This window comes from Hippoglossus hippoglossus, chromosome 24 (genome assembly GCF_009819705.1).
Source record: "Hippoglossus hippoglossus isolate fHipHip1 chromosome 24, fHipHip1.pri, whole genome shotgun sequence".
NCBI lineage: Eukaryota > Metazoa > Chordata > Actinopteri > Pleuronectiformes > Pleuronectidae > Hippoglossus > Hippoglossus hippoglossus.
Genome location: NC_047174.1, coordinates 7217154 through 7503472, shown reverse-complemented (window position 1 = coordinate 7503472; position 286319 = coordinate 7217154). Strand labels below are relative to the sequence as shown.

The window sequence follows — 286319 nt, the reverse complement described above, 5'->3', positions numbered from 1 at the left end:
CAATATGATATCTCACCACTAGATGTCATTACATTTTCCACACTGAACCTTTGAGATACTTGGGTGCATCTTGATGTTTGTGCAAACCTGAAAATTAGCATCCTGCTCTATCTTGATGATGCTCTCCTTGTCCATATTCTCCAACATCAGACGGTGAATTTTGGCTTCATACTCCACCACTTTCTCCTTCCTCTGCTCCAACCTCTCAAGCTGAAACAGATTAGTTTCCATTAGCTACAAAATTGAGATATGTAAGATATAATATATGGTGTGTGTGTGTGTGTGTGTGTGTGTGTGTGTGTGTGTGTGTGTGTGTGTGTGTGTGTGTGTGTGTGTGTGTGTGTGTGTGTGTGTGTGTGTGTGTGTGTGTGTGTGTGTGTGTGTGTGTGTGTGTGTTATCCTGACCTCTTGGTCCCAGAGTTCCTGCATGTGTTCTTCCCACTCAGTCTTGTCTTTTGTGACTAAAACTTCAATTTCCTGCAGACAAAATCTCTGCCGACAACAACAACAAAAAAAACAGTTAGAAAATCTAGGTACATTTGCATGTTAGCTCTAAACACAAAGTAGAGCTAAAGCTGATGGGAATGATATTAGTTTTGCAGGTATTCGATCATGAAGGATAATTAAATATCTGTACTGATGATGGTGAGTTAAGGGATCCGAAAAGGGATAGCGATTCATCCTGAGGGGAACATGAGAGCCTGACAGATTTCATGACAATGCAGTCAATATCGCTGAGACATTTTTTACTCAAGACCACAGATGTCAGCGTTAGGGTGGTGCTAGAGGAGAATTTGATGGATCACTAGAGCCAGATCTGCTCCTGTACCTCAACCCCGGACATCTCCTCCCTGTATGCTCCGGTCAGGGTTTTGATCTGGTCCTCCATCCTCTCCTTCATCAGGTCCAGCTCCTCTGCCATTCTCCTCAAGTCCTTCACAAAGCGATCGTCTGAAACCTTAAGCTCCTGTTCAGGTGACATATGGAAAGTCATCAAGTTCAAAGAGGGCAAACCACACCAGAACTTATGACTCCTTCATATTTTTATGGACAGACAGACAGAGTTACCTTTTGCAGGTCATTTATGAGTTTATTCTTGTCTTCTAATACAAGAGTGCATATATTCTGCTGGCTGTTCAGAGCTTCCTGCAGCTCCTGTGGGATCACCTTCTCCTTCGTTGACGACAACTCTGCAAAAATCTCCTCAGCTTTATTCTGACTGGACCTCACATTATTTTCCAGCAACTCCAGCCTGAGCCAGGAAGAAAAAACACAGTGGCAAACAGGATGGGGGGGGGTTTAAACATCGTTGAGATATTGATTTAAAGGGGCAGTGTGTAGACTTTAGGGTGACCTCACCGTTCCCTTCAAAACATGAGAGAGAACCTGTGGTAGCCTTCAGTTATCATAAAAACTCAAAAGTTGTTTAGTTTGTCCAGTCTGGGCTACTGTAAACAAACATGGCAGCCTCCATAGAGAGGACCCACTCCAGATGTAAATATAAAGTATTTGAATATAAAGGGCCCATTCTAGGTTCAACTTCTGCCAATAGATCCCTTTCACCTGAATCTTACACACTGGACCTTTTAAGACATTCAACGTAAAATCTTCAGGAGAAATTACCTCATTTTGCGAGCTTCTTGCAGCTCCTTCCTTCGCTTTGACTCTCTGGCATCAGCAGCAGTTTGGATGTTGGTCACTGCTGCTGTTAAATCTCTCTGCATGCTGATCATCCTCTGAGTGCTCATCTACCAAACATAGAAGAGGACCGTTTCTATTTGAGCTTTGGCAAAGCTGATTTCATCTAAATGTGAGTGCAAGTCAGTAAAAAACTGTAGGTGCCTTTGTTGCTTTGTTAGAGGCAGCCTGTGCCTTTGATGCCACACTGTTTATAGGCAGCTGCCTTTGATGAAATCAGCCATATAAACAAGCATGTTTCACAATAAAAGTGGAGAAATACAGATCAATTATTCTTGTTGCACAGAACAGTAACACGCTGATAAACATTCATAAACTACGTATAAGTCTCAGGGAATAAGTCACAAACAGCGGTAGTTGCCCCCTAACAGCAGTGGCAACCGACAGCTGCCTCAAATCGCGGCAGCTGCCTTTACAAATCAGTGGCAGTTTCTGTTGTCACCCGAAGTGCCTCTACGAGCTGCCGCTGCCACGATTTGAGCTTGGGTCTTCATCAGCCTCAAGTGTGGAGGCCCTGAAGGTTCAAAATGTTTACTGGCTGTTTTTAAACATAGATAAAACTGAGCATGATGAAAAATAAATAGACAAAAACCGCAAGGGAATTCATTTGTATTCATTAATTCAACTGTTAAGTGCTCCTTTAAGTATTCTGTATCCAATATTTAGCTCTACTGACAAAAAAAAATCGCAGCTGCAACATGCACAGTATTGTAATCATACAAGATCACTCAGAAACATCAACTCCAAAAATCATGCAAAGGTTGAAAAACACATTATCTCCAACCAACCAACAAACGAAAAAGGAACAGGGGTGAAAACATAAGCTCCTTGGTGGAGGTAATGACGTGTAAGCAACAGCTCGTACACTGTTGAGTAGTTTTAATCAATACAATCTCAATTGATTTCATCATGGTCACACAGTAGAAGGTGCAATGTTAATAATACTTGCCTCTGAAATTGAGGAATTAATTGTTTTGGAGCTGGAAGCTACGTCCATCTTTTTTATACGGCCTCTGCACTGAACGCAGCAGTTTGTTTGTTTACGTGTTGCTATGGCTACACATGTAACTGAGTGACGAGTGCTGCCTTCAAATGCAGCTCGGAAATTCCACAGTCATTGCATTAAAAACTACTTGTCATGAGCAAAGACTTTAAAACTACGAAATATGTACTTTACAACAGCAGCTATCGTTTGGATGTTATGTTCTAAATCTCCGAATTCCATCTATTTATTTACTTTACTATGATAAAAACAAAGATAGTGAATGAGACACAGGGGAAAAAGATCTTAAAACTATATATTTAAACTATATGTCATTGTGATCAGTTTTAACACAATTTGAGTCATGCAAGCATGCAAAGTATACACTATAAAATACTATAATAATAATAATAATAATAATAATAATAATAATAATAATAATAATAATAATAATAATTGGTTGTGTTGTAGTGATTACTATATACATGGGCCATCATGAAAAAAAACAATATTCTAAAATGATGTAGCTGCAGGAAGCACATGAGAGTTTACTTTCCTTTTCCTTATATTTCAGCAATACTCCACCTGAGAGGAATTATTTATTTGCTTTACCTAGACACAGACTAAATTTTGTATGTGGAGTTTTTAGGAGAGCTCTGGTTTTTATTTATGGTTTTTATACAACATAAAAATAGATGAGAAGAAATACTGAGGCAGGGCAGAGGGGCTGATATCACAGTGTTTTATCATAACCTGGTGCTGACATCTAGTGGCAACTATGAATGTCTTGAACCCTCTGGGTAACTCTGAAAGGGTTTCAAGTTACAAGTTTTGCAAATAAAATCCATTATTCACATAAGATGATAAAAAAAGGCAAAAATATACAAACACCTGATTACCACTACCATTACCATTACCTTTACTGCTGCTACTTCTCACTACTACTATGACTACGACTACTAAAAAATTATAATAACATCTCTTATTATAATGGTTAAATATTCATTGTTATATGTCCGTGAAGATTCTCAGTCAGGTAATGTTACCGAAAATAATAACAATAATAATGATATTACTTGTAATAATAATAAATTGATTATAATCATTATTATTACTAAATGTTACATTTTACATATTATTATTTGAATATATCATTATGACTTAAGTCAAATGTGTGAACAAACAGAGACGTGATGGTTGTTCAGTAGAAGTGGTTGATAAATAAAACTGGCGTGTCAGTGATGTAACACGTCATCGTGGTGTTGGTTTGAAGTCTGGTGGGATACTTTCCTTTTTTATAATATATTTTTTTATTTGGAAATGAAGCAGTTGCCATGACAACATGTAGGGACTTTAATGTTCACTTGAAACAATCACTTTTACTTTAGAGCCAAAAGATGGTGACATGTTTCTGAACTGTCTTTAATGTCATTTTCAGACTCTGACTTTAGGTGGCACTACTGCCTCGTTATCAAAACACTGCCCTGGTTCCACCGACTTAACGTCAGTGAAATGTAGCATTTCAGAGCCGTTTTAAACACGTGCAGATTTAATTGCTGATCAAAAGCAGAAATCTAATGACCCACGTGCACAGAATCTGGACTTTGTCATTCAAGCACGCTCTTCAAAACAAATGATAAATGTCTTCTCAAGCTGATGGCAAGACAGGCACACAAACAAACCCACACATGGGTCAGATGTTTCTGCCCTGAAGAGTGCCCCCCCACACACACACACACCTTTCCGGCCTGTTGGCAGCCTCAATCCCGGCCTCATCCCCCCAGGGGGGGGGGCCCGCGCCGCTCTTTTGGCCTCAAGTGGCCTCTGGATGTAAGTCAGGCAGCGAAGGTTTCTGACATATGATCCAGCATCTGTGATGTCACCAACAGCTGACTTGTCATAAGACCTTTGTGAGAGGGGGGGAAGTGAGGGATGAATGAGGAGAGGGCCTTATTTGCTACAGAGCCATAGCTGGAACGCTGAGTGCTTCTGCATCGAGCTGCCGAGATTACAAACTGAATGACTGCCATTAGAGAGTGATTCTATAATCTATCATAATACCATAAGCCAGGGATTGACAGACTTTGACCCCACTCACAGGTGTATAATAAGCCCCATTCACTCTGCATATGCTCTGTGCAAGAGGGTGCATGCGTGTGTGTGTGTGTGTGTGTGTGTGTGTGTGTGTGTGTGTGTGTGTGTGTGTGTGTGTGTGTGTGTGTGTGTGTGTGTGTGTGTGTGTGCTAATTCCCAGGGGCATATGTTTACTCCTCGTTCAACAAAGCATCACATTCATTGCTCCGGGGTTGAGAGGTGCAAAATCTAAGCCTGACCTTCAGCCAGTTAACTAACTGACAGCTTAGAGTGTTGCTGGTGTTGCTTGTGGGGGGGGGGGGGGGGTTGCGTAACAACTTTAAGTCCTAACTAACAGTTTCTTAATATTGCCACAGCCAAAGAGATATTAGCCGCTTGGTATCTGGGGGGATGCACTGCGAGGGGAATACAGAGGAGCGGAGGAGGAGCGCAGAGGGCAGCAGGAAAATTCAAAGGCATTCAGGCGGCAGGAAGGCCGTGACCTTGTCAAAGAACAGCAAAACAGTCATTTAACAAGAATGAGTTTTCACTAAATGAAAAACGGAAGGCCAGATTCAGAAACAACATGAAGAGCATCCCCCCTACTCCTCCATCAAATATGAAATGTACCGAACTCAAGGTAACAATCGCAGAGATAAGTGTGTTTTGCCGTCTGCTGGAGCATTTATTGCCAACAGGCCTTTTTTTCTTTTTTTGTTCCAACATATCCCTGTTACCTCTAACTCCTCTGCTGCACGATTATTTGCCAAACACAGATGCAGATATGCAGAGAGACAAAGACTACTGCAGGGCGGGTGGGGTAAAAAAAACTCTTAAACGCGGTAGTACATCAAATGATCTGAAGGCCACTTATCGGCTTACAATCCTCATTTCTTCATCACAGAAGGTCAGAGGAGAAGGTTTGTGTCATGATTTTAACCCCTCGAACATCAACAAGCCTCGGTTCAGCCTCATGCTGCAACATTCCTGCCTTATTCCCTCCTGAGCTCTAAAGAAGTCAACCAACAAGTTCACACATTATAACGACCAAGAGCTCAGGGGAAAAAAGAATGAAGGATTTGAGTCATGTTGAGGTCTGGATTTTGAGTGTGTGTTCAGTTTTTGGATGAATGATGATATGGTAGCACACAGTGAGTTTATCAAACAGCTGGTTTATAGGCGATGACTAATTTGTTGATCACTCTTCTTTCTTTCTCGGAATTAATGAATATGAAGTCGTAGTTTTCTGGCATGGCCCCCTGCAGAAGCCACAAAAATGTGTCAATCCCCAGTTCTGTATTAAAACCTTCATGGCACATGTCAATTAGATAGAATTCAGATGTGTATTTTATAAAAAATGACTAATGTTGAAAATGGGTTATTACCTGAGCATTTCTGATTCAAGATTCAAAAGTCTGTATTGTCATATGTATAGTGGTGGAGGAAGTACTCAAACATTTTACTCCAGTAAATGTAAATGAACACAGACATTTGCTGATATATGTTGTGGATTAAATGTGAAAGTGCCCGGAAGTAAATCTACTTAAAGTAAAGTACAGATTGTTGAGAAATGTACTCAAGTAGAGTAATGAAGTCAATGTACTTTGTTACATCCCACAACTGTATATGTTCGGTGCACTACACCATGAAACCCTTTCTTTGTTAGTCAATGTCAACAATTATGGAAAAACTTGATTTCACTTGTATTATGGAGTCACAGTCTGTAATCATGTGTATAAACTGTCCGTGCTTATGGTCATCATGACTCCATCATTGTTTTCAAACAAAAACTTAAACAGTCTTTAACACTTCAATGGGCGAGCAGCCGAGATCAGGTTATGAGTCAGTTTAAAAATCTTATTAAATTCTTCCACATAAACTGTCACAGAATTACTCTCACAGTGGTTTTCATCAAAGCTCTTTGTGAATGGATTAGGTGCACAATCATTTTGCATGGCATTGGGCCACGATTAGTGGTGGATTGTATTTCTTTTTTTCCAGTGAGAAGGTAAATCAGCCTCCATTAATGCAGTTTATCATAAACTGATGTGACAAAACACACACTGACTGTAATGTAGCCTGTATACGATTACCGTTAGCTCTGTGGCTCAAGTGTTGCACACTCAACACCTTATTTAAGCAAACAAAGCGCGTCTCATCCTCCGTCTCTCTTTTCCACACGGAGGATAAAGACACCAAAACATTCTGATAACCACCTCTGTCTCCCAAGGTGAAGTATGAGGGAGCAAAGATTTGTAAATTCAGCCTGTGAACACTCGAACATCACAAAAATACTTTTTTCCAGCTATGGGTCAACAACTTCGGGTCAAAGACAAAAATCCCTGGTGGGCTTCCTTCAGCACGCCACAGAGACTGTGCACAAGGTTCTATCAGGCTCCAAGAATATTTATCCAAAGATGTGAATGTGTCCAGCAATTTATGAGCCATGTGCCAAAGGGTTACAACATAAGGGTTAGGTAGGTGGGTAGGTAGGTGGTTAGGAAGGAAGGTAGGTAGGTAGGTAGGTAGGTAGGTAGGGAGGTAGGTAGGTTGTTAGGAAGGTAGGTAGGTAGGTAGGGAGGTAGGAAGGTAGGTACGTGGTTCGGAAGGTAGGTAGGTAGGTAGGTAAGTAGGAAGGTAGGTAGGTGGTTAGGAAGGTAGGTAGGAAGGTAGGTAAGTAGGTAGGTAGGAAGGTAGGTAGGTAGGTAAGTAGGTAGGTAAGTAGGAAGATAGGTAGGTAGTTAGGAAGGTAGGAAGGTATGTAGGTAGGTAGGAAGGTAGTTAGTTAGTTAGGAAGGTAGGTAAGTAAGTAGGAAGATAGGTAGGTATGTAGGTAGGAAGGAAGGTAGGTAGGTAGGTAGGTAGGTAGGTAGGTAGGTAGGTAGGTAGGTAGGTAGGAAGAAGGTATGTAGGTAGGTAGGTAGGTAGGTAGGTAGGTAGGAAGAAGGTAGGTAGGTAGAAATTTGAATTCATATTCCATTATTAACTACATCCACTGATTCTAGTACAAGTAGCTACAGCTCTTTTACACCAGCCATCTCCGTCACGTGGCGGCCTTCAGTTCATTTTCGCCAGGACTTTTCCTTTCTTTCTTGACTTTCAGCCCCGCTTAAGGACCCGGTGTGCCTCAGAAAAGCAACGAGGCTTATCGGGAATCAGAGCCATCATTCCTGAGCTCCGGGCCGGGCCTCGCCGCACACGAGAGCCGCCCAACACACTTCCACTGTGCCGGAGCGCAAACGACGAAAAGCCTGTGTCTTTAGCCACTCCGCTGGCCGCAACCGGATCATATGACACGGCAGATCCGTAAATGCTCTTAGACCTGCTGATGGCTGCGCTCCATAAGACCAAAAAGCCAAAGGAGTTTAACGGATGTGTTGCTGCGATTATTCGGCCAAGTATCTTTATCCCACATTTAGATTAGCTCCTAATGACGGAGGAAAAGCCTTGGTTGCAAGAAACACAAGGCCACGTAACCTGAGAACAAGGGCCAGGCCTGTGTGAGGAAACAGCTTTCAGCAGCTCGCACACTGCAGCGTGGACTCATTAGTCATCATGTACCTGCAGCCACACTTACACTGCTGCTTGCTGGGTCCTGATGGACAACAGTTGTGGTTCCTTTAAGTATCCTAAAGCTACAACAATAGGGTATGAAACACATTCATAAAAGAGAGGTATCTGTTATCAGCAGAATGAACCTAAAAGATCAAAAGTATCATCATTTTATGGTGTGTGAATATACACTCTAATAATCCCACATTATTGTTCCAGACGCAACTAGAAGGGTATTCAGTGGAGTGCATATCTGCCCAGGCCCAACTGTCCCCTTCTGAAACCACATTTGAAATCACACACACTCGTAAATATCAAAATATAAATATCAAGAAAATCCAGTTTTCCTAACCCATACCACATCCTTCCATCAAATTTTGTGGTAATGCGTACAGTGGTTTTTGTGCAAACAAACAAACGAACATGAAATCATAAACTCTTTGGTGTAGATAAGAAGAGTGGCACTAAAGAGCACTTAGCTCCATCGAGGCCCAACAGTCGAATTCAATCAAGCCGCACTAAACTGCACAAACTCATATATCAGCCCCCTAAATATGCCCGATATACTTTATTCCCGGGTAAAACACCCTATATCGCAATGTTTAAAATGCGGTTAACAAACAAACAAGCCAACCAACAAAACAAAAAGGAACAGGGGTGGAAACATAAGCTCCTTGGTGGAGGTAATAACATGTAAGCAGCATCTTAAAGTGGAAGCTTGACATAGACTTCATACACTATTCAGTTGTGTTAGTCAATAAAATCTCTAGCGATTATTATCAAATGTGTTTGGAGGAACGTATTTCTCTGAAAAGCCGAGAGTACCTCTATCATTAATGTCATGAAGTAAAAAGTGCAATATTACAAATACTTGCCAGATAAGTAAATAAAAATGATGTACTTGAGTAAATATATTTAATTACTTTCCATGATTTATAATCAGCACCACACGGGTTGTGGTTAAATCACATCACATGCAACTGTTAATGCTTATGACATAAAAATATTTATTTGGGCAAATGCATTTAAAATAAGGGTTTGTTCACAGCAAATGCATTTTTTTATTAATAGGCACACTCATCAACTCAACACTCGTATCTCAACATATCTCATAGCAGAGACTCTGCCGCCATGTGCAGTCACAAACCCTTAACAAATTAAGTTAAACATCAGTGGGAAATGACAACAAAGCACATTAAAAGCTTTATGAAACCACAAAAAAAACACACACACACTGCCTGGAAAACAGGTAACATCCCAGTCAGAGTGCTCTTACATTATGTGTGTTACGTCTTTATTTACCCCCCCGACCCTCCCGGCTCATGTGCCCCCCTCTTCTTACAGCAGATACATGTCACCGCTAATGGACATCAAGTGCATCCTTTTCGCCGCTCTCTTCTGGACATATATTAGAGAGAGAAAAACCCATTTCTCAACCAAACCCATAAATAGAGCACGTGCACACATTAGCTCAATCGCACGGACACACACAGGCACACAGCATTCAGGCCGCTCACTTTCTCACGACACCTGTCTCACAGCACATTCTGCTCATAGAAATCCAAAATACAAGTTTAAACATGACAAACTTCACAAAACAAAGCTGATTATTAATTCTGGCATTAAGAGGCCGACTCAAACACAGTGCGTGGACGGTTTCTAAATTTCTTCATCTTATTTTTATATATTTTTATCTGGGCAAATCTATTTCCTGCTTTCCAACATAATCGCTTACATCTTTAAGAAAAAGGTTGTACGGCTATGAAATCAATAGTTTAATGTGCAATAAAATAAATCCAGTGCATTTCACTTTTAAGTTTCAATGATTTAGATCCTAGAGGTCTGTTGAATACGGATTGGTATCACAGCCCGGCCCCCCCCCCTGAAGACAACAGGAAAGCTGCAGTCGAGGGCTCTGTGTTCATTGGAGGTCCGTCGAGCCTCAAGCACGAGACAGGGAGAAGTCAAATCTACTCCTGGGAGTGTAGCTCTTGATAAAGGAATGCTGTCAATCATTTCAGTGCATCTCTCCTGCTCAGCTGCTCAGCTCCGTTTGTCCTGAATGTTCATCAAGCTGGTGTACGACTTCGCTCGCTTGGCTGTAAAGAGAGAATTTACATTAGTATACACGTCTTTGGCAGAAATGACCACACGTGCCATTTGTGGAGTTTTTATTTATTTTGAGATATTGCAGTTAATAGTGTTTAAATTTAAGCCTAATTGATTTGGAATTTTTGGGTCTGATGCCAATACTGATATTCGTGAGGAAAAAACTTCTGATACCGATATATAGGTTGATATATTTATCTATTGTTATTTAACCCTTACGATAAAGGAATGAAAATGAGGCTATAAACAACTATAAATAAAAAGAAAATACAATCCCATATATAAAGTGTATTTATGTAAAATAAAAGTTTTCATAAAAAGGTGCATATCGGCAAACATATACGCCGATACTGAAATGCCTGTTAAAGATAAATTTGATAAACAAAGATAACTGTGTCAGGCTCTAAAACCAAATAAGTGTTCGATAAAATAAGCAATTGGGGTCTTTCACTGTTTGAGTGTAAATCTGTTTGTACGAGTGGGTTCTTGCATGAGGCTCAGTGTGTACTTGACCATCACGAGCCGTTTTGTTGTGCACTCAGCAGTAACCCTCTCCACCCGCGGCATAAAAAAAGATCTCTGATCCTTCAAGGCAGCAACCATCCACCAACAGAGAAAATAATACTGCAGCCTAGTCTGTGGTCCAGAGGTCTGCAGGGACTTTTCTTTAGAGGCACCTCACACAACCCCACCTCCTTCCTCCTCCTCCTCCATCGCGGCCGAACTCCAGTATCGCAGTCAGTCAACCTCCCCCCCACCCCCACCCCTCCGAAAGACCTCGAACTCTTGAAAACCCCGTCAAAAAATCTCTCTGCGTGTGACAATGGGCGAATTAAGCTGGTTACTCACGGTGTATGAGCTTGCGTTTCTTTTGTTCGGAGTGAAGGAAGCTGCTCAAGTAGAAGATGATGGGCAGAAAGAGCATGAAGCAGGACACAGCGATGACAGGCACCGTCTCCTCGCGGGGCAAGGAACAATTGAAATTCTTACTCCACAGTTTGCGTGTCCCATTCATCTGAAAAGAGGCAGAGTGCCAAACGCAACATAAACTTCATTTCTGGTGACTGCAATTACACGACTGTGTTACTATTAATTCTACACTCTGGGGTCTCTGTTCCGAAATGTTTACTGGATCCAGGGGCATTTGGTTTGGGGGGTTTACAGCTGGAAGCTCTTATTGACAAGTTTTCTTTACTTCTTTCATGATTCTTGTGTTAATGGTCAAATTTCTCGATAAATAAAGATCTTCCACCTTCTTCATGCATCAGTAAAATAAAACCTATTAAGACATTGTAAAAGCAAACTAAAGCAAGAGAAACTACATCTTATAGTTTGGTAAAAACAATCTTGTCAGCAACTTAAAGTAGATAACGATTCCTCTATGGAGAGAAAACTACACGAAAAGTGAAAAAACAAGATTACAAATGCGTACAATGATTTGTGAGAATTTGGATTCTAATGTTTAAATCCACACACAGATACCAGGCAATTTGTGCACTTGTGAAACAGTTTTAAAATGCACACAGCACACAAACTTAATAGATATTGATGTTTTACGCACAGATTTTTAACTTGAACCTTACAGATGTTATAATGTTCACTTTCGCTTCCTGTGTATTTGTGACATTGTTTGTGTTTATTTACAGGTTGTTAAATGCGTGTGCAAGGATCGCCTGGTACGCACGGATCAGCTTAGACGTGCGTGTGGACTTTTGAAACTCTGCATGCTATGTTTTTGTGGGGAAATTGGGACATCTGGGCTTTAGTTGAATTGTACACATTTGTAAATCTTATTTCCCATTTTCTCTCCAGTCTCCTTCCGTGTTTAAAGATTCCTCTAGGGGGTGCAGCTTCCTCTCTTCCCATCTCAAGGAGTAAAATCTCTGCAACATACCGCATCTTCTATGTCAATACACAGAGTCAGATTCTTCTCCATTCCGCTGTAGAGCTCGTTCAGGTCCGCGTATGTGCTCTTACAGTTTGCGCACAGCTCTGTGTGATTCCCCTGTGAAGATACATTGAGAAAAGGTCCTTGTGGTTAACTCCTGTACATGAGCTCACAACAGACAGGCTGATCTTATGCACCTAATGTGGGACGTACCTGTTGATACTTCTCAAAACAGGTGATAGTCTGGTTGAGGGTTGCCATGAAGTACAGCGTGTCATTCGTCAGGCTCTGAAATCCTGCAGTGATACATTCTGCACAACAGGAAATACACACCATCAGCAGTTTGGTCTATTTATTCAAAGCATGTGTGGAAATGAAATCAGATGCATGACTGCGGCATCGGAAGCTTCTATATTCTGCAAAATGTCAGAGAAAAGAGGACAAAGATACAAACTAGAGCTAAAACAATCAGAAGATAAATCTATTAGTCCTTTTTTATGGAATTTTTAAATGTTCGTGTTTCTCAATTTGGAGGATCCACTGATTTTCTTGGTCTTACGTCATAGTAATCAGAATATTATGGGGTGTGGAAGTATTGGCAAGAGAAAATTAGCTACTCAATGGTATCACCTTGCACTAAAATAAGATTTCATGGGCATTTTTCCTTATTTTGTGGATTTTTTTGACATAGCAAATAAATGATTAATAAAGAAAACAATCACAAGGTTAATCATTAATAAGAAATGATTACTTGTAGCCAGAAGACAAACCAAATACACTTAGTAACACGTGTTATCTCTGCAACATTCAGCAGTGTGTCCACGCTCACTCTGATTAAACCCTCACTGAATGCTGCCTCTACTTAACCCTGCACTCTGACCTCTGTGGTCAAATGCATACCTAATGTGTGTGTGAGGCAGGGGTTCAAACAGAGGGACAAATCCCTCATGACACACATTAAGTACAAAAACTGACATAAAAAGATAAAAACATGCACAAAAAAAGAGCATAAACTTACTTTCGCAGCTTGATTGACCCCACAGGTTCTTCAGGTTGCTGTAGAGCCGATAAACCAGCATCAGTCGGTCACTGCGCAGAAGACTGTCGCCGCAGCTCACGTTCCCAGGACCCATCTGAGGCCGGGACACACAACCACAACTCAATCACCTTCATCTATCGTACGCAGAGGTTTGGTAATAAATGTGATATTATAACCTACATTTATGTATTTCATCAAGAACACAATTATAAATTAGCTTGCAGCTCAAAAACACCTTGACGTTGGTTGCCACCCGCCAACAAACCAAACAAAGAAGAAGAAAGGTTCAGCGCGTACGATTTAGGTGAAAGGGATCTATTGAATATAAAATGATCCTGGTGATGTTTTCTCTAGTGTGTTTCATCTAAATTGTACAAATTGTTGTTTTCTTTACCCTAGAATGGGCCCTTTATATTTACATCGGGAGCGGGGCCTCTATATGGAGGCAGCCATGTTTTTACAGTAGCCCAGACTGGACAAACAAAACTACTTTTGAGTTTTTACGACAACTCAAAGCTGCCACAGGCTCTCTGTCTTGTTTGGAAGGGGAGGGGGAGGTGAGGGGTGTTCAGCTGCAAGATGCAATTTAAGAGAAGATAAGATAAGATAAGATAATCCTTTCTAAGTCCCACAATGGGGATTTGCTACAGCAGAGTATTGATATCCTCGCGGACATTTAGGCTAAAAACCAAGGTTTGAATTACACCGTTTCTAGTCGAATTTGAGTGTCTGGGATTACGGACACTAGGACGACACCACAGGGGCAGTTTGGAGGCATTTTATGTTTTTTATGTTTGTAGAATCGGTCGCCATTTAGTTGAATTGTATTGGATTTGGCTGCAACGCTGTTTACCCCTGAACTCCAGAAGTGTTTTGTGGACTCTCGACCCCCCCCCCCCCCCCCCCCATCGCCATAGTGGTGAGTAGTAGTGAGTGATTTATCATATTTGGGTCAACTACCCCTTTAAGTGTAAGGAATATAGAAAATATAGACAAATATGAATGGAATAAAAACCAATATATAAAGTGTAAAAACTAGAAAAAAAGAAGTAATAACCTCACCGCTGGATGTCGCTAAATTCTACACACTGAACCTTTAATGGAAAACACCGTTTACAGGAAGTCACAGGGAAAGTCACGTTTCCTCAAATGTCCCCATCATCAGTCAGAACTCGTGACTGGTGAGACATCAGCGAGGCCTGGTGTAAAGCGCGCGCGCACGCACACACACACGAACACACGAACCTGGTCCGAGGAGATGTTGTTGTAGATCTCCATCAGGCTGCCATAGCTGGAGAAACATTTCTGACACACTCGGACGGGTCGAGCCGCCGGAACCAGGCAGTTCACGTAGGTGTCGTAGCGCTGCCCGAAGATGAGCAGCAGGTCGCGGCAGTAGAAGCTGATCTCCAGGTCCTCCGGGAACGACGCGAGCAGACCGAGGGAGTCCGGCGCAGCGGGCTTGAACACGGGGGAGCTGTGGAGGGCGGGCCGGTCCGCTGGTTCCGCGGCGGTGAGGTTCAATGTGTCACCGAACACGAGGGAGTGGACGTGTATCAGCAGCAGAACACAGAACGAGCAGCTTCTGTAAAGAGACATGTCTGAAAACACATCTGATCCTCTTCCCTAAACAAGCCGCCACTTCCTGGTTCGGTCCCAGCGGGATCATGTGACCGCGCGGAGTCTCGCGAGATCTCAATACGGGAATCAGAGCCATGGAAGCCATGGAAGTCAGAGTACATCTATAACATCTATACTATACTATACTATACTATATACTATAGTTTATATACACTTGCTTTACTCTTATTTTAGAAGCCTGTTTTAACAGACTACATTTGTACTATCTCTCTTAATGTATTGGTTTACATTCATTTGGCTTCTGCTTTGACTTTTGCCTCTTTTACTTGGAAAAATACATCATCCTCATCATCTTCATCATCATCATCATGTTGCCTGAACGTAAATAAACCTCATGACATCAGAGTTTGAGTGGCTGAGTTATCTCAACTTTCAGCAAAAAAATCAAATCACTCATTTTAACACATTTAAGGAAAATAATTTTTTACCCTCACTCACTGCACAAATTCACAGAAATCAGTCACTAATCTTTCACTCTAGGACTATAATCATAAATTTAGTAACGCTGAGGTAATAATCATATAATATTCATTTATATTGAATATATTCAACTCATTACTTTGATTATAACATGCTGTTTTAAATCCCTCTCCAAGGAAATAGTGAATTCTTTATATAAGATAAAAATACAATAAGATAATACCTATTCATCTATCTATCTATCTATACAATAATAATGATAATAACGTGTATATCTGCTTTTTGCCTTTATATTCTGTAAACCAGGTGGACATACAGAGGCACAGAGGGTTTAGGTTGTAATCATTTCTTCTTTCTGGGAGCCACATTTGAAGAATAATAAAGGAATGGGGGGGAACATCTGAACAATTAGGTGAACTTTGGTCAGACGAAGAAGAGTTAATGAGCTGCTGCTGGTGCCATGTGCACTGAGAGCAGCATTAACGGCCACAATCCATATTTAGCCCGGCGCTCGGGCTGCGTGCACGGATCAGAATAGGCCTCTAATGCCGTGCACATTCTCCCCCGCTCATTTTCATTAAGCCCTGATGACTGCGTAATTGATGCGGCCTGCGAGTTATCAAGAGCCACTAATTTCACATTAACGACCATTGACTGCGGCCGCTTGATTCGAGGGGGTTTCTGACAATATTCACAATCAGGACCGGAGCCCAGATCATTTACCTTGACTCTGTGATTATTTCCCTGCATGTGAGCAGAGAGCCCACAGTGCAAAACTGTCTGATGTCAAAATCCCTGTAAATAATGAGGAGACCAGGAGGAGCCCACACACACACACACTGAGCAGTGACTTATACTGCAACGTAAATAGTATCAACTCATTCTTGTCTTTTGAAATATTCTTGTAATAATAAACTATTGATAGATAGATAGATAGATAGATAGATAGATAGATAGATAGATAGATAGATAGATAGATAGATGGATAGATAGATAGATAACACAAACTATTTCTTGTCGTTTGTAATAAACTTGTAAATAAATATGATGTATAAATATGTAATTATTATTGTGTGTGTATGCGTCAATAAAACATATAGACCCGTAGGTGAGTCTCAGTCTGCACTGATCACATTATTCATAGAGCTTCAGATGTCTTTTCCTCTGCCGGGCTAATCAGCATCAGAGCAGCACTGGGCTCAGTGAAATCGGCATATCATTACCAGCCTGTTTGAGATGACCGTTATTGTCAGATGGCAGAAAAATGCCTTCATTAGCATGTGATGGATGGAGAAAACCAAGAGGACAAAAAAAATCACTAATTAGGCCCATAAATTAAACGATGGTGGAGATGAGAGCTCTTCAGGAGTGATGATGGCAAGACTCAGTCCGAGGATCCACTCTAGATTTGGAGCACGATATGTATGAAGAAGACGGGGAGCATTAGCTTTTACATCTGATGATCTGGGATTAAGAAGACCAAAGATTAAAAGGGCCTACTTTGGTAAAAAATACATAAGAGATACTTCCCCCAGACCCAACAACCCCCTTATGAAACCACATTTAATTGACTTAAACCAGATTAATATCAGTCGGCTAGATCCATGAATTGAATGTCTAAAATCACCCTATTTCTTAATGTTAAAGAAAGTGAAAAAGAAATCCTGGATCCGCACCAGCATTTTGTGGTCATGCTCCACCCCCTCCACAAAATTTAATGGAAATCTGTGAAGTACGTTTTGTGTAATCCTGCCGATAAAAAAAACATATGCAGACAAAGACAAATTCTCCTTTCCAGAGATAATTTGCAACAAAATGCATGTCTGTCAATCTCAAGATGTATGCAATACACAGACGTGGCCTATTTCCAACTATTTTCGTATTAGATTGTTAATGTAATGTATGATGCGTCTTTGTGTGAGCACAGTGTCAAAATCCAGTTGTAGCATATTGAGGTGAAACTAGTTCAAACTACTTGTTTAAACTACTGCAATTACATTAAAAACAATTTAAAGAAAACCATCTGGATCATTAGGAGCTGGAACTTCTAGTAAGTCACAGATTTGTTAAACATAACAAGGGTTTCAGTTCATCTTGTAGGTGTTTCATGTAAAATCTTAATTTAAAAAAGTAACTGGTGATTAGAGAAGTAGCTGTGCAATGGAAGCTAGGCTATAGTATTTCTCTCTTGGTTCAGAGGCCGGAACATTGAAGCACGAGGACCTAAAAAAATGTATTTAGGTGCACAACCTCATTGTCTGATGTTTCAGCTCCGCACATGTGAGCTGTGCTATCTTAAGATCTGGCATCTGAGATGTTGAGGTGTGATCGGCCCATGTGTCCTCTCCTTGTGAGTGTCTCAGACGAGAAAAATCACAAAGGGGTTAACTCAAACCAGTTCAGCCTTAAACTTGGCTCTTGGCGTGGGGAGAGAAAATAGCTGTAAAGTTATGCAGAAGTTATTCTTCATCCTTCGGGCCGTCCCTAATCCACCAAAAACCTCATTCTTTCATCGGAGAACTGTGCCTCCTTTCTTGTTCCCCCCTCTCTATACAACATAAAGTCAGACTGCATTTAATGGTTATGTCGGGATGGGAGAGGGGCTTTCTTCTTCCCCCTTTCTCCAGAATATTGCCCTTTTCGTCGTGTGAGTCTCTCAACCCGCGGGGACCCCCATATTCTTCCCTCCAGCGTCTGACTCGAATCACAAACTAACCCCGATTTTCACAACTTCGCTGGGAATTGCGGGGAGTGATAATAGAGATTTCGCTTTCATTTTATACGCTTGACTTGGTTATTGTTGCTTTTCTCCTCTCCCGTGATTCTCCCCTTTTCCAGGGATTAGCCCTGACTTCGCCCGCTATACTGGCCACCGAAGTGCCCCTGAGCCCCGGAATGACAATTGACGCAGATCAAGGCAAGCCTATTCTGCGCCTTTTGAAAGAAAGGGACTGAACTGAGCCGGGTTTAAATGGAGGACTTTTAATGGGAGAATCGGATGGTCCCCAGTGATTAGTCGCCAACATTTTAGATTTCAGGTTGCAGGTTTGTTTGTTAGATACAAAGATGTCATATATTTTTTAAATAAGACAAGATGGTGAATATCCCTTTTACGTTTAAAGGTAATCCAAACTAGATTAATGACAAATTGCGAACCAGCAGCAGATGTTAGTGACCCCCTGTGGAATTTAGGGACACATCATCAGTTGTGAACCCGTCAGAGTTAGCTATGTATTCGGTTTTAACACTGGCTTTGTACATTTCTATCTTTGGAATGAACTCTGAGTAAAGCGTTGGCCTTCCCGGCATTTTAAATGATGCAAATGTACAAACTGATGTTTAAGTCGGAATTTGCAAATTTAACTTTTTACATTTTTTGCTTTACATGATGTACGAAATTTAGTTTGAATATTGTGGTTTCCAATCAGACACAAGTAGTTTCCTCAAGACACAAAATCATATCGCTGCTTGACCAGTTTACAGGAAACTCTTTGTGCTTTGATCTGCTTGTTTGACGGCGTCTACAATTTGGAGTCAATGCCTGGTTCAATCGATCAATCATAATATTATAGGTTCTCCTGTAAACGATTTAAATTAATGACCTTCCACTTGATCAGCGCACACTTAGCACCCAAGGCAGCCCTAGTCTGGCCAATCAGGAGTCCTGGCCTCTCTTGGTATCCTACAGCTGCAGCCTCCATCTTGAAGGGATGGTTTCCCGAAGGTGAAACCAATGAAGATAAATGAATATGTAGATCACTGCAGACCTAAGTCTGCATGAGGAAGATGGTGGTTAGAGTAGAGCTGGAGAAGATGGTGAAGCTGCTGATCATGTCAAGAGTGACAAGTGGACAGTGATGGTAAGTATGATACGTGTGAAAATGTGAGTGACGACGATGATGATGAAGATGAAGAAGAAAATGATGACAATGATTATCAGGATATTATGTTGAGAATCACAGTGATGGTGGTTAGAGCAGAGATGCAGAGATGATGAAGACATTGATACTGTGATGGCAGTGTTGATGCTGATGATGAGGAAGATCAGGAAAATACAGTCGAGCAATCAGGGCACAGCAGATCTGACCATAAGGCTGCAGATGAAAGTGACCGAGTAGAAACAGTATATTTGAAATATGGACGTAGATTAACAGGTATGCTCGACAAATAGTTATTTGAAGATTTCCATTTCTAAATATTCTACTTTTTACGCTGCATCTGGACGGATGGATCTACTTTTCAGGTTTAGATATACAAAGTTTCCTAAAGGTGAACTCAGTGGTTTCCAACTATTTTGGAGAAGGCACCCGAACAAAACTCTGTCATCTTTCATATGTTGAGTTGGTAGCGTTTCACCAAAGAGACTTTTCCCCTTTGAACGTCCCTGTTGGTTTTACTGCCTCCACCAGCAGGTTGTGTTTTTCTGTCCATTTGTCGTTTTGTTTGTTTGTTTGTGAGCAAGATAACACAAAAACAACAGAACAGATTTCCACAAAACTTGGCGGTAGGATGCAGTATGTGTCAGGGAAGAAGTCATTCAAAGTTGGTGCAGATCCAGGACATTTTTTTAACTCTCTTTAACATGTAGGGTCTTTTAGAACATTTTCAGTTTTCTCAGAGAATAATTAATGGATTTTGATAAAAGAAATCTGATTTCTATGAGTGTGTGAGATTTGGATTTAAGGTGACTGCTATGATATGTTAACAAGTAATTATATATGATATTTTTCAGGTTTGGAAACCTTTTAATTGTAAATGCTGCTCACACATTGATGCATTAAAACTAACAGTCACAAAATGTCATATGTATTAATATGTCAGTCACAGGAGAAGGTTTTCTGCAAACGTAGCATTTTTAGTTTTGATACTCAAAGTATATTTACCTCCATTGCTACTATATGTTAACCTAAGTGGGATCTTGAAAGTTTTCTACATGAATTAAGTTGCATTAAGTTGCATGATATTCTGAGTTAGAATAATGTCAGCAAGGAACAGCATGGATGTGGTGACTGTGAGTCTATCAGCTCTACAGGTGTCACTGTCTCAGCGCTGCAACAGTTTGACACAGTCTGACCGTCCAGATCTGCTCATCATTGGCACGTCACACAAGAGAGAGTTTCATGTATTTGCCACGTCTCCCTCAATCAGGCATCTCCGCAGCACTGTGAGAAGTTAATCTGTGTTGATGGTGTGTTGTGCACTCTTCCGTGGGCCGGTTAGGCTGGGATCTCTCCTGGAAAGACTGGTCTGTGCTCATATAGAGGGGGGATAATTACCAAACACGCAGCCGACAGCAGCGACACAAAAGCCGCTTTGACTTCCTCACTGCTGGTCGCCTCCAGGGGATGGTCCTGCTCCCTGATCACCCTGCTCACCCAGACTCACTTCTCATCACTCCTGAGAGGCAGAGACGTCTTGTTCCATAACAAGACACGAAACTGACTTCTTTCAGCTCCAGTGAACTGGACATAAACCCAGTCTGACAACCTCCAGTGCCCAAACAGAACAGAGAGGGGACGGGTGGGCTGGTGCAGAGGACAGGAGAGGGGTGGGGGCAGCACTCTCTAAATAAAGTTGTTATTCACTTGAATCTTGCATCTTGGAGAAGAAACTCCAGCAGAAGTTTACTTGCATAGTTCCCCAAAAATAAACCGTGGCGTCCAACATGTGCATCTGTCTGTTTTAAACCACTTTCATCAACCTTTTATCTTTTCAAATTAGTAAAATTGATGATTCCTGTGCATGGTCCCCCCCCCCCCTCTCAGCACCCAGTGTGTTACAGCAATGAAAGCACGATGTGCTGTAATGTAATGGGCCGGGAGTGATTGTTTCTGACAAGCAACAAAACACGTCGTCCCTCCCCTCAAATTAGTCCCCCACCGAGGGGGGATGAGGGGGTTCATGCCCCAGTAGATGCATGGACAGAGCAGCGTGACAGCACAGAGCATGAACATGCATGTGATTCTCAGCATCTGGACGTATAGGTGTGTGTTTTCTTTGCTGCTTCCAGTGGTTTTAGTGGGTTTTTCTGACTTTGTGATTAAAGCAAATAAACCACAAGCACTGAAATCAAAGTCCAGTTAATTTATGCGTTCCACTTCCGAGGACTTGTGTGATGTTATGTTGGCCTCTGACATGAATGATAGACATAAAGAGTTTTTTTTTTTTAAAGAACTTCTTTACTAAGAAACATTATTATTCACCCAATATAATATGATGCAACCCACTGAATTAAAGTCTTACTGAGTCACTGAAGGTAAAGGTTTGCTGGTCTTGCACATTTTCTTCTTTGAAAAGGATCATCTTATTATTTCCAGGATGTCAGAGTGGAGTTGACGAGATAGACTCACTTTTTAAATGTTCACTCAAATTTTAAACTGTACAGATCTGTAGTTGTGATAGTTGTGTACTAGTTTAGTAATTCTATTAAAAAAGAAAGTTGTAGAAAAACCTAAAAAATTTAAAAATATACTCTGGAATTTGGGAATTTTTCCCCCCTACAAAGTTAAGTGTTTTGTATTATTATACATATTTAATTTAAATTTGTTTAAAACGTTATTATAAAAGTTAATCTAACATGCATTTTTGCTACATTAAATAATATTTCACAAACAGGATTATTTATTTCAGAATATAATGTTCAACGGTTTTCTTCTTCTTCTCTCTAATTTATTGTTGCTTCACTGCCTTTTGTGGCCTGTTACCTCCACAAACTGTTGAAATCCTTTACTGCCTCAGCAGCCACGAGAAATGTGTGCACGACGTCACTCGAGTGCTCTCAGAGTGCACGTGCTCGCTCGTGCACAGTCGGGAGATACAGCGTAAAATATGCAACAAAACTCTGGTCTGCGGCACCGCTGGTGGACACAGGTCTCCTCCACCCGGTACCTTTGACATGTGTAAACAGAAATGCATGTGGAAAAGCATACAACCATTTTTGTATGTTGTTACAGAGAGTTAAGTAGATTCATTAAAAGTTAAGTGTCATTAAAATGAAATTCGTAAAGAAATGAATTTGATTTTTAGGATTAGCTGTTGGATTTACAATGCACTTTGATAACTAGAAAATCCTCAGGTGAAATTTATCTTTTGATTTTGTTCTTAAATAAGCAAATACAACATATCTTTTTTATTTAATTTGAAATATATCCTAATTGCTTTAAAAGTCAATTGTGGTTAAGGATAGAGACGATTTGGGGGTAAAAAGTAACAGCAAATGATACATAAAAGTTTGTAAAAGCAACATTTTCTGCTCCTTGTGATCCAGCGATAGTTATTCATAGTGGGCTTTAGAATTAATGGGCGGTTAGACCGGGAAGAAAAAGACAGTTAGCTGGTCAGTTAGCGAGGGGTTAGCCTTAAAAGCGAGCCGTGATTTGTGAACGAGCGAGTAGGAGGAGTCGTGGAGGTCTTGGCGTTCAGGAAAGCCTCTCCTGGGCCGAGAAGAAAAGGATTTGGCCCGGTTGCAGGCAGCGATGTTAACTTTGAGTGGCCCCTGTGGCTCAAGCTCAGCACCCCCCCCTCTCCTCCTCCTCCCTCCCTCTTACTTCCCAAGCCCCCAGGTTGCCTTTGCATGACATCATCTCCAAACTATGCCCCCCATACCCATGTGAATCTGAGCTGTCACAATCGGCAGCCACCCCCCCACCATTAAACTGTACCGCGCCGCAAACCCATACGTTTCTTTTCTCCCCCCCCTGCTTCTCCTCACTCCCTCTCTTCTTCTACCACCAATCTCCTCCCTTCTTCTTCTTTTTTAACCCCCAGAAAGCCATTGTTTGAGTCAGGGCTTGATCAAAAAACTGTTGCCCGCCAACCACAGGGCTTTCTGTAAATTCAATAAGGCCACCTTAAAGATTTTCCTAATTAATGGATGACATCTTTGGCTGGAGGAGAGGCGAGGCATTCTGCTCCAGCTCGCTCTTTGTTCGCCTCCTAATTAACTTTCCTAGGTCACTCAGGTCCCCGCAACCTGAGAGTGAAGAGCCCCCATTGAGGAGGGAGTTGTAAACTTACTTTTTTTGCCTCGGCACTTAAAAGGGGAAAGCAACTATAGGGAACAGAAAATATCCTATTTAAGTCCTTTGTGAGTGAACTGCTTGCACATGTTCCAATAAAGGAAGTCTTCTAAATAAGCTGCCATGTTGCTCTCCGCTCCCCCCTTTTCTCCCTTATCCCACCTCTTTCACTCCCAGCTCCACAGAAAAGGTTATGAATGATAGCTCTGGGTTGAGGGGGGGGTGGAGGGGCTAAAGGACAGCATCTGGGCATTGTGGAGTCGTGGAGCATCTGAAACTTTGAGGGAATTTGAGGATGGGAAAGCGCTGAGCTGCTGGGTGGTGGGGTGGACGATTGAGAAAAATGTGGTGAATATGAGGAAAAAGAAAATAATAAGTGCCTCCTTGCCCTCGTCATTGTTTGGGTGTTTCTAAAAGACCCCATGTCTCCCAGCTGCTTTCATCACTCCTCATCTTCATCTTTCAAAGGCAAAAAAACAAGTCCCATAGAAACACAACTACGTATGAAAGGCCCTCACACAACAACTTCACACAATCTGCCGTGTGCCTTTGTTTAATCACAACTGGACAGATAGAGTCATTTATTTCATTATGAACAAGTGAAGACTCAATTAAATTGTTTTATTGTAACTGTTTATAAATGCAGTCATAAGAACAGTGTTGATATTCATAATAATAATTAATCATTTGTATTGTGCAGTAGCATAATCGGAGCAACAAATCTTTCAATCACTTTAATTTGTTGTGTCACGATTGAGTAAAAACATATTTTAATGCATTTTAGTGCAAAACAAGCAAATTATGTGAGTGAATGTTCGCTTCGAAATAAACCAATGATACCCAGCACACACTCTGAGTTGCCTCTGTGCATGAAATATATAAAATTTGTTTAATAAATAAGTTAGATTAAGATAAAATGAGATACCCTTCGATGGGATATGATACGATACGATAGACTAAGACGAGATACGTGAAGATGCGATGGAATGCGATTCATTCTTTTAAAGATCCCACATTGGAAGCATTTGCCAGTAAAAAGAAATAGAAAAGTTGAAAAAAAAAAAGACAACAGGCTGCCTCTAGTGAGACGCCATCTTGTAAAAACAAATCAGTTCATGTTGCGAATCGTCCTTGAATCATGAATCTAAACGCGTCTCATTTCAACATCCAAGTATTTCCACAGCGTTTCTATCCCATGCACGGTGCTACATCGGGAAGCTAGATCAATAAATCAGCCAGGCCAATATACTTCAGGGAATTTCCAGGCTTTACTATATATACAAAGAACTGACAACAACACACTCACAACACAAATGACACATTCTCATCAATATTCCCATCATGTCACCTGACACACACTTATACACTGACCTAGATCTCCTCTCCAAAGAGCCTCATCCTGCACATTATAGCCCAGCCTGAATACAGACGAGGTCACATGCCCTGATTCTATCAATGAATCAACAGTCCCCCGTGTGTGTGTGTGTGTGTGTGTGTGTGTGTGTGTGTGGGTGTGTATTAAGAGCTGTGAGGTGAGTGTGAGGGTCTTGATGACAGCTCCTGTGCACCAGGGTCCCCGTGGGTTAATGACGAGTGGAGACGGTGACCCCCAGACCGTGACCGTTGAACCTGACCTGCGGAGCCGGCGGGACGGGATCAGGAGAAACGGGGCGGAAGCGAGACTGACTGCTGAACAGAGCTAGATAAACAGCAGAATGACTGTCAGAGTGACTCCAGGTGAACTGGGGCTGTGAAAGGAGCTGATGACAGCCATTCTGTGCTTAATCTGTCTGACGACCGCAACCATGCTCACACTGCTGCTGCTGCTGCTGCTTTTTAAACACACTCATTTAGACACTGTGTGTGTGTGAGAGAATGCCACATAGCCCATACAGTACGTGGAAGTTTGGCTTTGTTGTGCCACTACTGGGCAGCAGAAAGTCCCTACACTTTGCGAGTTTGACGCTCAGAGGCTGTTTTCACGTTTCTCATCTGTTGCTGATCTGAATGGATTGTTGTTGATGATCATACATTTAAACCATAGTTTTTTAAGCCGGACACGGTTCAGGATGCAACTTATAAGAGTGGAAACAAGACGTGGAAACTGAAAACCTTTGATTACAGTTATATTTTGCATTTGGACAGACTCCGGATTTTTCTGTGAGGGAAAAAGAAGAGGTGATTATATATATTCTGGCACAAAATATTATTTAAATCATTAAAAGGATTTTGTATGCCTTGTCTGGAGATCTTCAAAGTTTGTCTTGTGAACGTCTACTTTTATAATAATAGGCTGCCAGTAATATTCAGTCTTCAGCTGAGGGATCACAGTGGTGGTGTTGACTGCAATACACCACAATGTAAATGGGAAGGACATAGACAATCAGGAGCAACTCTCAATATAATGTAGTCCAAAGTTAGCATACATATCCATAACTAATGAAATGTTAAATCACCAGACACCAGTTTAGTGAAAACAAGCACAAATTGAACTTCTCATCACGATGACGATGCCTCAGAGCAGAGAGCAGTTAACTACAAACATCTGCCTTCTAAACAATAGATGAAGTTGAAAACAACATAATGCAATGTTAAGTTATTATACAGGTTCTCAAAAGCAACAACAGGAGACCACATTAGTGGCTTCACAAACAGATTTGTTTTTCATATTTTAATTTATTTTAAATTGAAATGCCTGAGAGTCGCAGTTTTGAAATGAGATTCATACTAACATTAATATTTAAGGTGAGTGAGAGTCTGTCTTCTAATTTCTAACAGTTCTAATTGAACATTTAACATGTATCATGTATTATAATATGTCTGCTGATAAAGAAAAGTATTAAAAGGTTTGAATAAAGTAACACAAGAGCTTTAAAATGTAATTAGCGCTGTTAAATTCAGAGTGAATGACTAACTTCTACAACCTATCCTCTGGTTATTTAGGTTGTGATCATTAATGTTGTCATATAATATTATAATGACTGACTATGAGGAGTGAAAGGCTGTTATTGGCCTATTTGTCCCTTTGATTTGATTTTAATTATCGTGTGAATCTATAAAAAACGAACTAAAAGTTCAACCCAAACTCCTGAAGGGAAATCCAGTGTTTGTCAGCGTCATATTTAATATGTTACAGAGCATCTGACTTCATTACATATATTTACATGTGTTTGATCACAGTCACCTCTGCGTGACTTAAACCTGTTTTTTCAACTCTGTTGCAAATCCTGGCACTTTCACACACCACAGGCCGAATATAAAACAAACTGTAGATACATTGATCACATGGCGGCCTCCTTGGCTCTCACATGTTTGTCTTTGCAGTGTGAACAGACTAAGCCCCTCTACTCAGCTGTCATAATTTGTTAACGAGTCTTTTCAGGGAGGGGGAAAAAGAAAAAGAGAAGACAGGGGGAGAAAAAATAAAAAGAAGGCTCTTCACGAGTGACTGAAAGCAGAGATCCATCCAGAGAGGGAACCCAGGGGCGACATCAGACCGATTTCAGACCAGCCCGTGATGGCATCTCTGTATATTTTAATATTAATGACCCCGGCCGCAAAGCCGCCTTTAAGCCTCCAACAGGTGCCCCTGCCCCACTCGAGTCTGAAAACCCGGGATCATTCAACATCCCACTATCCACCACAACCAGCGGGCAATAAAGACTGCAAATGAAGAGGATGAAGGCAGAGAGGAGGGGAAAAAAGACATAAAGAGGAGAAGGGGAGTTAGAGAGTCAGCCATCTCTTGCAAATAAGTTTTTGAGTCACTTTCCCCAGCTGAAACACGGGTCGATATTCCCCCCCTCCCTTGAGAAAGAGATTGACTTTTGTTTGGAGTTTGTGAGAAGTGGGAATCAGAAGCGGGACAATGGGACTCCCCACGGTGAGAGGCTGAGAGGAGCCATCTCAAATCAGTCAGCCAGGGGACTGACTAATCCGTCCATTGTCCCTCCCCAGCCACCGGCCGCACATCAACACATTCGCCCCCCATTGTCCCCCACCCTCATGCAGCGGGATTTGCTCTCCCCAACAGCCAGTTTTGTCCACGGCAGTTCGAGCGGAAGTTTCTCACTGACAATTTGCCCCAAATAGATTTGTCAGAGCGTCCAACTGCACCGCACCGACTTGTGGGTTTCTGGGTTTGGGTCTGGGTCTCTGTCTTCCTTTTTGCTGTGCATGTGGAGGTGTGCACGCAGGGGTGTGTAGATCTAGATTACACACCAGTGGAGGACCATCGGGAGTTACAGTCATTTGAGTGGAGGTCCTGAGGGAATTGGACTTTAGGAAATCAAGCCAGAGAGCATGGATTTACTGTAACTGACATAATGACTGTGTTTCTCGATAAATGAAGTTCTGCTCCAACACATCCAGGGGGAAGCTGACAGGGACCAATAAAGCTGCCAGTGTGAAAAACAATAACCCCCACCTGTTGACTGACGTTGTCTTATGACACGACAGATACAGTCTTTATACTTGAGTAGAATTATGTCACAACAATGTACATTGATTGGGTCGGTTTTAAGTGGATTTGTCATATTTGGTGAAACTAAAATAGATTTTCTTCACTAAAACTACGGTGTTGTGAGAAAAACAGGGACATCATCCTAATGTGCACTTGGCCTTAATAGAATAAGTTTACACAAAGCAATCAATAGCAAGTAAATAAATGAGAAAATTATTATAACTTTTATTTTACTGCAGTAGCTGAAGTGTCCCCATATATTTTAAAATACAGGCTGTAATTGTAGAGCATAACAAATTAATTCATCTTAATTCTGCATATTTGATATTTCTTTACAGGTAAGTATTAGATCAGTTATAGGTCTATGAGGAGGACAGCATTCGGGTTGCCAGCTTCAACACTTTTTCGTCTGAGATATGCAGCAGTTAGAATAATAATTATGTGGGTTCTACACTTTATAATAAGCTCTTAAGACTGAAGTTATTCGTGGTTATAACTTCTTCCGATTTTCTTCAGGTTTTGCTGAAGGTAAAGTGTCAAGGATCCTGCTGGAGGATAAACACCCACTGGGGGATTTCTTTGAACAACCTGGCAACCCAGTCAATGAGGCATTATTGAGCTGATTACCCATTAATGCAGCCGTTGAAAACCATTATAAAGAATGATATATTGGAAAGTGGTGTCAATATTTCAGTTTATAAAGTTAAAGAACAAACACAATGCTGCATCCTGATTGGCTTAATTCCCGTGTCTGTGTGATTGTCGGGATCAGAGCAATTAGTGGATTAGAATCAGTCACAGTTTGAAATGCTGGGATTAGATTGTAAAATAAAGATGAAAAGCTTAAACGCAATCACGAGATCCCTGTCAGATTTATACTTCCCATTGATTTCTTAAACAAATCAAGACTTTAGACCCTTTAAAATCCAAACGAACACGTAGACAGGTGACCTCCATATGTTTACTGACTTCTGTTCCAGAACTGTCCTTGGTGCTGAAACCAGGCTCCATATTTTACGCTTATTTTAAAAAGTGTAATCACATTTAACACTGTTGAGTATTAATATTATCGCAGACAGGCCTGTTGACATGTTGAAGAAGTTGCCTGTGTCACCTGGAATCCCAGCACTCATCACACTGTAGTGACTGTATCTCTCACCATGGCTTTACAGTGGAGGCGATCATCTGCTGATAAACACCAGCAGTGGGGCTGTAAGATGACTAACAATGATCTCCCTGGTCATTTTAAAGAGTGTGGGCCTTTAGTCTCCTTCATTATTTGCTCCCCATTATTTGCTCTCTGGAGCTTAGTGACTTCTCCCGAAAGCCAATTGCTTTACGCTTGGTTGGATATAGAGGTCTGCACAACAAGTGATAGCAGTGCGTAAAAAGATGGTTTAACTATGGCGCACGGGCAGGCGATGATCACCCACCGCAGCAACAATCTGAAATCCACTGTAAATCAAAAAGGGTGATTTTAAATATTTTAAATTGATGCATTAAACGAGTAGAACTCAGATTTAGTCATTTCCACATGAGCTGAGGGGGAAAAAACTGAAATCAAGCCGTGCGTAAACGTGCGTAAAACATGACAACATCCCATTTACACCTGGTTTAATTGATTTTTTATAGCTTTTTTCTCAAATGATCTTTCTGTATTACTTTGCAATGACTTCTGTTGGACACTCACTTGTTCCTAGTTGTTAAAGTCGATCCTCTAATGCGTCAAGTATCCGCATACTGATGCAGAGCCCCCCACCCATAAAATAAAACAGATACACAATCCACTGCCCCCTTTGTTAGCGTCATTTCATTGACTGCTAGAGGAGAACAGAGTCACTAATACAAAAAAAGTGAAAGAGGCAACCCCGGCAACCATGATGTTGGTTATATTTGTGTAAAGGCTATCAGTGAATGACGAGGATTAGGACGAGTTAAGGAGATTATGTCACACATTCACCATTCGCCCACACCGGCAGCCACCCACACACATGCGCGCACACGCACACACACACCACACACACTTCAGAAATTACTGCAAAAAGTGTTATTGATCGGTGAGAATGGAAACGTGATTTCTAGTGATTTTAATTCAGTCAAGTCGAGTCTGGTGTTTGGGGCGTTGACTGTGTCATATTCGGCTAATTAATGAAAAAAAGGCGCGGTGGTTACCTACAAAGAGCTAATCCTTCAAAAAATAGGAGAAGTCGGTGAAATAGTCTTAATGATAAAGGTGCATTGAAGCCTTTATTGTGCGGACTATTTATAGAAGATAACAAAAACCGGGAGCAAAGGCTTTCTGTGGCTCTGCAGGAAAAATCAAAAGGAATATCATAGTGATTTCTCTTCAGGCTTGTTAGTCTCCAGCCGGAGCTGCTCAGCTAAAGGGCAGGTTGAAAGACACAACAATGGCTAATTGCAATTAACTACGCCTCTCCGCCTCGCCCCTGTCCGCTTAAATCGACACTTTGTGCGTCCATATGGCCTTCAGTGTACCGTGGGAATGAACACAATTAAAAACAGAATATGGATTTCTGGAGTTACCCGGTGAAAGCGCAGCAAGCTGTCAAGGTCAGAGTGTCAGTGCGCGCGGCCTACGGCCTCCGGACAGCCGAGCACGGTGTGCACCCACCCCGGTGTCCAGCAGCCAGTCACCGGCTACAGGCAGGGGGTGCTGGGAGGTGTGCAACACGAGGGTGGAGGGAAAACCAGAACCTGTAGACGCACGAGTTTGAGAAAATTCGAATGAATAACGATGATGATAATAATGATTGGTTTAGATATTTTTGTTTGATTTGGATTCAAATTGTAAAAATAAATTGTGTTGACAGTAAAATGCATCAAAGAAGTGTAAAAAGTAGTTGAGGGGAAAGTGGAGTTTAATATAGAGGCGAAAACATGTTAAAAACGTATAAAAAGTATATAATCATATTATTAAATGAGAGTGCTCAGTGCAATGTGGAGTTATGTGTGAAACTGTTAAAAAATAAAATAACAATAACAAGAAAATTCCATTATAATAAGTTAAATGTTGTGATTATTATCGTTATCTCTTATTTAAACTCTTATTCGGATTGGATTTTTGGATTGGATGTTTATTTATTGGTTTGTTTTAATTTATTAATAATTTATGTATTTAATGTGGCTCATTATAAGCTATAATGTTGAAAATAGGAGAAAGTCGTGTAATGACAGTAATGGTGGAAAGTCACATTTTGCTACATTATACTTTTTAAATAGTTTGTTACTTCGACACTTAAAACACCAGATTAAAAACGGATTAAAAAACGAATTGATCAGGCTTTCAAAGAAATAACAATTCTACCAAATTAATGTTAATCGTTTGGTGGAATCCGTTCTTTAGAATGTATTGTGATAATGTGACACAGATCCAGTCTTCAATGTGACATCTTCTGTATTCTTCTACCTGTTGACAGTTCTGAATGATCAGTGTCTATATTCAGCACTTCACTCCCTGATGTTAACACATGGAACCAGACGTGATTGTTTCTGAGCTTCCGTAGAAAACACAGCGCGTAACACAGACAAACGTCCAAACCCCTTCGTGAGATATTCACATAAATAAATATGGAGTAAACGCAAATTCAAAATGCTGCAGAAAATATGTGCAACGAGCAACACGTGTTTTTTCTCTCTCCTCTGGATCAATGAGCAAGGCACTTCACATCTCCTGCACACGCATTCACACCACCAGTCACACACGCGCACACGCCAGTGACGTCAGGCTGGAGTTTGGAGTAGAAAGCCAAGTGGATGAAGGAAGTGGAGATCTCCACCCTCCAGCCTTCCCCTGACACTTCTCACAGATATTACCGAGGCTTATTTGGGGGACTCGCACCACAAAGTCACATCGTGTCTTGGTTTCTAAAAAGTTGCCATCCGCCACGATATCAGAAATCAGTTTTTTCTTTCTCTCTTGCTCTGTTCTTCCCTGCTGCGGGTTGGTCGGACGCGCTCCAGGCACAGTCTCTCCATCTCCTAACTTTTGTGCACCGGCTGTTGCGCACCGAGCTGGAGCTCTGCGGTCGCCGTTGGTCCTCCTCTGTCCCTCGGGGCTGCACTCCGCCTCTCCTCCCGTCAGAAGTCCCTGCACCTCGGAGGCGAAGACTGCCTGATACCATGCACCCCCGAGTATCTTCTACCGGGCTCGTCGATCGGAAATAAACTCTTGTCGAGTTGAGCAACTTGCGGGACTTGGACGCGCAGATCTCGTCGCTGCTGGTGAAGAGCTGAAAGAACAAGTGATTTGAAGAGAGAAAGAGGACTTTTCTTTTTTCACCCCGAGCTGTTTTTGTTTTTTAATAACGTCGAGTATCCATGATGAGCAAACCCGCCGGCTCAACAAGTGGCTGTTTGGATATTCTGAACGTCAAATCAAGTAAGTGTCGCCTCTGTGTTCCCTGACGCTGCTGGAGAATACTGAGCAGCAGTTTGTAAAAAGGCCTTTCTCTACTTAAAGTCAACATAAAGCTGCTGCACATGGATCCAACTCTCACTCTCGTGTCACCACTGCTTTAACACACTAATTCAAATAGTTTCATTCCTCGTGTTCGTTCAAAAACTGAGGAGGGATCCGTGTGAGGAATATCTGTTTCTTTCCCCCGAGTGCGCACACACTCATTTACACACACACACACACTCACATAAACTCGAGCCAAAAGCGGATTCAGGCTGATTGGAAATTAAATCAACATATTTCTCAAGCTTTTTTTTGTTTTGTAGAAGAAATATAATAAAGTGCGTCCATGCTCTGAATTCTCCTTTTCATTCTCTCCATTTTCTTGATGACACTTGTTGCCTGTAATTTCATTTTCCGTAAAGACTAATTATAACGGTGATCTGGAGGATATTTTACTCTTAATTTGATTTCGAGATATCTACAGGAGATTCTTCTCTTGTGTTGCCATTCAACCCACTTAAAGAAAAATATTAAAACAGTATACGTGTCTGTAAATGCTGTGCCCACACACACAGGCGTCTCTGCACTCAAACCCACCAGTGCTATTCAGTGTTTTTAAATTCAACCTTTTAAGATTTCCTCGTGATATTGAAGGATGTCTAGGGGTTTATGTGCTGGGTTAAATTACACTGGGTGTCTTTTTTTTCGTAGTATTTGCAATTATCCCTGTGCAAGGCCTCATAATTAATTCAAATGGAATCTCTCATCATGTAAGGCCCTAAAGTTGCCTATTGTTTTTGTTTTAAAAGAAATTACATTTTCTTTTCCATTCACGCGTGTGTTTCTTTCTGCATCTTTTACCAAATCCAAAAAACGTGTTATTCAAGCATAAAAAAGTTATATTTCTGCTGTGTTCTAACCATTAAATTAGATTCGAATACAACAACTGGCCCCACAGCATTGCAGCTCCATGTCATTATGGGTGGTCAGTGTGAGGAACATTTCCTTCTCTCAGTATAAAACTTAATTTCCAGTTCTTTCAGCAGGTTCTCGCCTTGATGGTGATTACGTTAATGGAATATGCCATATATCTTCAAGCAATTACTGCACACAATGGGGACGAATTGGACCCCCACAGCGGGAAGTTAAATACATTTCCCCCCTTACACAACATAACCGGGCGTCATTTTTTATCTAACCGACTCTGCACCAAACACGGTTTTACATTTTGTTTGCACTTTGTTTTTCGCGACGAGCTTCTGCGCCATTTTGTTCGTTTTTCATTTAAATTACGCACGGAGGTTTTATTCTGGGGATTGAAATGAAACTAGTCAACAAGTGACTCTAATCAGTACAGTAATTATTTTTTTTACAAGACATTTCTAGCTGGTTATGTACCTGAGCTACAGACTAGAAATGAGGACGTCCCTCTTTTGCTATTTTTAATTCTTGTGACTGACTCTCAACAGGCAATTCTCGCTCATATTAACCCCAAAAAGACATAAATACAACACATAAAGTTGTCTCCCTCCATCTTATAGCAGTGGCACGGCTGTGGCCCGCACATGAAAGCCTATGCATGGCCTTCTGATTCTTAATAATCTGCCAATTCAAGCCCTATAACTCTCCCCTGGAGTCATTGTTTCTTGCTGCTGGGGAGTTATTCCCATGCCACCCTTTTTGACGGGTCACTGGTGAATCAATGAGCAGGTGGCAAAACGTCAGTGTAATTACATAGACGGCGTTTCCCTCCAGAATAAAACACCCTCCCTCATATGCATACTTCTTTTTTTAATAGATTTGAATACAAATGTTCCCCCCCCCAAAAAAAAAAAAATAATCACATTTTTTTCATCTACACCGGGGTCGATTTACATACACTTCATTTGAGTTGGTGAAACGAGTTGGTGCGCATTATTCTCATGGTGCAGTGTCACTCCCTAATCCTGGGGCCTATAGACCTGCGGGATAAAGCAGCTGTCGAGTCCCATTATGAAGGGGAGTTGGCAGCTTGTCGAGATCCAGGCAGTCAGACGAGGTTCAATGGGGGAAAATCATTAAGTTAACACTTTCCCCTAATGTCTCCATTGTGCGCCCTCGGGCTATTGTCTTAGAGAGCTCAGATATGACGCTTCCCACCGGACTTTATTCTTGAAATGTACGCAGTGAATTCCCATGGTCGAGCGGGGCGCGGGGCGAAGTCCAGTGTGTGTGTGTGTGTGTGTGTGTGTGTGTGTGTGTGTGTGTGTGTGTGTGTGTGTGTGTGTGTGTGTGTGTTGTGGGGTTGTCCGACAAAAACAAGTCATTTGCAGGACGATGGGTCCTCATCTCCACAACATAAGGTCATTTTGGGGGGGGTTTACTGTACATCAACGAATGGCTAAACAACTGCAAAACTAACTTCAAATTATTTGCAGGGGTGAATTGCAAAAGCAAGCAGGAGTTTCAGTCTTTGCAATGTTTCCACGTTTTTTTTGTATCTATAAAGAAGCAAGTTGCCATTGAATTGTATTCGTTTGAAATTGAGCTGAGTGTAGCCGCAGTGCTTGATAATTCATTTAACTGAAATACGGGCCGTCCCCAGGTCGGATTCTGGACATCCCATGCAAAGTGTGCGGCGACCGCAGCTCAGGGAAACACTACGGTGTTTACGCCTGTGACGGCTGCTCGGGATTCTTCAAGAGGAGCATCCGCAGAAACAGGACTTACGTGTGTAAATCTGGCTCCCAGGTGAGGCCTCCGCACAATCTATTCAAGTCATATATCCTCATGTTCTATTTATTTTGAAGTTGGCCCAAACTGGTTGTATATGTGGGTGTGTGTTTGATTATTTCATTATATTGTTATTCTTATGAAGCACGATGGAGGTACAGGCGAACACAGGGAATAAAAAAAAAAAAGAGCCACATTAAAAATGAAACCAAGAGAGCATCCAGTGCCTCTAGTTGATCTTACATTTACCAAATGATACCCGAGCAACAAGCACTGCATTAATCTCCAGGGAGATACGAGTGCTCTGTTCTCCAAGTCTCATCCAAAAACACAGAACTGACGCTTTACGCACGAGAGGTTAAATATTTACGCACAGATGTTTTCTGTTTGCTTTACTCTCGTGGCGCATGTGTGAAGTCTCTCTTGATGAGACTAATTGTGTCACGCCTGGGGCCATTAAGCGTCGGGGCTAAACACCTCGCTGCTGTAACATATCAGGTGTAATCCAATCTAATGTGATGACTCGAAGGCGAGGATTTAGGCAGCAGAGGGCGGGATGGAGTACTTATCCCGCGGGATCAGGCCGCAGTGGAGCCGCAGGGGTGTAGTCGATAACTACACGATAATAGCACGATCTTTCACCTGCAGATTGGCCTCCCAGGCAGATAATAGCACGACGCTTGGAAGCTATAAACCCCCTTTCTTTTCTCTCCCCCTCTCCCTCTCTCTCTCTCTCTCTCTCTCTCCCTTTCTCTGCACAGGGAGGTTGTCCCGTAGACAAAACTCACAGAAACCAGTGCAGAGCGTGCCGCTTGAAGAAGTGTCTGGAAGTGAACATGAATAAAGACGGTAAATGGGCATAATTGAATTATCACGTTGGCCATACACACGCCATGCAACGGTGTTTGGACTGGAGGTGGGAAAAGTGCATTAAGGCTAATGATCCAGGCGCAAAAGTGATAATTACAAAGTATTTACTTGTTGAGGGATATTCATACTGATTATAGAGAATTGTTTTTTTTACAATCACAAACATTTGCACTTTGAGGTTGAATTATTGAAGGGAATAGTTTGGAAATAAATGCAATAATTATAAAACATAGAAAAGTAGATAAACAAGTGATTACTCCTGCAGGGACCTCTCCTCCGCTCATGTGCTGCACGTTTGTGTCCCGTTTCACAGCCGTCCAGCACGAGAGGGGCCCCCGGACGTCCACCATCCGCAAACAGGTCGCCCTATATTTCCGGGGCCACAAAGAGGTGAACGGATCGTCGACCCATTTCTCGGGCTCCTCCATGCCCGGCCCTCCCTTCTTCACCACGGTCACGCAACTGGAGCCTCACAACCTGGAGATGAGCAACGTGGCCACCACGCCGGAGAGACAGGCCATCGTTGGTCTGGCACAGCCCACCCCGAAGGTAGGCGACATTTTGAGATGGCTTAACAGTTATTTAATTTTAATTTTTTCCCCCTATTTTTAATCTCCTTGGATTTGTATATTCTACTTTACTTTCAAGAGTTAGTTTGTTGTGAATCTCTAATAAATAGAAATCAACAATCAATCTGTTTTCTTCGGGTTTTTCTGGTCAATTATAGTCATTTTTAAAACCTAGAATTATCAGAATATAACCCTAACCCTAACCCTAACCCAAGTCCTTAATAGTTTATGATATCCCATTGATATTTGTATTATTCCCAAATGTTATTATAAGATTACAGTTTTTTTTAGGATAAGGGTGAGAAGTTGAAATTCTTGTTCCGATTTAGCAGCCTGCTAAGAGCCACAAATCCGCCAATTAGGCTAGATTTCTCCCTGTAAATCCTCCACAGGCAACACTAATAATTACAAAAACCTGCTGCTGGGGCTTGGAGTTTGATCATCGTCAAATATGCAGCAATTCTCTGAACTGCAGTTTCATTATAACCACAAGCTGTTGCTGATACTAATGAAAATGATGATATTCCCATTCCTCCAGTATCCCCACGAAGTCAACGGGACCCCCATGTATCTGTACGAGGTGGCGACGGAGTCCGTGTGCGAGTCGGCGGCGCGCCTCCTCTTCATGAGCATCAAGTGGGCGAAAAGTGTCCCCGCATTCTCCACGCTGCCTTTATCTGACCAGGTACACTGTGGGCTGAAGGGCTGAACGAGATGTTTAAGAGTTTAGACGTCTCCTGTCAAGCTTTCGATTTGGTTTTCATATTATGGGTCTATAGGAAAGTAACTATATAGTTATAGTCGATATGATGTAAGATGATGGAAGCCAGGGGCCTTTCACAGGCCTAACCAAGAGAACAGCACTGTGCGTAATATGGAATCCAACAGGTTTTACGCACAGGTTACTGTGATACTGTACGATCAAATGGGCTTAAACTATTCCAAACCAATGCTTGATTCTGCTCTTCAATGTAGTTTTTAACCCTGAAATTCTTCTTCTTCGCAGCTGATTCTGCTGGAGGACGCATGGAGGGAACTATTTGTTCTTGGCATCGCGCAGTGGGCCATTCCTGTGGACTCCACAACTCTTCTCGCTGTTTCTGGTGCGTATACGAGACTCTTATCTGGTTACAGGCAACGACCAGCCTCATGAATGTAGAACAGTCAGTGACTGCACATTTATCCTGCGTAATGACACGTTTCTATTTGTATTAATAGGAATGAACACTGAAAACACAGAGTCCCAGCGGATGAATAAAATCATGTCTGAGATTCAAGCACTTCAAGAGGTGGTCACCCGGTTCAGACAGATGCGTCTGGATGCAACGGAGTTCGCCTGTTTAAAATGTATCGTGACATTCAAAGCTGGTGAGTGCCATCATCTCCCAGGTTGTAGTTCAGCATTGTCATTTAACTTAAAGGCTCATAATGGAAACCATCATTATTTCTTTTGGAGTGCCCACCTTTCCTCTCTGTCTAAACCTAAATCTGCAGAGGGAATCGAATGACAGCAGAAGTTCGAGTGGCTAATTGAACCTCGTGGCTTTATTTATGCAACACACCAGCCACCTTTTTAAATCAGTGCCTCTTGTCTTTCAGTTCCCACGCACGGCAGCACCGAGTTAAGAAGTTTCCGTAACGCCAGCGCCATCGCTGCGCTACAGGACGAGGCGCAGCTCACTCTCAACAGCTACATTCACACCAGGTGAGACACAGGAGACGTTATGAACCTGTGAGGATTGACTCACACGAGGCACCTTCCCCCTGCAGCCTATATACGTTCATTATAAAGTTACTGAGGCAATAAGGCGCTGTGGTTTCCTGTAATCTTGCACATGCAGGTGCAGCATTTTATTCAATTGGCAGCATATTGGCCCAGATGTGTGTTAATTGGAGACGCTGCTAGTGAACACACAGAGGCCCAGAGACAGGGCGTGTTTCCTTTCTTTCTCTTACCCCCGGTGATGTGTTGCAGGTACCCGACTCAGCCCTGTCGCTTCGGTAAGCTGCTCCTGCTCCTGCCCGCGCTGCGCTCCGTCAACCCCACCACCATAGAGGAGGTGTTCTTCAAGAAGACCATCGGGAACGTCCCCATCACCAGGCTCCTCTCCGACATGTACAAGTCCAGCGATATATGAATTTCTCGCCATCTGTCCAGTGCGCATGGAAAAGAGCTGAGCCGAAGGCCCATGCAGAGACTCACCCAGCAGTCGACAGAATGACAAATCCTAGCAGATGTAACCATGGGTTGATTTTTTTTTTTTTTTTTCGCTAAGCACAAAATCTCTTTGGCTATATTTAAAAAATAGGCTCCATTGAAACAAAGACTGCAACACAAGCTGGAATTCACCAAGTAGCCAGTTAAAAGTCTAGTTAAGGATTAGCCTGTAATGTTCATGATAGAAGTGACTTTATGAAACTGAAAGCTACAGTTTAAATACGGCCTGAAGACTCTGGAGAGCACCTGTCTGACAAAGAATTGTTATATATAACGAAGTTTTTCGAGTGTCTGTGAGACCAATGAGCTTGATGACCAATTACATCTTTTATTGCTGTGTTCAGTCCCACTGGAGGAAACCAAAAAAAAAAAAAAGATGGCGCATGCGTAATGTGGGGGGGATGCGAGTCGCTGTCCCTCGATCCGGTGCTGAAACCAAACGCACGGGGGCATCGATGAGGAGGTGGCAACTCAAATTATAAAGGAGGCACAGAGGGCAAAGACTTTTAAAAGGATCCGCCTGCATTGCCCCCCCTCCAGCCCCACCCCTGAGTGTAAAAGTACATTAATCTGAAGATGTTTGTATTTAAGTGGTAACTGTCCATGTTTGTGTTGGTGTGTCCTGTTTGAGGCGCAACATTAAACTGCTTAGGTCGACTTTGTGAAGTTAGACACTAACACTGGATGAAAAAAAATTCAGCACTTGGGGATATTTTTGTGACCTGTGATGTTTTTATTCTGCTGTAAATACTTAAGAGTTATAACTGTTTAGAGTTGTAACCAAGAGAATAAAATACACTGAATTAAACTGTTTTCATATCATCGAGATGTATGAACGATCAGCTGCAGTTAAAAAGCAGGTTTGCACTTCACGTCATTGTGAGTAGTAGTGTTGCTCATCCAAGATTGAATTTTGTGGACATTGTTTCATACAATTTCAGTATATTTCAATTTCAATACAATTGCTTTAGTAACGAGTTAGTGTATTGTTACATGAGGAGTAATCAAGTCACTATGAGTTTATGTGATCAGTTAAATCAGAAATTAATCTATATCCCATCAATTTATCCATTAAACATTAAACATTATCATTCATATGTTTGATCCGGCTGTAGAAGCAGAACATCACCTCTTCTCATAGAAAGCATGAAGCAGTTTGCCTCCAACTGGAAGTCAGATGCGAGCATGTAGATGTCACTGCAAGAACCAACAGTCCTCATTTTTATCACATTTAAAAAAAACTACAAGGTGGAAAATGTATTTAAAAATATATATTACAATGGGCCCGACATGTTTAAGCAAACAGAAGCACCAAAGACATGCAAAATAAAGAGGATTTCATAGGTGTTCATCATACATCAAACATGAGTTAACTTGATTATAAGTGTTCCCTTTACAAGTACTTCAACCTCTTTGTAAAGGAAAGAGTAGATGATGTGTTTATTGAAAAATAGATGTAAAAGCAAAAGGTTAAAATATTGGTTATAATGGCTGCAACAACTTGACAATCCAATGTGGCGCGGGAGATGGGTCAACCGTCCGAATCAACAAATGTACTTTCTGCGTGGAGATATTTCACCTATTTTATTGGAAAATCTTCAAAATAAAGAAAAATGGCACAGCAGTATACAAATCTCAAAATGCATATAGCCCGTAGAAATACTGCAGTTCCCTCTGTGTAAATTAAATTTTTCCTGCTAGAAAATCATCGTGATAACTGGGCAGGTGCTGGTTGATACACACACACACACAGGTGCTTCCTTTTGAAGGGTGGATCAAGTGTCAAGGCCCATCACATATATGTGTGTGTTTAGTTGCTAGTTACGGTGTATCGGATATATAAGATGGGAAATGTGGGTCTTTACAGGAGCATTGCATACATAGAAGTCTTATTCAAATGTTACTATATAAATGAATATATTCAAGACATAGCTAAATGATAAATACATAATATATCCATGTTAGTGGCATTTCCAGACATATAGAGAAATTACTATAAATTACTTTGAACCACAGTAATTGTGTAGAACATTCTTTACTCCAATTAGAAAGTGAAAACAAACACCGATCAGGGTCACTAATTTAACTAAAAGAGGCAGTGAACGATATTATTTTGGGGGACGCGAGGAGGGGAAGTTGTCTTTGAAATGTTTATTGTCTGAGAGAAACCTGGAGCAGTGAAGAGAGCTTTGGGTTGTCGGGCCAGGCGGAGCCGAGCGGGGTCGAGCCAGACCAGGCCAAGCAGGGCCATCTTTTTTTTTTTTTTTTTTTTTTCTTTTCAGGCTTGTCTGATTTTGGATGGGGTGTAGGTCTTGTCCAAAGACTCGTCCTGTAGAAACATGTGCAGGCATCGTTCGTTCTGGGCTAAAGGGTGACCGGCCACTCTGAAACACACACAGGAGCAAAGGGCAGGTTTGAAGCAGGAGGATTCAGGAGTCCTTTGTAATGTGAAGGATATGAAGGGAATATTTCAAGTGATAAGTGTATGAACATGCGAGTAGATCTGCATGTGTATAACGGAGTTATGGAGCACAGTGAACACAAGTTACATTTTCTAGGTTAAAGGTAAGATTTTAAAATTGTCCTTTAAAATTCATTTCAAAGATATGCTGAAAAGTAAACAACCATTTCACTCATATTCTTATGGCTAAATCCGAAAAACTTCCTGCGCAATGAAACTTTTCTCTTTTATTCTTCGTCTTCTTGTAAAAACAGAACATTATAATTTTGTGGGCTTTATTGACATTTCAGTTGTTGAGTTATTGACATGCATACTATATGTATGTAATATAAACTAATGTTCATAGTACACGGTTGTTACAGATAAACAAGAAATCGAAATACTTGCCAACAGGAAACAATACAGGATTTGGATCAAAAAGATACTTAAACTGCAAATCAGTCTTTTACCCAAGATTCAGTAATTTAAATAAAGTTTTCCTGGAGCTGTTTCACTAACATGCATGTATATATGTTTTTTATTAACGAGAGTAAACTACAGTTAGTAACTTTTACAATGTTAACCCAGTACACACAACACCAATGTAGGAATAGTGTGAGTAGTTTGTGCCACAGCTTTAGAATGGAAACGTGGTGTGTGTGTGTGTGTGAGAGAGAGCTAGAGCTAGAGCTAGAGAGAGAGAGAGAGAGAGAGAGAGAGAGAGACAAGAGGATGACGTGTAAAAGGGTCTTTATCTTGAGAAGTGCTTGGTTTTCATGTTAAACACATGGCTACCAAGACGCTCCGAAAGCATGTGACAATCTGTGAAATAATCACAAAAATCGATATAAATCTTGTCAACGGTAACGTGAACACAAACAGCACAAGTCATCATATCACAACTGAAGAGGCCTACTGTAATTTTGATGACTGACTATACATTATATACTGATCTGTAGTACTTAACGGTATCTATAACAGATATTGGTTTGTGGGTATGAATGTGTGGTTGTGGTCACAAGCTTTTCTACTTTACTATAATATAAGTAATGAGTTTTTCTTCTCTGTCACCTTCAATAAACAAGAGAGAGAGAAGTGTCAATTTCAGTCAAAATTAACTCATCAACTCTGACATGGGAAATCACAGTTTTGAGGAATACAGTTGAAAAGTATTTGTGTCCCCCCACATCGAATTTTTGATCCAAGTACGATTTATTGAGATTAATCTGTTTATTACAGCTGTATATTATCACTACACTTCGAGAATACAGCATGTCTCAGACTTTTTCCTCCGTTAAAGCCAAGATGACATGAGGCTTCCCTTGAAGTCCCTTCAGATGACGCACAGCAGCTTGATGTGCATGAGCCTGAGCACCTGAGAGCCTCGAACATCTCATTTTATCCAGAACAGATCAACAGGATGACATAGCACGTATGCATGTATGACCTCTAAATCGAAATATTTCAGTGAAATTAAGCTGCTCAGGCAGGAACCGACGGGTCAGATACCAGTGCAATCATCAGAAACCAGCTCTATTTAATAGGTTTTGGAAATTTGCAGTTGACATTGAGGACAAGGTGCAGCAGAAGAATGCTTGCTTTTGGAAGCGGGGAGGGGTAAGCCCTCCTTTTTTCTATCTGAAGCATGAATTACTCTACATTTGAGGCTAGTTTTTTTCTTCTCCTCCTCACTTGTTTCACAGCAACAATCGTGTTTACCGTTCCTGGAAGATTTCTTCTCCACAATGGTCTCAATCACACATTAAAACAATGCTGCCAGCCATGTCGGCCAGTATTACGTCTGAACAATGATATGATCAACAGCAGTTATTCATTCATCGGAGGAAAGTGTGGGGTGGGGGGGGGGGGTCTTAATTGCCAGCACTTTCTCATCTCCTTGAGAAAAAAAAACATATTTATGGATTTTAATTTTCTCAACTGTCTTTGCACACTTAATATTCCAACAGGAAACATTGATGCATTTGCACATGAAACAAAGATAATGGCCAAGTCTGCAATCAAAGCAAATAATTACAGTCACACTGTAACTTTTATTGTTACGCAGCTGAAAACGAGGACATGCTGGATCAAAAATAAGCAGAGGTGCACACACCATCCCATGGAACCAGGCGCTGTAATTTGAGCTGCAATTATCATAAATTACACATCAACAATAAAACAAATGTGGGAAAAATTATGTTCTGGGGTGCGCGCTTGAGTCCTCTTTGGTTATTCTTATCTTTTTCCGACGTAATTAAAAAAGAGAATTAAGGAGGATAGTGAGGGAAAAAGACCTGCCCGTCTCAGCGGGTTCAGTTTGTTAACAATATGAGGAGAAGTGGAAAAGTTGAATCTACTTATTGCAAAGTGTTTCATTGTTGTTGAGAGTTAAAAAAAAGACATTGCTAAGGAACGAGCAGTAAACGACTGCTAGTACAAAGGGACAAGAATTGTAAGGAGAAAATTGTTCTGACCTTGTGGCAAAGTAGTGGAAGTTGGGAGAGAGAGAGAGAGAGAGACAGAAGATGTGGACGGCTTACTTGTTGAGAAACTGCTCCAAACCCTGTCTTCGCTCCTCAATGAAGAGGTCATCAAATATCCCATTATCCCCTCGAAACGGAAACTGCCGGAAAAGAGCTTTTCCTGGGAGAGGAGGGACGACCACCTACGATAAAAGAGCAACCACGGGAAATCGCAGAGTAGCAGTTAAACAAGCAATTTATTAAACAGTAAAACAGTCTTAAAGTGAGTCTGTAACATGTGGTCAAAGCTAAAACCTTCCTTGAAAAACATATATGGTCCAGCAGATCTTTCAACAGCTCTCTCCCTGATCAAGTGCGGTGCAGAAACGGTCAATGCTATATAATGATTTGATAAACCAAGTACTCGAGAGGCTTTGTGTCAAGTTACCCTCCAAGTCTCACCTTGCTCTCCCTCTCCAGCTCCGCTCTGAGCCACTCAAAGTCACTGTATCGCCTCCGAACAAGAGACTCCTTCAGCTTAAAGATGGGTAGGTTGGTCTGCGAACACAAACACACACACCCACACACACACACAAAGTGGCAAACCGTTAACAAATGTCACCTTTTGGAGCTGCCTTCATTTACTGAGGAATTCTTTTTAAACGGTTGTTAGCTGTTACAGGAATTGAAGAAATGACTGAGATTTTCTTTAAGGCACAAAGTAAAGCTCAGAAAGTTGAATTAAATAAACATTACAATGAATCCAAGTTCAGCCAGTACAGATTTCTACATGCACTGTATGGTATTGTGCTTATTATTGATTAATATGGCTTCTATTTTTCTTCATTAGATCGTTTTATTGTGAAACTAGCGAAAGCTCAAAATGCTTGTCACGATTTCCCGAGGGCGGAGGTTACGTTCTTATTGTTTGTTTTGTCTGACCTTCAGAATAAAACACAAACGAATAATAACAGAGACAAAAGAGCAAATACTTAGCTTTAATTGTTGCTATTTTGCTTGCTAAATGAAAACCTAATCAAATTTGTTACAGATAATTTTCTGGCTCAATGAGAAATGGATTAATCCACTAACTAGCTCAACTCTATATTTCTTTCTTTCTTGCAACATGTTTTTCTCGATGCACGACGGACATTTTGTCAGAGTAATAAGTGTTCGAGGTGAAACAACCTATCAATCCATCGATCAACAGAAAATGATTCAGAAACCATTTTGATGATCAGTTTGTCGTTTGTTTCCGGCAAAAATGCCAAAAACACATTATGTCCAACTTTTGAAACATATTTGGGTTTTGGACTGTTGGATGGATCAGCAAGGATTTTAGGAAACTGCGATGAGTATTTTCTGACATTTTATATTACAAACTATTTATTGATAAAATAATTGACAGATTAATCAACAATATCTTTTAGGTGAATCTGTACTACCCTTTACATAATCAAACGGAAAACATGACTTCAGGTACACAGGAACACATCGACATACATCTTGAGTTTAATGTCATTAGTAAAACAAACTAGGTTATTAGGTTCAGTTTCACCCAGGAACTAACTAACTTAGTATTGGTCTCATTGCTTTAGTCACCTGTGGGTTTGGACACCTTGTGACGCAACTGTTGACCATAAACTCATTTAAAGGTGTTCCCTAGTATGATTTTAACACCAACAAACCAACTCCGAGGTTGTTTTCTGTTTGCCAACAGTAAAAAGAGCATAATGATCACTACCATGAGGAGAGATTGTGCCAACATGAAGAGAAAGTTAATTCCTTACTGCATTGGTTTCAGGTATAACCTTGTGTTATCTACTCTGACTTTATAAAAATGAAGAGAGGAAATGAAACAAAGACTCCTTCAAATTGAGGTACACTGAAAATAAAAATTTAAACTGTCCTCCAGGCAAAGTTCACTTATGTTTTGCTCACCAAGGTCTATTGCACTGAGAAGGTTTTTGCCATTTTTTTCCCTTCCTCTGAGCGTTCGTGTATACCAGTGCACAGATGTGTGCATAATTCTAAGTTGCTGTTGACAAGCACTCGAGAGCGAATTTCATATTAAAAAGAGGAGATGTTTCGACATTGACAGAGAATACTGAAGCAAACAGCACATTACAGCACAATGCCAAACCTCTTCACTAGTCCTGGCAGCACATGGCCATCCCATGACAATGTACAAACAAGGAGAGAGTGAATGAGCATTTCATTGGCGGGCCACATTCGGAGAAGGTCAGAATTCACGGAAGGAGGAGGAATCACAAGAGCAAGGCAACCGAGCAAGTAGGTGCAGCATGAATGCAGTTTGAACAGCAGACTGATCGATGAGCAGATGACCGTGTGCAATAAAGGGGATGGAGAGTTAACTAGAAGGCTGAGTAAATGGATAAGCAAAAAAAAAAAAAGGTGGGGGTGGGGTAGGCTTAAAGGAAGAAAAGAAAAAGTGGAGAGGTTGGGAGCTTCATCTGGTCTGTGCAGGACTAATTGAGGAGGGAGGAGAGCAGGAGTGGTCTTTTCGCTCTCATGGCCTCTCCCTTTCAGTTTTTTCCCTCTTTATTTCCCCTGCTCTGTGATAATAAGTCAGATTTTCTGCCCTTGAGTCTCCTCTCGTCGTGTTTCAATGGGGAAAACACAGGCATTTTTTTTATTTTCTTCCCTCTCTGCTCCTGTCCTCCCCTCCGTCTTCAGAAAATGTGAATCCCATCAAGCTTTGGTGGGAAAGAGGAAAAACTTAAAATGAAAAAAAATAAAAAAATCTCATGATGATGAGGATTGTGATATCTGTAAAACAAATGTCAGAAATGGGAATAATTCAAATACAAAGTCAATGGTCATAAATTCTACCTTTAAAACATAATAGTGTTCCATTGCATTTCTACTGAAGTTGCAATTCAATATAATGCCGCCCCGTACAACACCAACACTAAGACCTCAGTCTTAAACATACAATCTGTGATATCACTACAAAAACTGGCGAAAATAGTCTTCATAAAAGGTGGAAATATGTGGAGCAGCTGATGTACTGGATTGAATTACACTGTATAGATGCTTTAAATGGTCCCAAATCTCATGTTCTTATGGGTGTTACTCAGAGAAAACCATGGGGGAAAACTTTTTTATGGAATTGCAAGTGTGCTGGGCAGAAAGGTGAAGTGAGTACAGAGGAGCTTAAGGAGGGTTTTGTTACGACAGGAGTCTTGGTGCATACAGTGAGTGTGCAGCAAAGATAAATATGTTCAATTCCTGCTTGTGTGTGACACCAACTGATTTTAAAGTATGTCAGGGTTTTCAATCTTTCAGTGTTAACTGTAACATGAGAGTTGTTTCATTCTCACCCCATGACATGATTGCAGTTTTCCCCACCACCACATTAGCCTTGAAGCTCCTTTTTAAACAAACAAACCATTTTGTAACCAGTTCTTTCTGTGACCTTTGTAGTGCCTGCATGAAATCAAAGCACAGACAGAAGCCGGACTTTACTGCATTCAAGACATTAATTTGAATATTGTGGACTAACATAGCTCTTTTTATATGTGCTTTGATGAAGTCCTTAACGCAGGTGATATAGCTGGGTTTAGATGACAGTTATGATAATAGGAGATACAATAGGTGCCTGTAAACTCACTTAAATTGTCTCTGCCACTCCCTCTTTCCCACCAAGTTTTTCTGTATCACCCCAGCACGAAAACCCAACTCACACACCCCACTAATTTCAAGTTCTCTCCAGGTGAAGTTGTCAATGAGCCCCTCACTCCTCCTCTTTCTCAGGTCACAGAAGAAGTGGATTATCTTAGCTTTATCGCCCCACTGCTCTAGAATTAACTTCACTCTCCTCTCACCGCGCTCTGTCCCTGCTGCGTCATGTTACCTCACAGCATGGAGCGCCACAAAGTTAATCCCCACCACAACAGATCACAGTTACAGGTAATCTGCCACCGCCGTGACTCTAATCCCATCATGCGCGCACAGAAAACACTTAACTGTGCACAAGCACACACTGACGTACAGGCGGTAGACGTGAACAGGTGTTAAGTCATACAGTTAGCAACGTAAATATAATAGCCCAAAGCATTCAGAGCTTGTACACACCGTGGAGCCATCTCCAGACAATGAGGTTATTAGGGCGGGTGTAAGGGAAGAAAGTCACCTGGCCTTTCAATCCTCTCACCTTCTCAAACCCTGTGATTAAGAGATTGGCCTTGCAGGACAAGGGGAGGAACGAAAACGACAGAACTGAAAAATGAGAGGTCTCACTCTCCCTCTCTAACTCTCTCTAACTCTCTCACACACACACACACACACACACACACACACACACACACACACACACACACACACACACACACACACACACACACACACACACACACACACACACACACACACACACACACACACACACACACACACACACACACACACACACACACACACACACAAAAAGCAGTGCGTGAGAGCTCTACGAGTCAAAGATCAGGTTTCCCCTGGCCTCTGTTCTCTTCATGGCTGGTTGGAGGTGAGGGCCCGGGTGTCTCAACTTACTGGCCCCTGCAGTGATTGGGACATGGGACCAGCCCAGACCCAGCCTTGTCTTAGCATTTCATTAATTGTCTAAAAAGGCACACTTTGCCTCTCACACTTTCTGAGAGACAGAGTAAAAAGAGGGTGTATGGAAGTAAAGTTAGCGGAAGGACAAAAATGAAAAGCTTAATAAACACATCAAGGGAAATATTTAAAAGCAGGCTTGGAAAAAAAAATAAAAAATCCTGTATCCAAAAAAAGAGCATAAAGCTAGATGTTGATCTTTCAAAGTACACCTCCTACCTTTACTTTCCCTTTTGCGTGTACACGGTGCAATCTACGCTTCATGGGAAGAGCATGTGATGCATAATGTGAGGGACACAATACCTTAGGCTTATTGAAAATGGTTTTGAAAAGAGGCAGAACCCTTAAAAACAGCGAGACAGAAAGACGGAGAGAGGGGACAAAGATCACTCATCTCCTGAGAGAATAGTTCAAGGCCACCATGCATTAGCTTTTAGCAGGATGGATTAAGTCAAGTTTGAGAGTGCGCATCCTAAACCTCCCCCATGCCCCCTTCTTACCCCTCCCATATACTCCCCTTTCAGAATAACAGCATTAAAAATGGCAACATAATACCATCTCATTGCATCATATTCCAAAATGGGGAAGACAAAAAAAGACAGGGAACAAAAGCGTTAAGGCTATGCTTCTTTTGCTCTCGCCTCTCCATGTACTCTCTCACTCGTTCCCTTTGCTTGCCGGCCCCTGTGGCCTGACAGCCTAGACTCGCCGAGCTGGCAAAAAGCTGCTTTGTTGCCATAGTATCAACTCCCACTTTTGATACTGTCATTTCAAGTAGGATATGGTAGCCTTGATACAATATGTTCCCCATTTCCATTAAAATAGTTGTCGAAGAGGATGCTGTAGACTTTGGATTACACTTGACTGTGCCTGACAAGCGCCCCCCCCCCCTCCGCCCAAACACATACACCCACTCCCCATCTCTCTCTCTCCATTTTATTAATGACCAAAGCCCCCCACCCCAATGCCCAAATTGAAAAAAGAAAGAAAGAGAGAGGGAGAAGCTATGGGAGTAGAGAAGAGGAGGGGTAGAAGACTGAGTGAGAGTGAGAGTGAGAGACAGAGCTATAAGAGGCCTTTTATGTACTCCTATCCATAAACAAAGTGAGATCCCAAAGTTCACTCCCCTGAATGTGCTCTCTGGATGAGATGGGAACCAGCTAAGGACAAGAAATTTTTATAATACCCTGCACCCCCTTCCTCACCCACTCTCGGTCTCACTCAGACACTAACTCCAACCCCCTGTTTACTGAGGGTCCAAACGCACTACGCTGCTTGAGGGGTTCCTCTCAAACCAGTAACCACCACAAAAAACCATTAAGGTGATATGATAGGACTCTGCTGAATAACTTTAGGAACCATTAGGAACATGTGCAAACCACCTCTACCGTTTTAGAAGCTGCACTTAAAATGAAGGGATTTCGATGAGAACAAAAAAACATTGTTTCAACACGACCCTGGACATTACAAGTCCGCTCAGGCAAAATGAGATATCCGCCTCCTTTCACTATGAACTTAGCTTCCACCTCTTTCGGGGGGAAAAACCTGACTGAAAGAAGTAGATTGATCCCATTGATTTAAAATGCCGGGTGCAGGACTGGCTGTCAACAAGTGACTGTGTAACCTGCCACACAGCAAACAGTTGGCTTCTCACATGATAATCCAGTCCTTTTACAATTAGTTTCCACACAAACTTGATGAACATTAAAAAAAACGACCAATGAGTCACAAGCCATTGCCAAATGCATAAACTTACTCATTTAAAACAGAGTCGAGGGAAATATTACAATATCATTGAAAGAATGAGGCCGTGCTGCACAGTTTCGCACATTCAGTTATAGAAATTCTGGTAACCACACTATGAACCTGACAACTGACTGCACACAGCTGGGAGTGAAATGGGATAAGTGGGCGATGGGATGAAGACTGGTGAGGGGGTGGCTTTCTGCCCTCCCATGGGTGGGGGGTGTGGAGTAAGGAAGGGGAATAAACACTCCAGCTCCCCCACACCCTGGCCTGTTTTATTCTTCTCGTCTATCAATGAGGGGATTAGAGAGACGGTCTCAGTGCGGCCACAAGGGCTCTCTCAATTTCGGACGGATAGCGGAACATCAGTGAGAACAGGGGACAAGGGAAAAAGTCATAAACAGAAACTGTAAAGCAAAATTAGATAAGAAATTAAAGTAGGCCTGAATATCTAAAGCACAATGGAAACCAAAAGACAAAGAATAACGAAGACGCGGTGCATTCCCGTTCCGGGAATCGCGGCTGACGCTATTAAAATGCTGGCGATGGAGTAAAACGCTTCTAAAGAAACCTGAAGAAAGGAGCAAGAGAGAAGCAAAGCAAAGTTGACACCACGTTTGTTGGGAAGTGAGGGATGCGCCGCTTCTTCTGTGGTCTTATGCAAAGCAGGGTCACACAGGGCTATGAGGTGCACAATAATGCTGATTACACGCATATGCTAATTATTACACGCTAATCAAGTACAGTAGCCTTATATTCAATGCTAACGCCTGGAGACTGCTTCGCTTCCCGCAGCCCATTTCTTTAAGGTAAAGGGAAACTAATAATACTCGAGGGCTGCTATAACCAATCTAAATACACCAGGCCACTAACTACAGGGGTGTCAGTCAACTGAAATGATAAGAGATTAGAGATAAGAGATGAGGCAATCAGATGAGCTGAGTGACTGCCTGACAGTTCCAGACTCGCACATTAAAAATGCATAATACAGAGTCCTGGAATGGCTGAAGTAATGCAAAATAGTATGTGGTGACAGACAAGTTGAAAAATATATGTGAACGAAGAAATTACTGTCATATTCTGAAAACAATGCTGATTTAAATAGAACACATTCTACCTGTGTAGGCTGATGGTTTTCTTCAGTGTATAATGAACCAACTGTCTTGTGGTTATGTATAAAGTTGGAAGGCCGATCATATACTGTTATTTTAACAATGCCAAATGTTGTTTTAACTCTGCATTCTTGACATTAGAAACAGAAGTAAAAAAAACACTCTCAAAGATTCATTCCACTGGAGCTTTCAAACTTTATCCACAACCTTTATCAGCAACATTGACCTAGCTATATCTCCATTGAACTGTAGATCTTCAAATATTGCATCGCTTTGAGCTCCTCTAGGACTTCCTGTCCATATTGTCTGCATGGAGGAGTTTGACATTGAGGGTCTGACCATTTACAGGTCGATGAAAACTGAGCTAACTCACACTCTGATGAAGACCATGTGATGTGGTCGCAAGCTCAAAGACAAGTGGCTATGTGGACCTTGAGAAGATTTTGCCTATTTTGCATAATCATATTCTATGTGTTAAATCACTGAAACTCAGTGGCTGTGCTTGTTAAAAGTGGTCCAACATGATTTTTAAGATGATTTAGCCTTCACATTAAACCCATATGATACAGGAGGTGTCTTTTGCAATAACTAGGACTGTTTAACTCTCCTCGCTGATTGCTCAATAGAGCCATTTTTATGGACAGCGCAGGACAATGACCTAACATTTCCACAAGCATTTACGCAACAACCTTTCGTCGATTCTTCTCACAAGCATTTTGACCAACTACCAAGTGTTTTACCAATGAATGGCAGAAACCTCCATGAGGAGAAAAGCATTTGTGCAACTCTGCATGTTCTCCCGGGCCAGTGTAGGAGGAAGGAAATGTGTTATGTGAAGGTGGGGGGGGTGGGGGGGGGGGGGGCAGGCATGTGGAGAGGACCGGGGAGCATCCTGCATCCTGTCTACACGCACAGAAAAGCTGACTTGCTGACTTGTGTTCCCCTTTATGTGACTTTCGATGAGTGATCAGTGACACCAGGAAAGATGAAGCATCCTTAGATCGACCTCGCACAAGTGTAGTATTAGTGCGACGCGTGTATGAAAGAAGGAGCAGCGACACACAGCCCTACTTTCGTGTAAAGTTTATCATATAGCGTGAACAAGCTCTTATCTATTCTTTGCAGTCAGGGGATGGGGTGTGGCCTGAGGAGAACTCTGAGCTGACCAGGAAGACTTTACACTTTTATTTAATAACTTTGTATCCATCTTACCACCGAGGTTATTTAAGTCCAGCTCACTTGTAGCCATGTCTCTTATGTGAAGCGATAACACAGCTGCACTGCCCAGGACACAGAGGGAAAACACTAATGTAAACAAACTCCCTCCTAAAGCAGGGCGATAGGACACAGCCTGTTAGCATCATAGCTCGTACTTGTAACTGATCTGCAGTTGTTAGCATTATCCCCCTGATGTTATTTGACCTATAAGCTAACATCTGGACTCATAACTTCGTCTCCCCTGACGTCAACTCGATGTCAGGTAGCTGAGCACTGTTAGTTCTGACGAGGGTCACTAGCCTGCTAGCTAGCCAATGCTAACTTGCGTCACATTTGACCCTCGCTCTTCTTAAGTACGCGTTCACACATTCTAACGTGGACACTGTTCAAATATCCGCGTCTTCGTGACTGGGACAAAATCGGTGTCAGGAAGCCGTCACTTGTTTTGGACGCTGAAAAACGGCGGCTAGCTCAGGTAGCTAGCTCGCAAGCTAACGTCATTAGCAACTAGCTCACCTTCAGTTTCACTTCATACGTGGTGTGTTTGCCCCTGCCCACCCCGATGGTCTCGGGCTTGATCACGTCGATCTCTAGGAAGTTACTCGGGGGTCCATACGCGTCATTTAGGTTCTGAGGCTTGGAGAAGAGCCTTCTTGTGTCAGCTATGGTATCAGCCATTTCTCCCCTGTCCTTCCAGCAGCTCGAGATAGCGTGAAGCTAGACAGAGTACACATATGTACATTCCGCTGGTGGCCTTCAGAGTAAAGCATTTGGCGGATATTGTCTCCACGAAAATGGCAATTATAGCAGAAACATGCATTGTTTTATTGGACAGGACATATTTAGTGAGAGTTTACATCCACGTGAATATGTTTTTGTGTCATTTTGATCTTTTACAAGGCTGTAAAGCGTAACCGCTCGTTTTATTTTGAAGGCAAATCCAGCAAGTTCCGGCATCGCTCCGTCTGTCACCATGACTTCCGATCAGCTGAGACTCACCTGACGCTGTCCGGACCCCTGCTGCTCGGTTTGTTTACAACTCGCCAGCGGGCACATTACTTTATTTACCAATATAAACATGTTTATATTATATATATATGTATGTGTACACTCTAAAACTGTTATGGTTCATAATATATGAAAAATACAAGCGATTAACAGGCTGGAACTTATTATAATGCAGATAATTTAATTGTAAAAGATATTTTGAAATAAGAAAAGAGCTCCACTTAGAAAGCAACCAGCATAATACTCAGAATTCTAATAATAATGATAATAATAATAATAAACAAATATATAATGAAGTTATAAAAGCAGTGTTCTGAATGCACATACATGTGTTTTTGTTATTCCACCGCCATCATTTTTAATGCAAAGAAATGATTTCTGATTCAGGATGTGCTGCATTTAAATTCCCCTGCATCCCTTGTCCTGTCTTGTATGTGTCAGGGAATGTCAATAAAGCTTCAGCGTTTCAAAACATCATGGCGGCCTCCACGGTGCCTGCAGCGCTCAGATGCTTCATGAAATGTTTCCTCAAAGACTCGGCTCTTGGCTCCAGGAGGATTTGCAGCCCGTCAGTGAGTCGCACGGGGAAAGGTGCGTGTCTCTGCCGCATGTTGTGGTGAACGATAATGTCTCTGTTTGAGATTTAAGATGTTAAAGCGTCTCCTATGTAGTGCAGGTGGCTGTGCTGCCACCATCACAAATACCCTCTGGGTTATTATCTTGACCTTAGCGCACTCTCTGTCCACTCTGATTCATTGACTTTACTGGAATCAGGGTATTTTTTAAAAGCAAGTTAACACGTGTCTTTTGTTGAAATGCTTCAAGGTCGCATCAGTCAGAGGACATGCACTTCATCCTCCTCCTCCTCCTCTTCATCATCTGCTGACAGTGTTGCACACTATGATCACCTCACTCAGTGTGGATCCCTGAGGGAAGATGCTCAGCAGAGACTTGTCCTGCAGCGGCTGCAACAGCTGCAACACGACCTGAAGAAGTACAGCAACAGTAATGGATTCATGGAGGTCTGTGCCTATACTGACTCACTTGATAAATCTGATGCTAATATATTGGCGATATACATATTCAAACATTTGGCCAGGATTTATGATGTGATTCTTATGAAACATGTGCACACACACACTCATTTTGAAGACCCTCTCCTCAGCTCTCCCAGAGCAACAAGCACTACCTGTCTCACTGTCAGTTTGACATGTGGAGTCGACCTATCGTGTGTTAACCCCCCCTTACTGTTTACTACTGCTTCACATTGGAGAGAGAGCGAAGGAGGGCGGCCCAGCTGCCAGTCTATGAGTGGAGAGGGAGAGATCACAGTATATGGATGGCAATACGATTTAATCAATACGTAAGAACTTATCGGCTGAAACAGAATATGCAACTGGGAAAACAAAATGAGTCCATATTCAAAATAAAGGGAATTTCTCAGTCAATATGTTGAGTAGTTAATGAACTGAAACACAACTACCACTCTCAATCCAACCTCAAGGTCCACTTACTAGCTTCCTCCAGAGCTTTCATTTAATGACACAGAGCGTTCATCGTTACATGGACTTTGCTTCATTATCCTGAACGTGTCGGCTTGATATCAGATAATAAGATAACAGCAAAACTAATGCGGATGATATTATCGCAGCTGCTGAACCTGTATATCAAAGTTCAAGTTCAAAGTGTTTTATTTGTCGTATACAGTCCTGTACGGGAAAATTCTTACTTTGCCTTCCGCTACAAGTACATCAACAGATCCATGTGACGGACGACTGAGCAAACTCCATTCATGAATGAAGACCATGTGATTCTGTTGAAAGCTTATGGAACAGCTCTTAAGTTGACATTTTGGGTCAGTGAATAGTTTTTTAAGGGACGGTCACTTTTTTTCCCGCTGTGGGAATTTATGAGGGCTCTATATAATGAACTTAGAAGTGCCTACATAAAAAGACCCCAAAAATATTCTGGTGCTCAAATAAAACTAGTGGAAATAAAAAATAGTGCACATGCTAGAAAACAAAGTGATTTTTGACACAGATTAGGATTTACATGACATCATGGCTTTTATTTAAAGGCTTTAAACAGTGTAGCATCTGGACTCCGGCTCTGTTATAAAGCCCCATTGACGTCTAACATATGGAGGGACTTCCCAGAGGCCACGGCACTGTACTTGAGTTGTATCGCTGATGGTGGCCATGGGGCTCAGGTCAAAGGGAGGGTAGGGGTCTGGGAAGTGTATTGTGCATGTGAGTTTTGGAACGGCGTAATGTAGGGGGCTGTTGTTGTTTTTAGGTCAGGGGAGCTGACTGTCTAGTATTTGGTGGTGGGAGTGTTTTTTTTTGTTGGTGAGCTGGCACAAACACACAGGGTTAGGCAGAGATTTTGGAAGGCAGCAGGGCAGACCTCCCGCTGGGTCCATCCCGGCACCCCTCTCACTCTCTCACCATCCCCATGCAGTAATGAGGGGATCCCCATTGTCTGGGCCATTCTTGTCCTTTTTGCTTTTGATTCGGGACTCTGACAAATACTTTGGTGTGAGGCTATCAACACCCCCCCTCTCTCCTTTTGCACCTTATTTCTTGCGCCGGCTCGCTCACACACACACACACACTGACTGCAGTACTTATGCAATTATTCTGGCTTGAATCAGGTCATACCACTGTCCTTTCGGTGTCTGTTCTCTCTGTGAAAGTGCCGCCATTGTCCTCACTAACTGACCAAGTCTGTGAGGAGAGTACACTTGACTTAATATTGACCCAATGTGGCGTGGTTTTGCGGATGGTCGGCTAACAATGGGCCATTGTTTGGTGGGAGCCGCACTCTCCAAGTCAGACCTGCATCATGGAGTCGTCCTGTACACGGTCGGCCTCCAGCAGGACGGTACAGTTATATCAGTTAAACCTCGACTCGTTAAACCGCTCTATTAACCTTCCTATTGAGAGACACGGAGTCTCTGGCTGTTGATAAACATGTTCAAACGCAGGTTTCCCTGAAGTAATTTCAAAGCCAAAGTGGTCATGTCCTGCATGTGAACTTTCCACTCATGTGCCAGGCTATATCCTCCACCAGGAGGTGAGACAAGGCCACAGAGCTCAGCTAGACAGAGTGGCTGAGGGGCAGCCTTGTCCTTCTCCACTCTGCCGAAGCAGAATGGCTTCCAGCCATTACTGACAATTACCCCACCATGCCAGAGGGCAGCTTGGGAAGTCAGGGAGAAGTCACACACTGTTATGCCAGAGCAGACAGGAAAGGCTTGTTGCTTTTCCAATATTTCACTCCGGCACAGGACAGGCGGTGGATGGAGAGACGGATGGATGGAGGGGGGTGGATGGGGGAGAGATGAAGGGGAGGAGCGGGGAGAGGGCAAAGGGAGAGGATGGGTAACAAGTTTGTTTTTTCATTTAGTTTTCATCCGCCATTGTCTGCGTTTACCAGAGTCAAGTGCTCCTTGTGCGGTGGACACCGAGTCCCGTCCCCATGGAATACTTACTAAATTAAATTTTAAGAGGACAATCCTTTCATTTAGTGCTGAGTTAATTCCAAAGCTATTTGGCGTTGCCCAGTTACAGAGAGGGAGAATCATCAACCGCACTCTATAAATCCTGTGTAATAAATCTGTCGTTTGTCCTCCTGAATATATAAATACGCCACAAGTTATCATTACATGTCATATTCCAGCTGATGCATGTGTTTACGTGGCTCTGGAACTCTTTAGAGTTATTTGGCTTTACTCGATATTCTCAGCTCGGTCACACAGAAGACTTTTTTTTTTTTTTTTTTTGAAGCAAGGATCTTTTGATGATAGGAGGCAGGCAGCACAATGACTTCCAGCAGCACCTCAATGCAACAGTACCGTATCACAATTAGCAGCGCTAAACAGACTGCACAGACAAGTCCACTCCATCTTGTATGGAGCCTCATCCAGTCCTCTCCGTTTTGTCTGACAAATCCCCCCATTGTTCCTCTGATGATGCTTTTCTTTCGTGGGAACCCTGGCTTGTCTTGTTGATTAGATCCCCTTTGTCTTCCTCCCCTGCAGTGGGCGAGTCTGGAGAATGTGAAACCTCACACTGTAGTGGTGGCTTAATGCCTCAGCATACTTTGTTTATTAAACGATGATTCAGTTGTGTATGGTAATGAATATAACGCAGTTTATTTAGGTCACCCGTTATATTGTCTTGTGCTTTTAAGAGGGAATTAATCTATGCATGAATTTTTGGATGACCCCGGTGATTTGGGGTTAACTGTTATTATGCATTGTTGTTTTTTTAATGACGAGCAATTGTTAAAAGTTCTGATATAACACAAGCTCACTGTAGTTATTACCTTATTTTTCCTTTTGTTATCTCCAGAAGGAAGAGCCCAATCCACGACCACCCAAAGGTTTCTATATATATGGAGATGTTGGTAAGATCACATTTAGAACATTGATTTTTATCACACAAATACATATTAATAAGGAATTTTATATGCTGCTGAACCTCTTAAAAGATTTATGAGATGAGGATATAAGTGAGGAAATGACTTTGTCCTTATTGTCACTCCCTTTCAGGCACAGGGAAGACCATGCTCATGGATCTGTTTTACTCCCACGTGGAAAACAACAGTAAAAAGAGAGTCCACTTCAATGGCTTCATGCTAGACATCCACAAAAGTTAGTATTCTCCTCCCACTCCACTGTGCTAACTACTGAAGGTTGGCTTTCGTGACTTCACGCAAGTTTTCTGACTCTCCGCTCGCTCCAGATCCTATATTTATCTCGGTGTTTGTCCTGAAGCCCCGCTGCTAATTGTCTACCATTATGCATACAGGTGAAATTATTGCTTTATTCAGTGTTGTCAGCGGGTTTGGGCTGCCGATGCAGGTGTGCTTTAAGACGTGCCTGACGTTTGTGTACTGCTTAAAGGGATCCATCGGAGGAGACAAAGCCTGCCAAAACGAACGCTGGGGAATATGTTCACCTATGACCCCATATCGCCGGTTGCCATGGAGATCAGCAACGAAACCTGCCTCTTGTGTTTTGACGAGTTTCAGGTGAGCGAGTGTGTTGCATGCACTGTTTGTGTCTTTGTGTGTGTGCGCACATGCCAGTTGTTAAAATCTTCTTGAACGTTAGCTCCAAGCAAACAGACGATATGAATTCGGAGTGTTTGATTCAAATTTGATCACCTTAGGGCTGTGCAATAAAACAATATCAATAATTATCACAATATAATTATCATCAATAGCAATATAATATACGTTGAATATATATTGATATACCACAACCTTCACTCAGGAGCCAAAAACTGTCTTTAAACTAAAATAATAATAATGTGACTTTTTTCATGATAATTATTGATATCAACTGATATTCTTTTTTTAAATATTAATATGATTTTTGGCCATATCACCCAGCCCTATATCAACTGCACACAACAGTAGCATAAAACTAGTGCAAATTATTAATTGATGCTGATAAATAAACTAGTAGCTAATAAAAGACTAGATAACAAGAATTTAAAAAGATAATCAAGTTTGCATACACAAACAGGAAAGACCATTCTTAAGGATTTTTCTTTCTTCCATGTGGGAAACGACTGTTAAAAAGCGATTCTATTTAAAAGTCTTCATGTTGGACATCCACAAAAAGTTAGTATTTCCCCTCCTACTCCCCTGAACTACTGAGGGTTTATTGAAGTTGTAAATAGAAAAAAATGTCAGGATGTTAATGCTTATGTTGAAAATTCTTCTGTTTGATCGTGCTGCTCCAGGTAAAACAAAGTTAATTCACACCGACAGCAGGAATGGGATGAGATGTTTATCTTTCAGCATGTGCTGGCTTAATTATTTGGACACATTCAAAATACATTTATATGAATATGCTGGTGCAACAGCAAGCCAAGAGCAGATATTGTTCATGTTATTAAAATGAATGTGTGGATTCCATTCAAATGAAAGCTCCTGGACAACAGACTTTGGCAAAAACTCACACAAGAATTTTGAGGAAATGGTTATTTGACAGTTAAAAAAACAAAACATTATTTTTGATTCTTCTTTGTTGATAAGCCGTTTATCTGCGTTTATACTAGATTTTCTGATCATTGTCCCAGCTGGTGTCTTTCCTGTCTGGACAACTGTGGGTTTCTGGTCATCATGTCCCCACAAAAACAGGACTGGGGACATCTAGTGGGCTTTTTGAATATAGTTTAATTGCACAATGACTTCCAGCAGCAGCACAACATTCTCTCTGTAGTAGCATATAGTAAAGAGATAATTTAATACAGAGGATTAATATGTGGCAGACTGTCAGCAGAGTCAATGATCTCCGGTTGCTTGTCTACACACTCACATTTTCTCCCAAACCTTCACAACCAAGTCATCTGTAGTTTTTGTACAGTAAATACACACAACTAAAAGGCACCTTCAGCCATTAGTGCTGCAGATTTCTCTTTATTTTACCGGCTTCGTGTCAGAGAGAGAATCACGACTGAAGCTCTCTCCATTCTCTGCCGCGTAACCACTCATTCACCGCTGCAGAGAAAGACGTGCGCCTCTGTCTTTGTCATCAGCAGCCAAACACATCTGTCTGCAGCACATCGCTCCTCTCGCTGATATCATTACAGTTAATGCGGGGGGGGGTCAGAGGTCACGGAAGGTGCGCTTTCTGTCTCTAATCACTCTCTGTACATCTGCGAGGATCAAGAGCAGCTCCTTTTCATCCACCCGTCTTTCACATTTTAAACCTGCGCCGCTTGTTTGTGCGTTCTCATTGATTTGTTTTGTTTGCCGTCGCCTGCCTCGCTGTTCTCGCTCGTCGACTGTTGCTACCGGTGAATGGAGGGGGAAACAAGAAGACATGTGCACGTTGTTTGTGATGCATAAACAAGAGGTTGCGAGAGTTGGGGGGGGGGGGTCGATGGGGTGCGGCGGGGGGTGGCGAGGGTCTATACCAATCAGCATCCTCCTCCACTCAGCCATGCAAATGAGGCTCTGGGTATCAGTCGCTCTTCTGCTTCCTTAAGTGAGTGGAGCTAGAAAGCGACTGGCGGCGGCGGGTCAGATGGATCTTATCCTCTTAAATGCTAATGACATTTCTCCATTCTCTTCATTAGCGCCGTGCCATTATCAGTAATTTGTAGCCCCCCTCCCTCCTTTTACGGCCCCCCCGCCCGGCTCCCCTAATGAATACTCGCCATTGAGAGGTCGGAGATGGAAAGATGGGGAAGAGAGCGAGGAGGGACGAAGAAGAGTGAGAAGAAAGCGCTTGAACGTCATTGTCTCAGGGCCTCAGTCACTGTGCAGCCTCTGTGAAATTGCTCATAGGTTGTGTACATAAAGAGGTGTAACATCAAAAGAGGTTTAATTTGGCACCCGTGTGCCTCGCCGCAAACTGACAGCCGCTTGAGTAATTGGATGCTCATTTAAATATCAGCATTGGCGGACGGAGATTGCACCATTATTTTTTTGTGCTCCACAAGTGCAACATCAGGCCCCTCCACCTTTCTCATTCTGTGGGTACCCATTCTCTTTCCCTCTCCCCTTACCCATTCAGCAATCAATATTGCCCCTCACACTATGCCCATGTTGAGGGCACATGAATAAACAAATCCAGGTTGTATAAAAGGTCATTTTTAAATGAGTCTTTTGAAATGAAAATAAAATCCTGCGGTCGGAGGAAATGGGGGCCCCTTCAGAGAGAGACACAGCCTTGGCTTTCTGTTGCTTCTCATTACACACACACACACACACGTACGCGCACACCCACTAATTTGATGTCCCTAGCCACCTCTCCTTAGTGAAATCAAGGCTTTAACACAAATGTTAATCAAGTATTGGCAAGGGCAGTGAGGCTAATAAGCAAAAGCAGAAGACTCTCCAGGGTATGAAAGGAGGCATATGCTGTGGGTATGGCCATCAGAAGTGCCTGTTATGTACAGAAAAATAGGTAAGAGGGAGTAAGAGGAGAGGGCGGGACGCATGCATCACTGGGAAGTCCTTTCCTTTTTATCCGACACATCCTAAACCTCAAAAGGTTTCATTCAATAATGTGACATGTTAACTGTAACTTCAGCGTCAATTCAAATGTCAATAGTTTAATTTTCATCAATGTTACCGGGTCGTCATTTTTCACCACCATGTTAGATATTACCATGCAGCAATAAGTCTGTAACAGAAGATCCTTTTTATAGTTGAATCATATTAGAGGAAATCTTTGGAACCTCCGCCAAAGAAGGTTATGTTTCCATCAGCGTTTGTTTTAATTGCACAGATATACTTGACAGGTTACCACAAAACTCAGTGGAAGGATGTGGTCTGGGTCAGAGAAGAACCTCGAGGGCGTTTTTAGACATTTTCATTGATGTTTCAGAGAATAATGTGAGGATGTTGATGGAAAAAAATGAGGCCAATTTAGTGCAGATCTAAATATAAATCCAGATCTAGTGAATTTATATATAGTTTCATCAAGGAGCTTTCAGGCCTTGGCAGAGATATGTGCTCTACTGAGTGTCCTTTTAGTTTGTTACTTAGCAGCTTTAAATATAAACTACAGGACAGATTACCAAGGAGGGATGCATTATGGTTCAGGGAAGAAGCCATAACATTTTGATATTTTCATAAATCCTGAGGGAACGATTCAAGGATTTAGATAAAAAAATCTGGCATATTTTGGGGACTGATATCTATGAGTGGGTGAAATTAGCAATTTGATTTGAATTGAATGGGACTAGTGTTGGGCCTTGGTGGAGGTACTTGCTCTACGGAATGCTATTGTAGTTTATTATTGTATTCAATATATAAGAATTTGCATGAAACCTGAATCTCCTGTTAAAGGAGGTTTAGGATTTTCTCTTTTTCAAACATTTTGTGATGGTTTGTTGATCTAGCCCCCTTTGGATGTGCGGCTCGTTCCCATTTTTATGACGTTAAATTTCAATGAAAGCGACAATAAAAGCTTAAAATAATGAATTTCTTCTCGTGCCAGTCTGTCATCATGTGTAATCACGCGTGTTATATATACTGTACGTGCTGCTTTTGATGAGTGCGCGTCACATGGTAACATGATTTCTCCCTTCATGGATGTTCAAAAGAACAACAGAGGTGAAAGGGGGCGAGATGAGAGACGAAGAACAAAATGAGAGCACTGGATCATGAATAGAAAGGTCAGAGCTCTTTATTTAACAGCCAGCGACTCGTAAATGTCCTTGCTGCGGTGCTGTCATTGATCGCTGTTTATTGTGGACTCATGGAAATAATGTCGATGAAAAAGGCAAAGGACGGTTGAATTTAGTTTAGTATAACCTGGTAAAGCCTTGTCTACTGTGCACACACACACCGTTTTTTTTATCTGCCTGTATATGCTCATCTTGGATGGAAGCTTTGTTTGCCGTCGTGACCCCAGTCTGGACTTGCATTGCTCCGTTTTTCATTATTCTTGTTTTTCTCCCTCTTGTTTTCTCGCTTGCGTTCAGTCAGTCTCGCGTCTGCTCAGCTGATTAGCCTCAGGTCCGCCACTCTGCCTCGGCTACTTGTCCTCAGCAGAAAGCCGCTTTGTGACCATTTACAGTCAGTTCAAGTGCTTTAGGTGTGCACGGATGTGTGCACGTGTGAATGGCCATGACCAGACACAAAGGATTGAATGAGCACACCTGAATGACACTAATCAACATGAAGTGTTAATAGCATGGTTTGACCTCACACACACTCACACACACATGTGCAGTGTGGCAAGAAAAAGGTAAATTATACACTACATGAATGTGCTTCTTCTTCTCTGGTTCTCTTCAGGTGACTGACATCGCTGATGCCATGATCCTGAAGCAGCTGTTTGAGACGCTGTTCAAGACCGGAGTGGTGGTGGTGGCCACTTCCAACAGACCCCCCGACGGTACGAGGACAGCCAGGGTCTGAGGACATATGTGTTGTACTTTTCATTTGCTTTCAACCATCAGTTATACTGCAATAGCATTAATCTTCTTAATTTGCCTCTAAGTCGATTCAAAGCTGAGTCTAATGTGAAAATAATATTCCAGAACTACTAAAAACAACTTTAAAAGGTTTACAATTAAAAGTAAAGGGAAAGTTTTAATGTATAGTCTCTAGTTAATCTATGCTGATGGTGAATCCATTCATTTACTTCCACCTGAATATTTTTGCCAGGCCAAAAGATTGAACCAACACCAGCAAGTTCTTCCAAATGCGGCACTGACATAGAAATATATAAACATATCGAAAGAAATATAGAAAGATGGACATTGAAAGTAGCAAATACTACTTCCTCCATCAAAATGTAACACTTTGCTTATCCCTTCTCCAACATACTGTGTATGTATGTGGCCATTTTACTTTCAGCCTGAAGTTGTTTCTAGTTTCCTGTTTTACAGTCTGTCAGTTAATCATTCAAATTATAAATCCAAGTAGTTTTGGAGATGTTAGGAAAATAAATCGTGGTATGAGAAGTTCACATAAGTCAGGGTTGACTGCTACCAGGCATCTTTTGTGTTTTATGGCACAGATGCAAGCATGCTAGGAATTCTAGGTTTTATAGAAAGCTCAGTTCAGGATTGAGAGAGCAAAGACAAACAGTAAAATATTCCCTAAAGGTCCACTTAACGATTCAGTAAACAGTAAAGATATTCTCCCTACAGCTACAGGATATACATAATATTCCCGGATCCTCAGTCACTGCTCCTGCTCCTCCTGTGACAAACTAACATCAACACATTCGAAGGCTGTTTTAACATCCACCCGCATCATTAACCTAATAGATTTATCCAAAAGTGCTGAACTCCAAGCAAGAATCAATTGAGCTTTAACAGGACCGCACCAACTGCTTCCTATTAACGACGATTAACCAGAGGAAAAAAGAGCGAGAGGAACTTTTGATGCAGCTCTCACCTGCAGAGACACATGACGCAACCTTCACTTTGATGTTGCATTTAGCGCCCAGCGGAGTGAGGCTGCAGGAAGACGCTGATCAAGGTGGAGATAAATGCATGATGTGCTATCTGACGTCTTCCTTTCTCCAGGAAGATGTCGCACATCCGTAAGTGGGCACGGAGCAAGATGGCTCTCGTAGACAAAAACGCACGCCTCTGATATTTACTAGCTATTAAGAACAAAGCGCCAAACCATGAAAACTTAATAGAGAGCCTACTTGGTATTAATTACATGGTTAATGGAAACGCTGAAAGCCAAAAGAGACAACCAGACATGAAAGGCATACATTTCCCACCTTTATTGATGTGGAGATGGTGGTAGCAAAAAGCTCTGGATGTGTTTAGAGGCGGAATTTAGAGATGGGATTCTGCTAGAATGTCTAAAGCAGTGTTTTGTTGTTTTTATGCACTAATAGAGTTTAATGAGATGAGGAGTGGGAGGGAAGATGGCGTCTTTAAGGAGAGGAACACTTTCACAGGACTTCACATCCACTTTATGTTAATGGACTGAGCTCTGAATACATAATTTAATTGACAGTGTCCTGCACGCATCACTTTATAATACTAAATGCAGCCTCGTGGTAAATATTCATATGAAATAACTTGTAATGTGAGCGAATAGTAGGACATTTTGGTGAATTAGCTCATTTGCTTTTATGCTGAGAGATCAATGAGAAGATCGAGACCACTGTCATGTCTGTGTTGTAAATATGAAGCTGTCGTTAACTTAGCATAGCATAAAGATGACTAACCTGGCTCTGCACAAACTCAAAGAATAGACTGTACAAAGGAAAGTGCCTGAAATCTATATTCTCTACTTGTTGCAAAAAGAAGTCTATGAGATAATGAGTCTACTACTCACTTGATCTCGTAAGGTCAGTTTACATTTTCACAGGAGTTTTGTGTTCTCTATCTCTAGTTTCAAGTCTCTCGGCCATAGGGAGCAGAGTCTGAATCCAGGTTTTATTTTTAGTCCCTGTCCGTGGGGCAGTACAGGAACCTTGGGGATGGGTTTTGTAGCAGTGATGCCTGATCGGTCAAGTTCCCTCAACGTTTTCTTTCAGCCTGTCGGTCGCTGCAATAGCTTGTAAAATCTGTCTCGTTACTTAAAGTCTGGTATTTTGGGTGTTGATCGATTATATAGCTGCAGCATTTCCCATATTTTACCCCCAGCGTGGTAAATGGCATCACGTAATTTATATATTTAGCCACAAATATATTATATGATTGAACTTAATGCATTAAAACACATTTGACCACAATAAACTAGAAAAGAATGAGAAATGAATGAGCTTCGGAGGTGCTGGTAGGCAGATCTAGTTTATTTTCAGTCTCGAGTGAGTGAGGATAACGAGCTGCAAGTTGTAGCTTCGTATTTACCGTGCAGACGTGAGTCCAATTGATCTTCTCATGTAAATTCACGTCTCCCACGCAGCACAGTCCATCACAGTGTCGGAGTGTTGTTTGTGTGTCAGGTCCTACTGTAGTAAGCTGGAGCCCAAACATCAACAACAACCACCGACCACTTGTTTGCATTCGCAGCTGGAGTGAGCTTAAACATCAGTGTGTGTTTGTGTGTGTGTCTTTGTGTTTGTGTGTGAATCCCTATCTGTTTTATCTGTCTATCAGGGATGCTACTTCAGATGTAATTTGTTCCAGCCAAGCTAATTGAAACCTCCATTCAGCGAGCTGCTGTGGACATTGTCCCCGCTGAAAAGGCGACAGTCCTTTCTCTCGCCACCATTGTTTGGGAATGTAATGAATTTTATGTTGCTGCCGCTGCCGGTAGAGAAATCCATTTTTCTCCCCCTGTTCCCAGTGCTTTTGTCGGGCCTCCCCCACCCATCCTTCAGTTCATCAATAGACACTTTATTTGCCAATCTGTGGCGGGAGAATGACATTATTAGGAGGCTAAACAGCAGCTCTAACACAGGCCCTCCCCTCCTCTTTCAGATCTGTACAAAAACGGACTTCAGAGGGACACCTTCCTACCTTTCATCGACGTGCTGAAGGTAGAGACAAAGTCATCCCTCTCCCTGTCTCTCTCGTCTGGTTAATTTATTCACTTGTTTATCACACACACGTACACACGCTCGCATGTGTCCCTGTATGGCTTCTTTTTTTTCTTTTTTTGCGAGTTGCTCCTCGGTGGTTTGATGTTTTCTGCTTCCTGGATGCCTCGCACATGTGTCACAAAGCTGTCTTTGATCACTGAGAGACTCGCACACGCAGGGAAAGAAAGAGAAAGGTAGGGAGAGATGGAAAGAGCCCGAGCGAGTGAGCACAGGTAATGTGAATGGGACGTGGGCGGACGGGCAGAGTGACTGACCCAGACTGCTTGCATTTCAAAAGTAAAGGGGTGGTGGGGGGGAGTCGGAGGAGAGGAGAGGAAAGAGGAGCGATACAGCAGTTAGCATTTCTAGCGGGAAAAAAATCTACTTTGCAATTTAAGCAGGTGGCGCCATTATCTCGCCTGCATCTCAGATGATCATTGATGTGCTTGGAGTGATCGTGATCATAAATAGTGGCATAATAATTTGTTGTCATGCATTTTGCAACAGAGGAGGGAAGCATTCTTGCACCTTTTGTTGGTATTCAATCGAAATAGGTGAGCAGTATCCCACGGCAGCAGATTATGACATAAATGCAAAACATTTTTTAAGGGGGTAGGAGGAAACAATTAGTCATAGGTCCCTCACCATGCCCACTCCTCAAAAGTTAAACACTTATACATTGAAAAGGTGAGGTACAGTAAGCAAAGGGCTCAATTCTACACTTACTTTTGCATATATCATTATTTTATGCAACTGCAATAATGTGCACATGAATGTCTTTAAGGTGTAGCATCTGAGCAAATTAGGTACATAGGTTAAGATTAATACTTTTTCTGCTATTAAAAACTCAGTTGCTACATACACTTTGCAAAACCTTTCACAAACATGATTGAAGGATATTAAATTCGACTTTATTGACGAGCCTTATTGGCCTAAAATCCCCACTACTAGTCTATTCCTGACAGTTTCAACACCAGTATGATCCCATGACGTGAACCTGTTACCTGTCACGTCACATACTCAGGGTTATTCTTCTGCAGCATCCTGGCCACAGGCGGTCTCAGGGCCACCTGAGCTTCAAACACGCAAACGTGAATGTGCCACAACCGGGGAGGCCTCGGAGTCACCCTGCTCCCGACCCACTCACCCAGCAGCACCCTTGCCCTCTCTAATCCACCCTCATCAAGGTCCTGAATGCCTGTTGTCCCTCTCTGCCCCGCACTACCTCCTCTCTTTCAGGGTCCCATGTTCCCCTTTGTGAGGCCATCTGGTTTTCGGGGTGTTTTTTTTGGTGGGGGGTGGGGGGTGCGATGGCTTCTCTATGGCGACCTGTTCTGTAAAGTTGGAGCGTGTTTTAGCGGGGTCACGCTGCTAACTAGCTGACCCTTAATAGATTGAATTAATACTCGCAGGCACTGACGGTGTGGCTCCTGACGCAGCTCGCTCCTCTGTGTGCAGGCCCCAGCCTCTTTCAATGGGGCTGTTGAAAAGTAAAGAAAATAGCCTCTGACCTCTCCTCCCTGTCACCTGAGCCGGAGCGGTAGAGGTTAATCCTCCGTCTCTGGACGCCTCGGCTGAGGTCTTTATTTAACCGTTGACTTCTGATTAGTTGGGACCCCTTTTATTCCGCCAGCGCCCCATCCTCCTCCTGAAAATAATCCAACTTCCTAATCTTAAAGATAAGAAGTCAGATCAGGCAGCATTTTTTTTAAGTAGATCCACTTGCCAGGCATGGACATCACACAACTTCTCCTCCTCCTCAAAAGCTTTTAGTATGTTTACTAGTTTCTCCATTCACGCGGCCATTTGTAATTTCTCGTCCTTTTTAGCATCACTCCAGACTCCATCAGGGAATCTATTCACTTGTTTCGCCTTCTTTTTCTCTGTATGGCAAAGCTCAGCGTTCGGTAAAATACAGGGTTTAAGGGCTTTTTTTTTTTTTTTTTTCCTTTAATGGACACTGCCAGTATTGTAACTAAGACACTCTTTCTCTCTCAGAGACCGTCCTCTCTCTCCACTTCACTTTTCATCAGCCGTCCTCTCTCTACCCCTCTGTTCCCGCTCTTTATTCCATCACTACCCTACTCCGCTCGCTGGCTTTACTCACCCAAGGTCAGGTCTCTGTATTTCTGTGGCAGAATAGTGACTTTATTTCCCCCCCCCTCGGCATGTTCGGTTGCAGTTTGACGCGGTGCTGCAGGAGGGTCCCGGGGGTTTCGATGTTGTGGGTGTTTGTAGGGGGGGGGGGCAACATGACAACAACCCTGAGTATCTCTGGGCTTCCTGCTGTTTTAAACTCTTCTTTTAATCCGCTCTCCTTCTCCTGTTGTTGTGTCTCTGTACATGCTGTAATTGCTGTGTGGCGATAAAAGAAATGAAAACAGGATGATGGTGAAGGAGAAACTGAGAAACGAGAGGGATGCGGTGCTCCGGTGAAGACCTTGGTTTAAAAAGAAAAAAAAAAAGAGAGAAGCGCTTGCTACCAGTTCAAGTCCAGGTCAAATCAAAATGGATGTTGATATTTGATGACTGTCATTGTCTTCCCGAGCATTTAATGGCAGGGCAGTGCCACTCGGTGTGCGTCTCGAGGGCACAGCGCACTTCTTTCACATTCGTCGTCTCTTGCCTCTGAAAAACGAAACGATTTAAAAACATGACAAATCAATTTTTCTCCCTTTCAACACGAGGAGCTCATTCTGGCTCTGTGTTCATTGTCTGCATTGGGATTGATTCAGTTACCTTGGCTTATTTCCTGCTGCCAAACTGATTTTTATTTCTCCCTGTTTTTTGCACAAAGTCTGTGCACATGTCAGATGAGGGTAATCATGCGCACACACGCTCTGGTTCTTTTAGATTTGATGTTGATCTTCTGCCCTTTTTTCACTTTTGTAACACCATGAAGCTGAAGAAGCTGAAGTTTTAACAGATTATCTGTCCTTAAACCAAAAAAGGTCAAATTTTGGTGCGAATACAGATGTTCTTTCTCACTTTCTCTAGCATTGTGAGCGTTTTTCAACATTTTAATAATTAATCGATCTTGATGGGGGGGGAAGAGATGTTTAGTGGACTGATATTTATGAGTCTGTGCAATTTGGTGCAGATCCAAATAAAAATCTGTATCTAGTGAAATTTATGAAGAAATGGAGGTGGGTAGCTGACAAACTGTGTTTTTATACCTATTGTTGATGCTGTTGGTGAAGTTGATGCAAATTTTATTCTGGGAAATTCTACATTTTACTAGAATATCATAATTATGAAGTCAACGCTGCTGCAGATACCTTTTTATTGTATAAAAACCTGTTAATGTACTTTCAAGTTTTTCTGAAGTCAAATTTTAGGAATTTCTCAGTTAATTAATCGTATACATGTTAAAGCAAAATTACAGTTATGATAACTAAACAAAATCATTGTTATGTTAAATTACCTGTAGTGGGACTAATAAATATTTATCTCATCTTATTCTTTGAAATAAAAAAAAAGTGAGCGCTGCACATGTTTAGACAGCAGCAGCAACACAGGAGCTAAAGATGCAGCTTTAGTTTCACATGATGCAATGCAAAACTTTATTTTGATGAGGTTGATACCCATACTCAAAACCAGGTTTAAAATATGTGCAGTTGTCCCAGCGCTTCCTTGTCCCACATCTAAAATATATCTCTACCAGTGTTCCCAGCATAGTCTGTACACAGGTATTGAAATGTACTTCTGCATATAGGTTTTTGTGGCTCCAGAGGGATAGATACGAAATCTCGTGAATTTGAGGACTGCAATGCTATCTACCTGTTGGCCAGGTACAGGAAGCACAGCCTCTGCCTGAGTTTCGGACCGAGTTCGGGTTTTTTGTGGGGGCCTCCACAGAGCTCGAGGTGGGGGGGGTTGAGGGTGGGGGGTCCAGTGGGGGTCCTGGATCACGAAAGGTGGGGCCTCCAGCTCAAAAGATGTTTCCCCAAGAGGAGCAGCCGAGGCAGGGGGAGGTTGTGAGAACGACCCCGCAGAACAAACCGTGGCTGGCCCAAGGCGGTCACACTTTAAGGGAATAGATCATTAGGTGTAATTAGGGTGTTCACATTGTCACGTAAACCCCCGACTGCACAAGAATGAATAAAATCACCAGAGTGCACCCCCCCCCCACACTCTCTCTCTCTCTCTCTCTCTCTCACTCACACACACACACACACACACACACACACACACACACACACACACACACACACACACACACACACACACACACGGCAGCTCCCCAGTTAGTGAAAACACTTTGATGTCAGAAGAGTCGTCCAGAACTTGCCAGCATAAAGGCAGTGTGTTTTAAGCTTTCTCTCTTTTCTCCCCCATCTCTCTCTCTCTCTCTCGACCCCTCTATCCCTCCCTCCCTCTTTTCTTCGGTCCCTCCACACAAGGCTGTAAGACACACACGGTTGAATGAACGACAACCTCTCCCCTCCTCCCCTCTCTCTCTCTCACTCTCTCTCTCACTCTCACTCTCTTCCCCCCTTCGTCTCTTTTTCAGCCTTCCCACCCTGCATTTCTTTGAGGCCTGGTCAATTCTCCGGGCCAAACAAAAAAAAAAAGCATCAAATGTTTTCTGCTGCCGGGTAATGAGGGAGTGGACCTCATCAGGGCCCAATAGTCAGCTATCCTTGGCTTTTGTTGCAGCTCAATGGCACCGCGCTCTTTGAAAAAACTCAAAAGCAACTTTTTGAGGAGCAAAGGATGGAGAGAGATATGTCGTCGAGGGAGTGGGCACAGAGGGGCGTAAAAAAAAGAAAGAAAAAGCCACTCTGTTTTCATGCTAAACGGCTGTCCTGAGGGAGCAGTGGACAGCCCGGACAATGGCACGATTGGAGCTACATGTGTTCGGATGACTTTATTCTAAAGAGCCTCTGATTCTCATGTCTGTCATCTCACTCTCAAGAGACTCAGCTCCACCTATTGGACTAGTTTTCACACCAACAGCACAAATAACTCATGTTAATTAACGGGGTGAGTTTACAGCTACGCAAATATTTTATTATCAATTGAATCAGTTTTTTAAAATAATATTGAATATATGAAAAATGGTGAAAATCTGTAATCACAACCTCGTGGAGTTTGAGGAAATCTCTTGAAATTGATTTGATTTGAATATGTCTGAACAACAGAGCAAAACCCAATCTGCTAGTTTAATGTCGATTGACTCCCGGCCTGTTCTTTATCAATCCTCCTTAAATTAATGTTTAACACTTAATACGTCTTTGCAACAGTATAGCCTCAGTTTCACAATCAGTTAGAAAGTCAAATTGATACTCAGACTGATACTCCCTTTTACAATTTCTCCCTAGTGATTAAAGTTAGAAAACTTCTTCTGAGAGCTAAAAAACTTTTAACACTGAGCTAAACACATGATGAATGAACAGAGAGGCTGCCACAAACAGAAGAAACCAAAATGAGGTGTTTGAGTATTGACATATTAAAATAAAAACATAAAGCAGTGATTGTTACTTCAGTAAATTCACAGTATTTTAGTATTAATACTGCAAAGTTTACATCTCTTATTGATCAGTGAACTACAACTTAAAAATAGTTAAAGAGTGAGACTAAGAGCCGATTCTCCATAAAACTTTCTGTACATAAACAGGTGTGTTTTGCGCAAATGCTTTACAAAATTCACAAAATAACACTGAGAAGTAAGATCAAATCTCAAAGAACTTATAGATATAAAGCAATTCATTGAATCAAAAGATGTATTCTTTAATCAGTCAACCAATTAATTGACTGATCGTTTCAGCACAAAGAACCAGACAGAACAGTGCAGGCATTTTACACTTTGCTATAATGTGTTGGTCTTTTGTACAGAATAAGCTAAAGGGACAGTGACAGGGAGATCAGGCGAAGATGCAAAGTATACTGTCTAGATCTGTGTGAGGAGGGGGTGGGTGTGTGGGGGGGGGTGGGTGGACCACAATGTGTGGGCGGATGAAATCTTGGAGGAGTGAGAACTTGACAATCCCCTCAAGATGGATAATCAAGTAATGACCCGCGGGGCCTCAGCCTCATCTGATTATAAATAACCAATGGAATCATCATCACTGATTGTGTTTCTCCTTCTGTCCCCTCGCTTATTTGCACCTCGCGCCTCCGTCAAGAAACGCATCAGCAGTCTCTGCCTCCGTAGGTAGAGGCGCTGCACAAAGGGAGGGCGCAGGAGATGGCAGGAGAAAAGACAAACTGAGACTCTAATGATGTGGCGGCGATAGTGACAAGTTTTTTTTTTTCTTCCCCTTCTCTTTTCTTCTCTTTTTCTTTTTGGAGGGACTATTTACCCGTTGGTGGGGTCACAGTAGGTTGATGAAATGACACCTCCCTTTTGTGCGTGGGGGAGGGCGAGTTTGTCAGGTTGTTATTAAGCCTGATTCAGCCAATTGGCTCAGAGTGGGAACCCCGTTTGTGTGAGCGGACACGGAGATAAAAAGTTGACAGCGGAGAAGAATAGAGTATTTCCGTCCCCTTGCTTTGTGATGATTACTAATTATCCTGCAGCTTAAGAGGGCCAGTGGCAGAAATTCACTGATTTCATAATTTGCCGGAGCTGTCGCAGGAATACTCAGTCAGCTAGGTGATGGCTCGGAAGGGGATGATACGCAATTCCTTTCTTATCTCTGATGGAGCGGCAGAGATGATTATAGTTTGTGCTGCACCCGCTGACATGAATCCTGTTGACGTTTTACACCATCTGGAAAAAGTCTGATTTTTGAACAGCGACAGGAACAATAGATCATCTCAATAAACCGGGGAGAAGTGACACATGATCTCAGAGGTGTCAGGGGAGAGCGAGACGGCGACTGGCCTCTCTGCCCTCTGCGGTTGCTCTTTGCACATTTTATTATTTATGACCAAACGAAGCAGCGACACAAAGTTCTCATCTGAGAACAGCAAAGCAAAAAGAAACAATTAAAAGTGTTGGTATGTCCAATGGGATTATAAAGTGAAAATCTGATATATTAGAAATTCACTGTTAAAAAAGCACTGATTCAGATATGAAGGGACAACAATCAAAACACGATGGCTGATAACCTGATATCATCTTCTGCACATCTCCACTTTTCCTGTTTCAAATACTCACTTTACATATTTCACTTCTGCCCATTTCTTGCCCAGATTCGGCCAAATGAAAATAAACTCCCTTTTTATTCTCCAAAGCTCAAGGTGAAATTCAAAACGTGACCCTTGTTCAACTGTTCGAAACCCAAAGTTGCCGTCACGTTAGAAGGGCAGCAAATTCTCACAGCTGATGTTTTTTAATTTTGGTTGAAGAACTATATTAGATGACTATGTCAGATTTAGATTGACCCATATTATTATTGAAGTGTTAAATGTATTATACATATAATGAATGAATGAGAAATGGAATAAAACGCTGGATTATACTAAGAATACATCTCTTCTTAGTATAATCCAGTGTTTTAATAATTACCTTTGAAGGATGAATGGATGGATGTACTTTATTGATCCCAAAGTGGGAGATTCCTGTGTCACAGCAGCAATGCATCAGACACATAAAACGCTATACAAAATATACGCATATATTCAACTTAAACTCTATAAAATATAAGGAATAAAAAGTATAATAATGTACATAATATAATCCAATCACAATATATGGAATATTTGCCCTTTTGACAGATTTTACAGACTGTGTTTTTGTGTATTTGTGTTTTTGTGTGTGTGTGTGTGTGTGTGTCTGTGTACAGGAGCACTGCCACACCATCTGCCTGAACAGTGGGATTGACTACAGGAGGGAGGACAAGACTGTGTCGGGGAAACTGTACTACCTGTAAGACACACACACACACACACACCATGGGGTCTACTGATCCTGACAAGGTCACAGTTTATGGTGGAAAAAGTGAGTAAATGCACACGTGTGCACTTATATCTCCTCCATTTGCACCTCTGTTTGCAGTCCAGCTCAGAGGTGCATCTGGTAAAGAGTCGACTTTAACCTGTATCCTCAACACACACACACACACACACACACACACACACACACAGAGGAAATGTTTGCATGTCATCGAGTTAGATATTTTAAAGGACAGACAGAGAAGTGCAGAGAGATGGATAAATGGGGAGACGCAGACTGGGAGATTTATAAAGACCCACATTATCCTGAGAGACCCATGAAAAGAACGAAAGAGGAATCAATAGGATGTGAGAAAAATGGTGGAGCTTAAAAAGCTAGTTTTCTATTTCCCCAATTCATATACGCTGTTAGGAAAACACACACACACACACGCAGGCAGGCAGAAGCAGCATGAATGACACTGCTGCCGCTCATCGGCGCACTGCAGCTCTCAAGTGCGTTCGTCTTTTCACTGTATGTAAATAGAGCGCATCACACCCTTTTACCTGGAGTTAAAACACAAGCACACATACAGACACAAACACACACTTTAAAATCTCATTTAGCCGAGCGTTCACTGCCTAATGCTCGTGTTTAGAGCCTAACATTCTGGAGTGAAAAGCTAAGTGTACCCCCCCCCCCCGCTCTCCCTGTGCTCTTCTCGATGTCAACGTTTGATGTGAACACTTCAGCGTTATTAATTTCATATCCTATTATTTCTCCTCTGTTTTGTTGCGTGCGTGCGTTTGCGCGTGTGTGTGCGCGTGTGTGTGTGTGTGTGGTGCAGCACAGAGGAGCCTGGTGCCGAAGCCTTCTTGGATGCACTGTTTCAGGATCTGGCTTCAACACAAGAGAGCTGTAAGGAAGTTAAAGGAAAAGTAAAAGGTGTCAATTTATGACGTCATATCAATAGCAACAGATAACCTTCCTGGCGGAGGTAGTGAGGAACCACTTGTTGATATCGTTGGATTTATTTTTGCAATAATATATGAATCTACTTGTTTTTGTTCCACATCAAACATCCTTTTTCATTTTTGTTGAATAAGAAAGACGATAAAAATCGTAATTTATACGTTATCTGAGATGAACTTTTATTCTTCCATCCTTCATAGATTTATTTTTAACGTAGTGACTCATCTGTACATGTGATATGACTGGAGGGTCACCACTACCGTCGGGTGTATGTGTTTCCATAGTAACAGGTCCTCGGGTGCTCACGGTGCTGGGCAGGGATGTGACTCTGGACAGGACCTGCGGCTCCATCGCCGACTGTACTTTTGATGAGCTGTGTGGCAGAGTAAGTGTTTTTATCCAAATTAGATTCATTGAAACGCACAAAACTCAACATAACACCATCTTTAACTATAATCACTTCTCTTAAAGTATTTACAAAGAATTATAGAAGCACAAGAATCTATCACAGACTCTTAGTCCAACAGTTTCTTTTTGAGAGACACAAAACACGAGCAACGACCTCTGACTGAATTCAAACCAGATATTCCAGTTAGACAGAATGAATTTTGGACCACCTGAGAACCCCAGGACGCCCTCGTTCTTTTTTGACTCGCAACCGCACACACTCCCGCACGCACACTCACAAAATCCACTCATCACTAATCAAAAACTGCGCAGATTCAAAGCACTTCTCCTGCCTCTTTATTGCCTCTGTGTTCTGTCTCTTCCCTCCTCTGCCTACTCATTGTCCAAGCCTCTGCTCTCGAACTGAATCACCTTCCCTCCATCTCAGTCCCATTTTCTGCTCAATGTCAAAAAGCAAGTCTATTGACAATTTTGTGAATAGTTGAGCCCATTGTGCCTCAAATAAAGCGGCGGGGTACAGTAATCTACAGTGTGTGTGTGTGTGTGTAAAGTCTCAAGTTTGATGAGCAGCCGTGGGCTTTTGCAGGCATCCCAGCCTCAAGGCTTCTCTCGACATGTGTTGGCACATCCACATCACTTTTGAGAGCAATCATCCTGAATGGCAAAGAACCAAGGACAGGGACTAAAATGACATCAGCCTGAATCTTTTGCACAAGTTGCCGTCATTGCACAGTCGGCACTCAGGCCAAGTGTAGAGGCTGCAAAAATCCTTAGTGTCTGCGTGTTATATATATATATATATATATATATATATATATATATATATATATATATATATATATATATATATATATATATATATATATATATATATATATATATATATATATATATATATATATATATTGTGACGTGCTGCTGTAAATTAGAAGCTTTACTCTGGTGTGTAACCTGCACTGTTGTTGTCGTCGTTTTCCAGCCTCTCGGTGCCAGTGACTACCTGGAGATGGCGCGGCTCTTTGACACCGTGTTCATCCGCCACGTTCCAGTGCTGTCGCTGAAGCTGAAGGACCAGGCCAGACGTTTCACCATCCTCGTGGACAACTTCTACGACAACAAGGTATTCATGGGCTTGTTACTCGGCGGACGTTCACGTGGTGTCAGGGGAAAAATGGGAAAAATGTATTCCTGAACGCCACCTCAAGTCTGAACAACTCATAAAAACGACAGAAATGTTGGTGTTGCTGACGTCAGCCCCTGTAAAGCAATGAACATAATTTTACCATCACCTTTTAATGTCAGCTTGTTAAATGTTGCACTTTTGTGCCTAACACTATACTTTTTATCCAATGTAGACCTTTTTATGATTAATGTGCGAATACATTTTTTATCATTTATGACTTTCGATGGTATGTGCTGTCAATGTGCTTAAACACATAAATACAACACACGTTCTTTACAGCCTCCGTGTTTTTTTCCAAATCTCGATTTCTATTTAACCTGTGAGGGCACTAATCTACCGCTACATCAGCCTCCACTCTATCTGAAGTCTTTTTTATATACTAAAACGTTTATATATTTTATATTACACATACTAATAAAAGGTTTGTGGCTGAAACTGACATAGATATTGATCAAATGTTCATTCAGCACAGCAACACATCATATTTACCTCTCGTTACCATGTTAGCCTCACGTTAGCTGACTTTCTATACACTGTAAATTTATCAATCAGTTCCATATTGAGTCAAAGAAAGAAATTTGATTCTGTAAAAAAGTAAATATTCACTTAAATCATCTCAGGACTGTAATAAAAAACCTCAAATGAGCCTGTAATATAAGTACTGTCGCCGAGCCAATGAATGAACGGCTTACTGCTTTCATTTAATATTGATCACAGGAAGCAGATCTCCTCATTAATAATATAGAGAGTTACATCCATATACAAACTGTGTCTGTCTGATGTGTCCCAGGTGAGAGTGGTGCTGCTGGGGGCCGCTCCTTTAGACCGACTGTTTGTCCACACGGGGGGGGACGACGAGAAGGACCGACAGCTGCTGGACGACCTGGGGCTCAGCGGGGTGAGATGACGTCTGCTGCAACAGACGTTAGAACGACAGGAAAAGCATCGTCCTCAGTCAAAATCAACACAAACCTGAGTTTTCCCAAAAATCACATCACTGAATCGTCTTAGACAGTTCACATGAGTTCGTAGCCCCTCAGTAAGGATGCACACAGTACATAAGGGTACAGGATGTGTGTTTTTTAACTTGTTGTATTTGTCGCTTTGGAATTAGAGCGCGGCTCAGGCCCCAATTTCCTATCCAAACTAGTCTGCGTCCAAGAGAAAAGTAACCGAGCCCGACCCAAAACTGACAAGCTTTCTGGTTTTTGTGTCCGAACCTGACCTGAGCCTAATAGACAGATGTGACTCTTTCAACTTGCTCAGTTTGAGGTTTTATTTAAATCTGTCATATATATTCATATTTTATCATTTGAGGAAACTTTCGCTGAGAATAAGTCCCTCAGTTTAAGTCTTTTCTCTAATACAATCTTCACTCTCACATACCTGCCTGTCTGGTCTTTTGATCACAGGCCTGCGGCTCTAAACCTTCCTTCTTTATTCACTATCCTCAGTTTGGATTGGATTCGAGTGCATTCGCTGCTAACCCCCTGTGTCGGCTCCTTTTCTTCAGGATGCAGCGGAGCGTCTGACTCTGTTCACGGCCGAGGAGGAGATCTTTGCCTTCCGGAGGACCGTGTCCAGACTGACGGAGATGCAAACAGAGTCATACTGGATTAAGGGAGACCGCTGTCACAGCACAAAGCAGAGGAACACCTAACATCCACTTCTGACTGCCACCATAATTATATACCTCCAGACAACACAGTACCTCAATAACCACTGACGCTGTGTAAGCAAAAGCTTCACAAACAGAAGAGATCAAGTCTATTTTGGGCGAGCGAAGCTAAATGTTTTTAGGGAATAAGCAGTAATTTACTCCAGTGCATCCAGGAAAGGCCTGAAATCCACTGAAAACATATAACTATGTAAAACTGGATGTTTTCCTTTGGTTCTGACTGTCTTTGTTATATCTCTTTACTCTCTAGGTGGTTTTCTCTGTTCTGCTCTCAAGAACTTATTTATTCGAAATAACATAGAAACCTCTCCAGCTGGTGTGAAAGCAAAACGGCAGAGAAAAGCAGCTTGGAAGTGTCCTTGACAGCAGTGGGCTACCGCCCTCTGGTGGTGAATGTGAAAAGGGTTAAATGTTCCCAAGCTTTTTTTGTTTCTGCAGCTCAACTGTATGATGCCTGATATAAATATTTATAACATGCTTCATGAATGTATTCAGCCGCCTTTATGTTAAGACCAGTAGCAGTCAGACTGTGTTTATGTATTAAAAGTCTGAACTCTAAAGAAACTAGAACTGATCTTAATTCAGGTTCTATTTTGAGCACTGTACTTTGTTCTCTATTGAAGATGGAATAAGTCTTACATTGGTTCAATTGCAATTTTATTAATGAGAGAATGTATAATTAAATAACATGGATAAATGTAACAAAAGAAAATAAAATCCTGCTTATTGTACTGATGGTGATGCTGCAACAGAAAAAAAAACCTTTTATCACATTATATCAGATTTTGCACATGACGATTTTACTTCACGTAATCCTTACCAAAACATTTGATATTGCACAATTAGCAAATGTATGTAGTTTTTAATTTAGTGCATTTTGCAGATAATTAGATATACACTATCTAGCAGTATTTTATTCTATAGTGGGTTTTTATGTTCCTCAATAGTTGATATGAAAACTAAAATGTCTTCCAAACGTACCACAACATCACAGTAATATAAATGTAATTTAAATAAATATACTATATATATTTAAATGCAAATCATAACATTATTTTTGTTAGATATAGAAATATAATATAAAGACCTCTCCGGTTTTTCATCTTTAGGGCCCGAGCACCGAACAGTGGGAGGCCCTATTGAAATTGTAAGGATTATTATTATTATTATTATATGGATAGATATGCTAGACAAAACAGGAAGCCCGCCATTTTTGCTTTAGTGGCCATTTTGACCATTTTAGACATTTTTACTTTGACATACTCCTTTTAGGGCTTTCATCAGATCAACTTCAAATTCGATTAGTGTCATCTCAACAAGATGGAGATATAAACTTACAATAATCACATTCATTTCGTATGATTTTTTTTCTACGATACCTGAAATAATGGCTCGACAACTTCACACATTAGTATTAAAAAGACAGCATCACTCATCAAGTCAATCAATCAAAGTTTATTTGCATTGCTCAAATTCACAAATGGGATTTCTCTCTGTGGGGTTTACAAATCTTTCTTAAAGGACAAAAATATTCACATAATACACCACTCACAACACAAATTTGGCTGTAAAACTTGCTGATTTTGACACTACTACAAAATCAGACATAGTGATAGTGATGTGTAGGTTGAAACTCTCTCCATCTCAGCATCCGCACCAGATGAATCCTTCACTGTCCCCAGCTCCACCACTTGTCAATTCCCAGGCCACTCCCTTGCCCAATGTCCAATTTTGCCACATTTGTAACAGGCGTCAGTTCTTCCCCGTCCCCTTCCTCTCCATCCGTGACCATTCCCTTGCCCGCGGACTTGGTTTTGATGCGCCGCCAGCTGTGCCATTTGCAGTTCCTCTGTCAACTGCGCACTCCTTCTCTTTTTCTTGTTGTTCAAGAGTTTTTCAGCACGGATAGCATGTAATTCAACTGTCCCAAGATTTGCAGACTCCCAAGCAATGCAGCTTGCTTGCACCATCTCACTGATCTCCATCTTCATCAGCAGTCTCTGCAGTTCAGTGCTGGTAGGTTCAAACTGCTGGGAAAAAAAGCTTCAAGTTGCCCTGTTTTCTGCACTCCCCCACTCAACACTTGTGTGTGAAATGAAGTGGTCGATTTTTCCTTATCAGTTAATGTCAATGGTCTGCAAATCTGCTGAGTTGTTTCATCTTCTGCAGCCACTTCCACCCTCGGTGCTTGTTATTACTTATATTTGTGTATTTAACAGTGAGAAAACAATTAACAAGACTTTGTTTCTGCAGAAGTAGTTATAGGCCTATTTGTGTCTGACTTTACGAACCTCAACTTAACCACTTGTCAATGTAAACATCACTGAACCACAATTAGTATCTTAAACAATATCTCTCGTACAGTTAAGTCAACATAAAAAAAACTTGAATCTGCCAATATCAACATTGAAGGTCCCCGTTCCGAAACTACTCCCCCACCAAAATGAACTTGTGTTGAGTTGTATGGATGGCAGAGTGTTGCATGTGCTTATAAGCTCATAAATGAAGCCGTAACACTTAATGACAACAATTTGAATGCTGATGCAGGTGATTCTCACATGAGCAAACACTGCTGCAGAAGAACACAGCAGAATTTCAGTCCAAGTTGAATTATTTATTTTGTTTACTTACATTTACAACCAGATCACACAAAGAAAACCCACATCAATAGACAACAGTCACACTTATGAAGGCTCGGAACTTGAAATCAAAACTTCAGAAGCTTGCGGATTCTGGAGAAGAATCTGTTGGGATTCTGTCCTTTCAGGTGCTTCATGAGTGAGGAGACAAACAATTGCTCGAACTTTGTATCCCTCACAATCATGCCGAACAGAACATGGTCTGCAGAGCCCATTTTCTGACACAGTTGCTTGTACAGTGCCTTAAAGACCCTTTTACCTTTTTTGCGGGGGGTGTCTATGTGTCTGAGTTCAGCCCATGTCATTTCAAACAAATGCTGAATGATGGACACTGAGAGCACATGCGGCACAATGGATGCATTTCTCATAAGCTTAAAGACGAGATCCATCACGTCTGACCGGACAGAAGATTTTTTCTTTTCCTCTGCCTGCTGTGCTCCACCATCTTCATTTAACTCCCTGTAGTATTTGTCCACATCTTCCTCCACCTTGAGAGTATGGATTTTAGACTGTGTCTTCACCCAGCATCCCATCAGTGCCTGGAAAGTAGTCACTCTGCTCCATGTGTCAAAACTTGACTGACACGTTGTCAACTCTCTGATTAGTTCTTGACGACCACTCTCTTTCTTAAGAGGAGCCTCCTTTTGCAGCAGGTTGTACTCAAACTCTGGCACATTGTCCAAAAGGGGCTTTGTGGGTTGACTCCACGCCTGTCCAGTTAATCTCTGGACACTAGTGACACTTGGGTTGTCTTCTACTGTAGTCTGGCTTCTCTTCTGCTGAGGTTTGCAAAAAATTGTCCTCTCAGGCGCGAAAGATGTCAACATTTCACAGACGAGGGTAACCATCTTGTTGAGTTCAGCCGGGGGAGTGACGTAATGCAGTAAGGGATTCGGAAGCCACGTTCCAATGTTGGGGATAGAGTTGAAACTGTTTGCAATCTCTTTCCCAATCATATCTTTGAGTTTTTTGGAGTTGGCACACCTCACTTGGTTCTTAACGGCCAGAACCTGCCCAAAGCTCTGTGTGAGTAGGTCGCCCAAAGTGTGCTGAACAACCCTCTCAGACAGGAAAGCACATTGGTCCAGAGACTTTGAGAAGACTTTTGTGATGGCTGTTGTTAAATCTAAAACCAGCACCGCAGACAGCACTTTAGTGCCATAATCAGGTGCACTTGTTTTTAACAGCTCCCACTGTTGTTCCGTCAATCTTACTAAGATGGGTTCAATCACGGGTCGAATAGTTTCCAAGTTGATCACTGGAATCTGAGAATCCATAGTCTTTGGCTTGGTTTTGTTTTTATCCATGGCAAACTCTTCCTCTTCTCCTTGTTTGTCTGGTTTACTGGTGGGTGGCATCTTAGATCACTGGGCACTGGGCAGGGTGACCTTTGAAATTGAGTCCATTGATATTGAGTCCTTTGATATTGGCACTTAATATACATGCATAATGTATATTATTATTATAACTATATGTAATAGTATGTAAATATGAGGTTTTCACATTCATGTAGCATTGACAGCACGTTTCTGCCTGGCTTCCATTTTCTCTACTGATGTTCCATTGTTTTACTCTCATTCTTTGTTCATTGAACAGTGACACTGTTCACAAAACATTGCTCCATATGTGCTGGATCTATTTATAATTCTCAGTTATAATTAAAGGGCAGATCTTTTTCCTCTGTGCTGTAACTACATTATTTGCCTGTAGGTGGCGGCAGAGGGCAGCCATTAGTTGTAAACCTTGTTATTGCAGTCCATGTAAGGATGAGGTCATCCTAGTGCAGCACTCCAGCCTGGACCAGCCCAGCCTGACAGTCAGCAGCACCCACATTGTCTCAGCCCAGACCGTTACATGACACTGTGTGTGTAGTGTGTCCAAGCAGCCGGCGTCACGGAGCAACTTCAACATCCCCAGAACAAATCCATAATGTCGTTCCACTCCCGGGACAGTAACTGGCTCCATGTCCAGCCTCATACATGCACCTGATGTGTGCTGCTGCTGGCGTGGCCCCAAGTCTATCCAACCATAACTCTTAATTAAAGAAGAATCAATCGGGGCCTGTGCCGAGGTCCCTAATCCAATCAGAGCATTACGCTGTTTGGGTGGTGGGGGGGAGATCAGATGCACACACACTTACACAGATGGCTGCCACACTTTGTGATGTTCTTAACTGGATGAATATTGCTGGTTTAGAGGAGCGGTCACGGTCTCCATCCTTTCTGGACCACAGAAGAGAGATTACAAACCCTTTGTCTCTTTCTCGTCTCATAAGCTGAATCGGTGTCTTGACACTTTGATGCTTTCACGTGACATTTAGGTGACTTTGGATCAAACGTAAAACGCTCTAAAATACCTGGAGTGTGCATTAAATGTCATGTTTTTCTCTGTAAACATAAGCATGAATAGAATTGAGTTATACAGCCGCCAATACCAGTATGTTGGATACTTGAGCGGATTCCAGACATTGTGCTAATACAGTTTTTAAGTCACTGGATTGTGCTGCACCAACCTTATGTTACATGGCTCCAACCTGGAGGAGGTTGCATGTGTGTGAGTGTGTGTGTCTGTGTGTGTGTGTGTGTGTGTGTGTTTTGCTTGCTTGTGCACTCCTGTGCCCTTGTGCAGCACTATCAGGGCCTTCACGCGGGGCATGTCAGGTGAAGCTGGCTCATTTTAGCTTCATGTTGAATTGGCCCAATGCCAGAGATACAGTGCCCTCGTATTTGAAGTTCATGTGTGACACACTCACTCAACAGTTTGTGTTAGTTTGAGAAACTTAATGGTGTTTAATGGATAATTCTGCTGATGCACTCAATAAACAAAAATAGATGAAGTATTGAAAAGACAAAAGGCAAATATCATGTACTCACTATTGGAGCAGAATCACAAAGGAATATATTCTAATATTATTTGCATAGCTACACGGCTTTGACTTGAGAAGATTTTTTAGAGGCTGTTTCTCTGCACACACACACACACACACATGCATACACGTGCACACACTCTCTCTCCCTGCACATCCAGCGGACAGACAACTCTGTAGTTCTCTGCAGGAGCCAAACTGCTGCATCAGGTATTCTCTTTGATGTGAAGGAAACAAAACAATCGCACAATGTGAGTGTGTCTAGACTGACTGTATCTACTGTAATCCTGTGCAGTGCAGCCTGCACACTGATGCTGCAAGTGTGTGTGTGTGTGTGTGTTATGTTTTTAGAAATGAACAAACTGCAGTTGAAGCGATGCACTCACCTTCATATACTGTAACAGTGACATATGGTGATTTGTCAAAACACATGAAAAAACATATTGCACTGACACATAACAAATCCACGCAGCAATATTAAAGATATATCTTTGTTATGGTCAGCTGTGAACGCGCATTCCTGCACAGAACCGACGAGCACGCGCACCTTGCACTGCACACGGTCCTGTGAGACAAAGAAGACGTGGACGAGGCTGTTTTGATCCAGCGGAGGTGGAGGATGAAGAGGAGGATGAGGAGGGTGATGAGGAGGAGGAGGTGCATCACTCACAGGATGAAGAACCATACAGGATCCTTTTCTCTGGCCAATAAACGGGATGACGTCAGCCTCAACTCCGATAAAGGGGGCGTGGTCTAGGCGGCATGACACGCGTGATTGACAGCCTGATTAAAGGGACAATCAACCTTCACACAGGAAGCAACAAGAGGATCATGGGAATATTAGTGAAACCTGAAATCACCGTGAAGGCTATGTGTGGTGTTATGTTTCACGTGCTTTTATTGTGAAAAACCACGCACATCAGTCACATGTGTAGCCTGTCAAAATAAATGACATCCAGTATAAATTGAATACAAATGGAACTGAATCACTTATAAATACTGGAGATCATATGAATACTGGTCAGGATGTTTCATAATGTTGAATAAAAGGTATAAAAATTACTGTAAAAAAAATAGTAAATGTCAGTACAAGACTGAAAAGAACTAATATATTTTGTAAGTGTTCAAATTTGCTGATCCCTGTTTCTCACATGTGAGTATTTACCAGTCCTTTATGGTATTTGATTAAATATTTTTGAATTGCATAATGCCTGGTTAAAAGATAATACTTTTTGAATATGTCAGCTTTGAAACCAACATTGAAAACCACAGAGGTTGAGCCAAAGTGCTTTACAATCATGGCAAAGAACAGTAACGATAAAGATAAGATTAAGAAATAAAACAAATAAGAAAATAAAATTTGCAGTAGAGGAAAACACAGAAAAAGGCTTAAAGGATAACAAATTGAGATATACAGTAAAATACAGAAGATAAGTTTAAAAGAATAGAAGACAGAAAATAAAAGAGAAACAGTAAATGACACAGAAGACAAGTCAGAAAAATAGACAAATGCAGTAAAAAGCCATGGGAGATGAGTTAAAAAGATAAAGTTATAAGTGTAATATATAATTATGATGAATAATGACATAAACTGAATTATAAAACAGTCCGATCTGATTTATTTGAGTCGCAGTCCTAAACTGCCTTTTTAAACTTGTAGCACACCTGTGGACCCAAGTGTTATTGTACTGACCCCAAAGCACATCCTTTAAAATACAGACTGTGCCTGTGAACACTTCATTTACCACATATTTAAATGATATTAAACACCAATGAGGGACACCACATTATAAAGCTTCTCTTCTGGTGTCCATCAGCAACATGTCAGGACGTGTCCCTGCAGCCGAGCTGACTTTGCAGTGTCTCTTTAAAAGGCGAAACCATGCACAGGATCCAGGGGGCCGGGCCTTGGTGGTGGACGTGCGTGCATGTGTGTGTGTGCACGTGTGAATGTGCCTGCATGCGCGCGCGTGTGTGTGTGTGTGTCCGTGTGCGTGCAGAGCAAATGGAGATACAGTAGTAACCCAGAGTGAGGTGGCAATCCTCCTCCACACTGACTTGTCTGTGCGTCGCTGCACTTGAGGAGTGAGAAGAAGAGGAGAGTGAAGATGGCATCGCGAAGTGACTGTGGACAAACCGGGATCTAGTTTCTTTCTCTGGCGTGTTTTTATTTTTAATTTTTTTTCTGGGATATTTCACGTGGATCCGCGGAGCGAGTGATCGTGCAAGGTATTGCATTTAAAGAGTTCAGATGGGATGTGTGTGATGAGGCTGGAGCACTTTCTCCTCCGCTGATCTGCAGCAGGAGGATTCAGATCCACGATCCGAGCACCGAGGGCTGGATTTCATAGATTTGTTTTATTATAAGAGACATTTCTATTTATTCCGAGGGGGGTTTTATTGCAGCTTTGAACGTGTCAGTCATCCGCTGTGGTTTATTATATGTGATTAGGTTTTGTTTGAACTAGGCTCTGTCTTGGTTGTATTTATATTCTCTTCGTGTTTTCCACAGAAAATAACAAAGTTGCGCTCGGCCCTGTTCGGGACTTCGCTCGTGTGGAATAGCAACAAAGGACGGGAGCGCGCATTCATGGGACGCGACTTTGACAGCTCCTGGTTTCTTCACTTGTAACTTGGAAGGACAAAAAAAGCGGGGCCACGATTGAGACTTGATCTGGAGAACATGGCCGAGGCGCAGCTAGCCGAGCCAGTGCCGGACCTGGACGTGGCCATCGACCCGGACTTCGAGCCCCAGAAGCGCCCCCGATCCTGCACCTGGCCGCTGCCGCGACCGGACTCGAGTGCGGAGAAGCCGGAGAGCATCGAGGCGGACATCATCCCCGAGGAGGAGGACGATGAGGAGGACGGTGGCACCCCGACGCGCTCCGGAGGCGCGGCGGAGGACCAGAGCAGCAACAGCCCCGTGGCCGCCGACGGATCGCTCTCCTCCCCCGGCCAGGAGAGCGGAGGCTCCCCGCTCTCCACGCACTCCCCGTCGGCCACGCTGACTCCCAACAGCCTCGGCGGGCTGCAGACCCCGAGGAAGGCTTCGTCCCGCCGCAACGCCTGGGGCAACCTGTCGTACGCAGACCTGATAACCAAAGCCATCGAGAGCGCGCCGGACAAAAGACTGACACTGTCCCAAATCTACGACTGGATGGTGAGATCCATCCCTTACTTCAAGGACAAAGGCGACAGCAACAGCTCTGCAGGATGGAAGGTAAGAGTCCCTCACTCCATCCCACCCAGCCAGTCCCCCTCCCTCCTCCATCAAAACAAAAACAAAAAGCATGTGGCTTGTGTACCCACTGACGCACGCACCCAAGCAGTCCTATTATTATGGGCCATTATTTGGGTGTCATCTGCGAGTCGTCAGTGCTTTTCATTATCATTCTAATGCAAATTACAGGTCAGGTGGAGAAAACGAGACTAAAATCACATCAGAGGATATTTAAGCTCGATAGATGCATGAGGTTTGGTGACACGTGATAAATAGACCTGCAGAGGTTTAATAGTAATTAGTCTGGTTTCATTTGCATCAGATTAATGTATTTTATCTTGGTTATTTTCCTGAGGAGTAATGTGTGCATGTTATTCCTCTGAGGCCTCGGTCACATGTTTGGAATTAGAGCAAACAGAAACGTTGCAACCGGTTTGTCTGGAAACACACTGGCCCATTTTGAGTGACGCAACCCCTCTGTTTAAGACGCTCAGAGAGAATGAGACAATTACATAAGTCAGTTTACTGAAGAGCAGCAAATCCTCTAATGGGACAAGGAGCTGAATGTAAACAACACAATTGGACCCATACTGCCACGAGGAAAATGTGAATCCTGAGAAGACCTCTCCTGCACGTGTAACCTCCATGTGATCTGGTCTTTGTTGGTGTGAATATCTGCTTTTATATACAGAAGCTGGATTTCCGCCAGGCTACTGTAGTCACAGAGGTATTGCCCTGTTTGCCATTTGTTATGTAAACCTTGGCAGGGACGTGTCCGTCTCTTGGGTCAGGTAGGCAACTGCCAAGGTTGCTGATCCTGCCTCAGGGGGGGAATTACATAACCACCGTGTTGCTGCTGCTGAGTTTGGTTGAGCCGTTGAGGGAAAAGCTTCTTGTAAAAGCTGCGATCTGGTCGTCCCAAAAAGCCATATGGAGCCCGCGAAAAGAGAGAGTGAGGGGAGGCAGGGGGAGACGCAGCAGAAGGTCAGAGAGCAGAGATTAACACCCAGGACCGGCCCCATGGGGTGTGGAGCATATAGGCCATATTTTGTCGGGGCGTCTCAGGTTTGGCTACGTGATATGGTCCAGTGGAGAGCAAAGATGGGGGGGGGAGTTGTATGTGTAGCCCCCACCAAGTCAAGGCCAAGTTCAACGTTACCATGCAGGGCTGTTAGTCCTGGAATTTCAGGCATGAGGGCCAGGCTGCTGGTGGTTTAGTGTTACGCACGCTCTGTCAATAAATGTCGGCTGCAGCTCACAGCCTATGCCCTTTCTTATCTGTTTCTTATGAGGGACTCTTTTCATCACAGACTCAAGTTGTGTCTCGACAACACAAAGTTTAGATACGCTCCTCTTTCGGATGATCCATCTCCACGGCACCAGACTGACGAACAGGTTCCTTCGTTTTTTAAGGCCTGAACATGTCACAGGCTGCACCTTTTAGTAAAAAAAAAAGCCCATGGAACCAAAGACGGCCATGCAGAGCCAGGTGTTCAGACGACTACCTCCATACGGGGAGGTTGTCAGGGTCCCTCTGCTCTCCATTTCACTCTCAGAGACTCTTGGGTTTCACCTCCACACAGTGCCGGGTTTGAACACCTACAGTTTCATGCAGCCATGCAGGGCACCTTTGTTGAGGAGATTTGCTGAACAAATCCTAGTAATCCCACTGGGTTTCTCTCCCAGGTTCCCACTTACGTCACTCTGCTTCATATCTCTGTCAGTTAACCATTAGCCCCAGTAAAAGTAGGTTGGAGACAGCCAAGCACAACACCAGGACATCTTTTAACACCTCAGATTGTCTTTAAGTAAGAGGAGACACTGAATATGCTTTGAATAGAAACATGCTGTTCAGTCATTTACTTGTTCTTACACAACAAAGACCTCAGTGTCATCTCTGATCCAAACCTGATTGTGATGAGGAACCTCACCTTTTTTTAAATTAATGAAATATACCTGTAAAACCAAGTGTCAGGTATCTAAGATTAATAATCTATATTTGGATCCTAATAGAAATATAAAAAAATTGCCAATTTAAGACTTATAATGAAGAAAAGTTCATGTGCAGCCATGTTTATTACACATTTAACTTTTGGGATGTTGGGTTGTTAAATGAGAAAAAGGGGGAAAAGCTTTTATATCTGTACTGAAACTCAGATGATGTGTAAGTTTCAGGGTCTTACACACTGGGGACTATGTCACCTGAAAACAAAAGAATACACTGCACAATTAAAATCATACAAATTATTATTTCTGCTAATAAAAACTTGGCCTAAAAAGAGCAGAGGTATTTCACAAATCAAATGAAATCTGAAAGTGATTATTGTTTAATCAGTCACCTGAAATGAACTGAGTCAGGATATGGAACCGCTTATGACCTCAGCTGAACACTCTCATAGAAATAGCCTGATTGCATAAGGCTGCATTTGAAACCGTGGTCTTTTATAGAGCTGATACATTTTGAAATGAGTCAGAATCCCTCTTGGTTTGTGTGCGTGTGAGTTTGACGGACCGTGTGTTAGACCAGTTCACCTTTTTTATGGCAGATCATACAAGCACGTGTGAAGAGTTTTCCAGCACAAGTTCTGGCTTGAAAGTTTGGAGTTGCTGAAATGTGTGCTAAGAGAAGCTTTGGTATGGCGGGGGGGGGAGTGATGGTCTGCATCTTAAAATAGCCCCCCTGTAAACATGCCTGTAACTCTCAGCGTGTAACTCTCTTTTCATCTGTGTGTGTCTTTGCATAATGAAGAGATTAGGTGCACTTGTGAGTGTGAGTGTGAGTGTGTGTGTGTCTGTGTGTGTGTGCGCAAGTATTCCTAGCTGCACTGAACTTTGTGCTCTAGTGTTACTTAACCCTGGTGTAACAGGCTCCCTGTTCCCAGCAGCTGTCCATCATGGGCCAAGACCTAGTTATGTCTCGGTGACACACACACGCACACGCACGGTACATACAGTTCCCTCCAGCTCAGATAAACTTGGCCATGTTTGTTTTTAAACCTGCCATACATTCCCACACTGACAGACATGTACAGACACATACGGTGCTTTTGCCCGATCATGTTCAGGCTTATCACCGGGTGTCTGCTGCAGGTAATAATCATACATGGGGCTAAAATTAGACTTATATCACTAGATTACATTATCTCAAAGAACCCGGCAGTGTTTATTGTCAACTTGAGATTATTGCTTAACACTTACATCAGTCTTAATGTCTTCTGATAATTGATGGGTAGTTCCAGGTATCCAATGTTCCACCAAAACCACAAATCACTGAGTCACGATCCCAAGACTGAAACACACCTTTTTCTCAACATAGGCCAAAACAAACAAAGGTTCATGACACACACACACACACACACACACACACACACACACACACACACACACACACACACACACACACCACCCTACAGTCCACTTATTCCCCTATCTGACTTTGAGAAGAACAGTCCCCCCCATAAGCCCACCAGCCATGTTGATTACCATTTTAATGGCCTCAGAAGCTGAAAGTGTCAATTCTGCTGGACTGTAATTATTTATTATTCCTATCAGAGCGGGACGTGGTGGACAAAAGAGAGATGGTCGACAAAAGACCCTCACAACATTAGTCTTTTCATCGGCTGTCCATCACTGCAGAGTGAAATGAGCTTCATGTGGGCGATAAGATCTCAGCTTCAGCCATGAATATTATTACAGGACTAGAGGCTAGCGGCTGGAATTTAAACTTGTAAGCACCATCGGAGCCTCAAAAGATGACTGGCTAGTAAAGAAATTCTTATAATGCGGCAGAAAATACTGAAAAAGATTAGCGTGTGTGTGTGTGTGTGTGTGTGTGTGTGTGTGTGTGTGTGTGTGTGTGTGTGTGTGTGTGTGTGTGTGTGTGTGTGTGTGTGTGTGTGTGTGTGTGTGCGCGCGCTCAGGTACTCAATCAGGAGGCCTCTCAGATGGAGCTGGCAGCGTGCCAAGGAGCTGAAGCAAAAAAGGCAATAAAAAGGGGAGTGGAAGGGTTCGGAGGGGGTCGGAGGGGGGGCGTTAAGACAGTAGGAGGAGAGGGGGGGGTTGAGGGAGTAAATTAACAGGCTTTGCTCTAAATTGGTGTATTACAACTGCCCTCTGGCTGTGATTCCCAGTGGAGGGGTTCGAGGGGTGTGCGAGGGTAAAGGGGCGACGGGTTATGGGAACACACCAGCTCCGGGCACCCCTCCAAGAGCGGAGCGCTCGACCTCAACGTGGAGGAAAACCCCCTGGCTCTGTTCTAGTTCCATTTCCAATCAATGGACATGTTTTTTTTTCTTTAAATGCCTTTAGGAGCTGAGATTTTACATATGAAAATTAGCCTACATTGCCAAAAATATACGGTTATGGTAATATTGCACCCATATGTGCATTTTAAGTATCTTATTCCCAAACCTCGTGCTTTAATGTACTGCTTGCAGCCTTCACTCTTCCTGGAAGACCTTTTTCAAGCTTTTGGAACCTAACCCCTAACCCTGATGGGGTGTGATAACATCTGGCTCATGGTCAGCATCCCACTTCATCCCATAGGTGTCGGAGGAGGTTCTGTACGACCCAGTCAAGTTCTGTGCACATTGGTACGGTCAAGTAGAAATGGGAGAGGCCTTTGTCCAAATTGTTTCGGAAACCTGCTATTATCTAAAATAGCATTGTGTGCTTTAGCTGTAGCAAAAATTATTTACTTAAAGAAATAGTTCCAGTGGTTACCCTTGCGGACACTTTCGTCATGAGGACCATAGCGCGAGGTCCCTAGCAGACTGTCGGATACAGAAACTTTGAATTCAACTTTATTAACATCCCATTTCGCATTTGTTTTTTCTGTGTAAAATCAACACAGTGGAGTTTAAGTTGGTTTTGTGGGAAGATTTCGTTAGTTTGGGACTTTTTGGACCTTTTCATCCAACACTAACGCCTCTAAGAAAGCAAATAGACACATTAGCATAAGACCAACTCTTCATAGAAGTGAAGTGAAGTGAACAGGTGTGATCACATACTCACCACGTGTAGTGAATTCAACAGGTAGCGTCCTCTCACAGTGTCCATCTGTCTGTGAAAGTGGACACATCATTCATCACATTTCCTGTCAAAGTTAGTCCAGTAACACACAAAAATACATCCTGTGCGTATTCGTGTGTAGAATGTGTGCAGTCAGAAAGTAAAGAAAAGCAGATTGTTGTTGGTCTCTGGTTTTCCCGTCATTTCCTACATCCCCACCAACCCCTCCGTGTCATACTCCGCATGATCTGTTCTCCTCACAGACTCCTCTCAATTATTCAATGCGCTCGCGATGAATTCAGATCACTGTATTAATTTTTAAGAGCCTGTTCTCGGCTAAAGGCTAACCCTCTTTCACAGTTTCTTTCTCTCTTTCATCACTCCCAACTCTTTTCACTCCACTCTCTTCTCTTTTTTCTCCCTCTCATGCCATCCCTCATTATTCTCCAGCCCGCACCCTCATTTGTCTCGATGTAAAACACAAGCAAAAAAAACAAGCGTCTCCCTGTTGCTCGCTGCTGCTCCTTTTTGAAGCACGACTCTTGAAATCTGTTGTCGGCTCTAATGAATGGAGGTGAATCTTGAGCCTGTGCTCTCGTTACACTCCATACGCCTTTGACTCCTTCTGGTCTTTTTTGCTAATCAATGAAACACTGCAGCGGTTTTTTTGGAGACACTAGAGTTTACCTCAACAAAATATTCTAGAAAATACAATATTCCTGCTATTTACATCTGTAATAAAAATGAATTTTCGACTAATATTCCACTTTACATGCAGCCATGTATACTCTGATTAACATAATCAGTCCCTATGACGCACGAATAAAGGCAACTCCCTTTCTGACTATATTATATTAATATATTTATCATCACCGGTGGCGAACGTAGACTCACTGCTTCATTTCTTAAAATGTAGATGTAATAGTTGTGCAAATTCCAACAACCTGTTGATATCCAAGACTTTCATAATATCTTTAAAATGGTGTGTTTCTTTTTCCACTCAGATGGAAAATGCACAAAATGCTAAATTCGTAATAAGGCCAAAGTCGAAATATCCAAATGTTACATGACCCGTATCAATTTATTAATATTATCTAATTTGGAATAATAGTGGAATATTTGTATGAATGTAAACATTATGAGTTTTATTGTTGCTGTGAAAATGCAGATTGTAAATCAAATATTTTAAAAACCTTTTTAAAAACCTTGGTGCGACCCAGCTGCACTGAGTGCAAATCGCTGTTCTCTACATGATGATGAAAGCTGGAGGTGACCAGGTCACATGGATTGATGTGGGTTTTTTTAATGTCTGCTTTTCTGTGTTAAACAGACACAGGCACACAGAGAAACAGAAAACAGATGCCTGTACATGCCCAGTCCTCGATAACATCTAAAATACAAACACTTGTGTCCCACACGCTGATTACATGCCAGAGATGTGGGCTTGATTTAGGGGCCATGGTTTTCTGCCAGGAAACCGTGGATTTCTCTCCCTTCAGATTGGGGTGAGTTGCTGCTCCAGGTTAAGGAGTTCAAGTATCTCAGGGAACGACATTGATTGATGGATCGGTGTGGCATCAGCTGTAATACGTACATTGTAATGGTGAAGAGGGAGCTGAGCAGAAAGGCTAAGCTTTTGCTTTACCAGTTGATTCGTTCCCACCCTCACCTTTGGTCATGAGCACTTTTAGTAACCAAAAGAATGAGAGTGCGGATACAAGCGGCAAAATTAGTTTCCTCCGTGGGGTGTCGGGCTCGGATAGAGGAGCTTGGAGTGGCACCTTCACGTGGGAAGGAGCCAGCCGAGGTGGTTAGTGGATCTAATTAAGATGCCTCCTGGGCACCTTCCTTTGGAGGTTTTGTGGGCTTGTCCAACTGGGAGGAGACCCCAGGATAGACCCAGAACTCACTGGGGGGATTTTATATCTTCAATGACACCTCAGGATTCCCCTGGAGGAGCTGGGAAACTTTGCCGGAGAGAGGTTTGTCTGCAACCGCAACCTAACCCCAGATAACTGGACAAAAATGGAGGGATGTTTGAAAGGCAGGGTTTTTCCCTCTGGTCTTTTGTCTTTATGTGAATCACTCACCCAGCTGCTGGTGGCAGCTTCATATCAAGTCTGGTATCAACAACAAACTTCTCACTTAACTCCCAGCAGGAAGACATAAAAACAAACTGTTCCTTAAAAGTCCTTTCCTCTACTTGTGTATTTTAAGGCTGCAGTAGGGAGTCATGGTATCTTCTGTATTAGTCACTGTTATTCAGTTCAAACTGTGGAAGTAAGCAAAACATCTCTCTGGCAGAATTTCACATTTTGTAACGTTTGGTTTATCAGCACTGGTGGTTCTGCTGATGCTGTAATTTCCCACAGCCCACATCCCAACAAATCTTAAGTGGAAATTTCCCAGATGATTAATTTAAACTTGTTTACTGAGGTGGAAGAACTGTCGTGTTTCACTGTCTTTCCAGAACCCGTTGAATCGCCAACATCTCTGCTATCAAAACACACTCACGCTGCAAAACAGTTGCTCAGCAGTTTATACAACATCAGATTACCCTGAGCTCCTCCGACTGTTGGTGCTTGAAACCAGTGTTTCAGCCAGATTAAATGCAGCAAAGCTGGAGTTGCAAGATCAAGAGCGGGTGCGATAGGTAGAAATGCAGAAAAAATTAGAGATATTCCCTAAAAACACAAAAACAAAAAGGGGATATAGTGGAGGTTGAAATGTCTTGACATCCAGGACATGAACATGACATACCTGCTCAGTATGGGGATGTATTAAGTTGCCCCTGACCTTTGACCTCCTTGGAGAAAGGTGAAGAGGAATCAGAAGTTGTAGTTTTGGGAGAGTGACTATTAAAAAAACCAGTCTGACTGGGAAATAGTACTATTTGCTCTAAGACATGTCTGTCTGTCTGTCATTAGGAAGATCAATAAAACACCTAGAGATACTAGTAATTACTCTCCCCCTGTGTAAAACAAACAACCTGCTTATGGGTAAATACGTTACACGTCTTCACAGTGTTTGGAGAAGTGTATTTTTGTCACCAGTATTTATTAAACAAGCATTTGCTCCTGCTTAAGTAAGGGGACTGAAGAGAGTCCTGCATTACATCTGTAGTCGGTGCTGTATTGCCCTTGAGCATCGCATTGAGCTCCAGGAACTCTTTGTCACAGTCACCCTACACAGTCACTGTGTAAACCGTAAAGGCATGGGGCATGGCCTGTTTTGTTTATATGAAGGTGATGTCAGCAGGTGGTGTGCTTCTGTCCAAATGTAACATTAAAGCTCACAAATCACCACAAAGTTACTGTTCACAACCACAGACTGACAGCTCCACTCAAGTGAAGCCAAAACGTCTTGATCGCCACCTGGTGGCTGGCTGCAGTATAGGTAATAAGTCCCGCCTCCTCCATAGTGGAACAGAGATGGACCAAACTAAAAAGTCAAAGTAGAAGTCAAATACATATTTCTCAAAGATGGTGTTTGTCATTTGAGGTAGTTTTTCTTATCTGGCTGTTCAGTGTCAGTGCTCATTTTCCAGTAAGTTTGATTTTAATTAGTCGTTTAATGCTATAAAAATGGGGTGACACATGATGATTGACAGCTGAGACTATAGAGTAAAGTTAGGAAAGACTTTCCTGACTTCTGTGCCCTCAACTTGTGCGTGCGTGCGTGCGTGCGTGCGTGTGTGGACACGACGAGGGAGGGGAGGGGTTGTGACCTGTTTGTCCCCATAGCAACTGATAACTTGTCAAGCAGGTGGGGGCAAGACTCGCAGTTTGGGTGACAGCTGATAACAGAGTGAGCCACTGAACGCATCACCCCTCCCCCCCTGTCCTTCCACAACATACACACACACACACATGCAGATGTAGTCAGACTGCACATACCTCCCATTCTGGCCTTGCTTCTCAGTTTCTCAGATAACCACATTGCTGAACTGGGCCCCTTGCCTCTCTGCCTCCTCCAACACACACACACACACACACACACACACACACACACACACACACACACACACACACACACACACACACACACATCAACATATCATTTACACACCCTCTGCGTGTGTTTTGACAAGCCTTTTTCACATGTGATTAGTTGTTCATGTATTGTTTGAGATACGAGTTATTTATGAGCACTTTTTTGGGTGATATATAGGCGGGTATATGATGATAGAGTATCGCCCCCCTTTCATCTGTTACCCATCACATCTCAACGCGACCAACAGTCATCTGCCCGTGGCTGATTTGAAGTTATCATCTCCGAGAATGGCTCGCCAATGCGACTCTTGGCTTTTAAACTTTAATTTGTTTTCCTCTGAGCCTGTCTCTTTCAATTACACCACTCCACCTATCTGGCATCGCTGCGTCTGCACAGGCCGGGCTGCGCTACTTTTTCCCGATTAACATTTAATAGACTACGATAAAGCTTTCTGTGTCACAGAAGGAAGAGGGAATACTGGGGGTGGAGTGTGTGTGTGTGTGTGTGTGTGTGTGTGTGTGTGTGTGTGTGTGTGTGTGTGTGTGTGTGTGTGTGTGTGTGTGTGTGTGTGTGTGTGTGTGTGTGTGTGTGTGTGTGTGTGTGTGTGTGTGTGGAGGGGGTGAAAGTGATGTGCCGCTGACATATTGCGGAGGGAGTAAAATCTCGTTCACAACTGTGTGTGCGTGTTACTTTCACTCTCTGTTAAAACCAAGATTATCTGCTTCCCCTGCCCTGTTCCCCCCCACACCCCCCATCTCTCACCCTGGATCCACTCATACCCCTCCCTCCATCTCAGTCAGGGTTAATCCAGATTGATGACAGCAGATTATGTTAGATTAAGTGTTTTGGAGGCCATAGCTGCTGCTAAATTGACATTACTCACCTGTGTGCGTGTGTGTGTGAGTCACAGATTTAGATACTTCTCATTGGTGATTATGACGTCAGTGTGGTGTGATATGATTGTTTCAGTGATTGGATTGTAGAAAACAATAGAAAACACCAGACAACATTTTCACATGACATGTTTTCTCAGACCAATAGTAAAACCAAAACACATTCAGTTCACAGTTATATAACACAAAGAATGGTTCTCAGCAGAGCTCAGACCTCCACCAAGGCCTAACCGTCCCCTTATGAAACCACATTTTAATTCACTAGATCCAGACTTTTATTTGGATCTGCACTAAATTTCACACACTCATAAATATCAGTCTCCCAAACATGCCAGATTTTTTCATTAAGATACATGAATTGTTTTATAGGAAATCAACGAAAATCTCACAAAAGTCCTGGATCCGCCCGTTGATCCAAGCCGATATTTCATGGGTTCTTCCCTGACCCGTACCGCATCCTTCCCCCAAGTTTCATGAAAATCAATTAGGTCGTTTTTACGTAATCATTCCAACAAACAAACGCTGACGAAAACGTCACCTCCTTGCAGAGGGAACATTTGCATATTTCGAAAGAGGTTCCGACAAATATTTGGCCTTTGAAAAATGACTTTGAAACACTTTTTGGGGAATTTTTACCAACTACAATTCATTCAAGTGTTAGAAACGCTTCTATGAAATCAGTGTAGATTTGAACTTGATTCCCACGGTGTAGTCTGTTGTGGATAAGAGATCAAAGTGTTGTGCGTAGCCACAGGCTCAGCGTTACAAATGGAAGCTCTCCACCTATACGGAGACGCCACTCCCAGATTTGATAAGCAAAGACTGAGAGTGCCATCAAGCAGCCGGCCTGCTAACCACCTGTTCAACACACAGAGGTTTTCTATGTGCACACGGGATTCTCTGGACTCTGTGAAAAGCTATAGGTAAGAGTCACACATGCAAAGCGCGTCGGTTTCTGCTGTGAATTACACAGCTCGAGATGTGTTGTTGCACACATGCTCAGCTCCTCTATGCATCATTAGAACAAGGGAATGATGTTTTCGGTTCTTTCCGGGCATCTGACGATAGTTCCCATAATCTCCCCGCAGTGATTTTTGGCACAAAAGGCAGTCTCCAGTGTGTGTGTGTGTGTGTGTGTGTTGAACCTTTCAAGGCCTCCTCAGATGTGTGTGTGTAGCTGCAGCTCCATTGTTACTTAGCCACAAGGTCCCACACACACCAGCCTCTTCGGGCTAATCCCACTCTTCATGAAGTCACAACTATGCCCCTAGACTGTGTAAGTGTGTGTGTGCGTATGCGTGTGTGTGTGTGTGTGCGTGTGTGGAGGCAGGGTACTGTGGGATGAAGGCAAACCATTGTTGGGACAGCTTTAGCCACCGAACACTGAAACAGACAGACGAGGCCAATGGCAGGAGCTGAAGTTTCATCAAAGTGTGTGTGTGTGTGTGTGTGCTCAGTTCTCTTCATGTGTGCATCTAAACACGATGAAAGGTTTTACACAAACGCAAAAGATAAAAAAATCCCTTTTGTTTGTCTCGTATAATTTACACTTTAAACATGTGTGGTTTCTCCGGCTGCTCACACCACAGTCTAACTTAGAAATGAACAGAGAAAACACGCAGAGGATAGAATTTCAATTAGGCCATTTTTCTTTGTCAAGTCACTCTTTAAAAGCTGGAATCCATGTGTTCTGGAGAACTCTCCGTTGAAAACCGGATCCATGATCTGTCTTTTGTTAATGGAGATCGTTTTAAAATGAAAACGTATTCGTATGGATGTAGCCTTAAACAGGAAATGTATTTAAATGAAAAGATATGAGATTAACATTTTAAATCCTTCAGATGTTTGGATTCCCCAAACCAGTATTCCAGCCTGTGACCTTCTGATAACAAAGCAGAAACCAGAAACAAGTTGGCACTCAGGATCTTATCACCACCATCAACCTATGGGAGGACAAGGCCATAAATGACCCTGTATTCGTGCGAGACGTTCCAGGTTTTCTTGTCCTCTAAAATAGGCCTAGTCCTAACCCAGATTAGGAGGTCACTGTGGATCTAGGGAGCTGCTCCTTCCTCCTTCAGTTCCCCCCTCCTCTCGTCTTATCTGTTATCGTTTATGGGACCTAGGTAAACTCTGGTGTTTGCACACCTGGGTTTTATAAGGGAGAGTGGGGGGGGGGGGGGGGGGGGGGGGTGATTAGAGTCTGCAGATATGCCTGCAGAGCACAGCAGCAGATACGGGTCGATCTAATAAGCATGTCCCTATGAGTCTGCTGACAGAGCACAAACTGACTCCACTCACACCACTACAAACCCTGTCCTGCAAACGTGTTTTTGCTGGTTTGTCATGTTCCATGTCCAGTAACCATATTATTTACATAGCAAATGCACTTGCGCTCCTTCACTTTGAACATTGGCAAATCAGCGAGTCCTCTGCAGGGTAGAGGTCTCTCTTACGAATTGTCATAGACTAGTAAATCTACGCCATAAATCAACTTGTTCTTTAGCCCATGCACCTGGATTGTTACAATATAGTCTTACATTTCAGTAGTGATGTTGGTGATTCCAAAGGACTTTGGATGAACTCCTGTTTTTTAGATTTGCTACAAGAATAAATGCGTCCTGGCTTCAGCTAAACATTATTATGAAAAGACTTGAGGGCTTTAGAGCTGACAGAAGAATCCTCCTAATGAATCCATGTCTCTTAAGGCTGAGCTCAAGACTGTTGAGTTGGTGAAATCTGACTCCGGGCTTGTGGGCAGGGGCACGTCTACCTCAAGCTGACAAAGGGAAAGTTCAGGACTTGACTTCTGGCCCTGTAACCAAACGAGAGAGAGCTTTCTGCACGACCTCTCACCCACAAACCTACAGCTTGTGTCTGACTTTGAGCAGCTGATAAAATGAAAGCGGTGAATCTCCTCCACCTTGTCTCCCATATATAATGCTCCGCTGAAATTCAACAGCAGGGTGTTGCATTTGATGGTCAGCTCTAAAACATTGATGGTACATTGAGGATACGAGGCCAAGGTTACCAGGTCATATCCTTGGACCAGCTGGGTGTATACGAAAGTGGAATTTGGACTCAGCAGGGTCTTCTTTTAGAGCTTGTTTTGGATAAGGAACCACTGTGCAGCTCTGAAATACACGAGAATCCTTATTGAAGAAGTTATCTAGACATAACCCAAATAGTTGTATGTGAGAAATGTCCAAATTGAAGGTTCTTTACTCCACCAGCTCCCTATAGTACAAAGTCTGTGTAATGCCCCGTTGAGCCCATGTATGACTACAACAGGTCATTGTCTGGGGAATCCACAGCGAGCGAGAGAGTGGCTGCGTTGAAAACATTTCTGTCGTGCGACTGGTGCAAACCCAGACGAGGAAGAATCATTTACAACACTAGAAAATGTCTAACCGGAGAGATAACAAGAGTGAATAACGTCTGAGGGTGAAACAGTCAGACTAACTCAAGGAACCACAAGAGACTTGGTTGTTTGTTATGTAAACAAAACATTTCCATTTCTCAGAAATAGCATGCGGAAGACTTTCCACGCTGACCCAGGGAAGCTGGATGTGCGTGCCAAGAACATGGAGAGGAGAATGCTCGACGAATAGTTCGACCACTGCGGACCATCGTTGGAGCAGATCTCGCTTTCTCTCTGTCTTTGGTCTCCTGTCTTTCCCCGTCCCTTTGCCACGTGCCATGCTTTTTTTATTTGATGAGGGTAGTTGGGCAGAGAGAATGCCCCATAGTGTGTGTGTGTGTGTGTGTGTGTGTGTGTGTGTGTGTGTGTGTGTGTGTGTGTGTGTGCTTGTCTGGGTCTGTGCATTTCATTGCTTATGGGGGCATGAAATCGCTCCAAAGCCCCAAGGCACATTGGGCACCGCTCTACCCAGACACAGAGCCTTCCTCTCTGTCTTACATACACAAGTGGATTTGCGCTCTCATACACACACGCACGCCCATTCCTTCAGCCCTTCCTTCACCTTCACCCTGTGTGTGGCGGTGCCTGTGAGCACTATGGGGGCTGCGCATGTATGCATGTGCGATTCCTCTCTTGCTTGTAGCTCATCCCTCTGTTCCCACGGCGACCTTCATCCCAACCAGCGAGCCATCTGTCCATCAATCATTTAGTCCCTGGGTGCTGCTGAGGAGAGTAACTGATACCCGCAGTCACTGACCTCAAGACCCGGAGGGTCTCAAAATGGCTCCTCAGCAAGGACAGAATGCCAAATACACACGTAAACACACACGCACACTCAGAGGGAAACACGCGTGCACCAGAGCACACGCTTAACATACATATACACTCGTAAATTTGGAGGAATACACACAAGGAAGCAGCGCACAGCCAGGGAGACATTCTCTAGTGCACATTTCTTATTTCCATGCTCTGCTCCAGGCATTTGAATGTGAAGGGGCCCTGATATAGTGAAGGCTTTGTGCTCACTGTGAATATATAGGCACGTGTGTGTGTGTAGTACTGTATGCAGAGGGGGCTGGGCCACTAATACAAGGGAAAGCCCTGGCCTCAGCTGTTGTTGAACATATTCCCCCCAGAGAGATCCTCACTTTCCCTGCACACACACTCTACTTTCTGGAGGAGGCCTGCAGGTCAGCATGACATGTGAAGACTTAAAGCCGGAGAGAGCAAGAGTTGAGAGGTGGAAAGTGGGCCTCTCACCTCCTCCTCCTCCTCCTCCTCCTCCTCCTCCTCCTCCTCAGTTTCCCTCCTTTTATTTTCTTCCTGTCATTCCCTCAACATGTTGGTGTGTGTGGGGGAAGGGTTCGTACAGTGTTGGAGCTCATGTGATCCGGAGAGTCGAGCGAGCAGACAGTCTGTGCTGTCCCACCCTGTTACGCTGTTACTATCTACGTAAAAGACTCACTATAGGCGAGGATAATTAAAGGGGGGAAAAGTATTCCACCCTGCAGTGCTGAAATGTGGTTTCACAAAAACAAATGTTGATATATAAGACTTTACATCTCTGGGAGCTTTTTTTTTTTTAGTTGTGGATTGGATGACGCTTTTGGGAGGCAAAAAAAATCAAAGCATCAGCTCTTTGTAATCTTGAGTTATGTGTTTAATCAGTAACATTGAAGGAAAAGTGAAGATAGCAGCCCTCCAACATTAAAAGCTTCAGTAGAACAGACTGCAGCAGCCAAAAGACATGTTGCATTTTCAGCGGAGGTCAACTCTTCTGAACTTTCCTTTGCTCTATCACAAAGAGACCGATTTTGACTGACTTCAGACAAACTCTTTCCTCTCATTGTCAAACAGCATTATGGGAAATGTAGGAAATAACATTAACTCACACAGGTAGATAAGTAGATATGACAGGTCGAGCACAAGTGGGAACAAAGCATAAGGGAATTCACCAGGCATTGAAATTTACAAGTCACATCTTGTATCGCTGACAGTCACATATTCTTAACACCTAGAAATTAATATGACACTTGTTATCATATCATTTGAGGGAATCTTAAACCTTTATGACAAACATTAGAGAGAAATGACAGGAAATAAGGGAGAAGAAGTATTGAAGGCTTGTTTGGACTCAAACTGTCTTAACCCCTAAGCTACAGGAGTAATGCTTCTCAATGGAGTCCACACTCGACTTGATACTCACAGAACGTAATCTTTCCAAATTTGATTCTCCATACACGTCAAAGACGCTGATGATGATGTCAACTCGGAAGGACAATAAGATTTACACGTTTTTGACAATAAGGGCTGATGCCGGAGTTGATGTATGTTATCTCCGCAACAGAATTCATTGTCATGTCTGAAATCGGCTTTGGCCAAACATTGGGCAGAGAAACGTTTGGAGAGAAGTCTGGATCCAGCCCTTCTAGTTCTGATTGTTGGAAGTTTGTGGGGACGAGAGGATTTAAGTTAAACGTGTGAAACATACCTCCTGTACACACTTCCACACTCTACCTGTGGGTGTTCATGTGTGGCCCCATCACTTGTCTGAGACCTCTGCGATGGTGTAACGTTCAGACTGGAGGGTCTCGTCGGCCCCTCCACCCTTCTGACTGTCACAGTACAGTGTAATTATCCCAGACCCCTCACTCTGGAGAGAGCTTAGGGGGTTGAGTGCTGTCTGTGTTTTTTTTTGTTTCGAGTAGTCGGGTCAATAGTGGTCAGGAATACATTTTCATATGAGCACTTGAGTGAATGTGTGCAATATTCATGAAGACCCATCACCCCTGAAAGGCTCAGCTGACGTCTGAAAAAGAGGGCGGCGGTGGTGGAGTTGGAGGTGGAGGCGGCGAGGGGCCTGTATGGACCACCAGTGTGACTGAGACCTGTGCTGGACCCTCCGGGGATAGAATGTTGATTATCGCCATGCAGTGACATCACTCTGTGGTTGGAAAGCTTTTAGTCTGATTAATGTACAGTGTGTGTCTGCATGTGTGTGTGTGTGTGTGTGTGTGCATGAGGATGTGTGAACCAGATACAGATCTGGTGTGGAAGACATGTTTTTGCATGCAAATGTATAGGCGGTGTAACTTTGCGTGTGCTTTTAAATGTGTTTGTCTCTGCACACCCGTTGATTCAAATCCCATCTTGTCCCAGGGCACTATATCTTTATGCCTTCTCTCTTTACTTCCCATAATCCATCATTTCCAAAGTGTTGGCTCAGTTGTGGGAGCTGTATAAGCCTCCGTCTCTTTAAATATAGGTTAGTGTGCCTTGCGCTGCCGCTCCGCTCCTCCCCGCCGCCCCCTTCTTTTTCCTTCTGTTTGCTTTTCTAGGCTTTTTTTTATTGTCTTGCCTTCGAAACACTGTTTTTCTCCTCCTTCCTTCCTTTTTTTTGACGTCTCAGCAAAAAAACGATGGTTTGGTGTCATGCGGATCCTTGCAAACTGAACAGAATAAGAGCAGAAATACAATATCTATGTTGCATGTAAATATAAATGCTGTGTGTTGCTCTTTCACAGCTTTTGCTTAGCTGGCTGCAGTTTGAACTTTCCGTTTCGCCTCTTGCCAGGGATGCCCTCATCCTCTGTGTGGTGGCATCACGCAGTCAAAGGTGTGTGTGGGTGTTTGTTGTGGGTGTAGTTTGGTGTGTGTGTGTGTGTGTGTTTATGTGGGTGAAAGTTATCTCAGTATCTGTGTCATCAGGCTGTGTTTAAACGAGCTCAGGGTTTCTCCTGTCAGCGCCTGTCTACAGTAAAGCTTGTACATGTTTATTGATTGATTGTTTTATCCGGCACAAAGTTCACACACGTGCGTTTTTTCTCCTCCTTACTTTTAGGAGAAAAACAGCTCAAAGATAAGATAGAAAAATCCAATGCAGCTTTCTATCTTTATGATGAGATTATGAGGTTTAGCAGCTACAAGATATAAGAGGCCAAGAGGTAAAAACAATAAAGCCCCTTTGTCACTGGTCAGCTGGCTTTTGTCTGCAATGGGAATGGATACAATCGGCATTTGCTCATAGATCAAATGACAAAAAAATGTAGTGGCTTCGGGCCGTGATCACCAGCGATAGAAACATGACACCCAGGTGAGGGCACCAATTTCTTCTTTAACTTGGCACTCTAGATACCGATGCTACACCTTTCCCGGTGCAACATTACGACATGCAGGGAACTTTTGTTTTTATATCTTTGGAACAGTGCAACAGCGATTTTTTTTTTTTCTTCTTCGTATTGTGAAAAACTGGCAACACATCGAGGCGAGAGAGCTTGTCAGTTTCCAGTGCGATTTCGTGGCGTCAACTATGACTCGACAAGAAAGAAAACAGAAAGGCAAATTCATCTGTCAATCGAAAATTAGTCAGTCATCTTTTTTTATTGTTCGTAGCATTTACCTGCAAATTTTGGTGTGACAGAGATATTACAAAACTGAGTTAACCCCCTAACCCTAACTTAGTTCAAGTTAACTAAAAACATAAAAATCATCAAAACCTCGAGTGGTGTCGTGTTGTGGAAACTGCAGCAGTAAAAGCGATGCCACTTCTGATATTGTTGTGTGTCTCCTGTTGTTGTTGTTGTTGTTGTTGTTAAGGGAGCATATATTTTGTGGAGTCGTTACATGTCAGGGTCAGAACAGGCTAGCTTGGGCTTTGAGCTGGGAAAGCAGCAGGGACAAATATGGGGCACTAATCCCCTCTTCAGCATTAGCCAGTATTAGCCTTCATTTGCCTGCAGGTGTAGCAGCATAAGACACTAGAGGCCGAGAGCAAACCAGGAAGCAACAGCCGCTTATTTTTGTCTGTCTGAGCCTCATTGTGCCTCCACGCATCGCCTCTCTATTTTCTGTCGTCTCTCGCCCTCACCCCCTTCTGTCTCTTCCTTTTCTCTCTGTGACTCTCATCTGTCAGGCTCACCCTTTTCTCTCTCTCTCTCTCTCTCTCTCTCTCTGACTCCCTCATTCTCTCCCCCTGACCCTGTATGATCACCGAAAACTGTATGGAGACAGCGCAAGAGCTCGTCGGAGACAGGCCCGCGCCATTGGCTGGCTGGCTCTCCACCCCCCACTCGCGATTGGCCGCGGGCCTCAGCGTAGGATTCAATCAGCTGGGTGGAAGTGTATGTAGGTCAGTGTGTAGCGATGTGAGCCTTCTTCTCTCCGCTCCCCTCTTCCTCCTCCTCCTCCTCCTCCTCCACCACGTAGGTTTGGCGAACCGGCTGTTGTGTTAATTGGCCTCGTTCCAACTTTCAAAACCCAGAGACACTCGAGGCGAGAGCGGAGAGAGAGAGGGGGAATAAAGCAGGGGAGGTTAAAAGAGGAAGGGATGTTGAGGAGGCGAGGGGGAGGAGAAGGAGAAGGAAGCGGGCAGAGGAGTGGAGGTGGGGGAAGGGAACGATTTACCATGTAGTGCCCTGTTGCACTCGACAGTGCAATAGTACAGTGTGTTAGTCAGTCGCACACTATCCAAACAGACAGCTGCTGGCAAATATAGCAGAGCAGGGTATTTATTTTCTCACGATTTGAATGTGGGTTAGAGAAGGACAGAGGGAGCGTTTCAGCTATAAGGGCTGGTAGAGGGAGACAGATCGGTATGGGTTGGCTTGATATTCCCCTGTTTCAAGCCATGTGTGTGTTAGGTTTCCCAAGATGTTGCTCACGGGATGTCGTGATAGAGGTTTCTTTGGTTATCTAATCTGCAGGGTTTCGACTCGGTGGACACAGTAAACCCATTGATAGGCGACTGCAATCCTGCCTCAGCCGCCCCAGGCTTCTTATTCCAGCTTCTCAAGCGAGCACGCTGCCCGAGGAGGAGTCTGCTCAGCACCACTGTGCGCGCCTACACCAGTGAATAATTCACGTTAACCCAAATTCTTCTACGGCGCTTACTCTATACTCTAAGTGCTCCCCGACACACACATGCGCTGAAGAGCCCCACCGTAAGTGGTGCTCCTTAGGCGTTGCCCATAGTAGCCTAACCCAGACAAGCAAAATAAAGTCTTGTACACTTCACTTTACTACTCCCTCTGCACCCATGTCTGTCTGCATACCTCACATTAAAAGCCCCCCGCAGCAGGTTGTGTTCTCCACAGCCCTCCCTCTCCTCGTCTGTCTGTCTCCCTGTCTACACATCTCGCCCCCTAAACACCCACCTGCATTCGCTTTTATTAGGAACCCATCATTTTGTACAGTAGCACTCAGTAGCATGTTAGATGTCGCCCAGCCCACATGAGGAAAAAACGACATTCCCGCCTGTCTGGTCTCTCTATTTCCTTTTTTAAATCTTGTCTCTCTCTTGTCTCTGTCCTCCTCTCACTCTGCCCTGGCTTTGAACTTGTTATGCTGGATGGAGGCTACTTCCCCCCACCCACCCACAATCACACACACACACACACACACACACACACAATCACTGGGCGACTTTAGCCTGACTTTACCCTCTTACTCAGCCAGCCACTGACCCACTTAGCGTGGAATAGCGCACCAGACAGACGACAGGCTTTTCACTCCAGGGCACTCTGGGAAAACTAAGCTAAAAACAACAAAAGATGCATATGCACAGACACTCAAGTACACACACACACACACACATGCAAAGTGGACAAGCTTACTCAGAGTCTGTTCATGCAGACGATGGTGCCATCCAGTAGTCCCGCACTGGTTGATCCAGTGATGTCACCGATTGACACATATAATCTTACCGGGAAATGTTGATGACAGTCACATCTGTAGCTGTGTCCCAATTCAGGGACGGAAAGAGACGATCTGGACAGAGCTGTAGTTGGACATGATGAGAACGTTTTATAATGACCCTTGGTTTTTTGTCATGTGTATCGTTAGAGGTTTGGTTTGGTCTTGTCTAGTTGCACCACTATGATGCAATCGGTCTTCATAAGCAGCCTCCGAAGGATGCAGCCCCTGAATTTACACAGAGCGTAAATATATTTGTGGGGACCTCCATTGAACATTCTCTGGTTGCTATGTGCTATGTGTGTGAGGAATAGTTTTTGGGAAATACGTAAATTCACTTTCTTCACGTTATAGATTGATCCAACTTTCATATCAGTCCATTCAGAATGACTCACACAATCAGTTAGCTTGACTGAAAGCATTGTGAAACAGCAAACATGGTTCTGTGTAAAGGTGATTATGCGCCACAATGAGAAATTAGAGGGAAGATTTAAAGTGATCCGGTGCAGATGTGGCAGACAGCAAGACAACACAGACTGCATCCAATCCTAGAAACAAGGTTTTTTAATGTTACAACATAAGGGCACAGCTAGAGCCAGTTCAGCTCTTTCTTCCTCCTCGATCTCGTGATCAGGCGAGCGAGCGTCAGACCGACTGACTAACGTAACACCACAACTTCCCTCTTCGTCTGGTTATTTTAGTCAGTGTGACTGCACGTGCCGCGCCACAGTGACCGGGGGTGCGGCCAGCATGTGAGTTCAGAGTGGCAAAAGTCACAAGTTGTAATTTTGACCTGACCTTGCACATTGGACACCCGCTTTTTTTTTTCTTGCACAGGCTGCATGTTCTGTGTCGTTTCACTTGGTCCTGATTAGTTTTCAACCTGTCGTCACCTTCTTGTTTTTCGTTTTACTTCCATGTCGCTTCGCTGTTTGAATGTATGTGAAGTTGTTATGTGACAGGCATTCATGAGCGAGTCTTTCATTACCTTGTGCAGTTGTGTGTGTGTGTGTGTGTGGATCAAAGTGCTGTCAGTCAGCTTTGAGGTGAGGTTTTCAGTAGAACCTCCATGAAGGAATCACACACTCTGTGGTCAGTGTGATGTGAGCATGTTTTTTTAAATTTTTTATTAGCATGTGGAAGCCTACCATTAGAAAGAGGCCGGCTCGTCTGAAAAGCCCATCAGCCCTCTCTCTCTCCCTCCTTCTGTCTTCCTGCCTTTTCTTCCTCCCTGTTTTCCCCCTCCGATCGCACACAAGCTCCAAAGAATTATCGGACACACCCCTTTTTCAAAAGCGGCGAGCCCTCACCTCACAATGTGCATGTGAAAGTAAGCGTCTGAGCATTGGAGATCTCACAGTTTCTGCCCACTCCACGGATAAAAGAAATTAGAGGAGGAACAAAAACAAAAAGTGATGTGGTAAGATGAGAGTTGAAGGTGGGGGGGGGGTTGCAGATTGAGTGATTACGATTGCTGCTAACCGAGAGAGAGAGGGAGAGAGAGAGAGCTAACAGAGAGAAAGAAAGAGCCAGAGAGAGCCAAGTCTTGGCCTCCTGCCAGTCGGTGCCACCATACAGCTTTTGTTGCGGAGAGTTGACTTAGAAAGGACCTTTCAGAGCGGGAGAGAAAAGAGTGGGAGATGACAGAAGAAATACAGAAACTGACAATGAGGGAATGTCAGAGCGCGAGGAAAAGGGACAGAATGGGAGGATAACCAATCACAAAAGGGGAGCTGTAAGAGAGAGGACAGACGTATAATGAGAAAGGAGGAAAAATGAGGAACGGGAGGAGGGTTTTAAACCAGACGATAGAGACTCATTCATGGGTCCGTACAGTAGATTAAAGAGATCGGGGAACAGCTACACCCTCTCGGCCGTCTCCGTCCATGCCCCCTGAACCCTCCCATGGAAAAGGAAACTTCACATATGTAGTCAAGCGTGCTCTGCCGTTTATTTTTTCCCCAGTTGAGGTCAGGGGAAGTGCACTGATGACACATAGACGAGCCGATTACCTGCTTCTATGAGACCAGCGTTTCCTGTCACACATGCATGACCCTCTGTTTTAAAATAAGGACCCTTTACTACTATTTTAAACTTCGCAGTGGCTGAATAGAGTAAACTGAGCTTGTGGTGGTCACGCATGCATAAATACACACACTGTACACACATGCACAGAAAACATAGGGGGTAGCTGTGTGCGGTTGCCAGTGGTCTATTAATAACAGGGCAATATAAATACAGAGTACTGGGGGGGGGCGCTCGACTGGCGGGAGGGCGAGGTGACGCTGTGGGGAGGGGACACTCTGCGATTCATTAGGGGCCACTGTTCACTTGACTGTGTGTGTGTTTGTGTGTATCCTCGGGTGTGTACGACATGCAAGTGGGTGTAAGGAAATACCAGGCTGACCTGAACATTAGTGAGTGTGTTTGTGTGCGTGCGTGTGCGTATTGTCATGTATGAAGCAGAGCACTAAGTTGTGAGTGCCTGAGAGAGCCGGGACAAAGACGAGAGTGAGGGAAAGGAGAGGAGGGCCTCTCATGTCCCCACTGAACCCTCTCTGCGCTGGGTCCCTGATGCCCATTCTCGTACCCCCAAATAACCCCCCCATAGCATGGGGGTATTTAAGTTCACGCCACACTCGGGCCCAAAAATAAATACCGAGACTTAATAACAATATACAGTCTGCTTGAACGCCACTAATGAAATTCCAAGAGAGTCACCATGGTGCTGAAGTTCACTTCAAGCGGCGACGACAGACAGGAGGTGTGTGTATGCAGAGTTGAGCCAGGCGATGAAAAACAACAATAACGTTCACTGTGTAAAGATAAATAATGAGTTTAATTAGCTTCAATCCATTTTTATAGAAGAAAGAGCCGGGTTTGCAATTGGGGAAGATGTCATCGGATGTACGTAATGCGGAGAAAGAAGGTGAAAGAGTACAGTAATGGAGTGGTGAGTCCCTTTTGGACAAAGGTGCATGTTTGAAAATTGATTGCAGTCTGGCTCAAAATCCCTCCAGCATGTCCTCGCTCTCCCACAGACTTTCCGACACTCTGCTATTTGATGTTTTTTAATGAAAACACTAGAATGGCCCAGAGTTGAGCACATATCTCCACCAAGGCCCAACAGTCCCCTCAAATTCAATCAAGCAGCACCAAATTTTACACAATCATATAAATGTGTCTGAAATTTATTTTACACCAAGATCCATGAATTATTCCCTGGGAAAATGGTGAAAACGTCCAAAAATCCCCTATATCACATTGTTAAAGAAAAAAAGAAATCTGTCCCCTGATGCAAATTCTTCACATCCTTCCACAACGTTTCGTGGAAATCTGTTCAGTTGTTTTTGTGTAATTTTGTTTCAAAACCAACCAACAAACAAATGGACAGGGGAGAAAAACATAACCTCATTGACGTTAAAATGCCATGAGGAAATAGCATCACAGAGAATTAGTGTCATACGAGCAGGATCTTTGTGCTCTGTACCAGGGAGGTGTGAAAGTTGAAAAACAGCCAAGAAGCACAAAAGAAAGTGGGCATGTGCTGCTCAGTGCGCCCGCCTATGTCTGTGGTTTTAAATCTCTCTTTAGGGTTAGGGTTAGTTAGTTAATGTCCCGTCTCAAACACACACACACACACACACACACACACACACACACACACACACACACACACACACACACACACACACACACACACACACACACACACACACACACACGGATGAAATGAGGGTTTAGTTTTAAGTCCCTCAATGTTTCATTGAATCCAGGAGATTGAGATTTAATTCTTCTTTCAACATCGTGAAGGTTTTTAAGAACCTTGCATGAAAAAAGGTCAAATCTATGAATAGAGGAGAAAAAAGCTGCAGAATTTGAACCGCAGCTTTCATTTACATTTACTTGATTATAAATGTGGTAATATATAGAGATGAAAAGCCACAAATTGTGAGCTGAGAGCCAATAAACTGAGAATATACAATACGCTGATGGCTGAGCGAGGAGGACGTGTAGATTTGAGCTGACACAGCAGAGTCAAATTTGGCACCGTGACTGTCATCACCATCATCATTATCTCCTTCGGCAATGATTAATAAGCTTAACGCACACAAAGTCGACTTGTATAAACAAAAGCTTGGGCGTGCACTTTTGTTCATGCACGCACACAAACTCCTGTGCAGCGTTGTACACATGTTATCAGGCATAGTTAAATTGGACACACAAACACAGGCACGCACACAGAGACCGGTGAACTGGGTTAAAGGGTCATGCAACAATAGTGTTGCTGTAGAAACCAGGGTTTCAAAGGATCTTCTACGTTTTTATCACCGCAGACGAGTGAGATCAGATTCACAGGAAGTGATGCAATAACAACAGACGTGTGAGGGGAGGGGAGCAGAGGGGTGAGAGGGGGAGATAAAGTGTGAGAGTGTGAGTCAGCTGGCATGATTTCAGTTGTATTGCATTAATTATAAGAAAGGCCGGACGTCTGGTAGCTGTGTCTTAAGGAAACGTTGAGCCACAAACTTTTTGCAACTTGAACAAAGTAATAAATGCATGTGGAGAAATGGTCGAATGCAGAGTAAGATTGGAGAAGGAAAGTGAGTGAAGGCAAACTGCTGCTCTCTTTCCTTTTGTCTCCGGGCAGGAAGTCACGTGACTCCTCCGAGGGGCAGGGTCTCGGGCAGCTGAGGAAGAAGGCTCGCTCGCTGTTGCTGGGAGAAAAATCTCCCTCGACGTGTGTTTTAACAGTACGTCTGCATGCAGCCCGTCTCTGCCGCTGGGTGTTTGCCTCGCAAAGGTTAAGATCTCGCCCCGTGCTAAAACAAACACGTAAAGGACACAGATACTCTGTGTCAGTGTGTAGGTGAGTTTAAAAACCTCCTCCACCACCACCTCCCTCTCTCCAGCTGCTCAGCTGGTGTGTAGGAGGAAGGGAGACAAGAGGCCTGGAAGTGCTGACATCAGCAGACACACACACACACACACACACACACACACACACACACACACACACACACACACACACACACACACACACACACACACACACACACACACACACACAGAAACACTTTATAGTGCAGAGGTGCTGGGCAGGCGAGTTAAACTGAGCAATTGACTCTGAGAGAAACTGAGACTTTTCTTTTCCCAGTCACTTCTCGCTGGTTCTGATGTAGTTCAGTGTTAAACAAGCAAGGTCAAAGGTCAAACTGATTCTGAAATTGCTATTAAATTAAATGCAAAAACATCTGCAGCATAACTCACCATTGTTGGTTTAATTGACCAGGAGAAAAGACTTGCGTTTATAGTTTTTAAGACAATTCAGTTTTGTCTGTGTTCTGTCCATCCGTCCATCTGTAAACTGAAATGGATGTTTACAGTTAGGGTTAAAACTTTTAGGATTTGCCTTCATTTTCTTTTCAAAATATATTAAGCCAACCTGAGGATTTTGTTGAAAAACTGTCTGACCGCTCGTGTTTCCTGACACGTCAGATGTCTTTTCTTTAGCCACGGCACACTGTTCCCAGATCAGTTCCCAGCAGTTAACATGGCGAGTGCATGACGGCAAAGAGTGATCGGCAAAACTAAGAAAACAAAACACAAATAGTGCAATAAAGCAGAACTATTCTTGAAGTGTTTGTCATGGTACAACATATGGTAAGAATCAGTGGCCTGTGTGTGTGTGTGTGTGTGTGTGTGTGTGTGTGTGTGTGTGTGTGTGTGTGTGTGTGTGTGTGTGTGTGTGTGTGTGTGTGTGTGTGTGTGTGTGTGTGTGTGTGTGTGTGTGTGTGTGTGTGTGTGTGTGTGTGTGGTTGTGCGTGCCGTGTACTGTATCTGTTTTTAGCACCATTAGAGTGAAGAGCCCCATGAACACCAGTGGGGCCCCAACACTAATCCAGACCAGATGTGAACTCCACTGCTGCACTCAACTCAACACACACACACACACACACACACACACACAAACAAGAAACAGCATGTTGCTGGTTCCAAACAATCAAGCTCAACTAGATTTGTAGCCCACTGTTTAGTTAGCCAACATGATTATCTGTAATGCTATTATCTGCATAATCTGTTTGAATGAGATCATAGCTCACCTTCAGCGGAGTTGATTGAAGGTTTGAGAGGTTATTAAACTGCAGACGTCAACAGGTAGAAAATAGGTCGATGCTTCTCCGACCCAATTTGTGTCCTGGAGGTGAAACCTGGTTGTATCCTGGAGGCACGAGGCCGGCTGTGTTGTGGAAACATGGCATCAAAGAGGCAGTGCACCCCAGTGTCACACACAGACACACACAAGACATGGGCAGAGGTGTGTGTGTATCCTCTAGAGCTTTATTTGATCAGCATACAGTTAAACACCAGTGCAAATTGTAATGAGCAAATACTGTATATGCCCTCTAGTGTTCAAGTTGTGTGTGTGAGTAGTTTTTTTTTAGTCGTGAGCGGGATTTACATACAAAGTCAATACAAAGACGCAAATAGACGCAAATTTGCACTGGGAAACACAAATAGACACAAATGTGTGTCTGTGCGAATTGAAAATGATTCAACTGCATACGATACATTTCTGTACGTTAAAGAGACAAACCTAAAAGAAAAAAAGGGTCGGTGAAACAGTAAATTCTGTGTCTGTTATTTGATTCCAGCTATTGCTTGTACTAGGAACTAAAGTTAGCACTAGCATTAGCTGCATTCCCCTGTCACTCCAAATACAGTCCAGCAACTGTACCTGTGCGGGTAACACCAGGTAAGATTTCTCCTCATATTTGGGCTGAACACACAAATACAACTGTCATGAACCCTGACATCATGCCTCTGCGTGTCGACAGCCCCACGTGGCGGCACAATGTTATCTTTTACATTTGACTCCCTGCAGATTATGTAAGGCAGCGGTTCCCAACCTTTTTGGCTTTTGGCCCTTTTAAATCGAAGCAAAGTCTAGTTTGTGACTGCTTGTCAGAGGTTATTGATTTAATGTGGACATGAGCTGTGAGAAGTTCAACAAAAAAATCATGTTTTCCCTTTAGGACGGTTTCATTTAAAAGATTTTACGAGGCCATGAAATGGTGAAAGTATGTTGAAAGTTTATTAGAACCACAAAAAAATCTAAAGACTTTTTGGAAACTCTAATTTGGAACCACTAATGTCCCCTCTTTTCAGCTGATGGTTCAAATACAATTAAGCTTTGTAATTTTTTTTTAAATACTTTTGTCAGTAATTGTATAGTAATGTTATACTGATTGGAATTGGTGACTTCAAAATAAAGGGGCTTAGCTGTTCAAAGAAACAGAAGACAGTAAAAAAGTCAGAAAAGCGAAAAGGATCTGATCTGAAAGAACAGATAACAATCAGGGAAGAAATACATTTGTCATTTCCTGTGTGTGCTGAAGATTTACGGCAAGTGACCCGAACTGAATTTTATCTTCTAAGAAAAACTCATGACATACAACTCTCTGTTGCAGCTTTACTTTGTAATTTAGTCTGATATCTGTATTCCATAAGTCTTCCATAAATCTTTTTCATATTTCCAGTGTATCAGTGTCCTCAGTTCACCCAGACGCTGCCATTTTGTTCTGTGTAGAACACAATCTGGTCCTCAGTGGAAATACAAGTATGCAGGCAGGGCAGAGTTGGCGTTAAGGGAGGCGATAAACCTCAGTCAACCCCTGACCCGAGCTACACCCATAAAAACAGCATGTCCTTTTCCCCACCGTCACTTCCTCCCTCTGTCCCCTCACTTCTCTGTCCCTCGCTCCTCTTCTCCCGCTTTTTCTTCAATTATTGAAGTATCAATCTCAATCTCCATGGGTTTTTTTTCTTCTCGTTTCCCATACGCTGAAGGTCCGAAATGTTCCTCCACATAAATACACAAGAATAATTTATTCACCATGAAAACTACCTTTAGCTCTTCCTCCTAAACCTTGTACAAATGGTGTTCTATTAGAGGAGTGGTACTTTCACTTCAGAATACTACGCATCCCATGAGCCTCAGTGGCTGCAGCTTTGAAGAACAAGCCATGAATAAGATACCTCATAATACTTGCACAGTTGATCCAAAATTGAGCCAAATCAAATGAAACGAATCACACTAGCCAAAAAATTCTGTTGTTGAACCCACAACTATTTCTTGCTTTTGGAAAAATGATCAGCCAATCAGAGCTTTGTAGTTGGGACTAAGAATAAAAAGGTCGCCTTCCTACAGAGCTAGCCAAGTATCTATGTTAGCTTCAGTTATGAAAAACTGAAAAATGTAACAGTCATGGATGTGATTCATACTTTTAACCGACATATTGTATGTTAGCAATGCTGCAGCAACTTTCTTGTGAACTGAAAATAGTGTCAGCGTGGGGGGTATGCGTCATTCGTTAACGATAAGGTTTTTCATTGTCATTCAAGCCTTAGAAGTTCTGCAGCCACCAGTCACCTGACATCGTCTTTGCAGTAAATGCACAGGACTTTTACTTTGAATTTCCCAGATGCCAAAAATAAACGTCCTTGACGTAGGTCTGAGGTTTGAGGTGTGGATGACGGGCTCATTTCCCAAACGTATTCCTTGTCACCTGCACCAAGTTTTCCCGCAGGAATATCAACATTCCTCCTACTGATAATTAGATATGATAGTGCCCTCCCCCCTTCTCCCTCGATCCCTCCACTCCTCTGTGCCTCTCGTATCACATAGCGATGTAATTAATCTTATAGTCACCCCTGTTAGTCTTGATAGTAAGGGAGCCCTCTTTTTCTCTCTCTATCCCGCTGACGTCCCTCTGTACTCTTTATCTAACTGTGTCTCTCTCTCGCTCTCTCACGCACTCATACTCACGTAGTTTGAAGGTCTCATTAATCACCTGTTCACACAGAGGAGCTCTGTAAGGCATACCGCTGGGATTATTGGTGGTTGGCCTGTCTTTTTCACCCTTGTCTCTCTGTACTTATGGACTTTCCGCACCACCAAGTCCACACCGCTGTGCTTTCATCCGGACTGCGTGTGTTTTTGTGTGTATTAGCGTGCGTCTGTCATCAGCGTGCTCATAAACCAGGCTAAATACGATAATCGCAGCTGGCAGACTTGCCCTCTGGTGCGTCTCTATTTATAGATGTCCCATGTTGAAATACTTCAAGTTCTTAAAAAGGGCAGGCAACAAGTCACCACGCCGCCATCGCCGGCGTCATCATCATCATCGTGCCAGGGCAGAGGATCTGTCAGCCACAGGCCCACCGACAAACCCAAACAACATTCATGAAACTTAAATCCACAAGCACTTCATCACCAGATTTACGATATATATTATTATTACATGTTCTCTCCGTCTGTATTTATAGGCTGAGTGTCCTGAGTGTATTTTTAAAATTTGTATAACACATGAGAAGATTAAAGTGGCATTTCAAAAGACATTCTTGTAAAGTAGAAATGCACCGAACCACTTTTCTGTTTCAGTTTCGATCCAAAACCAATGCCTATACTGATACCAATACTGATACCGATACCGATACCATTGCCGTTTCCGATACAGATACAGAAACCAATACTGATATCAGTACCAATACCAGAGCTGTTTTTTCCTGATTAATACAACTGTCCATGATGATGGTGGTGGTGGTGGTGGTGATGATGATGATGGTGGGGGTGATGAAGAAGAGTAAAGAAGATAATTGTTAATTTTACAGAAAGGTTAGAGTATTCAGGCTCTATAATAAAATTGTCCTAAGCTCACCCCTAATTTTCCCACTGTAAAGACAATGTAGGTCATTTTAAGCTCAATCGAAATAAAAAAATCACAGGATTTATAAGGATCAATGGGACAAAGAAGCTAAATGTACCAGGTATTTATTAGCTGGATAGATAACGGAGACTTTTGTATTTGGTTGTTGGTCTGAAATAGTTTCTAAGTTGAATTTCCAGATGAGTGAAAGGATCCAAATGATTATTCCTGCCACAAGTACACGTATCATGACAGAATATTAGACCCATGCGCTATAAACTTTATCCGCATGTGTCTACAAAAAGTCCTCTTTGTGTTGGCTGAGATGATTCTGTTGTCAGTGTGTGTGTGTGCGTGCGTGTGTTTGCTCTTGGCAGGAGCAGCTCCTCCGTGGCTTAAGGACTCTATGTCCTGGAACTCGGTTTGATAAAACCCAGCGGGGACGTCCTGTGTCGTCCCAAAGCAAAGCTGTACTGAACTGGAACAAACAATATGTGCATCAACGCACATTGAGTGTGTTCACCTTATCTCATCTCAAGTTTTTATCTTTTTCGCTTTGAAGAAAGAAATATGATTTTGTTATGTTTTTTCTGGATCCAAATCATGAGGATATCTAGTGATGTATTTCCCACACAGCAGCTGGTTCTTGTTTTTTCATACCCCTGATCCTCCTTCCAGTGTGTGTGTGTGTGTGTGTGTGTCTGTGTGTATCGAATTTCCCACCGTGACCATGAGCCACATGCTCTATAGGAACTGAGGTGACCGTACAGCACTGATCAAAACACACTGACCCACTGACGCCTCGCTCCAGGATAACGTGACGAACCAAGCCTTTGCACCGGCGAGCACTGATTGGCTCTCAGAGGTGGGATGGGTCGACCAACTCCCCCACCTCAGGCAAACTGATTGGAGGAAACAGGAGAGTAAATAAGGAGTTTTTTTGAGCATGTGGCCTTACACAACACTAGATCCAGGCAAAGGGAGAAGAGAGGGAGAGGAAGACATTGCAGTAGTGAGGTCTCTGCGTTGACAAGAGGGGGCTTTTTCATGATTGAACAAGGTCACGATTCTTGGAAAGCATTGTGTGTGTGATTGCGGGTTTTTGTGTGTGTGTATGTGTGCGTGTGTGTTTTGTGTTTCCATGAAAACCTTAATCAATTCATAAAACGAGGAGCAGCAGGGCGAGTACAAGCAGCAATATACGCAGAATGAGGTGTAACAGGACTCCTCCTGCCAAGCTCCAGATCCCCATCCAGCGTATACACACACACGAACACACACACACGCACACACACCCATAAATATAAAGTTAAACACACAATCTGGGAGAGACACCCAGCCGCTGGCAGGGAAACGCACATATGATTGAGGAGAATGGAATGTTCTGTCTGCAGTCCAGAGCTCAGGGCTGCTGGAACCCAGACCAAGTGTGTGTGTCTGTGGGTGTGGGTGTGTGTGTGTGTGTGTGAGTGTGTGTGTGTTTGTGCAGGGTCACAGTATAAATAACCATCCTCTCTCTGCAGCGTTAACGTAGACCAGCCGGGCTGTTTATTTATAAATTGCCTCATACGTGTCAGAGACCTGCATGTTGTCTGTGCCCGCACCTCAAACCTCACAACACATTATCACAATCCTCGAGGAAAACATTAATACAAGATCATATTTCATGTAAAATCCCCTTAACTACAGTATATCCCGTAAAAGCCAAGAAGTTTGTATTTTTATTTATCAGTGGATTTTTTTCCAAATACAGAGTAGTTACACATCTGTATATACTATTGTGCACCATTAACTATTAACAGTATTTAACAAAAATCTTGTGTCTGTTTTGAGTAGGTGTGAGAAGAAAAAAAAAATCCAAATACAACCTGTTTCCCGGGTATAGTTATACACTTTTATGTACATTAGATACTTAACTACATGAGTTCAAGCTCACTGGATTCTTCCTGGATTTGTTGTTTTTCCAAATAAGAGGAACACGTGTAAAATATTACATGAATTTTTGGCAAATCTTCTGCTCGTGTTTAGTAAACACAACTGTTCATCTTTTTCTCTCGTATATAAAAACAAAACAACAAGCTCCTTTGACTCTGTCCAGCCTTGAGAACGTTTTCTATTCGTCGTGTCTGTTCTTGATTTTTTTCCAACGCTTCCTGTCACCTCTTTGCACAAAGTTCATCTTATTTACATTGGCCAAAAAGAAAGAACACACACGGGACAGAAGAGCTTCATTCTAACCGCAGCCCATCGTCCGTCCCTCATCTCAAATGGTAACTAATGCTGCACAACTTGTCTACTTGACCCAGCAGCGGCCACTGTTGACATTAGACTCAAATTAGTGCTGGTTTACATAATGACTGATAAAGTGCGGTTATGTTTGGCCAGGACTCACACACGCGCACACACACACACACACACACGCACACACGCACACACACACACACACACACACACACACACACACACACACATGGTGTCAGCGGGTGGTTAAGTACACCAGAGGTGTGAGGCTTAGGTCACAGAGTTTGTCCAATCATGGCAGTGAAACAAGGTCAAAGGGGAGGGTCTAGGGCGCATGAGGCGAGAGCTGCAACCTCAAAGCACTATGACCTTTGACCCGGCGCTATCTCTTGACTCCATGACACGGTGACCCTCTGACCTAACACTTTCCCCGCAGTACAGCACATGAAGAGCTGGGTGCTGAGTTTCTTGTACACGTGCGTGTGTGTTTTCTGTGGGTATTTCCTCACTCCCAGAGGTGAGGAAGGTCAGGTGTGACCAGTAAAAATGTTTCTCTCAGGCTTCAACAAACAAGAAGAACCAGATGACGTGAAACCGAGCCATTTCATACATTTGAGTTCAGATATGCGCTGTAGCTGGGTGATGAAATACACTGGCAACACTGTGCAGTCCCTCCCTGCTCTGCACTGCCTGGCTACGCAAATCAATTTCCATCCACCAATCACCGCAGCTGAAACTGGCACAGCTACAACCAATTAGAGAGCATCCTTAGAATCATCTGCACCAATCAGAGGGATTTGCTTCTGAATGACCTAGTGGGAGTAAATTTCTTCACATTTACAACATGCATCTGTGGTAATAAATTGATCTAATTCCCTCAGAGCCGCCTGAAAATCTCTTTAAAACACCTTCTTTTTAAAAAAATGTGCACACACCTACTACATTCAGATTTACATGAATGCAAAAAATACGAGTTCCCACCTACGCACCTCCAAAAAATCAGAATAATGAGACAAAGGAGAGGGAGAGATTCCTAGCGTGGTTGCTGACAGTGATTAATTGTTCCCACATGTTGCTGATGGACAAAAAGGCCTCTGTGTTCCTGGGCTCTGGCCGCAGCTGGTGCGCACACACACACACACACACACACACACACACACACACACACACACACACACACACACACACACACACACGTACACACACGCACACACACACGCATACAGCTGGGGCCCGTCTTACAAAGCAAGTTCAGCTTTGTCAGGCTACTTTGAGTTAGATGGCTTCAAAAATGTAACCCTGGTGAACCTGGACAACCGGTCTCATGAACGACTGATTCTCAGCTTTTCTAGTTTTGTAAAGCAGCAGCAGCAGTGAAATGGTAAATGCTTCGTATTTATACTGGTGCTTTGACCACTCTGATGACCTTTTTATCATTCACATCATTCAGTGCATCTATGTGCAGCACTTTCTCCATCACACATCACAAACACACTGTCGGCAAAGCCATCAGGGACAATTTGGGGTTCAGTCTCTCCCCAAGAACGGGAGAGACTGGGATCGAACCTGCGGACCCTTTGTGGATGAACCGCTCTGCCCCCTAAGCAACTTAATGGATATAGAAAACAATTAATTAGGCCCTTTATTTGATGTCTGATAAAAGGAAGGAGGGAAAAATAAGGCTAAGAGAGGAACTAAAACATCTGTAGAAGTAGCCGTCCAGCGTGAAGAGCGTAATTATCCATCGCAAAGCTCTCGCTGCAAGCTGTAGTAGTGCATGTGTGTTATTTAGCTCTTGTGGCTGCATGGAAGGAGTTATGAATCATAGCTGCTGTCTCAGTGAGCTGTTTTTATTAATGGGCTTTGGGAATACCCCAGAGGAGCTACAGCAGTAAGCATACAGTTTCCCACTCACACAGAGAAGGGCCATGGACACATGCACACAAAGAGCATACATTCATTCTGCTCCATGCACCCATACGGTGGATGTGAAATGAAATGCTGCTTGTGGTGTTTGACATTTAAAAAACGAGAAAAATAGGATTTGCAGAAAACACATCATGGAAATGTAAGTTTTATCCAGAATAACAGGGTGTATGCATCTAGTTAGTTGGAGGATTTGCTGCAACTATACAGTTAAACCGATTTATACCACACACGTTTCCTTTTTTCACATTGCAACCACCCTCTTTTCTCACCGTCACTCACACTTGCACTTGCCACCCATTTTTCCCCTTTTATCACTTTTTCTTTACTTGCATACATCCTGCTTCCTTTTATTGCCGCTGCATCACATCGAGAATCATCGCACCTGACATTTGGCGGATGCGAGCGGTGTCACGGAAAAGAAAGATTCAACAAGTGGTTCTGTTAGAGCGGATAAAAAGAGCACAGGACGGACGGAGTGGGGGGAAGGATTGATGAAGTGTCAGGTTCTGGCAGGTACATGTTTACAGCAGCGAGAGAAGGAAAAGCACATTCCATTCATTCTGCTCTCATTCATCCCACCAGAAGTTCTCCTCTTTCCTTTACAAAGTCCGTCCATTATTTACATGTCCCTGGCAGCTGGAAATATTTAGCGATTGTGTTTGTGTGTGAGCGTGTGTGTGTGTGTGTGTGTGTGTGTGTGTGTGTGTGAGCCTGTGTGTGTTTTTGTAAAATATTCAGTAATAAAGCAGCATTACGTCATGCCTCAAGAGATGCTGGCAGCGGATAAACACTGGTCTCCCTGGTATCTCTTCTCATCTTACCTCATTTCACAGAACACACCCACACACACGCACACACACTTGCACACACATGCACACACCAGTCACCATTACTTGCAGCTTTTTATGGATTTGCTATTGCACAGTTCTTGCTACAAACAGTACACAGTCCTGCAGAGTTGACTATTGCATTTGCTCTCAAAAGACTCTAGAAGCTCCAAGTTCAAAACTGTATTTCAAGACACAGATGCTGTTTATACTCAAATACACACACACACACTCACAATGGGTCAGAGGTTCAGTTTGGCCCCAGAGATCCGACTTGCCAGCGTAGCGTTCAGAAATGTAACTTAAACCGACTCTGTCTCCTCTCTGATTGAACTGCTTTTGACCAGAATAACAATCCAGACCAGATTGTCTGTAAACTGTTGCCCAGGAAAGACGGGACTGCTTCATGGAAAACAATATTGTGATTCCCACAAAAACGAGAAAATGTTGGCCCTCGCCGGTTTGAACCCTGAAATCTGTTCTCTTTCAGGGAGTAAAAATATACATAGCCGGAAAACAGAGAAGGAAAAATGCTTGCATGTTGTGGATGGCGGTTGGCTTGTTTATACGAGAGGATATAGCATAGCCCCAGCGTCCCTCAGGACCCATAAGAGCTACGTGTTTGTGAAACAACAGAAACTGCGGAAGAAGGAGGGGGTATGGAAAGAAAGGAGACTGAGGCAAAATAATGAATTCAACAAGGTCTTGAGTGGGAAGGAAAGGAAGCAAAAGAAGAAAGTGTCCTCGCAAAAACAAGTCGGGTCATAATCACATATCCAGATTCGTAATTTTCCCAAAAGTAATAAGTCACATTTCTTTGAGTCGAGACTTGAGAATGTAACTGAGCATATGTGCATATTTGTCTCAACATTTGTGCGTCTTCATTGTCGCGTCATATAAGAACCATGAAATGTTGTGTTCTTGAGTAACCAGATGGCTGCATGTGTGTGTTTGTGTGGGTGTCTGTGTGTGAAGGGGGGGGGGGGGGTTGACCAGATGGACGTGTATGTGCATGGGTATAATTTACAGACCGAGTGAGGTTGGAATTTCGAGACTTAAATAACTGTAAAGCCAGAGCTCACAACATACAATTCTTCTTTTAACCGGCACTAAGTGACATGTGAATGCTTTATATTGTGCAAATGGAAACCCATAATAACTTTAAACATTAAAAGTTACGAGGCCTACTCTTTTTTTTTAAATAGTACTTTGTGAAACAGTTGTTTCTTAGTTTTGTGTCTATTCTTGTGGTTTTTGTATAATCCACTTTGGTGACATTAAACTGAAATATCTGGTTGTTCCCTAATGTTTTCCCTAATTATTGTACGTGACCAGAGTAGAATGGGACGCTACAGATGAATCAAAGCTGTGTCGAGATTCGGAAGCGATTTAGTGCACAGAAACAATAGTGCACAAGGCTCTTATTTTGAAACATGAGACAGGAAGGACTTGTCAAGCTCCCGAAATGCGAGTCACGGTGTCACAACGCGACAGTCACGTTCATCATCATGAATACAGATGTAGGCGTTCATTATCACAACATGCATCATTTGCTGAAAAGACGCCATGTGAGAAGAGATGTCACAAAATGATCAAATTATCGTACATAATTCATTATTGATCAGACATCGGTCAAAATGATCGTACAAATATGATAATTATTGTTCATCTGGCAATGCTGTCACAAAGACAGAAATAACATCCTGGTGTAAAGCAGGTGTAATGTTTACTGTGTTAGCATGCCAAAACTTCCTCATTAGCATGAAACACAACAGAGGCTGATGGGAATGTTGTAGGAGCTAAATATTTGGTCATGAACCAAACCACCATCCTGAGTTGAACATGAATGAGTTTTCACAGCAGCAGCTTGGATATTTCACTCAAACCACAAATGTCAATCTTATGTTTGTGAAAGAAGAAATAATGGAAAAGTCTCTAGGCTTCATTTTCTAGGTACCAAGAAAGTTACTTAGATACACTGCTAGCACGGCTAAGTGTAAAACTGCTAAATCTTCAGCGTAGAAGATTATCCGTCTGATAACTATTTATGTAAACAAAGGCAGCAGCGAGGCAACAAAGGATTCAACAGGGTTGTTCTATCACAGTTTTGACCTTCAGTGTGTACATACAGCAGAGCTCTGTGCTGCGAGTAAAACTCTTGATCATTACCAGGGGCACCACTTCCCTAACAATGAGCCTCTTTGGTTCGCACAACGAAGGAGCTCAGTGTTGATCAATACACACCAGCCATGAGTCACACACAGGGGTGCACAAACACACATGATCTGACACAGAATGTGATTCTTACGCAACACTAGCTCTTTGTATGTATCATTCATAATCGGGCAGACGCTCGATTTTAGACCATTATTGCTCTTTTCTCTTTTATACTCACAAGACAAAAGCTACACTGGGAACAATGCAGACATCAGCACTAAATGCTGCTGCATGTTACTGTGTTCCTGTCTATATTTAGTGAAACAATTGAAACAATGGGCTTTTTGCTTTGGGTGTCTAGTCACCAAGAGCAACTGTTTATGCTACTGTAGAATCAGTGGTAGTGGGTGGTTTATGGATGAGTGTTGTTGGATTTGATGAGGCGTATTCATTGAATGTTTTATTGGCAACAGGATAGAAAGCGTACAACAGATCAATATTGATGACAGTCATTGTTTGTGAAATTGCTTCTAAAGTATTTTGCACACATTGCTCACCACAACCTCCTCTGTTCCTCTCTTGTGTTACAGAACTCCATCCGACACAACCTCTCCCTCCACAGCCGTTTCATTCGGGTCCAGAACGAAGGAACAGGGAAGAGTTCCTGGTGGATGATCAACCCAGAAGGAGGGAAGGGTGGCAAGGCTCCTCGCCGCCGTGCAGTCTCCATGGACAACAGCAACAAGTACACCAAATCCGCCCGTGGCCGTGCTGCCAAGAAGAAGGCAGCCCTGCAAGCTGCAGCCGCTGCAGCTGGTGAAGGCGGTGGAGACAGTCCTTCAGGTCTCTCTAAGTGGCCCGGAAGCCCAACGTCACGCAGCAGTGAGGAGCTGGATGCCTGGACAGACTTCCGCTCCCGTACAAACTCCAATGCCAGCACTGTAAGCGGTCGCCTCTCACCAATTCTGGCCAACCCAGAGTTAGATGAGGTGCCCGATGAGGAGCCCCCTCTTTCGCCTATGTTTTACTCCAGTCCTGGCAGAGCCCTTTCTCCTAGCATCCCCACGACAAATGGGACAGCCGCGCCAGCTGAGCTGCCCCGCTTGGCAGACCTGGCAGGTACAATGAACCTTAATGATGGACTCACGGATGACCTGATGGATGAGTTGCTGGAAAACATCAACCTGGTGCCAACTTCTCCCAGCCAGACCCCTCCAAATGGTTCCTCAGGGTTCAATTTTGGGTCCAAACCCACCGGTTTAGGCTCACCTACCACCGCCTCCTCTCCACCGTCCAACTCTTCTAATGGTGGAGGTAACGGCTACAGTAACTCCATCTTCGGCCCCCACACAGCAAGTTCCTCTCTACGTCCGTCCCCCATGCAGACCATCCAGGAGAACAAGCAGACTTCTTTCTCCAGCATCAGCATGTCTCGCTTTGGTAGCCAGACACTACAAGACCTGCTCAACTCCGACAGCCACAGCCACAGTGATGTCATGATGACACAGTCTGACCCGCTGATGTCACAGGCCAGCGCTGCAGCCGTCATTTCCCAGAACTCTCGCCGTGGCCTCATGCTACGCAATGATCCTGTAATGACCTTTGGAACCACAGGAGGAATTCAGGGCAGCCAAGCTGAGCTGCTTCAGAGTAACAACCACAACCAAAGCTCCCTGAGATCTTTAAACGGAGGCCTGAACCTAGCCAATGAGGCTAACACTTTGGCTAATGCGAAGCAGCAGCTCTTGCTCTCGCCCTTGGGAGGAAATGGGTCTTCCTCCATGCAGATCGACACTTCGATCTTCCTGAATGGAACAATCAGCAGCAGTGGGGGGATCTGTCAGGACCGTTTTCCCACCGACCTGGACTTGGACATGTTCAACGGCAGCCTGGAGTGTGATATGGACTCCATCATCAGGAATGAGCTGATGGACGCAGATGGCCTGGACTTTAATTTTGAGCCTCTGGCCAACATGAACGGAGTCAGCAACTTCACTAGCACCAAGCAGACCTCCCAGAGCCGGGTACCTGGCTGATATGCTCAGGCCAGGAAGGAGCAAAGCAGGTATGTATGTTTTTAAATTAATGTGGTATGTGAGAACAGGTGAGCATATCTTTTTAGATGTAGGAATTAGGGATACAGTATTTCAGGACCCCTTTTGTCAAAGAAATCTTCATTTGCATCTGCATAAGTTACATTTGGCGGTATTGCTCTTTTCTGGAACCTCCCTGCCCTTCCATGTGCCTACATGGAAAGCTTAAGACAGGGAGAGCAGCAGAAAGACCCCCAAAGGGAACAGAGAGGGCATCAGTGACTACAGAAATGTAACTGAATAAATCAAACACAACATGAAAAGGGGGGAGCTGGGGTGGAGGTGGGTTGCAAATGGCTTGCAGAGGAAGCAGCCGGGGTTGGTAGGCTGAAGCAGCTTAAATAAGGAGCCTTGTTTGAGCTTTGCCAATGAATACATGGAAGGTAGTCAGCTGAGCCATCAGCCGATGTGGGCTGGCTTTGAGATCAGCTGCTGTAGCTGTCAGGTGAGCTGAGCTTGACTTTGTGGCTGTAATGGCACCAGTGGTGACTGGGAGCACTCACTTATCACTGCAACTTAACAGTGTACAGTGGATTGGTGATGACCTGGTCAGTTTTACAACAGAGCTAATTGATGCATCCCTAGAAATGGTTGACATTAAGTTAAGATTGTTTTGAGGTACTGCACAGGTACTCAGAAATAATTATCTACTCTCTTTCTCTCCCCAGGTCTGAACTGTGTACTGCAAGAGAAGATCAGATGTACAACATCCTTTTTGCCAAACCTGCCATCAGCACAACGTAAAATACAAACCCTATGTTTACAGAAGAAGACTTCCTCTTGAGAGCTTTACCTTTGCTCCCACACTGGTGAACTATGAGCGATCTGACAGACTCTAGTGATGCTGCACATATAAGCCCTCAATGCCTCCTGTGAAACAACAACAAAAAGAAGGAAAGCTACGTCAAACAATCACAATGAACTCACAAATCTTAGGGTTATGCAATTTTCCTTTGACACCCAGTCTGTTGATATCAAAGAGACTCTGCCTATCAGAAGGGGTTTCAGGTGGAATACAAGGACTAAATATCAAGCAAAGATGGAAGTTGTGCACAGTGCAGTTATTCCCGTTGAAGATATTAAAAAAGTAGAAAATGTGTAAAGTGAAAAAATCAAGAAGTTATGTGGTGTAAATCCTGGGACGTGTTATGTTGAAAAAAAATCCCTCTGTTCTCACTTAGTGATTTTAAATGTTCAGTGTTTTTTTGTTTTGTTTCTGCATCATACATGTCTGTACAAAGAGAACTGGTGTATTGATAAAATGAAAAGATGGGAATAGAGTATGTTACTCATTGCGCAGCCACACATCCACACACATACAGACAAACTTACACGCTGCCCCAGTTTGCAAGATCCCAGAACTGTAGAAGTTAAACTTTCTCGATATAACGCCATGCACGACCCGTTTAGTTCTTATATCATGCTTGAAATAAACTGCAGCATACTGAGGGTTGTATTACAATTAGCTTCATAATACAAAATATTTTCTTCTTTTTTTTGTGTATATCTAACTGTAAAAAATGTTAAAAAGACTATAGGAAGAAAATCTCATCGTGGATATTTGTACAGTGCAGGGCAGTGGGAAGTTCAAGAAGGAAGGGGTGGGGGGGTGGGGGGTATTGTCAGTCTTTTCTTTGTTTTCTTCGCGTCTGGTGAATTCTGTTAAGGTCGTTTATCACAGCATATGATGTAGCCAAAATGAATACCTGTGTCCGAGGGTTGTGAACATTTCCACACCATAACAGGTGCTATGTAAACAGTGTTGAATCCTGTCCTGAGAGCAAGCCGTGCATTTAGTTATTTTGTTTGTTTTTTCCTGTTTCTACCCATGACCTGCAGAAGCCCAAAGCTGCAGCCACATGTAGCACGGCGAGGTTGAATCCGTAGATGGCGGCGAGAGCAGGGTTTTTAGGCTCATTCCTCTAGAAGCCATTTGTTTCTCGAGTAAAAACAATAAGCTATCTCTGTATATTGCCAAATTACTTGAAACAAACAGTAGGATATGCTGGCAGCCAAATCACAGCACGCACATGCACACACACACACACACCCATATACAGTGTATATATATATATATATATTAATATATATATATATATTAATATATATATATATATATATATATATATATATATATATATATATATATATATATATATATACTCCAGTCACCTACATAGATAGAAAAAAATAATACCAGGGATCTGTGTTAAGCTCTGCTGTTTTCTTGAAATGAGCTTGTGGGGCTTGTTATGCATATATATAGAATCACTCAGGGGGGAAAGGGAGGTTTCCCGTTTAAATAACATCAAGTCACATTCTAATGGTATTTTAACATTTCTTGATTGAAAAAAAAAAAAACAGTAATGCTTTGTGTTTGTGAACTTGTATCCTGTGAACTTTTGGCCGTTGCGATGAAGAGGAGGAAGCGAGATAAATGTCAGACTTCACGCGGTCTGTTATTTTTCGTTTTGCTGTCATAGCCGTTTCTCCTCTTGTCGGACTCGTGACACACATACACACATCCCCTCATGGACACGCCTGGTGCTCCTGCAGGTGACTTCCTGTATCTCCTGAGTAAGTGAGTGTGTGTATGTGTGTGTGAGTGTGTGTGTGTGTGTGTATCTGTCTTGTGTATTTTCTGTTGAATTAATCTCACAAGGATGTGTAACCCCTCACTATCCCTCATGGTGCATACAGCACAGCCGACTGTATGCATGCATGTATTTATGCATTATGAACTGTGTGAAATGCATATATACTCGCTGTATGTCTTTATGTAGGCTACTCGTGTAGTATTGGACCCTTGGATTTTGTGATACCTCTAAAGGTTAAGTTGAAGAAATAATGAACAACCAGGTAGAAGGGAACACTGTTACCAGTGATTTAATTGTTGAACCAGATTTTGAAAATGGTGGAACGCACCATTGATGTAGCATCTGGAGACCCTGGTACCCCATCTCTGTCTGGGGTAGTGACATGAAGTGTGTGCCCCACTGTGTATAAAGTGTACAGATGTGTGTATATCACCTTGAGGCCAAGGGAGAGGCGTGCGCGTGCATGGTTGCCTAGAATGATCTACTGTGCTATCTGAGGTTTAGTGCATGACTTAGCTGTACCCCCTTGACCCTGCCAATGGTGCCGTCCCTCGACAGAAATTGTAACACAGAGAAGGACCCTGTATCAAACGCACACTCTGTTTCAATTTTTTTAAATCAGGGCTTACAGAGCAGCACTTGAACCACCCTCCTGCATTCGAGGGGTTTATTATTACAAGTGTGTGAACATTGACGCAGACACGGGGAAAGGCCTCTTTTAACGGACGTTCCTCAGCCTCGCACTTGTTTTTATTCCACCTGGGGTGGAGTCGGCTCACGTCCCGGTGCTTTCAGTGAGCCGCTAGTTATGAACTTGACACGTTTGAAGCATCACCACGACAATGAGCTGGAATTTCCTACATCATGTCACATTTCAAAATTGTTTGTTTTTTTGTTCGTTTGTTTTTTGGGGGGGGTAGGGGGAATCCTGAGCCATCACCCGAACTGCTAAGCATTTGAATGTATCTACACTGACTGTGCAGAATATTGCTTTAATCCTCCTGTGAAGACTGACAAGGTGAATCCAGGGAATGCTCTAATCCCTTCTATTTACAGAGGGGTTATCGATCCCTGATAAACTGCAAAGGGGATCTCAATCGCAGGAGAGTGTTGCTTACATTTTGTACATTCAGTGCATTCAAACGTTTTTTGGCTTTTTCGGGGAGATAGTTTAGTCACAGTGGAGCAGGCCTTCCACACAGTCAGTCAGTGCTACTACTTCATTGAAGCACAGGTCTTCTCTTCTTGTGCTCAACACACACACCTGCAGCACAACACGTGCAACTTTAATGCTGAGAAAAAAAACAAAAAAACAATAAAAACAATAGGAGAGACATACCACTAGATACCTTAATCACCTTTTTGGACGTTTCCTTTTCATGATCTTGAACTTTTTCCATCCTTGTAAAGAGGCCCAGTCCAGCTCCCATCCATACACCCTCTGAACTTTGCCCTTTATTAATCTTGCTTCTTCTCGACTTGATGTTAGTGGGTATTTTTCCTGTGTATTCCATTTTGAATTGTAATCTAGTTTGTATAAGAAATGGCGCGCATGTAAATAAAGCTTGGTGAGGCTCCACACCCTTTCCGTGTCCTTCTCAACTCATTTTGTTTTGAATTGCTGCATGAATACAAAAAGTTATACAGAAGTTAACAGCTCGTATTGCCACGAGAGGAATTTCCAGCCCAGCAAAGAAAATGCAGCAGCTCCCATCTGCCTCACATGTGCTGTTAATTCACAAGATAACTCACCAACTGTGTGTTTGTGTCTTGTGCATGAACAAATTTAACCTCACACTCCCTCCAGAAGATAAATCTCTCTCTCTCGTGTCAGTCTGGAGGGATCGAAACAGCCAAACAACAACCATGTTCTTCTCAAGTTCCTGGAAGTCCTCTTGCACAATGTTTGTTGTGTGTGAGGCAGCATTAAGCGAGAGCAGACGCACAGCAACCCCCTGATACCTGACACTGGGCTGGGTGCTTTTGCTTGGTTGTTGCGAAACATAAAGAAACGGGGGGGCAGTCAGATCTGGGGTGTTGTGAAGTTTCTCTACAAAGTCTTTACTTGCATGTTTGAAACCTCCCACGGACGCAGAAAACATGAACTCTGACCCTGACCGGGCCGCTGCACTGACAGTCTGCTCCTTATTCCCCTTCCTGTCCTCCCCTTGTTCAGAACAACCAATACACACTTTTACCTCCGGCCAACCTGCTGTCATACAAACAATCTATTCCAGGTTAGCATGTTAGTTTATGTGAGTGTGTAATTATGTGTGCAGAGTAAGGATTTGATGTCTAGTGACTTTGTAAAAATGTTATTCCTGCATAACTTTGAAAGATATCTTCAGACTGCACTTCAGACACTTATTGGAGCATCTGTTTTATCTTCTTAGGGAAAATGTACTAATATATATTATTGAATAACAAAAGAGTGTTAATGAAAACATGGTTTCTCATTAAATTAGTTTCTGAAGTGAGGCCCCGCTAATGGAATTCAATGCCACAATTAGTCCACTATATATATATGATGTAAGTAAGATGATCAGCACGAAACTTGTAAGTATAGAAGACGGCCTACAACCAAAATATATCATTCCAGTAACTCATGATCTCCACCATTAACGCAGCAGGTTTCTGTGTTCGCAGTGTCATCAGCTGGGGAGAGGGTATATTCTGGAAAACTCTACTTGGCTGGTGTCCTCCACTACCCGAGCTCGGAAACACGATGGAGACGATGGATGGATATAATTTCAACAGTGTTCAATAAGAGGATTAATGCCAGTTTTGGTTACTTCAGCAACTGTTGGTGAAAACACACAAGGAAATAAAACGTGTGTCACTGTGCCTGATAATCACAGGTACTTGAACAATGAGGTCACGCAGTCTATTAGTATCTGGGACTTTCGGGGGAATTCAAACTCATGACTCGTGAGTGTAGACCTGTTCATCAAGATGTCATAATTTTTGCATTGTCAAACCCAAACCTGTTAGAGCCACTACAATTACAGAAAAGGGTTCAAAGGGTCATAGTATATTCACAGCACAATGATTTGTGAAACCCAAGCTTTGTTGTCATTACACAGTACGGTACATTCATAGCCACACTGTCATCGTTACCAAACCCAGGACACGCATCAGGTACTTTTGGTTTAACCGATGTGGTCTTTTCATTGAAGCTGAACTATTCAAAAAGAACCTCAAACCAACAAAACCGTCTTTCTGTTTGTTTGTTGCTTTCAAATGTTCTTTAATGAAGAGGAGACTTTAGAAAAGGATGAAAGAAGAGAACGGGGGAAAACCAATTCTGCTGTGTTCCTTCAAACAGCTGATGCCAAGCTCAGGGTTGACTCAAAGTATTCAAACATGCTTTAAGACCGAGGGAGCAGGCTCACCGCAACTGCAAATACCACAGCCACATTTTAATAGCAGTTCCCAGTCAGCTGGTCACCTGACTGACTACATGTCTGGCCCAGCTGCAGTCACACATGAGGTCAGTAAGGTTACTGAATGAATGGCTGGAGACTCCTCTGAACTCCGCTCTGTTTCCGTTCTTTCTCAACCTATTGGAAGAGCAGCAAACGTCCAGATTCAAGAGCAGTCACTCAGAGCCACATTAACCACCTCATCCCTAACATAGCATGATGATGGGCATCGTTTTTAGCTTTTAATTGATTTAAAATTAAAGGAGACATAATTAGGCTGAAACTCGGGTTCATAATTTTAATTATGTTATTACTTGAAAAGGTTTACATGCTATAATGTTCAGGAAACACATCACTTTCGTCAAACTGTCCAAGAGGTGCAGTCCTTGAATTGAGACACGGCTTTTGTCAGGAAGTGTACCAGACTATTCACTACGCATGCATTATGCAAATGTGTGGCAATGTGATGTCACAGTTCCCCGGAAGTATTAGTAGCACTACCAACGAGGCATTTCAGGAACTTCGGGAGAAGTGTTTCCTGTGCGGGAGAGGAGCTTTGGGCTTTTTAACTTTGCAGACCCTTTACATACTCAAAATGCCTCTAACGCACTGAAAAACAACTGAAAAGGTGTAATAGAACACCTTTGAATATGTAAATTAAATGTTTTCTGTGCTAACATCTATATGTGCTGTTCCTTGTTTCTAGTTTTCTTTGTTTGTTCATTGGTTTCATGTCGTATCATGAGTGACTGGCTCGGTTTATTTGCCATCTCAACCCACATTTCAGTTTTTTCTATTCACCTCTGCCTTGTTCCATGTCAGCGAGCTTCTATCATCTTTGTTTTAATGCAGCAAGCAATTAACCTGTGTACTCAGAGAACACTGTACGCCTCCCCCCAAACAGTGATGACACAACTGAGCAATGTTCTGTGTGGGCGCACAGTGTGTGTTGAAGTACTGTTTGAGCATGTGTGTGTATCTACACTCGAATATGATGAGTGACTTCATATTCTCCAAAATGATGAAGTATCAGGAACTCACATTGATTTTACATGATTTTACAGAAGTGGTCCCAGAGTCAGACTGGAATATTATGCTAACTGACAGTGAGTCTTTGTGTGTATTTATGCTCAGACAGAGTATAACATCTTGAGTCAGCACACTATGTACATAACAAGCAGTAAAAGCCTGGGGAGAACTTTAGTATTGAATGTTATCTACAGTGTTTTCTTCGAGAAATGTTGAAAAGCATGACTGACGTTTTGAATTATTATACAATGTGCTGTTTAAAAACTATAGTCATGTAACTTCTGCTAATCAGAATGACCTGCGGTTTGATTTCACTTCATCAATTCAGCCTGACGTTGCATCAGTGTTGCCTGTTTCCTTGGTGAGAAGGAAGATTGTTTTGTTTTTTGTTGTGTTGCAAAAACGTGTCTAATGTTGTGTGTATGTGTAGAAACAAAAGAATGAAAATCAGATTACATCTAGTTACTGGATTTTTCAATCTAAAATAATTGACATCGGGGAACATCCTCCAGCAAATTCAGTTCCACATGTTTTTAATCAACGGATCAAAATTCGAATTTTCTTTTTTTAGCCTTATGCAAACAGAAAAAAAACTGAATTCCTAAGCTGCTATAGCCTCCAGTCTTATGAATAATCACCGCACTACTTTGTCATATGTCCACCTCTAATCCTCTCTGATACCTCCTGACCTATGACTAAATTCTGTCTCCTAATCCCAGTCCATGCACGGATGGACAGTATATTGCTCCACCTTAGGTTTCAGCCAGGTAAAATAGTTATGACCAACCTGACCTGTTTGATGTGGTCAGACAGCACATCCAACAAACCCTGTTTGAACCATAACAGGGGATTAAGCATTAATAACGCCGCCATTTGAACAAGCAAAATAACAGGAGAGAGACTATAGTGGCTGCTGAGACCAGAGGATGAGGAGTCACTGTGGCTTCTGGCTTCCAGCACCATTAGTCATAATGACAGGTTGGATGACAAGTCGCTCCTGACGTGACGAGGAAACCAGCTAAATACAGACTCGCAGGTGACATGTGTGATGCATGTGTGCTCTCACGCCAGGCCCTTCACTGCTGTTATAGTTTTTCCACTCGCTCATCTATCCATCCATCCATCTATGTATCTATCTGTTTCTTTTCTCACACGCATACATACCCAAATGGAGACACACTCACACAAACACACACACATTCACAGAGAGACTGAGCGAGCGGGCGGGCTAATGAGAAGTGAGTCATCAATATGTGGTCTGGGGTTCAAAGTGTAAACAAGATGTGAGCAGTGATGGATCTGTTAGGATATGGCCATTAGTGGACTCCTCTCGCCCCGGCATTGACATCTTAATTTCGATAGCTCGGCCCTCTCGCTGTCTCATCTTGATACCTTACCTGTATATATACCTTACATACAGGCGCTAACACACGTGCTAATTACTGCAGGCCTCACAAGGTCAGATCCATGACAGTGGAAAGACCTGGGAACTGAGAACTGAGCATGATACTCGTGTGCGCGCGCGTGCGTGTCTGTGTGTGTGAGGCACGCGCTAAGTGCTGCAGTGGGATGATGTCATCTCTGTAATGGCACACTGGCACTGAGCGGCTGAGCATTGTCCCGCAGCACCTCCATTCACAGGCTGTGATCAGCGTCATCAGGGCAGATTATAGCTCGGACTCGCAGCCTGTGGTGTGATGTCAGATTGCTTCAATCTGTCACAGCCCTTCTGTGATTTGTAGCAACATCATCACCATGTATTCGCACATATTGCTTCTTGCAGGATCGTGGTAGAAAGAATCTCTATAGAGGAATTTATACCTTTTTCCTCTGAGATTTGCAGTGTGTGCATCCATATAGGCGCATCACACGTCTGAATGTGTGAGGATGTGATCCGCAATGTGAAAAACGATCGTCTGAGGTGAGGTGCAATGAAAAGACTGAAATAGAAACGAGGGGTAAGTGAGAAGAATGAACGAGGCTGGGTTAATAAAAGAGAGAGAGAGAGAGGAAGAGTCAGAGGTGGCGGAACGTTGAAACTGGCAGATTTTTAAAATGACGATATTTACAGCCGTAGAAGTTCTGTAGTTAGATATGTGCTGTAACGGAGTCTCGTGTGTTTGACCCACAGTGTTCAGGGCCCATAACTCAAGAGCAAATACTACAACCAAACATAGACATCATCAGAGAGAGACAAGTAGCTCTTGGTCTATGACATCATCATCATTTTCACCTCCGTCTCATCTTGTTTTGTTGAATCTCTCTGTAGTTTTCCCACCTCTCCTCTCCGACCACCTGATATGGCTCTTTCTGGTTATCAACCATTGTGTAGCATCGCCATGGATTCAAAATGATTTCTCTCATACAATCTGAATCGATGGGGGTCGGGCCATTGATGGGATTGAACTGGATAACCTCACACACCGGGAGCGCAGGAGTGGACTGTTAGAAGAGGGGAAATCATTGTGTTGATTGATGTTTTTCATTTGCTCCATTGATTTGTTTTGGACTTGTGAGACGCTTGAAGGAGTGATGTAATTTGAGATGTATATATGATAAATATTCAATTCATCTTATTGCGTCTGTGGATTTAAACGCAGATCAAATCAAATTTGCGACAATAAAATCTTGTTAGTCTCTTTCCCGTCACAGTCGTAGGTCTGTTTCCCACCTTCCACTGTTTCCCTCTCACACCTCTTTCTCTTTTATCACATTCTCTACTGTTTCTCCACTGTCAGCCCCACTTCTCCTCAATAACAGAGAGGAGGAGGTTGATGCTGGGCTGAGAGCAGAGGGAGATGAGGTGGAAGAATCACGCAGGAAACAGAAAAGCTGCCCGTCCCACCCTCATCTGCTCCTTCACATCAGGCCAGTAGATGCAGAGTTCATCGCTCCCTCACACGCACACACACACACACACACACACACAAGACTGTGTTATTTCCTCATGCGATGCATCGTGCTCAGCTTGCTCTCAATCCATTTGCTGTATAAGCCCACTAACCCCCATCGTGTTCCCATCCCCCCACCACCCTCTAGAGGTTGAGAGCATTACCTCCCCCTGTAGCATGTGGCTGCATGTGACTGCGTTACATGTCTGTGCACTGAGGGTCACGAAGGGCAATTACTACACTGTACGGCCTCCATGCTGCCGTTTTATGGTGAACGATTCTTTGAGAGAAGTGTCTGTATGTTGATGTGTCTCAATGCGTCTTGCATCATCCTCTACTGACCTACATGGAGATGTGCTATCTTGCAGAGTGTGCTCATTACTTTAGATTAATGACTAGATCATGTTGTACTAGAGGACTGTGTGTGTGTCGCAGCAATTTGACACACTGCTCCTCTTCCTCACTCTTTTTCCTCCATTGACTATAATGGCAGAATTCTCTTCTCCTCCTTTACGAACCGTGGAAGAAAACCCGTCTTATATTCAGATCAGCCAGAGGCACAGTTGTGTTGATGAGTGTAAAACTTCATTAGGTGCCGGGCCCAGATTCATATAAACACATTGTTGTTTTGATGTTCTGTCCTCAAAAGGCCTTGTGTGTAAAACTGTTCTGAGATTATAACGTCTTTCAAAGGGTTGTGTTTTTTATTTACAGTGAAAATGTAATTATGTGAATGAAAACTGTTACACTATTACGCCACTGGGGCTTGGTAAAGTTAGAAATGTTCAAAACATACCACTTGATTACCAATCGGGTCAAATGGACGACTTCCCTTGGCCCCTGCAGACCTCCAGGGGTCCCAATACTCAGGTTTTAAGGTTATTTGTTTACGTCCAACTTGGTGAATTTCCATGAGTAAAGTCCTTCTGATGTTTTATGTAATATTACTGTGTTGAATCAAGCTCTAAAATATTAATTATTTTCAAATTACAACACGCTAATTATGTTTTTTATTTTACCTTCATAACAGTTAAAATTATTGTCGTTGCCAATATTTTGAATCATTTTTTTTCTGCGAGATGAACAGTTAATTTTTCACATATCAACATTTTCACATTTTCTTGCCCTACACACACTGGCTTTAATCCCAGATGTCCAGTCCTTCATTAGATGTATAAAATATATACACTATATTACACAGTAACCAGTGCAGTGTCCTATCTATACTCTTAGGGACTTCTCATCCGATTGACCCTGACATGTTGCAGGTGTATTGTGGAGGGTCAACTGACAGACAGACAAACAGGCCGACATAGATTCCTCCATTTATAGTCAGATATGCTAAATATTAGTTCATGATTACTGGCAATTGCTGTTTCGGGCATATCAGTGTATTATATTCATGCTTTGTATGCCTGAGTAGAATAGAATAGATGTGATGGTGTGCTATTATAATGATTCATAGATGGGTCCATTTGGTGCACAGTCAGTATAGACCCTCTCCCTCTCTCACCCCCAACCCACACACACACACACACACAATGTCAAGGTCACTCTGTTCCACACATCCATATATCTTCTTTGCACTGGCCTAAATGGAGGGTGGGACGCACACAAAGAATCAAAGAGAGAGAGGGAGCGAGAGAGAGAGGGAGAGAGAGTCAAAAGTATTGCTTTGGCCGCCTGTGTGCGCACATGCACGCACGTGTACGAGCGTGCATTCATTTGCACTCGCATGCGCGTGTGCTGGGGTGAATTATGGTCTTCCACTCACCATTAAAACCACCAGGGAAAGCACATACATAGCTTCATTACTCCCAGTCTCAATCTTCCCCGCCCTCCCTCCGTCCCTTCCCCTTGTTTTCTCCACATGTTAAGTAATGGTGGTGATGGTGTGTTGGCTGCCGAGACAAAGACGCACTAATGTACCATAAAGAATGAGCCGTTAGGGAGGAGAAGCCAGAGGCCGATGTGACATAAATCTAATATAGTGGATTCTTATTTATCATGAATGTGTTTGTGAGAGGTTAGAAAATGTCTAAATTGCTTGAGAAGCGATGGCCTGCATGGATGTGATGTTAATATGAATCTACACCAACATGGCCGGTGCTAACGCATCATGTGTGACCAGCTTACTGTACAGACCATACACTGCATCTTGGGTCTTTGTGTCCGTCTCATGTCTCTTTGTCCTCAGCATGTGTGTGACAGCATGCATGCATCTGTGTGCATGTGTTGACGTGTTTATGCTTATGTGACAGTGAATCATTTCCCCAGCCTTGTCTTGAAGGCCTCTTTTTCATGTGTTTCATGTGTGTTTATGAGTGTGTGTTCTGGCCTTGTGCAGCTGTGTATCTGGATTCTTTTCTTGTGGGTGCGTTTGTGTGTGTCCATGTACAGTAAAACTTGCAGCTGACTCTGTTTATGAAGACTGCAGACCCCCTTGCATGAGAGCAGAATTGCTCCTGCACATAAATTCAGTCACAAACACCTTCAACGCTTTGTGGTTTATATGTTTGCCGCTGCAGTCGTCTCTCGTTCAGAGATCTTAGCAGACTGTAAACGGATGAAACGTTTGATCTGGAACGTGTGTTTTTTGCTTGTTTGCGTGCAGGGACCCAAGTGGATGCAGTCACGGAGAAGTCCCCATCACCATTAATCACCGGGAGATCATGACACGATTCAGGAAGGAGAGAAATACGGCACAGAGAACAAAAGAGAGGGCTTTCATGTGATGCTCGGAGAAGGGCAGTTATGATGGTGTCACCGTTCATTGGCAGATATCGCCCAAGAGAGACGGATGATCCTCACCGTGGAACAAAGGAGATGAGGTCTGGGGGAGGGGTGGCAGCAGGACAAGAAGACCATACCAATGATGGTGGAGTAGGAGTGTGTGCAGCAGTTAATGTAGTGCAGGTTATCGTGGCGCTCCATCAAACGCCCCGCAGAATGACATGCTTAAGATAGAGTAGGCCATCCGTTTTGGTTCAGTCTTTGTTGACAGTTCACTTATGTTGAGTGTTAGTTTGAGCTGGACACGTAGAGTTTGTATAGAAATACTCTATGTGACACATCTATGTATTGTATTTTTCCCTGTTTTGGGTACAAATCCACTGTTCTGTGTGTGTGTCTGCAAGTACAACAGGGGTCAAGGAGGATGTTTAAGTATTGCACACACCTGTCAGGATCCACCATTTCACTTTGAAAGACAACTCCATATTGACATTAGTCTCCGTTGTTGCCCTGAGGCAGTAATGTACATGTATGTGCATGTTTCCATGTCGAGCACATATCTCTACAAAAGGGCCTTATCTCACAATGTAGAGGAAAGCAACTGCTGGATTTTCCCCTTTGTCCAGATCCGCCCACTCCACCAAGTTTCATGGAAATCCATCTGGTGGTTTCTGCGTAATCTTGCTAATAAACAAACGGACAGGGGTGAAAACATAACTTCCTTGGCCGATGTAATGACAGCGCTAATGACCAAGCATGCACGCTGCGGCTCACATTGTTTATTAGCAGAGTATTATGTAACCATGACAGCTCCGTCTCTCGTTTGTCCAAGTGTAATTTACAATTAAAAGAATATGATGCATTTCCAAATTATAGTCCTATAATACACTTATTATATTATTATATTATATAATATTGATTGTAGAGCTAAACGATACATATTTGATGAGCTAATCAATAAAAACAACATAATTGTAATTGTAAGACAAATACTCAAAGTGTTGTGAGAATTAGTCACTTTTGTTCGTCTTACCTGACAATAAACTGCATATTAACTGTTAAGCAGTTTAAAGTAACAATCATCCACAAAGCATCTTATGTAAAAACGAGACCACTATAATGCATGGCCATGATATTATCAAAGCTAACACACCATTTCATGTATATGTTTTGCTCCCAATAAAAGAGCCTGATTGCAGCATTGGTTAGAAAAGAGAAAGCACAGAAAAGAGCAAAAGACATTGAAGAGGAGAGGGTTAGTTAGTGTCGTGACATACACAAAAAGACACTTACAGGCTCTCACTAAAGTGTGACCCTGATAAACACAACAAAGCCTGGAAATGAGTGAGGTGGGCGCCGGTGGCCTTCACCAGCTCCCGTGTGTACTTGCTGAGAACAGCCTCTTGAACGCAAACGATGAAATTCACATTTTTTAAAAATTAAATCACATTTTTTTCCAGGCCAAACAACAAAAGAGGAGGATGCATTAGCATTTCATGTGTGAGTGCTCCACAGTGTGAGAACCAGATACACACGAGACCTGTGATGACTTACTTGGTGAATATCTGAGTGTTTGAGCATGTTGTCACATGGTCAGACGGCCGTGGTAAAGCAGGGGAGGCAGACGGTGAAACACACAGGTCAGACAGGTCAGGACATATGCACACCCACATATCTATTCATAGAAACAGATAGAAGCTCCATCAGGATATTGCATTTTGATTAGCATTCAAAATGAGATGGACATGCCTCACTGGGATCTGTCAGGGCGATGGTAATCTCAGGGGAAACAAAGACCAGACAGTCTGTGGACCTATGTCAAATAGTACCTTATTTCAGATAATGCTGGATTAAAGTGTTTTAATAGATGCTGTGTTTTACATAATAATGATTTTATTCACAAAGGTTTTTGCCTATTTACTAAGAGTTAGATGAGAAGACTGTTACCAGTCTGTTACTACAAAGGAAACAGAGTTGGGGTTAGGATTAGGTTTAGGGTTTGGGGTTGTGGTTGGGGTTGAGATTGAGTTAGGGGTAGTGTTGGATTAGGGTTAGGTTGGGTTTGGGATTTGGGGTTGTGTTATGGTTAGGGTTAGGGTTGGGTTTGGGGTTAGGGTTGAGTTGGGGCTAGGACTAGGGTAAGGGGTTTTGTTAGGTTTCAGGTTGGGGGTAAGATTGGGATAGGGGTAATGTTGGATTAGGGTTAGGTTGGGTTGGGGTTAGAATTAGGCTTTTGATCGGGGCTAGGGTTGGGATTAGGGTTCTGTTTGGGTTGGGGTTGGGTTAAGTAAAAAACGCAGTGCTCTTAACGAGCACTCCGGGGGCACAGGCACTCTGAGATCATGGGTGTTTAAAAAAACATTTGTTGAGTCCCTTATTAATCCATATTTATTTGGGTAGAGTTCCTACTTGAATGAGATGAAAATTAAACATTAAAGGTCACCAGGTCAACAAGGTGACTGGAGTTTCTTCTCCGATAAAAATAATTGCGGTCTCCTCTGCGTGTGTGTGTTTGTGTATGTGTTCCTAAGGTGTGGCCCAGCTCTTGTGTAATATGAGCCTTTGCGTGTGTGAGATATTTTATTTTTCCATGCACACAAAAGTAAAGGACAGGACAGTGACTGTCTGTCTCGTGTGTCTGCCTCATTTACATGTCTGTGTGTTCCTTTCGTCTTTAAAGACAGCGAGCTAGTCTGGTTTTCTACCCTCTGACTAAAGAGTGTTGACAGATGCTTCAGTTTGACATAAATATGGGCCGCCTGACATTTAAAAAGAAAAGACAGTGCCAAGGAAAAAGTACTGAATCTATAATGAATCTATAATATTAAGTGATTCTATATTCCTCTTTGCTTTTACTTCTCTAATTAAACTGACAGCCACCACTGATGGAGTGAGAAAAGTGCTTGCAGTGAGGTATGAGAAGTTACTGTATCATCTTTTTATCTGCAGAATACACAATGTTCTTTCCTGTCTGAGACACAGCTCTCCCTATTACAAACTTACTTATAACGCACTATTTCATCTTAGATTTTCTGACTATGTACAAAAGCTGAATCTGTAATCTCACTCAGGAGAAGTTTGACTCGTCATGTCAGTGCACACGCACCACGGCTGTCAGAAACAAGGGAGACTGCTGACACAGCAGAACCCGAGGGCGACTCACTGCTGATTTGTGTCGTGTTCTCACGCCGACCTGCTGCCTCATAAAAACTTTGCTCTACTTTACTGCTGGAAAAGCTGAGTGAGGAGTCGTAAAATAAAGCTGCAAGTAGCACATGAGGAGATAAGACTTCGGGAGGAAAACAGAACGACCTCTGTCCCATCAGGAGATCTGTGACCTGAGGAGTCAAGGAACGCTACAGGAACCAGACTTTGACAGATTAGCTCACATGAAACAAAACTCATGATGGAATAATACTTTTTTTGTGACTGACCAAGAAGTAGAAGTAGCAAAGAAAATATCAGCAAAACATGAAATCCACTTTCTTGAAATTCTGTGGCATTTTCATTTACATCTCATGGCTTTAAACCTAGAGCATGTGTATGAGAAGTAAAACATGCAAACCTTATTTTGGGGAAAAGTCACCAACCTTTTTAAGCTGTTTTTAATCAGACTTTATACACATTTATACATCAAGTTTTTCTTGGTATTATTACTTTTATTTTTATATATTGAACGTGTAGTTGTGGCTCTCTCCTTATAGTCATTTAGAGAGGGGCCTGGTCGATACACCTGCCCAGGGACACTGCCCAGGTAGCTGTCAGGGTGGTGAGTGTTTTGAATATATTATAAACCAACAATAAAATTTAGGATTAAAATAATTGGGGGGGTTTTTTGTAGCTCACAGACACACAGGTTTAATTTATGATAGACACAATACACAGTTAAATGTGTCGAGCTCCTAAGATTGTGTTGAATGACTAGTGTGAAAAACGAGGTTTGGAAAACAGAATTATGAAAGATAAGAAAGGATAGAAAGCATCACTTATCCGAGTAAAACAGGTAAAAGTAAAGGTTGACGAGAGACGGACAGACGGACATAAAAGCGTATACCACTCCAGTCGGGGTCAAACCGGGACTGAATGGCGATCGAGTGAAAGTAACGAGAAGAAGCCCCTGTCCTGCCAGCTGAGTGCTCTCTGTCAGTCTGAGCTTCTGGCCAGAGACGGAGCCGGTTGCCAGGGAGACAAGCCACCTTCAAGCAGGACGATGGCTCTCACAAATCAACCCGGTTGATTCCTGTGACGTGAGCTGCGCTGATAACAGTGACGTGGCTGCACAATGAGCTCGTGTGCATGGGACTGTGCAGCTGCTGGTGAGAGGAGCATCATCTTTTAGACCCACCTCCAGCTCTTCCTCTCTCAGCAGCGTCTTCGTCTTCATCAGCAGGTTAACTCTCACTATAGAGTCCACTGCTCTGCATGTTAGTGCCACCTGTCCTGGCAGCATGTTTCACCCCCCTCCCATAGTGACAATGAAATCACAGAGACCATCTTCCTCCTCCCATTGGCTGGTGAGCTCCGTGGTGATGCCTTGTGATTGGGCATAGCCAGCCTACACTACCGGCCAATCGGCTTCACTGTATCCAAGAGACAGAAGCATGTGAGGCTATTTAAATCCAACCAGAGGCTCACCAGACTGTTCAGATGTATATTTCACAGTATAACACTAAAAAGCCCAGGGGGGGGGAAAGGTTCACTAGTGGACGAATGTGCAAATCCGGACAGAGCTGATTGGTGTTCAAAGTGGTCGGCCCATGTAGACGGGTTAAAGAGACCAAGAGAGGAGCGAGAGTGTAATGAATTAACTTCTGCATCATGTCATGTCCTCCTGAACTCTGAGTTTATCCACATTATCCATCAACTCGTGCCATTCTGCTGCGTTTACAGTCGAGTTGCCGCACTTCGACGAGAGCAGGGACGGCTCCAGTTAAATCGGACGGACAGAGGAAGTAAAAGATGGAGGTCGTCAGTTCTCCTTTTCAACTAGAGTTTTTTCTTCAGGGGGGGAGGGAGACAACTATTGATCTTTCATGCGGAGCAGGAGCGTTGCGTCAACTCGCAGTGGACCACAACCGCTGATGAGCACCACGTAAGTCTGCGGCCATTTTGGGCCCACTCGTGTTTTTGTTTTTTTTAAACGTCATACTTTGTGTAACGACAAAATGGTGGACATGGAAGTCTGTATCCCGAGATGACAACAAAATTCTTTTCAACAAGGAAAATGCAAAAAACTTAATTGCTGAAAGTGAGAATATTTGTAGTTGATCATGATTTATTGTTTATTGCTCATTTGACAGATTTTTATAATTAGTGATGAACTTTTCTTTGCATCTTTTGTCAAAGTACAATTTCAGTCAGTATTTGCTCGGATAAATTTGTAATATTCAACAAAAAATGACGTTAGGTTTACCAGTTATGCTTTAATCAGCTTATATATGTTCTGAGCCGTAGGATTACCTGGTGTGTCTTTAGTGAATTTCTCTCATGAATTAGAGGAGACGACAGCTTCGACTGCTACAGTACAAACTATAAAAATAACAGAACTAGACTGACTGAAAGTATCTGAATGGTTTTCAGAGTGGTAAGGAAAAAAACAGAAATTAATAAAATTTGAAGGGCAGAATAATTAAAGGAACTTAAGATACATATCTTTGCTTGATATCTGTGTGTTTCTCTGTGAATCATTTGTAATCTCTGAGCTTCAGTGTGTGTCGGTTGCATGTATCAAGCTGAAATAAATGAAGAATTATTTTTGAATTTTTCTTTTTTATCTGAACTTTTTGTTTCGGCCTTCAGTGTGACACTGATTTGTGAGTTTTGTTGATCGTATGTCAGTATTTTGGTGCCAACATTAAAAGAGATACAGAAAATATTTGTCCCATACTCAGACCTTTTTTTTTCTTCCAATCAACATATTAGGTTCATGATCATGATATGTTTCTTTTATATCAAAATAATGTGGTGAATAGGAAACACTGTCGACATTGTCAGATAAATTCACATGATTTTATAAAAGTGAGAAAAGTGATGAGTTTAGCATTTTGTGCATGTTGGAAAAATGTATCTGTATTTGCTCAGATGCATTTTGTACTTTTTGTTTTAGCTATTTTTTCCATCAGTTACTCTGATCAGTTACTGTAAAAACATTACATGACCTTTACACCTTTGTGATGGGCCTGAATTTGGTCGTAAGGTCATGACCAAATATTTAGTGCCCAGGAATATTTTAGGTTTGGAAGTAGTTTTCATTTCAGAATAAACGGTAATTTAATTAAGAAGGCAGAAGTATGTCTTATGAGAAACATGGAGGAGCACGCTTACCATTGTGGGTATGTATATGTAACTATAATTTCCATTGTTAGTTTTACATGGTGTGAACTTATTGATGAATACATCTGTTATCTTTAAGGACCAATGGAGAAATAGGTCAGTGATATTATTACTTTACATTTGTGTTGTTGTGTGATTTATGTCAAATAAAATAAACTGATAAATAACTTACCTTATAAACTGGTGTAATTCCATCCAGGACCAGGCCTCGCGTCACCTCCACAGACAAAGACAACTTTTAAAAAACACTTCTTTCACACTCCTGTCGAATCAATAAAAGTGGTTTTAAACTCGGTGCTCCTTTATAGTTGTGTATCTGTAGGAATTGTCAGCAGGTTTTAAAGGAACAAACCATCTTGGTTGAAATGAGCTGTGGAAACTTTAGCTTCTCTTTAGCATTAGCAGCTCCACAGCTGGAGCCACGCGCGTCCCTGTGCTGCGCGCGCCCGCCGCTGCTCGTGCAGGTGTGCTGCTGTGGCTGGTTTCTGCCGAAGCGGTGAAACGTGTCGGTGTTTGACACATTTCAGCTCAGCCTCAGTTTCCGGGAGGAAGCTGTGACCCCGCGTGGAACCGACCACCGGCACCGGCTGCTTCCCACCCGGGATCCCACCGGGTCGAACGGTGAGTTTTCTTCTGTCGGATCCGTGAATGAGCCTCGTTCTCCGCCACCGGTACAAACTCTCTCTGCGTCTCAGCTGCTCGACTGAAAGTTGGACACACTTTCCACAGAAGCGTGTTTTTCAAATGTTATTGCACCGTGTTAATAATAAACCCGTTAGACTTCCGGGTATCGGGTTATTTTGTGACTTGGGTTTTGTTGTCGAAGCTGCTCCCGCGGCGTTCGGTCGCCATGGAGACGGAGCGTGAACGCGCACAGGGACTTCTTTATGCACTCACATTTGAATTTGAAGTTGAATAAAGCCACAGAATGATGTGATGCACAACCGGCCTTATATCTTATTATTATTGATATTATTATTATCATAATTTAGGAAAAGAAAGCAGGGACTTTATTCTTCATATTTTATTTCTATAACACTATTTTATCAATCAATCCAATTTGATTTGTATAGCCCATATTCACAAGTCACAATTTGTGTCATAGGGCTTAAAGGGATAGTTCCCCCAAAAATCGAATGCTGATGAAGTGAGGGTGAAGTGTTCGAGTCCACAAAAACACTCTTGGAGTTTCGGGGGTTACAGAGCATTGCCGCCAAATCCAATACAATGAAGTAAATGGTGATCAATTCTTCAAGCAACAGAAAAAAACAGAAAATGCCTCCATACTGCTCGTGTGGCGTCATCTAAGTGTCTGTAAGCCCCGACATCAATCATTTAAACCATGTTTTAAGCCTAAAAGTCCTCGTACAAAATCCTATAGCTCTACACCAAATACTTATATTTAGTTCTTGTTAAGTTAATATTCTTCACAGGCTGGTGAGAGTTGATGAGAACATTTGTCCATTGGAACAATGAATATTGGGTTATTATGATGTTCTTTGTCAGGGAGGACTTGACTCCACCGCCCCGTCAGTAGTTTCCCTCCGAAAGCGACTTGGATTTTCCTCGTTTTCTTTTTTCATCTAAATCCAGAGATGCTTAATCCATCACAGTGAAATAGAGATTTTTGTAAAATAAATCTGTCCCACATCCACCACTAAAATGTTTCCTTTCCCCAATCCTCATTTTGTTTTAAATATTTGGGGGGGGGGGGGGGGGGGGGGGTTAGCACATTGAGACAGTATTGATAAATGTTGTTAATCAAGACTGAATGTATTGGTTTGTAGTAATACATTGTGGGGACTCTAAATGGATACTGGATGTATTTCAGAGAATTCTCAGAAGCATTTCCCTCCTAATGTTCTTTTTCTGTTCTGCTATTATCCACATTTTTTGTTTCCCATTAGTGATACACCCTGTAACCGCTCGCACAATAAAGTCAAACCACTGAAGTCATCTGGAGTCTGTTTTGGCAAATGTCACACGGGCCTAAAGGGCCTCGATGGAGAGGAAACGTGAGATTTGCAGCCCCTTCTTTCCACGCCGCAACTCTTTGAGGAAAACAAGTGCGGAAATTGTCAGTGAAGCCAGACAATCCCTGCGAGTTCAATCCACCCAGCGGCCGTTCACTCCCAGAGATGGACACAGGCAGCTTTTTGGAAAGAGCTCTGTGCGCGTGGGTCACGACAACAGACCTCCATCGACCTTCAGGTGAGTCCCAAAGTCAACCCACGTCCTTTTTCAGTCAGCTTCTGAGGTTAATGTGAAAAAGTAATCGGCCATTTTTCCATGTTACAGTCTTCATGCTCAAAATTTTGATGCTCCCGATTCGAGGCCAAGTTCAGGGACACGTCTCTCTCCACTGCACCACGTGAGTTGCCTCACACATAAGCGCACACTGTAAATCATAATCTAAGAAGAATCCATTCAGATTTAGGTGTTTTTGGTGGGATTTCTTTGTACGTTATCACGAAAACTCACCAAAAATGTAGTGAAAGGGGCAGTAAATGAGATTCAGGCTTTTAATAACTGGGATTATAATGTTAATATATGAAATCGAGAAGAAGAGTAACAGCAGTAATCAGATCTCTTTGCGGATGTAAGTGTTTTCATTGGTGGATCAAAGCTCTGGCTCATTGTTCTCACCATCATGCCGCTGATGTGTTATTCGCCGAACCAGAAGCCAAAGTTTCCACTGCCCAGTGATGCTGAGGATGCATTCAAAGCCCTCCCTAAACCCCCCGCTGACCCACTGGAAGTGAGGAGGGGGCGGGCAGGGACACGGGCACGTCTCCTCAGGGCCGGATCTCTCACCACGTTGCCTCCCGTCGAGGGACACACGGACGGTAAGGCAGGATAGAGAATAAGGAAAGTAAAAGTGTGAGCTACTGTGGTGAGCATCCATTTTTTAAAACTGGTTTAAAGTGAAAATAAAACCATATATTTGAGTTGTTGCAAGGTTCTTACTCTTCTATGCAGACAAGTGCTAAAGCAGCTTTAAAAAAGAAATGAATAGAGCCATTCACATGCTGACATTACACCTGATTTACATTCCCTGTTGTTGGACCTCGATGGAAAAAAACTTAATTTACAGCTGCTGTGTTGAGGGGGAATGACTCCTCTCCTATAAAACTGCTCTGCTATTTAGAGCAATAAACCTGATAATGGAGTCCGACTGGATTCTTTCACCTGTTTCACAAATATTGTGTGCGATTGTGTTTGAATGGACACTTGCACTTTTGCCCATGTGAGAGAAGTAGAAATGTCAGTGCGGCTTTCAGCAGTAAACCTGTAAATAACTTCTTTTCTACATGTCAGTGACACAAAGATTAAACCCGGGACAAAAGCCGCTGTCAGCTAAACGCCACCCGAGTACGGACCACACCACAGTCCGCAGCGGTCCCCACAAACCTGGCCCACACAGAGCAGCGAGTGAAAGGTAGTGTGCTTCCCTTTGACTTGACAAGATCTGCCCTTCTCTCTCTCTCTCTCTCCTCTGCCCTTCCTCCCTCCCCTGCTCCCTCTTTTTGACTCAACTGACAGTCAGACAATGAGTTGAGGATTTATTGGTACGCAAAGGTTGCAGCCACGGCCATTAGGAGATGGAGTTTGTGCCTCCCATTTTCATTGAATCCTCCTCCGCCTCCTTCTTGCTTTCTTGCCTTTCTCTTTGCTCAGCCCCAGTATGTTAAATTCATAGAGTTTCTAATGTCTTTATTCGTTCTTGTCCATAACTTATTCAGACTGCTGGGAACAGAAAATTGTAAACAAATAGCTTCTCTGATATATTTGTTATTGCTTTTACATTCCATATGGATTAACACGAGAAAAACGCTTAGCGATGGAAAGTTATTGCTTTTGATGGTTTATTTGCATCTGCAGCTTATCATTCTTAAGTTTCACACTTTTGAGCACGATTGCAAAGGTTCATATTCTATTTCAAGGGAGGATTGTGTCAAAAACAACTAAAGTACATGACCCATGAACATTCAACAAGCAAAAGTTTTCAAACCAATATTTCACTTGATCCAGGGGCAAAACCTTTCCATCATATTCTAGTGACGAGAGCTGCATATATGAAGTCAGTTAGACCAGAGATGGTGTCACTAACTAACAAGAGGAGCAAATTCTTCAACTCGACACACTTGACCCCATTTAAACCCTTGTATACTTTTCTGTGCACGACGTCTTGGTCAGATAAATCCAGCTTCTTGGCCGGCTTCATTCCCAATGAAATCCGCCTCGATCTGTCGTTACTTTCATGTGTCAGCTTTTACACCTTCGCAGCACAGAGAGGCTAAAAGCTCCACTTTTTTCTGCCGACCTCATCAGCTGTGTGTCAGCACGAGGGCATAACTCCAGGCGTGAGGTCGAGGGGCTGTCGTTACGATCCATCCGCCTATCGATTGGGAGGGGCAGCTGAGGCTATAGAAGGGGGGACAGACCATAAAACACTTTTACAGGAAATCTGGGCTCTCGCCCCGCAGCACATCCTCCTCCCTCCACAGCCAAGTTAACACGCAATGTTTATGTAACTTGTTGCTGACAAAGAGAGGTCCCGAGAGATCAGACCGTGGTCAAGTTATGATTAAAGAGGAGCGGTTTAAAGACTTCCTCCTCTTGATTAGCCTTACGTCGGAGTTCTTTCTCTTTAAGGTGCACTGGGCAGAGACAGAACGGCAGAGATAGCCAAAGCAGAAGTCGACTAACTGCAAGTGGAAATAGACACAGCATGACAGATTAATATGATGAGTTGGATGAGATCTAAAGATAGGGGAGATTAGACGTCCACTAGGTTCTTTTTCTCCAATAAGCCAGAGCTTTATAGCTCCAAATGGCTCTCTATTAGATTTGGGTACCCATCTGGGCAAGGCTGGCAGCGGCGTGTGTTGTGACTGCAGTGCACTGGCCGGGCCTAAGACAGGGATGAGGTCATGTCTCAGAGAATGCAGTATCACACAAAGAGGCCTTATTATCAGGCTCTTAATCCTATCATACAGAGCCAAAGCCCCCTCTCTGACATTCACCATGCCTCGGCCCGCAGCTCCTGCCGCATGTGCCCTGCGTGCCAGCTTATACCAATCACTAAATCTCCTTCAAAGTGAAAGTGCACTCTACATTGACAACCGCGTGCTGTACACTAATGCTGGTGTCAAGCACCTTCTTAGTGACGCTGCAGTGGAATGAAAAGGAAACGTGTTTAAAATAGCCGGGGTCATTGTGTGTCTCATACCTGTCAGCAAGACAATGAAATAAAGCTCAGTCGAGTGTAAAAGCTCGAGCCTTTTTCTGTTAAAGTCACTAGAGGCTTCAGATGGTCCTGGTGATATAATGGTGGTTACACTTCTCCATAGTTTTTAAGGCCGATTCACGCTCCTTTGTGAGATTTTCTCAGTAATAGAGGCGATTAGTGTGACTCAACATGCTCCTTTGTTCATCTCTATTTATTAATAATTATCCTCTCAGCTGCTCTCATAGTAATTAATCATAAGGCTCACCACCTCTCATGTTTCACAGGCTTTATTATATCACTCTTTCTGTGTGTGAGTGGAGCGGTGCAGACTTTACAGTGACACGCAGAGGTTGAGCTCCGACAGTCGCACGCAGAGGGCAAGCCGCAACACATAGCATGACATGAGACGGCCCACACTGAAAAACCATGAGCTGCTTTAACCAGACTGCCCACAAAGCCAACATCTTAGTTCCTGTCTGTTGGAGATTGCCGTTTGACACAGAACAGACGCACACAAGCAGTAACACACAAAAAACTAGACACACACACACACATGTGTGTTTTCATGTGTGCATGCTAAGACACACATTAAAGAAACAGCACCTGCACACGAGCCTCAACGTTTGCTGCAACAGTGACACCTAGTGGCACATGATGAGCCTACACCTACAGGCTGATATCAGCTCATCAGTCAGCAACTGTTGATGGAAATAAATTATTTGACACAATTAGTGCTTTAGATGTTCTGTGTTTCTCCTGTTTTAGGTTTTTACTTTTATTTTAACGTCTACATGAGTCCAAACTGAAAGTCAGTAACCACACCCTGTGTTCAAAATCTGATGTAACCTCACTTTGTGTTTCTGTGCACCAACAGTAGAATAAAGCAGGCTGGTGTTGACTCAGGAGTTAGACCCACTGACTGCACAACAGGACGGAGAACAGGTTTGTCCAGATACACTAAATTAACCTACCTGTGGGTTTTCTACTTTTTGATAAAACTATGTATGTTGAACATAAATGGTGCAATTTGTACAGCATGTAGAAATAAAAATGTAGTTGTAATGTAACATACCCCTCATCCACACAGTGATTTAACTTGTTTTCTAAAATATCTGAAGTCAAATCAATGTCGACATGCCTAAAGATTATAACGCAATATTTAATCCTGGTCCCAGATCCCAAAAAACATGGACCCACTTCTCTCCCTGTAACTGTACAAGACTTAGTCAAACATCGATTGGGATGTTGTTAGTAATTTCCACCTCGAGAGGCAGCCAGCCAACAGCCGAGAGAGCTGTTGGTTTGGGCAACCGCAGCTTCCTGCATCACACCAAGCACGGGGGTATGCAAATGTGGGTGCATGGCGTGCAAGTGGTTGTGGACATTTACATGCACAAACACGTGTTTTCACAACACATGCAGACAATTTGACATCAGAACAGAAACATTTTAGGAGGAAGTTGGGCTGTGGACGGTGACCTTTCATTGTGGCATCAAACTTCCTGCAGGCTTATTTTAAGACGGTGAACTTGTGAACCGCGCTTGCCACTTGTGTTCACCATCTGCATTCGGAGGTGGTGCTCTGTCAACACTGCAAATTATCTCCCCGCACTTTTCAGGAGACAACGCCACAAGCACGGAGGAGGATGCAGAGTCATCGGTGTGGAATAATAAGATCGGTCCTCTTCTGCAACAACTGGAGAGTGTGGCTGCAGGTAGTGTGGCGAGTGCTTTGAACCTCGGTAACAAAGTGCAAACACATGACATACATCAGTCGTTTGACCCAAAGAATATATTGTTTCTGTCACCCACTCCACTCACAATATTACTTCTAGGTTCTGGTCTTTTTTTTCATTAGAGCTAAGCTTCTTTTATAGTGTTTCCCCTTTTTTTTGCACAAGCAGATTGTCATTCATGAAGTGTGATAAAAATAAAAAAGAGCTGTGATTTCCACCGTTGAAAAAGTCAAACAACACAAGTGATGTTATGTTTGGCATCTGTACGGAATTGTCTTCACCTGAAACTGCAGTCCGGCACCCATGACGCCAAATCTAGGGCTGTAAATATTTCAACACTTTGTAATTTAATGGAAATTTCATTTGAAAGATAAATATAAAATATTTATTGCCTCCAAGTGCCTTGTGGCTCATGCATAAAACACCTCTGAGATGCCGTGTTGAGTGTGAGACTGCAGCCAGGCCTTTTTGGAAATGGCCGAAACCCTGTTATTTATGCAGGGAAAACATTTATTTTACCTCAAAAACAAGGAAAAGGCTCCACCCTCGCTCTTCCTCTGCGTCAAGATTGTAGCCGCCTGTTGCAGAATTGTTTCCCTGCAATTGACCATTGAAACTCAAAGCTGCTTCTCAGAAAAGGAAGAGGAATGTTATTCTAACTGTGTTATTGATGTCGACAATTTAACCTCGAGTTCCTTATGCAGATAATAATTGCACTCCATGGAGTACAGAGCCCAAATGTACACATATGCTCCACAACATACACAAAGCATCACTCGCGTTAATTTATATGGACACACACATGCCTACACATACAGGCGAATGTTTGCTTTCTCTGTGAATGTTTGACATGTTGCCCTGAACTTGAACTCTTATTTATATATTTGTTGTTGTATTTTGCGATATCTCCTTTCCTGCGATGGCAGGCGGCTCAGAGGTCTCGGTGGACCGTCTGTGCGATTTGTGTGATGGCCTCCACGGCACCTTGGCACAAGCGGACATGCTCGGCCGACTCTGTAAGAGGAGGTCGGGGATCCTTCGAACACTGTTCCGCCTCATCGACCTCAACTCTGCCCGGCTCAACCTGCACATCGCCAAGCTCTGCCTGGCTGTGAGTCATCTGCGTGTGTGTGGGCGTGTGTCAGCTTTTCTGCCACTTAGTCTTTCCAGGGCTGTTAATAGAAAAGTTTCGTTTTTTTCCCATTTTTTCTCTCCAGCTGTGTGTCAGTGGGAACAACCTGCTCAACATCTGCAAGCTCATCTTCCAGATCAGCCGCAGTGAAAGCAATGACCTCCTCTTCCAGAACAACTCTATCATAGGTCAGGATGAACTAACTCAGTGGTCTCCTATTCTCTACCAAACTCTGTTTTTAAATATAAATCCCTATTACCTCTGTCAGAAGAGGTTATGTCTTCATATGCACGTATTTCTTTCATTAGTTAGCAGGATTACGCAAAAACCACTGGACAGATTATCATGAAACTTGGTGGAAGGATGTGGGTTAGGAGAGAAGCCCGGATCAGGGGGCAGATCCAGGTTTTCTTCTTTAATTTTACATCGTGAGGGCATTTTGCAATTTGGTGAAAATGAAATCCGGATATAGTGAATTTAAATGTGGTTTCATAAAGGGACTGTTGGGCCTTGGTGGATATATGAGCTCTACTGAGTGCCATTCTGGTTTTTATCTGGTTTGATTTGGTGCCATTTTTGTGAACCCCGTCATTACGAACCCCATCCAGTATATTGATGACAACAGTAGATGTTTTCTTTTTTTGAATCTGTGTCTAGACACGCTGCTGGGCGTACTGCGCAACGAGGATGTGTCTACATCAGGGGAAGCTCTCTTGTACTGCGTCGGTACTCTGAAGTTCCTCTCGGGAAACGGGGCCATCCTCAGACTCCTGCTGTACAAGAACTGTATCGGTGTGTCTCAGAAACTCATCCAGAGGCTTCACACAGTGGAAGACACTCACTTCAGTATAGCAGGACACATCATTGTGCAGGTGAATCCTTTTATAAATGCAGGGAAGCTAAAAAAAAAGTTGTTCTGAGAATGCAAGAAAGAACAAAATGTGAAATGTTTCTCTTTAGGTGTGTTTGTTTATGTCTGGTGTGTAAGCGGCTACAAGAGCATGATGTTCTTTTCTGATTTAGACAAATCCAAATCCAGTACACGCCCTGCTTCCCTCTTCCGTAAATGATTGCTGTTTAACCACACGCTGGCCCGAGCGAGTGTCTCGAGCCAGCGCTTCATTTGATATCCAACACAAGTCATTATGCTGTTAGAGGAGGGAAATGAGCAGACCATTACTTTCCAGAACTTTCAGTGGTGCCGTGTGGTGGAAGTTTCTGTTTCCGTCTTGTGATAGAATGATTTATGCCCATGCTGAATAGTTTCCGGTCGCTCTGCTGCATGGCGTCCTGCACAGGCCAGCCGCCAGCCTTAATGAGCATATGACCGACATTGTGCGCTGTGGCCACAACACAACACTGACACGCAATACTGCCCTAAATGCAGACCAGCAAGATACTTAAGATGTGTGCAGACTTCTACTTGCTAACACACACTCTCATACCTCTCCCCTGTAGCTGACAGCGACCCTGAGGAACCTCGCCGATCACCCTGACTCCCGGCCGCACTTTGTGTCCTTCTCTTTGCTGTCAGAGCTTTGTCTGGTGCTGCGCCGTCACCGCAAAGACCAGGACATCTGTACAAACATTTCCAGAATATACAGGTAGCACACACGCGCGCACCCACACACACACACACACACACACACACACACACACACACACACACACACACACACACACACACACACACACACACACACACACACACACACACACACACACACACACACACACACACACTTCCAGATGGTTGTAATAATTTGGCCCATTGTCTCAGCTCACTGATGTAAACAATCACAAACTTGAATATGCTGAATCAAAACAGACCATCACTCACCCTCTGTTCATTTTTCTCCCTCTACAGTAAATCCCCCCTTTTATGTTACTCTCCTTCCTCATGTCTTTTTATGGCGTCGGGTCTCACAAAGCAAGAGTTATGTAGCGTTTGGGGTCGTACATCTGTGTTTGCATCCACACCACAGCAATAACAGCTCATTTCTGTTTTTACTTTACCGATCTGAAAGTATAAATGACTTAAAATGCAAACACAAACATACATGCCTATATTTGTAGTGTAAATGTCCGTACAGGTCACTGGTCTAATGAAAAACAATTTTTATTGTCTTTGCTTAACAATTACAAAAAACTAAACGGGAACAAACTTGCTGTGAGGCGACAGTGCTGACCACTGTACCAACGTGACACCTCTGCTCAGAGCAAATGGTGTCCAATATGTTCCAGCTGTACTCTTGACCTTTCATGCAAAGTACATGAGACAATTGTTTCATGAAAAACCTGGCAGAAGTCTTTGGCACCAAAGTGACTCAAGTCCCAGTGACCCTGCTCCGGCAGCAGGCCCCTCACTTCGGGCTCAATATCCTCTGACCTCAGTGTCGGCACCAAACATAAATGTTGATCCCAAATACTCCCATCTTCACATTCTCACTCCAGGGCTCCATCCTTCTACTCTGGCACAAGTACATGATCCACGAGTGAAGCACAAAACCTATTGAGTACTTGAATTTGTAATCAAATCTGTTTTTCCAGTGCAAAATTTAAAGAATTAACCATTTTATCAGGTCTTAGTGCTGAAACAAATTGTTGCTGTCTGAATATTTTTCTCCCAGGACGATGAAAACATAAGCCAAGGCCTACTTATCCATTAGCAGTGTTGATTTAATATCTCCTTATTTAGTCAGCATAGCGGCGCAGTCAGTGGGTCTAATGGTCATTGGTATTTGTTGTCCCCTCTCTCCCTCAGTAAACTCTCCTCTTACTCTGAGTGCCGACTCGCTCTGGCCCAGACCCCCGACTGCTACCGACTATTTTTAGAACTGCTGAGCAAACATCGCCAAAAACAGGTGAGTCCACAAGCTCTCCTCTGTCTGTGTGTGTGTGTGTGTGTGTGTGTGTGTGTGTGTGTGTGTGTGTGTGTGTGTGTGTGTGTGTGTGTGTGTGTGTGTGTGTGTGTGTGTGTGTGTGTGTGTGTGTGTGGACACTTGAAGACAAGCATTTCCAGCGTTCATGATGTAACTCCACTAATCATGTTTAGATTAAGATGTTTATTTACAACAAGTCCAAGCACAGTTACGGGACATTGTGTCCATCTGCATCTAGCGTACATGTTTCTGTCCCTGTGTGTGTGTGTGTGTGTGTGTGTGTGAGTGTTTTGACATTTAATCATCCAAGTAGGGGCTGAGTAAGTCAAGGAAAAAGGAGGAGGGAGGAGGAGAAAGGAAAGAAACAAAGGAGGCGAGCTTGAGTAGACTGTAGTGGTAATGGGAATACACACGTATCCACCACGCCTTTGTGTATACACAGTAACGACATGTGACGAGCAGGACGGTACGTTACCCTCCTTATACCAGGGTAACTGTACATTTATGGGAAAAATGTGTGTGTGGTCCTGACTCACTTGGCCCTGGTGTTATTTACTCAGTAGAGTCAGGATGCAAGTGTGACATGCAGGATGTTATTCAACACCTTTATTCTGGCTGAAGAGTCATAAGTCATTGAAAAGCTACACTCAAAAACGTTTCTGCTCCCAACCCTCAAGGGAAGATGACTGACAGGTCAAGCTCATGCTGCTGCAGGTTTTAGTATTGACTACTTTCATTTTTTTAGTCGGTAACAAGTCGATCAAAACAAAGAAAATGAATTGCATTCCAAAAAATGAAATAACCTAAAAAATAATATCTCATTAATTAGACAAATAGTTATTGAATATATTAAGATGTGATAAATGATAGATTTAGACCCAGGAAAAGCTCCTAACATGTCATACACTATCTTGCACTGACTCAATTGAAAGAGGAAATGTTGACGCAGGCCAAGACAGTGTGGCCTTTAAACTAAATCTGCAAAACCAATTCACTTGTTGTTTGCTTCGCTTTCATTCAGACGCTTGAAAAAATAATTGACGGATGCAAATTAACCCCTGACCCGCCCACAGGACCTGGTCGTGCGTCTTCTTTTCACCCTGGGCAACCTCACGGCCAAAAGCGAGGAGGCTCGGCTGCAGCTCTTCCAGTGCAAAGGCTGCATGGATACAGTCCTGCAGCTGTATGACAGCTACCAGCGAAGAGACGCATCACCGCACACACCCTCACGGGCAGGTGAACCCTCCCCACCTGGCAAACCTCCGGCTCCTCCCGTGAGCCCGCAGGAGCGTGACGACGTGCTGGTGAAGCTGGTCAGGGTGCTGGCGAACATGTGCATCCACCCGGCTGTGGGTCCGGCCCTGGCGAACGACGCAGCCTGCATGCAGCTCCTGATGGAGACCCTCGGTGAGCAGAGAGCAGGGGGAGCTCATCAACATCCTCGTTCAGTTTGTATGCCTCTACCAAGGGGGTTATGTTTTCATCGGTGTTTGTTTGTTAGTCAGCAGGATGACGCACAAGCGACTTAATCGATTTTTGTGAAATTTCGTGGAGTCGTGGGGCATGAAGGAAAAAGCCATTAGATTGTGGTGCAGATCTGGATCAGGGCAAAGATCCAGGATTATATATACATTTTTTTTCACTGTTTTTAACATTGCGTGTTTTGTTACATTTTTCATGGACGTCTCTGAGATCAATTGATGGCTCTTGATGAAAGCAATCAGACGTGTTCAGGAGAATAATATTTGTTTGTGCAATTTGGTACAGATCCAAATGAAAATCTGGATCTAGTGAATTTAAAAGTGGTTTCATAAGGGGCCTGTTGGGCTGAGGTATGCGCTCTGCTGAGTATCATTCTAGTCCATAAGTGCCATCAGGAGCAGATTTACAGCCATAACAGGGAATTTGTCCCTTTTGTCAATATTGTATCTCTGTCACACGGAAGGAACAGTGTGTGACAATGTGGAGCTGTGATAAGTCTAAAAATAGCTGTTTGGTGCATTGTATGTACAGGAAATATCTGCTGGGTGCCCAACCACTTCCCCTGTGCTGGGAACAAGACACGACATTTGTCACAAACAATCTCCTCATTTTGTCTCTTCATTCCCCAGCTCGCTTTCCTCTCAGTGTCGTCTCTTCAACACGTAGCACATCCTCTTTTTGGTTAACCTGTTTTGTTTTTTCTGAGACTGACAGAGCGAAGCGCTTCGCTGCATGAGCAGGATGTTCTGTCTCATCTCACAGACGACTTGGTTTGTGTGTGTGAGAAATTCTCCCTTGTGGTTTGATGGTTTCAGGACAGGTTGAGCTGAGTTGCAGGTGGGTGTGAAACTTCTCAATTTCTCTGCTGCTGCTGCTGCTGCCTCCTACACACGCTTCGTAGCAGCTGGGAGAGAAAAAATCACACAAACAAAACACAGGTCAGACTTAAGTGTATAAAAAAGGGTATGAAGGGATATGTGATGGAAGCCAGTGAGTAAGATGGGAAGTAACTGAGGACAGAAACATAAAATGAGCGTTTGAAGATGGTGGTTGGTGTGACAGCTGGGGACAGGAAAACAGAAATCTCAGAAGAGGATGAAAGAGCAGGTTTGATCGATGAACTGTTTTGATCAAGTTCATGACAGGATGAGCTGCTTTACATTAGAGCTTTGAGGAAGGATGGGGGGGCAGAACAACAAAGTGCCATTTCCAGTCAGACCGAGAAACAAAATTCTTTGTGACGCAGGCGCCGGGGCTGACAGTACAACCGCAATATCCACGATTTATGAGCGAGCACGCGACATCTGTTGCTATATCAGGAGCAGACTCGGTTTCCGAGGCGCTGCTTGGATGGGGACACGGTGACCTTTGTACGCAGCTCGTGATCAAAACGACAATATCAGAACCAGAATTTACTGGATAAAAGCTGCTTTTATGATAATGTCACACTGTCACTGTTGGTGTGGCAGAGCTGTCACATGCATAAAGACTGGAATCCCAGGGTGCTCACTTTTCATTTCTGCATGAATTTATACTAATAACTGCATTACACTTTGAGTGCATCCCACAATACATTGCAGTTTGTTTAAGGATAAATTATGTACATTTACTTCATTTTCTCAACATAGAACTGAGCATTTCTCATATCACATGGAGGCTTCATATAAATGATCAGTGAGCAGTTTGTGTCAGGAGCATTAAGGCCTGACCCTCTTGGTCATGCAGTGTGGAAGCTCCCTCTGTTGGCTGCATTTCATACAGGAGGACTCTTGTGGGGAAAGACAAACATCCTCTCAGAGATCTTCGTAAGAAGTAATGTCAAGCAAGGGTTAACCTTCGCCTTTTTCTTCCTGTCTTTCTGTGTGTGTGTGTGTGTGTGTACAGAGTTGAGGTCCGTGCAGGAGAGCGAGGAGCTGTTGGTGAACGTTGCCGCCACCATCAACAACCTGTCGTTCTACCAGGAGCAGAGCTCTGTAATCAGACGCAGTCAAGTCGCCATCACAAAGCGTAAGAAAGAAAGATCGGCAGACTTTAACGCAGAAATGAAAAATAAAGACACTGACAGTTTGCTACTTCATGATCCCAGATTCCTCTCTTCTCTCTGCTCAATCCGTATGTTCCCTTCAGTGATGCTGAAGCTGGTGCTCAGCTCCAGTATGGACGCCATGCTCGAGGCCACTCGTGTATATGGGAACATGTCACAGTCCAAGGATGTGCAGGACTTTATTATGCAAAACAAAGGTATATTGTGAACACAAACTGAAACAGACACACACAAAACAAACCTCCAACGTGGTTCTACACTTACACAATGTATTTGTAAACCATATTGTTCCACTTTTGCAGACAAAGTTGCACTAAAGGTGATTTGATCTTATCTTCAAAGCACAGAACTCTGTAGTGCGCACCTCTGCATATTGTTAGGTCATGTTTGGGCTGCACTTATCTACAAGGCCAGTTACAGTCAGTATAAACACGCCCTGCTCGACGCCGGTGATCGCAGCTCTGTTACCTTTTGTCCTGCTTTGTCCTCGTCCGCTCAATCCCTCCATCTTGTTCCTCCCCTGTCTCTCCTTGCAGTGCACCAGTTTGCTGTTACGCTGCTGGACTCTAAAAGCAGTGAGATGTGTTTTTCAGCCTGCGGCGTCCTCACCAACCTGGCTCTGGACCCTCCAAACAGGGTCCGTCTCTCACTTGAGGGGGCTGCTGCCAAGTAAGCACTTGTATTTGAGAATTCAAAACAGCAAACTGAGCAGCAGCTTTCTGGTTTCTGGGCTTTTGTGTCATCCTGTTTGCAGCAGCAGAGTAAACATGGCTTTTGGGAAATATGGTCTTCATTTCGACAAACATGAGCACAACAACTTTACTGGCACGAACAAGAAGTCACTAATCTTCTCAGCCTTGATCTTATTTGTTCACAGTAGTTTTACAAAGTTAAGATTTTCTAACATTCATTAATTTAGTAAATTGTCTGCACATGGTAACTCAGAACAGACTCTGTGAAATGATCCTCTGTTTGTAGTGTGAGATTATCACTTCAAAAAGTGAGCTTTGAACAATCAAGCTCTTATTTGCCCCTTCACACACACACACACACACACACACACACACACACACAGTCCTCTTTCAGATGTAGGCCCAATGAAGTGGAGCTAATTCCCACAAACCTGCTGGTCATGTGAATCCTGCTCCCTCCAGTCATATGATGTCTTCCGTGTGTGTGTGTTTGTGTGTGGCTGTGTGTGTGTGTGTGGCTGTGTGTGGCCAGGCTGCTGGACTGTCTCAGAGACTTTGGACCAGGTGACTGGCAGCTGGCGGGGCAGGCTTGTCAGGCGTTGTGGAACCTGATCGGTGGCGGTTCGGAGAAGCTGCTGGATGCTCAGGAGAGCGAGTCCCTGCTGGAGATCCTCACTACGTACTTAGGTTGGTGTCGTTATTATTAACCCTCACACAACAATGGAGGAAGCCATGCTGAGGAGAAGCTGCTCTGACTCACATCAGTGGCCCTCAGGGGGAAGGGACGAACACACTATCCTGAACATTACACCTCAGTGGTTTTGTCTGGGAGCTGTCTGAACACTAAACACGACACTATACAAAGAAAAATTTACATGATTGTCCACTATGTCTCATTTCTTCCTTAGATGAAGAGGAGGCTCTGAAGTGGATAGAAAATGAAGATATGAGGGATTATCACAAGGCATGCTGGGAGTTGGAGTTCCTGCCTGTAGCTCAGAAACTGATAAAGACACTCCAGCCTCCGCAGCAGACGTGTGAGTGACGCACTGGGACGTGGGAGTTTAGGGTCGTGTTGCCATAGAGGGAAAGTATTTCCTTCATTCTGTTAATATTAAAAACTATCCTCTTATAAAGCTTAAAGGTGGCTGTAAAAATGAATTGTCAGATGCAGAGAATGTATGAAAACACCCTTAAAACGTGTGAGACCACTGCTGCTGCATCTCCACCATCCAGCCATATGCTCAGGTACGTTCCCATTGGTTGACTACTGATGATTATCGATGCCGTCTTTCATGAATGATGAAGCTACCGACGTTTTACAGCCAGGTTTAAGGCCCACAGTTGGTCAGTCAGATGTTTGGGTTGAAAAGCGTCAGTAGCTGATAGAGTTCATTGTGAAATATAAGCACTAGACCCAATCTTCCTGAAACTGTAAAATAATACGTGTGAAAATGTGAAAATTTACAAGATTCATTTCAACAATTCTTGTTTATTGGCAAATACTTGCACTTCCGTTTGTGTATGATGTTTATTTACTTTCCTTGTCTTAAATACCAACTGCTTTTTAATTTAAATTTTGTGAGGGCAAACATTCACATGTTAAGTAATCTTCTACAAGAAGATTATTCTTGTTATTCCATCGCCGTGCACCCGACATATTCCTCAGAATCTGGAGTTGAGCGCGCTGTCACTTTTTACCATTTTTTTGATATTGAAATTGTTAATATTATTGATTTTAACCATTTATGCACTTTATCTCCCGTAAAGTTTGCTGAAGCCTTAATTTCTACATATCCTCACATGTTCAGGGCCTTTGCACACTTCACAGATTGGATTTGTTTTGTCAGTACACTGTTGTTGTTGTTGATAGTTTTACGATAATTAAGTCTCGTAAACTGATGACTAACCTGGAATTCACCTCTTTAAATAGTCATGTATTGTTTGTATTGTTTGTGTTGTGCCGTGTGACAGTGGAACTTGTTGATAATAAAGCAGAACAAAGTGGGGGAAAAAACCTTTTGCTTCTCAAAGCCTTTATTGTTACACAGATATGGGGCCAGGCAGTGCTCACAAGTTACACCAAGTAGCCTAAAGTACAGTATTTTTAAATCACATTATTACAACAAATCATAAACGGCACTTAATGCAAATGACAAAACATCCATTTCCCCCAGATCTCACACAACAGTGACCTTAAAACAACCACAAGACAAGTCGATGTTTCGAAAACCCCTAAAACAGCTCATTAGCCAAAAGCTAATAACAAACATTGTTCTCTACACAGAATTTCTCAGGTTGATATGAACAGGTGACAGTTGGCGCGATATCAAGGTTGCTCTAGAAATGCTTCCTATGACGTATATAATCATCGTTGCCGTAGTCGGGGGAAAGCCACCAGATATGAGAAGGCAGTTTGGTCAGCGGGGATAATCGAGTTTCTGCTGGTGATTGTGTTTTGACGTACAGGCCTATGTGGCCTCGATGGGCGACACCCTGAAGTTACCGACAGATTAACAGACTCCCGAGGATTTGTTCCCCGGTGAGGGGCGACAGGAAAAGCGAGGGAAAAGAATTCCCCCTCAACTCCATCTGAATGTTGGTCAAGAGCAAACAAAAGAAGCTTTTGACCTCTCGAGCTTATACAGTAAAACGAAACTCACATGAAAAGTCCCTGGACTGCTCTGATGACCAACTGAACATCCCCCTGAGTTCAGCGTACTTTCTAATGACGTCAGCTTTGTTGAAATAAAGGATGTGAGGCCGACACTCGCATCTCAGTTAGTCATCTTTTTGCATAAAAGCACTGAAATATGCTTCGTAATTACCACAAGTTACCAAATGTCCCGTACTTGTGCAACTGAGTGGTGGAAGTGAGCCGATGGTGACAGTGATTGTGCTATGTGACTCTTTGATTCCTGAATCGTGTAGGCCTCTCCACATCGAAAAAAAACAATCTCTTTGATAAAGCAATGAAATTATTTAGGAGAAAACTACGAATGATACACAACAATTCGATATCATAGTTTTATTTATTTTTTTCCATCTTTTTCATAGTTTCATATAAAAGTGTCAGTAACTGACATGTCAGAAGTCTGAAAAAACCTCCACTTCCTCTCAAACCACTTCCAAATGTACCATTCCTTTTTTTCATCATCACCACCCTCCTCGAGATATCACTCATTCATCCGTCTGATTCTCTCAACACAACCTCAGGAGAATGCAGTACTTTACTGGTTTTAGTAAACAAAAAACAAAACAGTAGAGGTTTTACACCTCCGTTTCAAAATAAAATGAAAAAAAATAAGCTGCTTTTGCACTTGTTAGACTTCCCCAGCAGGGAAATAAGCACAGCTACAACCTCCTGCGTTCGACAGCTGATCGACCGCAGCCGGCCCTGTGTGGGCGAGCCGGCTCCCCGAGCAAAGGGAACCCGGCAGCCCGGAAAGAGTCTCTGCTCAACAAAGAGCACTTCTCATATGTTTCTTATAGTGAAAAAACAGAAGAGGTATTTATTTACTGGTAAAATTCACAATCCAAAGCTTCAAAAGTGTTAGGGCGACCAGGCAGCTGGGATAAGCGGAAGACAGATAAGGTGTGGTTAGGGCAACTGGAAGCAAATCCCTCCTGGAAAACCTGGTTTCTAACTTTCTCTTTAAGATTTTTTTTTTTTTTTCTTCTTTTCCCCCTTACCAGAAAAATAAACGACATCATCATCATCAACAAATGATAAAACAGTTCTCACAAAAACAGAGCTACAGCAGAAGCAAGAAGTCTTTCCTTCAAGGTGCCTCGCTTACATTTTTTTCTTTTTTTTGACACATGAAATTCAAAGACGTACTTTTTTTTCTTCTCCGTCGTGTGTGAAACAAACACACACACACACACACACATATACACACTCACACCTCAGTCATCATGAACACAGAAACTCATCCACACGTGTACAGTCAAACTCAAAAAGGGCTCAGTGTTCTTTGAGTTTCTCTCCACACCTCTCCAGGTTTCACACAATCCTTGGATTAGCTTAAATTGACATTTGAGATTTTGGGATAGGGCGGGGGGGGGGGGGGAGGGGGAGGACGAGAGGAGGAAGGGGGGTAATGCAGTGGATTTCGAATGGATAGGGGGCATAATGAGGTGGGGGTGGTTGGGTGATTTGGGGATCAATATGATCCCGCTGAATACAACATGGGAGCAGCAGCATCAGCACGTATGCACACTGTGCTGGATCGTTCAGGCACACGTAAAACAAAACACAGCCCAAAGTTAATGCTTCCATCTCCACTAACCGCAACCACATCGACAACATCCACATCTCCTAATACAAAATAAAATAAAAAAAAGATACGTCAAGAAACTAAACAAACATCATAGTGACGACGGGCTCAAAGTGCAGACTCTGTGGCTGCACGGCATTCTGGGGGTTTTCTACAGGAGTCAGAAGAGACTGGCAACCAATGTGTTGCACCGTGCTGGAATACTGAAACGTTGTCTTCCCTGGATGCCTCCGGTGTCAGTGCTCCTGCCCGGCACAAACTCCCCAGCTGAGCAGGAGTTTGCCCCAGGCTGACCTCTCTTGGTCGCTTTTGGCACTGCAGGCAACACAAACGTGTTTGTGAATCCACTTGGAGTTTGAGATGACTTTTCTTCAGCAGTTTTTTTCATTTTTTTTTTCTTGCTTTCCATTTGTTCTGATCCTCTTCTCATCATCCATCCAGCCAACAAGCACCGTAACAACCCAGGACTCTCCTCCAGATTTTTAAACCCCCTCCCTCGCTTTGATTTTCTTTTTTCTTGGCGTGTCCCATTATGAGCAACAACAACGACAGTAAAAAGACAACGATAAAATTGCCATAAGCACTTCATGTCATGTAGCGGGTGATCGCTCTCAGAGCGTATAACAGTTCTGCTTGCATTCGCGCTTCCATAAGAAGCAGATTAACATGGACCTGCAGGAGACAAAAAAAAAAAAAGAGAAGAGACAGACTTTAAATACTGAGCTAGAGTTTATCATTTTGAAATGGCTGCAAGTAAGAGACCAGGATGGAGGAGTGAGGATTTTGTCTCACCTTCTCGGAGTGCTGAAACTGCCTCCAGAAACTCTCATACATTCGTTTGGTGGTCTTCTCAGGACTACACACCATGGTCTTGATATAGATCTTAAAGCTACGGTCCAGAAGCTGGTTTATCTCTCCATAATCATAGTCATCATACCTGAGGATGGCAGGAAACAATACCTTTAAAACACGGTCGCAACAGAGCAGATGCAGTATAAAAACTTCTAAAATATAAGTTAAGTCACATATGTAGCAACTGACCTGATGCCAAACATGCAGTGGATGTAGTTCCAGATGGCCCTACGCAGCATACTGGTGTCCACATCCTTGTGCGTTGCCATGGTGTTGTAGGTCAGGTTGTAGGCCATCTGGAACTTCTCATCCAGCATCTGACCCACATCAGGGTACAGTCGGTTGACCAGAGAGAAGCCGTGATCCTCCCAGCTGTAATCCTGAGGAGAGGAGGCGTAGGACGGTTATAAAACACATTTTCTTTAGTATTTAGTGCTAGTATTGTCAGATCCGGAATTGATCTATACCTGCACTCTGAACGTGGGCACGTGCTCCCCCCTCCTGGAGAAGTCCTTGTAGCCGTAACTGGGGTCCTCAAAGTGTCTAGAGATTTCCCTTGAGGGGACAGACTCCTCGTCCTCCGCTGTGACCACCAGCATACTCTCCGTCTTCTCCCTTTCGAAGCGGGTCGCCATCTCCTCCTGGCTGGCCTCCTCGTCGTCGCGGCACTCCTGCAGCTGCTTCATGCGCTCCATCAGCACCTCGACCTCGCCACACACCTCCTACAGAAATGAATAGCAACATCCACTCTTAAGGATGGGTCATAAAAAACTTCAATACCCTCACACACAGGAAGTTAAATCCCAGGCTGCAGTTATAATTTTACACATGAGTAAGAAAACCTTAACATGTTCTCACTTTTATCTCTGTAGCTCACAGTGCACACACACACAAAATCCATTCACCACTCACCTGGTTTCCAAGCAGATCGTCATGGTGATAAACATGGCCGTTGCCGTTGGCAATGTCACACAGGCAATACTGGCTCAGGGAAGGGGGCCTGAAAGTGTGTCCGCCGTCGCAGTGAATCTCGGGCATGATGCCACAGCCGAACGTGAACGAGGCGAGGGAGTGGTAGTGTGTGAGGAGGACCACGGCGTGGATGAGCTCTGCAAGGGACCAGCTGTGTTCCTCAGCCTTCAGAAGGCGCTGAGGAAAAGGAAAAGGAAAAACTTGTGAGCAACGCTAACCGGAGCCAAACGGTGACTTCAATATCGTCGACCTTTTAAAGGAATGGGAAAATATGTTTTCACCCTTCAAATTCAATTTATTGTCTCTTCATTTCCCTGCCTCCCCCCCTGTTGCCCTCAGATCCATCCATTCCCCACTCCCTGTCACTGTACATCCACTGCTACACTCTCATATATACACAGATACAGCTGCAGCTATACACTAGCAGCCACCTATGATCTCAGCCTGTTACATAAGACTTTTCATATCCACTTCCCCCCCCCGTTCCCTCACCTCGATGTGTTCCTTAGTGAGAAGCCAGGGTCTGTGGGCCAGGATTTTGTTGAGCTCCCCGAGCTGCTGCAGCTTCTGCGGCGCCTGGTCCAGGCCGTTCAACCACTTCAGATCCCCCCCGACCTGGAGGAAGTCGTTCACATGCAGGTTGACCAAGTAGGAACACTGGTGTCTAGCTGCCGCCTGCAGGATTACAGAAGAAAAATGAGTTGACCACGAGCCGTGTAACTACTTGACATAAAAAAGCAGACTTGTCGTTGATTTGAGAATCCACAGGGGATGAATGTGGACGTACCATGATGCCGATGTAGTGTCGGTAGTGCAAAGATAGGGGTCCGTCCATCTGCAGCAGGTAGTGCTGCGTCCGGAGGAAACTCTCCAGGTACTGTGGGTGGAAACCCATCACCAGTGAAATATTTTCCAGACGTCCGAGGGCTGCGAACGCATCCTCGAATATCGATTGTGTTCTGGCGTCCACTTTACTGACTTGAAGGATCTGACAACAGAAATATAAATTTAGATCGAATAACAAAATAATAATAATCCTCGGTTAAGGAGTTTTAAATGTCTAGCAGGACGAGGGTACCTCTTTTTCAGGGATAAATCTGCTTGGTCCGTTTCCTAAGGGTCTTGGGATCCTTACTCCCAAGTCCTGCAAGACAAAATAAAAGACACTTTAAATAAAAGGCAAAGACTTCTGTGGACATCTCATTTCAACTGTGCCTCTACTGTCACTTCATCACCTCAGAAGAACGTTTTTTCTCACACCTGAAAAATTTATATCTGCTTAGAGTTGAATTGTGGAACACTGGCCTCTCGTCCTACGCGCAGTGAACGCACCAGTCAACACATTAAAAGGGGAATTAAACCGTTTCGTGATCGATGAAGGATCCAAACACGCAAAGTGACAGTTCCTCCTCATGGAGAACGAACGCAGGACATTACCATTTAACGCAGCCCCGATCATGTCCGGTAACTTTCCGCTGCGTGTCGAGACATGTCTACTAGCGGACACCGTCCCGCAGCGCAGCGCACAATGAAGCGGATGAATGAATGACCGGGACGACGCTTGTTTTTCAGACGTGACACTGGCTTGAAAACCCCCATTTGCACGCGACACTTGGACAAATGCGTTTATAAAAGCGTAAACAGTGAAATGATTAAAAAAAAATAAGAGGAAAGCAGAAAGGATTTCACGCTCTTTGACCACAAACTGTGCTTGCGTCGTAAACAAGTCTGGACAAAAGACTGCACTGCAGCCAGGTTGTTTCAAAGGCGACCAAAAAACAACCATGTCGTGTGAAAACATCAAAGGCATGACACGTCCATATAAAACCTAAAACACAGTTGAGCTTTCAATGATTCATTTGAATATGAATGAGATGGTTATTCTGCTTTCCTTCCTCCGAGTCCTTTCTTTGCTCTTACCTTCTTGCCGAGCGGTTCACAATGGGAACATATCTTTAACAAGCCTGTCACCGCAAAACAGTTATTTTCCACGTGTTCTGCCGGTGCCACCGCGTGCCTCATCTCGTGCCCTCTCCGTTAAAAGGTGGGATTTCTTTGTAAAAAACGGTCCCTGGATGAATCCGTCCTCCTCTCTTTGTTCCTTCAGGCACTGGCTAAAGTGCTCAGTAGTCAGCTGTTGCAGCCCCACAGCAGAATACCATCCTCCCTCGCGCATACATTCGGTAAATAAGTCGAGGCTCGCGTGATTGACGCAGTCCGCGGCCAATGGGGCGGCGAAAACAGCCCCCGAGCGGCCAATGGCGGCGCGGAGGTGCACGTGGGGGCGTGGCGCGAGCGGGAGGAGAGAGGGGGGTCCAAAACGTGAGCGGAGAGAACAATCACCCCCTCTAAGAAAACATCATCACTTCTCTCTCCTTCTTTTGTCCCCCCGCTGCCATTGATCATGATCCGAGTTCACTGTCCTGCACGGCGCTCTGTGTGCTAAACGACGGCAGCAATCAGCTGGAGGTGATCGCTGCTCGACTCTGAGATACCAATCACTCTGATCAATAATGAAATCAATCACCGGTTGATGGGGAGAAAACATGCAGTGACGCGGGAAATAGTTTTCTGCAAAACTGCCAAATCTCTGGGAGTTTGTTTGTTCTCCTCTGTCGTGTTTGTTTGTTCACTGGTGAAAACAACAACAACAACCTGAAGTCAGCTACTGCATGCACCAGCAAGACAGCACCCCCCCCCCTCCCCCCTCCTAAACTGAGCTCTTCTCCTCAGTGAGCTGCAGGAGAAGGTGGAGGTCCGCCGTGCACAGATCAGCATCAGCACGCAGCTCGAGATGGATGGCTGCAGGACCTGCTGCAATAACAACAGACCGTCAGTTAGTGGTTTTGCACCAGCAGCCTATCAGACCACAGATAATGCCATTCCTCCACCAATCGGCCGGGGCTGAAGGGAGTGCTTTAAAAAGCCAAGAGGAAGCAGAGATAAGGAAGGCAGCTCTTATGGCTTTGTTTGTCCCAGCTTGACAATAACACGTTCACTGAAACAGTGCATAAAAAGGTTTATCACACCGCTGTGGTTAGAGAGTCAATAATTACTCAGAATTATATCAGGTGGGATTTGCTAAAAAAAACGTGTGCTTCTAATTTTATATCACTTCATAATATCCACCTTATTTCCTTCAGGCATATCTGCTGGGGAAGGTTTTATTTGTTCCAGAAAGGCTTCACTTGTCTTTGAAATTCCTGGTAAACAGCAGATATAGAAGTTATATTTTCATGAAAAAGTGCATGCGAGTCAAGTGTTGTTTCCACTGCGGATTGACAGTAACCACACAACAAAAAGCACCCGCGTATTGGCCAGTGTGTGCAAACATGTACGTCTGTGCATCACGTTCCTGTGTGAGATTTCAAAATAACATGTTTCACAAGCAAAGATTCCACTAACACTCACTTTACGTCACGAAAACAACACAACAGTATGGATTGCAACGCACCGTCCTAGTTTCAGCTCATCCTCACTGCAACAAGTCTAATGATGGGATTCTCCAAGAAAACAAAAACCAGACAGACAAGTTTCGGTACTTTTGTAATAACGAGTTGGAGAGGAAGCCAAGGAAAAGGCAAGTCTGCCCCTGTGCGCTCTGATCGAGAGTCTGTACCCGGCCAGCTCAGCAACTGACTGCAAGGCCTCAGCAGCGACAGCTACATAGCACAGTATTCAGCAGGTTCATTGTGTGGACACCCCCCGACCACCATCACCCCCCTGTACAGCAGACCCTCTCCTGATGCCACAGGGTGGGGTGCGGGGCAGCAGTAAACATGTTCCCAGGGCTGGAGTCAGCACTCCCAGGGCTGCCAGGAGCCCCATGGCTCAGCAAAGCTGCAGAAGAGGCTGGTCAGCGTTCGGGCTTACGACACACCAAAAAACCTTTTCACATAAAAGCGCTTAGGCTCGGGGGTCCGGCCTCGCGGACAGGGCCAAACACTATTGTCAAGAGTGCACGCACTGACGACTCTGTGGGGATTTACTGTACTCACATCAGGGGTGTCTGTGTGAGTGTGTGTGTGTGTGTGAATGTTCCTTCACAGATTCACTGGGGATTTGATTTGTTCACAAGACAGAACTTATAAACAAGTCACAATAAAACTGAAGTAACTTGCATATTGAAGAGTTTAAAAAGGTTTTTAAAAATGCTGTAAAAAGCCTTATTTAGTGTGGCTGGTGCATGGCAAAGATAAAAAAAAAATAATGCACCTATGTGTTGCGGCCCAATGACGACCTTTTAATGACATGTTTCCACAGCATGAGTGCATTTATTCATTTCCTTTTTACGATCAAAAATATATCACCCGTGCACCACAGAGCACCTTTACACAGACTTTTCCAAACAGACATGCTCCTTTCTTTTGCAAGATTATAAAAAAAAAATACCATTATAAAAGGGTAAAGTGGAAAGACTGAAGAAATGAACATCACTTTGTGCACCAGAAACACGTTCTCTCTGCTGCTTGCTGTGATAAGCATCTTGCGACACCTCAGCTGTATCTAACGGGAGTCCCGAGCCGCAGGTTGGAAACTGCTGTTCTCTGGTGTCTTCTGAAGCTCGTTCAGAACACGGTGTGACATTAAAGAGAAGAACAACCACAGTGCAGGTGTCTCAGGGGTGTGTGAGGACCCACATCTTCAGGCGTCTCAGTTATGTGATGCTAGTAACAGTGAGCTAGAACAGCGTTAGTCTTAAATGACTAAATATGGAAAATCATCTAAAGAAAATTAACCACACCAAACAAGCTTGTTATGAACGTGCGTTAATGAATGAGCATGAAGGTGCAGTGTTACTCCCTTTTTTTTTTTTTTTTTTACCAAGACAACACAGCATCAACACAGCGACTCATTCACTGGGCTCAACCAGTGACCTTTTAGCTGTGGGATGGCCACTAAGCCACCATGGCGACCTGGAGGTGTGAGTGTGCACTGTACGTGTGTGTGTGTGTGTGTGTGTGTGTGTGTGTGTGTGTGTGTGTGTGTGTGTGTGTGTGTGTGTGTGTGTGTGATGGGCCCAGGGCTTAGGGCAACACTGGGAAGATAAGTTATGACAAAGGGAAACAACAGGAGTCATCTCCGATTTGTTTTAACAGTGTGCACATCATCAGATAGTCATCTGCTGGAGGAAAGGCCTGAACAATGGACACTTTCCCACTAGATTTACAGTAATGCTCATGTTGAGAGAAATAGCCAGGAAAGATTAAAAGTGCTATTCTATAAATTCTGTTATGCTCTGAAAAAGAAGCAGTTTTCTTCTAATAAGCTATGCAAGTAACAAATATCCTATATTTACAATGCGGCTAAATCAAAACCAACAGGCTCACTTAAATCAGAGGTTTTTTTAAAAAAAAAGATAGTTGGAAGAGTAGTAGTAGTAGTAGTAGTAGTAGTAGTAGTACTACTTTGTACTCAAATGCGGAAGGTCCCGGTGTCGGAATCGGTATCAGGAAGTGAAAAAATGGTATTTGACCAGTATCTGACCATTTCTTCCATCAGTTCATTGACCTTATGACTCTTCTCTCTTTTTCCACATTTGCCATTATGCCAAATAGCTTCTTGTGGTCACAGAGGCGTCTGTCTGCATAGGTTCATTTTCATGCATGAACCAGTGGCCACAGAAACATCTTTGCATATGGCAGCATGAGCATGCAGACGTGTCACGAAAGAGGAAGCAGGAGATAATATAGAAGCAGAGTATTTGTTCAGATTTTGGCGAAAAAGCTAAAGTTAGATTAGTCGATAATGTCTTCAGGCTCGACAGGTTTTTAGGGTTTTTACAGCCACTGTTCAGACCTTGTTGAGAGTTTCATACCATCACTTTGAAATAAAGAGCAGAACCTGCCACAGAGAGAAAACAGCGACTTTGCCCTGAGGAATTTAATGGTTAGTCAAGTACACCAGTAAACAGACACTGTGTGTGTGCAACAGTTGTCGTGTTGTTGTAGAGTTACGAGGACATAAATTACACGACTGCAGAATGTGGTGTGAAGACGATACTAAAAAACAAAACTATTAGTAGTTTAATCAGGATCTGTCTGCTGTCAAAAATCTTTATGTTTAATAAGAAAACAAGTATGAGAGCTACTTTCTCAAGTGCCCACAAAGGCAGTTGCTTTTGTTTTATGGGTGTGGAGCAGAATTAACAGCCGCTCTAAACTAATAAAAAGGATGATAAAAGTTAATAAGATTAAAGAAAGCAGAGGGGAGGACAAGGCTGGCGTGTGGGCTTTTTTCATGCAGCAAGACACGACGGAACTGCAGAGAGTGTGGGGATGTTCAACAAGTGGCACCAGTCCACCAGACCAGTTCAAACCTGACCTATCAGAGCACAGAGGAGAGGAAGCAGAAAACTCTCCAGCCCTGACATAAGCCTAGCAACAGGCTTCCTCCAATCACGGGGCAGAACAACAGTTTGAGGAACCAATCTTCTCCGCTCGCTCTCTCTGCCTCTCTTGTTTCTCTCTCAACAAAAAAGAAAAAAAGGGATAACAAGAAAAAAAGTTCTTCAGAGGTTTGAAGTTCACTGAGCGACCCGGTTAGGTCTGTTTTATAGAAAGTTGGTGTGTTTGCCCGGTTCTTATTTCTTATGTCTGTTTGATTTTTCTGTGACAAGTGTCAAAACAAATGTCTGCTCAGTTCACATGTTTCAGCTCAGGCCCCGGGGCTCACAACAGCCCGCACACGTCTGAGAAAAACAACTGCACAACTTTCTGCGTGTAAACTTGTCACTTTGAAAGATGTCAGAGCGGATTTCCAAAGATTAAAGCGGTTCAGTTAAATACTACAGAGCTGCAGAAAGGAGTTCAGTTTTAAACCCGTGCACAGTGGAAGAGTGAAAAGTGCAGACTCAGAGGGTATCCCCCACCCGGCTCTTCAAACACAGCTCTGGGTTAGAGTCTGTTCATCTATCACAGAGCATTTAACTGAGCCGAGCGGAGGGTTAACCCTTACCTGCCCTGCACGCCGGCGACAAGCTGCAGGCTTTTCTCACATCTCACATCTTCTAAACCTGCTGCTAAGTTGTCTGATCCTGTTGATAATGAACATGAGGCTTGATATAGTGTCATTTTTAACATAATCTTCATACAATGTAAAGACTAAAGTCGGATCAGTGTGGGAATCCACCAGACGAGAGTTGCCTCTGAGTGACTTTTGGCCTCTTTTCTTCTCCTTTTCTCCCAGTCGCCTCCTCTGTGATCTCTGTGTATTCTGGCAGGCTATCAGAGTGGAGGGGTCTCGCCAAGCGCCGGCTTTCCTGAGAGGAGAGGCGTGCCCCCCAGACCATCGGGTCCTGGACCAGCGCACACCAACACTGGGAGGAAGCAGCGTTCCCCTGGATTCCATGAAATGCAGAGGAACTGTGGAGACCTCCGGGAGCACACGGAAAAGAGAAGAAACAAAACTAGCAATCGAATGGGAAAGAGGGAGCTGGGACAAAAGATAAACTCTCTTTTATGACTTTATACTGCCAGGAGTAAACACGCATATATGCACAATTCCCTAAATAATCTATACGTGGACGACAATCCAGGGGGGAAAGGCGTTAGCCTGCAACCCCTGTGAGCACGTGAGGAAAAGTGAGTTCCCGGGGATGTTATTCTAACAGGGAGAGGGCAGCTGTCACAATACAACAGGCTCCGAGAGAAAAGATCCCATAGAAAAACAGAAAATACCAAACCCTCCCCTGCTATCTTTAGCCCGATGTGACACAGCCACCACAGATCGATGAAAAACTCTCAATTTGCTTTGCCTCTCGTCTTTTCCTTCTCCACAACCGCTCTATTTCTATAATAACAATCTCAGCTGTGCTTTGACTCCCACCTCATTGTAAAGTTTACCGATGGGAAACACAGGAGATAGCGCTGGGGGGGCGCGAGTCCAGAGGTGCTGCCAAAAGTTCAAATGACAAAACTCGGGGTCTTGCGAAACGCTGCAGCGACTCGGTTTCTGATACCGGAGAAATGCGCGGGGAAATTGGGGGCATCTCGACTAATCATGTTACCCAGAAACATGGGCCTGACGAAGCCGACCCTATATCAGCAACAAGATGCTAAAGGCCCCAAAGAAAACAGCTCCTCTGGTCCGATGCTGCTGTGCGCCTCCTGGCATGCACAGCTGTCTCTCTCTCTCTCACCAGAGCTCTGCTTCTGCTGACTGAGCAAAACAGTGCCTCATCTCACTGGGAACCTGGCCAGAAAGTTTTTTTTCACTCATCACCAACATGTTTATTAAACACTGAAAATGCTGCACGTGTTTCTGCGAGGAAACAGAAAGACGACGATTCCCTCTCAGAAAGTTTATTACAGCAGCTCACAGCAGACGACGCTCCCAGTAATCAAAGTGTGCCTTTAAATCAAAGGTAATAAACACTTAATGAACCTTCGGGCCGAACAAACAGTCATTTCCTTGGAGCTGCTCGCAGGGAACAAGAGTCAATAAACTTTTTATGTAACAGAACAAGAAGCGTCGACAGTCCTGAGAGCCGTGATGCAGGGTGAGGTGCAGCAGCTGAGACAGGAGACAAAAACAGACGCCGATAAAGTCTGATGTAACACATCACAGCGGCTAGAGCAAAGATTAAAAACGATTGCATTAATCTGTACTTTTTCTTTGACTGCGACACCGGTTTCACTTCTGCCCTTCTCCGTTTCCACTATCTATTCTTTGAATCTGTAACCTCCACCGGGATGTATTTGGATGCAAAGTTGAAGAGGGGATGTGATACCGCTGTTCTTTAAGGGGGGAGGAAGTGATAGGGCCTAATCATTGCCCACAGAAGCATTTTGGCCGTGTCCTATTACTTCATTAATAGGCAATGAGCCCCCCTGCACTGAATGGCAGAACAAAATGGCAGGCAGAGCCTCATTGGAGGGCAACGTCACGGCGACTGGCCCATTAATGTTTAATCGTTTATGAAATGTCGGTTTAATTTGGGAGAAACTCGATCACCCTGGTCTCCGTCTTCTTCGCAGTCCGAACCGAAGGGTGGGGGTATTGTTGTACATTTGATTCAGTTAGTTTTGGTGGCACATCGCAATTTAGGGAACGGACTAAAGAGTTTGGTATGACATACGTACGTCCTCATCACATACGTGGGCTACCTATATTTGACGTTGATTAGTTTGAAGACGAGTGTGTGTGTCTCATGTTGTCTTTTTTGGCGGAGAGTATACTTTTCGTTTGAATGGAGAAAATAAATAAAATGGTATCTCAACTTCCTGCAATTGGTCCAAAAGTCCGACCTATCCAAAGGAGTGTTTTCACCCAACAAACTGTTTATCTGCTTCAGAGTAAACTGAAAAGTCTGAAGGTCTGGATGAAAAAAATGTTGTTTTGAATGCATCCTAATTCGTGACTTGCCCTGTTCCCCTTAGTTACTGTAGCTTCACGTATTAATAGTAAGGTTTTCTGTTACATATACAGGTCACAGTGATAAAGCTGCCTGATTTAACCCTCAAACTTCCACAACTTTATTCTTTGTATATTCAAACAGTACATTCCCAACCCAAGGTGTGCTTGACTGGGGTTGTTAACTTTAGCATTAACTTCACATAAATCTTTTTCCCTTCTTTTCAGATGCCCCATCCAGTTCTTCTTGCAACACAAGTTCAAGCTCAAACAGTGGTGCACAATGACATACAGGAAATATACACAGCCACGACAGCACGCTCAATGTGTGCAAACACAACATACACAAAACGCATAACACGTGTGCTTATTGAGACTATACCGAGCAAGTTCCTCAAATAATGAAAACACAAGCACATGACATGAGATCCTGAGTTTGAACTGTCTAAAATAACAGTGGAAAAGTGCAGAAACTGCTGACCTCGGCACATTAGCTTCCGTGACTAAAATATGTTCATATGTAATATCTGCAAAATGATAAAGAATCAAAAGCAAAACTGATGTGGAGTTTTCTTCAAACTACATCCGGCTGCTACATGGACATTTTGGAATCGTGCTTACATGCTGTGTAAACTAAAGCTGCAAGATGAGAAACAAAGTTATTTCTAATTTAAAAAAACACACTATATTCTCATGAGAAAATAGATGTGTGCTTTGGGGTTATTTATTTGATCAATTAATGAAGGTTAAACTTCATACAACCCCATTTTAAAATGTACCTGGTTAATATGTATGGTTTGAGTGCTGTGCTGTGTGTGTGTGTGTGTGTGTGTGACTTTTACAAACTCTCCATGGACCTCATAACCCTGAGCGGAGTGTGCCTGCTGTGTGTGTGTGTGTGTGAGAGTGTGTGTGTGTGCGTGCGCGTTTTGTGTGTGGTCATCTGTCTACTGCCACAGGTAGTGTTAGACATATTTGCTCTGTGGTTAATCAATTACAAGCCTGTGGGACCGAGAAGAAAAGAACAAACCAACGGCTGAATATCTTTTATATCATTCCCCCTTGGACTCCAGGCTGATATGATCCAGAGATAAGACGGCTTCTGTCCGGTGTAGTGAGCAGTTATCATTATATTAAACTTTCACCCTTTTCGCCAAACTCATGTGGCCAGGAAATGCTTTGAAACCAGTGAGCAATACTTTCCGGATTATTTTGATAACAACCGTCCATATTTATTTGTTCAAGTGTTCAAGATCTAGTTCATTTTTAACCTGTTGCATGCTGGGGGCTGATGTGCAATAAGTGGACTTGGCAGACACCAGGTATTAAAACAGCTAGGAGGTCTGACAGGGTTTTAACTGGTGATACAAATCTATGGGTCTATTAAGCTGATAGTGTGTGGTTCATTAACACTAAACTGACACTGTGGCATGAGGAAAATTACGAGTATCCAAGTTATTTTGAACTGGAGAAGAAAAAGGACAAGAATGCAAGTGTGTGGAGAGAAGTAAACAACTCAAATGGTTTGTGATTAAATATGTTTTTTGTCTATTATAATATAGAGAAATGTCTCAGAGGAGTGTGGAGCTTTAATTTCATACTTTTTATATTAAAGAAGGGGCAGGTTATTTAAAATAAAACTCTCTCCTTAATACTCACGAGCAAAACTCTTATCGTCTAAGACTGTAGCCGAAAGTATGAAGTGACTCATCAGTGATTATGTCACACATAATGGATGCTGGGGTTAAAGAGGGCATCAACATTGAATGAAACGAGAGGGAGGGGTGGAAAGAGTGATGAGAGAAGAGTAAAGCAGGTAAGAGGACAGAGAGAGGGGATTATTTGACCAGTGCGAAGAGAAAGCACCTCGTACCTTATCATGGATAAGTAAACACGGCGCACCGTCTGGAGTGACATCATTGTCCCAGAGAATCAATAACCAGCCACTTCCTGCTCAGCGGGAAAAATCGATGACTCTGTACACTAGATAACCTATTTGTGCCCACTCACCTGAGGACACACACACACACGCGCTGTAACGCAGAGCATGTACACTCGGAGCACTAACAGAAACAAGCACATTGTCACAGTTTTCATCGAGGGGAACAGCTTTGGTGCAGAGTCAGCCCATTATGGGATTAGTGGCAGCCGCAGCGCAGGCCTGCTGTTGAAGTCTAAAGGGGATAATGGCTCTGCTAAATCAGATTTCCAACAGGTTTCCTCACACAAACACACACGCACACACACACACCTAAAAACCCAAAGCAGGCATGGCTCAGACCCAGTCCGCAAATCTCTCGGATGCCCACGCTTTCCTCAGGAGGGTTTGTCATCCTCCATTCCTCTGGCTCAATCTACATGTCATTACGCAATAGCAGCTGAGTTCAGGATTAAAGGCTAATAAAGATGAATAATTGGAGTCTAACAACATTTTTCAACCACACAAGGATTTTGGCATCAGTCGTTGAGCTCCTTGTGAATGTTGTCACCCACAAAACGAGTGTCTGGTATGTGGTCTGTGCTTTGAGAGCCATTGACAGAACTTTAACTGGATGTGCTCGCAAGATTCTTTCGGCTGAGCAGCAGAGGAGAAAAAAAAAATGCATCGCCCTCGGCTCATTTTTGGGGGGGAAAAGTTCAGCGCCGTGAGCGTGGCTCTCGGATTGCTGCTGCTGCTGCGGCTGCTGCCGCCAGGGTGAGCAGCGGAAGAGCAGGCAGCTAACGGACAGGACTGGATGAAGGGATAATGAGTAACTGAGCTCAATGCAATCCCCCATTACCTGCATGTGTGTGTATGTATGTGTGTGTGTGTGTGTGTGTGTGTGTGTGTGTGTGTGTGTGTGTGTGTGTGTGTGTGTGTGTGTGTGTGTGTGTGTGTGTGTGTGTGTGTGAGAAAGAGAGAGAGATAGAGAGGCAGTGTGTGCAACAGGAAGGAGACGGAATAAGAGACTAAAATGGAAACAGAGGGTGAGAAAAATATCACACAACACTCACGCTCGTGTTTCAAATCACACAAAATAAATACAGCCTGAGAGAAATGTGTGAACAGAAAAGAAACTCAAGCACAGTGTGTTAACCTCCTGAGGTGACCGTGATGAAGATGCATTTGCTGAGTGGGTGTATTTTTCTCCCACTGGGTTTCATTACAGCCCTGTGTGTTTATTTTGTTGAGAACAAATTGTGTGGTTAGCCACAGCAGTACAGTATTGGGGTTGTTGTTTTTGGAGGGGAGGGGGTACGACAGAATATGAACAGTGAATGTGACAAGCTCCTCTGGTGTTGGCAGTGTGCGCTCACCTGGGGCACCATCTGTCCGTCTGTCTGTTCACGTCCTGCCCAGACTCCAAATGCTGTGTTAGAACGTCTCGGCAAAGATTGGGTTGTAGGTAAAAGACGGTTACCAATCAGTCACTCAGGACGACTTTGTGTCTGTTGACATCTGCTAATGAATTAAACCCTTTGTCACTTACTATAACTGTAAATAAGTGCTGTTGCTATCAATCCCAGGCTGTAGCTTGAATCACTGTTACAATGGCAACAAAAAGGTTTCATTACTCAGAGCTGTGAGGGTTTTACCCGAGGAGGGCGACTCTGAAGTACGTCCAAAAGACTATAGTGAGACTTTACTTGAGTAGTCTCATAGTCTTAAACATAAAAATGTGTCATTTGAAATTAAATTTCTTCCTAATTTGTTGTTTTGATGAGTGTAAACTGAAAATATTCATACCATTCAACTCTTAAGCATGAAGCTACAGCTGGGAGTTGGTTACCTTACGTCAACTGTTAAATTCTACATATGCAAAATCTGAAGGTGACGGACAAGATCTGGGGACCGGAAGCCTTCTGGTTTTCTGTTGCCTGAAGTATTGGTGTTTGTGTTTTGGAAAATGTTTTGCATTGTGGAAAAACAGGTCCAGACTTACTGCACCTGTATGTGCAAATCATTAGGCGACTATCCAGGCTACCTAAGGGTTTTTTCCATTTCGACCTGTCCTCACCTTCCACACACTAGTTTTCCCAACGACGTGCACGATGACTGTTTGATCCATAACAATAGTGTGCATGGACATCTGTGTCTGCGCGATCATGTCTGGAGAGGAAATCTATTCTCTTGATGCTCCAGAGCAAAGTTTTGGCCTGTTGCCTGTAAATGTCTGACCCTCCACTAACCTGCCTGTAAGGCATAGTCTGCACATACGAACTCGCACACACAGACACGCACAGACACACACAGACGCACGCAGACACACAGGGAACCATCCTAGTGAGGCTATATGTTCTCTACAGGACTCCCACAGGAAAGCTTCACACAATACTTGGCTCTCCTTGAGGCAGACACACAAACATGCACACAGGCACACAAAGATGGATTTGCTGTATAAAGGCAATGAAGCGCGCGCACGCACGCACGCACGCACGCACGCACGCACACACGCACACACACACACACACACACACACTTGAGAGAGAGTCTCAAGCAGACAATGGACAGTGGAACTGTGCCATAAGAGAAGGCTGTTGTCACTGGGCAACTGGGGCAGCAGATGGTCACCTTCCCTTCCACTAACACCAGTCGGAGGGAGGGAGGGGAACGGAGGGGAGCGGAGGAGGGGGATGCAGGGGATGCGGGGTGAGGCTCAGCAGATTGGCCTCGACCTCCGAGTGAACGCCTTTCACAAAGTACATGGGAATGACTCAGCCATAACCCATAAAGCCAATGAGCTGAACACTGATTATCTGCGAGTCTGCACGGAGTTGCGGCGCAGAAACGGAAAGTTTACCAAGATGTACCGAGTGAAAACTCAGCGTTTGCCCAAGAGAGGGTTATTATTACTGCTCCCAGTCGTGTTTGAAATGGGCTCAGAAAGTCAACCAGACAAACACGGGTAAACCACCAACACGGCAGAGGCAGAGAGAAAGCTTTGACAGACCAAAAAGCAAAGTGGGGGAAAGGTCAATTCTAAGACGGCAAGGAAAAGAAGGAAAGAGCATGAAAAAAAAGGGTTTCATTTCCTGTTGACCAGTTGTTGACTCTCAGCGTGAGAGTTTTGATTGGAGGGCATGAATCTGTGTCTGAATGCAGAAGCATGTTTGCACGAGAGAGAGAGAGAGAGAGAGAGAGAGAGAGAGAGAGAGAGAGAGAGAGAGAGAGAGAGAGAGAGAGAAAGGAGGAACAGCTTCTACCCATATGTCAGCCCTTTAAAGAAGTGTTTGTATTCTTTTCTCGTCTCAGCCCGTGTTAATGGAGGAATTCATTTTCTGTAGCTTGTCAGGAGGCATGTTTTTTGAGCCCACAACAAGAGTCATCTTACATAAATAAACGGGGTAATTGGCAGATGCAAGAGAGACATGTGAGCCATTTGTCCTCTTGCATAAAAAGATGTAAAGTGCAGAAAACAACTCGGCGTATGAATGGAGCCTCTGTGAGCGCGCACCTCCTTAAAGAAAACATGTTTGTTCGAGAGAGTTACATCACAGTGGAGGTATGAGAGAGGGAAGAGCCGTACAGAAAGAGAAGGAGGTCAATGAAAAGGAAGTGGGGTGGAGTGGAGAGAGAGAAAGTGACAGAGCAAACAGGGGGAAAGTGAGACAGGTAGAAAATGGATAGAGACGCAGAAAAAGGTGACCAGTGGAGGAGTAACTGGGTCATTATATGTGGATGATATATCGTGAACGCACGGATCAAGAGACGCAACCTTGTTTATTTTTCCCACCCGACAAAGAAGAGTCCAAACCTCCGGATTGTTTTCTTGCCGTTTCATTCGAGCTGTTTACTTCTGTCACTTCTGTCAATCAATACCCCCTATTCATCTCTTCCACCCGCCCTGTCCCTCTTCTTCCTCCCCTTTGTTAATTTGCTTCCCTGGTCCCTTTCATCGGTGCCTCGCAGCAATGCTCCCCAAGGGTTGTTTTTCTTTAGAGGGACAGTTAAGAAGAATGTAGCCGAAGCAGGATTCACAGCACGCCTCAGTGCCCAATGACGCATTAGTCATCTCACACCGAGAGGCAGCCCGGGTCATGCCTCCGTCCGTACTGACACAGACAGATGGTTAAATTGCTAAGTAAAAACTTGAGGAGTTACTGTGGAGGGTGTCGAATGTGTCATTTCTCATTGCGCAACTGTGCCTCTGATAGTTTGTTAGTCAGAAAACAAGTCACATAAATGATTTGGGATTTCTCCAAGGTGCCTGGGAGGAAAAAAACCACCAAAACTTTTTGTCTCTCCAGAAAGGGCTTTCTAAGAACGTGCTTGTGGATTCCTGAAAAGCCAGAGGCCCATCTGCATGTCAGTACTCAGCTATTTCTGCAGTTCTGAAAAACAACATCGGGCGCCAATTGCTTGCGTTTAGCTGTGGCACTGTAGGGAGTCATAGAAAATACTGTAAGCCACATCCCGTCTTTCCACCCCCCCTTCACCCCCTTGCTCTCTCAGTATCCCCCCCGTAACCCCTCCTATGGTTACTCCCTTCGCAGAAATACAACCCTGAATAACATGTATTCAGATTGAGAGAGTGGAGCAACAGAGGGCTGGGGGTAATAAAAAGAGAGGGAGAGACGGGAGGTTTGGAAGGAGGGGAGGGGGGGGGGGGGGGTAACCTATATAGTACGCCATGTTTCTTTCCCTTCGGGCTCCCAGCAGACTCGGCTTCAGTTTGATAAATAGCCGGCCCCCTCGAAGCAACAGATGCTACAGCTCAAACCCCAGCAAACTCGCCAGCTCGGTGAAAAAAAAAAACTCAACGCCAAAACAAAAAAAAAAGAAAACAGTAAGCCGTGAGCCGAGGCCCTCCACCGCTGTTCCACATACTGACAGCCTGCAGAGGAACACTGCCAGCACGAACAGCACACACGGAAAACAGGGGCCCCTCTATACGGCTCCGCAGACCCCTGTCACAGAGACAACCCCAGTTATAGTAGGTTCTTCAATTCCCCAGATATCAGAAGGGAGGCACTTCCAAAACAGTGTCTCTCTCCCCCTTCTAAATAATGTCACAGCACTCTTAACATTTCTGGTCCATGTCAAGGCCTTCTGCGTCACTGCTTTCTCATATCTGTGGTTAAACAACCAAATCAGAGCTTTATCATAAATCAGGTTTTCTGTATCAAATCTCCCTGTGATGCCTGAATCAAAGGAACGGAGATAAAAACCCTATACTGAGGGTATTGTATGGGTTCATTAACATACTATTGCAATTACGCTCTTTTCCAAATACCTCTTTTACACCAAAGTTACTGGTTATTTGCGGTTTTCTGTAAACGCGAATAAACCCTTTAAAATATGTTATTGACGTCTTTCCCATTGCCAGTACAGGAGTTTCCTTTGTATTTTTGTAATCACCTCGCTGTCTTGCCAAATTAGCACGTTCATCCGGGTGCGACGTGTCCAGAGGGAGTCATTTGACCCGGGAGTTAATGATAATTGTATCCATTCCCATTGCAGACAGGGGCTTGAGTGTCATATAGAGTTGAAACTTGGTTGTGATTGGCCCATGATCCCAGTAGTACCAGTGTAAATACAGTCATTTACAGTCCCCTCCAGAGAAAACACTGAAATGTGGAGCGAGGAGGTAAATATGTTTTCCGTGCACATAAAAAAAAACCCTGGCTTCTTGAAAAGTGCTTTTCCATCTGAAGGCAAACTGTGTTTTCTCTTTAAAGCCAGACGGAGGCCTTTCTTCGGGGATTGTTGGTTGTCTTGTGGCCTGTGTAGAAGAATGTTTGTTCTGAAGTTGGGTTGTGCAACTTGCTTTGTTTGAAACTAAATGAGAGAGACAAGACAGTGGTGGAGATATTTAGGGACATTAGAGTTTTCGAGGTGTGAATGAGGTGTTTGATCAGGAGCATTGATGCGATCAGCTCTTCTTTTAGTGATACTCAGGAGGGGATTAGGGCTGCAGAGGCCCATCATCTCATAATCCTAATAAGACATGCACTGAACTCTGGATATTCTCCTGAAATTAGCCGGAGGGGTTGTATGTGAGAAAGCAAATGTTAGAGTCAGCTGCTCCAAACAATGTCCTGAGATTTTCCTGCCAGCCCCCCCCCCCCCCAAGCAAAAACTCTGGATAATGTCCAAATGAGCCCGTGTGAGAAAACAGCAGGAGATTCTCCAAAGGATTCACTGCGAACAACTGTGCATGTTGATGACATTTCTAATGCATCTGAAAACAGCTTAAAACATACTGTCCATGGGCCTCGACTGATACTACAATAGAATGTTATTTAAAACACGTTTTAAAAATATTTGCAGCAGCCAAATGTGGCATAGCTCGTCTGCATCTCACGGGGCATGTGACAACTGTATTTCTGTTTTTATCTGCTGGTTCCTTTCACAGCATCCACTTTTAGGAACGGCGCTGTATTCTTCCCGTTATTATTTTGCCCCTGTCTGGTTTTTATGTGCTGAATTTTCCCATTTTTGAGACAAATGATGAACTCAAACAGGGAACCAGTAAAGGAGCGGCTGCAGCTTGGCCAGCTCTGGCATGTAGGACAACTGCTGTGCCCTAAATTTACGAGTTATCTCCGTGTGATTGTCTGTGCGATGAAGTGCATATTTCCCGAAGTGCTTCAGGAGTGGACTCCACTCCTGGCGAGATAGGGGGACAGGTCCTGCTATCAGACGCGCCACGTGGTTTCTATGGCACCCACAAATACACATGGAAACATTCCCATGACCTCAGACAGGCCTCGGGCCAGAGAAGCTTCCAGACGGTGAAGATACAGTGACACTGACCAGGGCTTTAAAAACGTGAGTTCGACCCTCTCCGTCATATATAAACTACACTTCACGTTCAGCAGCCACCTTCAAATAAAAACATCAGTCTGATATTCATAGCTCAGAGGAGAAACGCTGCGGCTCAGGTGTTTATAGCATGGAAGTAAATATTGAAAGATAAATACAAAGATTGAGGGATGATTTTAAAGCTTGCCCCCTTACCCCTTAACTTTTAAACAAGGCACACTTCATAGTGTCGTTTGTTCATGTCCAGCAAACAACACATTCTCCCTTTATCCAGATTACAGCAAAATGAGCTTTGAGTAACAGAACAACAAGCAGCCAATAACACGCTTTTTAAGGGTCAACACAACAGCAGCCAGATGGGAAGAAACATTCCTCTGTGTTGCAAGAAAATTGAACATTGCAACAGTGATGGAAAAGTGCTAACCACATCAAAAACAGCCAAGATTTCCTTTTGCTTATTTTTGTTTTGCTGTCTCTGAAGCTGCTCTCAGACGTGCGCTGAAGTTCGGACAGAGCGAGTTGCTCCGAACATTTTGCAGACCGTTTCCTGTCGGCCGCCTGGTAAAGGTCAAGTGTGGATGACTGACCCAAAGCCGGCCGGGGACCCATCGGCCCGGGTTCGGACAAAAATGTTGAAATTATTATTCAGGTTTGGTCACGTTAGCTGGAAAACGTTAGCGAGTGTTGATGACATTTAATCGAATAATACACTTATCTAAGGATGAAAAAGAGGTACCATAGACCTAAAGACAACGAGAGCTTTTGGAAAAAGGGATGACGCCAATGTCGATGTGTGCAAGAATGCAGCAGAATTTATAACTCATGTCCTGCCTCCTGCCTGTTATGTTCCAGAAATTTTGTATGGCTGTGTCTGACCCAGAAAATCTCCTGCCATGTGAAAGAGAAACGATTTTCCAGAGTTTATGTCGGAAAAAGGCTTCAGAGTCTGAGCCAGCGGAGTTGTCCCCGTAACTTCCCGGCAGGTATCAGTGACGTAGGTGGGACTGATGAAAAAAGGCTCGACAGCAAAACACTGAAACCAAAGAAAAAATAGATAAAAATTCAACGTGAAACGGGGACAGGCTGTTTTGTGGCTGGATTTTTCACAAGTGTTGTCGTCACTGTGTGGGAAAGTTCCTCCAAGTCTTATCTGTCTCTGACCTCATAGGTGTCAGCCGCTGGATCACATCAAAACTGAAAAACACAGCAGGGACGAGCTCTGGCTCCTTTTTCCCATGTGCACTCTCGTCGGCACCTGGACACGCACACGTTTAATGCAGGCATGGAGATACATGACAAAATAAAGAGTCATACACAGCAGGTTTCATAAAGCTGGAAGACATGAAGGAAGCCTGACCGAGATTATGGCAGCGCAGGAAGGAAGTGGAACACACCCCTGGATCTGAACAGGAAGCAGCCAGGAAAAGAGGACTCCGACAGGACACACACACACACACACACACACACACACACACACACACACACGCTCAGAGTTATAGCTGTGTGAGATCTATTATGCGATTAAAACGGACCATTATGTAAATTTATGGAGAGTGTTAATAGAGAGGCAGCACATGAACTTATAAAACAGTGGTGTCAGCGTTTTCATTAGCCTGCCAGTTAAGATAAGGCAGGCGGAGAAAAAAGACAATAAGTTGAAAAACTAATTGAGGGAGAGATGAGAATTTTTTATCAAGACTGGAGGAAAGCAAACATGAGCCTGAGCGACAGAGCAATGTTATTTCTTCACAATGTGCTATTCATTTACAATAATTATTACGATGTTATGACATTGAAAGTATTTAGATAATGCTGTTTAACATGCGATTTCGGACATGTGCTCATGTTCCGTGTTGTTCTCCCACAGATGTGATATAAATCACATCGTGGCAATGTCATTATGAAATGGCATTTTTACGATATATAAAAAAACATGGCCTGATTGTGACATAGTGGCCGCAGGGTGTGCTTTTCATTTTCCTCTGTGCCCTTTTTACCATTTCTGTCCATTTCTTATTGACAAATTGTGCAAACAGGTCTATTAATAAACGTTAGAGTGTTTGTTACCGCGGTCTCATGACATTCAAATTCATTAAAGTCAAGATGATATATATTTCTGGCCTTTATATATTAGTCAATATGACTCGCAGAACCATAAGCTGACAAAATATGTACGGCAGCTGTAAACAGCTGGTTCAGGACAAATAGGCTGAGAATTTATGATTAGCTGACAAGCTAATTACATTGAATGTGAATGTTTTCCTGTGTTTTGTACTGTATGTATACATTTTGGTAAAACCTTGTTTTCTTATAAAAACTCAAAGCCTGAGGGGACAGCCAATACACACACAGCTGCATAAAGATCCTCAACAATGATCTGAGGCACACACACACACACACACACACACACACACACACACACACACACACACACACACACACACACACACACACACACACACAGTTAAATAAGCAGAGTCGGGGAAGGTTGTCTGGGGTCTAGGCGGGGTGCTGTTTCTCACAGGCATGTTAATGGACGTGTCACCATAGCTGATCCCGATATTCCTCGTGCCGTCCTCTGACTGCAGGGTCAACAGAACATTGTGTCCCCTCAGGACAAGCCCCAGTCTGTGTTCACCAAAGTGTGTTCGTCAAATACAGCGTCTCACTCCGTTCCTTTTGAAAGTGAGTAATCTGACTGGAGTGAATCTTAGAATTGGCCGTAAAAGTGTTGGTATGCTTCATCAAACAAACGTGTTGTGTTTTGTGTGTATTCTCCAACTGGAGCTGCTGCTTTTGGAAAAACAAAAAACTCAAAAAAACGAAATCATAACAAGAGTATTTATATTTTAACAGTGTTAAAAGTTTCCAATGACACCTGTTAACACCTAAAGTTCTTCGAGAGCACAGAAGACAAAAAGGAGCGTCGGGATGTGAAGGTCTTTAAAATGAACATCTGTGTGTGTGTGTGTGTGTGTGTGTGTGTGTGTGTGTGTGTGTGTGTGTGTGTGTGTGTGTGTGTGTGTGTGTGTGTGTGTGTGTGTGTATGAGAGAGAAAGTGTGCGTGTGTCTTTGTGGCCAATATTTTCCTGATCTTTACTGCGTAGGGGCCTCGTCTAAAGCAGCTGCACAGGCTATGTGCCAAGAAAACCACTCCCAATCCATCCTCGCTCCCCCCCCCTCTGACTTTTCATTGTCAATTCAGCATCTCCACATGTGCACGTGTTTCTCTTCTCCCCTAATTCCCAGTATTATCTCACCTCAGTCATCTCCCTAACTCCCCATCTGCCCATTCTTCTTCCCCTTCTTTCCATCAGACTATCTCATCCTCCCTTCCCCTCCTCTTCCTTATGGAGAGTCAAAGAGCAAAGGAAAAACACCTCAAACGAAAAACAGACCCATCGGCTAACACGAGAAAAAAAAAAAAAACGCACAAGTCGTGCTTGGTGCTTCTGTTATGCAGCTCCACACTTTGATTTCTGGTCCTTCCTTTTTTTCCTCTCCTCAATGCATTGTTTTCTTTACCGAGAAGCTTCACTGTGCACGTGTTCCTGCCTGGAGTGTGTGTATTAAGAGGAAACACAAAAATATAAACCAGAGGATGAATCAGTGCAGAATGTCACACAGGAGCATCAGAGAACGGAAATACCCCCCCCCCCCCCCCCCCGGCAGCAGCCACTCTTACCCCAGGGTTACATAACAATGAAGGGCTGAAGTGGAGAGGGGGGGGTGGGTGTCACATGGCCATCAGCAGGTTGCACTTTAAGGCATGTACCCAGGGAATACATCTTAAAATGTATACTGGCATGCATAACTACAATATAGAGGTAGTTTTAAAATGTCTGTGTCAAACATTAACAAAAAGTCTGACTTCGATGCAATAGATGAACCCTGTGTGGCTGGAACGAATCCAACTGGAGTTCATCCAACTGGATATTTCCTTTGTTCAGCACATTAAAGTAAAGTCTTGTCCAATACACTAAAGCAGAGTTTGCATCCAAACTCAAATCGAAAGACCTGGAACAACTTGAGTGGAGAAACAGATAACACGGAGGAGCTTTGGTGTTCAAAGCCAACAGTCACAACAGTTATGCTTTTACATGAAAATAAAGAGACACTTGTTCTATTTCATATCAGGGAGGAAACGCTGGTTCGCTATCTTCAAGCTGCGCAACACCAGGATTTATCGGTTACACTCAACTGAACCATTAAACACGCTGATTGTTCCAAGACTACAGCGATTGCTTTGTGATTATATCAAGGTCGGAATTATAAGAGTATATGTGTCAACTCATGGTGTAACTCAGCTTATCATCGCTATTGTGGTCCAGCCAAATAGGGCCTTTTTCTACATGGCTAGCAAATCATTTTACAAATTGCAACGTCAATGCCCAAAAATCTGTTCAGTTAAGTATTAACCTGACAACCATCTTGAACAATCAATAAACTGTCACAGAATCAGGAACATTTTTCAAATTGCTGTTTTTTCAAATCAATGTTTTGTTTTTGTCACTCGAAAAAAAACCCAAGATGTTCAGTTTATGATCAAATGAGACACAGAAAAGCTGAAAATTGACAAAGTGGAGTAAATTATATTTTGCTTGTTGACGAGTTGCTTGTGGAGTTATCGACTTATTCTTTAAAACTCTGCACTCCAGACATATAATAAGATGTGAGTGAATACATAGCATGTTAACACAAAAAGTGCAGAGTAGAGAAAACTATCAAAGTAAAAAAATTTCTTATATCTGCTCATTTTAACCTGGAGCACCAGAAAGCAGCAACAGTAACTAATTGTTAATAGTATTATCAGTAAATAGGATAAGTCGTCTTATAACATCGCCTGTAGTGTGACTGAATGTTTTGGCATCTGTGTTTGTTTAAATATCAGGTGCCATGATTCATGAGTCACAGTATAGAATGACCTTTTCTTTAACAGGAGCTGATGAGTGTCAACATAGGAGGAGAAGCATGAGAATGAATTTCAGGAGACGAGCAACACCACATCTCATCTCGTGTGACAAACTCTATGGGAGGTGCAGTAGGTCAGGTTTGGCCTTTGCCATAAAAATAACTCCCAGCAAGGGTGAATTTATGTGTTCGTGCATATTTCTTTGCATGCGGCTCATGTATACCTGTGAATGTATACATCCAGCTATTCAGGGCAAGAGAGGAGGAACTCGTTGGCCCTATCTCGCACGCCCCATGTTTCCTGCCCCCGCCACCCTGGCCGAGGATTAGCCAGTGGTCACCCCACTCTGCCTATTCTCTCTCTTGTGTGTGTGTGCGTCTCTCCCCTGTCCCCTCGCAGCTCTGCCACCTCAGCGTTTGGGCTGTTTGGACAGGAAAGCCCTCCGCCAGCTGCATACAACAACAAGCCGACCTTAGTCACTGTCAGTGTGTGTGTGTGTGGCTCTCAAAGTGTACGCGTGAGAAATAGGAATAGAAAAAGATATCTGTGGGGAGAGAGGGGCTGTGTGTGAGAAAGATAACGCAACTCATAGAGTTAAAGAGCTGGAGATTGATGGTTGAAATTAGATATTTAATATATAATATATAGAGAGAGAAACTGAGACATGGGCAGATAATAATTGCATGTATGGGAAGTTAGGCAGAGAAGAATAATAAAGATAATATTAGGTAGAGTTTGTTTTCTTTGGTCCAATCCACAGTATAAAAGTACTAGTTGCTGGATTTTAATATGTTGTATATTTAGGCCCAATTTCCCAGTTGGAGTAAAACCAATGCAACTCTGATCCGTGTAGATTTTCACAGGCAAAATGGACTCTGTTTTAATGTTTTCAGTGTTAATAGTAGTTAAAAACAAATGATAAATGCATCAAATGTAAGACTTGAGGCTTGAAACTCAAGGAGCAGGCTTCATGTAGAGTTGATTCACTTGAATTATAAAGTTTATTTTCAGATGTCGGAGCAGTTAATCAACTCAACATATTGTACAGCATTGTCCTAACAAACCAAATTAACTATATTCTAAGGCTTGCCTCTGAAATACCTACATTCACATTCATCTAAAAGCCTAACGTAGAAATGCAAGCACAGTTGATATGCAGCTGTTGAAACCTTGCAGAGACTTTCCCCCGACCCACGACCTCTCACCACTCCTGTTACTTCCTGTGTGGGGGAGCTCACTGTAAGCCTTACTTCCTGTGAAAGATGCTCAAACTTTCCCTGACAACATTTTCCATATCAATCAAAGGTGCCTTCTTTTCCACTCAGACAGCTTTCACCCCGTTTAATTTGTGTATCCATCTAACCTTGAGCGGTAGTGACACTGAAAAGAGCAGCGGCTGTGAGCTTGGCACCCGAACTGGTTTGTGCAACCTCACTTCATCACCCAGCGCCCTACGTGAAGAGCAAAACCCCTTCTGTTGTAACAAGTGGCTTTGTGCGGCGAGGCCACAGCCACATAGCCCACAATGACACATAAACTAGTTTGAACCAGTGAGGACTGTGGGCTCCAGCCAACAAACACCACACACACACACAAACACCAGACCTCATAAAACACAAACAAATATGTTCTACTTCACACACACACGCACAAACGAGAACAATCACAAATGTACACACTTATAAATATCAACTTTTTATCCTATCGCAGAGACAGTTGGACATCCACGTGAATATTGGAGCGATTCGCCCAAACGGCCGAACATTTCTCATACGTCTGCTGCAGGACAGCTTAATGAATGTCTTATACAAGTGTGCAGCTCCGCGTCTCTGAGCACGGGCCTGTTAAGAGCTGCAACCTTTCAACTGTGAGTAAAACTGACCTGCAGACAGGCAGAACACCCAGTGCGGGGAGCAGGAATGCTCACGTACTTTCCGTACCCACATACAAAACCCCCACGTTGTTGTGAGTGTTGGAAGTTCAGCAGATTAATTTACGTATATGCCTCGACAGGTTCCTGGTGGTTGTATAACTCGCTTGATGGAAGGGGCAGGTAGGCAGTGTCCTGATATGTGTGCCGATACCGATGAAAAACAATACGTCTATGGGCCTTGTATTGACTTTGTTGCTATGTGAAAAGAAAACGAGTGACGTCAAGCTATATAATGTCTTGGCACAACATGCCTGAACATGTTTTGTCCAAACAGGCTCCTGCAGGGGGCGTCGGGCAGTTGAATGAGGATAGTCAAACATGCATGCTGCCACCTACACACACACATACACCCTTTATTTAACTTAAACCGTTTTCACATGTGAACTCTGGAAAATGTCCGTAAAATTGGGTGCAGACATTCCCCAGAGTTTCACATATGAAGAAGGCAGCAGGAGATTATCTAACTCAGGCATGTCCACAACAACAGGAACATTTAGAACATTGAGGTGACAAGTAGCGTCTGGGTAGAGCAGGAAGGAGGCAGGACACGACACGTGCATTTTGGAAAATCGTGATTTTTGTTTTTGTACACAGCACATCGACCCAAGCGCCGGCCCTTATCGCCCAAAGCTCTCAAATCTCGTTGTCTTCTTCGGCAGCGTCTTCCACGTGTATGGCACCTTTTTTTTCCTCCGGAGAAATCAGCTTTTTTTGTGTGTTCTTTTCACATTTGCCTCTGTGTCGTGTTACAAACGTCATTAACACGGCAACTCACCCGTTACAATTGACTCGCACATTTGCGTCATCACATCCCCACAGTGCATGTGTGAAAGCAGCAATTAATTTGTGTGTTTGAGTGTGAGTATTGTATCGATTAAACTGAGGTAAAATAAAGCATCTTTCATGTCGAAATGAGTACAAGGTGACATACAAGTTATTCAAATGCCTCTCGATGAGAAGTGAGTCTGCTACTTGTTTACACTCGGACCCAGGGCATGCGTCATCCAACAGTTGGTAACTGTCGTATGTCACAAAGTGCTGCAAATCTGTTATTACTGCTTATTCTGAGTATGAGCTTATTCGGGTTAGGAAAATGCTTGTTGATTGATTCAGGCTAAATTGGTGCTCATGTAAACACGTCTACTGACACTCAGCGAACAACGAGTCTGGAAGGAGGTGTATCTTTTTTTCCCTTTCTGAGTTTATTTATGGGACGAGTGTGTGGTCTTCTGACTACACGTCATCGTTATCTGTACATGCCTGACACGCATTCCAATACTATCCAACTCTGTCGCAACTACACAAACATACTGACATACCAAATGCTTAGGCCATCAAATAACTTGCATGCCCGGGACACGACGGTTTCTATTACTGTTCCCGAGCTCCTGTGTTTTCTTTTCGATTTTTTCTTCCCAACTCTGCTGAACCTCAACGAGTGAGCGGATGAAAGAGATTCATCAACCTGAGGAGGGTGGACAAGCGGATGTGACATAAGAAGAGGGCCATACAGGAGAGAAGGGGGAGGTCTGGTCCTGCAACAACATTCATTACATCAGTACGAGTTCCTGGACCCCCCCCCCCCCCGCCCTGTTTTTGGCCCATGATGTTCAGCAGAAGATATGAACGAAAGTAACCCACACATTAGTATGTCTAACCTTTTACTAGCCCGGGTCACTAATGCCTTATGAGCGCTCGTGGACACTCCAACACACACGCACACGCACACACACACACACACACACACACACACACACACACACGAGATGGTAAACAAGGGAGTGGGTGACACTGCAATGTTCTCAGCTTACATAACTCTTGACTCTGCTTATAAACACACTCCATAGAAATTATATACATACACAAACACCACCTTATAATGCAGACTTCAGCAAGAAATCTTCAAAGATGCCTGTATGGAAACAGAGGCATCTACAGAACCTGAGGGCCCTTGGAACTGCAGTCAGAGGACAGTCATCTACACAGCCTCCCATTGCATGACTCAACTCTCCTCATGTGAGGAGGGACACTGCTCTTTTTTGTTTGCCTGCTCAGCAGTTTAGATTAGATATGCGTGCACAAAAAAAGACCAAAAACACCACACACCCTTTTCTTTAGCAGAGACAAGAAAGGATGTCATACAAAAACCCCATAGGGGACAAAGATGCATTTCTAATCTTTGTCCACACACGGTGCATCATAACCATTCTAACCGTACAAGTATTTGTGGTGTGAGCTTCTAATCGGACACAATCAGAAAACTCCACTTCGAGCTTGGGGAAATTTGTGCTACTTCTGGACACTATATAGAAAAAAAACATTTGAATTAAGCAGAAGTGGAGTGAGAGAGTAATAACTTAAGCAAAGGTGGAGAATCTTTCTTTGTTTGTGAGCAAGATTACGGAAACACTACTAGAGGGATCAACACTGTGCTGGGCCTTGGCAGTGGTAGGGCCTCTACCGAGTGCCACTCTCGTTTATATTGAAATGAATGATTTCTCCGACAACCATATATTTTTGACCGGGTGATATAATACCAGATTCTGAACACAGTTGAGCACAAAGACACAGTTTTTTAAGGAAAAGTATTGAAATCCATAGGAAAGTGATTAGGTTTGACAGGACCTGTATCACCAAGACTGCTGAAATGACACATCCTCTGATGCTAAACTGGGGCGAACTATTTATATTGGGGGACCACATCATCAAAATACGGGTTTGCAGTGATAAAGATTGGAATAATCACAGCTGCACGAAGGATCCTCCTCATACGAATCATATAAACGCTTGTTAGCAAGAGTCAGTGATGAAAGAGAGAATTTTAAGAGGTGTGTGTGTGTGTGTGTGTGTGTGTGTGTGTGTGTGTGTGTGTGTGTGTTGGAGGAGTGTCCACGATTTTTTGGGTCATTGGTAGGACACCGTGAGGATGTGGCTGCAAGATTAGAACTTCTGAAGGTTTATTGTTTTGGTACAAAATGTACATTCTCAAAAAATGTGTGAGCTTATCCTTATCAAGCAATTTATCTCAACAATGTCCAGCCACTGCCCTGGAGTGATGGAGCCACCCTTTTCTTGTGATTGCTTTCTCGCTGATAGAAAGATATCAGCCCCTTTACATTGTATATTTTCTAGGGTAAGGTTTGCAAATCATGGTCGATACCGATGTTTTGAGGGCACAACGACCGACGCCTCCTTGGCATCTGAAAACAACCGACCTTGTGCAACTGGCAGGTTTCCTTGAAGGTCACGGTAATTCTGTCGGCGCCCCTCTGCCTATGTTTCACTCACGGTATGTCGCATGTGACAAACGAACTGTACACCATACCCATTAAACAGCACTGGTGCATGTCAAGTATGACTGGGCTGCTGTCAATGATAAACTGGTGCCTTCTGTAGCGTGCAAGGCCAGTCTGCAGAAACGAGCCGGCGTGATTGGCAGAGATAAAGATGTCGATTTTCTTCCATCACAACATGCAGTTGTTGGTCAACACGACGTTTTGGGGAAGGGCTGCTGGCTCATAAGTGGTGCGGACTAAATTAGCTTAGCATGATTGTGATTTTAAGGGGGCTCTGCACACACACACGCACACACACACACACACACACACACACACACACACACACACACACACACACACACACACACACACACACACACACACACACACACACACACACACACACACACACACACACACACACACACACACACACACACACACACACACACACACACACACACGTCTGTGATTAGCACCAGGTAGCGCCACATGCAGACACACATAATAAAGAATGTGGGTTACAAATACAACTATCCAAAAATTACTTTAGTAGCGTTAAAAAGAAAATACTAAGAGAGCGAATGTGGGACAATTAAAATGGTTAAGACTTTAAACACAGTGTCAATCTAAGAAATCCCAAAGTGCAAACAAACACCCTAGTTTCCTAGAAGTTTGTGAACGAGCTCCAGTCGATGTTTCCATGTGATCTCACCCTCTCCCTCCTCTTAAAAAATCTTTCCTGCCAACCCCATTAGAATCGCACCCCACCCCGATATCCCTCCCCCTCCTCCATCCTCTCTTTCTGACTGCACATAAACAGATTCTAGAGGTGTGTCTCCTCTCAGCCAATAGCGGCCCCTTTGAGCCGTGCGTCTGGGCCAATCGGAGCGGCCGGTGGGAGCAGCCGTCTCTCCTTCTGTTAACGGCAGTTGTTGTTTTGCTGCTCTTGTGTTTTCTGTTAGTCTTCCGAGTGATGGATGGAGGGAATAAAGAGGAGGTCATGTCAGGCATTAATAGGCTCCGAGTGCCTGCCCACAATTAGGTGGGGGCTAATCTCAAATTCGCAAGTGCATGTGTGTGTGCGTGGGTGTGTGTGTGTGTGTGTGTGTGTGAGAGAGAGTGTGTGTGCGAGTACAGCACACACACACACTCACTTTAAGTACATACACGGCAGCGTTCACTTATCTCTATCGCTCTCCCACCCTCTCCCTCCCCCTTCCACACACAGACCAGACTTTGTTACTTGTACATAAACATCATTCACATCCTCTCTCTCTCTCTCTCTCCACACACACACACACACACACACACACACACACACACACACACACACACACACACACACACACACACACACACACACACACACACACACACACACACACACACACACACACACACACACAGCACCTGACACACCACACCGTGATTCTGCACTTCCCCCGAAGCAATATCAGAACAAAGCAGAAGTTCTAATAAGCTGAGAAAGAAGTACTTCTCGTTTTTGTAATATTTTTCACATCGAAACGTAGAAGCAGCTCTTTCCAATCTGGGATGTTTTGGTTTTCAAGCAGCACGAGGGATAAAAATATGTCCTGCAGGCTTCATGCAGAAAAGTCCAAGGAAAACATTCACAACTTGTTTTTCTCAATCTTCCCTCCTTTTTGTACGCAGTGGGGCTGTATTGCTCAATGAAGGAACAACAGTGTCGTTTGCAACTGCGAACCTGTAACGTCTTTAAAAAGAAAAACCTTGAGCAAACACATGCCTTATCGAGAAAATGCAACCACCCAGAGCCCGTGCAATATCAGCTGGCGATAAAAAGTGTGTTCAGTTGGCCAAAAAAGCATCGTTGTGGCGTGACCGCATCCAATCAGGTGTGAAAACAAGCCTGTGTGGGTACAGATATGCCACGAACGCGCTGCTATTCTGCTTTTTCTCACGTGTATGACGAGGGGGAGAAAACTTCTGATGACGGCGTGTTTGGATGAGCGTCCCGGCTGGATGGTCACCCCCACGCCCCTGCACTCAGAAATACGCGGACGCTCGTGGAATTTCACAGACGTCCACTGGTCAAACAGCGCCCACTCATCTTTTTCTCCCCCACTGTCTTCACCCATGTACAGCCGAACCGTGCTGCCCCATATTCCTACGTGACGTAAGACGAGCGAAGTCACTGATTCAAAGATATAACCACCACAATTTGCTTTTGGCAGTTTTCAATATGCAATTAAAAGCTGCACATCCTTACATCTGGAAAGCTGCAAACCGGCAGAATTTTGCTTATTAAGCATTTTCTGCATCAAAACCTATGATGAATTAGACCTTATTTATTCATCTCTGACCATAATGACAGTAAGTTATGACCAACATGTCAATTTCTCCACCACAAAGCTCCTCCATCATCCATCATTTCTTTTTAGAAGGTTTTAGACTTGAGTTTATAGCCAGAAATATTACCCACCCCTCCCCCCAACAAAAAACCATAAAACCTTATTATGACTGTATTTGCATTGTTTTGCATTCCATTAAATTGGAAGCAGACAATAAGCAGACGCACACATGTGACATTAAACACCACAAGACACCAATTGGGCTAGTTTAATAAGTTTAGGTAGCAAAAAGCACACAAGATAAAGACGGGTGAGTGTGGTGTGGATTTCGCAGCAGGGCAACGCTGAAAAGAAAACTGAGAAAAGCCCCCAGATGAAGATAAGACAACGCACATAACTGAAAAAGAAAACGACAGATGGGCAATACAGCCACTGATAGAAGAACACCGTTGTGTTTGTGTTGAATACACTAAAGAAGGTAAAGAAACGGGTTATCTATGAACTAACCTATCCATGCCTATACTCTTATACTTAATCTACATATTTGTCAAGGCCACTTATGACAGACTGCAACATCAGGCCATTTAACCTCAATAGATCTTAGTCTGCTGCTGCTCAAGACTAACTGGACAACGCCTCGACTCGGCGGCTGCACAAAGAGAACGCGTTACATAAGCTGCCGAACATCACTTGTTTGCTTTCTCTCCTGTCCCTCGCATCAGGCCCGGCACTGTGTACAATTTATGACAAAGGGTCCTTATAGAGTTCCTTCCTTCCCCTCCTCCTTTTTTCTGACGTCAAGTGACGAGAAGCGAGCCAACGGGCCCCTGACACTCCCTTAAAACAAGCCAATGAACGGCGGGGAGCGTGTCGCCGACTGACATCCCGAGGGTGGTGGTGGTGGGGGGGCTTTCGTCGAAACAAGCTCATGTGGGTCACGAGGGGATCTGGTCTCACAGCCAGATATGTACACCCCCGTTTTTTTCCCCCCAGATTATGCCGGTGAAAGCTGATGTTATTTCAGAGCTTACAGGACGAAAAAAGAAAGAGGGAGGGAAGAGGGGGGGAAAAGCACTCAAAAGTTTTACATATATTTTGTGTTTGGTTAGTTGCCAACCTTTACATGCCTGGTTTCCTAAGGGCCTCTGAGTGTTTAGTGCAACGCGACTAGATGCCTAGAAACCTTCAGGGGGAACGGACAAGGTGTGGCAACCTGCCAGCAAAGACTATTCAGGAACCAGATGGAGAAGTTGTTCTTTTGTTTCTCTAACCATCGATCTCCCTGTGGCCTGAATACTTCTGTTCTCTCAAGAGTTTATCCAAGCTTGATCCCGGCTATTTCTGCACTTCTAGGCTCAATGAAAGGTTGGACCAAATCTTTTCTGGCCTTTCTTCTTGCTTCATATGTTGTTTTGTATCGTCAGAAATCTTTTCTGCAGCCCAAATCTTTTTTCCCCCGCGTTCTTGATATATCTAGTTGCCTTTTCCCCTCTTCCTCCTCAATCCTTGCCCCTGCTTTCTTTCTTACTATCCCTCCTGTACTCCTCCATTCCACCCACTCCTTTCCTCTCTGCTGCTCATTACACGAGGGATTACATTGTTTCCAAATACTTCTTCATGTTAGGATCTCCGTCTAATGAGTTCTTTGGCCTCCTTGGAGATTATACTGGGTATTTTCAGCGAGTGGCTTGTTCTTACTTTTACTCACTTTCAGCAGAGGCGTACAGTGAGCTCACAGTAAGCCTTCATGTTCATTTGTGCATTGTTATGCATTATCTGATGTATTAGAGCCAGAAAGAACCGATACAGAGCCTGGTTTCTGTACATATTTAGTTTAATAGCTCTGTTTTCCAGCGCAATATTATGACACGCATCAAACTTTTAACGAATCTAAAATCATTTAGTTGCCATTGAGATTGAAAGACTAAAATAAAAAATGGAAGATGTAACCACTGTAACAGCATCACTGGTCTCCATGATGGTTTCTTCTGTTGTGTGTTGCGTTTCCCGCTTCGTACATGTTGGTTCCGGACATGTTGGTTTCAGGCATGTTGGTTCCGGACATGTTGGTTTCAGACAAGGCAAACTCCTCTCCAGGCAATAGGAAAGGAGTCAATTGCCTTTTTTAGCCCAAAGTCTATAAAAAAGTCTGAGTCTAATAACGTTATCAAATATGGAAACATTCCAATGAGGCTACAACCTTGATTATTGGTTCAAACAAAAAGGTTGTGGCCTCTTTCTACGAGGCTTCTGAGTGACAGGGCCTCGGCTTGCAGACTGCAAGTTATACGAAGTGCTCGATGACCGGCCTCATGAAACTTATTGCCTCCCAGATTACTGCAAAACAAGTCAGTAAAGAATTTGAGAAATGCTTACATGAACTATAGTGACAGAGGACATCATAAAGGTGTGAGGCTGTTGAGGTGATGTGCTATCAGAGTGTTCCGTGTGTGTGTGTGTGTGTGTGTGTGTGTGTGTGTGTGTGTGTGTGTGTGTGTGTGTGTGTGTGGCCGCACACCGGGGGGTCTAATAAACCCATAAGGTGTGATGGATGACAACATGATGTAACTTTCAATAACTGCATTGGGACATGTAGTACAAGTATGTGAGCATTAACAGGGTAAACGACTCTGTGCACTTGCTTTGCACTTTTGAGCTGAAGTTTCCGTTCTTTATTCAGTTGTGAACTTGAGAACCGTTGAACTGTTAAACATAAAAAAAAAAAGAGGAACGTCAGCGTTTCCTCTTTGACACGCGAGTCTTCTTTTAGTTCAGACACAAGACACGGGCATCTGAAGTGACCCAATCAACACACACACACACACACACACACACACACACACACACACACACACACACACACACACACACACACACACACACACACACACACACACACACACACACACACACACACACACACACACACACACACACACACACACACACACACACACACACACACACACACACCTCTGAGCTTCACTAACCAGATGCAAAAACACAGACAAGCAGATATAGACAAGTGTGACAGGCACCCGCATGGCACGCAGGGCTCGGTGTGGAAACACATGCTCAAAGGCTGCATTCACCCACCAGCTACAGATCATCTTTAACACACAGGGGTATTTTGAGATCATTTGTGAGCTGATCCTATTTGCACTTTGTCCAGATCCAATTTCACAAACAGTATCTGGATGTCTTGGCTGTACAGATGCAAATGTCATATATCCATATCGTTGTGTTGAACATCATCTTTGACCATCCAGAAATGAAGCCAAAGTATCCTACCAATGCTGCCATATTATGCCGACGACGCCATTTGGAGCCAGAGTCTCCGCAGTAGAGGTCAGGGGCTTGAGCTGTGGTATCAAGCTCCCACCGATACATGTGACCAATTGCTGGTCAGTCTCAGCTGTCAATCATGACGTTTCACCAATTATCAAATAACTGATTTAAACCGAGCAATTACACAAACATCAGTGTGATAAGAACCAGCTTAAATAACAGAAATCATCTTTGAGAATTTTGGTTTTTAGTTTGGCCCATCTCCTAACAATTAACATGAAGGAGGTGGGGTTTACAACCTATGCTGCAGCCAGCCACCAGGGGGCGATTGAGAAACTTTGGCTTCACTTTTGGGGCGCTGGCATGTCGTCCACCTTTATATACAGTCCGTGGTCATCCCATCATACAATGATCTAGTGACATCTTCCAAATACATTCTGCCCTCACTATAGAAGAGACGTGTGTCAATGACCTGTGTGATTAATTAGTAACTCTTGTAACAGTTAAACTCACAGAACAGCAGCTTCCATCTTTATAGCAGATATCAGTGTAGTTGCACCATTATGAGAACAGATGACGTTATAATCTGTGGATAATGAACATAGGCGTGTTTGTTACGACACCTTGTACCTATTTTAGGATAAAACATCATGAAAATAAGACATTGGCTTTGGTGGTGATGCTCAGCTGTTGTCTTGTTTACATGGACAGAACGTACTCTGCATTGACTTGACAGGCAGGCCATCATCGGCAGAGCCCATTGAACAACAATGTTATTCCAGAGTCAGCACTTAAACCTCACTCCTGACTACGCTGTCTGTATGTTTGGTGTCTGTGTGTCACTTGACACCAAGTAACCTCCAACGTGAAGGTGCATGTCCAGATTTAGGACGGACACACTGGTCAATGTGTTTTCCTACTTCAAGTAAACACTGTGAAGCAATCCCACATTTTCTTTTTAACAAACACTGCATGTCAATCACAGTCAGGCACAGATTCAGCCTGGCTTATAGGAGCGACAGAGAAGAGGTCAGAGGTGAACCACTGTGGGAACGTGGAGGTCCCGTAGCGTGAACCTGTCACCGTTCTGACAAACTGGCCTGTAACATAAACAAGCACACATACATCAGCCTGGGACAATACACCCGAGAAGAGAGCACAATACCCTCCACCACTCCACACTGGGCCTGAAACAATACCACACACGCTGAAACAACACCACAGCCGGGCCTAAGCCAACATGACGCTGCACCGGGCAAAGCTTGGAGCAACACCATTTGGCGAGCAGGCAACGCCACACAATGAGGGCACTGGTCAGTGTGAGGGGAAACAATTCATCAAGTGCTGACACAGCTAAGTTCAAGTCTCAAAGTGTGGGGTCTTTGCAAGTCTGGAGGAGACGCACAAGACCTGGAAAGCAGTCTATGTGTGTGTGTTGTTGTTGCGTTCAATGTTTTTCCTTCCAGTCTTAAGGGAAAGTGGATGTCCCACAAAGACGCCTACACTCAAATATGCCGTCGCAACACAGACTGAAATCCATTGATTGACCATTTTAGCAACCAAAATATTGAGCTCTTATCTGTGTTGTTTCGGAGGGAACTTACTTCTTGATGAATCAATAAATTGTTTGGTCCACTAAATGTGGAAAACAAGTTAAAAATATCCAGCACATTTACAGAGCTTAAGGTGACATCTTGTTGAAATCCTGTTCTATCCCAATCACGCAAATCCCAAACAAAGTCCTCACGTATGAGAACCAGTAAAGATTTGCTGATGAAAATCGACCTGACGTGACTCAGTTTTTTTTTCACGTTGCGCAACAAACGGCAATCTTGATCCATTATGAGGAACCAATACAAACAGTGGAAGGAAAAAACAGCTGACTGGCTGACTGGGTAACAGTGAAGTTTTTCCTTCGTCATAAGTTCGGCTTCATCATTTGTCCCGAAAATTACAGCAGAGACTGACAATATGATATGATGCAAATAAAAAGTGTCTCAAACAAAACGCCCTATACCTCAAAATGAACATTGTTGGAAACATTTTGGATAATGTAAGTGCACAAGTCAACAAAACATATCACACAGGTCTAGTCATTTTTAGACATTTTAATGAAGAGTAGTTCCATATTATATCTTTAAATCATCGGAGCCAGTGTTTGAAAGTACCATCTCCTACCGAGTCAATAAAGAACTGTGGGATCATATCCAGCGTCACTTTAGTGTTCACAGAATATTTTCTGATCAGAGCAGTAGTGAGTGTCGCTAACAAAATATGTTTGTGTACTCCCGCTGGTTAAGCCTGGTGTTGAGCCTGTGTGGTTTGTATCCTAATAGGGGCTAGCTCAGACTGAGGCCTGGACCACAGCCACTGGGCTATTCATGCTTTGTGACCTGATCCGCAGATGCCTCTCAATCCTGCATCCTCACAGCTATAAATCTCTCCAGACACGTAAACACACACACACACACACACACACACACACACACACAGGCTGGATGAATGCCCGGTGACCAGGGCAAAAGGAACACATTAAAAATCATGCAGAGCATTGCCTGCATTCAGCCCAGTGCATGGAAAATTCCCATCCAGCAACTTGAGGAGAGCAAGAGCAGCCTAAACACTGGTACAGAGCGCCCTCCTGTGACTACACAGGTGAACTGCAGCTACTTCCACTCCCTCAGTATGCTGTGTGAACGGTGAAACCACTCAATGGCCCCATTCTGTTTCATCAAGTAAAAGGCAGAGCAAGAGGGTGGAGGATAAAAGGCATATATTGATTTGTTCAGATACTGAATCCACTGGACAATAAGCTTCATCATTTATTTATGAATTCAATCATATTAATCCTGAACAGACGGCATCCAGGTCGATGGATGAAAGTGTCTGAGTGTATGAGGCAAGTGGGGTGATATGTGGTCGCTTCTGTATCAGAGAGATTTCTTTTATTGGATCCTTTGAGAGTGTGTGTGTGTCTGTTTGAATACTCCGTCGTGGTTTCCAGACGGTGGTTCGATCCCAGTCTTCCCCATCTGCGTGCCGATGTGTCCTTGGGCAAGATACTCAACCACTTCATAGAAAAAGTGCTGCCCATAGATGCACTGTATGAATGTGTGTGTGAATGGCAATAGACTGTACTGTAAAGTGCTTTGAGTGATCATCAAGACTAGAACAGCGTTATATGAATACAGACCATTTACATAAATACACAAGGGTGTTCAAATTGTTTCACAAGTTGGGGAGTTCTAAGATCTGTTTTTGAGTATAATAAAAATGTTATTCAATCATTTGTAACTGCAAAACGTGCGGTAGTTGAGGTAGTCCACAAGGACAAAGAAAATCATGGAGTGCCTCAAGTTCATAGGATTTGTTACCTGAGCACAACTGAAAGAAAAAGGTCCAACTTTTCTTAAATCCAGGTTAAAGGATGGTTGTCACAGGGGGGTGCGACACAATAGTTGTTTAAATGTGGGTGTCATCCTGCATATTTTCAGACTGTCTCTCCTGGAGGGCACAGTTGCAGTCGTCTCTAAATGCAAAGAGAGTTTAAGAAGGAGGTCCAAGCCTCTCACCTCCATAAACAGCTGGACAAACACTGCATGAAGTGGGTGCGAATTTCAGATTGCTGGTTTTGGAAAAGTCACAGGAATTGTTGAACGGCAGTCTCCCAGGAGCAGAGGGGTTCCACAGACTGTTGGAGTCGGAGTTTACCCAGATGCTCGATACAATCTACTAAATATTAGTGACTCTCGCTCCTGGACAGGTCAGACAATATTCTGTAACCACTCAAATGAAGATGGATATGACTTACTCTGTCTGCTTTTGACCGAGCTAGGAGATGAGGGACTGAGGGACACTAGCTGGATGATCGATTGATCATTTAAGTTATCAGGCAAAAAAATACTAAATGTTTGCTGGATGTACCTTCTCAAAACTTCTTAAATGTCCGTATGCAGTACAGTTGGGACAAAACAACGTTTTCTATCTGCATCGAGCATCCCCTTAATCTTGGCAAAATGGAACAAGCCTGGTGCTTAAACATGTCATCAAATCAAATCAAGATACAATAGTGGAACCATCATATTGCATATTACTACTATTCAATATACTCTCCAGTTAGAGAAAAAACAAATCCAGAAGAAGGAAAATACATGCAATGTGTTTAAATATCACTGAGAATAATATAATTTAAACTTAAATCTTCTTGAACAGAAAGAAGTTGCTGAAGTAATATTGTTGTGAAAAGGCGTTGACAGAGCTTTAAAAAAAAAACAAAAACATTAAGCTCCCCCTGTAGATGAACCTGTTTAGGTTTGGTTTTAAACATGATTTCGTTGACATTTAGACACGTAGTCAGAAAGACTTAAGGTTGGAGCAGTTACACGAGCTTCAGTTTTTACTGGCAACACTAAACCAACAGAAAGAAGAGCTGAGCACATTCTTGCGAGAGTCGTGCCTGGAAAAGAAAGACAGCATAGAGGAGCTAGCGAAGCGGCAGAAGGCAAATACTTTATAAATTATTTGTGAAGCTTAATTCCGTATGCAATTTATAAATATCACATTATGGCAAAGAGAGAGAGCGGGAGAAAGGCTTGTTTACTCAAAAGCACCATGTGATCGCCCTATCTTTATTCCTCCGTCTCCTGATAGGAGCAACACAGTAAACGCTGCTCTCTCTGAGGCTGAAACACGACACGTGTAGAGCAGGGGAACATGGCGATTATTATTTTACACGCACGGCACCGTTAGCCTTTTATTCTTTTGCCTTTTCTGTGTCTCCTTCAAAGAGTTTGTTATTCCGTCCCCGCCTCCTGCTGCAGCACTTTGTTACTGTTGTCCACCGCCTCCCATCCTCCATCCACACCCCTGTCCTCCTCCTCCTTCCACAGTCTCGCAAATAGACTCGGATGATAAAATATGGCGAGATTACAAAGTGTTTGCATGAAAATCATCGTCTATTTGAAGATTGAGGGGTTGATTGGGGGGCATTTAAAAATATTCCACATTGTGTTTGGTTCTGGGACAGATATTATTCAGGTTCTGGGCAAGGCTGGGCCAGTAGTTGTGGGGTGCTAGTAGTTTTCCACTGGAGGTTGCTGACTGAATGCAGGGAAGGACTGTGTTTCACCACCTCCATCGTTTTTCTACCCCTTCCCCTCGTTACTCCCCAGCGTTAAAGACAACACACTTGATTCTTTCTCTGTTACTTTCCTCCAATCTCTTGTTCGACGTCCAGTGCGTTGCCCGCGCTCTCTTTTCCACTTTCTTTCCTCCTCTCTCTCTTTCACCCTCTCAGTTCCTGAATAGCATGGGCCAGAAATAATGCCAGCACCCCCATCCCCCAAGTTACAGCGCCAACCTACCCACCCCATCATTGCACCTCACCCCACTGGTACCATGACGACTGCTTACACTGTGCAAAAGCCCTCTCCCAACCCAAACTCATTTCTCCCCCTGTGCTGGGGATAATATAACCTTTGCATGTTTTAGCAGAACAGCCCTTACGATGCAAAAACATTCTTCTTTCTATTTATGTTATCTCTTTATTTATTTTTTCTTTGCATTAGTACTAATGTTTACTAAAAAAAAAGAGTAAACATTTATTCAAGCTTACAACAGGATTGACAGTGACCTAGTTGCACACTTCCCACATGCCCCCTCCTCTCTAGTCTTCCCTAGTCTGCAGCCGCCTGCATGCTGCACTGGCTGCAAGGTGGGGGTCTGTCTGCATGGAGTGTTGTGGGATCAAAGCGGGTGTCTGTGTGCTTTCATAGCATGTTAGATATGGTTTTTAATGCGCTGCTAAGAACATACGTTTTGGATGGAAAGTCAAGAAATTGTGTAAATGTGTATACTGCACAAACGGATACAAATATCACAGATGCATTGGTTCCCAGTTGCACATCAGCCCTGTAGAAATGGGAGCCCATTTATTAGTAACTTTTGTATTTTTAAATCCTTGTCGTACATTGAGGACACCTCATCTGCACTTTATTTGTATTTGTATAAAAACCCACCCAACTACATGCCAAATGTAAAGGTGACGCAATTAGTAATCTAGTATTTTTCCACTACAACTATAGGAAAACAGAAGAGCTGCATTGTTGTGCGGCTACAGTATCTTTGCAAGTATCAGCATCACCGCGTCCAACAACAATCATGTTACAAGAGGCTTTGACCGGAGTGTAGAAAAGCCTTTAGCGACCGCGATGTGATTGCAACAGAAAGCTCCATGTAGCTTAGTAAGACCGAACATCCCACAGACGGTAAACAGACACAGTGCCAGTGCACAGACACCCACCCTCCCAGCCCCTATGTCGGCCCTGTCCCATCCCTGTGCCCAGCTGGCTGGCAGCTGTAAATCCACAGCTTTATTCCTCTTTCACGTCCTCGGTATCCACAGAGCATTTCACTGTACAGTTACTGTGCCAAAGGTCACTCACTGCCTGCTGCTGCTGCTTTCTCTCTCTCTCCCCCCGCATACCCCTCACCCTGCTATTTGTCCGACCTGGTTGGAGCCGAGATCGCCCATAATCCAGCAGATCTGTCCAGACCACAGGGTTCTCTCTCCCTCTCTCTTTCTCCATGGGTCCTTACTCTATTTACACAGTAAGCAGAGGCAGCCGGGTGAGGACGTGAAGGCATGCATTCAAAAACACACACAAAGAAACAGACAATTACACGCGCGCGCACACACACACACACACACACACACACACACACACACACACACACACACACACACACACACACACACACACACACACACACACACACACACACACACACACACACACACACACACACACACACACACACACACACACACACACACACACACACACACACACACACACAAAAAAGGACAAGGAGAGACCGGGCAGAATCTTTTTATAAACTAATGCCACAGTTTACAAGTGGACTTTGACTCTGCAGCATTGCATCTGGCCACACTCCTGTCTGTCAAGGCTGGCGAGTCAAGTTTGTTGATACAGTCTCACCACAAGCTCGCCACCACAAAGACGGGCTTATACCGACAACAGACCTTCAGAGAGCAAAACTAATCCCACAAATTATCACAAATTATCACAACACACACTCCAAGAGTTAAATCGCTGCACTAGCTAAACCATGAAATAACGCAAGGGAAAACAAATTTAAATTAATGAAATGTTTATGGTGCCGGTGCATGGGAGTAGGTGCAAGAGCTGCATTTAAGGTCCAGCGTTTTATGACTGTACTTGCGCATAATAACACATTTTACTCTTGACATACAGATTTAAAATCAGCGTGCATTCTTTCGAAGCCGCACGAAAGAAAAAATTATAAATCAATCCAGAAAAAGCATTGCGGTCAATATCTGATGTCTCCTCCGAAAGGCCTGGAGATCCAAACTTTCCTTACAGGGACAGAAATATGTACTCGGGAGATATTCTGGGAGAAGGTCAGATCCAGGAAGTCATTCCACTTAATTAATCACACATAAGTGTTTATTACGGGGCCTGCTGAGTCATCCTAAATGTCCATAATTAACTAAATAAGTGTGTAAAAAAATTCAGCATAAGCTTGAAACTTCCAGAGCCTCCACCTACTTCGGAGAAAACTGCACAGGCTCATGTCTTCCCTCTACTGCTCATGTCTAGAAATACATAATAATGTACATGAAAAGATAAAATAATGGAAAATTTAATTAAAATATAACGACACCTGATGATTTTAGTTCGCATCATATAAATCTGCCCTGCAATACGCTGGCGACCTGTTCGGGCTGTACCTCAATGTCGGCTGGGATCGGCTCCAGCTCCCCTCACTACCCTCGAAGCTGTATAGACAATGAATGGATGAATGGATGGATCGTACAAATAACTAACCATGTTTCTTTGGATTAGGAAACAGAGTCACAACGAACAGGAAGCCAGTGCAAGGATGATAAAACAGGGTTCTGGACTGACTGTAGACGGTGGATTGATTTCTGAGTAAGACCACTATAAAGTCTCTGGAATCAGAGCAGCACCAGCCTGCATCACGAGAACAGGTTGAGCTTTTGAGAGTGGCTCTTAATTCAAGTTGGGGTAGAGGGCTAACACAATGGCGTAATTACATAACACAAAGAAACCCCTTTCTGTCTCTGTCCAACCGCGCAAGACTGGGCTCTTTCATCCAGCGAGGGAACATGGTGCCCGGAGAGGGAGCAGGCCGATGGAGTCTGCCCACTCCTTTCATAGACTCAGAACAAACACTTACTATTGTCTCTCTAGATTTCTGTGCATATATATGTAGAATGTGTGTGTGTGTGTGTTTTATTTGCATTTGTCTCCACCCATCGTTATCCTGTGTCCCTATATGTACAAGATCGATAGAGCTCAGCGAGGTCAACTGCCCCATCCCCAGAATGACCCGTCTGGGGGTAAGCGCTTTTGACCCTCGTATGCTCACCCCAGCCGACCCATACACAAGGACGCCTTATGGGAACCTGACCCCTCCCCACGCACACAGAATCCTATTTTGGGCTGTGACCCCGTAACCCTTAACCCCTGGGACTCGCCACTACTGTGGCAGTATAAGACCGCAAACATTCGAGCACACAAGTCCATTCCCCTAACTGTGTTCACTGCGTATTCACAGGGCTCCTCGGAAAACAAACAACAACTCAGATTACATAAAGGAGGCAAGCGAGTCAACGGCAGAGCAAAGAGGGGCCTCTGGCCTTAGAAGAGAGATGTTTCTTAATGTCTATTTGAACATATGGGTACTTCAGCTATTATTGGATCTAAAGTAGAATAAAATACAAAGGGCAGGATCCTGCGTTAGTTATCGAACAGCTTGTTTTAAGAGAATAGTTTTACATTTTGGAAAATTAATTATTTTGCTTTACCTGCAACTTTTGTATGTTTCCATTAAACTATCCGTTTCCAATCTTTATGCTAAGCTATGCTAATTGGCTGTAGCTACATATATAACATACAGATCTGAGGCCCAGTTCAGAACGGGTATTAACATCTGTCTCGGGTGTTGTGATCCCAAGTGGACGGTCAGTTCACACCTGATATTAGAATGCATCTCCACACTTGGTCCCTGGGGATCACTGACAGGATATCACTTCCTCGCTCTACATGCAAATAAACATATTGATTCTGTTTGCAGAAACCAAATGTTGTTTTTGCCAGTGCGAGTGTACAGGTGGGTCTGTTGTCCTTCAATGGGCGGTCCAGGACACGTTTGTGTTCACACTGCTAAAAGAATGTGGGACTTTTGTTGCCACATCCTACCAATGAAAGAGGGCATATTTCTTCCTTTTTAAAGTGTGATTGTTTGCACAGTTGATAAACACACACAGATATACAGTGCATGTGCACACTGGGGCACCAAACGAGTTCCCCCCTCAAATATTCACAAGCCACGAGGGTATTATGGGACATTATTCTCACCAAGCAGGAGGCCTTCCTATTCCAGAGGAGGGGGGTTGCCATGAGGAAAGGGCTGTCTGTGCTTTCAAAGATTTTGTCTTTAATCAGCGGATCTGCTGGAATTAGAGATCTGTCTGAGCCCGGGCCCCCACCCCTCTCTCTCTTGTAGCCCCCTTCCATCTCTGACAAAGTGAGAAACGTGTGTGTGTGTGTGTGCTGGGGAAGGGGGAGAGGTCTTCACCCGTGGAACCAGAACAGCATGAGCTGCTACACTGGGCTCATAAATGCTAACTTTGGCAAGCCCCTTGGCAAACGCAGCTTAGCATAATTCGAAAAATACCAGACGGTGTGTACTGTGGTGCACCACTAAACCCGTAAAGCAGCTTTCTCCCTCTCTCATCTCTCCCGGTGCCTCTCCTCCATCTTCCAAAAACACTTCAGCACAAGCAGGAATTCATGTCACCAAACACCACACAGTATTTCCTCAGAAAAACCATATGACAGGCCAGCAAAAGCCACAGGGCTTTGTTTTTATTTGTCATTAGAGGACTTATTAAGGGGATGAGGCCACGGCAAACACCAGTATAAAGCCCATATTAGGTTCTCTACAGGTAAACAATGACACACTTAACTGAGACAACAACCATCGAAAGTCCAGTCTACTTGTTACAGCTCTGGATTTAACAAAAACATGATCAGAGCATCTAATTCACATATTTGCTAAGACCTGAATCTAAATCACAACCCAACACATCTGCAATAACAACATACGGTGTGACATACTGATTGCACCAGCATTGATTTAAGGATATAATGTTGGTTTGCATGATGATTTCTCCACCCCCCCTGTCCAGCCTTCTCCCCTGTAATATTACACCCCAACATTTATGAGTAACTGACGTGCAGGACTATCACTCCTGTCATATAGTGAATCGAGCACTGAAAGAACTGCAGGACTTGTTGTGACTTTGTTTAAATAGGAACAAAATCCCATAGGAAATGTTGGGGCGTCAAATTGGCGTGACGTCGATGATGGAGGGTTATTTTCAGTAAACATGTCTCAGGTGTCTGAGGATACCCTCATGGGTGAGAGTGTCCTTATTGGTAGAAATCAGTGTGAGGTAGTGAAAAGACTCCCTAGTGCAAACTAAACAATAAACTCTTACTGTAAATACAATATACAAGTGTATTAAATGAGTATATTGCACATCTAGACATTTATACTCCCTCCAATTGACTGCAGGTGATTAAATGAGGAAATGTATGGTTTTTCTGTAAACAGTATGTTCCAGCCATCGCTTCAGAGAGGTTAGTGTGACATAATCGCTAAATAATTCACCAAAGCCCTCGTAGGATGATTTAAAAATGGAAATGGCCCTTGATGGGAAAGGTTTCAGAGCACATTTCATCATGTCTCATCTTGTCACTGAGAGTACACAACTTGACAGTACACGCACTGCTCTAAGTGAGATTCTGACTCGACCACAATGTTTGCAATGCTAATGAAGAGGTGAAGAGAGGAGCAGACGACAGCAGAACAGCAACGTACACGCCAGAATGACAGGACAGATCGTGGAGTGGTGCTGCAACACTGTACAAACACCTCAGTAGAGATCATATGAGTCTCCTACCTGGACAGCCCGTAGAAGCCGAATGCATCGCTCCCTGACGTCTTCGAAGGGACAGCGTTTGGAGAGCATGAGCAGATGAGCAAGGATGTCGTTCAGATCGCTGTTCAGGGGGGTTACCAAGGCCGGGGGCGAGGGGGCCAGTGCCTGTATGGGCCCAATATCCTCCACCTTCCTCATGACCTCCAGGTGGATGTTCTCCATGGCTTCAGTCCTGGAGCTGGCATCCCGGCTCCCCAGGCCATCCCATCTCCCCAGATACTCTTGGTCCAGCATTTCCATCTTTTCACGTCGGGACTAATGCTTGTGCTTGTTTTACAACAGGCTACACAACACATAACACGACACAGTCCAGGTTTAATCACAGCAGCACAGTGTGTTCAACAAACAACCATTGAAAATGATGCTAATGTGGATGGGTGGGTGGGAACGCTATCGAAACATCGCTTGTGAGAAGATATTTGACTTTTGCCATTTGCAAATGTGTATATATGAGATGTATATATAAGAATATGACATAAATAAAACAAGAAAATAAAGATAAATAGGAATAATCCCTGGAAATAAAAGCCCCAAACAGTTCCGTGTTAAAGGAGGGATTTAAAAGAGGACAGCCACTTGATCTGAGCTCATTGGGTGGGAGATCTAATAGCGAAAGCCCTGTCACCCTCTGTCACAAACTGGGACCTGGGGGCACACAACAGGGCTCTGGTCATGGATCTCAGTGGTCAAAAGGACACATAACATGTCAGAAATGCTATAACCCAAACGAGCAAATGTATGGGAATTTCTTAAATATGTATGGTGACATGTTAAGCATGCATGTAAAACCCTAAACAAATAATGGACAGTATATTTGCATTCATATAGAGACATTGCATATCTGATATATATATCATTGATAAGTGCACAGGCCTAACAAATTTATAAATCACTATCAGTCAGGCTCTATTATAAATGTGGGCATTTAAACCCACATTTATCCAAGTGCTTAAAAACAGGTGAGCTGGACTTGGTTGAGTTTCTTGAAGAAAGTCCAGTTTTTAGCACTTGGATGTACCAGGACCTGGAAGACTGAGAATCTCCACACACTTACACCCACATTGCATCACATTGATATTTACAAATTATTATGGTATATTACCAGAATAACCAGTCAGTTCAAGTGTTCATTTTGCAAACCTCAATGAACCAATGTGGGCTCATGGCTCGTGTGGTTTTAATTGAGAGATCAGTCGTGTCATGATCCAAAATGCTCAAGTCCCATTAGTGGGGTCCATTCAATCTGCCCCCTGCCCTCCCTCACTGGCTCCGGATAACAGCCCGTTAAACAACAGACACCGGAGAGAAACAAGGGCCGGGTGAGACGCAAAGGTTCCCACACACGAAACAGGCGACGAACACAGCGTGTCACGGTCACAAACTCACTTTCTCCTCATTGTTCGGTGCAGGTCTGCAGCTCCGGGACGCTTCTCCACAGAAAACACACGATCAGCCTCAAACACACAGGAGGCAGACGCTGCACGGTAAACATCTGACTGGCACGGCCGGCCGGCCAATCACAGCAGGCCCTGCGCGCTCCTGGGCGGTGCCGCTTTGGATCCGGACAGGCGATTGGCCGGAGGGGAGTTGCCAGTCTCGCGGGGTAAAGTGTTCATGGGAGTTGGATTCTATTCGCTCGTCGTGTGTTTTAAAGCTGCGGTGCCTCAGAACTACAGCTCCCGTCATGCCTTTCGTGAGCAGCAGCACCCCCCCCCCCCCTCCTCCTCCTCCTCTTTCTTGTTTATCAAGCACAAGTGAGAAATGCACTGAGGAGAGAGAGAGAGAGAGCGAGAGAGAGAGAGAGAGAGAGAGAGAGAGCGAGTGTGTTATTTATTTATTCTATTTGTCCTCATTCATGTTCAATCAACTGAACACTAATTAAAAATGACAACTAAACAACAGGAATTTCATTTTTAAATTGTTTGATTGATGCTGAAATTGGATTCTGATGTTCAATATACTACAAGACTATTAGGGACAAAGGTGTTTGTCACAACTGATAGAACAAAGAAAATATATGAATCTACATTAATCATAAGACACATTGGACACATGTCATCATCTGGATTAGTGGTCTGGCCATGGAGTTGTTTGGCAAATCATCTGTCATACAGTTATGTCATCCATCCATTATTTGTGCTTAAATGTCTGTGCATGTGCTTCTGTGTGTTTTCCACACTGTGTTGATACGAAAACTAAACTGCACAACTAAATCTGTCTTATTTACATGATGGACCTAAGTACACATGTTATTCAGTTATGCACAGGCAGTGTCCCTCTTCAGTAAGATTGATAAACATGAATAAAATATATTACATATGTGCACATAAGAAAGCTAATAGTAAAACAATCTTCACTTATAAAATACAGTCTCTCCTTAGTGTAACACACCTATTTCACTGCAGACATACATCCCATTGCTGCACCAGGTTATTTGCATAATGCTGTGCAAGTGTTTACCAGGTGATGGACTGAAAACCTGAAAAAAAAACTTCAACAGCCTACATGATCAAGAAAGATTTTCAAATTAGAAGATTTGCTGAAATAAAACAAAATCAGTGTCTCGATATAATGTGATGCATTTGCAAACCACAAGGTGATAATTTTCCTAATGCAAACTAGTCTGACCTTCTGGAACCACCGTCATGGTTGTACTCTCTAAATCTATCTACACTGAACTCTTGTCCTCAATATTTTTGGAGGATGTGGCAGGTTTAGCAGAATGTTTTAATGTAAAATTTAAATGTCTACGAAAAAAGAAATCAGTTTTTCTATCTATCTATCTATCTATCTATACCTCCATCTATCTATCTATCTATCTATCTACATCTTCATGAGAGTATTAAATGCATTTGAACATTTTTTTTTTACATGATTCATTTTCCACATTCAATTTGATTTCCTTTCAGTGTGAATCGGTGTGAAGCCAGAAAAGGGAGCAGGTCAAATTAGCCATTCCTTTAATTTTCCCCTTTTCCTTGTTGTGTAAATCCTGTGTAAATGTAAACTGGAGTCTTTATTTATTTTATCCGCCCTGAGAAGCGAGGGGAGCTGGATGAGGAGGAAACGCTGCAGCAGGCGGAACCACAGCGAGGAGGTCGCGACGAGGAGGGAAATTCAAAAAGACCGGACTGCCTGCAGCTGACAACACAAACTGACAACTGCAGGAGTCCGCCCGCGACACGAAAAAACAATCCACAACTCACACAAGCTGCCTGGAAACACACACAAAAAAAACACACAGTTGGTTTGTGAACGAGTATGAACGTCCCGCCCTCAGAATGGAGACTTCTATCGACCAGGTAACAGTTTAATCAGCTGTTAGCCGCGACCGTGGCTAACACGTTAGCTGTGTTTACTCTGGTCAGCTTGTAGCGGTTGTTTGCTGTTAGCTGCTTTTTCTTGCTTGGTTTTGTTACGTCCACCGAAGTTAACTTGCAACAATGGAGGTCGTCGTTAGCTTTGAGTTGTGCTAGCAAGAAATAGCTAACTCGTGTAACGTTATTAGTAAATAAACCGGTTTGTTAGCAGAGCAGTGGATCCTGCAGCTTTTGGGATTTTAATAACACTCACAATGATGTAGTATTATACACTAATAAAATACAGGCAAAGGATGGATTGACCAGTTAATGTTGATCGTTTATATACGGGAAATATACTGAACTTTATCAACTCCACACATTTGTTTTTCTTTGTTTTATATTATTGTTGATTGGATATCTATTTCGGGGTCAATATCTTTGGGAATCGCATTCAAACAGAACATCTCACCCAAAGGCTTTGACTATTTTGATTATATGTGGTTTTTCTTCTCTTTTCTGTAGATTTTAGACTCGCCCTCCAAAAACAGTTACATTGGGAGCTATTACCAGCCTCCAGACAGAATAGCACCTGTACCAAGACAGCTGGTGTTCTCCGCCCCCTCAGCCTTCAGCAGGGACCCACAGATCACCAGTCTGCAGGGGTCTCAGACCAACCCTAACATTGACAGCAGAGGTACAGGACAGCCACTGTTGTCGGGTAATGTTCTTCGTTACGCCCCCACCTTATGTTCCAGTTACCTGATACGCTCTTCCCTTCTTGTTAAATTCTCTCCAGCTGTTGTTGATGCGCTGAAGACCCTCCAGGAGAAAATCAGGCGATTGGAGCTGGAGAGGAAAGACGCGGAGAAGAGCTACCGGCAGTTCTCCCATGATATTCAAAAGCAGCAGCAGGCTAAGGCATCTTACACGACGTCTAATCACGGAGCAGCCGGCCTGCTTGAGACCAATAACTCTGGCAGGAGAGGTAAGAGAGAAAAGAAGCTAAGAGAAAGGTCTCTGTGCTTTACTGGGTTCTCGCAATGTTTTCTCTTTGTGCTGGATGTCTTGTAACAGTTGTCTCTGTGTTTTTGGTACCAGAGCTGGACTCAAAACTGCAGTCGGCAGAGGCTCGCTGTAAGAGTCTCGAGAAGCAACTGGACTACATGAGGAAGATGGTTGAAAAGGCTAAGAAGGAGAGGAAAGCGGTCAGCGAGAATCAGGTAGTTCAAACAGCTACAAACTGAAAGAATCTAAATTCATTGAGAAAGCTAACCTTAAAAAATACTATGAGACTGTCGTAAGCAAGATATGATTTCGAGAAATTGTCTTTTGGAAAAGTTTTATAATCTTGAATTAACTATTTAACAAAGTGAGGAAGTAAAATTTATATCCAAACCCTTTTCATCACCCCTTTCCTTTCCTTTTTTTTTTTAGAGTTTCTTGATGTAATCCCTGTTTATGTCCCCACCAGGCTTCACTGCAGAACGAGCAGCCGAGCAGCTCAAACACCCAAACTCAGCAGGAGAAGCTGGACAGACTCGAATCCGAGTATCTCAAATTGAGAAGAACCCAAACGGTGGCAGAGGTAATTCACGGTTTTCAATTTAACAAGTCTAAACATTAATCATCACAAGCTGAATGATGTGATAATTCTTTTTATTCTGCTTCCAGATGAAATTTGCCATTCTGGAGCAAAGACTACTGAAAGAAGAGCAGGAGCGTAAACGTGTGCAGGAGAGAGCAGACGAGGTCGGTCACAGCAAAGCAAGAATCAACACATTTTCACTTTGTTCTTTAATTTTCCTTAACATGCACGTACTGTATTTTCAATCTACTGGTATTTTATTGTCTTTATATCCAATTTACACAACCATTCATTTCTCTTTTGGGTTATTTAAGTTACATAAAACTTGCTTTCAAGTCACATGATGGTAAAATGACAACAAAGAATCTTAATCTGTTTTATTATTCCCATGACCATAGCTGCAGAGGGAACTAGACATCAGCCTTCAATTGTCTGCACCAACTAATGAAGAGATTAAGCCAAAGAAAAGGACAAAAAAGACCATCAAGGTGCTTTTCTTAATAATAAAGACAATTACCTTCCTGTATTTAGTTGATTAGAAACTTTTAATTCGAATATAATTGTGACGCCAGCTTTCTTCTCCCTCAGAAAACCCCTGAACAGAATGAGTTGTCATCACCAAGCAGCCTAATCCACAAAAAAATGCCCTTTGTTGCAGGAACAGTAAGTCAGTTCTGATTCTGATTACTCTAAAAGATGTGTGTTATTTGCTGTTGTCATTTTTTTTAATTGTTCCCTTCCGTTCACAGTCAATTAGCCCAAGCCATTCTGTGCACGCCAACGTACAGAGTATCCTCCACATGATGAAGCACCACCAGCCCCAGCTGTGTGAGCGAATTACTGCTCTGCACAGGTCCAGCTGTGGAGCCAAGAAAAGCCTCCAAAAGGACTTTTCTCCATCTTCCACCGGTTTGAAGAAGCCCGACGGCCTCTCTGAGCAAACAGCTCCCTCACTTGGCTCGCTGTCAGACCTGCTGTTGGCTCTGCAGGACGAGCTCGGACAGATGAGCTTGTGAGTCAAACTTTTTTTATTAATTGTTTTGTTTAACTTTTCTTTTCACTTGTAACAATCTGTCTGTAATTGTTTGTTTTTTTTCTTCTGTCAGTGAGCATCAGGATTTGGTGCGTCAGATCGACCAAACCCAAAATCGGGAGGAGAGACAGGAACTGCAGAGCGAACTGGAGAGGCTGGTGGCCAGGATGGATGAGAAGGGAGTCCAGATCACGAAGCTCCGCAAACACCAGCAGACAGTAAGTGAAACACCCATCAGAGGTTTGATTGTAAAGAGGGTCAAAGGGGTAATTTCGATGTTTTTTGTCTTCTGCTTCTTCTCAGGTGCACAAATTGACCGAGAGTCAGTCACGTGCTGAGGAATACGTGGCCAAGAAGTCGCCACCTGCTCCTTCTCTTGTTAAGGCTAAACAGAAGGGAAAGAGAGGTGGGGCCGCTCACAACAACCGGCAGCTTCTCCGAGACACCCAGAAATTCAGGAACTGCCTCAAACAGGACGACCTCTCCTGGGAAACGTGAGGTTCTCTGCAAGACTGTAGGCTTTGATCTCACAGCTGGACGAACAACACCACGCCCCCTTTGGTTCCTTTCGGTTTGTTTTCCTCTCTCCTCAAATGGGCCATTTTTTAGAAGCAAATGAAAAGAGTAGGAATAAAGAGTTTTACACAGGATATGATAATGTGTTGATCATAAAATCTACTAAGCAATAAGCAATTGATTCAAAAGAAATCTTGCACATACAGCGTCCTTCATAAGTAGAGGTTGTTTATCAAATGTGACTTTTAACAGATTAAATGAGGAATGATGAAGTATATCTCATCTCAAATGAAGCTGGGTTAATCTATTTTTAATAATTGACATTTTTAATAAAGTTTATACTTTGACATAATGTCAATAATTTTTTTTTTACATTTTCACTTCTGCCAACAAAAAACAGTCAAAATTGTGACTTCACCCTAAGAACCACTAGATGGCAGTGCTTGACCTATATCTATGTAAAGGTTGTTACCCCTGACTCAACATACAGATGCATGACCACTGCTGAAATATAACTTTATAATAGTAAATATGCAGCATCAATCTCCTTCTGTTCTGAACAACGTAGAACAGAGGGAGAGCTGCGTGAACTCTGTAACAGCCGCTGGCCGGAACAGCTGGGTAAATGTAGCTCTAACCTCAGGACAAAGGGATGTGGTCTGCATCGCTGTGCAGAAGTGGGAGGGGCGGCCATTTGCCACAGGATTTTGCCATTTCACAGCCAAAACAAGCACGATACTCTCAAAACTCAACCATCATAGCCATCTGTCTTAATTGTAGGCCGGTCAGATGACGGGACACATTCCAGGCCGTGGACGAGGCTTTCAGATTTGCCCTCTGTGCGTTTTGAGTCAGCCTCCGTTTATGGAAGGAATAACCACAAGTGAAGCTGGTTCCTCATTATCAGGCCTCAGTCGAGTTTTATTGCATCCTCTATTACATTTTAGACCTTAAATCTTCGCACAACCAACTCTACAAGGGTTGTTCAGTCACAAATGGTTCCTCTAAAATCTTGAAATTGAAACCGCAGATTTCCCTTACTGCCCTGTCCAAGGTTCTGGGTCATGGGAGAAGAAAACAGCTGACTGTTATTGTCTCTCTGTCCATTCAGCCTTTTTCATTTCATTATCTAGCCAACATTGCTTAGTTCTGGTATTCTTGGCATGATCCAGAGTTCACTGGGTGGTTACATGGGCTGAACTGGTGCATGAGAGCGAGCGAGAGAGAGAGACTCTAAACCTAATGCAATTTTTCTCTGTGCCCCTATATTAGATTACAGAGCATGACTGGACACAACAATCAGGTTAGCTGAGGCTAAAGTCAAGACTCTTCCATGCCCACATATACAACACCTCCAGCCCCTCCTGCTCTCTGGCTCTCCTGACCATGCAGCTCTGATACCTTGTGACTGCAAACCCTCTTTTTGTCTGGTGCTGAACAGCAGTGGTGTGTGTATGAGGACAGGGTACCTATATGAGAGTGTGTGTGTGTGTGTGTGTGTGAGTGAGAGAGTGTGAGAGAGAGGATTGCCCCTGTAAAGCTCTGCAGCCATTATCTTATATAGATACAGAATTGTCCACAGTGTAACATGGGTCTTTTTTTTAAGATTTTTCAAGTTTACAATCAGAAAATTATTTTTAAAGTTTGCAGAGAAAGGGCTGTACGAAATATAGTATACGAGCCATTAACAGCAAAGTTACAGATTGTGTTTAATGGACACACTAGAGAGAAATCATGGAGCAGTCGTCCAAGAAAACATTATCTCCTGAAACTCTCTGGTTCTGGGAAATCGAGCCAGCTGGGAACTCCGGGCCCGGTGGAAGAAAAACAATCTGTTCAGCACAAACACACTGAACGTACTGTCCGCACACACGCCGTTCAAGAATGTGTTCATCCGTGCACACACACACACACACGCACACACGCAAGCAAGCAAGCTCACTAACATTTCCTTTAGAGCTTCTGCTACATAAGCAGAACTTTGCCGCACGTGACCCTGGAAACTGACCGTGTGTCCTGTCAGGAACCAACCAGCAAACACTCAAGAGAGTGGAAAAACAACGGGTGGGGTCTTCAGTTTCAGATCCCGTTCGAACAGTTTGAATATAAATGGTACAGAACAGAAAAGGGTGTGCAGTGTCCAGGCTGCAATACACTTGGCACCTTTTAAACTTTCATCCTACACAGTAAATATGGAGGTGGTGTCATTTAACAACTGTGCTGGGAAGTGAGCACCAGTTCAAGAGATTGTCAAACAGATAAACTTTTACCAGGGTCATTTAGACTTCTGTAAAAGCTGTGACCACATACTGTAAACGACTCTGGGGCTAACAGTATGTGTATCGGCCACTAGGGGGGCACTAGTGTCTCCATGAACTCCACTGTTTTAACGGGTGGAGCATGGTCCTCAATTTGTTTTGGCTTGTGAGGCCTCAAAATGAAACTGTCTATTGGTAACCCTGCAACAGATATCATGGCCTAGTAGGCATGAGCTGTGAGTAGTTGCTTCTAGGATTGGTTCAAGTATTTCACAAGAAGAAAAATATACAAAATATGTCAACAGGAATCTGGTTATACCTTTAAATTATCTTAGACTTTTTTTCAAGAGACTCCAAACACATTAAGTAACACAATCAGATACAAGGGCATGAGACGAAGGTAAAACTTAAGTGAGTAACATGTTAAAAAAACAAACAAACATTAAAGTTGGAATGTTGTTGGGAGTTCGATAAGACACCACTCAGGTAAATATGAAACCAACTCCACCAGTAAGTAGTTTTACACAAGTACTGTACTGTAAGTTTAATGTACTTGAACTTAAGTTTTTTATTTTTATTTCATTACACTTAATATTTCTACTCCATTAACAGCTACAGTGAAACATTTACAGTCCAAAAATGAAGACGACACAAATACATCAAACTTATCAAGAATTTCTAAAACAGGATGCAAGAGATTAACGACAAAAACAATTTAACAGATTTTTCAGATAAGTGAATTATTGGAAAAAAGAGTTTTGATCATTATAAACTTATGAGACTGGAGGTTGGGCAAGATATTCGAAGGTTTCACTTTGACCTGTGGGTGATTGTGACTTTCTCACAATTTTCTTGTTTCAAAAACCAAACCATTAATAATTGATAAAGAAAATCTGCAGATTAATACATAATCAAAAACCAAAAACAATTGGTTGCAGTCCTGTATAAAGAAATTGCTCAACCAAGTACAACAGTAACTCTTGACGCATCAATACATGAGTAATGATGATCTAATGATATTGTTATACAATAGTGGAACTGTTAATGGGGCCATTCCTTTTCATTGAACACATTACATTTGCAATGCAAGGGTTTGATCAGCATAAACATCCAGTCGGATCTGTGCAAAGGCGTCAAAATATAAATATGATAATAATAGATCTATTGCTAGTTTAAGATGCTGTGGGTAAGGAGTGATGGATTTTGGGATATTTATACATGTCTATACTAGTATGAAATGTATCTTTTAACGGGAGAACCTGTTGACCTCACTACAAACACACAGCAAGACAAAGCAAAGCCTGAACTTGATACCTTCTGTTGTCCGGGCAACTAGATGTTCAATTGTAACCATGGTGATGGAGCCTTTACGCGGAGACCCGGCTGTTTGTCCCACTTGTGATTTGTCATGTAAATTACCAGCTCCTGGAAAGTTGACATTGCTGTTAAATAAAAGATGAATGCAGTCATTTGTTTAACAATATTCAAACTTTATTGATTTAACATTGTGAAACTAAAGGCAACACTAGAAAACAAGGCAAAAAAAAAAATTTGTAAGAAAAAAGGAGGGAGAAAAAAATAAAAAGAGCTAAAATATGGGCACAAAATAGGCACAAAACAATTCGGGAGACATTGTGGCACCTGCGAGTGTCTACATATTGATGTGTGTGTTATAGTGGGTTTGGAGCAAAGCAGAAAATTCGTACCTACAAGACTGACGGCCTATTAAAAAAAATAACATGGCACTACATAACAAGAAAGTCACAAGGCAAAAGGAGGGAATCAAAAAAGCCTGTTACTCGTTGCTCTTGGAAGCGAACACTGCGAGACTGAAAACCGATAGAGTCCTCCAGGACCAAGAAGAATTTTTCATTAAAAAATAAACAAGACATTCAATGTGATAATTGAAAGTTACATCCAGAGTGGAGTTCAAGTTATCATGTGACAGTTTGCATTATGGAGGAAGATGTTGCAGCAGAGAACACCAGAGGTCTGGAGCTGTGATCAATGAGGGATTGTATCACAATGAGCGAGTGACGAGTTGTCAAGGACACAACCAGGCCCGATCTGGAAGGAAACATTTGCCAAACAAAAGCCATTCACATCAATTTGATATTAATCTTTTATGGTTTGGGTCAAAACTCAGCAAAGTTTCAGAGTACATCCAACAAGTCTTCACTTTTCAACCTGATAAATTCCCAGACAGCTCGTCACCAGTGAATGCTCGGTGGATTTGATCAAGGAGTTTAAGGCCGAGCGTGACGAGACATAATCAAGCAGAATACGACACAGAAAACCACTTCACAGGGGTCTGAAAGTGCTGAGTCCCATTGGTATTTAATAGGTGTGGCATAATCACTTCACAACTACACTGTATATGGATATCAACTGAATAAGGCACTTTTCCTTAAGAGGTGCAAGGACTGAGTGACTTGTAGGAGGAAGCTGCACGGAGGCAGCACAATGGACGTCTATTGGTTTCCATGGATGACAAACGTGTTTTGAAACACCACAATAATGTCAACATGTGATGTGTGACGCTGAGGAATGCAGCTACCATGTCGAAAGCAAAGAGCACTGTGACTGGAGTTAGTGGTCACTCAATGGCTTTGTATTAAACCCAAACATCAAGTTTTGGGGACGCAGGGGCCTCCTCATGCGGGGGTGATGATGCTGGGTGCAGCTAAGGCAAAACTTTGTAGCCTGCTCTTCTCATACATGGGTCTTTGGGCTGTAGCCTAAATGCCACCAGGTGACCGTAGGTTAAAAGGCGTGTCAATGGTGAGCAGCAGAAAACACGTAACCCTAAATTATGCAGGAAACAGGAAAAACAAATCTGCTCTCATTAATTTAGAATTCCTCACGATCATACAAAACTATTCATCCATTATCTAGTTCATATTCAAGACTTGAGTATTTGTACAAGCATCCGATTCTTTTTTTTTTTTTTTTTTCTCTCTGTTTTTTTTGGGTTGAATCACGACAAACATTTCCAAAGACAACGTTACAAAACAAAGCTCGTCAGTGCAATGTTTAAACTCCACCATGCCAAAACTGAGGACTTTGGCTTAATGCACACGGTTTCAAGGCATTCTATTTAAACTAGCATATGGGCAAATCACAAATAATCAGAGTGGTTTTCAAAGTGTGTCCAACCCCTTAAGAGCATATGCAAATGTGAGGGGGGGGAAATCACAACTCCAAGCATTCAGCATGCAATAATGAAACACAAATATTCTTGACACTGACGAGCTGGCACAAGCAAAAATGTTCTGATCAACGCTCCTTCATTTAGCCTTTTCCTTACGGTGAAACCCAGGAAATAAACGTAAGCAGGATGTGGCTATGTACAGGAGAGACAAAAAAAAGACAAGAAAAAAACATCACACTGTTAGCAGCAAGCTAATTAGCGACGTCGACATTAGCCTGGCCACTTAGTTGTTGCAATTTTGCACTCCATCAGCAATCTTCTCACTTGCATGGCGAAGTCAGGAATCAAGAGGTGCGACACTCATTGGACCGAACCACGGTCCCGGCATTTCAACCTCGACTCAAGCTTTTAAATTATGTTTAAAAAAAAAAAAAGGTACACTCAAGGATTCATAGCTCCTAATAGCGTCTTGAAATATCCTCATGGTCTCCTGTTTTTACACTAAACACAATTTGATACACAACTGAGTCCTGAAACATGAACACAGGGTTGGGGGTGTTTGGGGGGGGGGGGGGGGGGGGGGGGGGGGGGGGGGGGGGGGTGTTAGGAGCTACGAACCAGAGAGTACCTTCAAATCTAATAATCATCTACTTTTACAAGGTCACAGTCAGTGAGAAGAAGACCATGCACTGAATACCGTCTTCTACTCATAGGGAAAATCTTCAATCTCGGCTGATCGAGGCCCTCGAGTGACATCTACCTTATACTTCCACCAATAAAAGGCTCTTCAGTCCAGCTGCTGATACTTCGGATCTCACAGCTCACCGACAAACTCGTGACAAACACTCAGGGGCCTCAACCAGGAAGAAGAGACTCGTCCTCTTCCTCATACTGGACATTAAAGGCACTTCACTGCTATCACTGTCCACATCAAGAAAGGTGCACGCCATTTTCTTCAAGCCCCCCCCCCCACACTCTATTTTAAACACATTAATTAATAACACTTCTGAAATATTCTACAATCGTTCATTTTCCCCCCTTTTTTCGGCTACTTCACAGAAAGCAAGGGGGCAGCTCCGCGCGGGTAAGATTTGATGCCAGTAAGGATCATAAGGGAGATTAATGGCTGGGAAATGAACTTAATACATAATTTATTGCATTGTGCCGCTCCACTGGCAGTTGGTGACATTTTAACAACTCCTATTGGGTGAGAGATCTCCGCTGGGAATTCAACTGCAGAAAACGCACCGCACTCCGAAATGCCAAGGGAGACGTCCATCGAAATAAGACTGTTTACCAGAGGGATCGCCGTTGTTCCTGATATTAGATGATTGGGTGATGCTTTTTATCCCCTCTTCAAGTAACCCCACCTCTTTTACATCATCTATGAACACATATATAGGATACAGCTGCATGAAGGGGGGGGGGGAGGGAACCTGCCCACGACTCGACAGGGTGAAAGCAATACTGAATCATCGCCATCGTCACATTTTAAGAAAAGCTGTGAACTCAAACAGTGTTTCCAAATCAAAAAATTGAGAGGATGCTGTAAATGCTCCTCCTCCCAGGCATCACTGAAAGCTACTGCTGGTCCTTTTGACTCATGTGGTGAGGAGAGGGGCCGTAAATAACACCAGCCGCCTCAGTTCGCTGGAAAATGGTCTTTCGCAGGATGACTAACAGCACGATGGAGGTGGGTAGTAGCTAACACGTGATGTAATCCATATGCTCAAGGCTTAAATGCCATATCACTAGGGATCTGTATACTGTACATGTTGGTGCGATGTTATTTATCATACATACAGGCATGCGTGGGTGCCTCCACACCGACTACAGCAGCACTAATGCAGGCCGAAATCACAAGTGGCACAAACATGAAAAAAAAAACTGCTTGAAAACACTGTTTGAGTTCGCCGTGGTGAGCGTGTGATGAGTGCGTGCCGAGTGGGGAGTCTTCTCCGGGAGGTTAGAGTTTGGCGGGGACGGGGCCGGTGATGCCGATCCAACCGTGATGCTGCTTCAAAGGGTGTGGTAGTTGCGGTCCTTGGACTTGCAGAATTTGTAGAGGAAGAAGATCACCGCCTGCAGGCCCAGCACCAGCACTATTCCGCCGATGAAGCTCGCGGCATCAAAGGTGGCATTCTTTTGAGAGGCCGGGGTCGGGGAGACCGGCGTGGTACTTGTGATGGTTCCATCTGTGAGAGCGAAGGAGAACGGAGATGAGATACCCTGGTTTATATCCATTTACAGGGCAGGAATTAAAACGTTCTTGCACTATCAGACTTACTTGAAGAAGCCGATGTAGTGGGGATGGAGGTGTTACTGCTCGGAGTGGTGACAATGACGGTTCCATTTTCTGTAGTAGAGTTAGAAAACATACATTTACCTTGACCCCAGTACGTTTATTTGACTAATTTCAAGTTGTAATCCTTAAACTTTGATTTCTGGTAGATTTGGCGACGTAAGAGCAACAGAACTGAACTAGGGCAACTGAAAAGCCTTCGGGCTTATAAACTCCTATTATTGATGCCGGCACTTACTTGACACTCCCCGCACGAATGCCACAACTGAACAGCACGTCTCCTGCGTGTGTCACATACGTAGGCTCTACTTGGGCAGCTCACCAAAATAGATTAAAACTCACCCGGGCGGATGAGATATCACTCAGTGGCATTTTTGATAAATCTCACATTAGAAAGGCTTATTTCCCTCTTTTCAAATCTGATGCATTCTTGGCCACACCTTGCAGGCGGATCAATTCCAAATATCAATACCACAGATACTCTGTCTCATTTTTGAAGATTGATTCTAACATCAATACAAGTTTCAGTGTCTCTCTTCTACGTTCTCTCCCATTTCATCAAATAGCAGAACTGCCTTTGCAGACAATGTTCCGTTGTATTGAACTCTTTGTCGTCGTGTCACGTGCACTCGAAAGTGAGCATATGCATCGCAGGCACAGCGCCTACCTCAACTACCGGCACCAATCCGACACAGGATTGCAGTGATGATTAAACAAAAGGGAAGCTCTGTGTGTTTACTATTTTCAAGCTGTAAATGAAAACATTGTGATACTGTCTGTTCAGTTTGTTTTGACACTGAAATAATCACGAGAAAGAGAAGGAGGAGAAAACGCCTCAGATGACCTTCGGCTTGTCGGGAATCAAACCCTGGTCTCACGGGTGACACCCTAACCCAACCCTAACCCTAATTCCGCCAACCCTTAAAACAATTACTAACCTTTGTTGAAATGAACTAAACTAAACCTAAGGCTTTGTTTCTCACAAATTACTTCTGAATGCAAACTGAATCCAATAAGAGAATAAAGGCCACTTCCACTATCAAAAACAAATACTCCATAGAGAGATGATTATAGAATAAATGAACTGAATTCAATCGCTTCAAAAACTATCCCAAAACTCCTAACAACCACTTAAAACCTTGTATATAGAGCGACGCAGACTTCAGCAGGGAGTAGCAGAGGTTTTCTGGCACTGGTTACCTGTGGTGGGCTGAGCAGAGGTGCTGCTGTTAGAGGCGGTCGTGACAACAGGGGCAGTGGGGGTTGTAAGGGGTTGGGAAGAAGTCGGAGATGGAGCGACAGTCGAAGCCTTGGTTGTTGGAGTAGGTTCCGAAGCTGGACAGAGAGCCAACACCAAGACAGGTTGTAATGGGGAAAAGCAAGAGACACCAACCAAACATCAAAGTTATGCACAGAAACGACACAACACCCCCTCAGCATTTCACTGAGGCAGGAGGGAAATAATGTTAGATGTCTCTTGGACACAAACAAAGAAGACAGAGGGAAGACGGATCCAAAACGCTGAAACTGACAGTTAACTGACACCTTAGTTAGAGCATAGCTAGACCCAAACAGAATCTGCAGAAAGTGTATAGGTTTTTTTCAACAAATATGAAGTCTGCTGATTCTCTTAGGGCCTAAGAAAACTGTTAATGAAAAACAAATTAAGTACCCACTTTAATATTGCTGTTAGACTTACCTGCGCAGGTAGCGTTGGAGCAGGAATCGTTTCCTGCCAGAAGAGTTGCATTGAGACAGCCAAAAAATGCTGAAACAGACCAAAGATTCATGAATTAAAAGGAGGAGACATTTTATGGCCATGTTCAGGTTCATAATTTGAATTTGGGTTCCGACTTGAAAAGTCCAGAAAACACAATTTTACTCATACATTGCTGCAGCTCCCCTTTTCAGTCTCTGTTTGAAATGCTTGGTTTTATTTCCTGTCTCTTAGCATAAAGTAGCATCAAATAATTAAAATACTGAATTATTGTACTGCATTCAAGTTGTTCTTGAGGAAAATGTAAGAGATTACATTACACTTCTGCATTTTGCTGGTCTGCTGAGTCATATTTTGATCATCTTTGTACGATGTTGTATTTTATAATCTGTTTACTAATTAACCACAACAGGAAGGGACTTTGCCCTGCGATGGAGTCTTGCCAGTCCCAAATACATAAACAGAGGAAGTCGAGACACAGATGTAGCAATGATATAAATTTCTCTAATTCATCTAAAAAACTTTTTGGAAATTAAAAGATTCATGAATTTACTATAGTGAGATTAAATGACCAACTAGTTGTCAGTTTATTTGTCTTCCAGTGGAACAACTGGGCCTGTGTCACAGCGTAGAACTCATGATTCATGACATGTCAGCACCTTGTGACTATAGAGTCTTTTCACACCCAGCTATAAGATATTTACTTTCCTGCTGTTATGCAAGCTTGAATCAACTGTCCCTAGATTGTATTGCAATCTTTACTACAGACATCCACGCGGGTACATTTGTTTTAACTGGAAAAAATGATCATTCAAACTCGAAATAGTGTAATTTATGTAATTTTTCAATAAAAAAATGTTAAAGTTGAAACGAATGGTCGATTTAAAAATTGACTAAATAAACTAGAAAACAGATTGTTTCAGTTTCAGGATTTGATGCTTTTTCTTGAAACTGAAAGTCTTTGGGTTGAGGGAACATTATTATTTGGAAAGTTATTTGCCTTTAACACATCTCTTCTTCTTTAGACAAAGGCCTTCTTTAACCTCATTTATTCCAGGACTCATCAAAAATCGGTAAACACATCTTTGTCTTCACTTGTCTCAGGCTTCTGTGGAATGTTGTTATACAGGTACTGAACCTAAAATGAAAAGACCCTTTCTCAGAAATATTGGTTGAATCTGGCAACAGGGAAGGAGGAAGTTGACCTCTTCCTTGTGTTGATATTAAAACTCTCTCTGAGCATTCAGGGGCATTATCATCTCAAATACGCCATAAAGGGAGCAGAGTCCACTCAGTGAGGTGCACCTGGTGCTGTAAAAAGGCCTTCCCTTCCTGTTGTATGATAATACAGACCACACCTAATGACTCCCGCCAGATGGCCGCTCATAAATTACAGACACACCGACATCAACTTCGCTGCAGCCATTGTTGAAAACGTCTTTCGGTCGTCTCCAAATAGGGTCAAAAATGACTCGCCCACACTTTCCACAGCTCAGAGGGATTTGTTTTATGGTCCTAGTATCAGGTTGTGTATCTTTGTGCAGTGGCCTTGAGAAGATTTTTTAAATGTTTATTGGCTACTGCTGTCACTGTAAAATCCCTGCCCAAGGATGTGACGCTTGAAGAATCAGGGACATCTTTTTAATCACTCCTTAAAATATATCTTAAAAATAAAAAGTATTTTAATAATTCTAGTACACCAGTTACATGCCTTGACTGATTTATTATTTTATTATTATTGTTTTAATACTGTATATTAATGTTTTGTGACTGTATTTATAAATCAAGTTTATTATTATTTCCATAACGGTTTCTCTTTGATGGAGCAGCTTCTCCCTGTTTTTAACATACGTTTTACATGAGTTCTCACCATTTCCCATTCAGCAGGAAGGGAAATCCGCACAAATAAATGGCCTCAGACATTTTTGACTCAAGAAGGGAAAGTAAAGTAAGAAAAAGTCATTCTGACAGTGTTGCCTGTGTTAAAGTCACCTATATAAATACAATCCTTCTTTCTGACGTCTATGTACTGTATGTTCAAACTGTGAGGAGTTTGTTTTTTTTCCACTCTCCAATGGGTCAGAGGTCTGTTATCTTGCAGGCAGCTGTGAAAGGTAGGACCAGCTCTCACCCTTTCCCAAGCTGGTGACATCATCACCACCACGAGGCATGTCCACGGCTCCAAGTCGGTGGTGCAAGTGAAACGCCTGAAGGGCTCAATTTACCCCAGAAAACCGCCTCAGGGCTCCACAAGCTTTGTCACAAACCACAGTGCGTCCAGTACGACGGAACTTGTGTGTACACGTGTCAAGTTTGTTGAGCATCTAAGCAACAGGCTGCGACGCCACAGGCTTGTTTACACAAATTTCCTAAACCAAAGATAAATCTGGTAATGACAATGTGGTAGGCGTGAGCTGGCGGCAGCAGCGGGGTTACGCTGTGCTTCTGCAAGGAGCATCTCAACTGGCCAGAGCCAACTGTTTCGGTTTGAGCTGAGTTCACATCGAATAGTGGATCTATTCTTGAGCTTGTGAAAGGCTGTTGCTGTAGTCTTACATTTGTGTGTGTGTGTGTGCGTGTGAGGAAAGCAGTCAGTGGTGATCCGCACTATAGTGACTGCCTGTATCCTGTATGGTAAGGGTGGTGTGAGGAAAGCAGTCAGTGGTGATCCGCACTATAGTGACTGCCTGTATCCTGTATGGTAAGGGTGGTGTGACTTGTTTGTCCTGGTGTGTAATTGCACTTGTCTTTGGGAAGCCAGCAGTAGAGACAACTAACTTTTCAACATGTAGACGCTTAAAAAAACTGCTAAACTATGGATTAGTAAAAATCTTAAAACTGCTCATCAAATCTTTTGAAGAAAAAAAAAACATATGTATAGAATATACAGATTAAAAGCTATCAAATGATAATAATCTCAGTAAGAGAACAGATCTTGATATATTTGTTTTTAATTTACATTTTTTATTTCTGTGGGTGGGGGATTTCATTTCCTCCTGAAGTACGTTGAGCTTAACCATTCCATCCCTCTTGGCTCAGAGGAGATGTAAATAATTGTCATGTTGCCTGTCCTGTTCAACCACTTAATGAATCATTAGACTCACCAGAGGACAGTTCAAAATTCAGAGACAAAGCAGGAAGGGGGTGGGGGGGGGGGTCATGAAATCTCAACGTAGCTTTGTCCTGAAGGGAATCAAAGCTTCTCACTGGTGAAGTTGTCAAAGAGGTCCACTCCCATGAGAGCTAAAACAACTTGTGCTCGAGTTGTAAACTGATCCAGGAACTGATTTTGGATTAATCAACTTGTAATAGTTGAGACAACACAAGTTACATGATCTCTACTGCTTCAGGCTTAATGACAACTAAGCACACCCTTGTCTTGGACTGCACCCGAGGCATAAATTATGAGAATAACAAGGCATCTGAAACTAATCTGCTTTCTTATCTGCACACTGTGTCCTGTCCGTCCCTCTGTTGCCTGGCGTGACGATATTGCAGGCTTCCTGCCACACATCCCCTCGCTTCCTCTCCTGCTCATCTTCTTCACGATCACACGAGACCTGAGTGTGTCTCATACTGAACTGAGACAAACGTAAACAGCACTCGTAAAGGATTTTCACCTACAAGGTGCAGGATTCGTCCAGATGCTGTCAAACCAACGATCACACAGGTTTATCACTCAATTGTATTAATATCTGCGGAGTGAACTTGGGTGACAAAGCTGAGATTTAACCGGAGTGAACTTATGACAGACCTGCGGATAAAACAATGTTGACTTATCTGTTTTATCTGCAAAACTTGTAACATGATTTCCAATCCCTGAGAACAACACGCTAACACCCACTCCTCTCGGGGTCGCATGCGGTGAATAGAGAGCAGTTGACACAGGAAACAATCTGCCATAGATTTGATATGGCAACGCCTTTTATCGAATATATGCACATTTCTGACCACAAACAGCAGACTTCAAATCTATGAAAAATACCACGGCAGCATATTTCTCCATCTGTAGTAATGTCTGAGAGCTTTCTCATATTCAGAGAAGTTATGTTTAGACAGATATTGCCATTAACATAATGAAATTACAGAATGGCCGCACAGAGACGTACTCAAAGGGCAGAAAAATACCACAATCAGACATGAGACTTAAATGTTAAAAAGATATGACCATCTAGCTTTGCGTCATCTGCATTACAATGAATTATATATTTAGTGATGAATCTCCCGACCTAGACCCCTCACCCTACAGTGACAAGTCAGTGTATCTTGATTGAAATATTGGAAAAACATTGTTCCTGATGAGAAATCATCACCACTGTTTTGTTCATGTGATAGATGATCCAGATCATCAGTGCCTATATTTTCCATCAAGATCAAAGAATTATTTCCTGGGAAATCTGTGAAAATGTCAAAAACACAGTATCTCGCAATGTTAAAGAAAAAGAAAACAAATAAGAAAATGGATCAACACCTAAATGTACTACTGGGTTCCTGCTAACTAATAAACAAAGGAGATAATAATCTACTCCCACACCAGCCTGTCCAGATCCACAGAGCCGGTCCGCGTTGCCAGACGACTACGGCACAGCTGCGTCCTTTTAGGAAAATTTAGATAACATCATCTAAAAGTCAGCATCCACTGCCGTACATTCCCTCCACATACCCAAGAATCATGTCTCCAAGCAGCTCAGCTGTCTGGACAATTGGCACACAAAGGGCAACCTGTGCCTCTCCGTCCACAACCCTGCTGCCACACATTTAACACAGATACTCACATGTTGTGCAGTTGACCCAGAGACAGTCTTCAGTGGCCGTGCACGTAGCACATGTCAGCTTGGAACATTTATCTGCAAAGAAGAAACATGTATTAGATTTATGTAGAGGGGGGGGGGGATTCCTGCATGTGGTAAGAAAACGAAAGTAGATTTTCCAGAGGCTGCTCTGGAAAACGGGCTCTGAAATCTGTCATCATACGACATGTGATAACACAGGGTCGTGGATTTGAACAACCATAGACTGTGTTAAAGGACACAACACAGGGTTAGGCGTGTGTCGTGTAGAGGCTGTTGCATAACAAGTTGATCTGGTCTGTGCTACCTGATCTACTGGATCTGACTCACACGCACGCGCACACGCGCGCACACGCGCACACACACACACACACGAACACAAAACACACACACAGCAGCTACACAATGCGAGTTTAGGACCCTCTGCTGTACATGCTAGGTGGCTAACGCGTTAGCTGGTCCTCACAACTTGAGAGCCACTGTCCAGCGTGGAGACCAAACTGTCAAGTCGCTCAGAGGAACGTGGTATTGATTGTGAAAGCTTAAAATAAAAAAAGGGAGGGAGACGACAACCGTCCAACGAGGAAGCGACACGTCTAATTGTTTCTGCCGTGGCCGACAAATGGAGGCACACGCCACAGGGAAGTAAACACCGGTGCGGTCGGCGGTGTCTTCCCCGAGCTGAGGGGGGACACGGCCGGCTGTGGCTAGCCGCTAGCTCCGCGCGGAGAGAGAGAGGGGGGGTGGGGGGGTCCGCAAACTTACCGGAGTCCGCCGCGGCTGGTGCGACAGCGAGAGCCACGACTGCGGCGAAAAGCAGCAGCTTCACGTACATGACTGCGGACAAGATCGCTGCTCTGCCTGGAAACGTGTGTGTGTGTCCGGGTGGAGGGGAGGACGTCGAGAGTGGCACCGGGCGAAAGGTTGAGCGGCTTCAGCCTCGTCTTCGGTCTCCGCTCGGTGCTGCTGGTGCTGCTGCTGCTGGATGTGTTGGTGGTGGTGAGAGCTCCACTTCCTACTTGACAGGTCATGTGGCACTTTCTCATGGTGGGGTGGAGTGGAGTGGGGGGGGCGTGGAGAGGACGTGATCCACGGACACGTCAAAAGGAAGAAAGAAGAAGAAGAGGAGGAAGAGGAAGAAGAAGAGGAAGAAGAAGAGGAAGAGGAAGAAGAAGAGGAAGAAGAGCAGCAGAGAAGCGAAAGTGGATGATGATACGTTTTGCACAGTCATCCTCGTCAGGACTTTGCTTTGACTTCCGTTCATCAACCTTATCAACTTTAACCTGGACCAACTCAAGTCTCACCTTTATTCTAATAGACTTATGTTATTGTCCCTCTGTCTCAGTCTACAGTCTCATCCTCAAACCTTAACCATCACCATTAAATAAACTATATAATAATAATAATAATAATAATAAACTTTATTTGTATAGCAGCTCAAAGTTCTTTTACATGAAATACAAATGAAATTCAAAGCAAGAAGAGAATACATTTTAAGACACATACAAAAAAAGCATGTTCAAATTATGAAAAGAAAGGGAGATAAAAAGGATCTGAGGAGGAGAACCTTGAAGTCAATCCTGTGTGTAACAGGCAGCCACTGCAGAGCTGCTAGAGCTGGACCAACCTCTTCTTGGTTCTGGTTAACTCTGACCTTAACCTGATTCTAACACTAAAAGCGAGTCTAACCCCTTAAACAGCCCCATGAAAAAAGTCAAGACCAGCCCAAATGTCCTAACTTACCCCAAAATGTCCTCACTTCGATATGAGCACAAGTACATAAACACATACTCACACGTTTCCGCAGCTATCCTGACTTTGCATTGACTTCCATTCAATGTGGACAGCCTAACCAAAACCTATCCCTAACCTTAACCATGACCAATTCAAGCCTAACTCTAACCTTAACCTAACCACAATTCACATCTTAACCCCAACCTTAGTTAATTAGTTAATTTAACCTCTTTAAAAATAGGTTAATTTAACCTCTTTAAAAATACATGTTCATTAGACATTAGGTTAAAAAATAAATTCAAGTATTTATCTAATGCCTTGCAATGTTTATAAATTAATGAACGTCTGATAATTTATGATACTGATTTATAGGTTAATTATATTCTCATCAGATTAAATGTAAACCTGTATTATTATTATTTATTTATTTATCTATTTTGTTTATGGAAGAATTGTTGCTGTTACTAAATATGAACAGCAGGTGACAGCAGTGTCAACGAAACGTCTAACTTTATCTGTTTATCTGTTCTATCTTAATCGATGTTATTAAATGTAACTTTTAAAAAAATGCAAATAAAACTTTATACAGGTGTAATAATGTCTATCACATCCACAGATTTATTTAGGACCACTTAAGAAAGCTAGAAGACAAGGACACAAAACTTACTTAACGAGAAACTAAGTGACAATTTACAATTAAATAAAATACTTTTTTACATTTGTGTTAGTTACATATATCTTAGGGTTTATTTGGCTGCTTCAACTTCATCTTCATTCTTGGAGTTTTAATACTCCACAATCCGTAACTCTACATTCATAGTTTGGTCTTTCATTGCAAGTCTGGACCTCCTCCAATCTCTTGAGGACATCAGCACCCTCCACCACTTGTCTAGAATGAAAACAAAGACATTGACTAACATTTTAAGAGAAGATTGCACAGAAAAGGAAAATTACTGTACATGTTACACAAACCCAAATGCGACGTAGGTCCTGTCCATCCAAGTTGCTGGCTGCAGCGTGATGTAAAACTGGGATCCGTTGCTGTGGGAACCCTTATTGGCCATCCCGAGCACGCCTCGCTTCGAGTGAGGAACAGCAAAACTTTCATCTGAAAGGAGAAAACCCGCAGGGGAACTTCATCGTACAATTAAATCCATAAATCTCCACATGCACAGTGTGGTCTCATGGAAATACTGTCGCTGTAAATTGTTAGAATGGGTTTTTACCTTCGAAAGTGGGTCCATAGACTGATTCACCTCCATCGCCTTTACTTTCTGGATAAATATCTACAACAGTGAAATATACAGTTGTTTTTTTTCCAATATCACCCTGGTCTAGTGGCGCAATGATATTCCAAAACAGCCGTGACACACTTTCTCATTCTCACTTAGGTGACGTACTTTGATGATTTCAGATGCTTTTACAAATATAAACAAGGATTGGTCAGCATGCTCTTTAAGAAAAGTAGAAATATGGACATGATGGCCAGGAATTTAGAGGAGTTGGATAAACTCAAAGACAGTTAACTGCAATGCCACATTTACATTTTTTTAATTGATTATAACAATCACCTCAATTCCATTCACATTTACAGTACTGATTAACTATTGATGTAGGTCTCTCATCTACAGTATCCCTACAGAGCAAATCACAACAAATGGGAAAACACAGCAGCGAATAAGAAAACCAGTACCTCCACCTTGCACCCAGCCGTTGGGCACCACCCGGTGAATCAGAGAGCCCTTGTAGCAGAGTGGGAAGCCGCTCTGTGACAGTCCTCGCTCTCCGGTGCACAGCTCCTTAAAGTTCTCAGAAGTCTTTGGACATATATCTGAGAACAGCTGAGGAGGACAATGTGTCTTGAGAACCTCAGTCACCTCTAAACACAAAGGCTGACATACCACTGGTGGTAAACAATGTTAAAACACATGAATGTGGATCCTTAGTGTGTCAGAGTTTTCTCACCTCAAACAACAACCTCCCTGCTGCTTCTCCTGCTATCTCAATGTCCATGAAGACAAACTGATGCTATAATGAAAGCACAGAGACATTTCTGTTTACTTGTGAGAGTCACTGATGACCGACTGGAGCCTTCAGACAAAAAGTCATAACTTGCATATTAATAAGATAAGATACAACTTATTCAGTAGTTACAGCAGCAGACAAGTCAGGATGAGGTAGACAAGAGAATCAAAAATATTTTTAAAAAAGCAATAGAATAAAAATAAAAGAATTAAATAAAAATTCTGAGTATGTACACTAGTGGTTTGTATGAAATGTTATAAAGTAAAAATCAGTAGCACAGGATGATTGTACGAGCAAGTAAAAAAGTGTTAAAAAATAGTGCAAATAGTATAAGTTATGGGTAATCTAATTAATTATGAATTACTAAAGCTACCACAGAAAGAAAATTCTACCCCCATGTGCCCATTTTGTACCCACATACAGTGTTATTCATGTGACTGTGGTGTTCACTTACCCCAGAGTTCTGGAGGTGTTTGGTGTAGTAGTCCTCAGTTAGAGCCTCATAGAAAGCCGGTGGCCGAGTCAAAGCAAAATCCCAGTGAGTCTTTGCCCAGCCGGCAAAATCCTTCTCATCACCAAGGAGACTGCCGTTCAGGAAGCACATCAGGCTGCTGGAGTACTGCCACACTTCACCACGCAGCTCCTTGAAGCACAAGTGTTGTGAATCAGTATTTCAGAATAACCACGATGTCACACTAGAACAGTATTACGTTGCGTGGGTGGGTTTTAGCTCTATAGTCGAGCATCGAGGCGCCGTATGTCACACAGTCACCTACATTGTTTATAACAGTACTCATGTCAGATGAAGTCATTTGATGTAGAGTAATGGCTGAATGTAACAGAGTACATTTGCTCAAGTATAATTTGGAGGGACTTGTACTGAAGTCGAGGTGGTTGGAGCAGGTTATACCCAGATACAGGTTGAAGGGCGACCAGTCCTTTTCTGTAATTTTGTAAGAAAAGTCCTATATAAAAAAGGCCTATAAAAATACACTATATTATTATTGTTGTTAAATAATTAAATCGTATAATAATAAATATTTCTACTACACAATATTTCAGATTTTTTTAAAAACAATTTTTATCAGGTAATAGAAAAAAAGCTATTATTTTAATTTTTAAACCTACTGGTAATCAAATGAATAATATTAATACAATTATATTAATTAAATAATCCAATGATAACATAACAGTGATACAGTAGCAATATATTACTGATATTGTCAATATTCTAATGTCTACAGAACATCTTTACTAGAGACTTTAAACATACTTGTATACTTTCAGGTAAAGGCCCTTTACACCCGTAATGCACCATACAGGTGTTTTTACATAATATGCCAGATTACACTACCATATTAGTTTTGTTGAATTGTTGCTCCTGATGTAGATATCAAGTATTTACACATGAAGGGATGATTCTCAGGTAAAGAAAACAACAATTTGTACAATTTAGATGTTCACTTTCTGCCGGTAGATCCCTGTCCCCCAAAATCTCCCTCCTTGGACTCTAATGAATGATTTGAAAGTTGAACTCGAAACAAATAAAGCACACACGTGTTACTTACCCTTTTCTTCTCGCACAGGTATGTGTCCCAGTCCAACTCAAACAGAGCTTGAATGCTTGGCCGCAGAAACGCCTCTGGAAACTTCTGCTTCAGTCCCTGTTGCACACAGAGTTGTTGTTAGTGATCATGTGAAAAACTACAGATCAGAGAGAAGCTGGAGAAATCAAACCGTTTTACCTGAGCAATACTTTTGGCCACGTGGAAAGGACTTTCTTTAATTAAGCCCACGATCTCTATGTGAGATTTTGACGGCATGGTTGCAGAACACTCAAAGAGTGAAAGTCTGTAGACAATCGCCTCGTATCTCTAGTAAGGGCAAGTGCAAATCGTGGCAGCGGCAGCTCGAAGAGACACTTCCGGTGTCAACAGAAACTGCCACTGATATGTAAAGGCAGCTGTCTTCGATGCCAAACTGTTTGTAGGAGGCAGCTGCCTTTAAACAGTTTGGCATCAAAGGAAGCTGCAATCGTTGCCACATTATACTGGTTTATGAAGGCTTATTAGATCGTTTGAGAAAAGCTCCACATGTATCAGATCCATATGCATGATCTTGGTGTCTGTGGATAAATGAGAACTCGAAGACTGTATTCCCAGTTACAGTGTGACTGATACTGTGCCCGAGTAAACTGTGATAAACCAAAGGACAAATGTACATTTTTATCCTTGCCTTGAATCCTACATAAGATGCTGAATAACTCTATCATGGAGTTATTCAGCATCTTATGGAAATACCGGAATGTACAGATGGTAATGCAGTGACGTGTCCACTTGTCACTTGTTGCACATTGTTACAGTGCAAAGTCATAATGTTGTCCTCAAAAGTTTTTTGACATGTGTCATATAGCCTCCACATATCCAACAGTAATATCACTTAATTTTTGAATGCAGAAAATGACACAAAAATACAAATCTTTAGTGAAACCTAGTGTGTGTAGCCCAGGCACTCGACTACATTATGTGCTGACTAGTCAACTTCTTTTTCCATGGACACTGGATTTCTTTGGCTGTTAGGAGTCTGAAGTGTGGCACAGGCACATCTTATAAATGATCAGTAGACAAAAATAAAAGAATTAACATGGCATGGACCCATAACATGCTTAATAAATCGTATTAAAGTTGAACTAACCCCCTTAAAAAAAATGTTCAGATGAAAACCAATATATCTGGATGTTAAGAAAAGAAAATATTTATTTGGGAATCTTGGCCGTATTAAAATACAGTTCATACGAGCACAGAAAGTAGAAAAGAATAAAACAGATGTGAAGGGGATGACACCATAACTGTATCAACCATCCATGCCCCGGAACAATAACAAGTAAGTACACTTTCACAAACTACTCCAAATCTCAGACAGCGTGGCAGCAGAGGCAGCTGCCTCCAAACGAAGGTGGGAGCTGCCGCGGCAGGTGCCCTGGTGCAGCCTGGCAGCAGTGGGATTTCAAGCTTCAGTTCAATGACACAAAACAAAAGCAAGGCATTAACAACATCTAAGCAGAATCGGTACAACTATGACAAAGAAATCAGCCAATTGGAGAAATACAGATACATTATTCTTGGTGCTCAGAACAATAACACGATGATACACATTCATAAACTACGTGTACATCTGAGGGAATAAGTCACAAACAGCGGTAGTTGCCCTCAAACAGGGAGGCAGCTGTGGCATCTGCCTTTACACCTCAGTGGCAGCTTCTGTTGCCACCGGAAGTGCCTCGACGAGCTGCCGCTGCCACGGTTTGAGCTGGCTGTCTCTCCGTATCTATGGCAACAAGCACCCGGAGGCGCGTTAATATGACGTGTATATCGGATCTCGTTCCACTTTGTTAAAGTAGCATCCTTCCTTACCCCTCGTTCTCCAAAGAACACATTGTTTATAAGTTAATCAGCACTATTTTCTACTGTACATACGTTTTATGAAGTAATTGTTTCATAGCTGTTGTTTTAGTTTATTTTTCAGTGCCAGTGTTACGGTTATTACAGCAACAAGGCGGCACAGCTCAACGAAGCGGGACGCGGCCCAGCGGCGCCACAGTTTGAAATCTCCAGCTCGTTGTTCTCTGTTTTGTGTCGCGTTGATGTCTCGTTCACACTCTTCTCTCCGGTAAATCGGGTTAAAAGCCCTGATCCCGGAGTCGTTATGGGGGTTCACGGCCTGTGGTCCATCGTGGAGCCGGTCCACGAGTCGGTGCCTCTGTACAGTTTGAGCGGAAAGACGCTGGCTGTGGATCTGAGCCTGTGGGTGTGCGAGGCCCAGCACGTCCAGGCCATGATGGGGAGGGTCACCAAGCCCCATCTGAGGTGATCCCCCATGTTTTACACTTTGTGGTTTGATCTCCATTGTTTAATCTGCAGCTTCACTTCTGATCTGTCACTTCTTCTTCAGGAACTTGTTCTTCCGGGTGTCCTCTCTCACGCTGATGGGGGTGAAGCTCGTCTTCGTCATGGAGGGAGAAGCCCCCAAACTCAAAGCAGAGACCATGAGCAAGAGGACGGGTGCGAGATTCGGGGGATTCAAGAAGACCTCTGCCCCCAAGTCTGCAGCGAGCACCAGCAGGGGGCGCTTCAATGCTGTGCTCAGAGAGGTCGGTTGGCTCCTTGTCTTTCCTGCAACCTCTAAATATTAAAGGGATAGTTCACCAAAAAATGTAAATGCACTTATCTACTCACCACTATGCCGACATTTACTTCAATACAATTGAAGTAAATGTTGATAAATTCTTCAGACGTAAAAAACAACAGAAAACAAACATAAAATGCCTCCATGCTGCTCCTGTGGTTCCATCCAAGTGTCCGTAAGCCCCTACATTCATAATCAACGTTATTTACACCATGTTTTTAGCCTAAATGTCTGCTGTGATCCATCTGAGGGAGGATATCAGAGGACATTTAGGCTAAAAACACGGTGTAAGTGACGTCGTTTCGAGTCGAATTTGAATGTCGGTGCTAACAGACACTTGGATGACACCACACGAGCAGTTGTTTATACTTTTGAAGAAGTGGTCACCATTAACTTCAATTGTGTCGAATTTGGCTTCAACGCTGTTCACTCCTGAAACTCCTGAAGTGTTTTATGGACTCAAACACTTCACCCAGCCCTCCATCGGCAAAGTATTTAGTAGATAATTAGTGAATTCTCATTTTTGCGTGAATTATCTCTTTAAGTCATAATCAAGTCATGTCATTAATAACTCTCTTGTCTTGTCCTTGCTTCTGCAGTGTGCAGACATGCTGGACTACCTGGGTGTGCCGTGGGTGACGGCTGCCGGGGAGGCCGAGGCCATGTGTGCCTACCTGGACTCCCAGGGCCTGGTGGATGGCTGCATCACCAACGATGGAGATGCCTTCCTGTATGGAGCCCGGACTGTCTACAGGAACTTCAACATGAACAGCAGAGTATGTTCGTCAAAGTTGATCTCAGTCACGGACAGTGCACGGCAGCTGGAGAAGGCTGATCCCAGTTCTCTGGACTGGAGGCTTCTTCAGTTCAAACTATTCTGTGATTGGTAACTGGAACCAACGTTATTGTTTTACTAATAGGCAAAATAACCAGTTTGACCACTATGAATGAATTTCAGATTTGGTCATTGGTATTTTATTTGACTATTTACTGAAAGAAGAAAGAAAGACAGAATTTAAATCATCGTTAGCCGCAGCCTTACACCGTTACTTTTATGTTTATTTCACCCGTCTCTGTAACTATCAGTGTCCGTTCCTTCCCTCACAGTATTTACTCACTTTTTCCTCCAGGACCCTCAGGTGGACTGTTACCGGACCTCTCGTGTGCAAACAGAGCTGCAGCTGTCCAGAGAGGACCTGGTGGGTCTGGCCGTCCTCCTCGGATGTGATTATATTCCTAAGGTAGGGACGACCCTTTGAAGTTTGCAAACTCAACTCACTGACACCAACGACCAATGCTAACGTTTCATTTTGTTGCTTCCTCAAAGGGAATACCAGGTGTTGGTAAAGAGCAAGCGCTTAAACTTATCCAGACACTGAAAGAACAAACACTTCTGCAGAAGTAAGAGACTAAATCCGCTCATTTCACCTGTATTTCTTGGACATAACATGTGTTTTTGTATCGCATTGAACCTGTCCCTTTTCTCTGGCTGCTTCAGATTCATCCAGTGGAAGGAGGATAACACTGATGTGTCTGAGCGAGTTGTAAAAAAAGTTCCTCACTGCCTCCTATGTCGACATCCTGGTGAGTGTTGCCCTGTGTCTGAACTTGATAAGAGGTGCTGAGCAATATGCTTCTGTCCAACTTCTCACACTATAGCTGATCTTAAAGCTATTTAACCTGTCACGGTGACACGCACACGTATGTGAGAGATGTCTGAACACACCTCTGATTTTACACCCACGTTGGAGTCGTATGTTAAGTGTTTGTTTTTCCTCTCCTCTTTCTTTCTCACGCTTCTCCGGCTCCTGTAAAATGTTTATTCTGACTCGTCTTCTTTCATTTTCAGGCTCAGCGAAAACACACGAGCGCGGCGGCTGCGTGCTTTGCGACAGTAAACGTTTTTGCCAACCTCAGGATTTTGATTACCAGTGTCCCTGTGACTGGCACCGCTACGAGCAGACCCGCCAGGCTTTTTCTCTGGAGGTTAATATCAGGAAGTATGTGACCGTCTGAAAACACTTAGCTAACAAACATTCAAGTGGCTCTTTTTTGCGGTTTAACTTGATATATTTAGGTTTTTAAAAATGTTTTGCGCACAAGACATCAGCACTGACTCACAGAATTTCAATTCGTAGAATGATCAAAAATGACAATAATCATGAGTAGTCTATTCAACTGTTTGGTTTCTGTTTAAGGAAAACCCTGGCAAGTCAACAGTTCCCTTTCACAGAGGTACGGCTGCTATGGTTTACACGTTATTGTTTCATATATAATATCATAATAACTTATATATGTGTTAATTTCATTTTTCAGATCATTTGTGAGTTTCTGGTTTCCAAAGATAAGCCTGTGGCCCATTTCAAGAGGAGACAGCCAAATATACTGTTGATGCAGGTAATTGGTTTGTTGTTGATTACTTGTTCAGTCAGTTGTTTAGTTGACTCTTTGATGAGTTGCGTGTCAAATTATTTGATTTGATTTCCAGAAATTTGCCTATGACAAGATGGAGTGGCCCAAGCACTACACCAGTGAAAAGGTTTTAGTCCTGATCACCTACACAGAGTTGATGAACAGGAAATATGGAAGAGGAATGTCCTCCCAGATCAAGCCGCTCAGGTAGTCTCACAAGTTCTGTTTTCACCACACAAAAATATATTTTGTTGAGTACTGGAATTTAAGATTGTTACTTTTTTTTCCCTTCAAAAGAATATGGAAACCAAGAGTGAGGAATTCCATCGCTTGCTTCGAAGTTATCTGGAGCACACCAGGTCAGTTTGAATCTTGTTTAACCAGTTTTCCTTCCTCTCGTAGCAGAGGACGAGAGGAAGGAACTACATCCGACAGGACTTCCTCTGACGTGAGTGACGCGACTGCTGCGTTTAAGCGGAGGCTGGGGTGCGGGGTGTTTGTCACCGGGTTGTCTGTTAGTGCCTGGCTGTGAGGTAGGGCTCAGAGGTGGCAGATCAGTCACAACAGCCACTAGGTGCTAAAGTGGCTTCCTCCCCAGGCTGGGAAATCTGTCGTATCAAAGTCCAACTCACTAACAAGCCTGTCTGACGTGATTGGCCCGAGAACATCTCAATCAGCAAATAACTAACGTGGTCCCGCGTCACTTGTTTTACATCATTAGAAAAGAGACTGTTTTTAAACCAAATACAGGGCAGATAATGGGCATATATCTGATAATTTCTCATATCACAAACGTCCCTTGTTAGAAATGCACGGTTTTGCAATGGAAGCATAGTTTTTCTTAAGTTCCTTTATCCAAATCTGCTTTAATGTAAACTTTGGTCCCCTGGTTAAAGTATCCCTGACTGTCCCATGTCTACATTCAGACAGATATTGGGTTGTTGGGTGGAAATTGATTGATTTGTGAATCACCCCTAAAAAAAACTATATTACCCTAATTATATCAATATGCATGATTTGTGAAGTCAATTGTTGCAAAAGCTTTGATTACATTTATGATTAAAAATATGCAATTGTTTAAATGTTTCTGTATTAAAAATAAAAATTTGCACATAGTTTATTTACATTTCCAGTTTGCCTGTTTATTTTGATCTATTGCCGTAATGTTAATGTTTATACTGAGGCCTGTATCTTTCTCTGACTGCTTTACTGTCACAGCAAAATTCTGCGTATTTTCTTTGCGTATAATTTCTCTCTCTGCAGCAGTTAAGACAAAAAGAAGGAGCAGCTATTTACTGTGAGCAGATTTGACCTGACCGTGGTGTTTCCTCGTTCTTTTTGCAGAGCATTACGTGTTTCCTGAGGATCGGCCTGCAGAGGATCAACATGAGGTGAGGACAGTAGAGGAAGAGTCTCTCTTTCACGTGGCCTTCCCAGAGGTGGTGGAGAGCTACCTGAGAGACCAAGCTCTGGCTGAAGAAAACAAGACAAAGAGTAAGACCATACTTTATAATATTCATCTCAATAGATCAATGTACCTTTTTTGTGTTTTAGTCTTGGAAAGTTAACCATATCTGACAGTACATTTTTTTCACGTCCCGTCACACCGCAGCCGTTAACAGGCTAGCAGACTTCCCACGCTGGGCTCACACGGGTGTTCTGATCAAAGCCACGTGGAGCGTTGGCTTGTTTTTCCAAGCTGTCTATTACAGCTGCTCTGACACCTGAAGTTATAGAGTTTGGCAGCTCGGCTTGTTCACAGCAAAGGCTTTGATGCAGCCGAGAGGCGTCTGTCTCACAGGCCTAGCTGTCACTTTCTGCAGGTTGTCCTCTGCTCCGCCTGGTTGTCACTGCTGTAGAGCTCCACGCTCTAATACGTAGTTTTGTAGAAGTGGCCACTGAGATGGACAAAAGTACAATTCAAAAGATAACGGCGTGAATATATTCAGAGTAGCTGCAAATTCATTCTGAAAATAAAGTTGAAGAGTCTAAAGGTGTTTAACTTTCCCAGTCAACCACGTAATCCAGATTCTGACTTTTTAAATAAATGCCCATGTGTCTTACACTGTATTTATCCTGTTACTCTGTATATCATTTTGCTATTTTTATTTATTCATTACTTAGTTTGCTGTTTCCCTTGTTTCCACCAGGTCTTAAAAAGTCCTGATAAAGCCTCAAATACAGTCTAGCCCTTTAACAGTCTTGAATGTTAAACTATTGCACACTGGGTATTAAATAAGTTTAGGTCGGTCTTAGTTATCTTAACGTTAATTTAAAAGAAGAACTTTTGGCAGCATGCATAGTTAGTGATCTTGTAGCGTGTAGTTCTGTCTCGATGATATTAGATATTGTCATGCTGTAATAAATTTGACACTCTCTCTCAATTTCCTTTACAGAAAAGAAACCAAAGAGTAAAAAAGAGAAGCCATCTGATGTCTCTGACGGCATCACAGACCTCTTGGCTCAGATGTGCCTTCAGAGTTCTTCCACTCAACCACACATGCTGCTTCCCATCATTTCAAACACAGAACAAACAGAAGTGGTGGATCTGTGCACTCCAGTGAACCACACGCAGCATAGAAAAGCAAGAGAAGACCATATCAGAGTGGGTGACTGCCCCAACACTCCTCTGTCTCATCCAGAATCAGAGGCTGTGGCTTCACCGTCTGTCTCTGCTGTTATTGATGCGCTACACCTGAGTGATATTGACTGGGAGGCTCCGTCCTTCACGTCCTCTCCACCTCCACAAGTGGCTAAAAACCACGCCACTGAGCCCCGGCTAAATAAATCCATAGAGGAAGACGTGGAGGAAACAGAGGTCAAATGCACCAAGCAGGAAAACTCAAGTGATGTCAGACAAGCAGATTCAAGATCTGCTCCGGAGCTGTGTTCCACAGAGTGTCCACTGAGGGATAGGGTGCTCATGAGGAATGCGGCCAAAGCTATAAACCAGCAGATACATGACGATGCGGTCTCAAAACGACTAAATCCTGAGTTAGCATCTGTCGAAAACATTGCTCCTCACAACACCATCTCAAAACCAAACCGACAAATCTCCAGTAAAGGTGGTGGTGATGGTAAATTGACTGAAAAGGAATGTGAGGTCAAAAACACAGACCCGCTCAGTAATGGAAGTCAGTGTGCAAAGAAGAAAGCAGAAAAAGAAACTCGTGCTTTCAATCTTGCAGCACAAGATCAACGTAAGGTTAAGGACAAACGTAATCATTCCCAAAAGCTTCCTCAGAAATATAAATTTGTCAGGTCGGCCCTTTCATCATCCTCTGCCCCACCTCAGAGGCTCCACTCTGACCCAGGTCCACGAGACAAAGACAGGGACGTGCCACGGACCACCAAGAAGAGTGTTTGTTTGAGCGTGTGTTCATCCAGCGAGGACAGCGACACTGAGAACCGGCGGTTTGAACCTCGGGGCAAATCTCAGATGAAACCCATAAACAAGATCCAAGACGGTGACATTAGAGGCATCTCGTTGAAACCACGTTCTGGACCCAAAATGACCAAACAGACGGTGAAACCGGCTCATTGCCATCAGCTAGGACCAAAATCTCAGAGACACAGTACAGATGTCGATATAAACACAACACCTGTATCAATGAAAAGCAAATGCCAGGATGCGGCGTTGGCGACTGTGGAAGGCGATGTGCTGCCTCTGAGTCCAGCTTCACCGGGCACCGTGTTGGACGATTCAGTGATTTGTATTGACAGTCCACTGCCACTGGCCGAGAGGCTGAGACTGAAATTCCTGAAGTGAGCAGCGTGGATGCAGGACGATGGACAAGGACACTTAAGTTGTGTTAAATGTGAACAGTTTTTTTATGATTTAAGAAATTATTTGATAAAATAATAAAATTCATTGAAGGTCCATTCACGAGATTTTTACAGTTGAGCTGCAACAATTATTCAATTAGAGAAAATGTATTACCTCCTTGTTATGTTTTAGTCTGTGTTTGTGTTCGTTTGTTAGTTGGATAACAAAAATAACTTATATTAAGAGACTTATATTTAAGAGTGTGTGAAATTCGGTGATGATCCCTAAAATAATCAGGATCTAGTGGATTTAAATGTGGTTTCACTCCTCTACTTATGTTATTTTAATTAATTGTTAATGGAGTGCAAATAGATGTTTGTTGGATGATGTTTTGAGATTGAAAACCTTGACTGGTTACAAGGACACTGCAGAAAACATGAAAATGTTCGAACAAACAGTTGGTCTCACCACGGCCTGTTTCTCTAACAGGTAAATGTTTGCGGATTAGCACAGCTTTAAGAATTAAATACCATATAATGACACCACATGTGCTTGTTTTCTCCCACTGTTCTTTTGACGAGCGCGTAGGACACTGAGCCACTGGTTTTACAACCCACTAGTGTGGCGCCCCTTGATCGTGAGTGAGGCCTTACTCACCTTTACAGACATGAAAGGTCTGGCAGGAGCTTGGTGACAGCTGCCCAAATAACAACCCAGCCCCAGGACCGGCTCTTAAAACGTATTTATTCCTAAATCTAACAGTTTGTCCAGATAAATAAACTTACTTTACAACCTGCATGTTCAACCTTGAGAAATACATTTTCCTTCTAAGGGTTTTTACACTTGCTCAAACAGGTAAAGCCGCATTGGAAAGAAGATAAGTAACTTTATTGATCCAACTCTGATAAATTCACTTGTTACAGCAGCAGGCAGTCAAAAAGAAGCAGGAAAAATAGCAAGTTAAAGTGCAAAATATAATACAAATATAAAATAAAATATTCCATGTCCATAATAAACAGATTCCACTACAGACAGACTCTTATGTGGAGGTAAAGTCGCATTATTCCACATTGAGAATAACCAAATTTGTGCTTATTTAATGGGAAACAGGCTTAAGATTCAGTTCAAGGACGAATTGAAAATAATTTGTCTTTATGCTACAGACATGCAGGACAATAATTATTACTGACAGTGAACCTCCAGCTGCTCTAATATAATGCATTTTTTCTATATTGTTTCTGAAAGGCTTTTCAAATTGGTTTAGAATCATTTTGGCTGATGTGTGTTGGCACATAAAACCTCCAGACTGAAGACACACGCAGGCCTGACTTGTCAGAGAGGTGTGAAGATCTCAGGTGAAAGTGCAGCCTCCTATTTCTTCATTAGACACATCACATCAGAGTGATAATTGTCGCCGTGCAGACTTTAAAGAGTAATTTCCCACCAAAGGAATCTAATTATTTTTCTTTCTATCACATTATCCGTCTATTTAGCCTTATTCACACCCCAGTGATAAAGAACGACGTCCTTCGGGAAGGTTGCATTTTGTCACTTGGGGTTTTCTTTGAACTTTTTCTTTAACCCCCTTTGCGTCTGAGCTGTGAACCCATAAACCTCCGGAGATCTGCGTACGTATAAGAACCCTTTGGCAAAATCCAGTTCACAGACGCCTGTATGTCAGAGAGACGCTTTGGATATTTCTAACATGGACATGGAGGCGGTTGCAGCAAAGATGCTGTCCGAGTGGAAGAGCTGTGAGGGCACTTTTGGAGAAGGGGACTCGCTCCAGTCCGCCTCGCCGGTGTCCTCGATGGACTCCATGTGTTCCTCGCCGGAGATGGGCTACTCCAGCGGGCATCATCGGGACGACAATGATTTCTCGTTTGGCTTCGGGGGACGCGGTGGGGCTCTGGCGGCGCAGCGGCAGGGCAAACCCAAGATGTCCACCAAAAGACGCATGAAGGCCAGCGAGAGGGAGAAGATGCGCATGAGGAGTCTCGCGGAGGCTCTGCACCATCTCCGCGACTACCTGCCGCCTGACTACAGCAAGAGAGGCCAGCCCCTCACCAAGATACAGACCCTCAAATACACCATCGAGTACATCAACAAGCTCTCAGACATCCTGGGCCGCGCGTAACGGACGCGTCATGGACCACTTTTACGCACTAGGCTTATCCTCTCCTGGACATTTGGATGGATTGATGGAGCTGGTTTTATATTTCTGATGAACAGTGCCACATCTTTATGAAAACATGAATGTCATCCATTGTGTTATGTTTTTTTTTTTGTTGCCCTTCCCATGATGTAAATATTGTTAAACGGGCACTTGGCGAGTATTTTTGGACATGAAACTGCCTTTGTTGAAATGATGAATTCAGTGTTTGGAAACAAAGTTGAGATGCATATGTTGATGAATATGAAACACAGAGAAATGAAATATCCTCATGTTTGTGTTATAATGTAGAGAAACATCATATTTATTCAAACAATCCTTAGATCTGTAATAGCTGTGTGATTATTGAGGTGTTGTTGTGTGTGTGTGAGAGATATTAAATCATATGTGCTGTTGTTAAATATTAAATATTCATTCCCACGCATAAAACACATAATGCTTGTTTTGAATTCCTCATGTTTTCAAACCAATCCACGTGTTTTCTGCTGAAACATCTACAATAAATGTGTGTTCTGTGTTAATGAACCGTCTTCAGGGCTGGAACACGCGTCAAACCCGTTCCTCCAATCAGAAGGCCAGAATAGCAAACACAGCCTTGAGTGACAGCGACGAACAACCAATCGGGCCCCGGCATTCCTCCCACTTTGCACATAATGTGGTTCCTCACAAAGAAATCTCAACCTGGGATTAGTCTGCTCCCGACGCCGCCATTTCAAAGCTGAGGGGGCGACACCAGCTGTTCAGCCTTTTTCTACATCTTTTTATTTTTCTTATGTAGTTTTATTTTTCTTAGCAACTGGGACAATTAAATTGGCCTAAAAGTCGAATCTACCTCGCGTGCAACACCAACTGAAGTAAGTCAATTCTGCCTTTTTACGCGTTTTTTAAAGAAGCACAGAAACGCCCCTTTCATGCACAACACTTAGCCACACACTTGTTCTCAAGCTAATTGTTTCCTATTAGTAATAATGAAAAAGGTCTTTGCAAGTATTAGACACCGCCCGGAACAGTGTTTTGTAATGGAGCAACTGTTTTTGGACACACCACGGTGCGTCTGCGATGTTAATTCCAGGAATTAGACGGGGCCTCCTAAGCACCTTGCGTTGCCCTTTCAGCCAGCTGTGCGCACCCAGCTGTGCGCCCCCATTAGCTCCTACGCGTCAAACAGCATTAAAGTAGCACTATGATAGATTTGAAGTGCGTTTTGTTCAGCTTAATGTTTGAGAGCACACACGGATTCAAACGGCTCAGGGCAGAAATGTTTTCCATGACGTTCCTCGTTGCCTTTTTTAAAATTTATTTTGTTCATCTGACAGAGACAAAGCTAATTAATTAACAGCAAAATGACTGTAAATGAGCCAGAGTTAGCTCAACAGGCTAATTTCCATCTGTTGTCCCTGGACTGTTTATAAAATGGCAACCTGTAATTAAAATGACTTGTTTATTAGTCTATATACAGACTAGTATTCAGACAGGTACAGTTAAATAACACCAAGTAACCACACAACATGTGAGACCAAGCACAGCAGGTTGAAGACAAACTGCAGTCAGTAGTCCAATGTGTTGATATCTGATTATCAATAAGTCATTTCAGTGTTAGAAATATTCTAAATGCCTTTTTATTATATCATAATACAAATCATCAACATTACATGTGTATATATATATATATATATGCTTGGTTTTTATTTATAATGAAGTTCAGGGATAAACTCTAGATCAAATTAAGCCTTTTTGTAACTTGCTTTTTAAAAATATATTCATATTGGCATCATCTTTATTTTATTATCCCCTAATGTCTGTATCGGCATCAGCCCTCAAAAATCCATATTGGTCGGTTCAACTTAAGACAGTGTGTACGAAGGTGTTGATGAAACTCACACACACTCCGGAAGACAAAACACTCTCAGGCCCCTTTCTCCAAATATGTTAAGTGGCAGTTTCGTGCTTAAAGCCCAAGTGTCATTCCGCAGCTTTCTCACTTATCACAAAAATCTCCCCTCTCCACTCTAGCTGTGGCTGATTCTGCATTTTAGTTCTCTAGGCTTTAGGATTATGAATAATTGGCTTGTAGTCGGGTTTGACTTGCAGTTCTCTGTGCTTCACTTGTCACCTGTCTTTGCTGTGAGGCATTATACGTACGGCACATTCAGTTGCGACATGGAGGTTCTATGTTTCCCAGATCTGCTGAGTGACATTTGAAACAACACATCACATCATTAAACCACAAGTCTACATTTGATGTTCAGTGAATATTGTAAAAATTATCCCATGCAACATCAAAAAGTTATTGTAGGAAAGCAAGTGTCTGCTTTCACTGACACTTTTATGCAATGCAATATATTGCAGTGACTGAAATTGAATGAAGCAATTTGTGTTAAAGGAAATGTGAATGTTGGAATCAACATAAAATATCTTGTTCATTGGTTTAAACGTAACTTTTAATTCCGAAAATCTTAAGCAAAGATTACACAAGATGTTGGAAACATTCCTTTTTAGAATTCTGGTTTATCTTGACAGCTGCTGCAGATTCATACTGCTCATCTCCTGCGCTTCCACATTCCAAATGTGTTTTGTTCATGAAATCGGTTTGAGGCGTGTTTTGCTTTGATCATTTGGCCTGTTTGATGAATTTAATATATCATTATAACACCAGACCTGAGTAAAACACAAATAAAGTCTTTTACTGGATTTTTTTTTTCTGCATTCACAAGAAAACATTTTGGGGAAGGAGGCTGCCATTTGTTCACATCACGCTTGATTACCTTCCTGCTGCAGGGAATTCAGAATTAACCTCGGCATGCATTTGCCCTTTTTCTTTTCTTTCTGCAGAGCTTGATTAAGACATTTTGCAGAGCGTACGTTTACATGCACAAGTCTTTTTCATGGGAAAGTCACATGTTTTAGTGTTTTGTCTATTATGGTTTGCTTGTAAGAAAAGGATGTTAAATAGATTGGCATTGTGTTCTGTTTGTAATTATTGACCTGAATCATTACAGATGGATGCAGACACAGAAGTGAAGATGACAGAAACTTCAAAGATGTCCAAGGATGAACCTGAGAAACCTGTAACCGAAAAATCCAGGTCTGTTCTGTTGTCCTGGGAATCATAATACCTCCAGGGTAACTCGCACTCCTTTCACACATGAACAATGCAGCTAGAGATTCTCCGCTAAAACATGTTCACAATAGCAACAAATCGTCCAGAGGATTCAGGTGCACTAGGCAGAGGCAGGATGTAACATATTAATTCTGCCACATACACCTCCTGTGGAGAAACTCTGGAGGATCTCTGGAGTTCAGAGCATGTCTGCAAGCATCTTATGTAATGATACACAATGGTTTTTAACCTGCATGCAGCGAGCAGTCAATGGAGACACTCAAATTAAACCTGGACAAATATATATATATATATATATATATATATATATATATATATATTTTTTTTTTATTTCCTCAGGGGTCGTGGGTTCAGAGGCCGTGGACGAGGGGGTCGGATGAGTCGTGGTGTCATGCGTGGTGGGCGAGGCATCATGAAGGGGTTCGGTCCACCTGGACATGGAAGGGGTCGAATGAAGGATGGAGGCATGAATGGACTTGCACCCATGAGGTACAGTTTTTCTTTTATCGTATACAAAGAGTCTGGTAAGAAAACAAAAGGTTTATTTGGTTAACATTCAAATTCTTAACCCTTATCGGTTTAGGTGAATTACATTTACTGCCTTTCCCTTTGCAGGGGAATGGGGCGGATGCGTCCTTACCCAGACCTTAGAGGTCATCGTGGTAGGGGTGGACCAATGGGTATGGGCCCTCCTCCTCCGCCTCCACCAATGCCTCCCATGCACCTCAGAGGCCTCTTCCCACCCCTGCCCAGGTAACCACCTCACACACACACGTACAACTGCTTTGGCAGCTAAATGGACCCGAAATGGTGACTTGTTATATCTGGGTACAGTAGCCAGAGTTGGCATACTAATTAGCCATGCCTTCTCATGCTTTTTGCCTCAATTGAGTGGATGTTTGGTGTCATTCAACTTACCTTGCCTGAAGTGTCTCATTTTATCACTACATCAGGTTTTGGGTTAGTTTACCTGACAAAATGTGCATGAAAATAGTTTCTTGTGTTGCTGTTATGTTCATCTGTAGGCACGGACCCCCTCCACCACCTCTTCTGGGTCATCCTGGTTTCAGAGGACGACCACCTCACCCGCGAGGGCGTGGCATGCCACCTCACGGACCTCCACGCCACTTCCACCCCCGTGGCGCGAGAGGGTAAGAGCTACTTGATTTGTATTTATTTTTTTGTATCATTCTTAAGCTTTGCAAATCACAATTCTCTACACTTTGCTTGAGCCAATTTAAGATTTTTAATTGAGACGTGCTTACACCAGTGTTCTTTAAATCCAGGATACTGTGAACAAATGACTGAGGGTTGCACATCAATGCACAGCCCTTTCTGTCCCTTAATTTTTCTACTTTTAGTCATTTCATTCCTCCGGCAGTTTGTCTACCAAAAAGAAAAAAGGATGCCCAAATAGTCTTACTACAACAGTTGTTGAGTTTAAGTATATTAATTTAGTTTGTAAATAAAAAAACATCCTCAAGGCTGTTTGAAGACAGACTCTCAAATAGTGCATGAAACAATGAAAGTGGAGCAGACATTTCACTGTATTTTACCTTTCAAACGTGCACAGTTAGTTCAGAGGGGACAACCTCCCTGACTGGAATCATTCAGATGGCTGCTCTTATCAGAGTGTACCACTATTGGCCTAAGCCAAGAATCCAATGTGTGACTTTATCCTTTTACACAGCTATCACAATGGACCAGTCTCTCCTCCGCCTCACCCCCCACCTGGCAGAGGCCAGAGGTGGCCAGGGCCCCCTGGTGGCCGGCGCTTTTAACAGCCTGTCCTAAAAACAAAAACGAAGCACTTGTTAAAGGGGCCTAAAGTGGTACAGTGAATGAAACACCCCTGAAATATGTGTTATACAAAGTCTATAAGTATCTTTACTCTGTGGCCAAATGTCTGGGTATTGATATTGTCTACTGGCAAAGAAATAATGTGAAATGGCTAAGGACAAAACCAGGACTTGTGAAATGCCTCCAAACTTAATGTAAAGGCATTCTTACCTTACTGTTAGCTATAAGTCTTGTTGATACTGTAGAAATTATTTGAAAATCGTTGAGAAAGAGCTGTTAAAAACAAGGTTGAAGCTGCTGTTCTCAGAGGGAGGGAAATTATGATCGAATAGAATTACATGTTCTGTACTTCTTGTAACAGTCACCCTGTAAGCCTTAAGAAAATTTCCTGATTCTTAATAAAGAAAATGGGTGAGGATGTTCATTTGAAGGTGGAGGGAAAATAATCAAAGAATGCACAACAGCCCCAGGCACCAATGTTAACTAGTTTTGGACACCTTGGACCTCCCTAACCTTTCCTTTTGTTACTTATGTATTATAACCTCACCAAGCAGTACTGCACAAATTGTTTAACACTCCCACACTTCCAAGTGATCAGACAATATTCCACTTGTCAAGTATTCTATTTAATTTTATATATTACATCATTAATGTGCAGCTATTTTAAGTTATGAGTATTGCTGTTTGGAACTTTCATGTTGGTCTCCAGCAGTCTATTGTGTAATGACAAAAAAGCAGAAGGCATTATAAATGATTAGTATACTGAAATATATACATATATATCTAGTGGCTTTTATAAATGAAAGCAAATTCTATTGGCATTTGCTTCAGTTAAGGATAAGAAATAACTCTTTACTGTGTTGAGTTTTTTTGAAGTGTCACAACTACTCTATTCACTGTGATTAACATAACTTTTGTGAACCTGTGAATGTGTTTTATGAGAACCGTCAAGGCATATGACGTAGTCGTGAAGAAGAAAAACAATAAAAATTCAAATAAACTCAACCTCTGCTTTTTTTGTTTGTTCACAAACAAGTCTGAGAGTTGTCATTACAATTTACAACATGTCTGAACTAGTGCTGCTCTCAGTGGCACAGTAACAGTGTATTTGTAAGTAAACATTTGATCCATGTAAAGACCATGACACTGCAAAGATGCACATCATTTTATAGAACTGTTTGGGTGAGTGTGGAAGAACAAGAGCCCTTAATGAACATAATAGTTAACAAGTGTTCAGTGGATCTTACTGAGTCATGTCTGTAGACTTGCTGAGAAAACAAAATTCATTACTTGAGTCTTTAGTTGCAGAAATACAAAAAATTGAGTTTATTTTCGTCAGGAAGTGTTACCTCGTATTTTCATATGTAAATCTGACTGGAGGACCCAAAACCGCTCCAACTTACAAGGCGTTGAAATAACTGAACGTCATGTTACAGTTAAAACTCAGTGGTAGCATGTCTAAAAGGAAGACATCATCTGGAAAGGATAATCACTCTGATATGACCAAAGACTGACTTTAAAGTTCCAGCGTGTAAGATTTAGGTAAAAGAGATCTATTGGCAGAAACTGTGTATAAAATAATACTAGTGGTGTCTTTACCAGTTTGTAATCAGCTAACGTTGTCCAATCAGATTGTTGTTTTCTAGACCCTAGAATGGGCCCTTTTATATTTAAATACTTTATATTTACATCAGGAGCGGGTCCTCTCTACGGAGGCAGACATGTTTTTTTTTTATACAGTAGCCCTGACTGGACAAGCAGACAGGTGTTGCACTCTACCCTTTTCTGTCTCTTTCTTTCTCTTCAACACTTTCTGTCCATTTTTCTGACTTGTAAGCCTCTGCAGTCCCTTCTCCTTTCCCCCTCTGGTTGATATATACAGACTGACTGTTGTTGTCGTCTCCTGAAGGGGGGCACACAGTACAGTTAACCTCCCGGGGCCCCCAGGAACCCCAGGCCCCTTCCTCATATCTCGTGTCCTACTTCAACAGTGGCTTGACAGCGGAAGGTCCGTCTCTTCACTTGAAAAGGTGAGCCTCCTCTTGTGTCAAAATCCCTAAAACCCTCTTTCTCTCATTTCTGGAGATTCTCTTTCAGAATGGAAGGTGGAACAACTACAGATTTACACCGGTCAGGTCAGACATTCAGGTACTTTGTAGTTATTTATAAAGAGACAAACAAAATGTATAATTTTTGGAAAGATTTTTGCTAGATTTATATGAAAATACCATGAAATCTTAACAAGAATGGTCAGTACACCTTACGCTAAATCATAAAGTATGTAGGGACATGTGCAGGAAGAGAAGTCCTTTAAGAGTATGACCGACTTTATGATTTATGTCTTAGTGTTTTCTCTAATTGACAGCATGAAATGTAAGGGAAGGCGCTAGTGCTAAACACCCTGTAAATGGAGCCATAGATATAACCAAGTGTATATGATGATAAATACAGGGATATTCAGGAAACTTCCAGTAAATCTCTTTTAAAGTTTGAAGTATGAGCCGTCAGCTGCTCAGAAAGAGTATTTCATGTTGCTGTCACCATTTACAGAAAGTAACGTTGAATCCAGTTGAATTTGTTTTACCGTAAACCCTTGTTCACTAATTATTCAATAAATGCAAAATAAACATCTTGTGTGCTGTGTCTTGTTTTACAGTACATCTGTATACAGAGTAATCTATATATCATGGCAGAAGAAAGAAATTGTGTTAATGTAGAACTACTAGAATAATGTGACTAAATACTTTAAATGCAATTCAAAGTTGTCAATAAATGCAAAATGTTATTTATTGGGAAAAGAAACATACAAGTGATTTCACATTGTTTTGCCACAGACGATGACAACAAAACGACGAGTGCATAAAGACACGTGACAACACATGGGGACATAGCTGAAGGACCTTTTTCATTTCAGTCTTTGTTTGATAATGTCTTTTAAATATATATTTCAGTAATTCAGGAGTTTGTGTTTAATAGTATTGCATTTTTAATGTCTCCCCAACATATTCATTGCTGTTTGAGAAAAAGACATCCAATAAGCTCCTGTTGTTCATCCCTTCATTCACTGGCTGGGCGTGTCCTCTATGGGGTGGTCCTTCCACATGGGCTCCAGGATGTGATCTGGAACCTTCTCCATGGCAGTCTGACAACATTAACAGAACAGGATGAGAGAAATTAATAAATTAAGACATTTGTGGTCCACATGCCAAATGAAACTTGTCTGATTCAGAATTAGGCAGAGCAGGACTCTGCAGTGTCACACCTTTGTCACCTCCATGGCAACTCCTTCAGGGAGGTTCCTCTGGATGTATTCGAGGTATGCCTGTGCTGTGCAGCCAGTAATATGAGACAACTACAAAATGAGAAAGGACAAATTAAACTAATGACCTATTTATCATGAACCATTGTAAATATTGAGATGTAGCTTTATAACCCTCTGGCACAAATTCCCTTTTTAATGGGTCCTGTTCTAAAGGTGCACACAGGTTTGTTTCTATTTACTTTGCCCAATTAGATTTGTACTCAGACTGATTTTTAGTGGAATCAGACTGGGAATTACAATATAACAGGTGCAAGTGGTCCTGCTGTAATAGGTGCAATAATCTTGACAGATGAGCAATATGGCAATCAAACACGGTACATGACCACACAGTCCTGAGAAGACTAACAATGTAAAAAATGGGATGTATAATGGGTATATAGGGGTTCAAGTTTCAAGAAGAGACAAAATTTCTTCAGTTGAATAATGCCTGTTTGCTTTAATGGAGCCTAAGCACTTTTTAACTGTCAATGTTTAAGTTACTAAATCAAACCGGGTTTAAACTCCTTACCTCAATGCCCCGGTAGTGCGTCCTCATCTCATACTGGACCCTGTGTTTTTTGAAGATGTGTACTGACTTCAGGAGTGTGAGTCTGTCTATCTCCTTGGCAGGTTCATAACTGTTGCAGAGGAAAAGCATCATTAAAATGACAGCATTAATCAGGTTACACATTATGAACACTCATTAAACAGCCATCATTTCTAATGTAGAGCAGGTTAACTCTGTTAAGACTTACACTTTGCTGATGGTGATACCGAGCTCTTCAGCTGCCATGGTGGCAAAAAACTTGTAACTGTCCAAGACGGCCGTGTCATGACCTTTGACCATAACTGACACCTTCTGAAACAGCGCATCAGGCTCTTCTGTGACAGTGATCTGCATAGGGGGGAAATAACGAGTGAACTTCCCACTTTTTAATTAATCTAATATTTAGCAGTTAAAAACAGCATGGAGTAAATAAAGTGTTCTGCTGATAATTTACTGATGAAGGTGTTGATGAGAACACTGTTGCCGTGTGGAAGGAAGTGCTGGGCGTCAGTGGCAGATGGGACCTGCAGAGACAGAGCAGTGAATCATTTCTGCCACATTAACAAACAATTTCCAAAATGCTACATAGCTTATTTTTGGCTTTAGAGACAATCCTGATTTTCAAACTACTGACTGCAGCTGTAAATGCAAACAATTGTAAATTGCTTCTCTTTCATTCCAGAACAGATAATAGGATATTTTAAATGATGCAAAGATTAGATAGAGCCTCATACACTGGTAATGAAGATTATAATTTGTATCTCTTTCTGCGTTTAAGGACTGCTTTATTCAATTAAGTTATTAAAAAAAATTGCTATCAAAATAAAATCAATAATAATAGCAAAAGTGCCAGGCTACTCAGACAATTTGTAACCAATTGATAAAAATATTATAGATATTTAAAGCACACATTTATAAACCACTGGGCTTTAGTGATGACTGCAATGGTAAAGTCTTTACTGCACAAAAGGTTGTTTGTGATATCTCTACAGACTTAAGCCCCAAGCAGATAACTAATAAATACAGATACCGACCTGATAACATTATTTCTCTTGTGACTCAAACGGGCGCCGAAAGCTGTCGGTCCCTGGAAACAAACACATTTACATTAGATGACATTAGCTGTGTGACCACCTTACAACTGCTATCAGAGACCAAATTGTGAGATTAAATGACCATTTCTCAACCGAAACAATCGTCAGGTAAGTTATTTGTTCCTAGTCGCTGTGAAAAACAAATACGTTAATTGTTACTTTACCAAATGTGAGATTCCTGTGAGAATCCTTGCCAGGGAAATAATCTCTCGCCTGAGAGCCATGGGAGCCGCCATGTTTTTTGGAGAAGGAAAGGAAGGACATGAGAAAATGATCACGTTACAACACTGCCCCCGTGAGGACTGGAGGGTTTACAGCTACGTGCACGTTATGTTTTGGGAGACAGGGCCTCAAGTAAGAAACAGGGCACCTCTCCTAAGTACTTATAAAAATAGTTTTATAAAGCTAAATGAATAATAATAATGAATAGTTTTAGATAAAAGTACATAAATAATAATAAAAAATACTCGAAAAATACTGGGGAGACAAAAATTCAGATGTTACCAAATAATAACCGAAAACATCTGTCATTGTCATGTAAGTACAACTCTACACTTCGTAGTGCTTGTGCTACGATTGCAACCAAATAAAAAGAACAATAATAATAATGATAAACTTTATTTAAAAACTGATATCAAAACTTCTAGTTATAGTATAGTTATAGTATAGTTATTGAGTTATAGTTACCTTTTAGATCAATAATTAACATTCAAATCACATGAATATAGAAAGTAACCCCTGCTTTCACTCAGGTAAAAGACGTGAATACTTCTTCTCCACCTGTGACAGTGGGCAGACTAAACAGACGAATCGTCCCCAGTTTGACGATGAGGAGGAAAAACACGTCTCCTCTTCCTCTTCTTCCTCTTCCTCTTCTTCTTCTTCCTCCTCCGACAGAAGATGAGCTTAAAGTTAAAACACTTACCGATGGGAGCCGTGAGCGTTTAATTGGGTAGAATCACGTGGCTGTCACGTGACCCAGCTGTCTGGGCCCTGGTTCAGCGGCAGCAGCAGCAGTCTGCGGGCAGAGGAAGCAGCGGCACCACCATCACCTCCACCACCTCCAGCAGCGGCAGCGGCAACAGCAGCAGCACACGACCGAGGTAAGCGCTCCACCGGCCGTTCATGTTTCTCCCGCTGACAACACGATTCCCCTCTTTGTCCCCCACGCCACCCTCTCACAGTTATCATGACTATATGTCTGCTAACGCAAAGAACCACCGGGACAAACTGTCGGCTAACGGGCTAACCGTCGCCCGGCTAGCGAACGAAGCGCCAGCGGCGGTTGGACGGAGCCAGCCTCTCCGCCGAGGTGGGTTCAGGCTCAGCTAGCGTTAGCTGCTCGGTTAGCCGGATAGCTACATCCCTGACTGCTGCTGCTCTTTGTGGAGGAGACAACACAGGCAGCCGACGGTAGCTACCTTACCCCCCCATCCCTCCCTCCCCGTAGCATCTCAGGTTGTTTTGGCATCTCTGCGTTTAAGTAGATTAATTAAACGTGGACGTATTAATCCCGCAGCGGACATGTTTTGGTCTGCGGAGACCCGCGGAGCTCTGGATCCAGGGTCTAGCTAGCTGCGGCTAGCTCGCGGGGATGTCCGTTTTGGGCATCATCTCACGGGCTTCAGCTGTATTTGGTTGTCATGTAGCATCACTTGACGTTACCGTTCCACCAGACGGGCACATCTTCGTGTTTTTGTTTCGTCTGCTTACTTGAACGTATGTGGATGTGATCTTGTATTACAGTGACAGTGATTTAATCCAAATGGCATTTATATTTTCATCCATCGCTTCTCATTTTATTAGTCAGTGCCTGCTGCTCCGTCTCTGTCTTGTCCTCATTTGATTTCTCACCACTGCCACTGTCTGGATTTAATTTCCCTCCTTTCTTTTTTTTTTAATCACGTTGTTTGTTTGTTGTTGTTGTTTACAGCTCCTCGGTTTCCCACTTTAGCCCCTAAGGCCCTTTTAGTTCCATCCGGCATCTTAATGAAACGAGAGCTAAAATGATACATGGTCCTTTTTAAATAATTCATCAATTTGTTAAATATCCTTTCGCCGAGCAGGATAATCCTCGAAGTAAAGTGGTTGCTCAGGGAGATATAAGTAATGGTAAGTGAGGGCGTTTTAGGCAAACGCATTAGTATTTCAATTAATGGCTGTAGGCGGCAGGTGAGTGCTTTCAGCCCCTTTTTCATAATAAGACTCAGCCATTTGTATATATGACACATTTCTTTATTTGAGAGCGGCCATTTCTGTGTGATAACGACACCCTTTATGTATTTTTTATACAGCAGTCCTCCATGGGATCCCCGGGGCGGGTTAAAAAGATGCCATGATGTTACCAGGAGTTGACAGCTGATGGAGAGGAGACCCTGCTCCTCCTCTCTCTCACACTCAGCCTGGATCGTATGAGGAGGATGTGGAGCCGAGAAATGACACCCTGAACCGGACTGACAATTCACTCACGTCAAACTGGAAGCACTGGGTTGTGTTGAATGGATTGCGAGAGTTTACGAGCTTTTTTGTGGATGTTTGTTTTTGATCAGCTGACACTAGTCTGGAATTTACCACAGAGGATTTCTAAATATTTATTGCGATTCTCCCGTCTGTTGCCTTGTTACTGAGACGTCATCAGCGAGGCAGCTTACTGATCAAACACATCACAATGACTTGAATGAGTGCCTTTTGTTGTGTATGCATCCCATCTGGGTACATGTCCCCAATTCAACAACCTCATTTGTGCTTTCACTGATCACCCTCAAGCTGTACTGCAAATCAAGAAGACAGCAGAGGGAAAGCGCCAGTACTATGCACCGTTGCCGCTGTCTCGCATCCGACACCGAACCAGTAACCTCAGCGGAGGAGAGGCGCTCATAACGGTACCGACCCTCCCTCAAAGAACCTCCTGACCTCCTGCCTGGTACTGTTGTCATCCACTGGGGTGTAGAGAGCTGCAGGGATGTTCGCCGCCGTGGAGCATGGTCCTGTCCTGTGTAGCGACTCCAACATCCTTTGCCTGTCCTGGAAGGGCCGGGTGCCCAAGAGTGAGAAGGAGAAGCCGGTGTGCAGGAAGCGGTACTACGAGGAGGGCTGGCTGGCTACTGGGAATGGCCGAGGAGTCGTCGGGGTCACGTTCACGTCCAGCCACTGTCGACGGGACCGGCCCACTCCACAGAGAGTAAACTTTAACCTCAGAGGACACAACAGCGAGGTAAGAAGAGTTTAATGAGAAAATGTATGCAAGATCGTTGAAAAGAATGTCGGGTAAAGAACAAAAGACAAATCTGAGTGAAATTATTGTCAATCTTTATTTTAATGTAGATATACCCTACCAACTAGTACTTGCCCATTTCAGTGGCGGTCATTAGTCGTGATCATAAATTTTTCTACAGGAAAAACCTCTATCATGGGCCATAACTGTTACGCAGTATTCCTGACTGTTCAATAGCAGTTTCGAAGTATTAATTAAGCAACCATCATAATTTAAATGTGAATCATTACCTCCAAAATCTTCTCAATAACACAATACAGCGTTTGTACTTAGACTTGTTGCTCATCTGACCCTCTTCAAATTAAAATCTTCACCATAAACCGCAGCAAAACATCAGATTCCTTCATTTAGCCTAATGGTGATAGGTTATTGATCCAATTGATCCTCTTAGAACATGCTTCTCAAACCCTCTCCCCCCTTTACACCAGGAATGCAAGTCACTGCAAATGATTATTTTTTTACTGTTGGTACTCGGGTGCTCAAGAAATGGATTTGAAGTGTAACATTTCCTTATCCAAGCTTGTCGGACTGCAGTGTCAGGTGCAGAACAATGTCCTTGAAGCTGTTAAGCTTGACAGATTTAGGGCAGGTTTTTGTCAGTAAGTGTCCTGAGTTTTTAGCTTTTCTACCTCCGGCAAATTTACTAATTTGACTAGACTAGACATGACTAACTCGTGGTTGACACCTTGCGCTAGCTCTCCCTGCTGTTCCTCAGTCAAAGTACTTCAGTGCTTCACTCCCTGGGATCTTATCTCTTACCATGGTTATACCCTCCCGAGTTTCCCAACACCAGTGCACTGGAGACCGTTTATGTTGTTTTTCGAAAGGTCAGCGGAGTAATGTCCGGGTCTGTTGCACACCACGTGTTTGAATATTCCCGTCGGTGTAAAGCAGGGCTGGGACAAGTGGAAATTGCACACAGGTTGCTTTATTTCTTTCAGTGAGCATAGCTCTTCGTCAGATGGAGCAAGGTGCTGAGTCAGCATTCCATACGGCAGCTGAGGGGAGAGTGGATGAATCCCTACAGAGAGTGACTGAAGCAGAAATGTCATTTAACGCTGCCCACTTGAATCTGGTCCAAGTACTGAAATTTCCCTTTTGTTCTCGTGTATACACTGCAGAGGAGCTTAAAACCTGCACAACTCTAATTTACACACCTTTTTACATATATATTTGACATCAGCCCCCTATTCACACTGACTTTGTGTATTAAAATTACTAATCTCACTGTTAGAGAAGCTGCATGATAATAGGGTTTGCTGTTGGGTTTTCTAATTGCATCCCTGTTGATGCAGTTGCAACAGCTTTCCTACCAGTGATTCAAACATAACTTTAATAGCACATGCCTTTTATATAAGATTTAATATACTACAACTTTACTATTTGGCTGCCATTCATCTGTGAGACCATCACAATTTACACAATGTTTTAATCACCCAAATGTTTTTGACTCTCTTCCCTTCATCTGGTGGAGATATATGCAACCTGTTTTAATTCTAATTGACTTAATGGAAGCTCATCTTGCAGCACCTCCATTTTTTTGTGCGTTCGCAAAGATAGAAATTGTACCATCGAGTTGCATTTAATAAACCCATACAACTTTTGATTTTAACTATCAAGATGGTTTTCATATTTAATGCTGCAACTCGGAGTAAAACGCAATTCCCCACTGCCGTCTGCCCATCTGTAGTAATGTCCTCTCCACTTCTGCTTCTAAATTGGATTTAAAGCAATAAATAAATGGGTTGAGAAATGTGATTTCCATCACTTGTCCACCCAATGCATAATTTGGGATTTCTGAAAGAAGTGGAAATCACATCGGCCAATGAATTCTGTCAAATTTATGATAGATCTGTGCTTTCACTCACTCACATCATTTTCCATCACAGTTCAGATGAGGGCAGGAGAAAAAGCAGTTTGCTGTATCCAGTCAAAACACCAAGGAAAAGGACTCTTAAAGAATTTGGTATATAGTGTCCTGTCGAGTTCTAAAATATGCTTTAGAACAGAGAACGCCGGACTCTTCTGTCTGTCTTGTTTGTTATTTGCTTTGTTGTTTCTCAGTCTGTTTGACCTGCCTGAAGAAAGGGATCTGTTCATCCTGTTGTCTGACACATTTTCACTTTACTATCACGAAGGTCACAATCTCATTTCTAGTAATATTGGTCCTTTTTATGGCCAAAAGGAATATGAGGAGCAGAGTCAAGGTCCAGTGGTTGAGGAGGTGTCGGTGTGACACCTCAGTCTCTCTTGCAAATGAATGTGCCACAGTATAGTCGTTTTTTGTGTTCTTGTCTGGACGGAGATATTTTGTAAAACGCAGGTCGTTGACTTTTTATTTTATTATTTAAACTGCGCGGGAAATATCTGATCAAAGAAATACCCACAGTAGTGTAGACAAGGCAAAAATATCTGAAAGTGTTCTTTCCTTTCTTTTTATATTCATTTTAACATTTACATTTTTTTACTTGTATCAAATCGGAGCCATGCAGAAACTCAGTTCATCTTACTGGGCTCTTTAATTCTTCAGGCAAAACTCATCTCTCATTAGTTTTTTGTGTAGTTTTTTCAAAGAACTATCTCATTACATTTAGACAACCTTCCCTTGTCTTCTAAAGCTGCTTACTCAGCAGAAAAGGCAGTCACTTCCCCTCACCGTCCCGTCCTTTGAATGACAGCGCCGTCATTGACCACTTGTCGTTGCTTGTGACGAGTGTCCTTTCATGTAAATTGGCTCAAGTCATTTTATGAATGAGCACACGCACAAGAAATGCAACATGAATTCATCTCTTAGGTGTCTGCTCCTGCCAAGATCAATACACATGCCAGCATCCTTGAGTTGGACCATTATTCCTGTTGATGGATAGACCCGAGTGTCCTGTGATCATGGCTAATGTAAGCGAACGTCTGAAGGGATGTATTTTTTGGACGCGGACCATTACAGGCAATGCATTAAGGTAAAGGGCAGATCTTAATCTGTCGGATATCTGTTAAGAACAGGGTGGACGGGTAGAGGTCTGTATTCTTGTCGAGTGTGTCTCTGCCCCTGCCTGGATAAAGGGGTTTGATTTACAAGGGCACTTGGATAAAAGCGTCTTATGTTGTTGGTGAAGCTCAGCTGTTGTCTAGCCATATCATCTATTCTGAAAGCTCTCACGGTCTCCTTCAGATAATTAAAAGGTTTCTCAAGGCCTATGATGCATTTCCGAGGAAGGTTTGTCCTCCTCCTGTGTCTAATTCTCCTTCGGTGAGTGTGACAGGTAATTACAAGGTAACCACTTCAAAGAGAGTAATGTATACATGTATTGGTGCCCTGCTCTTTTTGTCTCAGTCTCCCACTGCCACATGTGTCATACTAGTCTATGCTTTTTGTATTTTCATGGCCTACATTACACTGTCAGGTCAGTTTTCTATTCTGAGAAAGTGATAAAGAAAAATCCTGGATCCATCCCTTTTGTGCAGATCCGCCCAATGGGTTCTTTCTTGGCCCATGTGCCATCCTTTCACCAAGTTTTGCAGAAATCTGTATTTTGGCTTAATCCAGCTGACGACAAACAAACCAAACAAAAAACGGTCAGCGGTGAAAACATAACGTCCTTGGTGGAGGTAATTTGTCTGAAATGTTGGTCTTAACCAGAGCTGCAGTAAACTGTTATATTCATTGCTGATGAATGTATAGATGTTTTTTATAGATTTGCTTGGTGTTTGAAATGTCAAATAACTAGTGAAAAAGTGCTCATCACAATTCCACAGAGCCCAACACGACATCTTCAAATAGCGTCTTTGTCCAACCAGGAGTCCCAAACCCGAAGATATTTTGTTTACAACAATGTAGAACAAAAAAGCACCGAAATATAGATGCTGTTGCATACACATTTGAGTTACAGCTATTTCAGACTAAAAATAAATCAACCTGACAAGTAAAACTGTCCTGATACTATTTTTATGATGTTATTTAAACAGAGCAGCTAACCTTCAGCAGCAGACATGTCATTTGCATCACACTTAAATCAAACTGAAAATAGATGAAAGAGAGTTTTCTGTCTTTTTCTATGACTGTACTTCTGATGCTGCAGAGTAGTCCCTCTGGGATGTACATCAGAATACATCAACGCCTCTTTTGACAATCAAGTGCCCCCCCCCCCCCCCCCAGTACATTGTGTTGAGATGCTGAACAGAGTGAGCAGCTAGTCACTAGGTGTCCTTTCATTCTCCGTGAGAAGCCTGACAATGACCGTCACCATGTTGACAATGAAATGTCGGTCGCAGCATAGGTTTAGGGAAAATTGTCTGTCAGTATCCTGTCGTTAGTTGTGCCATGTCGAGAGGTAGAATCATCTTAGAGAAATACATTTATTTTTCCAGTGAAAATATTAACCACTGCGGGTTCCTTCCATTGCAGATCCAAGCATTTGCTCATTTCTTTAGTTGATGTAATGCAGTTTGTGTTTTAAAGTAAAAATCACATCATATTGGTGTATACTTTGAATAGTATTACATAATTGAAAGGGAACAAAACTGTAAATATTGTGTTATATATCTGCTCCTTTGCGTTTCACAGTTTTGTCGGCGCATTGTCCAGCAACATAAATACATTACATCCTCTTGTATGCAGTGTGATAACCTCCTTATCGCTGCAGCATCACTGGCTCCTGTTGTGTTTGTCACAATAAGCTGTAGTTGTTGCAGTCAGAAAGTAGAACATTGAGTGACGGCCTCAGGAGAGGACAGGTTGTTGAAAATATGCACGGAGACAAAGTCCTCAGCACATTGTCTTTGTGGCTATGGATTGTTACAACTGAAAACCCTTTATAGTGATGGTGTTATAGTTTTGACTTCTGAAACTGTTTACATATATCTGCACTTGGCCACCATTCCCATGAGTCTGATAGGTTGAGTCCCACCTGCTTGTTTTTTCCCTCAGAGGCCAGATCCAGGCTCTTTGCTCAGGCACAAGTGTCTATAAGGCCCTAATCCAACAGGGACCACTGACCCCAGGACACCAGCTCGTGTTTACCACCTCACCGTGTAGGTTGAACTCCCAGTGAAGCCTTTGTGCCCTACATGCTGAACCCAGCACTGATTTGTTTTGATCAGATGTTCCTTACCCAAATAATAGCTCAGTCAATGCTCAATACCAATTTATCTGGCACATACATAGAGAATAGAAGAAAACTACAAGGTATTAACCAAGCATGTTTTAGGTTTTTATTCTTCAGAAACTTGTGTTGTGTAATTTGGTGTGACTAATATTGCAAATGTCAAGTGACACCCAGGTTTTAACAAAAGCACTCCAGAGTGGAAGTATGATTAATTTCTGTTTTTTTTCTTTCGTTTCCCATTTTTGTCTTGTATTTCGACTTCATGAAATGTATCGGTTAGAGTGAATCTATTTTTCTAGCCCAACATGATGTTTCCCTCTCTGCCTCATTTTTTACTTGTGATGTTTTCATGCATTAAAAGTTGTGTCCTGGCGAAGCCGCATAAATAAATCAGTTTACATCTCTGTTAGAGGGCCTGTGCAAGAACCAGCACTGATCTGGGACCTGCACCGCTTTTTTAAAATGGGCAGGGAGGAGAAGAAGGATACTGAGGGACTTCAACAAATGCATCTGTTCAGATTCAGTGGGGAACATGGTAATAAATTGCAAGACAAGCAGAAAGTAGCTTCCTGAAACAAGCTGAGGAAAGTTTGAGTAAAGTGGTGCTTTTGATGGTTTGTGCTGCATTTCTGAGTTTTTCGTCAGTTTTGCTCACCTCCACATCCATCACCACCTGTGTTCAGAAACTTATTTGTGATCCCTTGTCTTGTTGCACTGTTTAATTACTTCCTTTCTCTGCACCACAGCTCTGCACCCTCCTCCCCCGTCTATCACAATGCATCCTCCCTTGTGCCGGTCACTAACCTTGTCTTTGCTCTTACACATCTCCTTCTTGTTGACTACCTTCCTTTCCTCTCTCCTTATCTGACCTATTGACATTTGAAGCCCTGCTCAGGATTGAAGAGGACATGAACCCTCCGATGCATTAAAATGGTCTAACCAAATGTGCTTAGTGGAAATGGCTTTAGTGTGCTAATCCATCGTTGGAGAGGACATGTTGCATAACACTCGAGCTCGGGCTGCTTCCTCAGATCCAGGTGTACTTTCCAAGAGGGACAGTGTGGCCTGTACAGTGGTTTCTCTTTGCTGTGAGCAGCATTTGTAGTCAGGGATCAGACAGACATATCTGCATACTTTGTTTTTAGAGTTGTGCTTTTTCAGATACAAACTCCTCATTTCATCCTACATGGCTAAGAAAAGAAGCTAAAAACCTTCTCCTCTTGTTGGTCTTTTTTTTTTACTGTGTATCTCACTTAATATTCACTGTTATGTTCCAGAGAGGTGCAGTATTTACTTAACAAAATCTGTGTGGTACGGCCCGGAGAAAGAGAAAAAATGTTTGGTACAAAGAGCCGATTCAGTATCACAAACATCCTCAGGGTATTATTGTAAGTGACTGAAGTCTCTGCATGCTGATGTTTAAAACACACACCGTGTGAGCCATGTACAGGGGAATTGGGTAAAGTCTGAGCCGCCAGACCTCAACGTAATGGACCACTTCAAATTTATGTGCTGCTAAAAAAACTAAAAACATTTTCTTTTCTTTTTACATTTGATTCATTTTATTGTCACTGAATCTGGTGTAAAACCAGTTAATGTCCGCCACATACTTAACTTCTGTTGACTGAAGCACTGTAGAGAGAACATATCACCAAATTTACTACATACATAAAATAATGAATTGCTAAATAATCAAAATCATATTTAATTAAAGTTTTATCACATGCTTCCTCTACTCATAAACATGAAGATTATACCTCCCCTGAAGGTCACGTCCCATTGCCCCTTCTGTCACGCTGTAAATCACTATGTCCCACTTTGCTCATTCTGGCCTCGTTGCTTTTGTATCAGCACAGCACAGCATTTTTCTTTAATTGAGTTTATCATCTGATTTAATAGCACGCTAGACGCAGTTTCAGGGGTGGTACAAGAGATTGTGGAGGTAAAGCAGGGAATCTCCTTCCCACTTTCTTGTTCTGTGATTTTATTTTCAGTCAGGTGGTCAGTCATTAGTCAGGAAATCCCAGCAGCTTCAGAGTGTAGAGGGGCCAACATTTCTCAGACATTAAGAATATAAACGTTTGCCTTTCCTGCGTTCCTGTACTACTAGTCCAGCCTGTTTGTTTGTAACCTTGCAAAAAGAAAGGTCTCCCATGCGAAGGACCAGTGTTGCCATGGACCCATGAGCTCACGACCGCACCACGGTGACACTGCACTGTCACAGTGTCCTCTCACTTTTGCTGACTCCAATGCAACCCAAAGCTGTCCCTTGATTTGATTTAGTCCTCTCAGTTAAGTTGCTGGGGTCAGCTCAGCTCCCAGTCTCAGCAAGGGGCCCGGAGCTGCAGTGACAACAGCATGGCACCGCAGGGGTGAAGACGGTGCCAACTTGCCAAGCAGAAGTTGTCAATGGCAGTGTGTGGGCCAAAGAGCAGAATTAAAGGGATTGCAAACATGGACTTGCTCCCACTCTTATGAGGTATTGGTAGTGAAAGGACATGAGACAGTTATTTTATTTTTACCTTTCTTTAACATAGCAAGATAGCTTTTTTTGGTAACCTTTTCAGCATTTTTCCAATGCAATAATTCATGGATCTATCTATGTGTGTGTAATCTGGTACAGCTTGATCAAATGTAATCATTGTTAGACCTTGGCATCCGTATGCACTCGTCTCAGTCCTATTCTAGTTTTTATATTTGATTATAAGGTACATTGAAGATGTATGAGAAAGGGGGGTTCTAATCACCTACCACATGTTTTTATCTTTCCATTCATGCTGCACATGAGAATTACTGAAATCTGCATGTGTCTGTTCTGCCTCTGAGCTCTCTGGGCGCTCGCTGTCCTGTGGCTTCTCACTCTTATCCCGTCAGTCTCCATGTGACGTCTGATCTCCCAGATCGCTGCGTCACTGTGAGGTGCTCAGCTGGCCCCCTTGCGGGATGCCTGACTAGCTCACACTAATCTCCACACTGAGCTAAATTTATACACACACACATAAACACACTGACACATGCATTATTATACTCACCTTCATAGGGATGCAGGTAAGTGTGTTCACATGAATCGTGTGTAAACCCTATGCTAATTACTTCTTTTTTTGTTTTTGTTTGGCCCTTCCTTGTTGGATGTTACAATTATGCAGACTGTAGTTTTCTACCTAATCTAAAGCCTCATGTCTACACTGGCTGGAGCTGAATTATGTTGTATAATATTGAGTTCACCAGAGGTTGCAGACAGTGAATCCAGTGGATGGAGTAACGGATCGTTATTCCCCCCCAAATGAGATCCTTGTGCATGAAAATTGATCTTTGACAATACTACTGTTGAAGCTTTGCAAACAGTGAGCACTGCTGCATTAGGTGACTGAATGATGGATAGCAGGTTGCCTTTAATGATCCGTGAACATGGTCCCCTCAGTCAGAATGACAGAAACCTTAAGAGACCCCACCTGCAGACCTGCACCAGGTCAGATCTCATTGTGTCCTGCAGGTTGCTAGCTGAGACACACCTATGGAGCACCAGTAGGTTTTTATACCACAGGGAGCAGGAGTAAAACCACAGCTCCCAGGGCACCTTGTCTCTTTTAAAAACAGTTCTTTATTGACACAGATTTGTTGATGCAGCCTGCAAACAATCAGGAGCATTGGTGTCAAAATTTTGCACAGTATAACTCTGGAGAAATGATTGTTTTCTTTGGAGGAAAATATAATTTTCACCTGTTGCTCTGGACCACGGATTGTTAAGACTGTGTGATTGTTGCGGGGTATGACGAGGAGATGCTTTTAAAAAGAGCAAGACTTTTTGCATATCCAACTCTCGGCCACTGATCTGTTGGATTTGCACTCGTAGAGCGTAAACCACGCTAAAACCGGCCCTGTGTTGTGTGACCTAGCGTGTACAACCCACGTGCTTCGCTCAGTGAGAACAGAGCTGCTCCCTGCTTAGGATTATTCCTCTGGGAATAGGCTGAGTCACGCTACAGAAGACTAGACGGATAGAGACACTGAGGGAGAAGGCGGGGGGGAGAGCATGGAGTTTGAAATGGTGGTGTGACACTGACAAAGAAAGAGGTTATGAACAGTTTGATCTCTATTGTTCTCTGCCAGTGATCAACACTGACCTCCTCTGCAGATCCTCCCTCAAGGCAACGGAGATCTCTATTTACTCAACTCAGAGCAAATACAGAAACTCATGCATGTGTGAGTCACTGCTGTAAGTGGTTGTACAGTTTGTTGTATTCTCTGTTGGGACGGTCATGCACCAGGTCACTCTGTGCCCTCCCTTCACTCGCTGCTTCTCTCCTTTCTTTGTATTTCTTGCTATCACTTTCTCTTTTAAAGTCACATCCCTCTTTATATATTTTACTTTCTCCATAGTCCTTTTTTCAGCAAATTAAACACTTTTCAACAAAATGAGAATTAATAACATACGCCATCACTGTCGAGCTATAATCAGGAGGAACAATCAGGAATATGTGGCACAGGGACAGGAAACGGAATAATTGAATCTCATTGTCTTTAATATTCAGGATATTAGCAGCTCCTCTGCGACTCTTTCAAAATGAGGTTAACCCACTTTGGGATATATTTCCGTCTGGTTTGATACTAATTTTATCTCACTGGGAACTTTCTGCATTTTAGTCTTTCAGCTGACGTTCTCATTTAGAGCCACTAGTACGGTGCCTGTTCCAAACCGTATCTCATTAATAGTTGAATATTTAATTACAATATCTAATTATCTTATAATTTTCCATGTCATTAATTAATTAATATTAATTACAGATCTTGTCAGGAAATACTGGACCATGATTTCATGCTGTGATACATACATACACATTCATTAGGTTCACCTACATAAAACTAATGGAGTATATAAGTCAACAGGCAAACAATAAACTATGCATGCTATCATTAATGTTGCTGTACTAGTTTATCCTAACCTATTTATATGATTAGGATAAATAGGTTAGGATAACCTTGTTATTATCTGCTGTTGGTAAGAGAGAAGCTGCGTCACAGGACGGCCATTGCTAAATTCTTTACAATCTTCCAAACTATGAAATCTGGAATATAATTTACATCATTCAGAAAATACTTGTTTCACTAGCGGACAGAGGCAGAAACATTAGCTCCCTATGACGATGCTTGCTAGTCTCCAAGTCTTTGCCTCTAACTCTCCCTTTTGATTTATTTTCTCTGTGTCTTTCAGGTGGTGTTGGTGCGGTGGAATGAGCCCTTCCAGAAATTGGCCACCTGTGATACAGATGGAGGGATCTTCGTTTGGATCCAGTACGAGGGACGCTGGTCTGTGGAGCTGGTCAATGACCGTGGAGCTCAGGTATGAGACGATGTAAAAAGAGATAAAAGAAATCAACAATTAAAATGCATTTTTACTCATTTGTAAAGTTTTAACAGAAATTAGAGAGCAATCAAAGAAATGAAAATGTAATGGGTTGAATATAAAGAGTCAAAAGCATAATACAGAACTGCAATGGGAGCTAATACACAGCAGCAACAATAAATAAACTGAAAAATAGTGATCTACAATATGTCCGTGAATATGATTGAATGTAACTCACGTTCATCTACAAGGAAAGTTAAGATAACGCTTTATTCTTACCACATTTCCAGCATAATGTGGCTGATGGAGGCATTTACGTCTAACATTTCACTTGACGATTAAAAAATAACTTCCAGGAAAAGTGTGATGCGTAGGCTTCATCGATCAATCACTGTCACGCTCTGAGCTGAGTCTGACACATCCTGACAGCTTCTCCTCTTTTGTGATCAATTTATCTGCTAGATGAGAGTCTTAACAACTGCCTCACTTGTTAAATATGTTGTATAAATTGGGGGCTCCACTCCTAAAATATATATATATATATCTCCTCCTCTGTCCTCTCTCAGTATGAGGCGTTTCAGCAGCCTCCAGAAAAGTGTTTACTGTGGGAGAGAGGAGCTCCCTCTGCTGCGGACTTTGGGATTTTGAGCCATGCGCACCATATACATTCACTAAAAAACATATAGAACCCACTAGAGGACTGGGAGAGACTGAAAAAGCACAATAGGTCTCCTATAAAATCCAAATAAGCATCAGAGCGTGTTGATACTGCACATAACAGGGATAAGAATAAATGGTTCTTTTCAATAAACGTGGTAATCGTTCACTCGCAGCATTTCAATCTTACCTGACGTGTCTTGTCCGCTGCAGGTGAGTGACTTCACCTGGTCCCATGATGGCACCCAGGCTCTCATCTCCTACCGCGATGGATTCGTCCTGGTGGGATCAGTCAGCGGCCAGAGACACTGGTCCTCCGAGATCAACCTGGAAAGCCAGATATCCTGTGGTATCTGGACCCCTGACGACCAGCAGGTAACACACACATTCCCTCTGAATTTTGATGGTACAACGTGTACAAAGTTTTCAGTTTAGATTTTCCACTTTTAGTAGGTAGACTAGAGATAGGCCCTGGGGGAGATTGGCTGTGAGCGACAGGAAACATTCTCTGTCTTGAATGTGTTGGGTTTTCGTTGGGCTATGTTTTTGTTTTCATGCCTTTTACATTGTCGGGTTGGACATCGTCAGGCTTTGAGTCCGTACACGTATCTCTGTCTGTTCATCACCTTCATCCTATTTATATCCATTTCTCTGACTTGTTTTCCTTGTGATATGCACACTGTTTTTGTGATCTTTATCTGTCGTCTCCTTTCCTTTTTCAAAGCGCAACTCTTCTTCCATTACTGCTTACCTGTGATTGTGTCCTACTTAATTGTCTCTTCTTCTCCTTAATAACCCTTTTACCGTTTCTGTCCCAGGTGTTGTTTGGTACAGCAGACGGACAGGTGATAGTGATGGACTGCCATGGGCGCATGCTGGCCCACATACTGCTGCATGAGTCGGATGGCATCGTCGGCATGTCCTGGAACTACCCCAGTTTTCTGGTGGAGGACAGCAGCGAGAGCGACACGGACTCTGACGACTACTCCCCACCACAAGGTTCGTCCGGTCAGAGTTTGATTTGAAACCTAAATTCTTAATTATGCACATGTTCAGTCGACTCAGGTGAACAATCACCCGGTTAACCTGGAAAAGAAAGTGGGTTGTCTTGAAATAAGATCAAATAAGCAACTCTTTTAAATGTAAAAAAGTGAGCAGTCCCACAAGGAACGAGTTTCATGTAGTTAGTTCTCCTCATGATTTCAGTGTGCACAACAGCCCATGTAAGGACCCCATCTTAATTGCTTCCTGTTTTGTCTTTTTACGTCCATGTCTCAGCACCTCCCAGTTGCTGAGGCTGAACTGATGATGGTCTGTCATTGTCCCCCGGTGCTTTCCCCCCCCCCCCCCCCCTTTCACCATGAGCCAAGCGGTAAAGCTGAAAAAGTGCTTGCCTTAGCTAGAACACTGATAATGTTCTAACTCACTAATTAATCCAGTCAATAGTAATTGATTGGGCTTGATTAAGCTTGATAGAAATGATCTCTCAAGTCAACAGCCTGACTGAGACCCCCCCCCCCCCCCCCCTGCCAGATCTCTCTGTCATGATATATGATTATGACCTGTCATTGCTGCAAAGCACAGCACAACACACTGAATGTACAGCAGTATCGTATATATGATTTGATGCTAAACCCATTGCATTTTGATGAGGTATAAATGTAGTCACTGTTATTGGGCTGAGAGTCGAGCGGAGGTGGATATTTTACCGGTGTTAGTATTTGGGTCATTGCCGGACGATGTGAAAGGACACTCAAGGATTTTTTGTTTTAATGCAAAACACATGGGCCGTTGTGTGAAGGTGTGTTATTTATAGCAGTTTAACTGGGAATGGCAGTTGTGTGCAGCAGTGAAATGTGCTGAGTGTGTTATAGTGCAGTTTTGTATTCCTGTGAATGGGACACACTTAAAATGAATTACAACTGCCAGGATATGGAACTGTCTCCCATAACGGCCCTCGACTACACCGACAATAAACGCACACAGCCCTCCGTGCATCCAGGCTGGTTTTATGGCCCACTCCGGAGATGAATATTGATCACCTAATCCTCTGTAGGTTACCAGTGTGATGCCTCATTTATGGCTGCAACTTACAATTCTTTTCACTGCCAATAATTTTCTCGATGTCTCGTTTATAAATACAATATAAATAAACGTACGTCACAGTTTTCTCAAATTAATTAATTGATATTCCGTATTTTCTTCATGTTACTTACACTCGACAATTTTTGATGTATAATGTCAAATCTCCAGGATTTAAATGACAAATTTGTATTATTTTAGCTCAAGTCCCTTAATGGACATTTATCAACCTCCACTGTCAGCACCACATTACTTCAGTGTACAAACATGTGAGTCAGTACAGCTGTCTGTCACCTCACTGTGTTTCTGCCACACTGAGATGTTTGTGTTGCTCTCTGTCTCTCCTCAGTGCACAGCCAGAGGCCACTGCTGACAGTCAGCTTCACCTCTGGTGACATCAACCTGATGAACAACTACGATGACCTCTCTCCCACCCTCATCCACACCAGTCTAAAAGGTGAGTGGGTCTCTTTATTTATTATTTATACTGTTTCATATAACGTATAGTGTCGTTGCAGCTATCTTTTGTTTCTCTCACAGAAAAAGCCCAGAGGAATGTTGGGCTTTCTTTCTTTCTTTTAAATTACCTGCATATGTTAGTGTTAATAAAGTTGTGAGTACTTTTCTTTCTTGTGCTGTAGATGTGGTGGTCCAGTGGTGCTCACAGGGAGACCTCCTGGCAGTGGCAGGGATGGAGAGGACAGTCCTCTCCCCTGACCCTTCCTGTCCTCCCCCCACCAGGAACGCCATTGTCAAGTTTTACAATGTTCAGGGTGAACACATCTACACACTGGACACACCAGCACAGGTGATAATATTCAGCATTTTATGAATTTTAATAAAATAAAGAATACAATTTATTTGAGGATATCGTGGCTGTGACCAAAGTCTGTTCAGCGGTTCACCACAAGCATGCACATCCCCTCATCTCTTTGTAAATTTCATTGAAGACTGCTCTCCTCAGAATCTAGAAGAAATTAGCTCTTGCAAAGTTCAACAAAGAATTTTATCACAGTTGTTACAGTCAAAAACCATAAGATTTATTTTAATGTCTGACATTAACCTTATTAAAGGACGTGGTGCCTTCTGTAATGTATCTGCTCTATTATCCTGCAGCGTCCGATCACAACGCTTTGCTGGGGTCACCGGGACTCCCGTCTGTTCTTGGCGTGTGGCCCAGCGCTTTATGTTGTGCGAGTGGAACACCGCGTAGCCAGCCTGCAGCTCCTCTGCCAGCAGAGCATAGCCACAGCAGTGAAAGAGGAAAAAGATGTTGCCAAGCTCACCATGCCTTCCCGCCTCTGCTCCTACGTCACTGCCGCTTTCATCCCCACCATCAAGGTAACTCAAGGCAGGAGGGTGTGAAGACCCATTAAAACAATAAATGTGAAGTGCTTAAAGGAAATGTAATCTATGCATCCCAATGTTGTCATAGATTTCACCTTCTTAGACCTCATTTGACTTGGGTGAACATCCTCTATAAAATAGACACCAGGCAAATTGACAGCAGAAGAAAAATTTATTAGCAAAACTGTGGTAATAGCAACGTTTTTAAACTACACTTTCTCTTCCAGCCCCCCATCCCAGATCCCAACAACATGCGCGATTTTGTGAGCTATCCAACAGCTGGGAACGAGCGTCTGCACTGTACGATGAAACGTACGGAGGACAACCCCGAGGTGGGGGGGCCCTGCTACACTCTGTACCTGGAGTACCTCGGAGGTCTGGTGCCGATCCTCAAGGGCAGACGAATAAGTAAACTGCGGCCGGAGTTTGTCATTATGGACCCCAAGACTGATGGGAAAACAGGTAAAACTGAGCTTCCTTCATGTTGTTTACCTGATAGAACATAATAAACAAACAGTCGATCATTTCCCAATTGACATGTTTGCTGAGTGTATATTCCAAGCAGTAAAACCTGGGACATTTAAGTCCGCTGTTAAATGTAAATACAGCAGGTACTTAAATATAAACTATGCTAATATAAACTATTATATTATGGACTATTAAAAGTGGTTGACATTTTCGTAACAGTAAAATATATCAGAATTTGACTCGCCTCTGACTCCCATGTAGTCGTTGTTTGATTAGTAGTAACTGTACTGTATTTTAATCCAAACATTTTTTGGCCTTCCAGAAAATTTGAAATGCTAAATGTCTTCCTCTCAGACACATTTGTCTGCTCCATTACTTTTCCGGTTATTTGAGTTTCTTGCATTGGCGCTTGGTGAGTTAGTATGTTCTAGTTACATTGGGCAGATTGGGCCCGTGTTAATTAAATGCTGCTTAATGGAGGCTCTGATGGCCCCTGGGTTCCTCATAAATCAAAGTGCGCTCTCTCTGCTTGCAGTGATAAATGAAGCCAACCATGAAATGGTTCCAGCCCATTCACACTTTAATGTTCATCAAATAAATGAGCTCAGCCTAAACCAGAGCAGCACTGGTTCACAAACTGTATGAATAAGGAAACAGAGAAAAGAGACTGATTTGGACTGATATGATCTAAATGTGTAGAAATGGTGGAAAACAACTTCAGTACCATCATGTTTTGTTAAAATTTAGGTTTTTGCTTCAAAGTAGTAGATTCCTGCAGTGCTAATTTTATTGTAATGATTGTAAAAAACTGTTGTATGGAGATTTAGTCCTTTCCAGAGTTGTAGATGAAACACCGATAATAATAACCCATTTGCCCCAAAGTAACTATTCTTTCCATCCATCATCTTGTTTTCTCTCCCCAGATGAGATATACGGAAACAGTCTGATATCCGCCATGATCGACAGCTGTAACTGCTCGGACTCCAGTGACATCGAGCTGAGCGATGACTGGGTTGGCAAAAAATCTCCAAAGATATCCAGAGGCAGCAAATCTCCCAAACTGCCCCGGTAACCAGACCCTGCAGCATGTCTTCTTTAGCTTATATTTCCTTTTTTAATGGGTTTCTGATCCATTAGCAGGCAACAGTCCACGGGAAACAGTCTGCACATTTCCACAAGACTGGGATCAAGGGAGTTTTGTGTGTGTGTGTGTGTGTGTGTGTGTGTGTGTGTGTGTGTGTGTGTGTGTGTGTGTGTGTGTGTGTGTGTGTGTGTGTGTGTGTGTGTGTGTGTGTGTGTGTGTGTGTGTGTGTGTGTGTGTGTGTGTGTGTGTGTGTGTGTGTGTGTGTGTGTGTGTGTGTGTGTGTGTGTGTGTGTGTGTGTGTTTCAGTTATTTTGTTTGAATCAAGAAACATTTTAATGCGAATTCAGAACTTTTTGAAAACACTTATTTTCCCATATGAACTTTAAGTTACTTAAATTTTGATTTTTTTTCTGTCATTTCTCTTACGTCATCCTACAACAAATGAAAACATAATAATGTTAAATTAGTTCGATTTTAATTAACCTTTCGGTCTTATACAATATGGTACTAGAATTTAATCCTTTTATAGAATTAGTTTTGCATAGTATCTCAGGAACGAATTTAAGAAATATCTGAGCCCTTAACCCTCTTATATTAACCCTTTGCATCCACAGTGCATTTTAATGGATTGTTCTACTTTGATTTTTGTGTCACTGCATGCCTAAACTTTCTTTTTTTATTTGCTACCTTCTCTGTAGAGACTTAGTTTGTCCCTTTACCAACAGGATCAACATTGATCCCAGAAAATCGCCCAAACTGTCTCGTGCTACACAGGAGATCTCCCGGTCGCCACGGTTACCCATACGGAAGCCCTCAATTGGTTCGCCCAGTCTAACACGGAGGGAATTCCCTCTAGATGACATCACTCAGGTAAAAGTTGATCTTTGAGCAGAATGAATTTGCCTATTAACTGCATCAATCTCACATGTCAGTGCTGCCATGTATGGATCAGTCATGTCACTGTTTGTCCAGGGTTGGGGGTAATATTGCTTAATATTAAACTCATGTATTTACATAATATGATTCTCTTTTGGTCATTGCAGCAAAATTACCTTGCTCAGGTCACATCCAATATTTGGGGAACAAAGTTCAAGATAGTGGGGCTAGCCGCATTCTTGCCGACCAATCTGGGTGCAGGTAACCAATCAACACCTGTGTCTTTGTCAATTTAAAGTTAATGACTAATTGGTTTAAAATGTCCTTTATTTAGTTTGCTAATTGAACCCTGTTCCTTGCCCCTCAGTCATCTACAAGACAAGCCTCCTCCATCTGCAGCCCAGACAGATGACCATATACCTGCCAGAGGTGCGTAAGATCTCCATGGACTACATAAATCTTCCCGTCTTCAGTGCCAATGTCTTCAGTGAGGATGAAGATGACCTGCCTGTCACAGGCCCTGCTGGTGGCGCTGCTGACAACCCTCCCTGCACTGTTAACATCCCCATCGCCCCCATTCATAGCCCTGCACAGGCCATGTCTCCTGCTCAAAGCATTGGTCTGGTCCAGTCGCTCCTAGCCAATCAAAATGTTCAGTTGGACATCCTCACAAATCCCACCGCAACCACTGCTGGTGCAGCTGCCGGTGGCTCAGACCAAAGTCAGGACACCATCCTGACAGCCCAGTACACAGTTCCCACCAGGTATTCTAATCCTGGTCAGGTAATCTTTGGAGGGCTGGAAATTGGTCGCCTAATGGTGGGACCTCCGCATTCTCATCATCCATCGCAACAACCAAATCACCATCAGCAGCAGCATCAACATCAACTGCAACACCAACAACAACAAATTCAGCAGCATCACCAACAACAGCTTCAGCAGCAACAGCAACTCCAACAACAACAGCAGCAGATGCTCCAGCACCAACAATTACAACAGCACATTCAGCAGCAGCTTCAACACATGCAGCAGCAGCAGCAGCAACAGCATCAACAGCAGCTGCAGCAGCACATACAGCAGCAACAGCAGCTGCAACAGCAACAACAACAAATTCAGCAGCAACAGCAACTACAACAGCAACAACAACAGATTCAGCAGCAACTGCAGCAACAGCAACAAATGCACCATCAACAGCAATCACAGCAGCAGCATCAGATGCAGCAGCAGCATCAGCAGCAGCATCACCATCAACTTCAGCATCAGCTTCAGATTCAAATCCCTGTTCCCTCCATGTCATCAGGACAGCCTTCAGGTGCAGCTGTGCACCAGCTCCAGTCGGGGGCGCTGCAGATACAGATTCCTCATCCACCTGCTGATTTAGTGGTTGAGAGAGCAGTGGGGGGTGAACACGAGCACCTACTGAAAATCAAAACCACTCGTTCAACTCCACAGCTGGCTGAGGGGGATACAGTGGTGTTCAGTGCCCCGCTGGAGCTCAGCAAGATGAACCCCCCGCCCCCCTACCCAGGGACGGTGGCTGCTGCTGTGGCTGCTGCAGCAGCTGCTGCCTCAGCATCAGCCTCCGCCACAGCCTCCAATTCTGGAACAGGAGGGGGCACCAGTGGGACTCCTCCTCCTGGTGACCTTTGTCTGAAGAAGGGAGAGTTTCCACTTTATCCTTCAGGTCAGCAACAAGCACAGTACCCCACACCACTGGGATATGAAAGGATAACGACATTTGACAGCAGTGGGAATGTGGAGGAAGTATGTCGTCCTAGAACGCGCCTTGTCTGCAATCAGAATGTGTACACACTCCAGGGACCTGGCAGCTCTGCCACTCTCAGGGTCACCTCTTCATCATCCTCTTCTTCAGCTGAGAAGAAGATCCAGCTGCCCTATACCTCTGCCACTCTCAACAGACTTACTGCACCTCGCTATTCCATACCCAGCGGAGATCCGCCCCCATACCCTGACACAGCCAATCAGAACAGTGCGGTTGGCAGGAACCCTGGACAGAGGCTTGACAGCAGTCTGATCCATGCCACTCTCAGGAGGAACAGCCGAGAGGCTGCTCTCAAAGTTTCCCAGATGCTGGAACCACCTAGACCACTGCCTCCTAAGGCCAAAAATAGTGCACTAGCAGCCTCATTCCAGCAGAGGGTTCCAACAGCCTTATATACCTGCAGTCAGTGTAGCAGTGGATCCAGTGTTGGAGGTACTGCTCCAGGAAGCGCTAATGGAATAGCTGGAGGGACTATTATCAGACAAGATTTCCCTCCCAGGAATGGGGCCCCACACAGCACAGTTATCGTTCACTCCAACAGCACTACTCCTCTGGCCTCCCAGTCCTCTTACAACCTGCTGAGCGCTCTTGAAGGATCTGGGAGTTCAGCAGGAGGAGGAAGCAACAGAGACAGGGCTGATTATGTTAATTCAGCTTTTACTGAGGATGAAACACTGAATCAGACTCTGAGGCATCTGGCATTAGGAGGAAGTGATGCATCAGGGCTGGTTGTCAAACGCCCACCTCCCTATCAGTGGGACCCAGCTGCCACAGAGGAGGTGTGGGTTCCTCAGGAGCGGACAGCAACATTGAACCCCGCTGGCCCCCCCGGACCCCACAAACCACCCCCTCTTATTCTAACCCCAGCTCAGCACTTGGATGTGTCCAGGCTGCCTTTTTTACTTTCTCCAAAGTCACCCACCAGCCCCAGTGCTGCCTCATTTCAAGCTGCTGCAGCAGCTGCAGGCTACCAAGTCTCTCTCCAGTACCCTCCAGCAACTGCCTATTCTGGTGCCCAGCTTCAGGCCATCCCAGGGTCACCACGCCCCTGCTCCTCTCCAAAGGAGATGGTGGCACCAGTACCCTTCTCCCAGCAGGAAGCAACCCTTGTCTTACCGCCAGGTTATGCAGCAAATCTGGCCAGCCTGGCTTGCTGCCCCCTCCCACCCATGTATCCAGGAGGAAGCGCTTGTTCCGGGCTTCCCATTCCTCCCATTGCTCTTCACACTCCTTGGGGTACCTATAACTCCTGCCCCCCTATGCCCAGTCCTGCAGTACCGCTCCCACCGAAAGCCTCCCACATGACAGTAGACAAAAATGTTCTCTCTCCTCCTCCCCCTCCACCTCCTCCGCCACCCCCTCCACCACCACCAGCAGAACTGCAGAGCCATGGAGGATTGCAAGAGGCCATGGCTGAGGCTGGGGAAGGTTTTCAGGAAGTGTTGTCTTTGACTGAGAGCCCTGTGCCACAGCGGTCTGAGAAGTTCAGCAAGAAGAACCGCAAGCGGGGGGATGGTCGGGCTGACGAAGCCAACGTGCCACCACTAGCTGAAGGGAGCAAGCCGAAGAAGGAGGGCAGAGCTCTGGGCGATTTTAACTCGCTCATCTCCAGTCCGCGGCTGGGAGGGAGGGACAAGAAGAAGCTGAAGGGACAGAAGGAGCAGCAGTTGAAGGCTAAGAAGTTGAGCAAAGCCACTGCCAATAGCGAATTCCAAGACAGTTCAGAAAGTGAGCCGGAGCTGTTCATCAGCGGGGATGAGCTGCTCAATCAGTGTCAGAGCAGTAAGAAGGGCTGGAAGAGTAAGAGGAACCTGCGGGCTGCCAGTGAACTGGACGAGATCAAGTGTCGAAAGGCCAACGAGAAGGAGGACAGAGGGCTGGGCAGCCAGGGGTTTGTGTACGTCATGGCCAACAAGCAGCCACTGTGGAATGAGGCCACGCAGGTCTACCAGCTGGACTTTGGTGGACGCGTAACTCAGGAGTCTGCCAAGAACTTTCAAATAGAACTTGAGGGCAGACAGGTAAGAGAGGGCCGGTACAAAAAAACACCACTCACTGCATGTTATTCTCCTATTTATACAGTAGCACCTTCCTGTAGTCTGTTCTAACCCTATTTTTGTTTACACAGGTGATGCAGTTCGGCAGGATTGATGGCAACGCCTACATCCTGGACTTCCAGTACCCCTTCTCTGCTGTTCAGGCCTTTGCTGTGGCTTTAGCCAACGTCACTCAACGCCTCAAATGAAAAGTGCTATCCATACTCACCCCGAGATTTATGTTGGATCTAAATGCAATCTTTTGAACGGGGCACAGTTGTTTCATTTGAGAGTAATCGTTTTTGATTTTGGAGAGAAGAGTAAAATCCGCCCTGGTCATAGAAAGAGATACAATCATGCTGCACTACACAATGCTGCCACTAGAGTTGGTGCAATAAGCATTGGCTGCATCTGCTAAGGATGCCCTCAGATTTCTCTCCATTTGGGAGTCGGTGGCACCTTCGCAATGCATGTAGGGCCAAAGAGTTGAGCTTTGGTAATCATCATGCAAATAAATGCTGCTTTAGCTAGAAGAAGCTTAAAGACATGAGAACTGATGGGGTGACTGAGAGAGGAAGTGTTGAGGGGCAGTTTTCAGACGAGGCAGCAGTAATACTTGAAAACCACTCTGGATATCAAAGATGGGTTGTTGTTGTTTTTTTAATCCCAGAGCGCACAGGTACTACTGGGCACTGAAATCCATTGCTGTACAAAAACGTCAGTGAAACAGTTACCACTTTATTATATTGCTTTTTGCTTTTAGGATGTAATTAAATGACTAAACGTGGTGGAGGGCAGGAGGGACTTTTTTAGTTTTTGCTCTCAGCCATTCCTTCTGCTCAGTCTGTCTAGGCTGGAATTGAGGCTTAGATATATGCATCATTTAGGAGCACTACTAGGAGTTTCCCAACTTTTAAAAGTGTGTCAAAGGTCAAGGAGTGAATATGTCTGAGATGAGCTGCAGTCTTTTCCACATGGACTTTGAAGGACGAAGAAATGTTACTCTGCTCCATGGATTAATTTATACGTGCATTTTGTTCTTATCTATTCAGATATAAATTTAAACATTATCATGATTGTTTGTGATATACAATCCTCATACCCTGTCGTCATGGATTTCAATTGACCTGCTTTATTTGGGAGACTGGTTACTGAATTTGAATATTGCTGCGTAGTCTGGAGTATTGAGGTGGAAGCGGTGTAAAGAATAGCTTTGACTGACATCCTGTACTTACTGAAATATCTACATATACATGGTGACACAGGCACAGATGGAACAACTAAACCTCTGGGATGAAGTGATTTGTCACCTGCTGTCACTTCTGTGAAGTGAGTGTGTAGTTTTGGGGGGGGGGAACCCTGCTCTTAGAGATCACACTAAACATGTAAGCAAGGTACAGGAAATATTTTTGTATATTTCACCTATGCCATTTCATACTCTTTACAGAAGTCATGTAAATACATATTGGTCATGTGTAAATGTCGTAGAGACGATGGTGACTTTGAAAGATGTCTGTTCAACGCCTGTCTCCATTGTGTTTTAAGTGTAACTTCAGGTGTGGAGCGGAGCTGTGTAGTGCTGTTTAAACTCCACAGCCTCGACCACAAACATGTTGTGAAGCTGAAATCATTGTCACTGAATCTTTTGAAGTCAGAACTCCAATGAAGGATGAAGCTATTGAAATCTGTTCATTTAGTAAGCTGACACTGAAATCTGAAAAGCTGGTTTATTTTTCTTTTTTTCTTTCAGGCAGTGAAGCTTGTGTTCGTGTTAAACTAAGGACGGAGCAGGGCCGGTTGATAGGAACGTGTGCAAGAGTAGGCACATTTGCAAATATCTGCTATAAGCTTTATTTGTTTGAGACGGTACCCAAAATCACTAAAAATGCTAGGCTTGATTACGTGAGGTCAATGTGATTGGTGTCACCTCAAATATTTGTGCCAAAATATGCATTTGCTGAATATTTAGAGTTTGGAAAAAAAAAATGGGCCTAGAGGCAAGTGTAACTTCTTGTTATAAAAGAAAGCTGTCACTTTGGACCAGCTCTGCTTTGGTCTCTGAATTTATGAGATTATTACATACTTAAGTGTGATCTGTCCATATCACATTGAGATGCATGTCTGTAAGAGGAGAGTTGGAAGGATGGAGATTGAAAAGGAATCTCGACTGATCCTAAAAAAAAAATACAAAATAAAAAAATATTTTAAAAACCTGAGCATGGCATAAAGAAAATACCCACCTTTTTTGTGTTAGTTGTGCAATATTTTGTTTGGGAAAAGAAAATCAATCCTTTGTCATCACTTTTGACCACAGTTTGATACCGTTCTTTTGTTCAGCATCGCAATTGCTGGTCTGTACATTTTATTTATGAGATTATTTCCTAAAGGAGATATAGTATCTATACATACTGTATATTGTGGAGTTTTCCGAACATTTCTTTGTGTTGATAAAAGTTTGTTGAAGCCCACATTGTGAGGTTGGAATGCCGGGTGGGGTGGGGGGGTCGGGAAGGGGCAGATTCTCTGTGTTTTGTGAAGTTTGCGTTGGATGGAAAACGATGTGAATGATTAAGTGCCCAGTTTAGTGTAGCTGGTAGACTAGTCGTGTAGAGTGTAACTGTCAAGTCAAGGTGTGTCTGTATTCAACTGTGCAGTCTACCAATCCCATCAGTGTTAAATCTATCTTCAGAGGTGTGTGGTCATGGCTTCTTTCCCATACTCACCATTCACACGAGTTCACAAGTGTAAGCCACTGAGTTCATGTTCAGAATTGCCTAAGGATTCACTTTAAACTGATTTTATGAGATGACCTGTTGTAGATATTATAGGATTTGGCTTTTCTTTAGAAAAGATAATGTGCTTTGTATTTGTAGGTGTAGACTTAAATGACAAAACCCCCACAAAAAATCTGAGTCTGATTTGGTGACTGAATGTTTATAGTGAATGGATAGTAAGGCATGCCATGTAAATTATTTTATAATTGTATATGTCACGCATCTTTTGAATAAAACGTCATTGTTTCCGGAAAAAAAAACCACCCAATTTTTTTTCTTTTTGTCTCATTAGTATATTCAGTACTGTTGCTGAATTCAGAGGTGGCATTGTTTAAAGCTAACCAGGTATTGAGTTAAGGCTTTTTATTTATGAATGTATTTACTATTATGGGTTTTAATAAGTTTATCTTTGTGACTTTGCTCTGTGAAAGGTGCTACCAATGATATACTAAATAAACCTACTAACCTTTTTGACTTGTCATAGCAGGAAAAGCACAACTTCTCTTTTCCATCTAAGTGTCTGTAATTCATGACAGTGAGATAACTTGCACAACACCAGGGCCCTAACACTGACACAGCTAAATGCACGGCAGCATTATAAATGAAATGCTTTCCATTTGTGTCAAAATGGCACATTCTTAAAACTAGTAAGAAAAACTGTTTCATACACTAAAATGTGCTGCTCATTGTGGTTATGAAAAAAAAATACTGTCTGACATAGCAAGTACAGTTTAAAATTAATCGGGGGGGGTTGGTTTAGTGTCTTGAGAGCAGTTCATCCAAAAAAACTGCACACTTGAACCAATGAGTGGAAGAACAGAAAGAAAAACTTTCTCCAAGTATTAGTTGGATTTTGGGGATCAAATCAACATATTGATATATGTAAATATCAGAAAGCTTACTAGTATATATGACTCAGTGTCAGATAATGTTTTAAAATTGACGAAAAAGGGATTTATGGTTTATTAGTTTGTAATAATGTGAAACACTTTAGTTATTTGATTTTTTCTTTAATCTATAACATTCTATATAGACTTGTAGAGGGACATCTTCCCAGTAGGATAAACATGTCAACAACAATCTTGAGAAATGTGGCATTTTTGTTTTTATTACCTTTATTTTTAAAGACCTGAGTGTAACAAAAGAAATATCAGAGATTATATATATATATATATATATATATATATATATATATCACTATATACATTCACCCATTCACACACTGCGTCTATGTTCCGCATTTAAGGGGCAGTTTGGGGTTCAGTATCTTGCTTAAAGACACTTCCGCATGCAGAATGAGGAAGACTGGGATCGAACTGCTGTCCTTCCGCTCTGAGCCACAGCCGCCCCTGGTCAACGTGGACTGGACTGGACTTGGATGTAACAGGTTGAGTATAACTGACAGGTGGCTGTACACAGGAAATACTTCATATACTCAACCCATGTG

At 43.0% G+C, this 286319-nt stretch overlaps 16 protein-coding genes and 1 long non-coding RNA gene across 27 annotated transcripts in view; 10 read left to right on the top strand and 7 right to left on the bottom strand.

Moving 5' to 3' along the window:
- Positions 1–2865, bottom strand: part of drc1 (dynein regulatory complex subunit 1 homolog (Chlamydomonas)) — a 6397-nt gene extending 3532 nt beyond the window's left edge. Inside the window, exons 1-6 of the mRNA XM_034580326.1 lie at positions 2648–2865; positions 1624–1748; positions 1069–1252; positions 830–967; positions 406–492; positions 88–210 (exon numbers count right to left, since the gene is read on the bottom strand). Of these exons, the coding sequence (XP_034436217.1) occupies positions 88–210; positions 406–492; positions 830–967; positions 1069–1252; positions 1624–1748; positions 2648–2695 (705 nt within the window). The 5' untranslated portion in view covers positions 2696–2865. The remainder of the gene's footprint in view (positions 1–87; positions 211–405; positions 493–829; positions 968–1068; positions 1253–1623; positions 1749–2647) is intronic.
- A 7233-nt stretch (positions 2866–10098) lies between these two features.
- Positions 10099–15023, bottom strand: ostm1 (osteoclastogenesis associated transmembrane protein 1). Its single transcript, XM_034580176.1, has 6 exons — positions 14587–15023; positions 13321–13435; positions 12516–12613; positions 12309–12419; positions 11264–11429; positions 10099–10404 (listed from the first exon to the last, which is right to left on the bottom strand). Exons 1-6 carry the CDS (start codon positions 14938–14940, stop codon positions 10349–10351), a joined length of 900 nt encoding a protein of 299 aa, XP_034436067.1. The 5' UTR covers positions 14941–15023; the 3' UTR covers positions 10099–10348.
- Positions 15024–31650: 16627 nt separating this feature from the next.
- Positions 31651–39479, top strand: nr2e1 (nuclear receptor subfamily 2, group E, member 1). Its single transcript, XM_034580811.1, has 9 exons — positions 31651–32281; positions 34887–35032; positions 35776–35863; positions 36198–36433; positions 36992–37138; positions 37460–37556; positions 37672–37821; positions 38053–38158; positions 38429–39479. The coding sequence occupies exons 1-9, from the start codon at positions 32221–32223 to the stop codon at positions 38589–38591; spliced, it is 1194 nt and encodes a 397-aa protein (XP_034436702.1). The 5' UTR covers positions 31651–32220; the 3' UTR covers positions 38592–39479.
- A 400-nt stretch (positions 39480–39879) lies between these two features.
- Positions 39880–52986, bottom strand: snx3 (sorting nexin 3). The gene is made up of 4 exons (XM_034580812.1): positions 52780–52986; positions 44036–44131; positions 43652–43776; positions 39880–41055 (listed from the first exon to the last, which is right to left on the bottom strand). The coding sequence occupies exons 1-4, from the start codon at positions 52939–52941 to the stop codon at positions 40950–40952; spliced, it is 489 nt and encodes a 162-aa protein (XP_034436703.1). The 5' UTR covers positions 52942–52986; the 3' UTR covers positions 39880–40949.
- A 365-nt stretch (positions 52987–53351) lies between these two features.
- On the top strand, positions 53352–78346 carry afg1lb (AFG1 like ATPase b). 2 transcript variants are annotated; one of them, XM_034580810.1, is made up of 13 exons: positions 53352–53862; positions 54097–54293; positions 57627–57681; positions 57827–57928; positions 58181–58308; positions 63043–63142; positions 66147–66205; positions 73981–74063; positions 74917–74987; positions 75326–75426; positions 76429–76569; positions 77423–77530; positions 78146–78346. In XM_034580810.1, exons 1-13 carry the CDS (start codon positions 53643–53645, stop codon positions 78290–78292), a joined length of 1512 nt encoding a protein of 503 aa, XP_034436701.1. In that variant the 5' UTR covers positions 53352–53642; the 3' UTR covers positions 78293–78346. The 2 variants fall into 2 exon arrangements, with proteins under 2 accessions (XP_034436701.1, XP_034436700.1); XM_034580809.1 differs by having other exon boundaries at positions 54097–54329.
- Positions 78347–85859: 7513 nt separating this feature from the next.
- On the top strand, positions 85860–127279 carry foxo3b (forkhead box O3b). Its single transcript, XM_034580808.1, has 4 exons — positions 85860–86044; positions 86328–87035; positions 124497–125971; positions 126668–127279. The coding sequence occupies exons 2-3, from the start codon at positions 86499–86501 to the stop codon at positions 125940–125942; spliced, it is 1983 nt and encodes a 660-aa protein (XP_034436699.1). The 5' UTR covers positions 85860–86044; positions 86328–86498; the 3' UTR covers positions 125943–125971; positions 126668–127279.
- Positions 127280–145432: 18153 nt separating this feature from the next.
- Positions 145433–161510, top strand: armc2 (armadillo repeat containing 2). 2 transcript variants are annotated; one of them, XM_034579517.1, is made up of 18 exons: positions 145433–145625; positions 146912–147215; positions 147303–147375; positions 147685–147850; positions 148323–148443; positions 151112–151179; positions 151857–151952; positions 152900–153084; positions 153191–153293; positions 153763–153977; positions 154564–154709; positions 155870–155969; positions 157061–157394; positions 159354–159476; positions 159597–159710; positions 160050–160182; positions 160738–160892; positions 161114–161510. In XM_034579517.1, the coding sequence occupies exons 2-18, from the start codon at positions 147007–147009 to the stop codon at positions 161248–161250; spliced, it is 2478 nt and encodes an 825-aa protein (XP_034435408.1). In that variant the 5' UTR covers positions 145433–145625; positions 146912–147006; the 3' UTR covers positions 161251–161510. The 2 variants fall into 2 exon arrangements, with proteins under 2 accessions (XP_034435408.1, XP_034435409.1); XM_034579518.1 differs by lacking the exon at positions 145433–145625 and adding an exon at positions 146204–146236.
- A 718-nt stretch (positions 161511–162228) lies between these two features.
- sesn1 (sestrin 1) lies at positions 162229–212723 on the bottom strand. Of its 2 annotated transcripts, XM_034579519.1 has the most exons (10): positions 212620–212723; positions 211195–211516; positions 167388–167453; positions 167097–167297; positions 166802–166984; positions 166250–166486; positions 165805–166059; positions 165527–165717; positions 165278–165422; positions 162229–165157 (listed from the first exon to the last, which is right to left on the bottom strand). In XM_034579519.1, the coding sequence occupies exons 2-10, from the start codon at positions 211471–211473 to the stop codon at positions 165071–165073; spliced, it is 1644 nt and encodes a 547-aa protein (XP_034435410.1). In that variant the 5' UTR covers positions 211474–211516; positions 212620–212723; the 3' UTR covers positions 162229–165070. The 2 variants fall into 2 exon arrangements, with proteins under 2 accessions (XP_034435410.1, XP_034435411.1); XM_034579520.1 differs by lacking the exons at positions 211195–211516; positions 212620–212723 and adding an exon at positions 168230–168480.
- Positions 212724–214294: 1571 nt separating this feature from the next.
- On the top strand, positions 214295–217802 carry cep57l1 (centrosomal protein 57, like 1). Its single transcript, XM_034579523.1, has 11 exons — positions 214295–214535; positions 215058–215229; positions 215332–215520; positions 215634–215755; positions 216007–216120; positions 216207–216284; positions 216519–216608; positions 216709–216783; positions 216870–217132; positions 217227–217371; positions 217457–217802. The coding sequence occupies exons 1-11, from the start codon at positions 214515–214517 to the stop codon at positions 217649–217651; spliced, it is 1464 nt and encodes a 487-aa protein (XP_034435414.1). The 5' UTR covers positions 214295–214514; the 3' UTR covers positions 217652–217802.
- Positions 217803–218785: 983 nt separating this feature from the next.
- Positions 218786–237537, bottom strand: ppil6 (peptidylprolyl isomerase (cyclophilin)-like 6). Of its 2 annotated transcripts, XR_004613235.1 has the most exons (9): positions 237392–237537; positions 237215–237310; positions 236101–236289; positions 235587–235649; positions 235315–235462; positions 234848–234907; positions 234594–234729; positions 233661–234510; positions 218786–218798 (listed from the first exon to the last, which is right to left on the bottom strand). XR_004613235.1 is itself a non-coding variant. In XM_034579524.1 (8 exons), exons 1-8 carry the CDS (start codon positions 237467–237469, stop codon positions 234393–234395), a joined length of 888 nt encoding a protein of 295 aa, XP_034435415.1. In that variant the 5' UTR covers positions 237470–237537; the 3' UTR covers positions 233296–234392. The 2 variants fall into 2 exon arrangements, 1 of the variants encoding a protein (XP_034435415.1); XM_034579524.1 differs by lacking the exon at positions 218786–218798 and having other exon boundaries at positions 233296–234510.
- On the bottom strand, positions 223898–232933 carry cd164 (CD164 molecule, sialomucin). Of its 3 annotated transcripts, none has more exons than XM_034579525.1 (7): positions 232809–232933; positions 232653–232777; positions 231873–231944; positions 227080–227148; positions 226581–226715; positions 225366–225440; positions 223898–225273 (listed from the first exon to the last, which is right to left on the bottom strand). In XM_034579525.1, exons 1-7 carry the CDS (start codon positions 232931–232933, stop codon positions 225098–225100), a joined length of 777 nt encoding a protein of 258 aa, XP_034435416.1. In that variant the 3' UTR covers positions 223898–225097. The 3 variants fall into 3 exon arrangements, with proteins under 3 accessions (XP_034435416.1, XP_034435417.1, XP_034435418.1); XM_034579526.1 differs by having other exon boundaries at positions 225366–225434; XM_034579527.1 differs by lacking the exon at positions 226581–226715 and having other exon boundaries at positions 225366–225434.
- On the top strand, positions 232684–237621 carry LOC117758136. Its single transcript, XR_004613236.1, has 3 exons — positions 232684–232836; positions 235362–235366; positions 237610–237621. It is a non-coding gene; the product is annotated as an uncharacterized LOC117758136 (long non-coding RNA).
- A 1246-nt stretch (positions 237622–238867) lies between these two features.
- On the top strand, positions 238868–246123 carry LOC117758123 (flap endonuclease GEN homolog 1). Its single transcript, XM_034579515.1, has 13 exons — positions 238868–239512; positions 239598–239796; positions 240431–240607; positions 240962–241072; positions 241159–241232; positions 241330–241415; positions 241681–241831; positions 242030–242066; positions 242148–242228; positions 242320–242450; positions 242541–242602; positions 243588–243737; positions 244640–246123. Exons 1-13 carry the CDS (start codon positions 239352–239354, stop codon positions 246010–246012), a joined length of 2793 nt encoding a protein of 930 aa, XP_034435406.1. The 5' UTR covers positions 238868–239351; the 3' UTR covers positions 246013–246123.
- A 132-nt stretch (positions 246124–246255) lies between these two features.
- Positions 246256–248595, top strand: msgn1 (mesogenin 1). The gene has a single exon (XM_034579535.1). The coding sequence runs from the start codon at positions 247715–247717 to the stop codon at positions 248144–248146; it is 432 nt and encodes a 143-aa protein (XP_034435426.1). The 5' UTR covers positions 246256–247714; the 3' UTR covers positions 248147–248595.
- Positions 248596–248859: 264 nt separating this feature from the next.
- Positions 248860–255290, top strand: si:ch211-51e12.7 (uncharacterized protein LOC336335 homolog). 4 transcript variants are annotated; one of them, XM_034579530.1, is made up of 7 exons: positions 248860–249036; positions 251182–251267; positions 251643–251792; positions 251919–252056; positions 252329–252454; positions 254941–254946; positions 255070–255290. In XM_034579530.1, exons 2-7 carry the CDS (start codon positions 251182–251184, stop codon positions 255161–255163), a joined length of 600 nt encoding a protein of 199 aa, XP_034435421.1. In that variant the 5' UTR covers positions 248860–249036; the 3' UTR covers positions 255164–255290. The 4 variants fall into 4 exon arrangements, with proteins under 4 accessions (XP_034435421.1, XP_034435420.1, XP_034435423.1 ...); XM_034579529.1 differs by lacking the exon at positions 254941–254946 and having other exon boundaries at positions 255014–255290; XM_034579532.1 differs by lacking the exon at positions 254941–254946 and having other exon boundaries at positions 248862–249036; positions 254986–255290.
- Positions 255291–255865: 575 nt separating this feature from the next.
- On the bottom strand, positions 255866–258344 carry mrps10 (mitochondrial ribosomal protein S10). Its single transcript, XM_034579534.1, has 8 exons — positions 258210–258344; positions 257986–258038; positions 257406–257475; positions 257160–257299; positions 256934–257042; positions 256366–256455; positions 256133–256245; positions 255866–256096 (listed from the first exon to the last, which is right to left on the bottom strand). The coding sequence occupies exons 1-7, from the start codon at positions 258279–258281 to the stop codon at positions 256165–256167; spliced, it is 615 nt and encodes a 204-aa protein (XP_034435425.1). The 5' UTR covers positions 258282–258344; the 3' UTR covers positions 255866–256096; positions 256133–256164.
- Positions 258345–259007: 663 nt separating this feature from the next.
- Positions 259008–285132, top strand: tulp4a (TUB like protein 4a). 2 transcript variants are annotated; one of them, XM_034579514.1, is made up of 14 exons: positions 259008–259148; positions 260340–261259; positions 271634–271762; positions 272636–272797; positions 273241–273421; positions 274854–274961; positions 275146–275312; positions 275621–275845; positions 276079–276313; positions 277243–277387; positions 278129–278273; positions 278447–278540; positions 278647–282083; positions 282191–285132. In XM_034579514.1, the coding sequence occupies exons 2-14, from the start codon at positions 261008–261010 to the stop codon at positions 282305–282307; spliced, it is 5397 nt and encodes a 1798-aa protein (XP_034435405.1). In that variant the 5' UTR covers positions 259008–259148; positions 260340–261007; the 3' UTR covers positions 282308–285132. The 2 variants fall into 2 exon arrangements, with proteins under 2 accessions (XP_034435405.1, XP_034435404.1); XM_034579513.1 differs by having other exon boundaries at positions 278102–278273.
- The last annotated feature ends 1187 nt before the right edge of the window (positions 285133–286319 follow it).

Excerpts from the sequence above, each read along its gene's own strand:
- ostm1 (XM_034580176.1), bottom strand. The coding sequence starts at position 14,940 with ATGTCTCTTTACAGAAGCTGCTCGTTCTGTGTTCTGCTGCTGATACAC. Across the intron at positions 13,436-14,586 it reads ACAACATCTCCTCGGACCAG|ATGGGTCCTGGGAACGTGAG; the intron begins GTTCGTGTGTTC and ends TCCCGGCCTCAG. Across the intron at positions 12,614-13,320 it reads GGGTCAATCAAGCTGCGAAA|AATGTATCACTGCAGGATTT; the intron begins GTAAGTTTATGC and ends CCTGTTGTGCAG.
- nr2e1 (XM_034580811.1), top strand. The coding sequence starts at position 32,221 with ATGATGAGCAAACCCGCCGGCTCAACAAGTGGCTGTTTGGATATTCTG. Across the intron at positions 32,282-34,886 it reads TATTCTGAACGTCAAATCAA|GTCGGATTCTGGACATCCCA; the intron begins GTAAGTGTCGCC and ends GGCCGTCCCCAG. Across the intron at positions 35,864-36,197 it reads AGTGAACATGAATAAAGACG|CCGTCCAGCACGAGAGGGGC; the intron begins GTAAATGGGCAT and ends CCCGTTTCACAG.
- snx3 (XM_034580812.1), bottom strand. The coding sequence starts at position 52,941 with ATGGCTGATACCATAGCTGACACAAGAAGGCTCTTCTCCAAGCCTCAG. Across the intron at positions 44,132-52,779 it reads CGTATGAAGTGAAACTGAAG|ACCAACCTACCCATCTTTAA; the intron begins GTGAGCTAGTTG and ends TTGTGTTCGCAG. Across the intron at positions 43,777-44,035 it reads AGCTGGAGAGGGAGAGCAAG|GTGGTCGTCCCTCCTCTCCC; the intron begins GTGAGACTTGGA and ends CTTTTATCGTAG.
- afg1lb (XM_034580809.1), top strand. The coding sequence starts at position 53,643 with ATGATTTCTGATTCAGGATGTGCTGCATTTAAATTCCCCTGCATCCCT. Across the intron at positions 57,929-58,180 it reads CATGCTAGACATCCACAAAA|GGATCCATCGGAGGAGACAA; the intron begins GTTAGTATTCTC and ends TACTGCTTAAAG. Across the intron at positions 74,988-75,325 it reads GGCTTCAACACAAGAGAGCT|TAACAGGTCCTCGGGTGCTC; the intron begins GTAAGGAAGTTA and ends GTGTTTCCATAG.
- foxo3b (XM_034580808.1), top strand. The coding sequence starts at position 86,499 with ATGGCCGAGGCGCAGCTAGCCGAGCCAGTGCCGGACCTGGACGTGGCC. Across the intron at positions 87,036-124,496 it reads ACAGCTCTGCAGGATGGAAG|AACTCCATCCGACACAACCT; the intron begins GTAAGAGTCCCT and ends CTTGTGTTACAG.
- armc2 (XM_034579517.1), top strand. The coding sequence starts at position 147,007 with ATGGAGAGGAAACGTGAGATTTGCAGCCCCTTCTTTCCACGCCGCAAC. Across the intron at positions 151,180-151,856 it reads CACAACAGGACGGAGAACAG|GAGACAACGCCACAAGCACG; the intron begins GTTTGTCCAGAT and ends CGCACTTTTCAG. Across the intron at positions 153,085-153,190 it reads TCGCCAAGCTCTGCCTGGCT|CTGTGTGTCAGTGGGAACAA; the intron begins GTGAGTCATCTG and ends TTTTCTCTCCAG.
- sesn1 (XM_034579519.1), bottom strand. The coding sequence starts at position 211,473 with ATGGAAATGCTGGACCAAGAGTATCTGGGGAGATGGGATGGCCTGGGG. Across the intron at positions 167,454-211,194 it reads GGCTTCTACGGGCTGTCCAG|GACTTGGGAGTAAGGATCCC; the intron begins GTAGGAGACTCA and ends TTTGTCTTGCAG. Across the intron at positions 166,487-166,801 it reads TCACTAAGGAACACATCGAG|CGCCTTCTGAAGGCTGAGGA; the intron begins GTGAGGGAACGG and ends CCTTTTCCTCAG.
- cep57l1 (XM_034579523.1), top strand. The coding sequence starts at position 214,515 with ATGGAGACTTCTATCGACCAG. Across the intron at positions 215,756-216,006 it reads AAGCGGTCAGCGAGAATCAG|GCTTCACTGCAGAACGAGCA; the intron begins GTAGTTCAAACA and ends TGTCCCCACCAG. Across the intron at positions 216,285-216,518 it reads TGCAGGAGAGAGCAGACGAG|CTGCAGAGGGAACTAGACAT; the intron begins GTCGGTCACAGC and ends CCATGACCATAG.
- cd164 (XM_034579525.1), bottom strand. The coding sequence starts at position 232,933 with ATGAGAAAGTGCCACATGACCTGTCAAGTAGGAAGTGGAGCTCTCACC. Across the intron at positions 232,778-232,808 it reads AGGCTGAAGCCGCTCAACCT|TCCACCCGGACACACACACA; the intron begins TTCGCCCGGTGC and ends GACGTCCTCCCC. Across the intron at positions 227,149-231,872 it reads CTGGGTCAACTGCACAACAT|CATTTTTTGGCTGTCTCAAT; the intron begins GTGAGTATCTGT and ends GGTCTGTTTCAG.
- ppil6 (XM_034579524.1), bottom strand. The coding sequence starts at position 237,469 with ATGCCGTCAAAATCTCACATAGAGATCGTGGGCTTAATTAAAGAAAGT. Across the intron at positions 234,908-235,314 it reads CGGCTGGGTGCAAGGTGGAG|ATATTTATCCAGAAAGTAAA; the intron begins GTACTGGTTTTC and ends TCACTGTTGTAG. Across the intron at positions 234,511-234,593 it reads AGGACCTACGTCGCATTTGG|ACAAGTGGTGGAGGGTGCTG; the intron begins GTTTGTGTAACA and ends TTTTCATTCTAG.
- LOC117758123 (XM_034579515.1), top strand. The coding sequence starts at position 239,352 with ATGGGGGTTCACGGCCTGTGGTCCATCGTGGAGCCGGTCCACGAGTCG. Across the intron at positions 241,416-241,680 it reads CCTCCTATGTCGACATCCTG|GCTCAGCGAAAACACACGAG; the intron begins GTGAGTGTTGCC and ends TTTCATTTTCAG. Across the intron at positions 242,067-242,147 it reads AACAGTTCCCTTTCACAGAG|ATCATTTGTGAGTTTCTGGT; the intron begins GTACGGCTGCTA and ends TTCATTTTTCAG.
- msgn1 (XM_034579535.1), top strand. The coding sequence starts at position 247,715 with ATGGACATGGAGGCGGTTGCAGCAAAGATGCTGTCCGAGTGGAAGAGC.
- si:ch211-51e12.7 (XM_034579529.1), top strand. The coding sequence starts at position 251,182 with ATGGATGCAGACACAGAAGTGAAGATGACAGAAACTTCAAAGATGTCC. Across the intron at positions 251,268-251,642 it reads CCTGTAACCGAAAAATCCAG|GGGTCGTGGGTTCAGAGGCC; the intron begins GTCTGTTCTGTT and ends TTATTTCCTCAG. Across the intron at positions 252,057-252,328 it reads CTCTTCCCACCCCTGCCCAG|GCACGGACCCCCTCCACCAC; the intron begins GTAACCACCTCA and ends GTTCATCTGTAG.
- mrps10 (XM_034579534.1), bottom strand. The coding sequence starts at position 258,281 with ATGGCGGCTCCCATGGCTCTCAGGCGAGAGATTATTTCCCTGGCAAGG. Across the intron at positions 257,476-257,985 it reads AAGAGAAATAATGTTATCAG|GTCCCATCTGCCACTGACGC; the intron begins GTCGGTATCTGT and ends CTGTCTCTGCAG. Across the intron at positions 256,246-256,365 it reads TTGCCATGGAGGTGACAAAG|ACTGCCATGGAGAAGGTTCC; the intron begins GTGTGACACTGC and ends TAATGTTGTCAG.
- tulp4a (XM_034579513.1), top strand. The coding sequence starts at position 261,008 with ATGTTCGCCGCCGTGGAGCATGGTCCTGTCCTGTGTAGCGACTCCAAC. Across the intron at positions 275,846-276,078 it reads CTTTCATCCCCACCATCAAG|CCCCCCATCCCAGATCCCAA; the intron begins GTAACTCAAGGC and ends TTTCTCTTCCAG. Across the intron at positions 276,314-277,242 it reads CAAGACTGATGGGAAAACAG|ATGAGATATACGGAAACAGT; the intron begins GTAAAACTGAGC and ends TTCTCTCCCCAG.